Source organism: Phaethon aethereus (genome assembly GCF_964289735.1).
Source record: "Phaethon aethereus genome assembly, chromosome: 2".
Classification (NCBI taxonomy): domain Eukaryota; kingdom Metazoa; phylum Chordata; class Aves; order Phaethontiformes; family Phaethontidae; genus Phaethon; species Phaethon aethereus.
In genome coordinates this window covers 59,461,399-59,707,538 of record NC_138582.1, presented here as the reverse complement: position 1 = coordinate 59,707,538, position 246,140 = coordinate 59,461,399, and the positions used below count along the sequence as shown (strand labels likewise).

The following is a 246,140-nucleotide window of genomic DNA, read 5'->3' as shown; positions in this document are numbered from 1 at the left end:
ATACACCTGCTTAGCCAACATACTGCCTCTAACTGCAAAGAGTTTTAGACTATTTTGCTCAAAAACAGCAGTTAGATGGTTAAATTGCATCAATATTGTTTAAAAGGTTCAGAAACTTGGACCTTAGGACCTGAAAAAGTATAGCACTAGTGTTTTGAAGAGTGTCCTGCTGGGATTTAAATACCTGGTTGCAAAAAATTTCAAGTTTGAATTTGATGCGTTTATGATCCTGCATGGAAACCTCTATTGTCAAACTGAAAAGTAATCTAGCCTTTTTCAGTTGCTTTGTTTGGTCCAATTAAAATTGTAAAATCTAACTTTATTAAACTGTTGTATTTGTTTCAATTAAGTGTTCAAGTTCAAACAGAAGCGCATTTATGGCATAAGGGCGGATACAGCAAGGATCTTAATCTAGAGGGTGACAGTGTCAGGTGAGTTCTTGGAAATTGCTTCTTCACAGAATTAAACATTCTTCTCTGTGGGGTAGAATGTGATCATGGTTAAGTCAATTGAACTTTTGTTAACTGTTATGGAAGGTGCTTTCAGCCTTTGAAACTGGAAAATAATTTTATTTACATTTTAAAAGGAAATATTAAATCTTAGATTAATCATGAAATAGCACTAAACAAAGAACAAAATGGATTTCTTTCTGAAATTTTTCACTGAGAAAAATTGAATACGCTAAGGAAGCTCCATGATGCATGTGTGCACACACATGATCTTTTTTGTAGGTTTAACCAAGTATTATGTAATTTCATTTTCTGTTTTGTAGGAGCTTTCTTAGATCATTTTTATATCTCAGTTTTATATGTGTATATACAGTTTATACGCTAGTATTGTTTTCAAAATAAGCCACACAAGTGATTCTACTTTTCAGTCTAATTGATTTTAGAAGTGAGCCGCTACTTACTGTAGTTTGCCAAATAATGCTAGAAATAAACTCTTGTAACCGCTTTTTTGATACAAAGGATACATTTTTTGTTTAAGAAAATGCATATGAAATGAAACATTTTTAATGACTAAACATGCTACATAAAGTGTTGGTCTATGACCTAATTTTAAAATAAATAGGCTGCCCCGTTCTTTCAAAGGCTGCTTTTGCCCACTTGCAGAAATGGGCAGTGAGCTGTGGATCTTACAAAGATAGATGCAGTCCCTACTGCTCTTGATTCAAGCACCCTCTTTTTAGTGTTTCCTTTAGGTAGCTGCAGAAGGCCTGTTTTTATCTTTTTCCTTCAAATGTCTTTACATTCCACCTGACTCTTTGCAAACTACATAGAAAGGCTGTGTGTCTAGCTCTGGGCTTGAACTGAGTACCAAATTAGATGCTTATGTTGAAGAAGTCTGAGTTATTCTTTGAATCTAGTGCTGGACCTGCCTTAGTATTAGGTTGCACATAGATAACCTGACTTAGCTTTTTTCCTAGCATCTATTTGTATGTTATTTTACAAAGTTGTTCTCTACTAGTATCACTCATCCTGTTTGTGGTGCACAGTCACGACTTCAGTATGAATGCTGGCTCTTATTCGAGGAATTTTTTTTTTAGGAAATTAGAATTATTTTCCTAGTAAAATAGGAAAAATGTCTGTTCATGTTCATCAGTTACATTATGGGCCTGATATATGTAGGCTGAATGCTATGACATACTGTAAGAAATCAGTGTAGCAGAACTTGATGCAAGATAATATCAAAGGGAAAGATAATAATAATATCCCAAGTCTGTTTATTTTACATTGATTTTACGCACTCACACTCATTTTCTCATAGATGTCATTCACTCATATCCTCACACCCACATACTCAGAAGCAATGAGATGTGTGTGTCCAGGTGATCTAGCCAGAGTTGCTTGGGTGCAACATGGAGAGCTGCCTTGTGAGTCCTCATCATGGGTTCTTGATTGGTGGCAAGAATCTAGTTTCTGAACAAATGTTTTTATATCCTTTAAGAGTGGTCTTTTGCTATTCCCGTTGTGCTTATGGGGAGAGGAATGATACATGTGACATGCTGCAAACTCGTTGCTACCCTCCTGCTGCTAGTGTATAAGTCTTCCTTCAATGAATTATTTGTACTGAGGTTTAATCAGAGTGGGGCCATGTGGGCTTGGACAAAAACAATAGGGTCCTCAGTCTGGCTGAGTAAAAGGGATTCTTTGCTGTCGATACAGACCGTTCTTTGAACTCTCCCTAAGCTATTCTAGTGCTTTCTCTTTCTGTGTTGCCAGTCACCCTTCATTCACACCCATCTTAAATATATCTGTTACAAGTCTCAACAGTCCAAGTGATCTCTATGGGATGTCTGTAATACTTTTATCATAAAGGTTGCATGTTTTTTTTGCTTTCATATTTTATTGCAATTTATGCAATTCTTCTGTTTTAGACTACTTCAAATGTATAATGATCTACAGAAACGTTACGTTAAAGAAATCAAAACAAAGCAGGAGCAAAGTGAAGCAATTAAAAATCTCACTGTAAGTAGAATTTGTAGGAGAAGGTGTCAAATAGCCAAATATAAGCTTTTAGGGAGACCGAAAAGTAATTCTTAGATTTGTAGAATGAGACTATGTTTTTCTTTTTATACTCATTTTTGTTTCCCATGCCATTGAGATAATGGAAAGTAGTCTGTAGTTCCCTTTGAAAGCGAACTCTGTCACTGGTATATCTGTAACTGAAAGCTGTCTTCCCTTTCCTTGCTTTTTTCTTTACTCACCTACCTATCCCTCCTTCCAACTGTATATGCGTCTTCTGACCTCTTTTGCACTAGCCCTGATATTTTTCTGTATGTGTCATGAGCTGATTTATTTTAGAAATCCAGCAGTAAGCTAACCAAATTAAGGCAAATAGTCTTCTATCAGGTAGGAAGATCTGTTGGCTTGCTGTGCAAAGAGACTAGCATTGGAACGGGAGCAAAGGTAGGGTTGTGTGGCCAGGAGTGGTTCAAGAAACTTCGAGTAGCTATGGTCTCTTTAGACATTGATCAAGCATTACAGCTGAACCAGTCTAATTAATTTTCTCCTGGTGTTTGGAACATGTGCTTCATTTGTTTGTAAATTAATATTCAATGATTTGGATTATATGTACTTTTTCTTAGAAGTTGGCAATTGCTGACATAAAAGTATGCTTTCTTTTATGGAAAGGTTTAGTATCTGTGCATGTACATTTATACTGTCTTGCGAGCATGTGCTCAGTAACATTTTTTTTTTTTAAAAACACTTTGTATGCAAAACTTCACTTGCTGCGTTTTTTTTTTTCTCCTTTCAGACACTTTAGATGAACGTAGTTTTAAGTCAGCAATTGAAAGCTCTAGGTTTGCATTCAGGATATGTTTCCAGTTGTACTCAGTTGAACTGTGTTTTTTCTATGCATTTTAAAAAAAAATTAGTTTCTTGACAGGTTAAAATTCATGAGCTAGAGCATAACCTTCACGAACAGAGGCAAAGAATTGAGCAATTGGAATGTAAAAAGGTTTCTTGGAAAACTAGTGCTGTTTCTGGAAAAAGTCATCAAACCCCAGAGGGAGAAGCAACATCTCGCAGGGACATGTCTAAAAAGAAGGAGTTCTGTTGCAGTGAATATTTAGGTAATGGTATGGGAAATTCTGATGTTCCTTACAGTATGCCCATCACAGAGGATGCATTTAATTTCTGATCCAAAGGCACACTCCAGGTTATTTCTTCTACTTTGACCAGCAGTATCTAAAATGTTTTTCATTTTTGAAAATCTGTTGTGTAAAAATGGCATCTTGTAATCAATCTCCTGTCTATGGATCCAGCCCTGGATTTGTGTGTGATAAAAATAAGTGTTTGCTGCTTTTTTCTTTTTCTGAAATTGGTATGTTGGTGTAGTCATGGGTGGGAGTGTGTGGCTGTATTTAGTAGTATTTATTATTTATTCCAGCAAGCTGTATCTGTGCAGATCTCTTAGTGATAATGTTTGCTGCTCCATTCTTTGGTTTTCAGACACTGATACACAAAAGAACCTGTCTTTAGCCTTAAAATGTGGGACGAATGCAGGCAATACTGGTTTGAGCATGTCGTTCCTTATAAGTAAATCCACAAGTTAAGGTGTAATCCTGTTCCACTTCAAAGCATGAAAAATGAGATTGCAGAGATCATATAATGTGGGCATAATTTTCAGGAAATGTGCTGTCAGCAAGGGCTAATGTGAACTTCTTGTAAGTCAGAAAAAGGCAATCAAGGCATGTGATGCATATTTTGTGGATTTTAAAGTACAATAATTCCACATTCTAAGAGTCTGGCAGATTCAGATTATCCAGTTGGCAGATCCTGTTATCTTGCATAGTACCTGTGAGTGTGCTGTGCTGATTCTTAAGAGTAAATCACTTTATGAAAAAGGTACTTTAAAAAGCTGAACCATAATTTTCTAATATCACAAAATGTAGGCAGGTCTTTAGCTGTAATATGATTCATATCAGGGGGAGGTTGACTGTAATGGTTGAAGTCTATATTTTTTTATTTGAATATAGAGCTATTGTTGAAGGAGATTAAAAAGCTGAAGAAAGAAAATGAGAAGTTGTCTGCAGAAAGGAGAGCACTAAAAAATGAATTAGCCATATTAGACAAGGTAATTTATTTTAGGACAAGTTTAAGAATAGGTGATTTTTGGAGAAACTAACTTCTCTGCCTGAACTGAAACTTTAGGCTGAACATATGCCATTATCAATTTATAGCATTCTGAGAAAGAAGTAGAAGTTAATGACTCCTTGGAACATTTATACCCTACAACACTGCTTGGCTAAGGAAGAGGAATAATGCATGCAATTTTTATGTTTTTGGTTTTAAACAGCTGGATTTTCCTGTGAATTTTTTCAATGTTTGGGCAATTTAATTTCTTTCATGAAAGGTTATTTGTCTTATGTTGTTATGACCTTAAAATTGTAACTGCTGGTAATGGTCTTAATTCCTTCCAACAGACATTTGCAGAGATAATAAATATTTTTTTGAATGATCGCTTCTATTGCTTCAAGATGTCATTGAGAGGAAAGCTGTTTTCTGTTGGAACTTAAACATATCAAAGATATGCCGCTGACAGAACCCTAAGCTTAGGGAAGGCTTTGAAGTTTTCTTGATATATTGATAGGTGTAGAAAGTGAAAGTGTGAAAATCTGGTAATTCTTGAAATTATGTGAGAAGATGAAGAGATCTTATCCAGCTATAGAGGACTCAGTTTAATGTACTGACCTAAGATTTTATTTTCAGCAACAAACTTGTTTAAATTGGTTTTTTGCTTCTTCAAGTCTTGTGTTGGATTTTTTTTTTTTGAGAATCTGTTTTCTTACCTTGCAATTCCATCTCACAAGCTAATAATATTATGCTAGCTTTGATTACAGGGGTAAGTGTAAAATGTGGTGATAGCTCATTAGATGTGAAGCTTGTAGAACGTTGAGCCAGGTTGAGTTCTAGATGGGAGTTAGGGACAACTTGTGGCCAGAAGTTTCATCTTTCAGAAGAGAAATATATAAATCTGAGGTTATGGCTTTTTATCACTGACCCTTTTTTAGATAGTTTTAAGTCACTGTACATTATTTAAGATGTATGTAGCTGTCAATTTGAAAAAGAAAAGAGTCAGAAGAATAGGCAGGAGAAGATGTCAAATATAGATGGATATAAGTAGACACAGTGTTACTCTGGCAGATAGGACTTTCCAAGGTTTGTGAAATTAAGTGTTGGGCGATTACATTCTACTTGCTGCCTTTGTTTCCCAACAGCTTTTTACTTCATTTACAAAGGATCAGAATTGCTCAATAGACTTGAGTTGCAGGAGCTGAACAAAACATTTAATCCATGGGCCACCGATATTTTTAATAAATTAAGTTTCTTTCTGTGAAACTGAATTTATCTCCTAGTTTAACTGGGTATAGCTAGAACTACTTGTTAAGTTATACATTCTGGCATAGTATAATTAGTAAAGGATCAATCTGAGAAAGTGAAACCACACAGACTGGCATTAACTAAGTTAATAGTTAATTAACATTAACATATAAACTAACAGGACTTGGTTTTTATGGCTTTCTTGTTGGACTGTCTCTATGTTCTGTGTAGACTTACATATTGCTCTTTTTCATTCCCTCCTTTGTTGTTAATTGCTTTTATCTGATCTAGTTGAACCTGTTGGATAGTGTTACCTGTATTAGGCTCTGTCAAGTTTGATGCATTGTAAATTGTATCATTTTGAATATGAAAATCAAACTTTTTAATAGTGTAATCATAAACCATAGATCCTATCCTGAAGTAGGACATTTATTAACAAAATGTAGTTGTACTTAAAGTTCTAAATGGATACTAGCAATTTACAAAGCAGTTGAGGTCTAAAAATATTTTATCTCTTTCTAGGTCTAAATATGGTGTCCATTTTTCCATCTTAAACTCTTCAGTATTGTCGTCTTCAAATGCTAACATCATCCTTCTTAGTTTACTCTCCTCATCTTTCTCCTTGCTTATTGTCCCTTTTTTATAAACTTGGAACTTCTTGGATCTTCAAAGTTAATGGTTGACTTCAGCACAATATAGCTATATTTTTGCACAGATGAGTTTGACATTATTCCCTTGTCATTTTGGACTGTCATTTTGTAGCTTTCTGATAAATAAACATTTTTTCCTTCACTTGATTCTTCTTTCCTATTATTGGTCTGTATTTCAGGCTCTAACATAACTTGAATTCTGCTTGCATTGTGTGTTCAGGGCAAAGTTTTAAATTATTATGTAAGGTTATAGTTGATTGCTGTATCTCGCTGTAGCTGTGTTTGCATAACTCGGCCATATATTAATAAAGATATAGAAAGTGTCTTTTAACTTGGGAACAACTGAAATGCCTTTGAAAGAAACTTTAAGATTAATATTTTTGGGTTTTTCTAGGATTTTTTTGAAGAGATAGAAGATCTAAAGCATGCTGTACAGGAATCTGTGAAACTGAATAATCAATATGAAAAGTGCTTGAAACAAATAAGTATAATGTATGGACTTCCTTTTACAGCACATTTGTAACTACTGATTAATTTGATGGCAAGTAGATTTTTTCCATGTACCTTTTTTTTTTATACTTACCGCAACATTTAAACCTAGCATGGCTAATGTAGTATTCCATTTTGATAATATTATGGATTCAATAGTATGATCTCAATATGACAAGCTGCTCTGAATTGTTTTTGTATTTTCTGCCTTTGATTTTTGTTTATATGGTTTTTAAATAAACTGCGGTCTGCATAACTTCAGCTAAGTTTCAAAAACTCTCTTTCACACCTTGTAAAATGCATTCATTGCAGGAGTGGTTGTGGATGTTTATGGGAAAATGATAAAATCTTTGTATTTTAATAAGAATTTCCCAATTTATCCTTTTCCATAAACTGTATAAAATCAAAGTAGATCTGTAGATTTGGCAGTCTTCAAGAATTTCAGCTCTAGGGATGTGCCAAAGCAGACAGAAATGTATCCTATCATTAAATTATTACAAGGAGATTTCTTAAAAGAAAATTACTAAATCCCTGCTTGGAGGTTTTTTTTTTTTTAGTCACGATAATAAGTTTAAACTTGTGGATGAAGAAAGTATTTAGGGTTTAGAATTGGAAAGATGGGTCAGAGAGCTGTCTTGCAGTATCAAAACAAGAATTCATCAGAAGCTCTTAATTGATTGAAGAGTGAGATATTTGAAGAGCTCTGGTATTTGGGTGCTGAAAGGAAACCGGAGTGCAGAGAGTCACAGTTCACAACGTAGAAATGTCACGTTGCTTCAGAGAGAGATATCTTGGAATGATAAGAGACATCTCCCAGTTGCAAGTGCACCTTGTAGAGGGGAAACCTTGTGAGATTTGAACCTGAACTTGTTTGTAACTACATTTCACAAAAGTTTAACATGGTTACATTATAGAACTATTATTTGTCTGAAAGTTGTAAATCTGTACCATTATGACATTGCAATGGGAGAATTGAGTGAAAACTTTATCACAAGGTTAGAAATACTAAGCTTGCTTATAACCTAATACAGCTGCTTTAGCTTAATAAAAATACTTGCATGCTTGTTAGGGATGGGACTAGGAGTAAGATTAGGCCTCTTGTATCCCACTTTGTTTGTTAGGACAGTTTTTATGTAATTGTAAATTAATAAATAAATTGGCCTCAAAGCATACGAGGTGTTCAGAGTTACATACTCGCTAAGAGAGAGGGTAAAGCTCCAGAACTACTTGCTTCCTGGTCTGGCTATAGACCATTGTATCAGGTTTCCTTTGTTTAATTCTTGGCTCACTTGTAAATTAAAACTGGATGATGTTCTGAACATAGATGGAAAAGGGAAAAAGAAGAGCAGTGATGCAAGTCTGTGTTGCCAGTAAACTTGATGGATGAAAATGGGAAGAATGGCATGTATGATGAAGTATTTTAAATGCAAAAATGTGTCTAATATTTGTTAGTAAGCAGAATAAACATCAATGCTAGAGAAGGCAAGCATCAAACCTTTTTTGAGCGCTAGTCACTTGAGCATTTTTTTTCCCCACAGTTTTGTGGTATTAAAGTTATACTTTTATCATGTGTAAACCTTGGTTGACATTATTAAATGAATCGGTAATTGTCGTCATCCACAGGCTGATTTTTAAATGTTGTGCAGAATGGTTCTTAAAACATGTAGATGAGGAAGTGTTCAAGGTTACTTCTTCCCTGCCTAAAGAATATATATGTTGGCTGAATACAAAATTGTTATGACTAGCAGAATTTTGCTATTTGCCAGCTACTGAAAACCAGTTTTCCTTTATAGCATATGTTTCTTGCCCAAACAGTTGAAAATATTTAATGTGGCAAAAATACTGATCTCACCTTTATGATGAGCTCTTAAATCTTTTAAAATCAATCTTGCATCAGGCCACTCCCATCTATTTAGAACAAGAAACAGTGACAAATCTTTCAGTCATTTCTTGTAACTGAGTTCCTCAAGCTCTAGTAAGAAACCAGATTCTAGTCTAATCTTAATAATCAGCCGTGCACGGAGGAGTAGCAGCAGTGTATTGTACAGCGACATGTTGAACCACAGCACCATCTTGCAGCCTGTGTGCAGTCTGACAGCATTATTTTTGACCTTTCCATCATGTGCAAGAGGATCGCTTTCTTTTGCATGGGTCTCTGGTTCTTGGGTACCCGTATGTGACGTTCAGACTACTCCTGCATGTGCCTGGTTTCTGGTTACACTGCTTTTACTTAGACGTGCAGAGATGTGCAGCCGCAGTCCCGAGCAAACAGCTCAGCTGGGGCGTGAGCAGCTGTGGGCTGGCAGCTGGCAGAGCGAGGTAGGCAGGGATTTCTGTCAGCCAGTAGTAGGAGTTGCCTTTCAGCTCATCACTGATTTTTGTGATTTTTTTTTTTTTTGTTTCCTCTTCTGTTTTTTCTTTCACTATCAGGAAAACTGGAAACGTAGAGTGCAGATGGGAGACCTCTGGCATCTTCAACACAGCACAGAGCAGCACAACTCCCAAAACAGTAACAGCTAGCAGCAGAAGTGCTGGGAGAGGGGATGTGTGTAGAAATGGCTGGTTCTGTGGTTTTGATTGTATCGGTTACTGCCTGTGACTTGCAAATGACTGTTTTGCCTTGAAGATATTTTTCATTTCTGCTAATTGCAGCTTGGTTTTTTTTTGCATTTGATGGGATCATTTTGCTTCTGAGGCTCTTATTTTTTAAATTATTATTATTTTTTTCCATAGATCTATAACACTGGCTTTTTGCTGCAGCTCTGTAGTTGGTTGGACAGCTTCCGAAGAAATTTGATGTGTGAAAAATAGTGAAAAGCTTCTAGAGAATGCATAGATATTGATAGCTAAGTGACAGGTTTTATTTGTTTTAAGCTTTGTGTAGGTTGTGAATAAGATCATAGAATGTTTTGGGTTTATATATGTTTTTTTATGCCTTATGCAAGTTAAACAATTTACTGGCATTCTCTGTTCAAATCAGTACTATTTTTGTTGGAAGACGAGACTAGGACTGCCAAGTCTACTTCCAAATTCCAGGGTACGTGCATTTTGTGCAGGATAAGGCCATGTGAATTTGTGTGCTTACAGTGAAGAATTTACCTGTCTTTTGTCCTTGTTGCTGCATCTGTTGAACAGACATTTCTGTTTTTATCTTGCCTTGTGATATGTACAAACAAGACCTTGTTGATTTTTAGTGCTAGTTAAGGTGCAGATGAGATCAATATTAAACAAGTTAATCAGCCTGCATGTGTAGTTCCTCTGTATTGTGAAATTGTGATGTCTGACCAGTGGCTTTCTCCTGCTAAATTAAGTATAGGTAGAACCGAATTGCATGCAATTAAGTATTAGTCATGCTAGCATTAAAATAATGCATATTAGAAATATTACATGATGCAGACTATGGTTCTTTGTCTTGTATAACTACTTTGTAGTGGTGATATGGGAAGCTTGTGTTTGAAAATAAGCATCTTAATAGCCACTCTTATTACCAAATAGAGGTCTTGATTGTCAAAATAAGATAGTAATCACATGTCAGTTTTTGATTTCCATGAGAGACCAATCAAATGGGTAAGGGCATAGGATAGTAAAGCAATTTAAGTTTTGTTTTGTGTTCTGCATGTAACCAAGACCAGGATTTTAGAAGAGATCCAGTAATTTTGTGTGGTTCTGTAATCTTGTCCTAGTGTTCCCAATATTTATGGTCTAAATGTACAAAAGTACTGGAGTTCACAATTCTAATCAGATTTAATCAGTGCAAATGAACACTGACTGCTAATCACTGTCTGAGTACTGTGTTCTGTAATTGCTAACATCCTGGATATTAGTCCTATGTTAGAATTTTTCTATTGTAGAAAGCAAAACTGCAATCCCATTCTTGGGCAGGGACAAGACTTTTCTTTGTGGATTTCTCTAGAAGTTTGTTCATGAGCAGGTGAAGTAACACCTTTGTAGCTCTCCTGGAGTCCCTTTTACTGTGAACATGCTACACTGTTTACTTTTTAAAAGTGAGTCTTCAGACATGTGGTACTCTTCAGACTGAAACCCTGAGAGGTTGTGTGTGGAACCTCAGTGATTTTACTTGAAAGTAGGGCTAGTGCCCCTGTCCTCTCAGGTAGGATACTTGTTTCTTGTGGGCACTTACACTGGAAAAGTATTTCTGCCAAGGACTGTAGAAGTAATAGAACTGTGAAAGCGGGTATTTCCTCCTTACACCAGGAATAATGAGTTTCTGTTGAGTGCCTGTAAACAAGTGAAACAATCAATGAGCTCTGTTACAATTGTGGCTTATCAGTGAAGACATTTGTTTTGGATTAGCCTTTAAAGTGACATAAAATAAAATTGTAGTTTCCAAAGGGGTAGGTTCCCTGTTTGGATTACAAACTATCCAAGGTAGAAGAAATCAGTAAATACAGTAAATTTACCAACCTAGGCTCATTTTCCCACATTTCTCTGCAGCTGTAGCACAGTTTCTGTTTCCTAGGCTTAGATGTTTCTTGGTTTCCCATTGTTAGAAATGAAGCAGCATTAGCTAACTAGTCATGTATCTGTCTGTGCCTGCATTCCTGGAAAGCGCTGGTAAACTTGTTTTGAGATAGTAAATTGCTTTTGGTTCTTGGAGATTATTACAATGATCTGTACTAAAGGTGGTAATTACACTGATTTGGCATAGTCACATTATGTGACTTGTGTCAAAGTGGTTACATGTGGCATTGCAGTGGCCGGGATCATACAGATCCTAAGGGAATTCCTTTCTATTCTTCTTTTTTTTGCTACGGTTCAAGCTGAGCTCTGTCTTTATGTGTGCTTGACCCCTACTCACAGTGTTTTCACTGTATAGTTTAAAAAAAACCCAAACCATTGTGCTGCAAGATCCCGGCTGGCTTTCAACTAGTTGCCTTGGTCCTGGTAAGAGAGAGTACTCTTCGAGGCTCAGCAGCACAGCCGTCTGTGTGGGTTATACAAGTGTATCTGAAGGAAAAGACCGACTTTGCTTTTTAGGTCAATTACGTATTTCCAAATCTTTCAGGGGGACAAGAAATTAACACTGTAGGCCTTAGATGGTAGCTTTTCACAGGGGATGCTGGTTTAATGACTATTTTATTTTGTGCTTTCTCTGCAGGGATTTCGTACTGATACGAAGCCCAGCGTGGTCCTTTGACTAGCCCCTACTCCCCTCACTTGAGAGAGGAGAACTGAGTCATTGGGAAAGAGACTTCTGCTGGTACTGCAATGCTGAGTTCTAGCTCGACCACTGTGAAGAGTCTTCCTTTGAAGAAGACGATCTGTTTCCTGCTGAAACTTGTGGGCTTTGTCAGCTCAGTATTAATATTTTGTGAATTTTTAATGTATTATGTGGTAATCTTTCAATGTCGATGGCCGGAAGTGAAAGGTGGAGCTCACATGGGTAAAAAAGAGACTTCAACTGCAGTCCTAAAGGCCATAATTTTAGCTGATACTCACCTACTTGGTGAAATCAAAGGACATTGGCTGGATAAGTTAAGAAGGTAATAATTTTTTTGAATACTCTCTATCCTGGTTTTACAGTTTTTAGTAGTAGCTAATGGGACAGATGCTTAAAACCAACATTGTGGCGCTTGTAAGAAGCGTGCATGCTCCCTCTGACTTGCCTGTCTGGATCTGCGCTGGATAGTAAAACCAGTCTTGAAAGGTTAGTGAATGGGACTTAGTGAGGCAGTGCAGTCTTGCATGTTCAGGTACTATGTGGGCACAGATGCCTGAGCATTTTCGATGGGTCAGATACTCTTTTCAGTGTGTCACTGTTTTATAGAATGCTTTAAAAATGAGCCAGATAACTTGGATGTCTCAACAGTCAATACCTTTACCTGTAGAGATGAGGAAGCTGGTAGAAGTTTGTATCTGTAGTAGAAGAATTGGTGGCAAAATCACATTTAAAGACAAAGATAATCCAATCCTATGCCTATGAAGCCGTTGTTTCTGTTAGTCCAAAAAAAAAGCAGAATGCTGAAAGAAAGTACTAATTCTACCATGATACAAACATGATAAACTTTTGCTGCAGAAACAAAAGCATGGTAAAACATGTACAGTAATTAACTGTTCTAATTAATTGCTGTTTAATGGAATTGTAATGAATAAAAATAAACAAACCGGTATTCTTGCATGAGTTGGTCATGATTGTATTGTGGTGGGATTATGCACCAGCTAAGATGCACCTACTGTACTTAAACCTGATTTCGAAGTATTTAATTTGAATTTCATATTAGTGCTTTCAGCATGTAGGAACCATGTTCCCACTCCTGCCAGGCTGTGCTTGTGTATTCACAGCTGAGAAGCCAGAAGTTAGGCAGTGATGACTGGGTATGTGTTTTCCTTTCAGGGAATGGCAAATGGAGAGATCTTTCCAAACTGCCTTATGGTTACTGCAGCCAGATATTGTTTTTATTCTGGGAGATGTCTTTGACGAAGGGAAATGGAGCTCACCTCAGGTATGACATCAACAGCTCTCTTATTTCAAAACATGAGGATTTCTTGAAGGAAATGGATGGCAGAAGAAAGCAGACTAGGTATGCAAGGCTTTGTTTAATATTACTATAGTTGTCCTACTGGTAGAATTTCTAGTGTTTTAGATATGAGTCAAAATGCTGTGGTTCTCCTTCATTTTTGGTAGTATCTTGGCACTTTCCCCCCTTGTAAAATGTAAACATCTCACTGAGTGTGTGCTTTTGTTATACACTAGTGATCCGCTTCGATACCATCGAACAGCATTAACTTCTCTGTTTTTTTTCATGCAGGCATGGGCAGATGATGTCAGGAGATTTCGGAAGATGTTTAAGTATCCAGTTTCTACTGAGCTAGTGGTTATTGTTGGGAATCATGACATTGGATTTCATTATGAGTAAGTCTCATCAGTGAAAGGAGTATGCAGGTGCTGAGAATGAAATGTCGGCATGCATACAGTAATTGGTTTTGTGTCTGCTGAGTGACCTCCTGTGTGTTTATACAGAAAGTTTTTGATCATAAACAAGTTAGAAGGGATTGTAATTTAGAACAAGATCTTGCAAGGCATCCATCTGTGCACTGCTCCCTAAGAATACATTTAGAACAGTTTTCAGGTGGCTTTTATGCTTCTCTGAGCATATGTGAAGTTGTTCAGAGCTGGTCCTTCTGCATTGGCAGAGAAGTCTCGAAGCTGCTTGTCCTTGTCTTGGGCTTCTTGTCTGAGCATATTCCCTTTCCCATTATCTCAGCATGGAAGCGTGTAAGTGCCCTCGCTCTCCTGTACTTCTCTAGGCTGGCCGTGCTTATGCTGGTGGGCCTAGGACAGAGTACACTGGGGGGGTCAGAGCATCCCTGTGAGTTTGCTGAATGAATATGTGATCTCGATAATGGAGCAGCAAGCTGCAAGAATGGTCTACAAACTGTAAAGCAACTATGTCAGATGATTTACAATGCCAGTTTCTTACCTCAGTTGTATTTTTTGCTCTGTGACACAGAATGACTACATACAAGGTAAATCGATTTGAAAAGGTTTTCAACTTTACTTCAGGAAAGCTAATAACTCGAAAAGGAATAAAGTGAGTATATTAATTTTTTTTTTCAATGTTTAGAGTAGTGATTACTGAGCTAGCAAACCCGAGTGATGAAAACTGAGAACTGGAAGTGGAATATCTAGTGAAATAGTATGGGAATGCTTAACTTAGAGCCTGGTGTTTGTTTTGTAAACTTTGTATCTAGCTTGTGATGGGTAACACATCAAACACTTTGTACAAACCTGTAGTTTAATCTGGAGTGGAAGCTGTACTTTGAGCTAGGTGAATTGTAACAATTTCCTCCTAAGTGGAAAAGTACTGTGGAGTCAGTATCAAATTCTCTCCTTTGCCTTTTTACTTCCTTGCAGCTGGTAATGACCCATGTCTGCAAACGTAACAGAATAGGATTCAGTAAAGAAACACAAACAAACCCCCTCTGTGCTTACAAGTTAAGAGTTTCATTAATTTTAATAACTTCTTTAGTCTGCAGAACTTAACTCTGGTTTGAGGAATTTGGGAACATAGCAGTTGCTTGTCCACTGTTTTTTCCACAGGGTGGGGTAATAATGCACAAGCTGGTTTTGGCTTAGAGTAGACCTTGTTACCGAGCTTGTTCTCATGGCTGTGCATCTGTGGCTGCAGTTGTCTGCTGTGTGCCCTTTTGCTACTTTCAGATACGGTGCAGGAACTCGATGAGGGAAAGCAATAGGGGGTTTGTGGAAAGGCTTTTGTCTTTAAACTTCAGAAATGTAAAGGGAAGGCCCATTGCCACTCTGTACTTGGCATGTCTGCCATCAGGTTGTAATCATTCCTGCAAATGTAAAATTCAAAACCTACAGGTTTACATGGATTCTTTTAATTAAGCAAACATTAAAAATACTCTGAACAGGTCTAGAAATGCTTTGCCTTTTTTAGGACTTTTTATCAACTTCATGAATCGCTCAGTATAATGCTATTGTTTATCACGCAGATGTGGGGTCCTCTAGATAGGTATTTCAGATGTTTTAAAAAATAGTTATTAAGGAATATCTCCATGTCCCCTTTGACAAAACAGCACAGCAGAATTCTTGCAGGCAGCTGCAGATTGTATGTCTAGTATCGTATTAATGAGCCATTATTAATGAAATGTTCCTGGATAAACTATTTTGTAACAAATGTATGGTATAAAAGCAGCTCAATGTGATAAGAGGATTACTTTTTTTTGGTTTTGATCAGTATCTCTTAAGTGGAGACATTCAGCTCATTTATGTCTGTAAAACGTACTGAATTGAACTGGGAATATATCTCTTGAGTCCTGAATGAGTGACTAAACAGGTATGAATCTTGTGGCAGAAGTTCAGCGTTGATTTGAAATCTACAGGGAAAATCTTTTTCTATTACACATAAAATCCTGTTTTCTGTGTGAGAGACTGCAAAGTACGAAACTAAGTTTGTTCAGGGTAGCCAGCCAAACGTAGCGCTGTTTTGATTTTCAGTTGTTCTGAAGAAATCGAATGGCTAAAATTATGGCTCTGAGGTCTAAAATGTGTGTGGGGAGAGAAGCAAGTTCTCATTTCCCTCAGAATTCAGCTTATTGGGCTTCTAACATTCCACTAGAATACCACTTAAGTATCCATTGTAACAGGAAAAAAAAATCTTGAAGTGTAAACATGAAGCACAGGATACAAGATATTGTGCAACCTAATTAACAACTGATTGTAAAGCAGCCTACCAGGTAGAGAAGCAGCTATGGTATGGATACTCAAAAGAGGATTTATAGCACGTGATTTTGGAAGCTATTTAGGTTCTGCTGTTTTGTTGAGCTGTGTCCAACTTTGGAACACTTGCATTTTATAAAATAGAGTTTATCCCACACAAATGCTTTCCTGCCGTCCCTGGTTCCCTTCTCTTTGCCTGCTCCCTGGTATTTTCCAGCTTTGTCATAGTGAACAGCGTAGCCATGGAGGGTGATGGCTGTGCTGTCTGCCATGCCTCGGAGGCAAAGCTTGTGGCGCTTTCTCACCAACTGAATTGCTCCCTGCAGGTAAGAGTTTATTAAAGATCTGATTATAGCCAGCAACTGGGCTGCTGCAGTGGGAATACTGATTCTGCAGCAGTAGTCAGGATACAACCAAGACTCTCCTGGCAAAAAAATCTGCTTCCAATCCATATTGCAACTTGTTGGCAAATCTTTCTTCTCATTTGCCCCTTATCGTTTTTACTTATTAACTGTGTTGCTCTGTGTTAATGGTGCAAACTTCCTTGTCAGTGCTGCCAACAAACAGAGGGTGTCATTTCCTCTGTTCCAGGGAATGGTGGGAGAAGTTCCTCCCTTTGACTGAAGATACATAATAATGCCTGCATTTATATTTATGCATATTGTTCTGGTTATATCCTTCAAGCTAGCCTATTCTTTTAGTTTTCTGATTCTACCGGAGCCCTGTCTTGAGAGCCTAGTAATGTTTTAATTGATTTTTTTTTTTTTTTTCCATCAAGTCCAATTGCTTCGTGTATTTCATTCCTCTTCCCTTTTTCACAGGCTGACTGGATGCACAGTAGGCAGCATGATTGACTGGGTTGGCAGTCAATCAGGAAACCAGCTCCCAGTGGAACAATTGCTAGACTCTAACTGCTCGCTCGCTCGGGCTGCCCGAAATCTTTTTGCCTTGTTTGTGCAGTGAGATTCTGCTGTTGCTTTCTGCATTCAAAAAGAGTGCAACCGTATTTACACATATACAGAAAGGGGAATGAAAGCATTTCCCCTTCCATCCACAGTACAGGCTCTTAAAATTTATTCAGCGGACAGTATTTAAATGCTGTAGTCTGAGCTGATACTGCTTTTTGCAAACAGAAAACAATAAAAACCCCCTGACCTGCCCCCCGCCCCCTGCCCAAACCTAGCTGCTGCTTAATACCCTTCCCCACCCCTCTGGTACACATAGGCGAAGACAGTATGTATGGCTTGATTTTATTCACAGAAACCAAATCGTTCCAACAAAAGGTGCAGTGATGTGGAAAAGCTTCCAGCTTCAGAACCCATCCTTTTACAGGTGTGTTAGAGGCGGGGTGAGGCAACATGTTGACATGTTTTTAGTGTATTTATTTCTGTTCCGGAAAGGCCAGATCATTAACAACTGATCCTTGCTTTGAATGTCTCCCAGCATTACCCTCTCTATCGGAAAAGTGATGCTGAATGCAGTGGAGAAGATTCTGCTCCTCCAGAGGAGAAGAACATCCCATTTAAAGAAAAATATGATGTACTGTCTCAAGAAGCATCACAAAAGGTTTGATATATTAGGAACTCGAGTATCAGTGGGCTGGTGGGTGGGAGGGGCACACGAGTATAGATATATATAGATTAAAAAATTTTGGAAAGGATGTTAGCAGAGATGAACAGATCACAGCTGCTCCGGCTTTAAATGAGGCCTTTGAGAGGCTGCTTGTTAGAGCTGCTCCCCTGAGGATCATCACGATCATGGCCTTGATTCTGCTGGGCTTCCCAGGTACAGGCCAAAAGTCCCAGTGCTCTTAAGTCTGCTGCAGGGCCATTACCTCCCTTGTAGCATTTTGTACTTTATGTACGGTGTAGGTTATGGACAAACCTAGTAGAAAGCCACTGTTTTCCAGCACTTTGAAAGCGCTGCTTTTGCTGAATTACTAACTACAAGAAAATATTGCCAGCAAATCTAATGGGCTGTATTTGTTTCCTTCTGCCTAAATGTCTTCATTCAAAATTGAGAGTACAGGATTCTGCCTTAGACAAGAAAACAGCATTACTTTACTAAAACCAAGGTTTTTCTATTTGTGATGCCCACAGCATGCTATTGCCTTTGTTTTTCTTCTCTGTATAGCCAAAAAATATTCCAGTTTTTGGGATGAGGGACAAATGGGTATGGTTAATATTACAGCATCAACACGTCTTACTGGAAAACGGAAGTTTACACAAAACACTTTGTGAAAATATTAGAATTCCCATAATTGCATTCTGTCAGAATAAAATAAAAAAAAAGGGTCTTAAGCTCATTTTCTTTTTAGTTATGACTTAATTTTTGTGCGTTACCCTTTTGTATTCTAGCTGATATGGTGGTTTCATCCCCGTTTAATTCTCAGTGGGCATACGCATAGTGGATGTGAAGTGCTGCACACAGGGAAAATTCCAGAAATCAGCGTCCCGTCATTCAGTTGGAGGAATAGAAACAATCCTAGTTTCATCATGGTAAGTTTTAATTTTTTTATTTTTGTCAGATAACTTTCATAAATAAATCAACATGGCAGTCAGCTATATTTTAAAACTGATTCTACCTGTAAAAACAAAAAAAAAAAAAAAAAAATTGCCTACCCACCCAACCCACTCAGTACACTGCATCCACTTTATAAAGTACATCTGTGGGAGCCATGTGTTCTGTGTGGTACAAAGCAATGCTGTTAAAGATCCAATTGGTATCTGGGTACAAGCATCTAACATTTTCTTATAAAGAGGGTGCATTGTAAACTATTGACTTGTAAAAATAATCAGTATTGTGCACTGAACAGTAGAAAGACTAGTTTGGCTTGGTTGATTTACCAGCTGCGAAAACAAGACTGTATCCACCTCAAACTCTTTTGCACGGTGATCCTGGTTTTCAAACTTGTGCACTAACCGCTTCACACAGGGAAAACGTTTGTCACGTGCCAATAGTCTGCCTCCTCGTTTCCAATTCACATTGTACACAGCGTGTTGGCTATGCTCTCGCAGGCAGTTCCAGTGCTCAGTATATCCTTAGAGGTAAATCAATTAGTTCCCCAGTTCAAAAATAAAACAGAACTCCTAGAAACTTGGAGTAAGAAGCAAAACCTACAGTCTGTTTACGGAGTAGTCTGTGACTGGGGGGGACAAATCTTTCACATATTTTTACTGCTGTCGAGTTTAGGCTGCTTAATACACAGATAACCCCAAACTTTTGAATTTGTTTTTATGCAACTGTTACTACTTCTTGTTGAAAGTAGTTCTGTTTATTCCATATTCCTGAGAGTAGCTGCCTTCAAACTACACATGCTCTCTGCACATGCCAGACAGTGCATCTTCACTGCAAAACAAGAGGTTGGCTAATGAAAGTTGCATCATCTCTGTTACTGTTTTTTTTACTTGGCCTTGGTCTGTTGTAAACTTTAATTTGAACTGCAAAGTCAAGCCAAAAGCCCACAAAGTTCGTTCTTTGTTGTTCAGAATTTGGATTAGCCAACGTGTTTTTTGCAGCATATACTGGGTAGGAGGAGGGCTTGGGGGCAGGAAGGGGCACATTCACAAAACCTAACTTTAGCCTGGGAAGAATCCTTCCCAGTGGACTTAGAGCAGCTGAAGTTAGGCTTCTCTTGAAGGCAGATCAGATGAGGAGCCCAGCTCACTATTTAGGCTAGATGGAATACAGGGAAGATTGGCCTCCGGGCTAATGTTGGCCTGGCGAATATTCCAGTTAGTGCCCAGCACCACAAGGTACAGGCTCTTCAGCCCCCTGGAGAAGGCACAGGTACTAGGAAACTGGCCCCACCCCTTGCCACCCAACACCTAATTTAGAAATCGGGAGATCTGACGGCAGTGGTGTTTACTCCTGATGCAGAACCCACTGTAACAGCAAAGTGACAGTCTTCGTTTCTTTTCCAGGGCAGCGTAACGCCAACTGACTTCTCCCTCCAAAAATGCTTCCTTCCATATGAGAGCAGAGTCTTTACTATATACTGTGCAGCAGGTGCTCTGCTTGTAATCCTGATACTAGCTCATTTTCAGCTTCTCACTCCACCATTTTATTTTGCTCAGCATTTAATCAGTAAGCATAAAGCAGTATGAAGAGCCAGACATCTGCATTCAGTCACTGAAATACCAAAGCTGAGAACAGTCAAACATCAGACTATATTCATGCCAGCAAATGACCTAATTTGATTGCTAGTCTGAAGGCAGGTTGCATTTACACATACCATAGAAGTCCTATACAGCTGATATGACTACTACAGGATAAATAATTAACTGAAGTGAACGTTTCATGCTGTACAAAAATACTGTATTCTACAATCAAATGAGTCCTTTTCCTGCTATAATTTTTGTATCAAATACGTATATTAAAAGTGTAACTGTACATTATGTAAATCCTATAGCCTCATCACTTATCTGCACTAGTGTCTTACCCTGGTGGAGGCTCAGTCCTGCAAACTGGAAAGGTTTCTCTGTTTTATTGCTGCGTGGCCCTTCTAATGTCATACTTCTGTTTGTTAGGGTCAGGCAGAAACTAGATACATCAGCACTGAGAGATGCGGATTTCTGTAACCTCTTTAGGGTGTCATATGTAAGGGACTGTGGTTTGAGACAAGAAATCTTCCAGTTCCTGACACATTATCAGTTGTCAGCCGACTACAGTCTGCACTTATCATCTACCAGACAACAACGGGAAGAAGCTCGTGGATCCAGTTTGCTGATACACGCTTGAAACCCGTTTAAAAAAAATAAATTAAGGTGACACCTCAAGCTGCTATTTTTAAAAAGATGTGCTATGACAAGCTTAAAAAAAGAGGGCCCTATTGCATCCCAGAGATCTGTGTGGTGAGGGGCCCTCCAGTTGCCGATCTTCTGCAAGAAGGAAGGTCAAATACAGCTGCAGTAACATTATCCTATGCCTTGGCCCTCAGTCTATGGACAGGCAGGGATAGGAATGCGTGCTATTTTAGATTCCCGCAGGGCCGCCAAGTTCTGTTAACTTACTGTGGAGTCACACTTTGAACTGCACTAGCTCTGCCATGGGCAGGCAGAGGCCGCCAGCCACGCTGGGCCACGGGCCCCTGCCTGGATGGCAGCGCGGAGAATGTAAAATCTGCGCTCAGTGTCTTCAAGTGCTGGGTGTGAGGGAAGAGGCGACAAACCTACGGCTTCTCCCCACCCGCCCCAGAAAAGCCAGAGGGACTGTTTCATACCAGGTCCAGTTTTCCTGCTGACACTTCTGCAGAAGCTGGGAGCTCTAACCTCAACTCTGGGGCTGGGGCCTGTTTTTAAGGAAAAGACTGACTATCTATCTTAGTCGTTCTACTACTTTCTTTGGCATGGGACATGAGAGAATTTTTGTATTTGGGAATTTTGTTTATTGCTAGCTTATTCCAGCCAGCCTTTCGCTTTCTGGGAAATACCTGATGCCTAAATTGAATACAGATACCAAAGCATACGCATTTCTGAGAAGGGGAAATGGTCGCATGGCAGTATCTAAAATGGGACTGTTTATGATCAAATAGAAGCAAGTTCTGAGTTTGGCTGTGGTCTGAATTAAAAAAGATGACTGATGGGGGTTTATAACTAATAACGATGCTTATAGTAAAAAGTTTGTCAAACCTGATGATTTATATGCCAGTGTGGGGAATGTGTTAGCTCTTAATCTCTCCCTAAATTTAAAGTGAAGTGGGGGAATGGTCCAAAGTGTGGTAAAACACTCTATAAAGTAATGTAGTCTAACACTTCTCTAGGTTTCTGTTATTGCAACTGTAATTTTAGACATTTGTACAGGTTATCTTGGACACAGGAAAAGTATATAGTCACAGACATAAAACACCTATGTATAAAATATAAAGCAGTGTTATAGTTACTAAAAAGGACATGCCTTATTGCTACAGCAATTCTTGCTTTTTATATATTGTACTGTACCACAACTTGTTTTGAGAATGTCATTTGCATAAATTATTCAAGTTTGAGAAATATTCACACATTTTGATTCTACAATATTTAAAATAAAACAATTTTCTAATGTGTCTCTTTATTAAAAGAGAAATAAAAATGTCATCTTGTAATTCTCTTAGGCCAGACACAAGGGTTTATACACCTTTTTTTTTTTTCTTCTTTCTTGCTATTTACTTGCACAATGAAAGCTGCTGTTGGTACAAAGATTGAAGAGCTCTATAGAATGGTGCTTTACACATTCACAATCGGTCTGTGCAATTGTGAAGTTCTATGAATGACCAAAGAATTACCAAACATGTTTTCTAAAGATAAAGGAAACAAAAAAAAAAAATCCTTGGTTCCCATTAAAACAACACCAGGTTGCAATTTGGACACTTGAATGAATTCCAATGTTTTAAAGCTGAAACTTCAAAAGAGAAAGGCATGTTTGCTGCAACATCCGGTGACTGTAATACCTTGCTTGGAAAGGTAAGTGGTTAATTTGCATAATTTATAATTTTTATACTAAAGAGCATTTTTATATAAACCAGAAAAAAACCCCTAAACTCTACAGATAAAGTTCTTACCTCCAGGCACTGCTGCAGGTAAGGTTGACATCAAGCTGTACAGCGCAATCAAAAACATACTTACATCTTAGCTCATTTTACAGGTACAGCCATAATCAAGGCACAAAGATCTTCTACAAGTATTTTTCTTCAATAAAGTTGTACAAAATAATATTACATTTTACAGTCTGTACAATATAATAAACCAGCAGTAAAACAAAAAAATATATATAGGGAGAGGACTGTTGTCCAAGAATGATCAGAACTAAAAGGATCATTTGTGGACAGCACAAATAACATAAGTGAGGGTGGTGGTAAATTTTCTGCCTAGATGCAACAGGCTGAAAAGTAGCTGTAATTCAAATGCCTGAGGTGTACAGAGACACTTAGCTCCAAAACCCCAGAAAAATTGCTTTGTCTTCACTATTCCTCTCGTTATCTACTCTACTTCCTGTGCCAGTAACGGCTTAAAAGAGGAGGTCACTTTATCAGTTGACCTGCAACTCTGAAATGCTAAAAACTGTGACAGAGTAATAAATATTGTGGTGCTGCTACATTGTGTGTCTACTTCCTCAACAGTATTTAATAACCTGATACAAAGTGCATTAATCTTTTTTTTCACCCATCAAGTACTCCTCAATGTCATGTTAAAAAGGAAACCCACACAGAGGGATTAGGTATGACTTTAGTGTCATCCGGCTGACATACCAGTTTGAACTGTCGTTAACCTGCTGGAAAAAATTTAGCAGGTCATGTTCAGTTAAAAAAACAAAGCCTAAGGGAACAGAGGTAGCCGAAGGGCTTAGTGGAATGACAAAGAAGTGGCATGTCGAAATAAAGCACAAAAAGAGTCCCAAAAAGCATGAAGGTAATACAACCCAAACTTGCTTCAAATCAGCTTTAAGGTTAAATAATTAAAGTAAACAAAGTGAAGAGACTGACATTTCTATAGTATATTCTTCCACCCTGTGTGGGGTAGCATCAAGAGAAAGAGTAAGGAGCAAAGAATTTAAAACCACAGGTTCCACGGTGATTCCCCTCACAAGAGTTCATACTGGCGGAGGTGCATCCTTTGAATGATGTCTCGACAGTCGTTGAACACTCTGCGGATGTTTTCCGTGTCCACCGCACATGTGAAGTGCGGGTAGCAGTAATGCCTGCCATCTCCGCTCGCAGTACTTATCCTCTGTGGAAACAGCGAGAAGAAAAAGGGTCAGGCGCTGTGCCACGAGCAGTGTCACCTCTCGGGGACCTGTGGACTTACCAAGTACCAAGAAACCTGGGAAATTGGGCACAGAGAGGATTAAAAACAATAAAAAGAAGGAATGTCTGCGGTCTGGTCCAACGTGAATCACAAATTTGAAACAAAGATAAAGTTATGGGCGATGTTACAGGGTCAGTATATTACTACTCTGAGCGAGCCACCGGCGCTACCACCGCTTCCGCAAGCTAGCATCGTGCCGCTGACAGTGCCGCAGTCTGCCACGCAGCTGTCCCAGGGTTGTTTTGTTCCCCGCCCCCCCCGCCCCGCTTCTTTTTTTGGTGCCATCGTGTGGCAAATTTTTGAACTCTTCTTTTAAATTGGCAATGCAAAACTGAAAACCTCCCTGTTGTGAAGGCAGTAGTGGCAGAGAACAGCACCCTGCTGCTTCTGCCTCTTGAAGCTGAAGGCCCCTGAAGTTACCTTTCCTTAGAGCACCCATTAAGGCGGCTGAAGACTTGGTATCACTGAGACCAGAACAGGGTGGAATTATCACTGCAGTGGATGGGTTCCCACGGAAGAATAAAACATGCAGAAATCCAGTAAACATCAGATCTCGCCAAATTAAATTCTCACAAGGCTACTGCACAACTGTTTAGGTTGCTAACTTAAGCTCCAGCATCACTTCACCCATGGTTATCTTGTTAAAATTCCCCAGGATCTTAAAAAAATACTTAAAAAATTCCTAATTTTGTTCTGCATTACTAGAGGACTGAAAATACAAATCCATTCTATATCATTATCTTGAAGAACATATATACAACCTCATGAAAGCAGAAGGTCAGTTCTTGGGTAATAATTTTTATACATCTTTTCTGAATTTTATTACCAATTATGCTGGCTAAACAACAAAAGACAGTCTTTTCTCTTTCTCTGGCTACACTATATATTTTTAATATAGTGATTTACATGTAGGATTGACCTTTTAAATACCTGCAGGTACAAATATGCAAAACTAGTAGCTATTTAGAAGCCATGATTTACATAATTAGATCAACAAGAAATTGCAGATTTTTGCAGGTAACTTAATTCAACAGTAATTAAACAGGGGGTGTTCCAGATGTATACTAAAAATTATTTCCATCTTACTAAGCTACATTCAATAGCTAGTTCAAGGCTTACCCTTATGAAAAGTATTAATTTAATAACGTATTCAACGGAGTTGTTCAGACCATTTTTTAAGCATGAAGGACATGAAACAATAATGATATGAGAAAGAAAACACTTTTACAAATCACTGCAATGGAGGCAAATTGCTGAAACTCAATTAAAACGTAGATAGTATTTGTCTACCTGCAAAAGCCCCCAGAAGGGTTTGGGGAGATTGTTGTCTTGCAAAGTCTGGGGGAACTCAGACCCCTAGGTTTCCTTAGGAACGCAAAGGCTGAAAGGATAGTGGTGTTCATGGACATTCAAGAAGATACTAATTTTAAAACTGTAAAAACATGCAATAGTGTTTCTATTTTGATACAATAGCTGCTTAACTTTTCTTTTTCCCTGCAGATCTGTTCTATATGACAGTGGTATAATGCTGCCACTCACATGCAGCAAGGAGAGACCAGTCACTAAACAATTTTTTTTTTAATTAGACTTTTAAAAAAAAAAAATTGTCCCCCAAAAGCTGGCCCAGTCTGCCTTCCAACTACTGCTGCACTCCTTCATTCTTCACGCGCAAGCCACAGAGTTCAGCCCTGGCCTGTTGCGGGGGTCTGGGGCTCTTTTGCTCTGCACTGCTGGAGACCTACCGCTATACGTGCAGCCTCCAGCTGCTATTGCCACGCTTGCCCCCATCCCTTCCAGCGCGCTTCCTTCGAGTGGCATGGCTCAGTACGCTGTTAACAAGCACATTAACATCTCTGTATGGTCTGCACGCAGCGGTTACGTACCGTAAGGATGCGAGAGGGGGTCAGACTCCGACTCTGATGTGCTCTTTTTAGATCTAAACGTTATATGCTGTTAGCGAGGGACAACACACAAGTGCTGCCAGTGCCACCCAGATGTGGGCTGTGGGGAGCACACCACCCTACCGACTCCACGTTCAATCTTTTTCTTGTGCTTCGGTAAAATAAGTGTTCTTTCACCAAGTGTTCGCTTGCGTTTACTGTGCACTGATACTAATGTCTATGGTAGCTGCCCACAATGTTCTGATGACACCTGGTTACATATAAAGCATGTCAAAGGATGTATTTTCAAAATCTTAGGTTGGTTTTTTGGTCCCCTGACAGGTCTGTAGTTCTCTCATTTTAAGATAAATGCAATATCTTCACCCCTACTTAAAACTCATTTTCAATAGTAGTGTGTTACTTAGCACCAGTTCAGAGGGGAAAAAAAAATTCCCCTAGGACAGCAACAGAAGAACATTCACTTTCCTATAACACAAGCAGGAGTATTTAATGCCAGCATCCCTATACTGCGGGGGTCAGGAATACGGTTTTCAGTGAGGAGCCAAATGCACGATGTGAGGGAGCCTGGTCCGTGCGTTTGAACAGCAGCTCCTTCATCTCCCAGATTCAGATTTTTTAAAAACCAGCACGAACCAGAGGGGCTGTGCCATTTTTTAACGGGGATTACCTATACACTGGGGATGTATTAAGCCATCGGCAGCTGGAGAGCCCGGTGTCCAAAACACCAAAACGGGGCTGAGGAGTAGCCTAACCAAGGAGTGCACGAGCATGCTGCCTCTGTGAAGAGCTTAGGAGGAGAAAGGACATGCTTGAGCTGAAGGAAGGAGAATTTCCTACACCGCTCCCCCAATAAACACCAACAGTGCTGAGCAGCCAGGCTGGCCGCCGCGGCCCCCAGAGACCACAGGCCCCTGCACCAGTTCTGGAATGAGGAGCTGATGCATTTTGCCTTCCTCATGCTCATACATTACTGTGTGGTGACAGTTGTTGGCAATGTCTTTCTATTTGACTTTCTTCTAAAATTCTTTGAATTACGTGCTTTAAATTTGCCAGTACCTGTGTGTACAGGTGGAGTTTTAAGGGGGGGGGGCAGCGCCATGGTGGTGATTTTCACATGTATCCATGCTTTATGCAGACCCACTACTGTGATAAAAATTGCAATAAAGCTTATAAATGAATAAAAACAGATTTCTCTGAATTGTGTCTGAAAATTTAACAGAGCAGGACAAGGAAATGGTCATAAACGAAGCGACTTGGAAAGAAACGTATAAAGTAGAGCCGAGAAGGCCCTAGGTAGAAAATACTCACCTCTTCTTCCTTGCACCGGGCTAGGGACATCAGACCCCTCCCCAGTCTGCATGCTGAGCTTATTTCCCCTGTTTCCTTTGTCTCCCCCTCCCCAAAACCTCGGCCTTTCGTGCCAGACACTGTGAAACTGGAAGTCACAGTTTCTACTCGGCCTTCGCCCACCTCGGCCCCCCCCGCTGGGCCCGTGCACGGCCTCCATGGCTCGGGGCACACGCAGGCCGTTCACGCTGTTTATGAGAGCAGAATACCTCACTTGCACGGCTTTCATTTCAAACAGCCCAAGATTTTAAAGCTACTGTTCAAACGACTGCAGCCCTCTGTTTCTTTATGCTGAGAAACCAAGCACAAACCCAGGAGAGAGAGACATGAACGTTGCTTAGGGAGGAGATGCTCTCTGCCAGGCCTGCGGCGGTTGCAGCGAAACTGGGGAAAGCTGTTTCGGTCCCATTTCGGCCCCACGCCCGATCCCCGGGGACTGCCTGGCGGCTGGAGGGTGCTGGCCCTGGCCCAAACGCTTCTCCTGCCCCCAGCACCCATGGCTGCAGAGGGCCTCCGCAGCCCTGTGGTGGTTTTGTGGTATATGTGGTTGCAATGCCTACACCTCCTCCTCTCCGCACCTGCTTTGTAGGTGGCCTCTTTCCGTATCGCCCGTGAGTCATGGCAGATAAGGACCTTGCTCTTAATCTGTTTTTTTTAATAACTGAAATAGATAAAGGTGGTGAGTCTCAGAATCACAGGATCGCAGAATCATTAAGGTTGGAAAAGACCTTTAAGATCATCAAGTCCAATCATCAACCCAACACCACCATGCCCACTGAACCATGTCCCAAAGTGCCATGTCTACGCATTTGTTGAACACCTCCAGTGATGGTGACTCCACCACCTGCCTGGGTCTCACCTGGTCTCACCCTAGTTTCCCCATAATTTGGTTCTCTTGGACTCCTTCCAAACTGGATACCATCACCTGCTTCACAGCATTTCAGCATTACCACAGAGAGATTTAGCTTGAAGTGGGATTTTTTTCGGTAACTCTGATGTTAACACAGCACAATCTGACTGTTTTCCTCAGAATTCAGAAGTTTAAGGCGTTGAATGGACACCCCCGAAGTATGAACACAGTTAGTTGCTTCTTTCTTTCTTCTTGTATCAACAGCTATAAACCCTAACAATACTTGTAAATGCATAATGACTTTAAAATTCTGAATTCTAATGATTAAATTTGTTCTGTCAAACACCCCCAATACAGTTTCTACCAGTAGGGCAGGATGGATGAGCTTTGGTTCTGGTCTCTGTTACTGCTTTGCACTGTGGGAACAACCCAACATGAGTGAAGCTGTAGGTGATACTGGATTAAGCCCCCTGTTCTGACAGCAGCGCTGGGCTGTGATCGTGTGCCTGATAACTGCTTGTATCTGCGAAATATAGACAACGCCTCTTCAGCTCCACCTTTGGAGGAAACCTTAATTGCAAGAATAACTGTGGCCAGACAAGGAAATTTTCTTACGATTCCTCAGTAGGGCCATGACACCAGTCCTAGGGTGCAGCAAACCTAACTGGCACAACAGAAATTTTATTTAAGGATAAAATCTGCTTTTTTGTTCATTCCTTCTTGCCATCTGACCACTGCTAAAGCCCTTGGACAAATGCAGGATTAAAAAAAAAAAAAAAAAAGCCTATTTGCTTAAACATGGACTGGACTGATACACAAAATAAACATTCAAAGCAACAACCAGTAGCATCTTACAGGTAAAGACAACCACAAAACCCTCCCTAACCGGCAATGGAAATAGTGCTTGGCATGGCCCCCCTGAGCAGAGAGCGAGGGCTGCCGGCACCCACACTGAATCTGGAATCAAGCCGGCAGGCACACGACTGTTTTCAGCACTAGCACTTACTTGCTGTGTGACACTTTGCAGGGCAAGTGACTTTTTACATAAAACGGGCATAAAAATGTGCAAGCACTGAGGAATGTTCTGCAAGATGGGCAGCTGGAAAGAATTAGGGAATTGCCAGACGTTCTCCTCTCCTCCTAGCTTTCTGCAAAACCCCATCAGTTTTCCCTAAATAAACTATGCCATCTGCCAGTATTTCCTTTGATAGAATCACACATAAGATCAAAATTACTCACTAAAAACTCATCCCGGATGAAGAACTTTGCTCTTGTGACTTTGGGGTCTTCTCCTGCGTCTGGTGTTGCTGTTCAAGTAAAAATAAATGACATTAGAAACATGAAAAGCAAATGATCATCTACTTTTCATAATAAAAGATTTAGTAAGGAGGGAGTAGTCTTTCAATACAGAAATTAAAATATTAAATATCCACAGGCGATTCCCGATAAGAAATTCTAAAATGGAAGGGTACTGTAAAACCTCACTATGCATTCCACATATTTTAGGAACTTGAAAATTGCAGAAATCGTTGCAACAATGTCATTGGTAATATTATAAAGAGGCTTACTCACATCCACAAGTTTGTTCGTATAGATACAAAACAAGTGGGAGTTAGGGTTTAACTTTTATCAGAAAACGTAAGTAGAAAAAGCAGCTGAGCTGTTCAGTTTCTGCAGCAGAATAGCATCTCTTGAAAAAAGCTTCCGCAGGCAGGAATTTGGGTTTAAAAATGGCTAGTCCAAGATTACACTTGAAAAAAACGATAGCATCAAAAGATCTTTTTTTATATATATATTTTATTTCCAGGCCCCAAGTCAACAGAATACTTAGATATGCTGCCCATCAAGGGGCCTTAGATTAAATTCTTGTTGAATGGGAGACCCACTGGTCAGTACTAACTGTTTGTTGGCAGATGAAGTCATCTCTATCTAGGCCATGTAACAACTATACTTAACAACTATACTCTAAGTGTAAAAGACAATACAGTGAAGAGATAACCTATTCACTTCCTTTCAGTGTCATTTCTCCTCATCTAAGATACCATATCAGATGCTTATAAACAGAATATGGTAAAGGGCAGAATTTAACAGAATTTGGAAACATATTTTTTTACTCTCATCTATAGCGCCGGGGTAAACATAGAGCAGCAGCACTAACAGCAGCATCTTAAGAGTTCAGTGCTGCTGTCCTTAAATAAAGTCAGATGAAATGACAGAAGAAATGAACAAACGACAGGTTAAAAATAGAGAGCTGCTTCGTGTGGGAATATTCTGCATCACTCTGGATATCTATTGTGAAATCCTGCTGAGAAACACTGAAGGCTACTTTATTCTGACAACTGGCTTACTATTAAAAAACAGTTGAAAATTTACCCAAACTCTGTATATATGCGGTGTATGTTTGGGAGAGGGAAATTTGGGTAATGGTGATAGAAGATGTCTTCCGAAAGCCCTTAGCATTATAAAACTGGTGCCAGGTTAACCCAGATTTTAGGACAGTTTATTTATCCTCTCCGCCTGAAACTCAACATCACTCTCCTGAAATTCCAGACCTAAATGAAAGCTGAAAATAGCTTATTACCTATAACCTAGGCTGTCGTTAGACAGTTAGTGGAGAACGAGAGCCTTTTCTGACAGTTGGCTGCGCATGCTACGCCGCAGCATCACTCGGCTAAGGCAGAGGCTAGTAGTCAGAAAGTGCAGATTTTACCAGTTTTGCTAGACACAGACCTGAGATATTTGCACCTCTGCCTGGTACAAAACTGGCATAATGCCAGAGTTTACTTATGCAATATGTTATTGCAGCACAAGAATCATTGTACTTCTTGAAATGGTAAGAAGCCAAACCCATGCTAATCGCCCCGTTGTCACAGCTCTCTTTGTATTTATGGATGTGGTTTTCCTCCACTGAAGTCCCCTCGCTGCTCTGCTGGGCTTCCCATCAGTGTTTGCAAAGGCTGAAGCTTACAGTGTCGGAGGATGCAGAACGGCTGCAAAAGAAGTCTAACAAATCCCTAACAAGGTTCAGCACCATGGGAGGCCAGGCAGAAGCATCTGGCAGGGGAAAGACAAGCCCGGCAGCTTTGCTTTCCTGGGACTATGGGATGGGTTGCTCCAAAAGAGGGGAAGGCAGGTGCTTTGCAGCTATCCCCCCGTAGCCCCCCAACACTCCCCCAGCAGCCAGAGCCCCTGCAGACCCTGCCTGCACTGGGGCACCTCCGGGCTACGCGCTGCCGGCACGCTCCTTACCTGACCCACAGTTTGCGTTAAGGAATGGTGTGTGCTTGTGAATTTGTATGTGTGCGTGAGAGACAGACAGACAGACAGAGGAACTACGGGCTGGGCTATGCCAGCAAGTCTAGTCCCTGCGTGGTAAAAAACCTTACCATCCTCAGGTACAGTATAATGCGCGTATTCAGGAAAGTAATCTTCGATTTTTGATTTCCCTGCCAAGACTTTTTCAGCCAGCATGTCCTGTTTATTCAAGAACAAAATGATAGAAATGGTCCGTAACCACCTGTCAAAACCAAATCAAATGTTTGTGTTATCTCTGACACGTTAATCAAGGAAAACATATCACTTCAATAGAAATTTTACTGGCTACCCCTGTGTGGACAGAGAGTGAAGTAGTGTGGAACATGCTTCAACAGAAAAAAAAGATGACCTAAACTACTGTTTTCATTGGGTTGCACCTGTGCTGGTGGGTGTATTTATAGGATCTGTAAATACATTTACAGAAACTGCAGTAGACATTGCTGAAGGGAACAGTCTTCAAATATTGTTTTCTAAATTATCGTTTTGATATCAAGTTGGGAAAGTGATGCCACTTCCTAAAAGCACCACAATCCAAACCCAGACATTACTGTCTACTTCGTTTGGTTTTGCTGATGCAGAAGAAAAAGGCTGGAAAGCTGCCTTCCCTCAGGCTGCTCTGTTTTAACTACCGTTCATCCCCACAGACATCCCATCTTTTAGGGTGGCCTGTATGACACCTGACAAATCCAAAGAAAATAATCTCTTTTCTTCCCCAATTAATACCTAGCCGTCACTGTGACGATGTGCCTTTGGGACTTGCGCTTAACATTCTTCCTCACTCTACCTTCAATCACTTCTCAGTGCAGAGCAACTTCATAGGTATGTGCCAAAAACTTTGTGACCTTATTTTGTGTATTGTTTTTACCCATTATCTACCAGGAACCTACTCAGATTGCTATTTGGTTACATATCTAGAATTTACATGCACCGTGGCAGACTGGCAAGTTAAATGGTAGTTAGAGTTAGATTAGATCTGAAACATCATCCCACAAGGCAGAGAAACTGTGTGCTCTCAGAGAGGAGTCTTATGAGCGCGGCGGTGCACGCGGGTGTCGAGTGCAGCGCCAGCCGGTGAATCGAATGCAGCGCCAACAGCTAGCTGCTCCTGCTGTGTTTGAGGAGGAGACGAAATGTAATTTGGAGGATGCTCTCAGTCTCGGCCAACCGGCACAGTGACACCAGGACGGGGTCTCCCCTGCTTCCCTTGTGGCAGCCGGCACGGGGAGCTTGCCCTTTCCAAGCTGTCCCCGCACTCTGCTTCATTTTGGCAGCAGCGGCGAAACGCCGTGTGCACCATCCCTACGCCACGGCCCCCGCCGGAGAAGGGTACGCAGCGCGAGGCCCCCGTCACCCAGCCCTACCTGGACACTTTCTGAATAAGCAATCTGAGCGTATAGTAAGGGGAGTCCTGTTTTGTAACGAGTTGAACTGTAGCTAAATTGGGGAAGGTGGGTGGGAAATGAGGTACTTACCTATTATTCCAGATACTTTTGAAAAGGTCCAGGGATTCCCGTAGTCTGTTTGTGTTATTGTCTTCCCTTATTACCATGTTGTAGCTGCTGCAAGCCACAACGAAGATGATAGCTGTGACATCTGGGCAGAGCACACAAGAGAAAGAAAGGAGAGAGAAAAGAACATCTCCATTACCCCAGCACATACTCCTCAGGGTAACACTGCCATCACTGCCCAAACTGCCAAAAACGCCCGAAGAAAATATCTGTAACAGTGGTCCCCTGTATTAGTGACACACTATGTGTGACTATGAACACTAAGCTGCTCAAATCTCAGAGAATAAGTTCAAAATAAAAACATGGAATATTCTTACTTACCGTTAAAGCATTGGATCCATTTTCTTCTCTCATCTCTCTGGCCACCTACATCAAACATGCTGTTAAAAAGCCATAGGATGTTACATCACTTATGTGCACTAGGAAAGTCACACGAAGCACGCAGCGCAAGGGTTCAGTTTAAAAATCTGACAGCCCCAAGGACATCAGCAGTAAAATATTGCCTGAAGGCGAGAGAGATCTGCCGATGCCGTGCTGCCCATGAAGTGCTCTGCTGATGCCATGCTGTATGTCAGAGAGCTGCAGAGCTCCACCTGCCCCACTCTACCAGAAGAAGGCTACTGAAACCATAAAATGAGAAATATACTCTTTTCCAGGGCAAGTGTTGGCCTTTCCAGCTCACAGAAGCACACATGGCTTGTAAGGTTGGACCTACTGTACTACAAACAAGAACAGGTTTCGGCGTATTTTGTAGTGTGGTGGGGAGAGTGTGTCTCTGTGAGGAGGGCGGCATGGGGGTAGCTCTGCCCCGTCAGCGCTGCCACCTTTCTAGGCAAGAACCAGTGAGGGGAGGCAGCCCGATGGTGGGTGTTTTACAGAGGCATAGTGTAAAACTTCAACTATCATAGAGCTTGCAGCCCTCCAGAAGAAGGGAGACTCTCCTTGTCCCACGGTACAAAGTCGGACTCGTTGCAGGATTCCCATTGACTTCTGCAAGATTTTATCCCCAAAAGTATTTTATGATTTTACAGTACTATACCAATGAAGCAGTTAGTAAAAACAGCCACAGACAACCCCACAATAGAGCATCACTAACACATATAACTAATATAATCTCTTTTTGCAAAGTATGAGGCAATTTTACTAAGACCTATGGAAAGAGAACTAAAAAAACGAACCCAACCAACCAACCAACAACTCCCACCCTAAACCTACTATACCAAGCATACATGAGCACAGACATCTGAAGTACATTGTTAAAAATTAGTATGATATTCATAAATTATTACTAATAGACTTACTGGAAATTTACTTTATCTACTTGAAATCTTGTTTCAAAAATCCCTGATGTCAACACTCTGCATCTTAATAGGTCCTGGAAATGAGAACACAAAAGCTGATTAACGAGGTTTTTTTCTAACCTCATTTTGTGTTTTTTTTTAAAACAAATGCTTTTAAGCATGGAATACTATTTTCCATGAAAAGTCTTAAATGTTCCGTTTAATTAAAGTTCAATCAGACTTGTTGGTAAATCTGCATTTGTTGGTAAACCTGCATTTGTCCATATTGACACAGTGGATATACACAGTCATCACCTCTGCATTTGGTTTGTGCACACCCGGAAAGGAGGAGACCCTATATACATTCTCCTAACTGCCCACTAAATCCTGTTATGGATGGTCATACCATTTTGTATGTGAAGTGGATAATGAATTCCAAAGTTACATAGAACTAAGAAAAATGTTATTCATGTTGTAAAGTCCAGTATTCAAATGTTAGAAAACTCCAGATTTACAGTTGCCCAGGCAACCTTAATTCTGTCCCTTTTTGTATCGAATGAGACAGGAATCCTATCGAAATAATAGCTTGTGACTAAGTAATTAAAGCTCTATTACAGAGCACAGGGGAGCAGAATTTAGGTTGTAAGTAAATCTGGCATTTCTTATTTTTTGAACTAGAAATATTTTACAACTTAAATAACACCCTTTTAATAATTAAAAAAATACTAATTCCCTAGATTCTCAAAGAAGTAGGCAAAAGCAATTTATGATGCATACCTTGGGCAACTGGCTCACCGTGTGCCGTTGTCATCACCAGCAGCATTTTTAACCTTGACTATCCAGCACTGCTGCTTGGGCAATGGGTGCAGAACAAAATCAGAGGCCGGAGAAAGCTACCGGCTGCCTGATGGGGATGAACCCCTGCCCTGAGCAGCCACCTCTCAGCATGGGAGAGCACTCCCTTCCTGGGGCAAGGGAAGGGCCGCTTGGTCTAGCTTAGCTCTCCGTGCCATGCAGTGGCTGTGAAACCCGGGAGGGAAGGAGGCAGTCAGTGGTGCAGAGTCCAAGTACAGCTTGCCTTTTTCTCCTACCCTACCTTCTACTGCTTCAAGTACTCTGGTAGCTGGCAAACCTCGGCTGCTTTGACAGCTGCAGGAACTCAGCTGAAGGCCACTTATTTAGTGGCCTTATTTTAGTTATTATATATGTTACTGTCATTTTCTGTTGCTTGCTGACATTTATGTGTTATTGGACTCAGTCATTATTTTGGGATGGTGCAAAAAAAGCTAAAGAAAGCAAGGGAAAAAAGGAAAGTAGTGTTTTTTACCAGTTAATTCAGCAGAACAACTGATTCAACATAACAGGATGAAAACCCAAAAGCACATGAGAATCCCTCCTTTAGAGCAGAAGTCTTCCACCTGCCAAATACCAAAGGCTTCTTCTGATCTTTGAAGACACAGGGCATTTTTACCCAAAGGAAGTATCAGGAAAATGTCTAGGTGATGAATGACTGCTCCAGGTAGAGAAAGGCCTCCCAGGAACAAACAGGCCAACACTAATGTAAATAACGAAAGCAAAAATGAGGCTTTGCTTCATTGACTTCTCTCTCCAGCTGAGTGTTATCGATGCTAAAATCAGACCATGAGGTCTAGACAGAGTAAATCCCAGTGCTACTGCTTTGGTCTGAAAACGTCTCGAGGTCTTCAATAATTGATCCTATATTGGGTTGACTACACAAGTTTCACCTTATAATACAATGTATACTACTTTTTACTGCCTTCTATTTCAGGATATGGTCAGAGTAACTGGACAGGCTTGTGGTTATAGACCTCAACTAGGTCTGAAGGAACAGGCTCTGCTCCACATACTTCTTTGCGTGATCTCTGGCAAGTCACTCCGTTTCTCTGAATTGCAGTCCCTGACTGCACAATGAGATTTGGCAATTGTATTTTTTTAAGGACATCCTCCCATTAAACACCTTGCATGGTTAGACTGAATTACCCAGTGCAGGGATTCTCTTCTGCCACCTGTATCTGCAGTTTATGACATGGCCTGCCATCTTGGCTGAGGCTACTAGATGACAGTGGGATACCAGCACTGAAAAATAACAACCTCAGAGTAAGTTTGCCGAAGAGAAATCCTGCCCAAGGAAGCGACACAGCCTGAGCTCAGGGAAGGCAGGCGAAGCTGTGCACCATGGTGAAGCTCTTTCTTACGTCAAGGCTGCGCCACTTCAGCCTTAACTTTCCTGAATGTGTTTGCATTAAGAGCACTCTATCAAGATGTGTCATGACATCCAGGAAAAAAGCGTACTGTCCTGCAAATAAGGTTTAAATAGAAGCTATCCTGCCCATAGGAGATGGGCACAGGCTGGAGAGAAGGTGTCTGCACGTCTGCAGAGAAGTCCACAAGGTCTGCTGCTGCCGCTGCTGCTCTCCCCTGAATTTGGACACTAGATTCACTGCAGGCTTCTCCCCCTAAAGGACCCGTCCGATGGATATGGGAAGCCTCCCTCCAGGTTTCCATCACCTCCACCATTGGAATAAAACACCGCTTCTCTGTAGCGAAGGCTGGTGATGGAAACCATAGGCTTTTACGTTTATGTTTTCTGTTCCCTTCGCTTTGTTTGTGGGACACAGAATGGAATGCAAGAAGAAATAATAGATGTGTTACAGGAATCACAGACTTACATATAACAACAATAAATGACAAGCTTGCACCATCAAAAAGCCTATTTTTCTTTAATATCCGTTACTTAAACTGCTAGACTGTATTTTGATACTATGTGGTATGCCCTATTTCAGCTGCTGTTGGGACTAAAATAAATTACATAAAGAATTCATACAAATGGGTGCCTTGGTTCAGTCCCTACCCCATTAGTTATACTAACCTGATCTGTGGGTGTGTAGTCATCCATGCTGACGCTGTCAATTCTTTCTAAAAAGCTAGAAGAAAAATAAACATGCACTTAGGTATGTAAAATACTGTCTAGGATAACACTTTTCACTACCTTTTCTGGTTTAGACTCCCGCTGCAAAGTAAAACACAAGTCCAGTGGTAAAGGTATGAGCCCAATGATCTACTTACATTGATAGAGGTTATATTTTCCAAGCCAAACAACTTTTTCCCCAGACTTTGTTTCAATACAGTGCTTCTACACTTACCGTTATGCAGTACCCATAAGCGGCCCAAATGCAGTTAAATGTTATAATTTTGTGCGGTCCACTAAATAATACTACGACTAACCATGTGTCATAACATCATATGGTTGTTTAGACATAAAAAGATTTTGGGATTTAAAAATGGAGTGAAGGGTTGCCGTTATTTAACACAATGCTAATCTAGCATAATGTTATGCTAATTACGGTCTCAGAAATGTTCGCAGAAATGCTTATTAATAGTACAAACAGCTTTGGACTGACATGCTGCCCTTGAACACTGCAACTAAAGCCTAAGAAGTGGAAAGCAAAACTGACGTGAAGCGGAAGTTAACCAGTTTCACTCTTTATGCTGCCAAAACTCAGTGAGATGCGTAAGGTGAAAACAAAAACTTACAACTGCAGGGAAGGGCAAGAGAAATAGGAGCCAGAAAAGAAGGGGGGAACCACATTCTCCAATTATTTAAAAAATCTTTTCATGCTTTAATTCTTTCCTAGAACATGTTAGAATGGCAGTTATTAAGGACATACAAATGTGATTTTATATGTATAGCTAAAATAGGCAGGGTGTCCTCTCTCACTTTCACCCATTTCTTAGATTTTGTGTCAGCCCAGCTGGCTCATTTTCCCTGGACTGCCCATATGACTTAGCAGCTTTCTTGAATTTCTGCATTGTTATTTGGTATTTGGCAGTGAATATCCCAGCGGCTGACTCATCCTGCTACAATATTAGTCAAGATTTCTTTATCAACTGGCAAGTTTTTCCCAATTTTACTTGGGTGTGCATGTGGAATCTACTTAATTGCAGTGGGAAAGACAGAAAACCAGTGAACTCTTGACTTACAATGTGACGCACTGTTAACACAGGGGTCACACACACTGACCAGTTGAAAAAATACCCACCTAAAAGCCTATTTGTAATTCTCATAGCACTTTCCCACGGATACAAACTGAAAGGAAAAGAAAATACACTGTGTATATATTTACTTACACTGTTTCTCCTTTTTGAACCTCTATTGCTATAACAGGGAAACAAAATGCAGTATCTACAGCTAGAATAGCCAGCTTTTCTTTCTGGATGATCAAGGTGTGATGGCTAAGCGTACTGCTTAAAAAAATCATTGTTTAGTGCAACATGATGGGTGCCTGATAACAAAACTACACTGAACAAACTCTAAATATAAATAATCTTTCTACAAAACCTCCTCCACTGCCAAAAGCCACCATAAACTTATCAAGATATAAAAATACATCTTTATAGTCAGCTACACTCACCATGAGAAAGCAACTGTAGTCACTGAACCTTCTGGTCAGATGATTTTCATCACCTTGAGAGTATTGATTAAGCACAGTTTAACTTCAGCCACCCCTGAAGCTAATGCAGACACCGGAGCAGAGCGAGCAATGTATTTTTAACTGGCACACCTATCATTAACACAACTCTCGTCTCACGCTTGCAGCATGTGAGATGAAAAGAGAAGGCAAAAAACCCCAAACTAAAAATGCCTCCAAGGTGAATCTCTTCCTAAACACAGAGTAACTTTCCTTAACACGGCTGTGCAGGAAGCACTCCTGTATTTTCAAGTTTCAAAGTTTTCTTTCCAATTTCTTAACATCTTGATCCGAAGGGCCTGGAAACAGCCACTTTCCACCAGGGTGAAAGGGTAGGAGAGGGGTAAATGCAGGTCTCTGAGCGCAGCGAGGTGGCAATGCCAGCCGGTTAAACAAGCCCTGCAGAAAATGGGGCAGGAGCCTGAGGGAGAGGTGGCAAACTGCTGTGGGATCGATAAATGCGACAGAAGTCAGGGAGAAAATGCTCCTCAGCTATGGCTGACACAGAAAAGGGCTCTGGTTAAGAGCGTGGACAGAAGCGAGTATTTGTGCAAATACGACTCCATCACAAACCTCACAAGACAGCGTAAATCGGTGTTTTTCTTGCAGAAGTGTTCTTTCTGAGTTGATGTAAAAAACAGACACTGTGGGGACAGACTTTTTAGCAGGGCCTGTTGCAACAGGACAAAGTGTAATGGTTTTAAAATAAAAGAGGTAGATTCAGACTAGATCTAAGGAAGAAATTTTTCACAATGAGGGTGGTGAAACACTGGCGCAGGTTGCCCAGTAGATACCCCATCCCTAGAAACATTGAAGGTCAGGTTGGATGGGGCTCTGAGCAACCTGCTCTAGTTGAAGATGTCCCTGCTCACTGCAGGGGGGTTGGCTAGATGACCTTTAAAGGGCCCTTCCAACCCAAACTGTTCTATTATTCTATGATGATGCATATTATCTCCCCAAGGAGATATATATACCAAGGTGTATATACCAAGGTCACGTTGACAGAATTCATCCAAAATGATTAAACATGATATTTAGTACCAGTTCACGTCTCTCTCATGTATACAACAAGCACTTCAGGAAGGGTTATTGGTTGTTAGCGTTTGCATCTCCCAAACAGGCAAATTAAGGTAAGGAACAAAGGAGTGAGTAACGCAGTTACACTACAGATAATCCATGGCAGGGTTGGGAATGATTAGATGTCCTACGTATCAGCCCAAGTCATCTTCCATATAGAAATCATCAGCCTCCTCCCGGTAAAAGGATCTGTTTCAAATACCCTAAACTGCAACACCGCAGTTAAGAGCCAGTGAGCTCTGACAAGTATCACGTGCTTAAAAAATATTACTTGACATAGCAGCCACAACATTTTATGCTTGTAAAGTTGCTGGCCACATGCGATCTACATTAAAATAAATGCAACGATTTACAAGGTTTTACCTGCCACCCCACTGTATCAAGCTGCAACGGTATCACCAGCATCCAGTAAATCAACACGCAACTACTATTAGGATTAGGTTAAATTTCATAGCTTCACAGAAAATTAACTTTTTCAGTGTGTGATGGACAGGCTTCCTAAGATTTCTTTTGCAGCTACATTAAATGTGCACTGAGTTTTCTAGACATTTAAACACAAAAAACTATACTCTCTACTTTTTCGGAAGAAAATCAGTTCTTGAATATCCTTCATATAAGCTCCTTACTTGGCTAATTAGCACAGTAGCTCTGACAGGCAAATGTACATAGTAAGTACATGTAATGGATTCCAGATGAGATAAGGAGTCAGTACTGTCTCATTACTAAATATGCTAACTTCGTTCTCATTACTGTATTAGAATGGGAAAACTGGAATCACTTTTCGAAATTCCTTTCTAAAGAATGTTAATTTCTACTAATCCTAAATGCCTCTAATAATGATGTTCTGGCACAATACACATTCTTTTATACATATACATATATATACACACCAGCAAATTTTAATTTTACATGACTAAAATTTCAGTTAAAATGCTTGAAGTATGAAGATACCTCCCAACTGTGGCAATGCTCATGCCTCCACTCAAAGAATCAGTGTGAGGAAAACACAAGAGCAGAAAAACGACCAAAAATGGATACCAGCATCACTTATTCTCTCTTTTTAGATCCTGTTTTTTTCAGCTCAGAGATAAAATTATTTTCACAGAATTATGCCTTTTTACAGTACTGACAGGTCTTCTATTTATGCAGCTTCTATAGAAACCCACACTCAGGATTTATGTTAATTCTGCAGTTGACTGCTTTGCATGCATGTGCAATGAACTTTAAACTCATGCATTCAACTCAACTGTGAATAAGACTATAGCATATGATATAATATTCGTATTTCTACTTCACAATTGTGGTTTTATTTATAAAGGATTCAGTCTGATAATTAGTATGACATTTAGGTTCCTCGTAATTTTACGGTAGGGTGTTTTACATTTCCTTCCATGGAATGGCACAAACTGCTTTTATTTTGTTTTAAATAAATTAGGCAAGATATTGGAAGGAAGGTATTCACTGCTCTGCTTGGAAATGCAGTGGTTTGGTTTGCCAACAAATTAAAGCAAAGCAAAATGGACTGATAAAGTTAAAAAAACCAGTCACGAGCTACTGACATTATTATATCTATTATTAAGCTGATCTGTAGTTTTATAAATATCTTCAGTGAGTTTCCTAGGAAACTCAGCTGACACTTAGTTTGACAAGCAATCTCTAAATTTTATATTATGCAAGCCGTGAACACAAAAGTACAGGTTTTAGATGTGCCTGCCAGTGCATGTGGGAACTATCAATAAGCATTATTCTCTTTAAAAAACATGGCAATTTGAGCAGCAGTAGCAGCTATATAAGAATTTCTGAAAAAAAGGATTCATAAATGCACGAATAAAGAGGAGGTAATCGTACATGAAAATCCTTTTCTCACTGGGAGATATTCTGAATCCACAAACAAAATCACAAGAAAAATCATGTCTTGAGAATAATACTATAGAAAACCCATGCTATATTTGTAAGTGTGTTCTGACATCCAAAAAATTGGAAAGATGAAGTGCTAAACTGTAGATCAATACAAGGAACAACACATTTTAATAAACCTTCATCTACTTCAACCATTTTTTATGCTCTCACCCCAACATTTCAAGGGCCTTGTATCAGAAAGTTGCTGTGGAAAACAAGAAATCAAACCCATGTCAAAATCTTGTCTCTTTAAAAGAAAATGTGGCAAATCTTTAAGGCTGTAGCTTTAAGTCCTCAGAGTGAAGAATCTCAAATTTATCCTCAAGTAAGTTGTTGGGGTCAGGAAACATTTCAATTCCTGATGGACCATTAAGAGCTTTGCAAACTCCTCAGCCAGGCTCAAAAACCAGCAGAAGCACCATCATCTACAATATGAAACCACCCAGGACCAGGACTTTGAATTCCACACTCTTTGGACTGCAGTAAGTCACAGGTGAGGCAGACATTTTGCAATGAGAACATCTAACCCAAGCCTCTAGGGAGCTGAAACGGAAAAAACACTTTTTTTTCCTGTTGCAGTTATCAGGAACAAGAGCAAGATTTGAATTTTTTTTCCCCTTCTTTCTTTTTTTCCATAAAATATCTTTTTCTTTTTTATCAGCTAAGAGATTACAATCCTGTTAATTCTTCCTGCAATATCTGAAACAGGAAACTATGGATTTTTGGTTTCGAGAATACCTTGGGCTCCACTGTTGGGCTTCAAGCAACTTCACATTATTCTGATGTATTTCCTGGTAACTGAGAAAGACATCATGAAAACAGCCCCCAGTAATATTCTATCCCCTAAAGGATTAATATTCCCTGAGTCATTTGCTTGAAAATGTTAGCAGAAATCCCTCAGAAGATATTGGTAAAATTCAACAGCTAAGGATTTTCCTGTCAAATTTAAATAGTCACTATATTTTAAATACAGCTTCCATGTGGTAGGGGAGTTTTTCCCCTTCCCCTCCGTAGTCGCTTCCCATGAGGAGTAGGCACAGCAGCGAAGGCACGACGAGGCAGAGGGAAGAGAGGGTTAGAAAAAAAGGGTTAGAAACCTACATACCTTTCAAACCTTTCAAAAGGGTTAGAAACTTACATACTGATATTGCTTGTCACGCATTTTTGGCATCTGCTAGGTTCCCCAGGACTTCCCTTTTGCTCCCGGCGGTTGAAGAGCATCTATTTCAATAGCAACATGAACTGACACACAGGGAAGAGGGGAGACGACAGCAGGGAGGGGGAAGCTGCTGCGCTCCCTGCGGGGCCGGGGAGGCCGGCGCGGTGTGCAAGGGGACTGTGGGGGCCAGCCGGGGCCCAGCCAGGCTCCCGCTCCGCACCCCATGCCTGCCCTTTCCCCTTCCAGGCACCTTCACCAGAACGTGTTCGGAGCCTGAAGCTCAGCTGGATCTCGCAGCGAGATTTTGCTAAATACAGGTGAAACCCAAATTTAATGAAGATCTCTGGAATTTACCTTGCTCATCTTTTTTTCAGTTGACAAAACCGTATTTTCCCAAGGCCTGCCAACCTCCCAGAGGACCTCACACCGTCTCGCCTGGGGTTGGCAAAGGGCTGCTTGGAGATTACCAAAAAATGGTGGGATTTATCCACAGAAACACACCTTCACCCATCTGCAGCTCATGGCTCGCCAGCAAGGAAACTATTGCGTCAGGAGATGAAAAGGAGGCTAAGAGGAAGAGCAAAGTACAGTCATGTCTGAAACCCGCCAGCTTGTTAGCAGGCCAGTAAAGTTTGAGGATTTGTGGTTTAAAGCATTTGGCCAGCCCTCAGCTCGGGGTGAGGGGGGTTGTGGCCAGGAGGCAGCTGGAAGCAGGTCACCCTGGGGACCTCAGATGACCGATACGCAGCCAGGACGCGGCATCCTGGGCTGTACAACTTTTGGCGAAGCCGTATGTTTCCCCATGGCAGCACTGGCCACTCTGAGCTTGCTTCAGAGGAAGACGGGCAACAGAACTGGGAAGGATCTCGGGCCACCGATGGTGATCTCTCCTAGACACAAAAGCGATAGCACTTTGCTGTCCCAGTGTCCGTACTGCCCGCTGGTGGCATGAGCAGCTTGACAGGGAAGCATATAACCCATCTCGTTTTGTTGCCCCGGCCATGGCTGCTGCCAGCCATGGCCCCAGCTGCCATGAAGTCACCAAGAACGAAGCCATCACAAGAGGCTTTATTGGTACCAGCAAACCATGCTCCCTGGTGATCCCATGAAGCAGGAAAACTCTAATTTAAACCCCATTTACAGACGATGACTTTGGCCAAGACATAAAAAGCAAAGATGGATGACGATGGTCACAACCTAGGGCTTGTCACCATTCAACTTTCCCGTAAGGAGCCAGAGAGCTGGCAGCAATCAGAAGTGTGCTTGGCGAGGAAAAAGAAAGACAGCTAAAGGCTGTAGAAGAATTTTTCTAGTCTATGAGCTCGGTTAAGAGACTTTCCTAACAGACATCCATATTAACCTCACTTTGTCCACTGCTAAGTTGTCTTCTCTCAGTATCTGCAAAACATCTCTAAGATTCACAGGCTTTGGCACGTGTCCAGATACTAACCTAAACAAATGCACAAAAAGTTCAACTGCATTAAACATTTCAGATATATGAGTAGTAACCCCTTTCTGCTTAATAATAGCGATCTCATTTTGTTTTTTAAATCAAAAATACATGAACTAAACTAAAAAATAAATATGACTTCCGTAACTGTTTGCCCCAACTGGTTCCCTAAATTTGTTAAGAAGCAGTGTGAATGTTGGGAAATGCATTTCTTCCTTCTAAATTTAGCAAACTAACCACTTTTTGGCTTAGCAGATGTTTTTGCTTTCCAAGCGAGAGGTCTATAGGGATCATCATTAACTCTCTTCTTAACATAAACAGTGACCAAGACTTAAATCTGGAAAACTGTCATTCACACAGAAAGGTTAACAGGCTCCAGCAGAAACAAGACTCATCTGCAACTTCTGCTACATGGGATCTCAGAGAAGAGGGAAGAAGATGGGCAAAAGGAGAAAGAAGAGGAAAGGGTATTTATTTATTTTAAAAGGGACAATATTTTTCTATTGCATGTGACCAGATGTTTTATTCCTCGGGGTGTAAGCTGCAAAACATGGACTAAAAATGAAGCACTGCTAAAATCTGAGGCTTAGACCGGCACATGCAGACCCTCCTTCTGATCACATTCACACCAGCTTGAACCCACTGACTTCAGTGAACTTTCTTTTTCCTTGTGAGAGGACAGACCTAGGCCGATAATCATTATATGCATGTTGATACACCCATGGAGCATTTATATAAATACAAATTTGAGTTCTGCAATGTAAAGGCCACACAGAGCACATTCTGCAATTATAAGTGCAATTTTGAACAGAGGACCAAAAGATAATAACCTGAAACCAGAAAGCTCGTATTGCATTATCTGGAGAGAGCTGGGTCCTGATTGCTTTGTGAGCTGATGTATGACAGACTCGAATCTCTTTATCCACTGTCTGAATGAAACCACTGTTTAACATCTTCCAGCAACTATACAGAGGGGCACTGGAAGGGAAGCAGAGAATATCTGAAACACCAAATGAGTTACATAGGCAGAATGCAACCTTCCTGTCAGAACCTGGAGAACACGCCTTTAGACAGAACGATAGATCAAAACCTTCATTTTATGTCCCACTAACTAAAGAGCATAGAAGATCTCACCTCCACCTCTTCAGGTGAATTCTTCAAAAAGAACTTAGGCTTTTATGTTCAGGAAAGACAAACCATGGGCAAAAGCCTTGATAATATCTGGAGCTGCCAAATGCATCAGGTTTACAATCACCAGCTGTATAACACAAGGTTGCCAGCGGATGTCAGAAGTTAACAAAATATATTTTCACTGGACGTTGCAAATACAGTTTTCTCTGTAACCTGCAAGTTTATCTTGGTGTGACACAGAAAAATTATTCCAGTGCAACTTACACATTCTTCTTGGTGGTTTTATTTTCAAAAATTGTTGCACTGTGGGTATCCTCTCAGTGTTCACAAAATCCACAAAGTGCTGTGAGCCCTGAAGAATGCCAAACCCAGGTTAGAAACAACACTGGTTGTTGGAAATTAAAGATCACTTACTCTAGTGGAAGTGGTTTGGAATAATAAGTCTGCTACAGTGATTGCCAGAAAGGAAAAACCAGTTTGACTGGAGTTTTCTATAGGAGGTTGATAAAAGAGAAGGCAGAAAATCCCCAAAGAGGAGAAGCAAAGGTAACAAAACACAGACTTAAAAGGAAGTCACGAGAAATTTGTGTTTACCTGTGGCACCAGTCCAAGCACAGTGTAAGAGAACTTGCTGCCAAGAGGTATCACATCTAAAAGTCAAACCAGATGATTTTAAAAAGAGAATGCTAGTAGCCCCCAGAAGCCCCAGATGAAGAAAAGTGAACTCTTTAGGGTGGCAAACGCTCCTGGCCAGGAAAAGCACACATGCGTGTTTATTACTGTTGTCAGATCTATGCGTTTTTTGTGACATGTAAATGAAAGGAACAGTGTGTTAAATTCTGAGCAAAATGAGAATGTATCTGTTTGCTTTCACCTACCACGTGTTTGCCAGGTGTTGACATGACCCAGAGAACTGACATGGCTGGAGTCCTGGTGAGTGCTGGGGTTAAACAGGAGGCCTGCCACTAATTCCAAGGCTTAGCATTTGGACCACAGGACCAGCTCTCATCAGCATGTCTTAGAGGCTCCAAGACATAGACAGGATCTGGAGTTCCTATAGATAGCTACCATTTGAGGAATATGAGGGCTCCTAACACATGTCCTACTAGAGAAGAAGCTTTCTAGGGTTGCATGTAAAACACGAAGTACACTATCAGTGCAAACTAAGAAAACTGAAGAATTTGCTCTGTGGAAAAGTCAGCAAGGTGACCAGCTTCCTACAACAGTGGGAACAGAGAAAGTGTTAATGCAGACCTTGCAGAGCACCTGGTAAAAATTTCTTTTTCCTTATTGCAGTTTATGAGGTGTGGTGGCAGATCATTTCTCTTCTATACTCCTTAATCACAGAATCATAGAATCTTTGGGTTGGAAGGGACCTTTTAAGGTCACCTAGTCCAACCCCCCTGCAGTGAGCAGGGACATCTTCAACTAGAGCAGGTTGCTCAGAGCCCTGTCCAACCTGGCCTTGCATGTTGCCAGGGATGGGCCACCTACCACCTCTCTGGGCAATCTGTGCCAGGGTTTCACCACCCTCGTTATCAAAAATTTCTTCCTTAGACCTAGTCTAAATCTGCTCTCTTTTAGTTTAAAACCGTTACCCCTTGTCCTATTGCAATAGGCCCTGCTAAAAAGTCTGTCTCCATCTTTCTTAGAAGCCCCCTTTAAGTACTGGAAGGCTGCAAGAAGGTCTCCCCAGAGCCTTTTCTTCTCCAGGCTGAACAACCCCAACTCTCTCAGTCTGTCCTCACAGGAGAGGTGTTCCATCCCTCTGGTCATTTTTGTGGCCCTCCTCTGGACCCTCTCCAATAGGTCTATGTCTTTCGTGTGCTATTTATCCTTTCCCCAGCTCTAATGTTGCACTCTCATACCTTTACCTCATATGAAGGACATGCTGGACACAAACTCTACAAGCAGCCCTTTGATGGGCAGGGCTGCTGTGCGGTTCACCAGCATATTCTCAGTTACCGGAATAGGATGCTACCTTGTCAGTGTTCAAGGCAAGAAAACTTATGCAACAGGGCAAAAACTAATGGCTCAGGAGTTAAAGGACAGAAGAATGATGAAGACTGACATCCTTCAAGCAGTTCCAGAGCATTTTACCTCCCAAACACCCAACAGAACCACTTCACCCATTGTTCAGAGGTAGACCTGTTGCCTTCCCTTTAGAAAAGCAAAGAGACATGGCAACCTTTCACCTTTGGTGGGGAGACAAAGCTTGGTCTTCCCAAACTTGTTTATGCCATGCACCAGAATTTATTAGGGCTTCCCTACTTGTAATCTAGCGCAGACAGGTTATTTTTCTTAATCCCATGCACAACACACTTTGGAGCTGTATAAGAAAAACAGTATCAGTTAAGTATCTGTATATGATCAGCTGCCTTAGAAATTACCATGGGAAAATAAGAACAACATCAAGCAGAGGTCTAGTAATGCGGATACAAACGCTAGACACAACCATTAGACTCATAAGAAAATTCATGTATCTTTACAACTGATGCTGCTGAAATGTTTTCATTAATTCACCATTATCCTTCCCATTTTAGAACAGGATATATTTAACCACTGAATGTATTCAAGTAATTGGTCATAACACCTACAGCTTGGCTGAGTGATTACCTCGGGTAGCTGGAAGAAGGCATATTGCTGAAGCGATGAGATGAATTGTTACTACAAAAATGGAAGGAAGAAGGATGAGTGACCACATCCAATCTACTAAAAATTGGCCTAATTCCATTTAATAGTTACAAGCTATTTAAACAAAACAAGGCTTATAAAACTTAGTGTTCAAAACTAGCCCTACAACCCTGCTACTGTACATTTGACTGTCATGTTAACACTAACGTTTATTATTAATATGGCATTTTGTGAAAAGCATTCCTAACCCTGCACTCTCTGTAGTTTTCTTTCCATTCCTGTCAACTTTCCTCGATTTTTTTCTGTGCACAGTGCATTTGTACTATTAAAACAACAATATAATGAGTTGGGTCTGAGGAATGAGGAAAATAATTATGCATCAACCTGATTATGTGCTGCTTCAAGTTTTTTTAAAGATTACATTATGCTCCTGTTTTTAATCTCCCTATCCCATACCCAACAGGCGGTTGTGATTTCGGGGTCTGGTTTATGAAAAGCTGGAGCAAAGGGGTCTTGATTAGTGGATAACAGAGAATTCGGCACCGCAGGCAATCCTCGCTGCTCCCTGCGTGGGCTCCGTGCTGAGACGCTTGCTGCCAGTGCCAGCACTCCACCTAGGGCCCGAGGCAGGAGAGCTTGGGAAGGAGGGTGCTGAGCAGCACTGGGCACTCTGCACCGGTGCTGCAGTACAGCATCAGCTCCTGAGGCAGCCTGAGTAGCTGCGTGGAGCCACCTGGAAGCCTGGCAGCTGCAGCTCCTGGCAGGATCATGGCCACCACCACCACCCTTAGGGTACCATGGTGCTGCTGTGAGAACACCTTTGGCCTTTACAGCTGAAAAGTCACCCTGCCGCTTCACAGGAGCTGTTGCTTTGTACCACGTACACATCTGCAAGGAAGAGCAGAAGCTTGATAAAAGCTTACTTTACCAAAAAAATCCACTGAGGCCAATTTTAAATCCTGGACAACTTCTAAAGCTCCTAAAAACAGGCACCGAGAAGGAAGCTGAACTTCCCCATTGTCTTCTCCACCCATACAGTTAGTGGAAGAAACGTGGAAGATTTATGCAACAGCAGCTGGAGAAGGCTGAAAAGGAATATACAAATAAAGCATGAATGTCTGAAACCCAAAGTCACTTGCCAGTTCAGATCTCAAAATGTTGTCTTTTCTCTCTTTTTTTTCTTTTAAAGAGAAGATTAAAAATACCATTCCCAACTTGCATGTAACCTGTGGAAATGAAAACCAGGAATCACTTGTTCTCTAAATACGGATCCATCACTCACACGTTTACATAATGACATATAGCTGGCAATATATTGGCAGGTCATCCTGCGGTCAGGCTGTGAGGGCAGGTACAAGTTTTGTATTTTCAGGGAGAAACGTAGATGCATTTTTATCCTTTTGCTTTTTATTTACCATTTCAAACCTGAGGGCTCCTAGAACAACAAATTCCTTACCAGATTATTTTTTTCCGCATCAAACTCTGTGTGTGTGTGTGTGACATTGTGGCTCAGATGCTGGGAAATGCTCTGAGAAGGAGTATGCCTGGTAGCTGTCCTGAGGGCCAGAACCACTTTTGTGATGGCCTCTAAGGATCTCACCATTTTTCCCAGGGAATTCCATATTAAACCAAATTCTTATATTAAAGTTCTTCATACTATTGCTTGGGAGAGTGAGAGCCCTCAGGAGGTAGAGCCAGGAGGATCTAAAGTAGAGTGTAAAGAAGAATGAAGTTTCACTTTAGCCTCTGGCACCTTGGCTCTACAATGCGATGAAACTCTCAATCACAGAGAGTTGGACATTTTTCAAACAATAAATCTGGGAGCTTCACTAAGCGATACCAGACCTAAACTGCTAAGTTACAGACAAAACCCCAGCCCTGTGCAAAGGAGTATGCTATAGAATTGCTGTCTCTGTCCAATACCTCAAAAATTAATTTTTAAATTAATGGCATAGTATTTTAAAAAATGCTCTTCCCTCCCCTACAAAAAAACCTAAAAAACCTTTCTCCAAAATGTCTTTCAATAATAAGGTGCATTGTAGTTCAGTGCAAATAGAGTGAAGATTAATTAGGGACTAGATATTTTATTAAAGTCATCACAGAAACAGAATCAAACCACAAAGTTTTTTTGTTGTTTGGTTTTCTACCTCCAACTAAATGGGATTTCTGATCCCAAATACCAGAGCACAGGTATGGCAGCCAAATCCGTGGGCATTTATTTTAATCAAATAAACACCCAGATAATTGTTAATCTTATAATCCCTTCAAGTTGTTAGTAACCTTCTTAATTAGATTACAAATAATCCAGTCCTAACACCAGCACTGTAAATACTGATCTCTTGCCCTTAACAAATGTCTGTCTTGCAACAGGGTATCATGCATTAGACTTCAAAGCACCCGAAGTACACACTTCCTTCAGGAAAATAATCACTTTGCTTTGTGGAGGAGGGCATTGACAAAAAAATTAAGTAAACCAAAAAAGTACACGTTTACAACATAACTAAAAGCAAAATCCATGCCTTAATTTGGCAGGTGTTGATACTTGAACGTTTTACAAGATGGTCTTTGAGAAGGTCTCAGTGCTACCCACATTCAAAAAGCAAAAATTAATACACTTAAAGTAAGCATTTCTGACTGTAGTTTTTAAATTTTAGTATTTTATTACATAGCACAAAGCCTTAAAAACCCTATAATAAATGGAAAACAAACCAAGAAGTGTAAGTAATAAACAACCTCACATCTTTAATTTACCATTTAGACGTTGGATCTGGTTACGTGTTGCTCTGACCTAAATTCAGCTCAAGCACCGCAATGCACTTCTGAGCAGATTCGGTGTCAATCACAAAGCCAAATCAGAGAAGTGAGGAAACGGGGATGTTTCCAGCTGTTTTTTATGCCTTTTGCTTGTGTTTCTTCCCATCTCAGCACTGAAACACTTTGCGGGTGTCCTGGGCCATGTCTGCCCTTCCAGACACGATGTGGACATTACACAGACTGACAGCCCATGCCAGCAGGAAAGAAACGATGACCAGAATTCATCTGAAGCATACTAAAAGTGCATTGAAAAACTGCTGACCTATTCTTCAAAACTGATACAATTTTTAAGATAAGTCATTTTCTCATAGAAGCTACAGGTAAGGGGGAATTTTAGTAACTGCAGAACAAATGTAGACAAAATAAGTACAAGCAAACGGCAAGATATTCTGACTACAGGGCAGCTTTGTACTTTCCTGCACTGTTTTTTTCTCTCGTCAGAATGATGAACTGTTTCAGATATACAGAGGGACTAAGAAATTCAGTGTATGAAAAGCTTTGCTTCTACCAAGACTCACCCACAAGCATAGTTTTAAGGATATAAGTAATCCTATTGAATGCAACAACACTTTGGAATTCAATGGGGCTGCTCATATGCTTAAAAGATCAGCAATGTGTGCAAAAGTTTGGACATCTGAAGCCTGAATGAAGGTCTTTCCCTTAAAGTAAATGAGATCCTGCTCCTTCCTTGTTGCAGCCCAACTCCAAACATCGTAGTCAGAACTACGGCCCAACAAGATGTGATATTGCACAGCATGTCGCAGGTACAGAGGTGTTTTTTATGCTGGGGAATGATCACACCTGTGTCATTCTCCACAAGTGTAATTATCTTGCTATTAAGAGTAACCTGTAAAGAGATTTTTCTAAAATCTATCAGCTTTAGATACAGATCATTAGCCCTTTCTCATACCTTCCAAGCAGCATGCTTAACAGAGGATATAATAAATGTAATAAACACTTTACCTAACAAGTGGTTTTGCCAGCACCTGACCTACAGAACCATCAACGTACAGTGCGACACCAGCACTGACAAGCTCCTCTGCAACCTTCACCAAGCCACCAGGAACATTCCAAGCTCCAGCTTTACCGCCTAGTGTGTCATGTTGTGTTTGAAATACTTCTCCTCAATACAACGTGGATGGTCCTCTGAGGACACTGGAACAAAGACACAACCTAGCTCACTTTCTAGGAACTGCCTGCTACCTGTCTGGTAACTGCCATGGGCAATATCATCTGCCACACCAACCCAGGGCCTGGTCTGTAAGCTGAGGGGGCCCCAGGCCACACACTGCTTTATAAAGAAAGACCTGCACGCTGATTTGTTGAAACAACTAGGAAAACTAGTGCTATGCCTGGGTCATAATTTGCCATCATTAATGCCAACTTGTCCTTTGAGAAGAACCACCACACAAAAGCTATAAGGCATCTTCGATTATGCATGCAGAATTGGTTTTCCCATGTAATTGATCTTCTTCAGCAGTTCACCTTAAAATGTTTTCCATTCTGGCAAGGAATACAACATCATGCAACACCCATGTCCTGCTTAATTACAGCAGGAGAATGACGAAAGGACCAGAAAAGTAAATTAGGCTATAGGAGCTCACTCCTGTACATCCCTACCCCACCTGTATTCTTTTAAAAAGTGTTTTTAAGATAGAATTTGTTTGTATTGAGAATTTGAATGACTATGGTCTTTATCTTTGAATGAGACAGAAGAGAGAGGTACCTAGAAGTAGAACACAGGAGAACAGCATTGGTGACCCAGCTAGACTTTTCTGTATTTACTGCTTCAAACACAGCTATACTGATTATGACCAGAAGCCTGGTAATAAGCTGTATACAATTAAAATTTAGCATAGAAACCATACAGACACCAAATATCACTGGGAATGCCCATGCATAACACTGAAAATACAATTCAATACAACGAGGGATTAGAAGTAAAGTTTTACAAAGGAGCCAGTGCATCATGGCATCACAATTTCTACTAAAATGACCAATGTTATAAAACACAACATGACCTACAATTATTAAGGTAAGGAATAGAATGCAAGATATAAGGAGAAACCAATGGATTAATATTAATAAACAAAAATATTGTAAAACTACACCCAACTGAGAAACTTAATGATGATATGACTTGAAATACAGATGGAACATTTTGAAGGAAACAAAATGCATTTCACATAAACACACAACCAACCTTTTTTAGGCAGTGCCCAAATTAATTACTCTACTCTTTCTCTATAATTGTTAATAAAAACAGTTCACCTAGATTAGTACCAAACCATCTTTAAGATGGCAAGATGTATTTTATTCTAACTTTCCCCAGAATATACATTCAAGTGATCAGGACTGCCCCAGCCAGCCACACAGCATGTTTAGAGTTATATATACACACACATCTGTATCAGCATTGAAGAGCTTCGTTCTGTTATTTACATCGTCTACCGAGCATCTGAAGGAACATCTCTGAACCCAGCAGCACAAGAAAAATTGTGGAAGGAGCAATTTAGATAGAAATATATCAAAATTGAAGCCATGAAAGACGGAAAGGTTTGCTTATTTATAGTACAAAGAAATCCCATCTGGTTAGGCTGTGGGTTTTTTCTTGTAGAAATTAAACAGGAAATTAATCTCTCCCCCTCTCCCCCTTATAAAGCAAGGCATTTTCATTCATGATGCCAAAAGCTTGATATTTGTAGATTTGTCTGCCATGAGTCGTTAATCAGCCTCATATCGTTTATAGGTAGAAGGATATCTCCTGACAGATACAGAAAACAGATTTAGAACCAAAGCTGAAAATTATATAAAGACAGATATATAGATACACATTTTAGCACCCTAGAGTACATTTCCAAAAATAAACTAGTCAAATGGATATCTTCCTTAAAAAGCTGATTGCATAAGCATAATTACACTAAACACAAGTACCTGCACTATCTCTCTGCATGTTATAAATAGTTCAAAGTTACATTACACAGCCTTGTTCTAAAACGCTATTGTTCTAAGTTCATGCCTTCTTTCACAATCCTTTCAAAAGAGGCCCCCAGCCCTCACCACCAAATGCTATTTTCCTGATGTTGCTATATAACTTAGAATCCAAATACACTACTTCCCCCTTGCAACCCACACCGATTATCCAAAGAAAAGAGTATTCCAGCAGTTTAGAAAGTTGCTTGATCATATCACTCTTTCTTTATTAATTGCCAGGATTCCTCTGCTTGCTTACAGAGTTTTAATTTTGTACCCCAACAACTTTTTGTCACCTTGGAAAATCCGACCGAGAGGTGCGTATTTCAGGATGCAATTTATTAGAAGTGCTGGGGCAAAATCCTCTTCAGAAACCTTAAGCTCAGACCGCTGAGCAGGATACTCAGTTGGATCCAAGGATCCGAGAAAACCTCCAGCCGAGTAGTAGCGCAGGGAAGCACCACCTGCAAGACGCACACTGAGGTGAGGATGCTGGTTTTTTTCCCCTTCCTGACTTGCTTTTTGACATAAAATCCCATTTACTGAATTTGTGCAAAAAGGACTGAATTTCATCTTAGCAACTAGTAGCAAGTGAGCATTTTTATGCACTTCTGAGAGGAAGGAGATGAATTGGCAATGCCAAACACCAACATGTAGCACTGCTTATCAGTGCCAAGGCACCACTCAGACAATCCAAATGCCCGTGTAGATAACACAAAATGTGTGTATTTTTCATTAAGTTGTTATACCCATCAGAGATAGGCAGCTGCCTGACACAAATTCTAATTTTAATTCATCTGTCGTTTAAGGGTTAAAACCAGAGGGCAAACCTAACCCTAAGGAGGAAGCCCTTATGTCAGCAAGAGCAGTTTTGCTGTATGACACAAGCACAACAACGTTGTGGGAGGGGACCCTTTGCATGACATTTTGCTGACAGCAAGGGCTTTGCTGGGGAATAGAGGGTACAGATGAGTTGTACTTTGTACCGAAGTCGGTGACAATCCAGATAATATCACCTCCTCAGCTCCACTTCTGCATGTTGTACACACAGTATGCAATTCTGAAGTGCAGCCGAGGAGGTGATATTTTACATGGTATATAGTGATGAACATAACAATTAAAAGCAAAAAGCTGTTATTACTTAAAGCTACTGAAATAATTACATATTTCTGAGAAAATGCAAAGGAGAAACAAAGAAAGAAATGACAAGCCACAACAGCAGAAAAACACCTGTAAGCTTTACTCAATATACACTACACAAAATAAGGATCTTTCTGCTTCCTGCTGGGAATTTGTGACAAAGTCCATTTGATATTTAATCCCATAGGGGAAGACTTCTTTTTGCCCTGCATCTACCTTCTGAAACAGGTGTCTACCCGTGTTTCAGATACTGGAGGAATTAAGTAAACATGCAGCTATGAGCTGATTCTACTCCCAGTGAAATCAATGCAGCAACCTCACCTTCTTCCCTAGAATGTAATCAAGCACACTTTGCAATGTACCTTTAAAGCTTAGCAAGGTGTGTGGAGGCTGCTAAATACATCACATCTGCAGAATAAGTAAAAGGGGTTTTCCCAATGCCCTAAGAAAAAGAAGGTATTATTAAAATCCAGTATAATTATTTCAAATTATGAGAGTTGAGAATAATGCTGCAAGATTTATCAGGCAGCTAGAGACGGAGACAGAGAAAGAGATAAGTATCAAAGAAAGGATGGTTCAGATAAGGAAGAGGAAATGCTGAACTAGAACTTACGAAACTCACATTACATAAAAAAAAAAAAGACATCCACAGGATAGGTACATAACTATGGATAAGAGAAAATTATAACTGAGATGTTATCTTCATGGTGATCCACAGGCAAACTGAGAATTACCACCGACATCTACTGAAATTTAAATTAGCCAGCTCAGTTACGGATTGCAGTGTATCTGCCACATCAAGGCTTCAGCGCCTGAGCCCAGTATTTTAGAAACCTGGCTGTATTTAAGCTGCTGCTTTCTGCACAGGCGCCCAGACTGGTTAGGTTAATGGCAGGCTGGGTGTGTCCTGACAGGCTGCAATCGCACCTGTAGTCTGTGTCAAAAGATTCAAAGAGCCTGAAAAGGAGCTGGCAAAAAAGAGAAATGCAGAAAAAACTTCTGAAATACGTACGTCAGAGAACAGTTAAGACTCATGCACAGCAGCTTCTTTACAAGAGATTGTGGAACAAGAAAGCTACAGCTTTTACAGGATGATTACAAATGGCTACGTACTTGAAAAGGTTTTGCAACTATATATAATAACGCAAGCTTGGATCTACTTGTATTTAATTTACTACATAATTAAACCAGTCCTATAAGCCAAAGTTAATTTAAGCAGTTATATGTTAACCCAGCATAATTTTCAAGAAATCTTCTTCCTTTTCAATTATATTGCCATATGTTAATACGATAGCTTTTTATAGATTTTTTTATTTACATACATGTCATAACTGACCTGCTGAAAGATTAGATGTCATAATATCCCAGTAGAGAAGCATCTGTTCCAAGGTTCCCTGCAGGTAGCAGATTCACAGCAACTCTTATTCTTGTTAACTCGCCTTTTTTTTTTTTTTTTTTTTAACCACTATGATCTCCACGCAATTATTTCCTAAGCGTGCCATCTCTGCTCTATGCTTCATTCACCTGTTTTATAGATGCCTTAGCGGTGAGCTGAGCTGTAGAAGCTATCATTTGTGAGCTGGATGTGAGGTATAGCTTGGCTTCACAATGCCTCGCAGGCACACCGTTTTATTTCTTTTGCGTACCGCTGATAACGCGGAGGTGCGTGTTTGAAAGGCCGGCGTGGCACCCAGCGCGCAGGAGTCTTCCCACCCTCGCTGCCTGCCTCGGTTTCCTCCCAGGGCTGGGACAGGAAACGCGGTGGCTGTAACACACGCAGCTCCCCGGCCCTTGGCGAGCCGCGCCGGCGCTGCAAAGCCAACTTCGTTTGGCCACAAGCAGGTAGGTGACCACTAACTTCTGTTTAAGTGTGGCAGATTTGCTGAGAATAAACAGGAAGTTACTTGTTACAGAAAACAGACCATCGTTTGCTAGCATCGGCGAAAACATAATTAGCTCTTGCTCTCCAAATTCTGTTATTCTGAGGCCTAAAAACACCATAAAACTTCTAGCTGAAGACAAACTCCTTTCCTGTGATTTGTAGTTACTTCAAATCAAAATGTCTGCAGCTTATTCATTTTCTGAAGTTACAATAGATGCTGGTAGGAGCCATTCTAGCAAAACCATACATAGAGAATGTGTTGCAGTTTGGATTTTAACGGCATTTTTTCCCCACTGTATTTGAGAGGGGACAGATGATGGGTATCGGAATAAGAAGGCGGTATACCTGTGCAAGGGAATGGTGTGACAAGGAGCAAGAAGCTGACATTCAGATGTTTGTTCAGAGATATTCATGGCCATATCTTCTTGTCATATCTCATGGTAAGGCAGCACAAGGACACTTGCACCCTCAAGTCGAGCAGCCATTGCAGATTCTGAGTTCAGCTGGAAATTCCTTTGATTTGGCTACAGGCATTTGAAAGCATTAATTTATCATCAACAGAAGAGATCTGGGGTTTTTTTTGCTATGTAAAGTGAAAATTTCTGTAAATCGTATCAAATATTTTTGCTAGCTTTTCATAAGATAATGTTGAATACTTAGAAAGGGATTCTATCATAAAAAAATCAAAACACTTTCACAAAAAAAAGCAAATGTCTGAATAGTTACAAACACTCGGCTCAGAGTCCACATCTTTAGCGTTACTAAATGAATTAAGATGTGCATGTAACAATCTTTAACAATTTACTACTTCTACTCTTTTTTCTTAGCTTTTCCTACTCCCAACATTGTATTCTATTTTTTTTTGTCCTGGCTGCAACTTACCTAAAATATATTGGCTGCACAAAAGTGTACAGCCCACGAGTCGGACCAGGTTAATGGCTCCTCTTTGACACTGAAGTCTATTAAACCTATGATTTCAGGAAGAATGAGAGTCCTTCCCCACACCTACACAAGACCTGTGCCATGTCTGACATGCCCAAGAGCTCACCCATATCATCATTCTTCCCAAACCCAGGTGCTGGCTTGAGAAACTTTTCCCCCAGCCCAGGGGAAAATCCCAGCCAGGAGCGGCGGGGAGGTAACGAGGGGTCTCGCTGCACTCAGGAGTCCCTTTGCGCCAGTGCTGACACAGCCAGCGTTGATGTTTGCATTTGTCTTTACTTGCCTATTGTGTATTAATCTCATCTAACCCTTTTTTGCATAGGCTGCTATTGTAGGGAAATCATATTATTCAGCTTTCTCAGGCTGACATCCTTCTTCCCCAAGTCACTTTTTCACAGTTCTTTGCGTTTACTGTGAGAGCAGCAAACATTCTCCCATTCCCCAGGCTCCTGAAAGAGAAATCCCAGCAAATTCAAACCCAATAGTTCTCTGAAATACAGGCACCTGCAGGAGCAACAGAGGATGCATCACCTGAACAGATGGTTTTCAGGAAGAAGGGAAGCAGCTTTTTTTTTTTTTTTTTTTTTTTAAACTATCAATTGAAATTAAAATTTTCAACGCCTTTTTTAACCTCCATAAAGGTTGTGTCTCAACTGCTTGAGTAACAATAAACCAATGCTACTGACTGGCTATAAGCTTTCGTGCCACGGACTTTGCAAGTGATTTTAAGTAATAGACGGTCTTGAAATTACTGAGTTAAAATACACTTGTGCCTTCAAAAGCATGCGGACACATGGAAGCCAAAGCAAACATGAATAAAAGTTAATTTTTGAAAGGTTCAGTGAGTATTTACTCAGGTTAATGTATAATTTCTGAGGACTGATACATTTCATGCAAAAAATCCACAGAATAATAAAAATACTAATTATGAATGGAAAATCTCAGAGTTTAACATGTCAATCTAATTCAAAGTATTCGCTCATATTGCTTTTCTCCTTGCTGAAAAGCAACATCTCACAGACTGTAAAACAGTGTTTTCACAGCAAGGACATCCCCTACGCAGTGGCTCTGCAGAGAGATGCATCTGTTTTTCCTATGTTTATGTATCTTGAGACAACAATCACACCTGATAAGAGGTATAGGCAAAAAAAAAAAAAAAAAAAAAGATTTCTAAATAAAATGTCTAACAGTAAGGACTGCATCAAGCAAGACAATGGGACACCAGGAAACGCGGAGTTCTTTTTATGCTCCCATGCTTGCAAAATAGGAAAATCTCCTAAGAAACGCGGCGGCTAAGTCAGTGCATTTGCTTCTCACGTGAGGCTTTGATTCGGGTTTTTTAGGTACCTGAGGTTTATTTTGTGACAGCGCCCTTGTTTTGTTTACAGCACATTGCTGGGATACTCCCTTTGATTCAGCCTGACACACGTGACGCTCCGCCAGCTTCTGTTCTGCAGTGCTGCTGCTGCTGCTGCGGCACTAAAAATAGCTCCCGCTTGCTTTGGCTCCACGTCTAATTTATGGAAACTCACAGAAAAGAAGGCCCCTGTTAGTGGGTGAGCGACGTACGATTTTGCAGCTTGTGCTCTTAATCTCACTTGGCCTTTTGAAATGCATCACTGAAAATTTAAAATTTAAGCTTGCGGTTAATGGCGGTTAGTGGGAAAGAAGATAATGCTTAATATTATTGTTTAATTCATTTTTAAGGTGGTTTAATAGTAACTTAACTGAAAAGGTAGAACATCTGGATCATGCTATGTAAAAATGCCTAGCATTTAGAATAGAAATTTATAAAGGGCTGCCCACACATGTTTAGGGAAAGTGCCGTAAGGATTTTCTTAATTAGTTTACAAATTACAGTAATATTACAAACCTCCTGTTTGCTGTAAGACCTTTCAGATGTTCTATACAAACTTCTTTGTCGTGCCATAACAGTCATAAGTATGTCCTTCAAGAAATGCCGATTTTACAAACTTTGCCACAAAACCCTCCTCTGTGTGAAACAAGTACTTTGCATGCGTACCTCAACACAAATCTGACATATATCTTTCTCTGAAAAAATAAAAGTTTATACTAAAATTCAAACACCAAAGTAAGTTCAAGCGAGTGGTTATTTTTTCTTTCTACTAAAGCAGGGCTTTCAATTTTCTGAAGTGCGATTTTTCAGATATTTATTTGTAGCAGCATGTGCAGGAGTGTCACCGGTTGAGCTGGAGCTAGTTTCAAGTGAAAACTGAATTAGAAACAGGGGTGGCGTAAGTCTGGTATTTGTATTAATTCACTATTTGTTCACTGGCTTAAATCTGCAAAGACGGGAACACTGAAGTAATGAATAAAAATTCCAAAACTGCAAAGGAAGGCCTGTTTTTCTTTAAAAGGTTTTAGGGCAAGTAATGAAGACGATAAGGAAATTGGGATTCGGATTTTATTTCAGATACAAACTTTTAAGTTAAGGAAACTTCAGATGGCAATCAGCAGCTTAAGCAGAGCGAGATTTCAAGGCTTTAATTTTGTAAAAACCAGCAAATAAACTGGCTGGCTTTGTCCAGAAAGGCTCCCTACATAAATTTAGCAGTCTGTTTGCAAGCTATCAATTTAAGGATTGGTATCTAAACTGTTATCCAAGTAGGGACATTACTTAGCAACTACCACGGCTAAAAAGGAATTTTCAAAAGTCTCAAGAGAGGTTATGATTTATTGACTAAAAACCCCCAACAAAATCCCAAAACCAGTTTAGGCTGGCTACAGTTAGCTGCTTATGAGTTATATGACTAAGTAATGGTCACAGTGAGTCTGCATCAACCTATTTACAAAAAAAATGCCGTGTTGTCTTCAACAGACAATTATTAACTTCAATATGTCTTTCAGGCAAACCCTTCTTTTACATCCCACCATGGGGAAAAAAAAAGGACAAACAAAACCCTGTCGCATGCATACGCCTTCAGAAAAAGGGTATAGTCTAAGAGAAGAATGAAAAACAGCAGCTCTGCAGCAGAGTTATTGTATGCAACTGTGTTTGATGGAGAGGGAGAGGAAGAGAGCGAGGAAACGGTATGATTTAATGCTCGCAGGAGTGTCATTTTCCTTTCTACCCTAATTGTTCAATTCTTTTATTTTCAAGGAGTTCAAACCAGAGCTTTACAAGCCTCTTTTTGTATCTGGGGCATATAAACATGAAATTCTGTTTATATTCTTTATTATAAACATGTATTGAAAATCCCCGGTCTATCTCCAAGCTCCAATCAATTTGACAGCATTCAAATCAATGTTTACAGTTCGGCACTTGTTGCCTTCGCAGCCTCAGCTCTGTGCCGCCATGCTGCTGATAGAAGCGCGAAGCATGAAGTCCCGCAGCCTTGCACTGTAATTGCTAGAAAGAAAGAGAGAGATGAGGTGTAGATCAAAGGTCTTAAGCTTAGGAGAGGAGAGAGAGCAGGGGCAGCCATCCCTTTGAACACCTCACAACCTGCTCTGTTCATCTCTCCTATCGGCGCTAGGATAACAGCATGTGAATACAAAGCTCGTCCCTGCCTTAATATCATTTGGAACGTTACATAAGCGCTTGATAAACAAAGCAGGCAGCTAGAAATGAGATAACCTAGCCATGTGTATATTCAGCTGACTACTTACTTAGAATCCCAGCCTGTATGCTGTGGCTGTGATAAAGGGAAAGAAAATGTCTGTAAATACCAAACTCTAAAGGCATTCTTGGTTCTTTGAGGATGCCCCAGTTTTTAACACTGTGTGCAGGATAAACATATCAACATGTTAAATGTGATCAGATTACATTTTTTATTTCCTTTTTCCTCTCCTGCTCCTGAAGAGTAAAATGGTTGGCAATACAGGAAGCGTTTCAAAACCATTTTCCTACCTACCCACAGCTACACAGGCAAAGTCACATCTTTTACCTGCACCTTTAAAAATGTACCACAAATTAAATGATACTTCTCAGCTTTACAAAGTTAATACCAGAAAATAACTAGGATAGAAGTTGCCAGACGTGTTATCCGAGTGTCCCACTGCACAAAATACATGTGCAATGTTACGAAAGATCCCAAGAAAAACCTCAGACACAACCCCTAATGTATACCTTTCCTGGCCGGGTGAGAAACATTTAAAGAAATGTTAATTGGCTCTGTTGTCTTATTGCTGAATGAAAATAAAAGCATGAGGCTGTGAAAATAAAGTCCATGAAAATAAAAACATGAAAGCAAACTGACACAGCTTCTGATAAGCAGTTATTGAATATAGTATGTTTCTGATCAATTAAAAACCTACTTTTAAAGAAGTTTACAAATACCTTAAAAGAAAAGCACGCTGCTCCAGAACAGTGGATAGAAAAGCCGGGGAAAGGAAAGAAGGAATGCATGGGGAGTGCTGATAAAAAACCCCCAAACAAAATGAAACATATCAAAAACCCCAAAAGAGAGTTTAAACATAAGCTACACTTCTAGAAACATTATCATAACTGTACTAAAAATATACATTAAAATGCCCACTACTGCTATCTGAAGCTCCCTTCTGTTGGGCCCTCTTCCTTTACAGCAAACAAAGTCATAGTAATAGCTAGCTTTCCTCCAACTTCCCCTGTGAACATGATCCGCTGGTGGATGTAAGCGGTCAACCACTGCCACCAATTCTACAAACTCCCACATTTCTCTAATCCTATTCATTTTTTTGCCTTATTATATTTCTAAGTGGTTTAACAGCACATGCCAGTATTTTTCATAACTCCTTTAGAGGGGTGGCTGTTACTTCTCATCCATCATCATCTCAGGTCAGAGAGGAGGCATCGTCCAAAAGTCACACATTTCTTACCAAGTCCAGAAGAAAAAGACAATCCTGATCTTTTATATTCAATATGGTTGGACTTTTACTTTCTCAAATATTACAACTTTTTTAGAACCACAAGCAATTTTTGGTTGCCCTACACTAAAAAAAGGGAAGCACGTTCTCCCAGCTGCCACGTGAAGCAGTGTTTCTCATGAAGACAAGTTTTCGGGAATTTTTTTTAAAAATTAGGGGGGGGGGGGGAAAAAAAATCTAGATTTTTATACACATGTCCCTAACTGATGGAAGGAAATTGCTTGCCATGAGATTTATCAAGTAGCTACAAAGCATGCCCTGTGGCCATCTGGTTGTCGGCTGCAGAGTTGGGGTTGATGAAGCAAAGGGATACAGAGACATATTCAACCACTTCCCTCCTTTGGGGCCAGAGAAAGGCTTTATCCACTGCAGTTCTACACCTTGGTTTCTCTCAGGCTCAAATATGGGGAGAAACAGAGACCAAATCTATCTGTGTGTGCAATTTTAAAGGATTGCCATAGGTCACTGCACAAGGATGGGTGAAGAAGGAATTTCTGAAGTGATTTAAAGTTTCCTCAACTGAGAGAATGTTATTTTTTACTTTAACTTTGGGATTGAGTGACAGGGTCCAGTTCTGCCAGAGGACCAGGGACCACTCCTCAGAACTAAAGGTCTGGTGGCAGCTAACGACCGTCACCTTGAAACGTGGTCAAGAGACTGACTGCAACAGCAGATGCGCCAGGCAGGCCTGAGAACTTTCATTTCTGTCCGGGGTGCAGGGACATCTGAAGTCCCATCCCAAGTTCATAAGCTGTAAGCAGTAAAATAAAAGCAAGTCGATGCAGCACGCACAGTGTAGTGTACCACACTGTGAAATGAAAAATAAAACACGGTGTATTTGTGAATTACACTGAACTTGGCTGGTGCAACTCTGTACAACGTGCAATCAGTATTTCCTATAAAGAGCTACTGTGTAATTCAAATGCATTACCATTTGTGCTATACCTTTCAGCCCTCAGAACTTATCCTAGTAGAGTTACCTTTGAATTTCCAGAAATACGTTCATGTAGGAAGACTAGCTGCCACACATGCACAGATGAGCCAGTACATGCGCAGTGCCTCCTCATATCAGCTGGAAAATCCACAGTAAAAATAGAAAGGATGGTTGAAAATCTGGTGACAACTCTGGGAACTGCTCAAACATGAACCTTAAATACAGACATGATTTATGCTGGGAATACTCACTGTGTGACACAGAAAACAGTATAAGCCTCACCACTGGAAAACAAGTTCATGTTAAGACTTGTTATAATTATTTATTGCTTTCCTTCCCAGTTCTATCATATCACAGATAAAATATGTAGATATTTTTCTAGCAGTTTTCAACTACCAACCAAAGCAACTGAGAGAAAATACTTAAAGACGATGAAGTATTATACGGCAGCGAACCTCTATGCTTGTCTGCATTCTTAGACCATAATGGATTCCCCTACAAAACTCAAAGCTACTCAAAAGAGATTTTTAAAAGGTCAGCTCAAGCAGCAGACCTAATAAAAAAAAAGTAGACTGAACCAGCTTAAAGAAAGGATATTTCTGAACTACAAAACAAAGAAAATAATCTGTGCTTTAACGATAGGCTTTTCAATTCTTATGAAAAGTCCCTTTTCTTTCTGAAAGTCCTCTCTTCTCCTCTAACTGCAAGGAGATTTTGCTGCACTGTCTGCAGTAGACAGCAAACAGCCGGACGCAGAGAGAGTGGCTGCACTGGCTACGTGAAGAGAGATTGCAAGGGGGCTGTTCCACTGCTAAGAACTCACCAAGTCCCCACCACAGCTTGTGAGTGCGGAAGATTACTGAGGATGTTCCTCCATGGCCTTGTCTGCACTAGAACAAGACTTTCTGGAAAACCTCTTAGGGAGAGCCCTTGTTTCAGTGCAGCTGTATTGATTAAGGGTGTAACTCCCGTTCCAATAAAACCTTTAGAGAAAAAGCCAAGTCCTTCTGTAAGTCACAGTCCATCCAGGTCTATTGTTTAGCATGTCTAAAATGGCCAGGTGGCAAATGAAATTGTAATGTAAGTTAATCAGCAGGAAACCAAATAGCGTATACAATCTTCACAGTCAGTCCTACAGAAGGACACTGCATTCAAACACTGCCTATTTGCACTGTATTTATTAAAAGAAGGGATGCCTTCCTCTATCTATTCTAAATGCAATAACCACCGATTATATAGTGTTACCCATTTTAGGGACAGATTATCGCATCTAACCACTCAGAGTCCTGAATGGTCACTTTCTCCCACTGAAAATCCATGGCAAACAGTCCCTGCATGAACTCTTCTAAGATACAGTGGTTATACTGGTCTGCTGCCTTCACTGATGCTTCTGAAATGCAGCCTGAACTAGCTACCGGATGACCTTCTGAAGACAATATTCTTCAGCAAGTTAAACACACCTGGGTGCTTTCTTATCACCTAGCGTGGCTCCTCTTAAGCCTCCTCCACAGAAGATGCTCTTTCTAGTAAGAGGAGCAAAGACTCCTAACTTTGGCTGCCTGTATTATGTCTGTTTTACATAGTCTAAAGCAAACAACCCTCAAAGTCATTACTGGAAAATATCTACGTAAGTATCTACATTGTCCCCGACAGTCCTATAAGCATTAACATTGGTCATAGATTGGCCACATTTAAAAGCTCTTTGGTGTACATATTTCACAATGAACAACTCGGATTTTGTCTACACTTGGCACAGACTAAAACCACATTGACTACTGAACACAGTTTTACTGTTAGTATAGATAGGGAAAGTGGTACTTAATGACGTTTGAATTGGTCACAGTTTACACAGCGGTCCTTACGCACATTAAAGACAAAACTGTTGGCCAGCCGTTTTCCAACGTGGTGTATTTTCCCAGTGTGGACGAAGAGTTGAACTGGTTAGCTCAATGTTCCTCAATCATTTTCTAATTTTTCCCCTCCTGTTTAGGGGATCTTTCAACAACCTGTGCATCACAGATTAGGTAAACTAGTTATGCTGCTTATCATGTGTCCTTTATTCTAATGTAAATATTTTCCTAAAAACTTGAAAACATCTGCAATATTAAACAAAACAAAAACCTACTTAAATTATAAAGTGGAACTAAAAGATTTTGGCTGCATTCATTTCGCTTTCACTAAATATGTTTATTAGGATTCATATCCCAGTTCTCACAAACTTATAATGTGGTCTCATCTAAAGCTGTAGTAAAATGGAGCAGAGTTCATTTGATATGCTGTACAAAGAGAATTGAGAAGGACCAGACCTGTATCTGTACCGCACCAAACACTTTCCAGGAAGTAATGAAGCTGTACTGATACTTTCTAGACAGAATAATGACGTCTTTGGCAAAGAGCAGCACTAACCATTATTTCACAGCAATCAGAAAGACAAGCCAATACCTATGACTGTATTGTACTGAAGAAGTACTGTGACTCCTCCACAATAACCTTCAATATCAAACACAGTAACAGCTTTTACATGGTCTTAAGGAAGGCACTACCCTTTCCCCCCCTTCGCCCCCCCAAAGGTAAACTGAAAGACATGGATAAAATACCCCCAGGCCAAACCAGGTAATGCATTCTCAAGTAAAGTTACATCTCAAAGCTCTTTTTCCTGATCTAGTTTGCCCTTTTGCTTCCCCTGAGTAAATAAGAAAGACAAAAGTCATAAGAAACTGAAATAATGCATAACAGATACCAAAAATCAGTGTGATACATGATTACAGCCTGCTGCAAGCAGCTCACAAATTGAGGAGAATTCAAACAATAGCACATGTTCTCTGATTTGGACATTGAGAATTCCCTTGACTCCTATTCATATGAGCAAGCTATTGAGAAACACTGACATTTGGGCAATAAAAAAACCACACACACTAAGAGAACACTGATTTCCCAATACAACTGCCATTGTAGTTTTCCTAGCTGTAAACTATATTCTCCCCCTCCATCTCCACTGCTGATTTGTCACAGCTTCTTTAACCAGTGCTGGCAACAGGCCATTCACATCATTGTGCATTGTATTGCACAGTTTCGGACTGATCCTTAGAAAGGCATCTAACTGTATCTCAAACTACCAACAAGGAAAATACAAAGCAACATGCTATGATTTCTGAGAGTAAGCTGGGGGGGGGGGGGGGGAGAGAAGGCAAGGAGGAATGCTTTCAATTTAGTCCTATTCTTCAAATAAAACAGAGTATTACAAATAGAATAGCCAAGAAATCCCCAAACTTGTATAATTTCACTAAATGGGCTTACCAACAAGCCTGCTGTAAAATTGACAATCGAATAAGATTAGTGAAAAAAGAGCTTCCATACTGTTTTATCTTACCGTAATCATACAACTTACACCACCAGAACAAAAATCAGCCTTGAGCTTTGTGAACAGAATACAATGCAACACAAGCACAGTCATTCTAAGAAACCAAAGCCAATTTATCTCTAATTCAATCTTGCACAAGAACAGAGAGTCACGCAGTGACCTGGAAGAATTTTTGCTTTCAAAATGGAGAAACATTGCTGCTTGTGATATTCTAGGAATACACAGAATACTGGACCATCATACTTTGTTTCAAAGTCTGCAGAATGTCTCCGGCATTATCTGACTACAGTATGAAGCTGCAGATTTGGCTCTATACCACAAGTTAGCATACTCCTCTGAAAACCATCACCCCCAAATAATCCGTGAAGTATTTATGAGTTGGAGACTAAACAGAGGGAATGGTACAGGGGAAGTGATATAGGGGACTGGAAGACAAGATGAGGGACTAAGGGCAGAGCCCCATTTAGTACAGCAGCAAGGCAGCGGGGAGGAAGGAAAGCAGCTGATTTTTGGACCCCCCCTTACTTTCTCAAGTTGGTAGCAGATCTGGAAGTCATGACTCTTAGTAGAAATATTCTGTATTAGCTGCACATGTGTAACACGAGCACTGTTGCTCACACCAACTGCATATATGGAAAACCACAGCATTTTCAATGCAGAAAATTGCAACTGGTAAGTCACTTCTAGCTCAGAGCACCGAAGATGGTATGCAGGTGAGTGAGTCACAGATCTGAATGGATACCTGAAACTGTATTACATTTAACCCAGGGGAGAGATGCTCTGAGAAAGGTCTTGAGTTTAAACACGTGAGCAGCTCCAGGGAAGGCATGCAAAACTCAACCCAGGGCCCCATCATGGAACAAAAAAAGGCAATGAAGCAGCCGCGAACGAAGGGAAGCACCTCTCCTGCACGGCCAGTCCCCCCCGGCGTGCCGTGCTCAGTCTGCTGCCGCATTCCCTGCCACTCAAAATCTTCCACTGTTGATGTGAGGCATTTTTGTTGCTTTTACTGCTATTAAGTGTGTTTGAAACGCTTCCTGTATTGCCAACCATTTTACTCTTCAGGAGGAATTCTGTATATTTTCTTTCCTTCACGCTCGTTATGGGCCTCCATCACATAACAAACAGAAGATTAATTTCAATGCCCTCTTCTACTTTCACTTTGAGAAACAATTAGGATTTGATTATTTCACCTCTTAGGCAAGAAATAAATAAATAAGGAGTCCTCACATTTCTCAGAAATGAACTCAAGTGCTTCATCCAACTGGGCACTTTAGGATCTAAGAATTTCAGCTGAGGCCATGTAATTGGAGAAGAAATGCTCCTTTCAGTTGAGAAGGTAGTTTCTTACAGACAAAGAGTATTTCTTACAAATAAATATTTAAAAGGATTATGGTTCTGGGAAGTTTGTTTCCTGAAACCAGGTTCTACTTGTTACTTTATTTCTGCAAGGTTGTCATCATCTGAGAAGGAGATATGTTACCTACCTACTTTAAACCATATAAAAGCAGAGACGCATGTAAAACTTAGTATTTGACTTGTCAGTAGTTTGAATATTTATGCACACTGTGCAACATTTGGGAATTTCCAGCATACTTCAGAGGGAGATTCTGATGGATTCTTTTCACTTGAGAATCACGACGCAAGAATGGATTTGGTAAAAAATGAAAACATATGTTCTGAAAGAAATGCCCATTTCTCCCCTTTTTCTCCTCTTGGTATGCTTTGTCTCATTACATCAAATGAGCGCATACCTTTATAGGTGAGGTGGTACCATATGTAAAGACCTTGGGGTCTTCTCTGCCACTATGTTAGAAACTGTCTTGTGGAAACAATTTGCTGTGTAGGTTGTGAGTGCCAAATGCACTGAATCCTCACAGGGATATGGTAAGGATTTGCAAATGCCCACAAAACTCACAGGGTTTTCCATCTGCCGTTATTTCCCTATTGGATTTATGGCTGACTCCTAGCAGAGAGCAGAACCGTTTCAACATGCATGGAGTACCGATTGTACTGCTGAAGCTGGTCTAAAATGAAAAGGTCTTTTCCCTCTTTCCTCCCTTTTTTCCCCCTAAACTCAATTTTGTAGTTCCTCTGGAAACAGTGCCCTTCCTGTCACGGATGCCCAGATTTAGCACTTATCAAGCAAACTGCTAGATAGGACATTCTCTTCCTTCATCAGAAGGTATGAAGAAGGAGCCACATGCCCAGACAGAATGGAATTGCCACTATAAGAATCATGCAGAAAGTAGACTCCTATCAAGATGTTTTTTTACAGACAAATGAAAAGAACTCCCAACAGTGTTACGAACAATAGAAAAATAGAATTGCATTACACAATACAAATATTAAGGTAATTTCAAAGTTAGGTCAGCTGGGTCTGATAATGGACTGTTCCCTAATAGCATGCAGTGAAAAAAATCACATGTAAAAACTTCTTCAATGTGTAAATGCAAAGCCTTTAGTTCATTGAAAAATGCTACAGTGCTCTCTAGTTTTTACAGCCAAATGATAATTTCTGAATGAACAGCTCTGCATTCTGCCTATACAGATTACATAAAAAAGTATGAAATTATTTTTAAAAAGTCAAAGGAGGCTTGGGAATAGTAGATAGAATAAGCCAACTTTACATATCCAAGTAGACAGGTGAACCTCAATGTGACTGACAAAGCTGACACGTTACCTATCTATCTCAAGAGCCTCGAGGCTCATATTATAGCAAATGGTCAATCTGTCAAGAATGAAACAATGAACAAACAAAACAGAGTAAAGCAAAGAAACGGATCTGCAGATATTACTAGAGTGGAGAGAAGAAAGGGAAATAGTCAGCCAACAAACTTAGATCAAGACCACAAGTCAATCATAGGTCTGTGCACTGGAACAGAGGAAAAAGGACAATGCAAATAAAATCCAAACACGCTGGATTCTCCTCAGAGGACTTCCAGACAGTGTTGCAGTAACTGTTGCACACATGCAAGGTGAAAAGCTCCAGAAAATAAGCAGCTTTTATGTTGAAATCTCTCCAAAACAATGTGATAGCAAGATGTGCCACTGTCTCCATTTTAAGAGAGAAAAGTGATAAATCATCAGTGATAAATCCTTAACTTGTCAAGGGTTGGAGAAAGCCAATGAGTCCTCTGAAGTAATCGTGATCTCTTTCAGAGATTTTCAGGGACTTCTATGGAGGTACAGGGTAAAAACCAAGTGTTGTGCCTACAGAGCACTGTTCTTGTCCATCTTTTTTTGCGGTGGGCTTATCCACAGTTTTCAGGCAAAGACGAGAGTAACACACCTGTTAAAAGAGAAACCCCCGCCCCAGTGCTCTAAGGTCCACAGAAACAGACACCTACAATCAATCCTGTTAGAGGCAGAATGAAACTGGGACTTTTCACTTGGAAAGCCTTTTCTATTTTTCCTCCAGAAAAAAGTGTAGTTGTGCTCCTAGCCCGCTAGCGCAGAAGACACCCATCTTCCGGAAAAATGAGGCTAGATGTGATGAAGAAACCTGCCTTGCTTGTGGAGAAAGACACTTGTTTTAAGCTCATCACACAGGCTGAAAGGTTCAGAAGGTTAAATATTTTGGAACTGTCCTTCTATTACTCCCTTCCTAAAGAAATTCACAGAATGCCTATAGAAGATTATTTTTTGCTGGATTTTTTTTCTCTGTGTTGCTAAAGGCATTTATTTCTATATTTCAGTTTTTGTAGTCTTCTATAAATTTCTGATAACTTCACAGTATCAAACCTTATCTGGTGTTTATTGTAACTGCCTTTTAGCCAAACTAGCTAACTGCTTGGAATGTAGCCATGTATTTACTCATGTTTCTGAACATTCACCTGCACTGTGCTCTTCATATCGTGTGGAAATAGAAGTTTTCCCTAGCAAAGTTCCTCTTTGGTTGTTTTCAGGATCTTATGTGGTGGTAGTTCTTTTTCCCCCATATCCATTCTGCTCATTTCCATCAGGACATAGGTTAAACCCTCCCTGACGTTGTACAATCTCATACATTTAACATTTGCTTTCATTAAACAGACATAACACGCTACTAGCAAGGTTATGTATCAGTCCACTGCTTTAAGACTTGGCATTCCTGCCTAAAAATATGTAGTGCTTTATTATTTTTGCTTTATCTCTAGATCTATATTTATCATCTTTGCCCACCTACAATCTTTACTTTCTTCTCATTTTCATCCTTTAAATACATCTAACTTGTTCACAACTTATGTAACAGCATTCCTAAAAGCATTTTAAATCATCATATAATCATTCTTTCAACATATTGTATATTATGAGGAGTTCCCTACCAGAGGTACAGAATCATGTATTTATAAACAAGCTAACCAATTTCTATGAATAAGCTTTTATAAAGGTCTTACCCTTGCCGTTTTTACATAACATAATTTTTTGATTATTACTTTTGAAGTACTATCAGGTCAAAAACCTAAACTTTTGCCTGTGTTGGTTGGCACTGACAGGAAGCGATGCTCACTCTGCATCCCTCCTGCACCACAACCTCCTCTGAAGAACCTCTCGTCTTGACGTGAGATCCTACAGACATCAGCTGCCTACAAACTACAGAGGAAAGAGGTGAGCAACCAGTGCACAACATAAATTAAAGAAAAAAACAAAAAAACCAAAACCAAACCAGAAAGACTTCCATGTAATTCTTAATAGAAAATGAAACTGGGGGAAAACGCATGACTACATTTGACGTCTTTTTTTTTTTTTAAACAATAGTAACAATGCTGATGTAATGAACTACAGTTTATTCTGATTACTTCATACCTGGGCCTGCCAGTTCTGTAGAATGTAGCAAAATGTTTGTTCACTGGTGTCTGTCTGTTTAGAGAAAAGCTTTTCAAAGCAGAAGCCAGTATGTTCGTGGAGAAAATCTAGTTTATGGCAAACTTGTTGAAAAAAAAGGTTTCTAAGATCCTGACAATGTAAGGTAACAGGCCAACAACCCAATGAATATAAAAATCACACCAGATAAAGAAGTTCCTTTAACATCAGAGCTTACTTCTACATTCCTTGAACAGAATAAACCCTAGTGGCAATAGTGCTCTTTAACACTCTACTGCTCTTTAACAAACTGTTGTTTCATAATTGCTATAGTAGTGTTGGCAACTACAGGTCTGACATAGTTGTGCCAGTAAGTAAGTGGAGGCCAAGAAATTGCACCCATGCTGATCATTGAACTTCTTCACAGTGTGTTTGGAAAGAAACTTAATAAAACAATAATTATCCAAAATCTGTACCATGGGACTTTCAGGATGCTAACATCCAGATCTGCCCAACCCCAAACACATTCTTCTAAACCAGAACAAAGGTAGGGAAGCCTTGTTTTACAAAGACATAAAATGGCAAGGAGGCAAAGGCAGGGAGTCAAGAAATGTATCGCCAGGCTTTGGTTAGAAAAATGTACTTAAATGTTATTTTGATATTCAGTCCAATTAACTCCTGTGATAAAGTACCTGAAAAACAAAAAACCACCCCCAACCTCCCCTGTAACGTTCATGAAAGAAAACTAAACCTGAACACTATTCTCAGAAAAGGCATACAACTGATTTCAAGATTCACCTTTTCCTACATTAGCAATTAAGTATAACAATTGCTTAAGATCATCTCTGGTTTTTGATTACAAATAGAGGAATTGTCAGGGGAGTAGTCAAATGAGGAAAAACTAATTTTTGAACCAATTCTAGAACAAATGAACTTTCATAAATTCTATTCTGGAAGACAATTATTTGGTGTATCCATTAAACAGGAAGTCTACTGATACATTTTATACATATTTTCTTTTCCACTGCTTAATTTAGGCTCAAATTAAACTTTGTGTAAAAACCCACCATTATAACAAACATCTCTAATTAAATCAGAAAGAATACTTTTACAATAGACACAACTGAAACAGTTTCTCTAAGTCAAATAAACTTTCAAAAAATTCTGGCAGCGTCATTGTTGTCTTGTATTAAAATGAACAAAATTAGCTTTAACTTAATTAAGAGAAGTAAAGGGACACCCTTAGACTGCTTAGTCTCCCAGTCTGATTTACCCTAAAATTGGGATTACAACCAAACAGACAAATACCACAACTCTATTTTGGTTCAGTCTGAGGTGTAAAATTTCTTTTTCAAGCATAGGGGCTTAGCCTTTACATTTTTCCAACACAGTATAAACCATATTTTATTTTCTTATTTCTTAACTCCTGCATTCCACCATCTTTCTTTTTTCAAATCTGTTGGTGCAGCATTAGTTTAGAAAAACACCGCCACCCAAACCCTGGCTTCTTGTAGATCCTAACATAAAAAAGGCTGTGTGCATATATTAGCGCAGAGGAGCCCATGTAGGCAGAGTCTGACCAGTGAGTAGGTCCTCAAGGAAGAAATATGACTCTTGGCCTTTCTTTATCCTGTGGTGTGAAACTGCCTACTTTAAAATAAGAAAAGCTGACCATCTCTAAGTGAAAAAATGCATGTGGCATTTAAGGAAAGTTGGACCCCACGTGTAAATAATTTGACAGTATCCCATATAGCCTGCCATTAAATTTTCAGTGCTCTTATTTCTTTTTTTTAAGCATCCAACTAACAGTTATTATACAGTTGTTATTTGTTACGTAAACAAGTGTTTCACAGTAGGTTAGGTTTAAGGCAACAGAATATGGAACACACTTTTCTCTACAGCACAGTAAAAAAAAAAAATCCCACAGAAAAAATTTAAAATACATTTGTGTTGCATAATGATAAGCTTATTTATTCTAATATTCTAACGTATTCTTTAACCAACTAATCTCTTCCACCAAGAACACATACACACTCCATAATGAACTGTAAATGAGCAGACTGAATTAAATTCTGTATCAGTCGACATAAGCTGGAGAAGTGGAGTAAATAAATGACTCTTAACGTTCCCTGCAATATAACGAAGCTGGCTTTGGTCATAGTTTACTCTTTCTCCCACGCATACACTGGAAGAGTCCTAAACCAAGAACAGCATATAAATAACACCAGAACTGACAGAATGACCTACAACTTCCTTCTGAAATCTACTCATAAATCCTGCATGCAGATTCTAGATAACCAACATCTGCAGGTTTTTTTCATTTGAAGACGTTTTGAGATGCTGACACTGAGAAATGATTCACAATCAGGACTTCTGGAATTAAGCTGTACCAGCATGATTACTGTAAGTGACGCTTAGTTCTTCTCTTTCTTTGACTTGATAGGAGGGAATACGCAGGTTTTAAGACTCTCTATTTGCAGTTTTCTGTACTCTAGACAGACATCAACTTGCAAGGTAACTTTCAAAGTCTGCTTGTTAACTTTGTTATTTTCCATTCATGTAATTTAAAAAGACCTCGTGTTATTTGTAAAACACAAAATTCAAACAAAATGAAGTCCAGTCCTACAGAGAAGCCTTCCCTTCCCCCTGCTCAATATCCCAGATTCTGGCCATTTCCACCAGTCACACTGACCCACTGTACCAGTTCACTGATTCAGCCCTGTATCAGCACCTATTCACTTCCAAGAGATCCTCATTGCTGTCATACAAAATAAACACAATGAATGCAACAGAAGGCTCTTTCTTTTTTAAAGGACATCAATGCTTTAAGATCTATATATACACCCTTAAGCGTATATACTGAGGTTGATGCCGTGCATCTGGATTCTTTAGCAGGCTTTTGCTCAGGCTCTAAAAGCACTTGAAGCGTGTACTGCAAATGCATATAAGCCTCTGAAAGTCTGCAGTTCACCTCTGCAGAAGGGATATGTAAAAACGTATCTCCAAATAAAATGCTGGATACTAACACAGAAAAGTAAATGAAGATGAGCTCAGCTGACAGACCTATTCGCAATCCTCTAATTTGCTTAACAGATTGTATTTCCAAATGGGGCTGAGTTGCTGTGTTAGACTAATATGCCCTGTATCTACTATTACGCCATGTGTGCCAACAGTCAGGGAAAAAATTAAGAAATCCATTCATCAGGCATTCAGGAAAAACTGAAAAATATTGTTGACTAGGGAGGAAAGAACGCTTTCCTCAACAGAATAAAGTCAGCTTCGCTAAACTTTTCAAAGGAAACGAGAAATGTTTAATAAAACATCTTAAAAAGAGTCAAAGTGTACTTTCGTGCATTCGTTGTAACTTTGCTTGGCTTTTAGATTTTATTACTACCTTAAATTGAGGTTAAGGAAATATTCTATGGTTTTCTGCCTTACATTTTCAACCTTTTTGCTTGTTCTAAAACTGCAGAAAACAGACTGTCATGCACACAGAAGTGTGTGGGAGAAGGCATAGTTTAAATTTTATGTTTGAGCCGCCCATCTAGGGCTGCTTAAAGGCTCCTCCATGGTAAACAGTTAATAGGAAAAGGCATTTGTCATATGAATTTTTAAAAGACAGAGAGGATGCTGTGTTTGTATAAACTATTTTCTCTCTTATTTTTAAATTGAGAAATATTGTCTTCTCTAGGTATGGAAAGTGTTTGTGAACTGAAGTGGCTAAGACAGGCAGGTACATGCCTGTATGCCATACTGGCTATTTATGAATGGTATTTTCATACCATTACTTCCTCCAAACTGAAAATACAAAGGTAGTTTGGGGGTTTCTACAGCTGCTGCTTCTTCTATATTTTTGTTCTTCTAACTACCAGTACTACAACATCACGGTCATGTTTTGATTAGCAAGAATAAGAGAGAATTGGTTGTCTAATGATTTTTTTCATAATTGAGGGCAAAAGGGGAACAACAGAAAAAACACACCATAGCAACAGATGAAAAAAAAGGGAGAATTCCCAGTGCGTATTTTAAGAAACCACAAGTCTGTCTCTCAAGAGCATGGTCTACTATTTAGTAAACAGTGAAAAATTTAAGTATTACACACTGCAGAATGACTTTTGTCCTATTTGGCAATCATCTCTCTTTAGAAGACTCATCAGTAAGGCTGAAGTAATTACTCTATAACCCCTCTCTTTTTTTCTATCATTAAATAACAATTTACTGGTTGGTTAAGGTTTATAGTTTAAATCAGCTACCTAGAGACAACCTGTTCATGAATTAACCAAACAAAATTTGTTTCTAACTTATGTAATGAATTTTTAAGGTTTAAAAGTGATACTGCATGAGAGATCTTAAAAAGAGAAATGATGAAACTTTGTCATCACAGTGAATTGTTTCTATATGAACCAGAACAGAATTTTAGATGGAAGAAAATCATATTATTATAGTTTTCCCACATCACCATAAAAAAATCTAGTTACATGAGGAATGAAACATTTATAATTAATATTTTTTGTCATTTTTCTAGCTAAAAAGTATTTGTCCTGTAGTTAATAAGCAGTTACAAAGGTTAAAAAGAATCACTGGTTTTAAAAATAATATTCTCCAGCTTACAATCAGTAAGTTTACCTTAATTTATCATACATACATCCACATTTACTTCATCATCCATTATGATGAAAGAAAGTTTATTAAAGAACAAAAGCGAAGATGAAAGGGGGTTCTGACTTGTTTCACACGTTCTGGCTCTAGTCTGCCAATAAAAAGCATGTTTCAAATATGAACCCAAAGCCACTATGTTACATCTGAAAATAAATGTTACTGCCACATGTAAAGGACTTCAAAAAGGTTTAGACCACGATTCTTTGATCAGTATGCAAGACAACTTCTCTTCTCCTCCCTAATCCTTGAGCTACTCCTTCCCACTCTTCTTCTGCTCCCTTCCTTTCCAGGACAAAACATGTTTTCAGGAGATGTCTTTCATGGGCCTGCCTCCCTTTCAATGAGCCGCCTTGCTTCCTCAGGCACGCGCAAAGAAATACTAAGATGTCTTCAAAGTATGCAGTGAACAGAGAAAGCACAAACAGGACTTTGCAAACCCGAGGCTGGACATGTCATGCTCCGGGATGGGCATCTGCACAAAGCCACTTGGTTGTCTTCCCTCTCCATTTCTGTTTTCTCTATGTGGGCATAATGGTCCTAACAAGAACCAAGTCTGGCACCGGGATTGTTAGCAAGCAGTTTGACAAAGCCAGCAGATTCAGAGGAAGTAATCTTGGATTTTGCCTTGAATGATGTCACGACACGCAGACACCACACCGCTCCTCCAGGGACAAAATGAAAGCCTTACAGTTCCTTAACATTTTTCCCTAAGTGATGCAGATATTCTGATTATTGATCTTTGTTACTTGTTGGTTTAAATACAGATTGCTGGATTAATGATTTCAGGGATAACACATCTGTGTAAACTAGAAAACAGTCTCTTATTCAACAGTAACTGTGTTTGTTAGTATTTTCTGTTGCAGTTTTGTCACGCTATATACAAGCTCACCAGGTCAGATTCTGTTGGCCTCTTGTGGGTCATCTTCCTGGAGAACATAAATGATGAAGAAACTGTTCTCATTTCCTTCAGCGATAGAGAACAAGGGTGCTGTGGGACTCCAGGCATCCAACTCTGGAGGGTCTTTGTTTTTCAGGTGACTTTCAGTGACCTTTACTATCTGAATTACTCCTAGACAGCAGTTACTGTGAAGAAATCTAGGACAGGGCCGAAAGCATACAAATCCAACTGAAGGCATCCAGTTTCATGTACCTCCTTTCACAAAGACATATGATATGGGATATATCAAAAATAATTGATGGGCTGCAACAGTCAGTCGCTAATTGATACAGACAATTATCAGTAACAGTTTTATGTAAACTATTACGTAGTTTGTAGAATTTTTCAGCATAATTACAACTCAGATCTCAGGGGTCCCCAAGAGATTATTCTTCTTTACCTTCCAATGTTCTTAAATTAGACAGAGCTGAACAGTGTGTGGCGATGGAGGGCACAGCAACAAATACACAAAGCAGGGCATAATCCCTGGATTTAATCCTGTATGTAGTGGAAATTATAAGATACAGAAAAATGTTGACATGGTATAAAGCACCTCCTTCCTACTCTCTAATGATGAAGGGAAAAAAAATCAATTCTGCTATTCTGCTACCAAAGCTGTAAAAGGTGAAGCCTCATACATTGTCAGAATAAAAAAACCTGCTTGATATCGTTGAGACATCAGCAGTTATTACTGTATATGGCACTTTCAAAGGAGACATAATTAGGAATGAATAAAGACCTTGGCATGGAAAAGGTCAATGTTGAGAACAACTGGCACTGCTGCAAATGGTTTGGGTTACTGACAACTGGTCTTGGGAGACCATCGCAGGAAAGACTTAGCTGCCACTGCGTCAGTGCAGCTTGTGTGTCACCTGTCTCTGTGAGAGCTTTAGCAGAATCCAATCTGGAGCATCATACAGCCAATCTTTTAGGAAAATCCCTAGATGAAGCAGTATTAAGTAACAAAACTTGAAGCCACATGAAGTACATGAATTGCACTAATGCTCGTATTTACTTACAGTCACACATGTAGCTTGTGTACATACCAACAGACTGGACTGAAGTGCCACACTAGACGAAAGAAGCAGATAATGCCAAGGTAGGTTTTCTGACCCCAGACTGTAAGAGGGAATTTAAAGATGACTATGTCCATGCTCGTAATTAAACCTTATGTCTAGGAGAGCACAAGGAAAGTCAGAAATGTGCTTGGTTTCAAGAAGTGCTGCTGTTATCTGTTTTCTCACATCAGGAGTTGAATCTGTGGACAACACCACAAAGAACTTTTTTTTTTTTTTTTTAATTACGCCACCTAATACCAGGAGAGTTTCCAGAGAAGTTGGCTGAAACCCTTCTCCGAGATAGAATAACTGCAAAGAAAAAGAACTCGAGGTATGTCTTTTCTATGTATATTAGTTCAAATATAAAATCAGTTTTCTTTGGCCAAGCTCACATCCCTTGTATTTGCTTTCCTGAGAACTTGCATAATCAAGTTTTATTAGCCCAAATGTTTGCATAGAGACCAATTTAGGCCTTCACACTTACCTATATCAGAAGTGGCGTATTTTATCAGGAAAGAAGATTCACAGACAAACTGGGATAAAGTACTGGCTGAGGACAGGGTTCCCTTAAACCTTCCTACACTGAGGAACAGAGTGAGCCAAAGTACAACCCTTACAGCTAGGGCCATCCATGCATGCACACACTGTTATTTCGTGTGAATGCAATGGGACAAAGTACAACTCTGGCACCTTCCAATAAACCTGAAAGTTGTTATTTTTCTCCTAACAGCAGTGCCTTGAACAAACTGTGTATGACCTAGAAAGAGAACTGGATGCTCTGGTTTAGTCTTTTTTTCTCCCCTTTCACAAATGCCTAGTTCTGCTTGCCTACTCTTCTGCTCCAAAATTACCACCTTTCCCTGACACTGTCTAAGCGCTGTAAGTATTATCAAAACAATGGATGGACGACATGAGACTGGGAGTGCCTGATATCCCCCAACAATGACTGACGTCCTCCAAAGGTCTTCAACTTCACTGTGGTCCGTGAGCACACGTGTTAGATCTCCAAACAAAAGTAACTTCAGTGGCTTTTCTGGAGTTGCTAAAACAGCCAGCAGTTTGCATGTGGTATGGTTTGCAGTGAAGAAAGGGAGCTTATAACACAGAAATCATTTCACCAGCATAAGGGTGAAGTCAGCCCACTTACATAAGTAACACCAAACAGGTGGTTACAACCTATAACTGCCTTGTGGTATGCTATTAGTTAAAAGGAGATTTTATACTTCTTCATTGCCAAATAAATTAATTTACTTAAATTTATGAAGTTTATAAAGACACATAATCAACTCACAAACTCTTTTTCTGAGTCTTTTTTTAAATGAAGGCCATCATACGTGGACCTTTATTGGTTTTGTTCTGTTCTATATTCACAGAAGTTTGCTTTGCAGTTCCCTTCCACGGGTACAATAAAATTTGGGCATTTGGTAACTACTATGAAGAAACAGAAATCTTAAAAAAATGGAGTTGCATTCATCTTATAGGAAACAATTTAGCTTTTAGAAAACTGTCCCAGAATTACAAGAAATTTTTAATAAATGTATTTTGGTCTCTTATTTATATACTAGACAGTTCAGTGCCAAGACAGCACTAATTCACAATCTGAATGTCCCTTAGGGACCTAGAATTTGATGAATATAAAGTATGAGAATATGGATATAATCACAGCAGTTCAAAATAAGTTGAAGTTAACCAAAGTAAGGTGTAAGATTTATCATCATAAACAAAACCAACCTGCTGAAATCTAGATAAAGTCAAATGGGGACACAACTAAATCAAATCAACTTTTCAAATTAAGTATCATTTTTTGAAATTAAACTTGAAATTTAACTTGAAAGAAATATCAAATCACGAAGATGGGGAAAACAATAACCCGCCAGTTTTATGATATTAATCTTGAAGAAATATATGAAGATCATTAAGGAAAAAATATGGTCGATGGCCATACAATATCTCCCCTCCAGGAGTTACATAAATAACTTTGCAGTTAGTGATAAAGAACAATTCAGGTCTTTGCTTATGATACATTTAGCCCTGTCAGACCACAAGGTCTGACCTCTGGCTTGTCACAGATCTGTATTTGTTACAAATATCGCATGACATACCAACACGACACTTAGAAATAGTGCAGATACATGGAGAGTCATGTAAGAATATTGAAATGGTTCATCCTTATTTCTGTAAGGGAACAGTACCCTGGTAATTTAAAAGGGCATTAAAGATCAAGGAAAAGCAACTTTCAGGCCTAATGTAAATAGAACATTTGCCTTTGTGTCTTTCTATTACCTCTGTTTCCAGAAAAATATTTCTCCCACAGTAATAGAGAAAATTAGGTTAAGTTTTAAAAATATAGAAGCTCTGTACTGTAGCCAAATTAAACTATTCCAAAATACACTGTATTTGTAACTCACTTAACAGTCAGCAAGTTGGCTGCTGACTTTATAATTTTCTAATAATGCTTTTCAGTATTTTAAGTCAGCCACCCAACTTGTAATCCAATGATATTTTTAACACACGTTGGGAATTTTTTTTTGTTTTGCTCTGTGGTTTTTTTTTGTTTTGTTTTGTTTGTTTGTTTTGTTTGTTTGGGGTTTTTTTTTTTTTTGGTAAGCAAAGACATTAGTGGTGATCTACTGATAACGTTCTTCCCTCACTATCAAGTAAAAGATTAGGATTTAGCTGATGGCATGGGATGCTTTCTCCAAAAGTCAGTGTAATGAAAACACTGCAGATTTCAAAATCCCACAGCAAGCATGTGATTCAGCATTACACTCCTGCCCTTTCTTCCTTTACCCATTAAAGATGACCATGGACAGGTCCTGAGAGAAATGCCATCCGCTCCTGCTGAGCCGGAAAGACAGCACCCTCACAGTTAGTATTTTCTAAGTGCCCATAAGAAAACATACGTGCATATCGGAAGAGTCATTCTAACCTCAGCTCACACGCTCTGCCAGTTAAAAGGTGGACGTGACCCCACCACTCTGAAAAAGGTCCATCCAATGCTGGCACAGAAATGTTCTTCTGGGTAAAGCAACTACTGTTGTGCAATATATAAATACACACAAGCAGCAAAGACACAGCAACTTTTAAATCTCCTTTTTGTTGACTCTGTTAGTACCATTTTCATTTTCAAGGAATGATGGAGGGGCAGATAAAAGTTGTGTGTATTTTTAGTATCTTCTTTCTGTTAAGAGTACCCTTGACTATTTTAAATCAATACCTGTGAAAAAAAGGCTGTTTGATCAGACCAATGACACAGGTATTCCTGAATTTCAAGTCTCCATTCTAAGACTGAGGTTTGTACATGGGGGTAAGTCGCTTAAATGTTACGTTTTCAGGAAGATATGAAATGGAAAGCACAAACATGCTCAAGGGATATTTAAGTATTAAACATTTTTTCATAAAACATCTTGATGGTAGAAAATTATGCATGCATTATATTTACTACTAGAATAAATAACCTCAGCCACAGAAAAAGCAAGCCAGTTAGAAGAGATGGAGGGAAGATACATAGAAAAACCCCAATAATCTTCCTTTAAACTTTTAGGAAGAAACGTAGTTGGGTTTAGTTTTACGTTTCAGGACAGTGGACTTCATCCTAGATCCATTTTTTTCCCCATTTGTGTATTGTTTTTGGACATAACACACGACAACATTCTTCTCCTTGTCAAAGTCTGTAGATAGGCATAATTTTTTAAGGGAAAACATGGTACCATTAATACTGTAATGCAGTGTCTTCCTTTTTTGCCTGGTCCTTTCAGCACTGTTTTCCAAAGCAGGACTGGGAGACATATCAGCTTTTACTGATCAGTAAAGGTTTACATTAGTTTGTTTTAAATACATGCCATTATTCTATTTTCTTGGTCTGACATCTTATTTGAGTGTATTAATAGGTATCATGAACAGTCAGTCTGGATTTTTCAGCAAGCATAGCTCAGATCTGTACCATGGCAGTGGTGGTGAGTGAGGGCAGAGGGGAAACCCACTGGTCACTCTTTAGCACAACTTCCTATGTTTTTTTGTGTACAACCACTGCTTTCATTTCTTGCCACTCTGGACTGTCAGCAAATGCCCAAGGTTTGATAAATTCAGTCCACTGAGGTCAAATGAGTTCCTTCCTACACACAGGTAATTTTCCCTTTCTTCCATGTGCTGATGAATCATTACTGGATCCTTCTCCCTCCCAGAAATACTCTGGAAAGAGGGAAAACAAACTATGACCCAGAGCACCGAAATTCCACATTGTGGCAGAAGAGCGACAAGTCCTTTAGCGACACGGCCCGTTTCCTCTGCTTCAGCCTCGGCGGGGAGAGCAGAGAGGACAGAAAAACACAACACCGAGTGCTACAATAGACTTGCGGCATTGCTGCTGACCATACTGTCAATTAGACAAATCGTAACACACTAGAGTGTATTCTCTGAAAACCCGAAATCACGTAGCAACTGCAAGAGTATACATTTTCCCAACAGCAGTTCACATACAATGTATATTTTTGGTCAAAGTCTAATTCAGAGCTGGATTATTACCAAGGTCAGACAAGTTTTGTAGCCCTGGCATGTTAATGGACTATTTCATGCTTAATCTGTTTTCATTAATGTACTATGTATTTAAGATTTGCACCTTCACAATCACACAACTCTTTTCAGGACATTTCCAGTTGGATGAACCCATATAAGGATTATGACTATTATGCACACACATACTGCTTCACTTGATGTATATGAAGGAGAGAATACCAAATGTACTACTATCTTTAATGAAACACTACTTAGCATTTTTTTCCTCCAGAAAATATATTAGTAATGCAGGTATGCATCTGCTTAGGTAAGAATCCCAGAAACTTTAATGGAATGTGAAAACACAGAGCAATTTCAGTGCTGTCTGGGCCTTAGAATTTAAAACATTTTCCTTAGATTGGCTCGACATTTTTTAAACTGAATAGTTTCAATTGAAATGATTTTATGTAAATCATTTTCAAATGGAATAAAGATACTTCAAATTATTTAATTTGACTTTTTTCATACTCATCTTTATAAGATGTTAAATATTTGAGACAGAATATTTAGTTGTATAATAATGGCAAATTATGATAAAACCATCAATTACTTTTGCTATACATGCTCAGCCTATACAAAGAATTAAAATGTTAATCGCTGCATTGCAAAACTCACAGATCTTGCTAATAGAAATATATTTTCTAACTTGTTATAAATTATTACATTCTTGGCTATTAATTCCATAAAAAGAAATACTTACTACTGTGCACAGTCTATCAGTTGATATTCGTTCGACCTCTCGAAGCATGCCTTTACGCCTTCATCATCCCAGAGCTTTTTTGCATGTTCAAAGAATTCCTGAAAATTGGAAATGCAACAAATAAGGGAACATTTCTCAATCTTTTCAATCCCCAATCTGTATGTGTTGCTTCTTCACCCCAACCTTCATGCTTTATACTTTCGCAGAATAATAGATTACACCTTTAAAGAAGAAAAGCAAAAAACACTTATTAGCAAAGTTGCAGTAAAATATACTGAACATATGGCTGCTGACAGTTTCCAGTACATGGTATGTAATGAAGACTGTCTTCAAAATTCACACCAGTCCATATATAAAATTTACTGTAAGTTACGTAGAAGCATGCTCACTTAATTTTTAACTGAATTTATGCTTCTGTCATGGAAAAGGCATAAAAGTGATGCAAAAAGCTGCTCAGCTTATAAACATTAGCTTCCCAGAGAAAGAAACAGTCTGTGACTTTAAAAAGGTTGTGTAATTTTTCCTGAAAAACACAACTTTCCGCTGCTTGGTATTTTCTCATGCAACATAATAATTTGATTGCAAGACTTTCACAGGCTTTGCTCAACACTGCTTCCTCCCAGCAGCCTGGCACAACATGCTTTTCGTAGCTGCTATCCCAAGCATCCCAATCCAGAAATATCTGCTGGCAAGCTTATTTCAGAATTATTTGAAAGAGGAATCAAAGCCATCCTTGGTGACGGTGAAGCCATAGCTCTGTTGTATAAGACGCACGTAGGCAGAGCGGTAGGTCTGACCCTGCCTGCTGGCTGCTCTGCTCCTCCAGCCCTTGCCATAGAGCATCACACGCTCCAGCTTGTTTCAAAGCCAGGAGTCCATTTTATGTTGTATCATTACCGGTACGTCAAACCGGTAACTGAGTTCTTCCAGCTAAAGCTTTCTAAAATCAAACCAAGAATGGTTAGACAAATTAATACTTCCTTTATTATACAACTGAGTCTTTCCTCCCCCAAATCAAATTGTTAATGTAGTATGTCAACTTAAACACTGAAGTTGTTTGTAATCTCTTAACACCTCAGCATGGCTACTAAATCATCAGAGTCCTTTGGTCAGTCATAAATTTACAAAACCCAACAAATGGCTTTTCCACAGTTAAATCTGGCTGTGTGTAAATTAGGTGTAATACCACCATTCACTTCATAAGCCTGTCAAAATGTTGTGTAAATACCTGAATTCTGAAACTTTCTGAAATTGTTTGCCAGTCCCTCCTCACACGTTTTCAGGATTAAAAACTTCTCTCAAAAGACAAAGTTCATAGTGAAAGATCTTGGTAGCACACAGAGTTCAGTTTTATGCTTTATGGGTTTCCCAACCTTGTGCACCAGCCCTGGGCAGGGCCCCAAAAGGTGACACTCTGCTCCTCAGCAACTGTCTGTGACCTGCTGGCGACGTTTTCAGGGAGAGGCAAAACACAAGACAGGATTTTCAGAACAAACTGTTACTGAAAATTATTTAGTTAGGATTTGAACATGGCTACAGAGGTCCTGAATAAACCCAGAAATGCTTTTTTCTTTCAACGATATTGTGAACGATGTAGGGAGAGAGAAAAATCCATTCTTTAAGGAATTTTCAAAACTTCAGAGAAAAGGACATGGTACAGCAAGCGTGAAAAACCTTCACAGAAAGTCTTGGAAGAAGAGAGGAAGCAAGACTAGAGATTGGCAGATGCTTATACTGCCCTTGGAATTTATTTCTTCACTGTCTTGAGGACATGTTTATTTTGTCTTTGTTATTTTAACGACTTATGTAATGATTGTTTAAAATACTGGCAGATCCACCTTTTGAAGTTATGCTACAGCTATTATAAACTCTCTGCTCCTACAGCAGAAGGAAAGCAAAAACAAGCTCAAGAAAGGACAAGATATCAAACTAAATAAACAGAAGGAGAAAGCGGACACATAAACCAGAGAGCATGACTACAAGAAAAAGAAAGAACTGGAGAAGTGAAAATGATAAATACCAGAAAACATGGAACATTCCTCAGACTTGAAGCTTATGCTTGATTGATATTTAGGGCATCAGCTGAATGCATCTCCCTTGCTGGCATCTTCAGCAAAATGCTGAAGCATTGCCTTCTGAATGGAAAGAGCGAGCTCTGGGTAAGCATCAGGGTCCTGAGGCTAAAGGACCCAGCTCTGCCACCCCCTTCCATGGGTGCGTGTACAGCAGTGTACAACCTCAGCCCTCCCTCCCTACAGGTGTGGGGGCCGAGCATGGCGTGCCCAACCTCCCCTCCTCACCATCAGTGGATGGGAATTCCCACCTTCCCACCCACCCAGAAAGCCATCTCTGAGGGGTACCTACATCTAAAAAATGGTCCCATTCAGCTCCATGCAGTCTATGGGAAGGGGATGGGAAGAGAAGGATGCTAGTATGAAACCTTCCTCTTCTGGGGGGTGGGATGGTTTGAGAGATGGCTGCAGACTTATTAAATAAATAAGTAAATAAGCAAATAAAAAAATTGCATAGCTACAGCAGTTTCTAACTTCACTCTGTTTTAAAATCCTCTGTATGAGCTTTATTTACTCTTAAAAATCTCTTCTGGAAAAGAGGCAATCTTTTCAGCTCAGCTTCTGAGACCCTACAAATATGTTGTAAATACAGGGTTTCCATATTATATGCTTCAAATATTTCCACCTGACCATTATATCTCAAAGCAGTCTATTTAAAACAACTTCCCGACTTCTAGTCCAAAGCAAATCCTATAAAACGGAGCAAATACACTTACCTCATTAAAATGTACCGATCTACTGCAGAGGAGTACACTTGCCTGCAAATTGCCTCCCACACAGCTACCCGATCTTTCTTTCCCAGGTGACTAAAGCCTTCCAGAAAAATCCTGCTTCATTTCAAGACACCAAGCACCATGATCCAACTTTCACACTTGTTTTTAACTCCCTTCTGGTCTGCTCTAAGTTCTTCAGTATTTTTTCTCCTCAACTGCTGAAGGCTCCCATTGCACACAGTCAAGCACACAGGAGGAGCCTGCTCACACGTACCAAACACGTCTGGATCCCAACCTACTCTCCATCGCAGGACAAGATCCAGACAGCAGTCACCACGTTCGCTCAACCTCTGCAGCCAAGCCCCCTTTGCCTGACTGGCCTTCCAGGAACCGCTCCCCGATCCCCAATCCCCATGACTTGTTCCTATAGACCCCAATGCTTGTCACCTCTTCCTCCCGCCACGGCCACATCATGGCCACCTCGCTGGCAAGCAGGCACTGGCGACCTGGGGCTAAGCCGGCCCTGCAGCACCTGCTCTTGGGGATGCAGTACCCTCAGGGTGGCAGCCACATTTGGCAACGCCTGTTGCGGGGACGAGCCAAGGTAACTCAAAGGATGGATAATTCAGATTTGCTCCAGCTGGTAAAAAACAATGGGCTAAAACTTTCCAGGTAACGTCTCTGGGGGGCGGGGAACTACATACAGAACACTACCTTAGGTCAGTACAACACAGATGAGGCTTTAAGAGTAAGTTGTGACCGTAGCAGCTTACATTCCGAGATGGCCAAACTAAGATTTGCTTCAGGGTTCTGACCTCTGGAAGGTGGCTATTCAGAAGTTCTTAAAAGTCACGAGTCACGTCCTTTAAGAAACCTCAACTGGGACAGAAGAAAACAGGGCCATGGAAAATCACTAAGGCCATCTGATGCAGCTGACCTCTGTTGGATCAAAGTCACCGAAATCTACCAAAAATATTTAGTATACTTAAGAGAACAAGGAATAATGTACTATGCCTGAAAGCAGAAAAACACCTTCACCATGACATGCCCATGAAAACCAACAAAACAGTGCTATTTCATCCAATCTCTTCCTTAGAGACAGAGATATACAAATCTTTGCCCTTATTAATACACATATAAAATAAAACCATTTATATATATATTTATATAGTATTTTAATTAGAGCATTAGAAAAGTAAATGATGCTGCCTCAGGTCTCATGAGTTACAGGTCTCATGAATTACAAGTACTTTTTACTTTACACACATTAATTTACACCAGTTACCTAAGAATTCATAGCAATCATTAGGCCACACAATACTAGTATTTTGATGTGATCAAAATGAAGATGTGACAGACAACATCTCAAATATTTCCTAATATAAAATTACCTGGAAATTTTCTATTCTTCCTGAGACAGTCCAAAAAACTCAACCCTGCATTCCTGAGCTTCCTTTTCACTAACAGGTTATTTGTGGTACACATATTTATGTGTGTTACATTATTTATGCTATAGTGTTCATAAATCATCTAAAAATCATGAAGTCACATAAGCAGGTTATACTTCCTTTTTTTTTCCCCAAATAAAGTTAAGACGTATCTAAATGTATAAACACCCTGAGCTGATATCACTGACGTAAACAGTATTATATTTTTACTATGTTTTAAAAAGGTCTTGTAGAAATATTTTTACTCACCTATTCCAAGGTAACATTTTTAAGTTGAAAAAAAAAAAAGGAGGGAATATATTCCTATACAAAACATTCCAAGGAACCAATACAGATACCAAATGCAGATGCACTACAGCTAAGTCTCAAAGTACCGTTTTTCAACTTTGTCCTACCAGAAGTTACAGCATGTTCTTGAAATTTAACTTTCCTTATTTTGGAAATAAACTTATTTATTGGTAGGTTACCTTAGAAACCTCCTCCCCCTTAGAACTCCTACAAAAAATTTTCAAGTAGCTAAAAAATGGACTTGTTTCACTTTTCAGCTGCCTAAATTGGGAATAAATATTAGTGATAAGTAAACAATGAGATATCTCCACGAACAGATCTTTATATATTTTGGAAACAGAACTTTTCATCTAATTGCTTTACAAACCACAAAAGTTCATGTTAGGTTGGGAACAATTTTTATTCTATTAAGATTCCCTTCTGTCTTCCTTCCAGATGGAGCATACATTTAATAAGCTATCCTGATGTCACCTTTCGGTTCCCCAGAAACTGGGATGTGGAAGGCTCCACTGTATTTTGTTATGCATATTTCTTCTGTTAATATATTGTGAACCTGGAAACAGCTGCTTAGATTAATGTGAAATAAGATTGATGTCCCTCAAGTCAAAATTCATGCCCTTCCCCTGAACTTCAAGCCTGTAAGACAATTTCTCATTTAAAACATAGATTAAACCTGCCTGATTAGCCTGACAACCATTTAAAGAAGTGGCAAAAGTTACCTATTTTCATAGTTCTGCCACTGTGGGTGTGAAATGTAGTCAACCACTTCTATTCTGAATTTCAGTTTACTACCTCTTCTCTCACGTACTTAACCAAACAAAAAGTAAATCACGCCAATTTATTAAAAATTCCCACCTTAACAGCTCCCAAACTGCCAACAATGACTGCGATGCAAGACAATCTACAGAATTTATATGGGAAGGGCGGTACGTGCCTCCCTACCGGGCGGGGTGTACCCCGCTTGTACTTCCCACAGGGCAGGGGTGTACAGGCATTCCCGGTCTCCCATCCACTCAACTATGGAAAAGTTTTGTGGAATAGAAGAGTGACAAATGATGGGTAACACTGTAATACCATGTGGTTGACACCCAGTGGAGTCATATTAGAGGTTGCACAGGCAAACTACTTCCAGGGTTTTCTAAACGTGACATGCCTGACTCCGCAATCCAAACATTCTTTTAAGCATCCTTCTCTGTGTACCACATCTGAGGTCAAAACTGAACTGGATCCATCAGCTAGCAGCCGAAGCCGCTGAGCCTGGCAGCAGTAGCAAGCAGCAGGATGCTGTGCTGTTACGGGGGAGGACGAGCAGCAGCACGTTTTGGGAGAGATGACTAGGCGGAAGGACTCTAACCTAGCACTTTCTCCACTTCTTCGAGACCTGTGAGGGGGCCCTTTTCCACTCGCTGCCTGAGGGAAGACGAGTGGGACAGCACCCTGGGCAAAGGAGAGCTCAGCTGAGCTCCCTCCTCATGCTCCAAAATGCTTTGTGGATGCTGGGGGTGTCCCGGGGGTCTGCAACAGATACCACAGATCACATTAGCATATCAGTGTTCTGTTGGGTTGTGTAGCACAAGGCATCTAAAGTAACAGACAAATGGCAATTTAAAAAAGTTTATATTTCATCCAAGTAAAAACTGGAATTTAACAGGATAAAGCAGTAGCTACTTTTGCGGCTCGAGGACTCTCTTGCAAGCCTCTACAGTCTCTACTCACTGCAAACACAGATTCCCAGATACTCACATAAAGATTAGGGCAATTTAAATTTAAGAATTGCATTCCGGTATCCGTGAGGTTCTGTTTTTTTTTCTTGATATTCGTTTTCCCATTAATTCAAGACTTGTGCATTTGGAATCGGAGGCAAACTTTCCCAACATTGCTGTTGTGACTGAATTCTGCTTTAAATGGAACTTTCTCTACAACATAATTCTTAAGAATGAAGCAAAAAAAAAACCGAACAGAGAAAAATCTCAGTGTTTCTCAACACACATCCTGATCAACATCATCATTAGTTAGCTACAAAATTGGTCAAAGAACCAAAAGCACTTTTCCCTCTGGAGGCTACTGACATCCCAGTACACTGGGCATTTCTATAGTCTACCATCATGTTTACCCTATATAAGCACGTCTGAATCTCCAAACAGCCACCCACAGTAGTTTCTTAATCTCTGAAAGCCTTTAAATGACATATGATTATCTTTCTAGAAGATGTACACGGTAGCTCAACATAATATAATTCAACAGCTAAGGTTTCTTAGTATGTAGTGAAGAATAAATAATGTTTTTTGTTTTAAGAAGGTACAGTAATACTATAAATAACGGATAATAAAAGTGATAATGGAAACTTGCTGAGTGAATAACCTTAAGAGAATAATACCTGGGGCTTCAAGGTGAATGATGAGAGTAAAAAATGGTACTTCTATGCTATACAACTAAGTCAACAAACAACCTTTTATTGCATTTTTTTGTATAGTATTTACTTTCCATTGCCTGGGCTTTTCTCTGCAATGCAAGACTCAAGGCCTTATAGAAAAAAAAAGTCTAAAAAGCTGTCTGCTTAATCTTGTATATAGAGGCATCGCATATGTAACCTTAATTTTGAAAGTCTGACTTTAAACTTGAATCTTAACCCAGTGTTTAACTGAGGCGGTTGTAAACTGATGTTACAAGAAACCCAAAACAGACAGTGCGCAACAATTTGCCCCAGTGCCTCCAATTATTACTGATTTGCTTGTGCCAAGTGTAGAAACTAATTTTCTATTAAAAATACTCTCCGCTCCCAAACATCTACTGAGTGCAACCGTAAGCTGTACGAACAAAAAATTTTAAAAGGACTTAATGCAGAAATTATGGGGTAGAGTAGCAGGTAAGACACCCAAGAGAGAAGGAAGCCTGCTCAGTTACCTCTTACACAAACAAGTATAGTCTCTTGATAATCAGCCTCTTGTTTATCAGACAAAAGTGTCCCCCATGGCTCAGCCAGCTCCACTTCTTAATCCTTTATGAAATGTTCTCCCTACCAAGAGAGCTGTTTTGCTGTAGGTATACAAAATGCAGCTGCTCAAACTCCTTACGCCCGCAACAAGGACAGGCAAACAGAGTTACAATTTAAAAACAAAAGCAGAATACAGGACTTGAATTTTTCCAACAGCAGTGGCGTCAAAACCTTCATTAGCACCCAAGCAATAACATGCGAAAAACTGAAGCCATGCAGGAGCGGTCAACTGGCATGCAAGGACCATGCTTAACAGTAGGGTTCAGGTGTTTCTAAAGCACTAGCACTTACGGTAGATTAATTATACAGCAACCTTTAGCAAAAGGACAACATCCACCCCCTGCAAGGTATTTTCTGTTGTAATTTGTGGGAGTGCAATAATCAAACCAATTTACTTTGCTAGTTAGTGACTCATTCTGATAGGCAAAGCAGCAGTTTGGCCTCTAACCCTCCTCCGGAACCTAGCTTTGGATCTATCAAGTCCACCTACAGAATAATACATCCAGATCTACCTTCTCTTCCTGTTCACTGGACTTGTTTTGCCTTTTTTAGGCTGAAGGCAACAGCCTTGAAGCACGATCAGTCTGCACTAAACATAACCTCAGTTCATTAGCACCTAACACGGGAGGACAGTAAATACCACCTTCACAGAATGCATTTTTGTTGGTGCATCTTATGTTCCAAGAAAACAAAATTAGTTTATTAATTCCTAGGAGAATCTTACCCAACTTGGAAGTGTAAGGAAAGAAGCTGGGGAAACAAACAGCATTTATAAAGGTATAAAAGCACTATTTGCACATGGCTACTACATGACACTGCATCTAGATAAAACATATGAATTGTGGAGCTCGTTGGCAATGTTCAAAAACCAGGATTGCAACCAGCACAGTACATTCTACGTCCCTTTCTTGAACTATTTTTGTGACTTGACTTTTAAGCTCTTACTCTACACTACATTTCCAAGAAGTGTGTACAGTTAAGGTATCAGCCTGATTGCCTTAGCAGTTCTATTTATGCCTGCTAAAAACATGTTCCATCTGCCATCTTATTTTATAGATATCAACAAGTTCACTATTGTAGACCACAGAACTCCTCACAAAGCTTGAGAAATATATTAATACATTTTTCAAACTCATACGTGTCAAAACACTAAAAAAGGTCTGAAAGTTCTTTAGATCACACTAGCAAAACAAAAATAACAACAAGATTTTGTGCTTTTGCAATATTTCAGGGCCAGCACTGTAGATAAGATAGGCTTTGAAGATAAAAATGCATAAGTCAAAGAGCAGCTCCATGTTTTATCTTCACTACTTATTAAATAGGGGCTTTTTTTTCCTGAGCTAGAAGACAATGAACCTTTCAACTTTCAGTCTGCCATCATAAATCCTTAAATGCTGCTGCCTACCTGCTATTTTGAGAGGGCCATCAAGCTCTCTACTAAGGAAAGTAGGAGAAGTAATTTAAGCAAATTGCTTATTGTACATAGTGCCCAAAAAACGTGTTGTGCCGAGGATGCAAAGCTCATGCACATTCTTTTCCTTGAACATATTTTGTTTTGTCTATGTTAGAGCCTCTCCCTGAATGCACATAAAGCTCTTCATTTGAAAAAAAAACCCTCTTAAATTATTTGTGAAATTAATTACAGATGTTTTACACAATCCTGCAACATTGCTGCCCTTTGCATTTCTGCAGCACTTGTGAAAAGAAAAAGGTAACTATTGTTATAATTCCCTGGAGGGACAACAGATGATGACAAAGTGTCAGATAAATCTGCAAGTGTTGAAAAAACATACAAAACTTCATGGTACTGACCGAATGTAAGAATCAGAAATATGTCATGACTTTACAAAATTTGGTAGCAGGTGTTTTTTACGTCTGATGCAGATGCTGATTACACAGTTGTCTTTGTAGAGCACTGAGCTTTCAAACTGGAAATATTACTGAAAAACACATAATCCAGGTGTCACCTGTACTGGGAGATGTTTGCTTCCTGTTTGTTTGTTTATTAAAAGGGCAAAACATACAGATGCAGTGCAAAAGCGTACAGATTCTGTATGTCAAAATTTGAATCTTTATCTAATTACGGAAGACCAGAGCAGTAATCCATTGAGAGAAGAGGGTGGGAAATCAACCCACAGGACTGTAGTTATTGCTTCTGGTTCTGCAATCACTTAACTCCCAGGTCTCTGTGTAACAAACTGCAACGAACGTATACTTCATTTTCTTAAGAGTCAACATAAAGTCCAGTCAATGAGTATGTACACACCACTCTGTGATCCCCGATGAAGGCACGGTTATAGAAGTGAGAAGTACTGCTACAAAACTGTATTATAAGCTGGTAAACATCAGGCATTTCAGGGCAGGAAATATTATCAAGGTTTTTTTTTTGAAACACAAGCCAATAATAACAACAACATACGTGCTGTAACATTGCAGAGTTGGATCTGAATCGCCTACGGTTTTAAATCTTGAGTGGTATTGTATCTGATCACATTTTTTATTAGCTGTATAGTAAGGCAGTCATCTTTTCCATGCCACGGTGCACTTTGGCACAAATCAGTACAAAAACCATTGAGATCCTCTGGTGGATTATTACTTCACTGAGCAGTGAAAATCATGCAGTTAATTGTTGCCCGCTGTTTTGAAGATATAAGGCTAAATGTGCACTCTGTCACCTTTTGATGGTGAGAACTTGACCCCTATACAAGGTACTCCTGCGGTGCTCTCAGCCCTTCTTACAAGTTTGCCTCAGTTTTCATTACTCAGATGGTGGGATACCCCCAACAAAGTCAGACCGGTGGAGTACAAAGCGGAGGGCTGCGGCTCTCCCCTGTCCCCAGGCAGCCCTCCTGTCCCTGCCCATAGGGAAACCCTGCTGCTTCTGTAAATACAGTTTCATAGTGAAGACAACCATCGAGCAAGCTGAAAAAACAGAAGCCCGCAGCTTATAATTCTTACAGTACGAAAAGCTTCTACTACTTACAGTTTCAACTGTTTTCCTTAAAGCAGTTTTGAAGGTCATACATCAAGGAACTATTTCATGCTCTAGTATGCACTTTATTATTTCTAAGTGATTTCCTACCAGACAAGTGGTTTGCAAGGACTGAGAACTCTCATTTCCTTTTATAGATTTGATTCGGAAATAAATGCTGGCAACATCATGTGACTAACAGGCAGCATCCACAACTTAAGCAACTCTCATAATTAAATCGGAAAGTAATGGAAAAGTTAGCCCGCTGCTGCCAGATCTATTTAGCCTTCTACTCCTCCCCACAAGTTTAATCTAAATTCTCCAACTTTATCTCTCCTCTTTGACACTTTTTCCTGTCGTCATCTGTGTGCAAAAGACAAGACTAGCTTCAACGGAGTAACTTACTCATTCTGAAGTATTTATAATAGTAGGAAAAGGAAATACAAGTCTTTATTATATCTCTGTGACTAAACTAAATTGAGTTTCAGCAAACCAATTTTTGTAAATTAACAACCACAAATGTACGTGTAACTATATGAATAAGGATTCCAAAAGAAAAACTTTTTGTCTTTTCTATCTGATGGCTGTTGCCCTTAAAAGCTATTCTGGCGAAAGATACAATTCCAGGAACTAGTAATTTTGACTATCTGAAAGTAATACACTTTAAAGGAAGCCCATCATTTTGAGGGCATGTACTCACAACTTTTATAGATGCAGAACTACTCTATCTTATTCAGTCAGACTAAGGCACTTAATAAAGCTCTGAAAAGTAATACAGATTCTTAGGTAAATCTTGGCCACATTTTATACGATTTTCAATATTCTCCTAGTGCCAGCCCTCATGAATCCAGTGCTGATGAGCCTCAGAATTCAACCTTTTCAGACTAATTCATAAGGAATTTAGCTAGTGACTTCAGAAAAGATTTTCATTCCTAGTGTTTAGTATAGTACATAATTTTGAAGAACTGAGATAATAACATCCTACTATGTATAATATAGAAAGAATGTATATACAGTAACAAATGCAACTGTTGAGGCATCAGAACCTAAGTATTTTTTATTAGCCCATAAATATTCTTGCAACTCAGAAACTGCCTGGAAGTCAAGAGAGATCTGTAAGAACAGAAATCTCTATGAATTTAGATGACCAGAGACAACGAACAACTCGTGGATGGTAAATTCTGTTGGAATTTCAGAGCTGGAAGTTGTTAAAGGGGTTCAGCTTATTGGGATGGCAGACATTTCCAGGGTACCTGAAAAAACGACTTTATATAGCCTAAACTAGCTTCTTCCCTTTCTTCCCAGTCTTTTATTTACTATTTGCTGCAGGATTATTTCTGACTTCAAATGTAATCTAACATGAAAGCTGCTGATCAATATTGTAAATAGATGATTAGTGTCTTGTGATTGCCAAAGAACCGTTAATGAATCTCAATACATGATGTTGAAGCATGGACATCAGATAAAATAATTGAATTGAGTGAAATAATAAAACCAGGTAATTCCCTCAGTTTGATAGGCAAATATTGACAGAGCTCCTTAAACAGAAAGAAATGATTCACGCTCATCTCAGAAATGGTAGGAAATAAAATTCTTTGGAGTAATTAAAATCAAACTGCCACCAACTGAAATATTGCCTACGGAAGCAAAACACAGAACTGATGAGTCTGAAGTCACTGATACTGGACCCACCCCAACCTGCAGCAACTGAGGCAAGACCACCATGCAAGTCCCCAAGAAGCCTCCCTGCACCTTCTCCCCCAGCTTCCTTCAGATACTACTTGTACCATAGACCCTGTCAGGGCCATCACAGAGCCGTCAGCAACCTCCATGCTGGTTGTACATGAACAAAAATGGGCTACCGGACATCATACCAGGAAGAAGAAAAATGTGAACTAACATAATTCAGTTGGATCTGGAGAGGAAATCTCAGATAGATATGTGCACATTGTGAGCCAGGCCTTGAAACAATGTGAAAGCAATTCAAATAAGGACTTTTGTTGCCTTCTGTTACAAAAGCCAACCAACCAACTCTAAAATGAAACAGAGAAATAACTTTGTCCAGCAGCAATTGCTCTAAATTTCTAGGGAAACTCCATTCCACAGGCAGTTTTTTTCAGATCTCTTGATTCCTGTGACTGACTGGAAGAGAAGATATGGCTGAGCTATGAATGCATACAGGCTATCCCCGACTCTTTAAATATCTCTTTGGAAGGATACTAAGAGCAAGTGCATTGTAGAGTATAACTTTTAAGCAACCATAAACTTTTGAGAATGGAAGGTGGTAAAATCATCAGTAGTTACTTTTAATTAAACAAACACATACACTCCACACTTCTCTTCCTCTCTATGTGACCACTGATCCATTGGTTACTGAACCATAGCTTTTTTCATTTTCCGAGTTGAAATGCATTTCACTAGTGAAGGAAAGAGCCTTCTTCATTATTTCCATTAAAGACTTTTTTTCTGCAGTTAAACCAGAAGATGTATGCAAATACCAAAAGTTAAATTCTTTACCAGCTGTAGCAAGTCCAAATTGTAACACTGTGAAATAATTCAATATGCCTGGAGAATATCTACATATAAAGCAAACAATAATTTTTTAAGTATAAAAAGGTAAATTTGCTTTCTTTCCAGGAAAAAAAAAAAAAGGACAAGTATTAACTTGGAGAATTTGAGACTCCAAACAGTCTATCCTTCTCTCTGAATTGGAGAGAGATGGATTTGATAGCTGGACTGTTGGGTGGATGAGGAACTGCTTGGATGGTTGCATCCAGAGGATAGTGGTCAACGGCTCAATGTCCAGATGGAGACTGGTGAGGAGCGGTGTCCCTCAGGGGTCCGTATTGGGACCAGTACTCTTTAATAGCTTCATCAGTGACATGTACAGTGGGATCAAGGGCACCCTCAGCAAGTTTTCCGATGACTCCAAGCTGAGTGGTACTGTTGACACGCCTGAGGGACAGGATGCCATCCAGAGGGACCTGGACAAGCTCAAGGAACAGGCCCCTGTGAACCTCATGAGGTTCAACAAGGCCAAGTGCAGGACCCTGGGTCAGGGCAACCCCTGGTATCAATACAGGCTGGGGGATGAAGGGATCGAGAGCAGCCCTGCCGAGAAGGACTTGGGGGTACTAATGGATGAAAAGCTGGACATGAGCCAGCAATGTGCACTTGCAGCCCAGAAGGCCAACCATATCCTGGGCTGCATCCAAAGAAGTGTGGCCAGCAGGTCAAGGGAGGGGATTCTGCCCCTCTACTTCACGCTGTTTAGACACCACCTGGAGTCCTGTGTCCAGCTCTGGAGCCCTCAGCACAGGAAAGGCATGGACCTGTTGGAGAGAGTCCAGAGGAGGGCCACAAAAATGATCAGAGGGATGGAACACCTCTCCTGTGAGGACAGGCTGAGAGAGTTGGGGTTGTTCAGCCTGGAGAAAAGAAGGCTCTGGGGACACCTTCTTGCAGCCTTCCAGTACTTAAAGGGGGGCTTCTAAGAAAAATGGGGACAGACTTTTTAGCAGGGCCTGTAGCGATAGGACAAGGGGTAATGGTGGTAAACTAAAAGAGGGCAGATTTAGACTAGATCTAAAGGGAGTTTTTTTCACAATGAGGGTGGTAAAACACTGGACCAGGTTGCCCAGGGAGGTGGTAGATGCCCCATCCCTGGCAACATTCAAGGTGAGCAACCTGCTCTAGTTGAAGATGTCCCTGCGGGGAGTTGGACTAGATGACCTTAAAAAGTCCCTTCCAACTTCCCTTCCCATTCTATGATTCTATGGCACTTTTGGTTAAACATAAATATGTCCTCATATACAGTTGTAGCTTTCTTATCTACCCTTTATAGATCAAGTTTTATTTTTAGTGCAATATAATTTAATTAAACAAACATTCAATATACATTTTTAAGCTATTTATAAAGATAACCTCATGACAAATTCAGTTTTAAGATGAGGAAATTCACTTAAAAACTTTGATTTAAGGATTTGCTTTCTACAGGATCACACTTTGAGACTGTATTTCTGCTGCACCTAAAAAGGGAACTGAATAGTAAAGCCTTTTGCCTATTATCCTTTTGTTAGACTGCTAGTTTTTCAAACAGGTTTCTTTACAAGAAACTATAATAAAATGTGGATAAAGAGCAGAGTGATCTTCACATGAGAATAATGATCCACGGAATAGTTTTGCGACCTTTCTATTCAAAACACCCACATCCCCTATATAAACTATGATTTTTGTTGCTTAGACAACATTATAAAAATCAAAGTTAATTCTCTAACATGTCCTTTGACTTTTTAGAAACTGTCTTGAAATCTGATAGAGAAAAGGAAAGTATTTTAATTAATTGGATCATTAATGCACTGTATTTGTACAATTTCTTAGTTTCTTAATGTTTACCCATGCAGCCTAGCATTTAGCTCTGTCCTTCAGAGGTGGACAGTCTCCCACACAACATGGCTCTGCACTCAGCACACGTAGGCTGCAGAACAGCAGCAAATCTCAGTAAGGTTAGCTGACATTTTGCTTTTGCACCCTCAGGCACCTGGTGCAATGGGACCCTGATGTTCACTTCAACCTTCTGATGTTTTTAAGCACATAAACTATAACTCTTATGCAAGGCTCCAAGAGCCAGCAGCAACTTCAGACACCACAGATGAGGCAAGACTTTTCAAGCACTGACTTAATTTTGCGATAGGCTGGAGCCTAAATGCTAGTGCTGTGTCAAGGCTGATACAGCTACTAGAAGGAAGCCAGAGGAATTGCTCAATTCCGCCTCAATTTCTCCTCAAGGGAAGGCAGTTATTGCCACTTACTTTCAGGACAGTTTTGCACTCTGTTGAGCTCTGCGGACCAACACCTTGAAAATAGTCAATGGCCAAGTACTATCGTACACTCCTCGTGAGTGGGTTGGCAGAACTGTCCCCTCACCATAGCCTGAGCAGACTGCTGGTCTCCCCTGGACAATTATTAAAACCTCAGTGAAAATGCTGGCTTCTTAAAACAGCATTTTAATACAACAGCAGTCTTAAACTTCTGTTGATGGTGATTGCCATGGACATCTACCAACACCTTATTTCTACATTTCTAGTAGAAGCAGAAAGCTATCATAATGCCCAAGTTCATCAACAATAGCTACAAAATCCAGCATGCATAAAGACAAAATGTAGGTGTGCAAGGAAACCTTAAAATAGCATAAACATAGTTGTCTATTGTCAATAATTATCTATGATCACATCTGTTTATTATAGACTTGTAAATTAGAAGTCAATGCTGAGAGTCCCTTAAAGCACAATTACTGTCGGGTTCATTACTAGACATACTTCTAATGGTACAAGCTGGTAAACTAAAAGCCATGTATTATCAAGAGAATACTGAAAAGAGTTTTTCCCTTTAGAAGCAAGTGACAAGATAAACATATCTGCTTCTACTGAAGTAAACTGGCTAGCAGGATTCAAGAGACACTTCAGTTTTTGGTAAAGCAACAGGCAGCTAGAATATACATTTTTGTATTTGCCACATTTCAGTTATCTAAATTATGAAGACTCTTTCTAAAATAGATGCCAACGATTAGACAGCTAACTGAATTGACTCAATATAGTTAATAAAAAATGTTATGTGGCTCCTGTCAACTGGTTTCAAGTAGTCAGATGAATGAACTAAACATTTCCAAAAGGCAAATTGCATTAAGTTCCTAAAAAGACCGTAGACAACAGAACTGCAACAGAAAAATGTCATCCTTTTTATGGAGAAAAAGGTCTACAAAGGTATGATGGAATTTCATTAAATAAATGCAATCTCTGAAATAAAATAGGTATCTTTGTTAGGTAACAGCCACAAGAACAGAGTTTTTATGTATTAAAACCTGAAGATTTTTAATAGCAAAGCTGTAAACTGTTCTTTTCTTTTGCTTGGAGGCAGAGATGAGTTATGTATCACGAAGTCTTGCCAGAATAATTACACCTGATTAGAGTCTGAGAAATTCATACCTGCAAAATAGCAGCAGTGTAAGAGCAAAAACATAGTGTGAATGCAAATATTTGATCGGAGCGAGCTTCTGAGAGCTTAATTGCATCATTCAAAAAGAAAACATGATTATGTTGGTGGAAAAACTCCTTTAGTCTGAATATATAGCTATGCTACCTTGATCCATCAACACAGATACACTGGCAAGTACATATGAATTGAACTTGAGACGTAAGTGGAGACAAGCCCTCAAGAAATTTGATTGGTATCACATTATGCTCCCAGTGACTAGAACAAAATGGTTATTAAACTTCTTGCTGAAATGGTGACATCTCTCAAGCTCCCTCATCAGTCCTACATCTTGTATTTTTTATTTTATATTTATATATGTATATACAAAAAAAGTTGGTCCTTGTTAAATTTTAGTCCTCAAAATATATCTCTTTGCATACATAATCCACAGATATGGATTTTTAGATGTTATTGAACTTTATGTATTTGATTACTACTTTAAATCAAGAAATTCCAATGGCAACTTTAACTTTAAGAACAATTAAAACATGCTCTTGTATATATAAAATTACTCTCCTTTATTGCAGTATAAATCTGGTACATTCTAAAATGCAGAGTCAAACCTTTGGCTTGGAAATTTTCTGTTTCCAGATTTACAGCCATATTAGCAATTCCCAAATGTAATTTACCACTATATCACACTGTATTCCCATGTAGCAACTGTAGCGGTATCTGCTTGATGTTCTTAGCAAAATGAAAGATAAAATTTCCAGGAACTAAGTTAGAAAACCTACGTATTACCTAACATACCTCACAGAAAACAGCTGCTGTATGACCTATCATTAGATTACATGTCATAAAACACAGAAGTATTCACATTCATCTTGCAGCCCTTGTGTTAAAACATTAAGTAAACAGACAAAACAAAGCACTGAAATCTGAAAATGTTTCCCTCATCTTTCTTATTTTGCTACTCAAAAGACCTTAATCCAATAGAAATAAAACATAATTTTTGAAATTTGCACATGTATGGTTAACACACCTATTTGCGTATCAACATCCAATCTGCTCTTCCACAGCCAGAGTACTTAGTGTCAGCACTTATGTCTTAAAAGCCTTAGAAGAAAAGTATGCACTTTATTTGTGGATGCAGTGACTTTTTCCTAACAGCTTGCAAAACAAACTGGGCAAGTTTTGGGAGCCCAGCAACTGGGTCTCCCGTGCTGTCATGCCCCTTGGCATGCCCAAGCCAGAGGATGACGGAGAGGCCACTCCTGGCTTCCCCTGGAGGCATTTGCCCACCCCATGGGGCGAATACTCACGTGGAGCAGCTCCCTCAAAATGCTTGCCCCCCTTTCCAAGGACTGCTGCCCCAGGGGAGGCAGCGATCTGCACAGATACCCTCACCACCAGCCTCCATCTTGGGGTGGGAGCCCAGCTGGGGCCAGTGTGCGAAGGTGGAGGGAGATGGGGACGCTGCAGGAACAGGGTGTCCAAGCTTGGTCTGGGCACTGACACTGCCCGAGGAAAACACAACTTAATACATATGAACACACTACGCTTTACTTGATTTAGAGTTGAAACCTTTAACAGAGATAAATCAAATATAGCACTAAATAATAGGACAACTGATCCCATTCTCTTTGGCTTTACAAAACAACTGGACTTATATGAAAAAAATATTATTTAAATAACTTACTAAAAATAGGTAAGTTCTACACTGATATCCCATGGAAAATAACTGTTTTCCATAGCTTTTACTAAGTATAAACAGTAACAAAAGCTCGTGTGCACTTCCACTCTTAGGCACTGGTCAGAAAGTACTCCAATTGCAACTGAAGCATGTCATAGCTCTATATTAAATCATTACACTGACTTTTTGGATGGTTAAATTTATCTGGGATTATATATCTTGCTTAAATCCCTCAGAGAGCCAGGGCAAACATAAAACAGAGTCCCAGTGCATCTTTTCCAGCATATAACTTAATTCTTTGCTGAAAGAGATATAGCAAGCTTTGGACTTTTCTTCCACGAGTTTTATTTTCTCTCTCTTTGAGGCATTCGTTTATAAATTATTTTTAAAAATAAGTAGTCTTCGTGTTATTTGGATCACTGCAGAAATGATAAAAAGAGGGAAAACCAGTGTATTGCTATCCATTTTATTAACTATTCTATCAGTTAGCTGAAAGCTATTAAATAGTCTATCAGGGCAATCAGTTCCAGTGCTCCATCTTTTCCATTGTCTGAACAGTTTGGACCATGCACTCTATGAATTTGCCATACCACTGTTAGGATTTTTGAAAAAATGTTTTTTGTAACACCACATCTATTTCAGTATTCAACATAAATACAGATTGTAATAAGCAAACTATGTTGCCAAAAGTACAATACACTACTGGAAATATCTGTTCATGGAGGTGATTTGGATAGAACAACTGGATAACTCTCTGGACAGAAATTATACCCTGTTAGCATATTCACCATGAGTGGATTAAGTATACTGCTGGATTTTACGTTATTTTTTGCAACTCAAGAACAGTACAAATATGAACTCAGCATATTTCTGCCACGTCCCTTGTCACTGACAAACTAACCCCTGAACCCTGCTTGCAAAATGCACGTTTCTAAAACAAACCAACCAAAACCAATACAAAAACTCTCCCCAAACCCAAAACCCAACCAACCAGAACACAAAAGCTTTGACTTTTCAATATGGAGAGATTTTCACACTGACATGGTATCCCACCACAGCCATACTGTCTCCAGATGAGCACAAGAGGATCCTCAAGCAGATGCAAGGGTATTTGGAATACAGAGATATATGTCAGGGAATAGAAAAATTAGCAACATATTTGAGAAGCCAAAAGAAATAAGAGAAATTAATTCTAAACAAAAAATACTAAATATATCATATCACCAAACCACAGTTACTTCATTAAATTGGATTACTAGGCCTCAACATATGAATTTATCCCAAGATGACTAACATACAAATTTTAAAAAGCAATTATAGTCATATAAATTAAGAAAAAATAGAAAATATACAGTGAATGTGAGTTTGCCTGCAAATTTCCATACAATAACCCTAACAAACCACCTAAGCAAGTTTCAAATGTAACAATAATGAGTTTTGGAGATAATTTAGTAAAACAAGTTCTGCTTATGAAATATGTTTTTATTTTAAACTTTACATATTTGAGCCATATTCCCAAAACCACTGAAACTATGGGCAACAGGCTAATGAAAGAGAATCATAACACTTTGACTGTGGAGTACTAGGACAAAAATAAATAGCTACTGCCAAGGACAAATCAGTTTTTCTGACCGAAACTTCCTGGGGAGTGGAAGATTGCTTAACTGGGGATTTTGCCTGACAGAAGGGGTAGAAGCTGTAAAGAAAAGCTTCTCCCTGGCTACTTGAGGAAAAGAGTTGCATGTGTGACAAAGAGAAAAGAGAAACAGCAAATAAGGCAGGCACTGTGGGAGAAAGACTCCTTCCTTTCTGCAGGAAAAGCTACCAACCGGGAGAGCAGAAGGAGAAGCAAAACCTTACAAGCATTTGACTTTGGCTCAGCGAATCCTCCAGAAGAGAGAAAAAACTGAGATAGGAATGTGCTTGCTACAATCATTGGTTTTGTCCAGGTCTGTTTTTCTCCCCCCCCCCCCCCCCCCTTTTTTTTTAAACTAAGTACAGGTTTTGGGGAAAATATTCTTAGATCTACATATGTGTCCTCTTTGAGAAATTGCCTGGAGAACATGACTATATTCCAATTTATATCAGATGCAACATTCCCCCCCACTCTAGAGAAGGAGAAATTTTTGAAACACTCTTCAGGAATGTGTTTAGGTTTAAACCTAAATTAAGCAGCACTGAAGTATTTCAACCTCCAGAACATTTAATTTCTCTCACATTGCTAAAGCTGCTACGACACGGATGGTATCTAGCCTACAAGTAGTTATTTAACGGATCTTTTGTACCAGCTTGCAAGCAGGTTCATACTATTAGCTAATGTTAACCGCCGAAGCTCCACAGGCTCATCTCAGGACTAGGGATGCTGATACAATCTGTGCGATGCCCCAACGCAGACGGACCAGGGTGAGACGAGGAGCTGACCGACGTGCTCTACGTGCAGAGAGCACAAAGCAAACCCGCAGCAGGCTAACCAGTGGTGCTACCACAGGGTGCGGAGAACGAGGTGGGCTCTGCCATAGTAATGCAGTTCAGGGCAAGAAGTCCTCCAGTTCTGCGTGGGAAGGCTGCAATACATGATGATAGCGAGGATCCGGGTGTAGACGTAGGTATATTCCTGAGCAAAAGACTCTGATCTTCCAGTCAAGCTGTAGAAAATCACTGGAGGTTCGTCTCAGGTGGGGAACTCCATCTCCTTAACATGCTCTCTCTCAAGCAAGACATAGTTTTCAACGTGGTTTTACTTGATGTACGGTTAAAAAGCAGCTTCTGCTAACAAGAGGAATAGTTGGGAGGTTTTTTTTTTTAATTGGTTATCTATGGCACTATGCAGCTGGAAGGAGAGGCAGAAGGGAGAGTTTGGAGAGAAATAAGGCATTCTAAATAATCTGAATAGGAGGAAAAATAAAAGAAATATTCCTAACAGGAAATTAGGCATTCTTAAGAGGAACTTTTGCAACTTGACGGAAAAAAGGTCAGTTTTAATAATGAATTTATTCATTTGATAAGAATTTATAACCATCACAGCTGACCCTCTAGCAATTATAAAAATGCCCTGACTGATGCTGTCTTGTGACTTCTACCGTATTTTGCAGTTAAGTATTACATAAAAGAGTGATTTTTCAAATTATTTTTTCTGGCGTTCAAAAATCTTTCCTTTCTTCATTCAATTTCTGAAATCCTAAGGACCCCCCAATCAACAAAGAGCTTTAATGTGGAAAGTATTTCACCTGAGCCTCATCTGTGTGTGCAACTCACTTTAAACTGGCTGCTACAGATTTTAAGAGCCCTGTAACTAATAAGCACATAAAAAAACCTGGTATAAAACTAGGCTTATAAATAGTCTGAAATGGCTATAAGGCAATGAGAGCCCAATATCAAAGCCCAAGGCAATGCATTTTGATGTAGACTTCACAAAGTGATAGAGAATAAATAATGGAAAGAACATATTCTGGTTATGTATTTAAATGGGGAGGAACAAATGTGCAAGTTTGGCTATGATGGTTTATCTTCAGGTTTTAACAATGCAAACTGTCAAGGAGAAAACAAAAGAACAGCAAGAAACAAGTGAAAACTCAGAATATGCTGAAGTGGATGCAGTCACTGGAAACTCGTTTTCCTCTTCCTTTGCAATTTTATGAACATACAATTAACCTGGTAGAGTATGTCACAACTCTGTTTTCTTGCTGATAAGGAAAGGAGCAAATTTGCAATAGCTAAAGTGGAGACAATAAAATGAAAAAAATCAAGCATTCTATGGTTTCCAACATTCATCATGGAACTGAATCTTTGCTCTGTGAATCAGCCTCAGCACCTACCTGAAGCATCACCCTTATACTAGGGGAAAAGAGCTCATAGGTGCCATTGGGCCTGTGGAATTAGCATGGCTGATAACATGAAAGAGGGTGTTGGATCTTAGAGATTTAGCATGAAAGTTATCTGTCTCTGTTGTTCTTCTATGGACAAGGGGCAGATAAAAGTGCTATTAATGAAAGCACTCTAGTTGAGAGGGACTGAAAGGTCTACAGGCATTTCTGCCTATAACTCTTATCAGTGCTCTATGTTAAAAAAAAAAAAACCACCAAACCCAAACATTTGGTACCCATACTGTTCTGCTCTCCCTATGCTATAGGTTTGTAGAGTAAACTTTACTTCACTTTAGCTCACATATTATAATCTATTTCCATTTTATCGATTGGGCTTTAAAGTATGTCTAGACTTTGACTAAACTGACACTCCCTACTGTAATTTCCAATGTAATGGAAACAATTTAGGGTAATCCTTCTTTCCTTATTTACAATTAATCAATAAAGCAAGAAAACAAATAAAAATCTATTGACAACCTGATGCAGAGATTTCTTATTAAAGTCTAGTAATATACTTGAATGGATTCAGGTGTTTTTTCAGATGAAGGTTAAAATTTCTTTTCTTAACCAATGCATGCTGTATGTCTTCAAAACTAAGGGAAAATAAGAATGCATTGCAAAAAAAACCCCGTAGCTGATAAGCAATATGTAACTTTCGGTGAGAGTCGCTTGAAGTTTTCTTTCACTGGTTCTGGAATAGTCTTGTATTCACTTTCCAACTTGTATCATCATTAGTCAAATTAAAAAATGATCCTTGATTTTGTAACACTACAAATAACAGAGAATGGCTTTACACAATAGTCTGTGTTGTTAATCCTACAAGCCAGAACATATCTATTATGTTTTGTTCCGATTGCCAAATTTAATTTCATGTTTAAAATACTAATTAAAAAATATTCCACAATTATTTACCATCAAATAATTTTCTCCCTTTTGACCTTCCACTTCAAAAGTTAACACTACTTAATACAAAATAAATAAAAATTCAGCTGCAGCTAAACCCCACATTTTTCTCAATTTAGCAGCACCAGTACATGAGAAGAATGTAAGCAGTATCTTCATTTCTATATATATGCTTGCATAAAGACAAGGCAAACATTTTGTAAAACTTTCACAGAATACTCAACACAGGACTTATTTCTGCAATTCCTAATCATCCTAAATGAACCACACATGTAACTGGAAAAATGCATTCAGTGGAATGTACACACACTTAGACAAGTAGATTATTATGAATGCTATCGGTAAGAATGATAATTTGCAAGTTATTAAACTGCACAGATAAACAGAAGGTTCATTTTTATAACTTGATTCTAGCTTTGTCCAAAAGGATTGATGAGGACTTGGGACAAATGTCAAATAAAGACATGAATCCCCATTTCAGGAATCTACTTAGTTCAACAAAATTCCTAAGAGATATTCCATTTACAAGAATTAATATTTTTTCTATGGTCAAGGAATTTTTAAACTATTCTTTATATGGAACATAACTTCTTTATTTTTATTCAGTTTCTCATATAAGACTTACTCGAGACCTTATTTATGTGGTAGGTTTTACTTAGGCCTGTATTTTTCTTATAATTCAGAAACAGGAATGCTCTTACATTTTTTCACATTATCCTCTCCTAGCATATCCTAGATCTAACTCATATCCTCATCCTGAGAAATATATCACAGTTAGTCTACATCACTGCATAGATGTTCTTTTGCTATTTTAATTCTCCAACTTCTCTGTAAGAACCAAGTCCAGAACAGTCGCGTTTTTCCCCCCCTGCCTGTTACAAGTTGTTACGATACTTAATACAGTAATATCTGTGGCTATGGAATCACGTATGGAAGTATGCAGCGTGTAAATGATTACGCATCAGCACAAAACATCAGCATCCAGCCATGCAGCACGGGAGCCAAGACCCCACCCTTTCCAAGCCAAAGGCCTGGCATGTCGGCTGATTATGGGAGGAAACCAGCTGAGGGTGAAAGTGTTTTCTAATAAGTGAAAGGGATGAAGAGCATAATATCTGACCTTGTTATTTCCTGGTTCTTGCTCTTTGTGCTGAGGGGATAGGCATTTTAGCAACATCAGCTCAAGCGAGCTGAGATTGTCTGTTTTTAATGGATGTAGATGATTTTTCTTTATAGCGTGACCTTCATTTTCTGTTTGGACAGTAAAATGACACACCACCATGAACTGCTGCTGTGTTTGTTCACTTTTCCAGCAGGAAAGACTTTTTTAAGATACATGTGCTTCAAAAAAAGTATGTATATTTTATTTCAACATACATCAGAGTTAAGCAAGCCTACACTTACTGCCCAAAACAGAGAAGAATAATTCCTGCAAATCCAGCAAGTTGGTGGTCCGGCCAGCCCTCTGGGAAAAGAGAGGTCTCACTTCGTCCTCTGACTGAGAACCAGGCAGAACAGAAATCCAAATTTCCCAGATGAGTGCTCTGACAGTCTGCCTTGGAAGCTCTCCCTGGCTGCGCATGTAGCCAGTTTTGTTAGGAAATGCTTTTCCAAGTTTTCTTGGATTCTTAAAAACTTTTAGTTTCAATGAGTCAGCATTTCCAGATGAAAGGCTGCTGCACTGAAAAACTAATGAGCAGCTGTATTTGTAATAACCGCTGAGATTACATTTATCAGTTTTGTAGTACTGACTGAACAGCTAGCTGTGTATTTGTCGACTGCTAGAACATGCCCTCCTCCCCTCCAAAAGTATTTAGGATCTAAATCAGTAAATTATTAAGAACTTTAGAATTGTATGGATTCAAATAAACTGTCATTTCAAGAATGTGTATTCTTATGATGTTGATATATTTGTGTCATTATAGAAATGGGGAGTATTACAACCTAAATATGAAATCAGTTATTGCATCTTACGGAAACGGCTGCAAAGTATAACCTCACAGAAGGTACCCCAACTGCAGTAAACAATCAAGGTATATATAGAATGAACAAGTTCTCTTTCATGCTATGACATTTAAATAAGAATAAACCATCAGGGACTTAAATTATTAGAATGCTTCATTAAAAATATATGTACTACTTCTTGCTGTTGTTGTAAAGCAAGATCCACAAAAGAACCACTTACACATAGTTTTCTCACTTTACAGTATTTTCTGATCATTCCCAAAGGCCTGTGTAAATATTTGAGATTAAAACCTGAACATAAATTTTTGTGGACTTCAAAATGCCATTCATAACCTGGCAGAATACCCCTTGAGACTGCATTAAGGCATTCATCCTTCTGCTGCTTTGGAAGATCCGGGCGAAAGCTCCTGTTTGCCTAGGCAAGAAGGGCAACTGCCCCTGTAGCTGGCAGGCGAGAATGGACACGTCCGAACACGAGAAAGAAACCCCTCTCTACACTCGCAGCTCCCGAAACCGACCACTTGTGCCGGGACTAATTCAAGCAGAAAACAATGTGACCACTGCAAAACACCACTTCAAAATTCGTGATGACTGACACACAGATAAAAAATTACACTACAGTCCCACCTACACTGAATACATAGTAATTACCTGAAACTCCTTGGTGCTTTAAGTGAACAACATAGTAAGTCACTATTTTACTACTTTTTTATTAGTATGCTATTGCTAAGATGGACATGGATAAGCACAATTGCTGGTAACTCGTAAATGAATATTTTACATGCATTCTGATGTTACCATAGGAAACTGATTCCTTCAACAGCAGTAATCCTTTTTTAACTAAGTTAAATCAGGTTATAGTAGCTAAGTTAAGTGTAATTTGTATCTCCAAAATCTTTGTCATTATGTAATTTTTTAAAATGATTTTTTAATTATATAGTAAATCAGACTATTCAGAAACATGGAATACACCATTACAAAAATAAAACTTGTCCACAACACTTCTGTGAAAAAAAACCCCAACCCTCTAAATAAAAATATTTCTTCTTATAGTTCATTTAATAGAAAAGAACAAAATTCTAATACTGTATTATGGCACATGGAAAACATTGTCTTGCACTGTCCCATATGACTGCCCCTCAAGACAGTACCATGTTTCTTCAACGGTCGAATTTCTGAAAGCAAACGTAGGTACACAGAGCTACGTTTTCTTACGAAGGTTTCCTTACTACTAAAATAGCCTACTGCAGTAAAATCACGTTCATGTTTCAAGTGTCCTTCAACTGCAGCGGTACATACAGCTTTTACGAAGTATGCTTGGAGCACGCACTGTCTGCAAAGCACAAGTGTGACACCTAAGTCTAAGTGACACCTAAGCCTACAAGAAACACTCAGTACCCATGCAGAAGATGCCAGCTTATATGTTGTATTTAGAAAACAACAAAAAGTCATTTAGACAAGTACCGTGGAAAAGCCCAGTAGCCTCTCTCTCTCCCCACCCCCCCACCTCGATTTATTTCAGAAAGACTCAAGAGTATTTCTCAAAACTGCTTCCCATCCAATTCCTCATCTGTTCTGTCAGGTGCAGTAGACAAAAAAAGTCCATGTATGGTATTGCTCTCACCAATCGAACTGCAGTCAACAGACTGAAGACAGTAATTATTTTAATTGCTAATCCTACAATGTTTCCTTTAGATCCCTAACACAGATTCCCTTAATCAACATGAATACATCACTTGATTTTCAAATAATCATACAGAATATTTCAGCCACACTACACCGTGGATTTCTGGGGAGAAGGGATATTCTAAACAAGCAACATGATTTTCTTCAGGGAAGTTAAACTTGCAAAAGTTTATGCTCAAATCTTAATCTTCTCATTTGCAAACTGTCACGGCATAATTCTCCTGAGGCTTAGCTTCTGAAATAGTTTAACAGTTGATTACACCATACCTGTGCTTAGGTTATGCCATTAATGTTGCAACAAATAGAATGAAAAAAAAAGAGAATGTAAAGTTTCCATTTCAATGAGAAAGAATACAAAGTTTTCCTCTACTTAATTAAATTGAAACGGCATTTAAAAAAAGAAAATAGAAAAATGCAAGATTTAAATTGCTGCTGGAACATTAAATGATCAGTAAAAATTACTGTGCAAATCACCAAAGCAAACTTTTCTATGATCAAAACGGAGAACGTTGGAAACTTACTCTTATATGCCACCATGAAACAACCGAAATAATCTAAAATTCTCCGCTGTTCATTTTCAAAGCCTAAGAGAAATGATCCTGTCCAGGAGAAATGGAAACCAAAACGAAAAATTGTGTAATGCTCTATAAACTTAATCTGTACCAATTTCTAAGGAAGTCTACCTTTACTTGAAGGAAAAAATCAATGAAGTAACCCTCCCAAATCAAGCACAATGTTGTGCTTCTGAAGTTACAGATGACAAAATGGGCTAGCCAAGTTTTAGACAAATTCTGAGTACAGAGACACCATTTGCCTCACACTACAAATGCCAGTGGTGAACTCTTAGAGCTGGAAACTGGAAAGAGCAGAATCAGACCTATGTCCATGAGATGGGCCCCAGCAGATGATCACAGACCTCCTAATGAGAAATGCTATCAAAACCTCTGCTCAACACAGTGAAGTGATTGCATGCTCCTGGTAGTCATGACTTCAACTCAGTCTTGCCTAATTCCTGTTTGAATATTTGACTAGAGTATCTTTTGCCACAACTGTACCCCCTTTATCATGTACATGTCACAGACATGTGGGCCCCACAGTCAGTGAATTTTATAATAATATAAATTAAATAATAAATTAAATAATATAAATTAAAAAAACTGATGCACTTTTATACTTGCTGTGTTTTTCCGTGTGACTGTGCCTTTCAAAATAAAGCTACAATTTCCAATGTCGTAACAGCTTCTGTCATAGTTAATCTATTTAGATACTATTTGTTCCATCTCATTCACAATCCTAGCTTTAAAAAAAGAGCATACATCAGTGAAAATAAAAAATAACCATAAGAAAGCAGATGCCTATTTTCACACTGTTAGCATTAATATGGAACAATTAGAAACAGTCTTTCAAAATTATAAAAACTATTCTTAAGAATTTCTAATGAATTCTTAATTAAAATACACTAATTCAAGAAAACCTTTGTAAGAATACCCAGCAAGCCCGGTTTCTCTTTCCTGTACAAGAACAGACTGTAAGTATAGAAAATATCACTTGAAAGAGGGAAGTAAATCGTTCCTTTTTCTACGTAGGGAACAGCTATTAACTGGCTTTTAAGCAATGCTATGCAATGTTAAGTTTCAGACCTTGAGAAGAACTTCACATGCCATTTTCGTGATCAAAAGAACCATACATACATAAATTGCGAAGAAATTTGAAACAGTGCCCCAAAGACAAAGAATTTTGAAAAGCATGCAAAACTTCACCTTCCAATAGTCAAAACAAACAATGTAAGACAGATTATAATACTCTGAAGCAACCTTAGAGAAAAAAGCAACTGGTTTCTAAATGAATACCAGACATGACATGAGCCAGCAATGTGTCCTTGCTGCAAAGAAGCCTTATGGTGTCCTGGGCTGCACTGGGAGAAATACTGCCTGCAGGTCGAGGGAGGTGATCCTTCCTCTCTGCTCAGCACTGGTGAGGCCACAGCTGGAGTGCTGGGTTCAGTTCTGAGCTCTCCAGTACAAGAGAGACATGTACATACTGGAGAGAGTCCAATGAAGGGCCACAAAGATGATGAAGGGACTGCAGCATCTCGTATTTGAGGAGAGGCTGAGAGAGCTGGGACAGTTCAGCCTGAAGAAGGGAAGGTTCGGGGGGGATCTCATCAGTGCCTGTAAATACCTGAAGGGAGGGTGAAAAGGAAACAGAGCCAGGCTCTTTTCAGTGGTACCCAATGACAGGGCCAGAGGTGATGGGCACAACCTGAAACACAGGAGGTTCCCTCGGAAACACTTCTTTACCGCGAGGGTGGACCAGATGAACTCCAGAGGTGCCTTCCAACCTCAACCACTCTGTGAATCTGTGACATGCCACAGGCCCACGATTTCAAACTCTACAGTCCAAGCTTGAGCTCAGAATACAAATATACCTGCCATAAAAATCAGGAAAGTAAAGGGGGCTAGGGTGAAACAATTTAAAAAAAATTAATCAGATTGTCCAGCAATTAAATTTGGTTAATTCCCTAAGATAGTTGAAGTATGTCAGGAAACTTTTGTTTAGGTTATGTTTGTACAATTATTATTTCTTTGAACTATTTTCTTTTCCTTGCTCTCTGATGGATAAAAAGGCAATAAAAGGCATATAAAATACTTTGCCTCTATTCTGTCAGGAATTCCAAAGAACCAGATCAAGTCTCCCCAGTCCGAGTGAAAACTGAGAACTCACACCTTCCGTGTTTGCGGAGACGTCTGTATCAGACAACACAGCAACATGAATACTGTGTCTATTATTGATATGCATTATCTTACAACTACATATGAGGATGTTGCATCCCCGCATGGTTGGTTCGCAAGACACAAATTACTGATTAGATGTCTTGCTGAGTGCGCCGTTTCCACCACAGCACCATCTGCTTGCACAGCTGAGTGGGGGACACCCCTCCCTAACCACGTTCAGCATGTATCGCTATACTGGGGTTGCCCGCAACAGTCTGGATTATGCAGTGGCAGAGATGAGGTAAAAAGGTTTGACTTGGTAACAGCTTGCTCTCAAGTCTCACAAAGTCTGAAAGTGTTGCGGCAGTAGGCATGAATGAGGCAAATCTTACCGATGCAGCTGGGGGCCAACTGTGTAATTCTGGATCAAAGGAAGTGACCATCTGACTCCATAGCGGTAGTGGGACAGATGCAAAGTGCCTCTGAAGTCCAAAGACGTAACTTTTTCTTAACAGAAGTTTGTATCATAAGAAATCTTTATAAAACCTCCTTCTTGAAGAGACTCTCCATCTCCTTGAGCACAGAGCAGCAAGCCATGGGGAAAAAGAGGTTAGAGTGGAGAGCAACTGTGTCTCCTTCCAGGCTGTCCTCGACCTTCCTTTCTGAGAAGGTAATACACAGTTGTCTTAGATGGCATTTAGGAAATCTGAGTCAGGAGCTTAAAACTATGACAACATGTAAAGGAATAATTATATATCTAGTGAGAAAGGAATGTATGAGGGTGGAATACCCTGTCCGGATGCCAGCACCAGTGAATAACAGCAAATGGTTCAAACTGGAAGGGCCTTTCCTTTAAAGAACTAGTTGGTCTCCTTTGTTTGGAGGATCCCTGAGTGTTCTGCAGGTTTTGGTCTCTGCAAGAATTTGCTCTGTACTTTCTGTGGATGCTGTCTGATCCATTCTGATCCATTGGCTCCTGACTGACCTGCTCCATTCTGGAGCTTTGAGATTTAAAGCTGGAAATGTCTTCTGGTTTTTTTGTACTTAGTCATACCTCACAGAAATACAGGGAAACTTCACAGGATAATCCTGTTGTTATTTTGCTATTACGTACAAATCTACTGCCATGTAGCTGCAAATTTTTTTTACCTCATGCATCTTTACAGGATTATACCTCTTAATTTTTCATAGTGTCTGTAAGAGTTAAAAAATACATCTGTGTTTATCCCTCATAATAAATGGAAGTCTATCATAAGGATAAGCATAATAAACTACTACAGTCAATTCTTTTCTTTAAATGATCATCAACGGATTTTAACTTACACTTATTTCCTATATGGAAGGATATGATTTTTTAAAAATGCATATATTAGAGGTAGAGTTTCTTTTCCCAACAGTTCATACTGATAGTTTGATTAATGTTTCTGGACTTTAAACACTACGGTCCTGTAAACATAAAACGAAGTACAACCATGCAAAAGTAAACAAAGAGAAACATTCTAAGTTTTCTGTTAAGTGTTGGCTCTTGCACTTAAAGGCAAGAAATTCCTTTTCTTTTTCACAATTGCTAAAATAATAATGGTCTTAGGTTTTAAAAATCATTCTCCTTTATATTCAGTTGTAGGTGATCACTAGTTCCTTTAAGTTTTGTCTAAGCAGCAGAGTCTCTTGACGTGCACATACGACCTGACAGCAATGGGAAATGCTTTTGAGAACTTCATTTTAGATTCTGCTGACAGTTTTCCTATGCTTTCAAAAAGCATTTGGGAACTGACTTTCCATCTTCATGGGCACCTATCCTTCCACTGGATAGAGGCTCTAGATGGTCTCATTGTCCAACACTTTATTTTAGAATAGGAACTTCCTCTCCTAGAGCAATAAAAAATTTGTTGTATTCCCTCTTCAGCCAGTTCAGATTGCTCCGTGTAGTAGGAGGCATCCTGAACACACTGAGATGGACTCACAGAGTTTGCTTTCCAACTATTTAACTGTAGGCAGGTATCACATTTAACTTGTACATGAGTGTCCACTCCGACTGGAGCAGTTCTGCAGAGAAACCTTGATCACTGCTGCAGCCCTGTCTGGTGAACTACATGATTGTTCTTCAGATATTTTTGGTAATTTCTTATAGGTTTTTGCAAATAGCTTAATTTCTTGCAAAAACAGTAGCAGCTAGACTAAGTACTACTTAGGTTGTTTTTTCCTCCCTCTAAATAGTACAGCCTTGTTTAATTCTGCTTGATGACTTGACAATTTAAAAAAATTACTTCTTTACATCTAAATCATGATCATATTAATCATCATCTACTTCTCAGTTTGGGGTCTTTGATCCCTATTTTAATCTCTTTAAATAAACTGTTACACAGATCTTGAATTAGAAATACATTGCCTCTGAAAAACATTTTTGCATGTCAACTCAGGAGAAATGTGTGTCTTTCCAGGTGAATGTTCCTTTATTTCTATTCTAAGTCCTTCATTTCTGTTTTCTTTTCTGAGATAACAAACCTTGGAAAACAAAAAAACCCCACACCCATACTTTTCCTCAAATTCCCATAGCTCTTCTTTTATGTCCCCACAAGAAAACATTTCCGTAAGAAAATAAGTATTTGATTGTAACAGGCTATGTATGATGGGGCTGGAGGAGGTAAGATTGGGAGAAAGAGCGAATTTAAATGGGACAATAGTACCACTCCATCTAACCTCTGAGTTTTCCTTCTCTCTGAGAAATGATGCAGGGGCTTCCAAACGGGACAGTTTGTAGTTATTGGACGGTTCACAGTTATGTATCCAACTGAAGGCTGCCCCTTTGAGTGACACTAGAAAGACTGTTTTTAGTGTTATTGCTTTTGTTATTTCCAATACAAGATGTAGAAATACAGATAACTTTAGGCATTCTTCTGAACTGATAATATATTCTTAACTATCTATTAATGTTACAGTCTTCATTTTTTCTAAAAATTTTGTTTGCATTTGCTGTACAAATCATCTCCATCAACTGGAACTTCTTCCACCTATCTTAGCTTCTGGAAAGTGAAATAACTTAGGCAAAAAGTGATTTTTGTGATGCCCAACAGAAAAAAAACAAAACAACTACTCATACCACAAAAACCTTAGAGGAATCAGAAAATCCCAAACCACTTTGAGGGCATCCTGTCCAACAAGCCCACTATGAAAAAATGAGAATACCAGCTACGTTTCTTTTCCTCTATTCTACAGAGATTTTGCATCTCTCTTTTTCTTAACGACGACATCGAGTATGCCACAATGGCTTACATTTTTGATATGCTTCTGACCAACACTGCTAATAAAAATATCTTCCCGTCCGTGTCCTGTCCATAGACTTCTCTACATAATGGTTTAAATTACAAATGTTCACTTCAGTCTCTGAACAGTCACAGATATCAACTAGAGCTGCACACTCTGAAAGAACTGAAAACTAGTATACTAGTGTATTTGGTGTCATTTATCTGTTTTCCTTATTACTTTTTCTATATGTAGGAGTGAAAAAGATTGGTTTCCCTTGTTACCTGAGTTTCTCCAGAAATAAAATTGTGATTTTGATGTTGGAATGAGAACGTGGGATCGCCTTGGCTGGTGAACCCTGGAGATCCACACTGACTCCAGCTGATTTTCTTTCCGCTAACCCATAAAGCAGGGGAGGTCTTTCAAAGGGATGAGGGAAGTGGGACTTCTCCTTTTTTAGGACATCTGGTCCTTTAAGTCTGGATGACTTTCAGTAGCATGCCACTGCTGCCTTCCCACACAGAACAGAAAGTACTCCTAAGAGGGTTTTTAATTTTTTTTTTTTTTTTTTTAATGAGAGAGAAAGATGTGGAAATTAGTTTGTTTTTCAGTCTGATGAGAATACAGTTTCTCATGATGAGTTAATAGCTTTGAATGGAGTGTCCTTGTTTGTTGAAGTTTGGTCAGTGGAATCCCTCAGATTTTTGTTTCCACATGCAGTGTGTAAGGATCCTTTCAGATACATAGTCTTTCGGAGACCAATAATAAAGAAGATACTATGTGCAGAACTTTGTATTGCCTTCAGGGGAAAGAAGTAAATACCTATTTACGAACGTGACAGGTCTATGTGAAGAAGCACATTCAGGAGACCTTGCTGACAAAATCTCTTTCACAAACAACACTTTGAGCTTCGTGCCCTTTGCTCAAAAGTTCTGCGAACTCAGCATTTTCAAAGAAGGGTTCCCCTTCAAGCCAGCCTGTGTATTTTGCAGAGGTCTCAGCTGCCAAACAGAACAAGGCACAAGAAGGGGCACAACTCTTGACCCCTTAAAATTACGCATAGGATTTCAGTATACCTATGATCCTAACTTCTCTCTAGAAATAAAACCTCACACTAACTTTAACTGGTGAATCACTAAAATGAAAGATCTATGCTTAAAGCAAAGGATACTGGAAGTTGAAGGTTACAATTTAGAATCCTTAATTTTTTTAATCCATTAGACATTATAGGAAGAAACCAATGAGGGTAGGGTCTCTTCTTTTACGGTCTCAGGTTCGAAAAGTTTGGGAACCATGAAAAGGCAAATACGGTGTGTATGTGCACATGTGTGTAAAAGCATGCAAATGGGAACTGTTTTCAAAAGCCTCTGCAACTAGGGTTATGGATAGGAGCTGCAATTAAAAAAAAAAAGGAGAAAGAAAAAAAGGAAAAAAAAAGAAAGAGAAAGAAAAGAAAGCACTAGCTTAGATGTCAACTATTGGTTATCTGCACTGCTAACACAATAGGTCCAGTGTTTTCAGTGGACACTGTCAATGTTCTTAGTCTTAAATTAGAGCAAGCAGCTGTTTTAGTGTACAGCTGAGCATGACATAAGCCTGTGTAAACACTTTCCTCTGCCACATTCTTCTAAGTGGATGAGGGTTGTATTTTTCCTCCCCTCCTGTAGAATAATCCTCTTCTCCAGAAGTTCACAATAATTCTTAAATCACACTTCAATTCTGCCACTAGAAAGCAACCAAAAGAGCACAGGGACAATACTGCTTGTCAGGTGTGTGTGTGTACCATGCATCAAAATGTCTACTTCTAAGGCAAGCAACTTTCACAGCATTCCACAAACACATTATCCCTATTCCCTTGAGCCTATGTTTTCCAATGCCAACACACTTTGCAGATTCCAAAGTCAGTTTTGATAGCAGTGATAGGAAACCCCTCCTTCTGGTTCCTATGGGTTTACTACTTAAAATAATCATAAAGTACAGTGATATTGTCTGTACCTACAAAGACATATTATACTGCAACAATCAATTGATTTGGTTCCATAAAATTCCTTGCTGTCCTCACATTTTAAGTAGACTCAATTGCTAAGGATTTTTAAAAGTGAAACTTTAAAATTGCATAACCAACACTGGTAAAATCTGAAAATCCTAGCAGAGTTTACAAAAAACAGCTCTCCCTTCTCTTCTACCCTTCAGTTTTCATATACTTTTTGGGGCGTCTAGAGGTCAGGCAGAGAAACTTGAGAACATAGTGCAATAAATGAGCAACAATTTCCACAGTACCAAAATTATTAAGTTGAAACCATGACATTGATTTGCATGAAAAGGCAGCTGACCTCCATCTCATGACTTATTTTTAAACCAAATGAACTTTGAAGCTGACAGACAAAAACAAATAAATTATACTATCTTCCAATTTTCAGTTGAAGCCTGTGGAGATGGAAGAACTCACAGCAGAGTTGCTGAGCTCATTTCCTCTGCCATAGACAGACAAAACCAGTGGTCATGGACAACACTGACCAACAGAGAAGACTGAGAATTCCCAGAAAAGCTGCAGCACAAGCGACAGGTCACAGGAAAGACCCTGCCAACAAGGAAACTGTCCAAGCAGACAGTTTAATGTTATATTGCCCAATTCTGACTCTTATCTCTATATGCTACCTCTTTAAACGCACTGTCCCTTGAAGAGGGACCTGTAATTTCTGTGGCATGTAATTTCTCTATTGTTCTAGCCCTGTAAGACTATGCATCTTACTTCTTTGTGAGTTGTCTTCAGGTTGGGCAGGATGGTGGCCAACAACTACACAATGGTGTGAGGAAAGGCGCTTGCAATGGAAAATAGTTGTTTCAACTAGACTACCTGAAACACAGGAGCAACTCTGACACCAATTAATACCTTGGCTTTCTGTTATCATCTTGTATCACTGCTACCCTGGCCACTTCTTCACAGGTTTATTTCTCTCTCAGACAGCTGAGTTACAAAAGTTCTTCAGCTGCTAATCTAGATGCTTTTTGTTGATGATTCAATCTGTATACCATGAATGTTGTTTCACAAAGTGCTCTTCCTCTGTCCCCAAGTTCAAGAACATTTAGAAACCAAGAGTACAAACTCCATCTACGAGTTGTTCAAGCTCTAGAAAACTGTAAGTTTCGGTGAGAACAAAAAATATATGCAGGTTGCTTACTGCTTTAGAATTCTTGCTTCTGTTAATTGCATTATATATAGCTGTATTTTTTTTGCAAGAAAGATATTCATCAACCTCACTGGCTACAGGTCCACCAAAGACTGTAACCGTGCAAGGAGACAAGTCTCTGACATGCAATGAGAAATTTATGTCGGAAGGGGTCTCTGGATCATCCAGTCCAACCTCCTGCTCAAAGCAAGGCTCACATTGAATTTACAGTGGGATGCTCAGGGCCTTGTCCAGCTGAGTTTTGAAAATCTCCTAGGATGGGGATGCCTTTCCTGGCAACCTGCTCATGTCTGGCCACTGTAAATTTTTTTTCCTCCTGTCTAATCGGACCTTCCCTTGTCACAGGCTGTGCCTGTTGTCTCTGGTCTCATCACTGTGCAGCTCTGAGAGGGGTGTGGCTGTTTCTGTAACTCCCCTCCTCCTTTAGGTGGGGGCTCACTGTTATTAAATCCTGCCTTAACCCACCCTCTTCCATGATAAACAAGATCAGTTTCCTCAGCCTCTCCTTACATACCATGTGCTTTACACCCCTCATCTTGTTCATGGTTCCTCCACTGGACTTGCTGCAGTTTTTTGACATTTCTGGATGAGTGCAGAACTGGACACATGCCCTAGACACAGCCTCATGAGTGCTTTGTAGAGGGGAGTAATCCCTTCTCCTAATCAGCTGACAGTCTTCCTAATGCAACTCAGCATGCACAAGACACTGCTGACATGTTTAACATCTCCACCAGACCTCCAAGATCATTTTCAGTGGAGCTGCTACTTGGCCAGCTGGTCCCCTGTCCATACTGATCCTCAAGGTTGTTTTGTCCCATGTGCTGGACATAGCACTTCTCTTTGCTGAACTCTTTGAGGTTTCTAGCAGCCCAGATCTTCAGAGCATGCCAAGGTCCTTGTGAGTGGCAGTCCTGCCTCCAGCCGATCAACTGCTTCCCCCAGTCAAACGTCCATTCCAGTCAGCTGGTTCATCCACCCTGCAGCCCCTGCAGTGAATTTGGCTCCTGTAGTTAACTATCTGGTTTGGAAGAAGCTGAGTTTTCGCAAAATGTTGGCAACACAACTACAAGGAAAGCTGCTGTTGGCCAGCATTTAGATTTATGCTACTGAACTGCCCAACAGAAGAATACCAGACGCATAAGGGTTAGTTCGGACACTTCTATACGAGGCACATATTACAGTATAGGCAAAACCCCTAAGAACTGAAGAGCCATGAAAACCCTCACTAGAATAGATAGAAGCAAAAGGCCTATGAAATAAGAAGTGAAGGAGTGAATTAAGAGAGACTAGAAAACAGTTTGTTTTGTCGTCATGAACCTCCGCTCCCATCTGGTATTTATGCTACACACACACACAGACAGAAGTGCATGTATATATATATATTTCTACCCTCTGAATTTCAAGGCACACAGACAGTAACAATTAAGTCATCCACATTTTAAAAGCAGATAAAGTATTTCTTTAGACACTTTTCAGATATCTGCAGTCAGTTATCAGAACAGGATTTTTTTTTTTCTTTAAATCAGATTATTTGCCTCAAGCATACACAGAAGAATTTTACACTAAAAAAAAAGTTCCTTTTCATGCAGAGAAGAATTGCTAAAAGCAGTGGTAGAGAAGAGTTCATTCTGCCTGGTAGAACTTGTGAACCTGCAGAATTGAGGATTGCTCAATGGGGCCAGCTACAGCATTACCTGCCAAGTCAGCCACTCTCACAGACTGGGAACTAGCAAGCGTGAGACACAGCCAGTTGGCTTTGGCGGAATATTTATGGAGGATGCAGAGGCTTATTTACTGAATAATCTGGAGACCATCTGGTGGTATCCAGTGACAAGAACACTAAGCTGAAAGTGGAAAAGCCTGAGCTCTATTTCTGGCTCTGCCAACTATTCTCTGTGACCTCTGGTGGCTCGGTTTCCCCATACAAAAATTAGAAAAAAACCTCTACTGTCATCTCTACGAAATTTTGAGATACTTCAGTAAGAATCATAATTTATTACTATTTTAGGATATCAGTAATCACTGTTGGAATATAATTTTGAATGTGAGTTTTCCATCTATATTATCAAAAAGATTATGCCAATCTCAACGGTAGTGGTACATAATTTGGGGTTAAGACAAAAGTTTTCCAAAGAATTTTGAAACAAGCTGGACAGTTTTCTTAACTGCAATGTTTCTAAAATAAAGAGGTCCTTTTTTTTTTTCTTTAGAAAAAAACTGCACCTCAATTGGGAAAAGGGATGATCTGTACATCTTACAGGACCTTCCACACACCCAGCCTACAGCTCACTACTGTAACTGAGCTGACAAAAGGATAATCTAAAATACTCTTTGAGTTCTGAACCATCTCGCTGAACCGTTAAACTAATCATCTGTAGGGGATAGCGGCAACTGAGTAACCAGATCAATACCCACAAGACATGCTGATTCTCTTCACAACCAACCCGCTCTGTTCAGAAGCCCAAAGACTTTCTAACTGATTGTAGGTGCCCTTGTAGGTGGGCTTTCTTAGATATATTTCTATATTTGCTTTATTTTTTCCAAACTCCATTGACAATTTACCATGGAGATAATGCAAAATCACCCCTAAGGGGGATAAGAAAAAAAATCCCACCGAGGTACAGTAGCTCTTTGAGAAAATCTCTGGATGACTAAAAACTACCACTAATCCAGATCCTAATTCAAGTCAAAAAAACCCCTTCTGCTGCAAGCAAAACCTGCTATCCCTCTTGAAAGAGTTTTGTTGGATTCTCCCATAGGTGATAATGGAGTGGAAGGAGAGAGTTTCTGCCTACCAGGTAGATTCCCATGCAAACAGACCCCAGACATGTCCCACTTTCTTCCTGGAGAACTGGTCACCCTTGCCTAATCTCTTTAAGTCATCTGGTGTCTCACTGGGGAAGTGCTATCTAGGACAAAGAAATCTGTCGGGATGCTGGCAAGAGTCGAAAGTGAATCTTGTGACCGAGCGCATGAGGGCTGGGCTGCTCAGGAAAATAATAATGAAGTAGAGGAGCTCTATTTTTAATGGGGGAGCAGGAAAGAGGAAGAAAGGTAGCAGGAGGACCAGACCTCCCTTGGTGGGGAGGGAGAGGAAGAGAGAGAGGAAGGAAGAAATGCACTTCTCTTCACAGATACATGGGTCAATAATAAACACATTAACAATGAAGTTTAAATTTAAACACAGAGTTATTTTTTCAACAGTGCTCCTATATATGATAGTTCCAAACTACAGCCCTTCTTTGCTGCTGCTGGAAGAGATCCAAGGTATTTCAGGAAGAAGGTGGGTCTTCAGGTAAGTAGATTAACTTTTATGTAGTATGTAAGATTTTCCAGACAATGTGTATATTGGAAAAAGGCTTCTGTCGACATACACGTTTCTTAGGAAGTGGAATAAAAATAGTGAGAGGCCATAGCAACTAAACTAAGTACCAGAAAGTCAGCATTAGACTTACAAAATAAAAATAAGGAATACCATTTGGAAAGCATTTCAGTGGGAATATTACACAAATTTATAAAATGGAATCTTTTTTCTTGTACTGTAATCATACTACTGCTTGAGCCTGCATAATACTACGTATTCTACAATGTTTTGAAACCCTGCAATCTTAAGCATAGATTAATAAAGTACGGCAGGATATACTTACAAACTATTTCAGCAGCTTTACAGTTCAACCAACCCTGCTGACAGGGGAATAGGAAGGGGGAAAGTCTTTTATTATTCACTCAGTGTACTGAAAAAAAAAGGCTGCATGAGCTAGAAGGAACATCATTAAGAGGTTGTAGAGACAGGCAATTTTTTTTTAAGCCACCTGCTTGCTTATATACTTTTTCTGAAGGACTTTTAAACGTCACATTTTAAAGTCTGCTTATCCTAATGTATACATTACAGTAAGATCATATTAAGGAAGATGACAGTTTTTCAACCCATCTATTTTCAACTATGATAAACTAAGACTAGTGGAATGGATTTTTTGTTGACTGGATGGATGTGTAAATCCATCTCCATGTTTTATGAAGTAATTCTGTACCACAAAAAAATAATGCTATAAATCTTTATTACTTACTGTTGACACAGTATAAAGGCCCAGACACATGAAAAGCATACTTTTCCTTTTCCCATCTCTTAGTTCAGTTGAAATGTCAGTGTCTGCCTTGAAAAACTAAACCACTCCAAACATTCATGAGATTTTGGTTAAGTTAGTAACAGTATTGAATAAACAAAGACTCTTAGCTGTTATCTTCAGATTTTCTCACATTTTTAATCAATCTTTCCACTTTTGTAGCTACATTGAACATTTTTAGAATAAAGTTTGCCCACAGGAAACTTAAGACTATGCTATGAAACTTGAAATTATACCTGCAGCTTTTAATGAAGCGCTGTCATATTTGAAGAAAGCATACCTTCAAACTATCTAGCTATGAACTGAATAATCTCATCTCAAAATTCATTAAGTGTTCAGTAATCTGAGAAGCACTACTCTGCTCGTGTCTTATCTGCAGTAAGGAAAAGCAGAGCTCTGTTGTGATTCACTGAACCTCAGCGATATCACATTACACTTATATTTGTAAAACAGCTATTTACTTTCAAATACCAAAGAGTGATCTAATACTACAAAATGGAAAAAAAAAAAAAGTTACTAATGTTGTAGTAATTCAGGCACCAAAACAAGTTTTTAAAGACTGTTCAATATACTAAAATATCAAACCATCAGTTCCACGCAGGACAGAAGTTTTACAGCGTTCCTACCGTCAGGTACTCTCTTTCTGTAAATTCCCCTCCAGCAACAATAATTTTTCCCTACTTTAAATAGCACAGCATGAAAATGATGGCTATGCAAGCCTGTATTCCATACCACCCGCAATCACTGTGGCCCAGGACAACGGTGAATTCACACTATATGAAACAGACCTATGACACTGTATCTTTGGAAAATGGAGGTTGGGTATGTCAGAGTATATTGATTCGCTCCTGATGCCACTAAAGTCACTGGCAGTTTTGTCACCAGCCTTCCAGCTGAAAGATGTGGATGGATGAACTGCACCTCAGATCAGTAATTTTTCAAATAATAACTTGAAGCATGTCTGTTAAGCTTTGCCTAATTTAGAACAGCTATTGAAGGTTATTTTTGTTTGAACATACCGTTAGATCTCATGTTTTCTGTATATTGTAGTAACAACTTTCCACAACAGCTATCCTCTTTCCCTGTTACATTGACTATATGAATCACAAGAAAAGGGGACACTGGACATTTCTAACTAGCAGCACACACTTCAACTGAACATTTTATGTGGATGTACATCTCAGGAACTATCTTACTGTGGAGTTAATGACATGTAGTTAAAATCATAAACCTGGAAATGTAATGTAAGTTGCTACATGTTCTGTGTCCTTTCAGTTTTTAATATATGTTTAAAAGGGATACCCAATTAAAATGCAGTAATTTGTAAATTTGTAAAACTAGTTAAAAATGCTATAATTTTTCTACTTTAAAACTTATTCCTTTCTTTAGTAATTGTATTCTAAAGGTGTTTTACTATTGATGAGACCTTAGAATAGAGGCAGCCACTCTAAATCTCACTGGCACTGATGATGCTACACAGCAGCCCCAAACCACATGCTGGTCTCCAGCAAATCATACTTTTCATGTTGAAGATACTGCAGTTGTAAGACAGGACCTTTGGATGAGGTACAGGATATAAAATATCTTCTTCCACAGTATGCTCCAGAAAATTATCTCCTGGGGCTAAAAATAGTTATAAAATATTTTTATAGTTATAAACTATTCCCCCTCAAATTAGCCATGTAAAACTCAAATTTGCATATACTTCTGAAAATCACTATTGCACATTATGCACAATTAGAAGGACAGAAATCAAGGCGTGTTATGCTTGACTGAAGCAGGCTAGCAGAAAAGTCCATTCAAAAAAATGAAAGGACTAAAATGAAAGCACAACTAGTCAATACACATCTAGAACTTGTTGAAAAGAGCAAAGAGGTATATTAACAAAGATCACACAAAATCCACTTTTACACAGAACACTATTCAGAAGACACTGTACATCTAGCCAAGACAGGCTCAGGTAGCAACACACTGGGGCAACGTTACACTCGACATCCTGCATCTGGGTGCATCATCCCACTGACTGGTTTACAAGAATTCACCTACTTAAACATTTTACGACCAGTAGATCTTCCATGCTCCTTGAGAAGCAAAAATATTCTGCAGCACTCCACATTTCTTAAAACATATACTGTATCCAAGGAGAAAGGTTATCTGCAACCATAAGCATAAAATGTGACCATAAGCATAAAATGTAAATGTTACACTTAAATTTCAGTTGAAGTCTAACTTATTATGCTGTTGTCTTAGCTTGATTACCTAAGGAAAGAAGACATATGCTGTCATATCATCTGTCTGACAATCAACTATGCCTTCTACCTAACCATGCAACATATTGGCCAGTTCCAACCAAATGCCACAAAAAGGCAGAGGACTCAAAGTCTAACAAGAACATCATTGGCTGGAGGAAGGTGGTGTTCAACACCTCTTTACTGAGGGGAAGTTTTAGCATGATCTCAACAAGTTAACTGTTTTTTGCTGGATTAGCTGCTGACCGATATACTGGCCAGTTGGCACTTATTCACCAAAAGGTGCTCCAACACGCACTGCCTCTTGCCTAGCTGAAATGGGACTGAGACTACTCTGAGGAAAATCAAGCAATAGGAGACCTCAAGAAAAAACGGGCGATTTATTGTCACTGGAGAAGGAGGCTGGGCATCTACAATACATCCACAGGCAACCAAAATTTATCAGCTCCATTTCTTATGGAACAAATTACAATTTACAGGACTGAGAACAACACCTAGAGCTCCTGGTGAAGATCCAAAAGCACATTACGCCAGGCACATACCTCATTCTGCTTTAGCTAAGAAGAAAGGTAGGAGAAGGAATGGAGGAAACAAGATTAAGTTACTTGCTGGAATTGTACAAGAGATCAGTGCTGACTGCCAAAATATGCCTCTTTTTCCAATTGGGGATTATCTACTGACTCAAACTATAGCTCAAATGCTAGTACCACATACCAAGGGTGGCAATATAAAATTATGTTAGCGCATCTGTATAATATTAATAAACAGGTATATTGAGTGACTCTTTAATATTATATATTATGATATTATGTAATAGATATTATGTAAAACTTGCAGAACCCTTCCCTCAAATGTAAGAAACTTATGATGCCAATCATAATAATGATTCCATATAACAAATTTAAGATACAAGCCACAGCTTGCTTAGCAGCTTCAGCAAACTCAGAACACAGTAACTCTCTGGGCTTGCTATTTAACAGAGACTTCTGTAGTCAAAGACATAAACAACATGGCAGTCCCAGATAAAGTCAAAATTAGATTTAAATTGGATTTATAAACCAAAGTACCCACCAGAGAAATACTAGACTTACTGCTATATTGTAAAATGTTTTAAAACTGCTACCATGGCAGCAAACATTTATTAACTTGAGGGAATGTTCACATCCCATGAAAACAAATCTTTGTTTTAGGGGGTGTTAGTTTCAAGAGTCTAGAATACAACACTCATTTCCAGCTTACCCTCAAAAGTCAGTTCATACAGATAATCAGAAATAGTCAGAAGTTAAAATTTACTTGAGTCCTAATGAACATGGCCTGCTACCACCACTTGCTACCAGGCTCTGAAATTTTCAAAGACACATGGTGAGTGAAGACCAAAAGGGCCAAAATAGGACAATGACAGAAAAAAAAGCTGTCTAATCTACAGAATAGAATAGCTGATAATTTTGAAGTTCACAACTGCATTTACAGGAAAGTTAAAGCCAGAAGTTACTCAGTTCCATATTACATTTAAGGGCATCAGTTCACAGCAAACTTTTTTTTTAGTGTTTCACACGTTGTGTGTCAAAAAGAAAACAGGATTTGTAAAATTAATCTACTAGAAAAGCGTAATTTATCGATCAACTAAAAGCATGACTGGGTCTGTAAATTTGGGTGTTGTTTTTTTTCTAGTATCACTGCCTGCTGTTTGTTGGCTATTAAGCTCTTTTTTTTAAAATACATTTTAATACTTTTACATAGACACGGGCTGTGCTTCCAGCTCCTAAATGACCTGCAGTGCAACTGACTGTAGTGTGTACTGTACAAAGTCCTTTGGTATCCACAGGAACAGTTACCAACTGATGTGAACTTCCTTCCCTAAAGAGCTTGTTTTGAATAACAAACTACTCCAGGGGGAAATACATTATCTTGTCTAATCAAATGTTCAAGTGAGGCTCATTTCATTCCAGGGTTTTACTATGTGTTGTGGAAATGTGTGTGACACTGACCTTTAATTAAATCTCAACCTTAAAGGAAGACACTAAAAGCTTAGCAGCCCAGACTGCACAAATGAGTTTAATGCTACATTTAAATGGTTTAAAGAATTAATCAAAATCTCTTATTTTTTAGTGAATGTGTTCTCTAAGATATTTGCTTTCACATAATCTGTATAAAAGGGTTTTTGTAAGCATCAGATTGTTCTTCCTTTGTACAGTCAGCTTTAAAATACAGATGTTAAGCATACCACCTGACATATAGTTTGTATTATCAACATGCTTCCTTTTATCCAAGTGTATTTATTCAGTGTTTTTTGATTATCCAAAAATGTCCCACACTGAGAAATATGTACTTTAGACAGAAAACAAGTCAACAGGACAGCCTCACATACATGCAGGGCAAAAGTTAATTTTTCACATCAGAGAGCTTGTGTCAGGTAAAAATGTAACTTGGCCTCTCATGATGTCTCCCCAGGTGGCATGAAGCAGAAACAGCCATGCCACACCTGAGAGGCCTTCTGCTGAGAAGACACCTTTGGGGGAGTCTCCTGCCCAGGTTCCACCAGGGAAGAAAAGGACAAGTCAAGGACAGGGGGAAAGAAGAGGCAAGCAAGGGAGATATTGGGGCACCTTCTTCGGCATCCCCCTTCCTTTGCCTTGACCATCCCACAGCAGATGTCCCTAGACAGGAGAAGAGAGGATCTAGCACACCCATGCAGAGTTGGGAAAGCAGAGACGGAAAGTCTTGCTGACACTGCAAAAAGCACTAATAAAGAAGGAAATATTCTGATTAATTGATTATTCAAGTATGCAGTGCTGATTATGTGTATCCATGAAATAAAAGTTCCTACATAATTCCTGTGGTTAAATAGGTATCAATACTGAAATTTTTGCTACTTCTTTCAGACAATAAATGACTCTATAGATACAATAAGCCCTATAATAAACAACATCTCAGAAACTGGTTCAATACTCAGGTGTTACTGCACTTTTGCTGTACTGGTCAAATACTATTTTTATAGTCAACACTTTACACATGCACACAAGGCATAAAAGTCTTGGTAAATCAGAATAAATCCGTTAAACCCCAAACAAATACTCTTGTTTTTTGCAATTGATGCAAAACAGTTGTGTTACATCCCTTGAACATTCTCTGCTTGTAAATTAAAGAGTCACAAATTTAAGGCAGATAAGCTCTCCAACGCACCAAAACTATATCTTTAAAAATGTCTAAATTTAAAAAACATTTAAAGTTGTTCCTAATGATTCAGTTCTAAGCTTTATTCTGCTTGTTCTTGACATATTTTTATCACCCAGTCACGTAAATGGGAAAACAAACTAGTTACTTCTCTTCTTCTCTTACTTACTGTTTTCAGTTCTAGTTGGCTGCAGAGGTTAATTCTAAGTTGGCTGGCTTTAAATCACCTTTTCTATCTACCACTTTGCACACCGTCTCAGGAAGTTATTCTGATCTTAAAAAATAAAAATCACAACAAAACCTGCTTAAATCAAACCTTTACTTTTGTGTTAAATGTGAATTCTTCTTTTTTAGGTACTTATTTTGAAGAATAAAGTAACAATATTGGCTCCTATTGATACATCGTTGAACCAATTTTGAACACGTTTTTATATATTTGTATTTTAGATAACTTGTGTTTAGACACAGATGGAGGGTAATTTTATTCTAGTCTAAAGATGCTTGAATTCTTTTTTTCTAGCAAATGAGGTGACAAACATGTCCATGCCAGTATTTTACTGCGTAATAAAAAAAAAGTGAACTTCCTTTCCCCGTGTCTCTTTACATGCTCAGGAAACATCACTGGGACATTTTCCTTGTGATAACAAAGCATTCAGATTGTAGAGAAGTGAACATGGAAAATAAGGTAAAGAATGGCAGTAATACAATCTAAAACAAATTATAAATACGGCTAGATGCAGAGAAGTGTTTAGCTTGCCTCCACACGGTACTTGTTATACAAGTATTCAGCTAAGATGGTCTCTGTATTTTTGTGAAGATGGATATATTCTCTTCCCGTTTTTTCAGGTTATGTAAATCTAGGTTAAAACACAAGAAGGAGGTTTTATTTCTTCCTCTCCTTTTTTCCTCCATGAGAAAAGATGAAATAATTTAATACTTGAGCTAATACAGGCACAGATACTTGACGTAGTATTTTAACATTTTTAGCAGGAGTTGAAAAGTTCAACTGAAAAGCCTCACTGGACTTTTTCAAGAAAAAACATTAGAGCATATAATATTTGCTCTCGATTCATCTCCTAACAACAGAACTTAGCTTAGCTAAATTCTGAATTGATCCTCAGGCTTTTTAAATGTATACATTACACACAAGTGTGCCTCTGCGATAGCACCTCATAGTTTCTGAAACTTCAGGAGTTTCACTGCTGAATATGTGTAAAATGGGCTTACTGTTTTTGAAACTCCCATTGAAAGCAACTTCCCCTCTAGCCAGCCATAGTCTCTCTCGTATTACCAGATCACAGCCGATACAAGGACAAGTTGGTAGAAATGGGTTGATGATTCTCTTTTAGTAGAAGCCTCTCCTAGCTTAGAGAAAGAAAACAATCATGCATTCTGGCAAAAAAGGTGATGTGCTCTCTCACACTTGTTATGCTGCAACTGGAAAAATTAAATAATGGCTAACGGGGGAATCTTACTGGCACATAAGGCAAAACCTTCACCTGGACAACAGCTATGATTCATTACTTCTTTTTAGTTAATCTTTTTAAAAATTAATCAGCATAGTGCTGATTGGGGTATGTCGGAAAGCAATCTCTTCTGGAAATGACTTCTTAAACCTTAAATTAAGAAGGGCTGCTACAGGGTTACACCAGAGGTCTTCCTAGCCCACTATCCTTTTTCCAACAGTGCATGCCCAACAAGAGAAGGGCAAGGACAGGACAAGTGTGTGTATCTATCTATACATATATATACACACACAAGTTAACAGGACAAGTGCATATATAACACCACTTCTCCCCAGTCTTCAAAGACTTCTCAAGCACTTGAGCCAAACAGGGTTTCTACACGCTCAGGAGCCATCATCTAACTTCTGTTTTGTGAACTCATCCCATCCTCCCCGAAGGCCATGCAAACATTATAAAATAGCTTCAATTCTACACACTGTTGCTGACATGGCATGCACTGGAACAATGCTCCTTTCTTACTTACATCCACAGGAACACTATTACGCTGGCTCATCCAATACCATGCGAACATGTAAACAGAATTTAAACATACATACCCATAGGCACCCCCCCACCCCCTGCCATGTCTTTTGTGGCCGAATGAACCACATGTGGGATTTTTGCATGCCTATCGTGTTTTCTGTAAAGATAATATAGTAATAGAGCGGAAGTGGCTTGTAGTTATGCAATAAAGCCAAGAGAGAAGAGTTCCAGAGTTCTTGTTACACGAGACTCAAACAGCTATGAAGTCTTTTGCATACTGGAGTTCATGTGAGTCGATTGCTTTTGAAACACATCAAACCAATCTTTAAAGCTCCAGTCCACCAAGTTAAGTTTAGAAATAACTGCAGTGAACATAGCTGTGTTTACTCACCCAAAAGGGCAAGGGTGCACAAGACAGACCTGTTCTTATACCGCATATTCCCTGCAAGAAATGTCAAGACTTCACAGAAGCAGCAAAACCAACATACACTGCACGGAGTCTCTTCTAACACACAGATTTCCCAGTGGCTTTTCGTCTGACCGTAATCTGTGACCGTAGATAGAGAGGTGGAGGAAGTAAGCCTGCTTGTTTAGATAGCCATCACCTTCCCATTACGTCCTACCGCTTGTTCCCATCTCCGCTTTCTTCTACCCCATTTTGTGTCACCCGCCCTCGGTTAAAATCACGGAAATGATCTGCACTAAAAATAACCTCTCCCTCCACCTCATTTGGTCAGGCCAAACAAACAGCTTCACCAGGACACAGCTGAGGGCATAGGGCAGGCATAAAAATGGGAAAGCGGAGTGGATAGTGACGGGGGAGGGTTGGAGGAAGAGGAGGATGATGGCTTAGCCTGGCAGTGCCGCTGGAACAAATGCACATGAAACTACACAGTAAGCACTCCTTAGCATGCATTCTCAGAACAGCAATGTGATTCAAAGACTGATGACTTGCTTAAAATATAAAACACGGGGAGAAAAATAATTGATGTAGGGTGAAGAAAAAGGTATCATATACATATAAGCATCTCAAAAAAGTAAATTAATTAGAATGTCAGTTGGCCAGTTTTGAAACCCACTCATCAGGTCCCAACAAGAACCCACCCTTAACAACACTGAAAAAACCTGCCCAGAAATAGACTGCACTGACCCAACTCAGCCAGTCCATAAGTACAGCAAACAAAGAGAGCTTAGAGCAAATGAGCTCTTTTGCTAGAAGCAAATGCCTGGAATTCCCCCAGCAGTCAAGCTGTCAGAGTCAGGATTTTCTCCTGATAACATCCTCAAATTCCAAAGAGTAGCCCTTCATAAACTGATTAACGAACATACGTTCTTACAAAAAAATAACCACCTAATTATACAATTTACAAGGAATTTTTGTTGTTTGTATTTTGGAAAGGGAAGAAGGAAATTAAAAGAAAACTTTGATTTACTGCATACTTCTATCTCTGTACTTCCCACAGGATTCAAACCCCTACAATTTAGGTATGTTCACATCTATCATGTAAGCATGGAACAGGAATGTTACTAGCATGACACTTGCCTGTACTTCTAAGATAATAAGCGCACCACTCCTAAAGATTACAGAACCAAAAAAAAGAAGGCTATACCTTTCAATGTGATCATCCTTTAAGTCAGCATTGGAAGATGCATTTCAGCATTTTTTCCCCTTAAATCCACTCCATCAGGAAAGTAGGGACCACCCCTAGTGGGAAAACAAAATGGGAATTGCTTCTCCTTTCTCCAGAATTTGCTGTCATGAGCAAAAGAACTAATGAAACCTGATTTCCTCTGATCTGTGTCTGTAGTTCTTTAAACCTATCACTAGCAAAATCACCAGCTTCGCCATAACTCTCCTCTCAAGCCCCTCTTATGAGAGGAAATGCACAACACATCTCCAAAAAGCCTGCAGACTGCCAAGTGATGGCACTTGCCACAGGACTCACACATGTACTTCCTTGCTGCGATAGCTGGGCGCTGTCAACAACACTTCACCTGCCACCCTTCACCTGGAGAACTGTCCCTCTAATGCCACAAACTTGACAGAAACTTGTTTTATTCACCAAATCCTCTTCTCCTTTCCACATGCTTGAGGGCCTACAGCTAACAGCCTATGAACTGGATTTTTCACCCCACTGCTTGCCATCAGATGTCCTAGCTCTTGAATAGATGAGAACCTTGTATAGAAATAGCAAAAGACTTATACTGAAATGCATATATGTACGTCAGTGCACATATGTATGAAAACAAAACCTCCTGCTTGCTGTTTTTAATTGAAAGTACCTGAAGGCATGCTCTTTGCTCCTTTGAACCTTTGGAGATAATATTCCTGACAGCATTACTTCCCCAGCCATTTTTTTCTGCTTCTAGGAAAGAAAATGTTAGGCCCTGTCTGATTAGGAGATGTGGGTAATTCTCCACCAGAAGAACATAATAATCTGCATCTTGCCAGGATTTGGATTTAAAGCAATCAGTATGTGTAAGCACAAGGTAGTTTTGTGCATTCTTTATTATGTCCTGCTACATTGTCTGAATAGCACCCTGGAAGAAAGCGCGTATTTAAGAGAAATTATCATGTCCATTTACACAACAAGGCCATGGCAAGTCACGTAGGTAACTAATGAAGTCTCTAGATTAATTCAAGACATGATTACAGAAGCTTCAGTTTGGAAAAGAAGTCCCAGGGGCTTTCAACCAACATGCCCATAGGACCTTTGTGAACAGAAAGAAGAGTGGCAAATGTGAAAGACCAACTGATGGGGCCTCGTACTTCCAAAGTCTTCCAGATTTTCAGAATTTTTTAACTTGAGTATGAGGTGATTCATGTCACTGAAAATACAGCCTTAAGTGGCTGAAACTGGGCAGTCATATCTCAGTGTATTAGTGAGATTGTGATCCTTAAACTCACTGTTGTAGAATATCCTGAACATGTGGACTACTATAAAATTCAAGAGAGAGGAATTTTCTCCTCTCCTCAAGTTCATTTCCTCCTTCTGAAAAGACAGGCAAAAGAATATGTAATTAACAGCTTCTTAAACATGAAAAATTGCATTCGGTTCTCTTTCCCCTTCAACTTGGGGTATTCTCTTTTCAAGAGCAAACACAGTTTTCTTTGTCTCCTCTTACTTTTGATGCTCTCCTCTGGACTCCATTTGTGTACTTATTTTTTAAGTTCAGTTCCCAAAACTAGACACAATACCCCAGCTGAGGACTCACCAGTGCCAAGCAGCCTGGCATAATCACTTCATGTCTTTTTGTACCACAGCCTTGTTAATGCACCCCAGAATGAGTTAAGTCATTGTTTGTGGTCCATTACTACAACAAAGAATTTTTCCTGCACTACAAGCAGTTTTTTTGCATCCTGTATCCTCTTCCATTCCCTTCCCTAGCGACTTTCTGTTTATTCCTGAGAGGCTGCCAGAAGGGGATGACTGGTTGGCCTGTTGAAGACAACCACGTTTGACAGACTTAAATGCACAGATTTAATATTATCAAGATCCTATAGCAACTTGTTCTTAATTCTTTGTACTGTTAAAAAAGCTGAAAAGCGAAACAGAATTGAACTATCCTCTTTGAAGTGTACTAGTCATAATTGATAGAGAAAATATGAGGGACAGAAAAATGAAGAAAAGCCAATACAGAAAATATTTTAACAGTGAAAAGACGCCTGCTCTAGTAGCCACTCCTTATTATTTTTGCTCCTTTAATTATAATCTACAACTCTTTTTCCCACAAACCACAAGTGCTGAATCATGTAAGACCTAAAATGACATAAAAATAACAAAATTCTGCTACTTGCAGCATTTCCCCAAGGGAGATCAAAAAGTTCAAAACATTTTCTCTCAGTGACACACATCATTAGGAACTGCAAGGAAAAAAAAAGGGGCATTTTGGTATATTTAAACATTTTATTTCTCTAATGAGAAGAGTTCCAAACAATGGTGGTCTTTTCTGCTAAATGAGGAAAACTGTAACGAATGATCAAGGAATGATGAGCAGATTTGAAAGCACAAATGTCCTTCGTGGTACTGTAAACATTGCCTCTCCAAAATCAGGCTGAAGACCAATTTCTTTTCCATTTTAAGAACAAAAATAAAGTGTATTCTCCTTCTGCACAGAAGGAAATATTAGTCATAGTACATAATTTAAAAAATACTTTTTCATAAGGGATATATGGCAGCATAGCAAATGAAAAAACATGTCATTACACATGAAAGAATAAAAAATTGAATGCAGTGGATTTTTTGAGCAAACTAGTCAAAATGTATGACAGAGCTGAAAATACTAGAGAAGAATAAGGATAATTGTCATTAATAGTACCCTTTGGGCTCTGCTAATGTTGCTACAGAGACCTTCACACATATTCCTCTTACCTGCAACTGTTCTCAAGTTCTCTTGGAATTATAAAATAATCTACTATAATTCTATAAAGATATCAACTCAATGTCCGGAAAAAAGCAAACAATGTTAGGAATTAGAAAAAGACTAGAGAATGAAAAAGAAAATACAACACTACTGTACAAATCCGTGATGTACCTACTCCTTCATACGGAACAAGCCCTGTGAGAGGCGAGTTAAATAGACTCTTTAAGCAGAAAGATAAATATTTGGAGAGATATGATATGCAAGGAGCAGGGTAATGTGGAAAAGATGAAATATTTCTAATAGACAAATCATGGAAGGACAGTGGGTAGCAGGCTGGGGGGTGGGGGAGAAAAATCAATCAGGTGGTACTTCCTCATAAAACACACACTTAAACTGCAGCACTCACTGCCATAACTGAAAGATCACAAAGTTGGGAGAAAAAAAAACCCACAAACAAGAAATTCCTGGAAGAAAAATCCACCAAAGTTATTAAATACAGAAACACAACTCCCAGTCAAAAAATACCTCAGCCACAAATCTGTGGAGACTATGACAATCAATATTACCTTGTGCTTGCCCCATTCTTAAACTTGTTTTACAGTTTCGCTATCAGCCATGGTCAGAGATGAGATTTGGTGCTACATGAACCTGTAATCTGAGCTGGTACAGTTTTCTTACGGTAATCGATTTAAGGTAAATTATCTAAGACTCTGCATGTGAAACCTTGCCTTCTGCACAGAAAGTTATGCTGGTGCAGCCTACTGTTCAGCAAGCCTTTTAAAGATATTATTATTTAAAAAAAACACAATATGAAAATGAATCACAGTGATTATTGAAAAGACCTACTGTTCACAGCTTAATAGCATCCAGAGAACTGTCACTTGTCTAAAAAAGATTTTGCTTGTTTCAAGTTTTGTGCCAATCTCTAACCTACACAACTTTTCCCACCCCCAAGAAAATCCATAAAAGTGCTCAACGACCTCACAAATATAAATGTAACAGGGAGAAATGATTTGCCTGTTTCGTTTTTTAATTGAAAGTATTTGTGATTTTGATATTAATATCACTGTGTATCTGGAAACTCAGCTTCATGAACGCTGTGCTAGCACTACATTAGCAGTGCATTTAGGTCCATGTACATCCATGCGTTTAAGCCTTTGCCAGGTTAGGCCCTAAGGAATATAGTTGTTTAGGATGACTTCTGTATTTATGGAACATTATACTTCTTGCCAGGCTTTCATTCATCAGTGAGAAGAATCAAAACCTGCTCTGTAGAACTGAAGGCCAAGGAGCAAATTTAATAATCCTTTATTTCTTCAAAATACAGTGAAAATCCTCTGCGCTTTGGATGGTTGGCTCTCAGAGGAAGAGCCATCTTCCTCTACTGATACGATTTTTAATCCATGCAATTATTTTTTAATTATGATTTCTGACTTATGTATTCCCTGACTAATTACTCTTTTTGGTTCATAATATACTCACACTGCTGTTAGTTAGTTAGCATGTTTAGTTTGCTGTTGTTAAAATCTAGAGAGAAATTTAGCAGATAACAACAATGATTAGAAATGGTGATTCTAGGGGTGAAAAAATAAAAGCTCTACTGTTCAACTAAAAGTATGTTTTTCTAAATAAGCAAGCCTGCTCTTCCCAAAGGAACAAGCAACACTGACATCCGGAGAAGGAGAAGCTAAAGTTAAAGTTAGAGAACACCTGCCTGCCAGAAAGAATATTCTCAATCAAACATTTAAGGCTATAGATCCTGCCATGAAGCCTCACTCTTCTGCGCTACCTGCTGGGAATCTGATAATTAGTGACATGGTTTCAACAGCAAGTGGAGATACCTGACCTCTTCCTCTATCCAGTGACAAAATAGAAGTGACTGTGTATTTCTTGCATTGTTTTTTTTTCATTTACATTTCTCCTCTGCCTTTTCTTTTTGCCTGGGGTTGTGAACTCCTCAAGACACACGGCCTGCGCCAAAGGCACTCTGGAGCTGACTGACAACCCGGTCCTGCTGCTATTCATGGTTTGCAGGCAAGGGGTAGGTAGCTGCCTGTAACACAGGGAAAAGTGAGGATACACTTTCCCCTACTTTACTTAACCATTCCTTGCCTTTTCTTGTTTTCCTACCTGACAGTTCTTAAATTTGATATTATTTAGCTCCTATGAAAGAAAGTATGTGGGTGTATGTTAAGAAAAGAATGATCTGCACAGCTGTCACTTAACATCCTATGGAAGTGAGGGTGGACGTGATCAAAAAGCGTTCACCATATTAACAGAGATAAGACGGCTTGCATATCTTTACCCTATTTTATCTTGCTAAACAATTTTGCAGTTCAAAACAGTGGGATAATTAGTTGCATTAAAATATGTTTAAGTCCTACTGACAGCAATAAGAAAACTCAAATGGAATGAATTGGCAGAAGTGTCAGAAAACGTTTACTTTTAAAAGACTTAAAAAGCAAAGTTCATCTCTAACATTGACATAACAGACAAAAATTCCAATATTCTTCTTGTCTAAGGATAAATATCCTTTCAAAACATCCAGCATAGGTTTTTAAAACAAATACTAGTAGATTAATTAGAAGAGTGCATTTTAAACTAACCAGAATTAATCTACTGATTTAAAGCAAGAAACCATAATCTGCATGCTTCAAGTGATAGCTGGTGTGCTTACAGCCAGAGGCAGCTCTGTTCCAAAAAATTAGTGCAAGAGTTTCCCAAGTAAAAGGCAATATAAACTTAAACCCATGTTGTACAAATTACATTCTCCTCCCGCCTCCTTTTAAAGAGAAGGTCCTAGAACTTGACTGTTAGACTTGAACTGAATCTCTTTAACTATAGAAAGGCAAATTAAATTAAATAGGTGGCAGAAAAAAAACATAAACATTTCACGGAAACTTTTAGCAATTGACTGCAAATATGCATTGTTCTTGACTTTCATCTGCTTTAGAGCCCTATTTACATTTATCGTAAAGAGCTTCTTAGATATGCAGGGAAAAAAAATCGTTCATCATACTTTTTGGTTTTCAACTTATTTACTTCATTGTATGCAAGGTATACATACAGTCACACCGTTCAGCTTGTTCTCTATTCCTCAGCTTAGGTTGCTACCTTCTGCAAACAAGATATCCTGTCTGTTGATGCAGATTATATTGATGTTAAAAAAGATAATCCACTGTTGACAATAAGTACAAGCAATGGGTGAAGCTATGGAGGTGATGACAAAAAATAAGCAAAGGTCTAAGCTGGCAATGCTCAATACCGTTTTCAGAAACTGAAGTTAAAATCTCATCACGTGCTGAAGAAAGGGGACGCAGCTCTTGGCTGTTGTGCAGATGAGCACTCACTTCTTTGAAACTCTAAGTAATGACACTATTGTTATTATTTGAGTAGGTGATATCCTCTGTTCCATAGGTCTCCACTGGCTTCCGTCAATATGCATGCATATGACGATTTATCCCGGATCTGTACATTTTTATTATGGTCATTGAAGTAAAAAAAAAGATTCTCCCTAACTAGTAAACACATTACTTCTACAGAGCACTCAGAAATGGCAAAAGCAGTACCTCAATCTGCTATCTTTGGCTTAAGAGATTAAAATAATTAATTGATAATGAGGACAATTGTGTAACATACTGTGCTATGTTTACCTTTTCTCTGGGTGTGATGGAAAATCTGTTTTAATGTCGTTATTCATTTTAATGTCCTTTTAATTGTCAATATTCATTAATATTTAATGAATAATGACAATTCATTAAATATTTCACTACCCTTCCTGTGAAAACTGCCACTTGTAAGAGTCTGAAATGTCATCATCCTTGGACTAATTGGACAGCGTGTCTTCATTAAGAGTGTGGTTACCCTTCGCATGTATTTACATTTACTTTCATTATAATTCAGTTTGATTTACACACGAGGGAACAAACAAGCAAAGTTCTTGCAAAGGCTTTTAAGTGCATGTTAAGTCGTAATAAGCTACATACTAATTAATAATTAAATCTTTTAGAGATTTCAATGCAACTCAACCTAAGTGCTAAAAATTGCAAGAATTTCTTTCCTGATTCTTCCTTGAAGGAAGACTGGGAATCAGGATCAGTTTGTTATTCTGGCCTCCGTCAGGCACCAACCTAGCAACCAATGCTATTCCTTCAGCTGTTCTTCTGAATCTTCCTTCCTGGGATGGAGAAGGACTGCTGCCACCTGCACATCACAGGACCGCTTTCGGAAGATACCTTAGTAGCAGCCACAAGTTGCGAAGGAATAGAAAACAGCAGCCCTCCAAAAGCAACCACAGCTTAAAAATACATCAGTCTGCTTCACAGACCTGTGGCCAGTACGAAGATAATGATAGTACAGGCTTTAACCTATTGCTTCTGCCTTTCTTTCATTTAAATTTAGGGTATCCACTGAAAAATACCTGATGAAAAAATATTCTAAAGCTCATAGATGATTCTGCAATACATTTTTGGTTCTGTGAGGAAAATCAGTCACTCCTACTTAAAATGATTAATTCAAGTTATTAGTCTTCCCATTGCCATCAAATCAAATATCCAAACTTAGATGTAAAAATATTTTCATCCTTGTAAAGTGCGACAGAAGTATACGAAGTTTTCAGCTAAAATTGTAGCAAAAAAAGACAGAATATGACACTTATTATTATTAATTTACAGTATTTGACTGAATGCTGGCTTGACTTTCAAAAAACCTCCAACTAATTTGTATTCATAAGTACAAAACTTGAAGTAATATCAGTAAATGTCAACAATTTTGGAGACTACGGAAGTGATTTACATTTTAGTTAGCAGTAATAATAAATGATACTATCTTTCCAATTTCACAGTGAAAGTCTCCATGTTGTGTGATGATAATATATTAAGGCAGGCTGGATAAACTGTGAATACCACCCCACTATCTAGGAAAACAGATTCACAATGTAAGATAGTAAACATTTAATTTGGTGTTACTATGATGATGTAATATTGAATGTAATATTGCACTTGATTCATAAGCAGCATTGTTCATAAGACTTTCTGAAACAATTGTCTTTTCAGACTGAAATTCATTATTTTACATTGTAAGCTATGCAAAACATATATTTGAAAAAGGGCAAATACATGTCGGAAAGGTGAAGTTTATCTGTATATTTCAAAGTTGAATTTGTTCTTAAAAATATTGAGATAGGAAGACCTAGAAACAAACACAGAATTTAATACTTGTTTCTTCTAATTTTTTTTTCTAAATACATCTTGTATTTGTTAACTGTAGATCATTTGTGATTATGCACGGGACTTCCTATGGCTCCCGATCTCAGTATTTCTACTGTTAATTGTTGGGGGCCTAAGCAGGTCCCCAAGTTCCTTTCCTGGGACACAAATTTAATTATTTACTTATCATTGGTATAAACTGTTAACAGCTGTAGTTCAGTGAGTTTGGAAAAGGGAAGGAAGAAATATGTTGTTACACTTTTATTAAACGGAGTAGTGTTTTCCTAAAGCAAAAATCTTAACTTTATTTTTATGCCTGAACATAAGGCATGCCTTCATTCTAAAGCAAGCACCCCCTAAACACAAACCGTGTAGTTTAAGCAAGAAATCCTGAGCCTCACAGAAGACCTGTACTTTACACAAACCACTCAAATTTTAAGCCCCGTTTGTGTTTTCAGTAAAATCAGAGTGTAGAATTTTATACCTTTGCAGTTCCAGTATATATATTATCAATTTGAGAAGTTTGGGTGTTTGTTGGTTTGGTTTGTTGTGGGGGTTTTTTTTTTTTTCCCTTTACTTTCTTTTCTTTTTTCCCCCCAAATTGCCCTACACTTGTTTCTAGTATGATCCCAGTTCTAGTTTTACATTTTTCAAATCACACAGCAAACATAATGACTGATTATTTCTGAAAGCGCTACTTGATTGACTGATCCATCAACAGCAAACAATGCTTACAGAGAGTAAGAGTAAGAACAAAATAACACGTAACACTGAAGTGTATTCTTGATCTCACATATGAAATGTTTATAATTTTCTACTTTAATGTTGACTAATCAGAACATTAGGGACTCAGCTTGCTGCTTTAATGAAAACCAGACATGCTGACGCTACATCTGTATGCAAATAGGTATTTCATACAGAAGGAAAGGTATTGCTGGGCATCAGCAGAATCTGCTCTTAACATGAAAAAGAGCTCAACTTCAGTATCTGCTGTTAATTAATAGTTGGCATACAGCATAAAAACAAGTGCTATCACAACAAAGAAATTTTACCTGTTACCTAATTGCTACTTCTCCCCAATATCCACTACTTTTCAATACCAGTCCTCTTGACAATTTTAACCTTTGTGTGAAGACTAAAGAGTTGCCAACAACTACATTAGCGTTCACAGCATTTTCAGCTGTCCTTCTCTGACAGCCTTCTTCATTAGTTTTTCAAATGTTATTAATTCAGGGTAGTAATAATGTTGTTGGACCTATACAATTTAATCATTATCTGGCCTTCCAGATCCTTTCCACATTTTTGAAATAAGAACAAATGAAGAGCTACCAGTGTACAACTCAGATCACAAAAAGGCAAATTACTTAATTTTTAGAAAATCTAATGATTTTTAAATGTTAATTTTGATTTGACACTGTAGTAACATCAAATGCCACCATCACAGGTAATTATAAAAGTTTGTGGCTGTTCATTCTACCGAAAAAGGTAAATGAAGCCCTCAACTAAAAATCTGGATAGAAAGAAAAAAATCAAGTGAAGCCAGTGGAGTGGCAATATTCATCACATTCTCTCTTTTCTTTTACGACATTTTGTGTAAAACACAGTATATTTTCACACTCCTGAGAAACACTGAAATACTGCAAGTTATTTGAAAATCAAAAAATCTAAGATGATGCTATTTTCTAACTCCTTTGGGGCTACATCAAGTACATATGACAGAAAAACTTAAACACGTGGTCAAACAGGATACTGAAGTCACAGCATTAACTGCAGAACCCAAGCAAGTTTAACCATGTATGAAACATTTATCATGGTTTAAATCTTTTATCTAAGTATTTATTCAGGATAAAAATTTTCTACAGCCCAGCCATACACTTCCCTTGAGCAGGATTTCCCGTTACTTCAAACATTGAGACACACACTGTGAAAACCAGCCATCACCACACATCAACATGAGTTCGAATTTGGATACCAAGTCCAATAAAAATTTCAAATGCCTAATGAAAATCTACGTAACTTCAAATTCTAACCAAAAATATTTTTCTTTCTTTCTTGTGTCTTTATATTGCGAATACCAAGTCCTGATTTTTAAGAAGAAAGTGTGGAGGAAAATTAGTCATCAAACTGAACTCAAACTGCAATATCTGAAAACGTGGAGCAAACCACAGACCAGATTAATCTAAAGCAGTTTCCCTGTCATTGTTGATATTAACTTTTCACTTTTAAGAGAAAAATTGAAGAGCTTGCCTGATTGATAAAAGAGCTTTAAAAATTATTTTTAAAACTTACATTCTAAAATCAGCACAAGGGACTACATTTGCACAATTCATTCTTTTATGAAGGTTCAACAAAACACTTTGCCTCTCTAAAACATTGTTAGCAAAGGAAAACGAATCTTTTGAAAACTCTCCTCGCTCCCCAAAACCTGGGTGCAGTGTTTACATGTTCTCTATTAAGCAAATGATTCACTGGTAAGTTGTTCATATAGCCAAATGCTCAATTATGTATCTTGGTGGTAGCTAATTGATTACCTGCTGTACACCAAAACATAACTGATCAGATGAGCTTGATCCAAGACATATGTTATGAAAAGCAACTTAATTTGACTACGTTTTAAAGTAATGGTAAAGGAATTATGCACCAAACAGCTTTGTAGTGCCCACAAAATCCAAATACTTTATTAAAGACAACTGAACTTGAGTAAACACATGCTTACATAATACACCATGTTTTTCCACAGCTACCAGCATAATATGCCCTTAATATGTTCACTCTGATTCACAAAGGACAAAATAAATCCCCATCAATAAAGGATTAAAAATGGCGCAGGTCAATTCCTGTTAACTTTAGCAAATATCAATCAACACTTTGCCAAAAATAATAAAAAATCCTTTCCGATATAGCGTGCGTGCTTCCATTTCAGTTTTAAAGCCCTTCTGCTGATTCCACCCTGGAATATGGAACCAAGATAATGCCTAAACTAGTCATCAGATGAAACTTTATCTTGATTCCTTTCACGACTTCAAGGAAGAAACTATAGTGGACACTTGCCTTATTCACATTTGTTAGCTTTGTAAAAACTCTTGCCTTAAATCTTATGATTTCTAGAATCAGACTGCATCAGTCACCCAGGAAATTTTCTGTAAAAATTGTACAGTCTTTTAAGAAAAGTAATGAAAGGCAACATAAAAATTACAAAGGAAATCAAGAAGCTTTTGATTTTGTTTTCTGTCAACTAGATAAATCATCAAGGTAGCATAACTAAACCAAACTAAAGAATAATTTTAAAAAAATTAAGTAAAACTACTGGGTGGGCATTCCACAGAAGGAATGTTGAAAGGATGTAAAGAGAAAACCATTTCTTTTAAAATTTGTATCACTGCTAAGTAAGATGTTCTGCTTATATTTTGTAGAGAACTATGTAATTAAAAAAGCAGCCAAACAAAAAAGCCAAATACATATCTGAGTCTAAATGTGAATCCCATCCTTACTCAAGTTCTTGGGATTTCAGTCATAAATTGCATTTAGAATATGATTTCACCCACAGGAAATCAGTATTTTCAAATCCACCCATTTTAAAGGACAATTTTAACAATTTAATGCATATTAGTTAATTTGTATGCAATTTAAGAATGCATATCCAAGCATACCCAATATGTCACAAATATATTTAAATTAGTGCCTCATGAGCGTTGGCCATATTGTGCCATCAGGGAATTTTTTGCATTTCATCAGGGATTGCTCTTTAAAGACTCACGATACAGTGCAGTCATCTTCCCACATTTTGCATGCAATGCATTTGAAATACATCTTCAACCAAAATACATCAATTTTTATAACAAAGATTACATGGCTAACATCATCCAAAAAATAACACATCTGTAATTCACACTGCAACACCAAGAGCGATGTCTTTAACAGCTCATTACCATCCATATCGTAAAAAAATGCTAAAATTGCCCCTTCCCTCATTCAAAGGAAGAGGGGTAATCTTTGTCACATTTTAGAATGTGGGAAAATTTACCCCAGGGACAACACCTAAGCACTGCCTAAGTCAGCATTTTTTCCTTGGCAACTGTTTTTAAATACAGATGATAGAACTGCAAGTCCTGAATGTCTACTACTAAATACTGCATCGGTTTCTCTGGCTCAGGCGGCCTTATTCCATACATCAGCTACTAATTAGAGAATCAGTAATGCTTAGTAAAGGATGCGTAACTGATTAGTATGCAAGTATTTATTTTTATATTTGTCCTTATCCAAAAATACTAAATGGATCAAAAGTTATTTCAGCTGGAAACTTAATTTTACTTTATCATTGACTTAAACTGGAGTAGAATCAAGCCCTGAAGCACAGTAGCACATTTTTTTTTTTCAATCTCTTTTGCTCACACATCATCCTGGAGAGAAACAACATACTAAAAAAAACCCCAAACCTAAACAAAACAAAACAAAAAAACCCTACTATCTAGCCAGATGATACATTTAAAAAATATTAAACCTATCAATTGAGCAGAGAAGAAAACAGGAGGGACTAGATGAAAGTGACACGTAAAATATATTTACTTCTAAACCTGCACTAGATTTTTCTTCTTTTTTTAAGCTTGTAACAACTTTTTTTTATTATTTAGGAGTATTATTTGACACTATTTCAAATAATGTGATGGTATTAGCAGAAATCCTACTTAATTAAAAACCAGAGTTGTTATTTTTTTATTTTAAACCAAAATGGACTTTGAATCATGATTTCAAATGAATTATTACTTGTTTCAGTGTCCACTGGGCCCTATTCTTTTTCCCCTCCAAGAACAGTAAGTTCTTCCCCTTTGTAAAATATCAAACAGTGACTCAAATTTGACCAGATATAGCCAGCTTCTGTGAAGAAGGAGAAATTCTGTAAACAAACAAACAAATATATAGCTCCATGCCTACAAAAAGTCCACTTTAGTTCTCTTTTACCCCAGAAGCTCAGAAAAACAGATGTACTATAGAGAATTGCAAAGGATATAATGCCACCATTTATTTTACCCAACCAAACTGAAGCAAAGAAAAAGATAAAATAAGCAACAAATGCCTCAGAACTGTAATACGTGCAGAAGACAAATATTTCATGTCAAACTCGCATTCAATTTCTAAAAAGAGTTTCTCATTTTCACTAACTTACACCTACCAATTGAGCAATTATGCAATATGTGGGTGTACCTTGCAGTCGTTTTCTTAACATCTGCATTTTGTGTTAAATTCTAACTGTACAAGACGTCTGATATTTTTTCTCTGTCTTGAACCTTGAAAGTGGTAGGTTTACCAGAGGCAAAACCACACACCAGATAATATGAGTCATGTAATAAAGAAGCAACTCTTCCCCTTCTCCCCCTTCCAGCCTGAAGCTATAGAAACCTAAAGACACTCTATTGTAAATGGCTTTTTTGGTAATATTGATAGCATGAATAACTCACAATCATTCAGCCAATGAATGAAGATTTTTTTAGTCCTTACTGTATCCAGAACAAATTGCTCTCAATGTCATTTTAAGGCAAATTAAAAATTGTGCTGCTGCAAAAATAAAATTCCTTGTAATATTCAGAAGGTCTATGCACTTGCTTTCATGTCATGCATAAAACATAAAACATTCTATGCACGTTCCTATAAATAACAACATAAAAACACAAAAAATAATAAAATTTAAGATGCCTGTGGGAGTTAATCTGAAATGTATCTCTCATTTGTCTACAGAAGAGTAGCCTGTAAACAGAAATCCTTAATTTTCTAATGGTTCCGTATCAAAAGATAGCAACATTTGCATACAAGTAAACCACTGCTCATGAGGAAGCAAAACCACCTTACTTGACCACTGTTTACGCAAGCTTCCACTCTGAAGTGCAGTAAGTATGGAAAACACCACTGGGGCCACTCTACCCTTTTATTTCCTCTTATATCCTTTTCTGTAGGTAGACTGTAACTCCTCAGACTGATGTCCTGCATGTACTTCCATGTAGTAAACCAGCTTTCAGCAAAGTCTTATTTGAAATGCCAGTATGTTACAATTATATCAGAAATTTTGAAGCTATGAACTAAATGCAGAAACAGCATTTACAAACAGCAGCAAACAAATCAGTAACAACAAAACCTTGCACCACGAAAACAGATGCAACAACCCCAGTTTTGTAAGAAAGTTAACCCAGTGGTAATGTTGGCATAAGCTCTTCCCACGACCATCTTCCGCAAAACAGAAAAACAACAACGTTTCAGTAAATCAAAGTGAAGCAACGCATTCCCCCTTGAAACAGTATAAATGACTGGTTTCCATTCTTACCTGTGTATAGTCAAAGTCAGAAAGAGGAGCTATACTCTTGATGTAGTCCATTCGAAACTGGTTTTCTGGGTTGGCCAATGGAACTGGGGGTATTAAAGTGCTCATAGCTGAAACTATAGTCTAAAATTGGATAAAACAAAAACAAACACATTAATCTGGATAAATCTAGGATACAGGATCAATAGAAGATAATCCAATCTGATCAGCAAAATGGGATTTCTCTCAGCACAATCTTGGAGAGCACAATCCTTATCATTTCCAGTACACCCAAGCATTTAAGAACAGTATAAAGTGTGTTCTTACCACAATCGCATCTTTAACATTTTTCCGAATATCCAGTATTTTCTGTTTCTTTTCTCTGCATTAAAACAGAAATATTAACACTTTGATTTTTATTTCCAAAGCAGTTCAATCAGTTGCATTTCATTTTTTTTTACTGATCGCTTGTTTATCTGCTCTTCAACCATTACAACATACTAGCTGAAAAGAACAGCAAGACAAATATGTTTTTCCCCTTATCCCTTTTCTCGCATAGTATGAAGAGCAATGCACACTCATCCCCGGTATTTTTTTTAAATCAGACAATCATAGCCACATCTGCAAAGCCTCCCCTGATGGAACTGGAAGTCATTCTTTCATTTCTACAGCATGCTGTAAACATGCTCTAAATTAACGATATAGTTGAAGGCCAACAGATTAATGCTATGGATTAATAATAATTTCTGGCAAAGAGTTCTTCAGAGAGAAAATGATGTAGCCTCAGAAAACAGGATGATTTCTAGCAAACGTGCAAAATTAGTTTCAGTTTTACACTAGCCCCAATACCGGAAAAACAGCAGCCACTGTCACCCTGACTATGACTTGACATGTATTTTTATATTACAGACAGATGCAATATTTAGTTATTTGCTTCTATGTAAAAAGTAGTCGCCATGTTGTTTCTACACAGGGGCCTGTCAAGCGCTGCAGTAGCAACAGTGTAAAATACAGTAAAAGGGCCAGAAGGAGAAAATGCAAATATACAATAGCAGTAATTTCCTTATTCTCGCTCCCCTTCCTCCCCTCCCTCCCCCAAATCGCAGCGTCAACCCACCAAAACACAGGAGCTGAGAGGAGAAATTTCCTAGCCTACTGTGCGTTAACCTGTTTCCAACACGTAACGAAAAATAACTCAACAAAATGTCAATAATTCTTACTCTGAATTAAATCCATTGACATGTAGGATTCGCATTTGTTTCACAATAGTGCTTTTTCCTGACTCACCAGCCCCTAAAAGAGAAAGGAGAGGGAAAACATTGTGATACACGGTTCAGGCTGGGGTTTTGGGGTGGCTTTTTTTTTTTTCTCCCCCACCCCGGACGCGGCAGCATCTCCCACCTCCGGCCGCCTTTCTGTATGCATGCATCCGTGTGGCTCGGTCCGGGGGGGATGTCTCGCACACCGCTCGATGTAACGCGGACCTACATTTTCCCATCCCTATCGCCCAGCCAACATCTCCCCTCGCCGCTGCGCCCGGGCGGGCTGGGGCTGCCGCCCCCTCCTCGCCCGCCTCTCCCCGTCCGTCCGTCCGTTCCCCCCCACACCTCTGCCCCCTTCCTTCCTTCCTTACCCAGCAGGAGCAAGCGGTGGGTCGCTTTATAAGCCAGCCTCTCTTTCTGCAACTGCTTCTCTATTTTTTTGTTGGCTTCTCGCTGCGCTTTCTCATCGATACGCTGATCCTCCGTTTTGCTGTTGCCCAAACACCCCATAGCCGCTGCTCAGGAGGGATGTCAAATCGTTGCCTTTACAGATTTAGTATTTACAACGGGGAGGAGGAAGGGGATGGGGGCGGGGGGGGGGGGAAGGCCGAAGACAAGTCTTTTATATCCGTGTGTCCCTGCGACGGTTTCTCTTCTCTTCTTCCCCCCCCCCCGGGGCTCGCTCACTTAAAATGGTCTCTGGCCGCGTTCTGATCACGGCGGAGTTGGCTGGTTTGCTCCCCAGAAGAGATGGGGCGAGCAGGCGGCAGAGGCAGCCCGGCAGGGAGGGGGTGGGGGGGGGAGAAATCTGTGCAAAAACGCCTAACATGCAACGAGAGGGAGAAAACGGCTCCTCCTGGAAACCAGCCGGGCGCCGCGCTCCTCTCTCTCCCTCCCCACCGCGCACACAATCCCTATATTTCTCCGTAAAGGTCTATTTTTGTCTCCCTAACTCAGCACTGCCTCTTTCTGCCAGACCAGGAAACAGCCCAGCGACCAGCCCCAGGCGCAGGCAAGCCGAAGGAGGAAGGTACAAGCCGGACCGATCTACCTGGATCCCTGCCGGGCCGCGGCCAGGCGGCCCCCCGCCCCCGCCCCGCCCCGGCGCACGCCGGCCGCGGTCCTCGCGCCCCGGCCGCGCTGCTGCCGCGAAAACCCGGATCTGGCATCGCCTCCCCCGGACCCGCGGCCTCCGGGCCGGGCCGCGGCCCCCGGCCCACCCCCCGTGTGTGTGTGTGTGTCCCCGCCCCGGCCTAGGATGGACGGGGGGTTTCCCGATCTTTCCTCTCGTTCCTCGGCGGTACGGGAAGAGCCTGGCTGCTACCGGCGCGAGGTTTGGCACCCCTCGGGCTGAAGCCCCAGGCTGCCACAGGTGATGGCTGCCATCCTGGGTGACCTGAGGGAGGAGAGCCGGCAGCCTGCCGATGCCACCCGGGGTGGGAAGGCAGCCAGAGCCTACCCAGAGGCCTCACTGCCCACAGCCCGATGGGCACGTACATAGGCACACCTATATAAAATGCAGGCGTAGGCACAGGCGCCATGTGTTGCCTTACCAATAAACAAAGCGTCCCTCTCCACAAGTTGTCACAGCAGCATGTAGGCCGGTTTTTCCTTTCAGTATTCCAAACCGTATCAGCTGAACGAGCTCGTAGCAGTGCTCAGTCCAGAACACAGACACACGTGCTAATACCACCACAAATCTCGACAAGAAACCGTCTGTTGGTTCCTTCACTGACACCCATTTTAGGTCCCGAAATGAAACATCAAGCTAGACCACATTATAGGCGTTCCTTCTTGCTACAACTCTCTCGCCTTGCAAACCGGCATCTCGGCGCAAAAGCAGCAGGTACACAGCACCTGGCTCTTCCTAAACTTCCACCGCGTAGAAACCACCCGCGCTACTCAAACGTGATCCCCGATTCATTGAGGGACAAGAGCACTAAAATGACACCTTCAAAGTCCCAAAACCTTTTCAGCCTTTATCTCCAAATATCATTATTCCCCCAGACTTTCAAAGATGAATTAGTGAAAAAGTAGTATTTTGATAGCTACGTATGCGTGTGAAATCCTGGTCCTGACTAAAATCAAAGCGAGATTGACATCAACTTCAATCAAGCAAAATACCAGTTTTATCTAAAAAGTCTTGAGATGCATGTGGTAAAAAGAAACTAGATTTTACAAAGAGAAGGATTTAGGTTTTTTTTCAATTGCTCTGTCACTCAGGTGGGAAGTGCTGGATCAAGGAAGAGGAACTGGTACTGTCTACTTGGAGCGCACACCATAGGAAGCAGGATCCAGAAGAGAAACAGGTATTGCGCCGCTGGTGGTTGGGTACCTGGAGTTTTCAGCAGACACTAATGAGTTCTTGGATCTGCCAGGCCAGAATGTGCATTTTTAAGCGTTACTGAACTGCATTATTTAGGACATACTGCTTTTTTCCTATTGACATTTTCCTGTCTGGAGGGGCAAAAACCTCCTCAGAAACAGCTGGGTTTGGAAGCACCATACAGGGTGACTGCTGTTTTTGGAGGCTGTCAGGCATGGGATACACGATGAATTGCTTTCATGAAGAGCGGTTACATTTGCTCTCTGCTGCAGCCCTATGAGGGCTCAAAACTGAACAGGCTTAGTTAGAAGTCACTAAATCGGTCTGGATTTTCATAGTGTCAGAAGCCGTAATTTATGATGCACAAGATGTGCATAGTCATATTTATTTCCTATGTAAATACCTCAGTTTGGGACCTAGGTCCCAAATCTGGCTAGTGTCAGTCGGTCCTAGGAGCTAAATCTGCCTTGTTTCTTCCCCTCCTCTCCCTAGCAGTCTTCTTCCTGTGTGTACTAATGTTGGGATTTTTGGTGCAGATTTGTTCCCGGCTTTGAAAAGGCTCAGTGCCAATAAATAGGATTTGACAGGATCCTGGTATATCCTGCTTTTACCTTTCTCCAAAAGAGGGAAAGTGTTTCTCATTTCCTCTCCCCGGCTCGAAAAACCCCATGGCCCTTTTGGGTCTCTTCCTCCTGAGAAAAGATCACACAGTTCAAGAATGACACGCGCAAGCAACCTGTGCCCAGAAAGGACTTTTGGCTGTAATTATATTCACAATCCTCCCTTTGCTTTTCCCAAATACACCACTTATCCTGACACATTCGAAACTACAAAATCCTAGAAGCAATAATAAACACAAGAGAAGCTTTCACTGCCTTTGGACACAGCAATTATTTTTTTTTTTTCCCCCAGAGAGAAATCAAAGCTATCACATGAGTATGTGTCTCCTCTGCACAGGGATAAACTCAAACTGTGAACACAATCCAAATACCTGCTTCTATAAAAGGTTTCAGCAATGCTGCTTTACCAAACCAGCTTCTAGTATAAATCGTACCTGTGAATAAAAACAAAATCCTGGGCAAGGGAAAGGAGATTGTTCCTGCTCTTCCCCTCTCTTCCCAGGCAACCAACATGGCATCCTCCTCAAATTCCTGGTCTTCCTGAAAACGAGGTATTGCTTCTGCCCCATCAGATCAGGCAACATATGTATACATACATGTATTTATATATGTATATAAATACACCCTGAGTGGGTATGTGCGTGCAAAAATAAGATTCATCTTCTCCTGCTTTGTGCTCAAACTCAGCGTTGGCCCATTGTGAAACCAGGTGAAACAGCATAAGCCTTCCTGGAGGGAAACTGGAGACACCTTTATTTCCTGGTTTCCTTTGCGAGTTCTCAGCTTGGGTTGCATTGTCTGTGAGCCTCAGGCTGAATGCTGGGGAGCCCAAGTTGCTTGCGTGAGGCCATGTTTGCATTTTGGAATGGAAGAGAATTGACAATCCAGCTTGACAAGTTCAGGGAAACAAGCCATACTGGGTGGTCACCCCTGCCGCAAAGTTTCTCCTGCCCATTCTGCTTGGGCTAAAGAGGGACCAAAACCCAGTGAGAATTAATGGCAAGCTGCTACAGACGCAGCTCAAGAGACCTGGTTGCTTCTTGCCCCTCTAATCCAGAGCAGGACTGATGTAGAACTTTCTCTCACAAACATTAGGCAGAGGCGGAGAAAGTTTCTCTACAGAAATGCTGCAGACCCTTTGCAGACCATCTTCCCTTTACACAGCCTCTGCTGTGGCTTTGGTTCTGTTTCTCAAAAAAAGAGCAAATGGAGAGATGGATGTAAACAAAAGCTTACGGGGGAGCTAAGCAACTGGAAAAGAGATTCTTCCTGCTTACCACTCTTCCTGCCTCAGCTTTCACAGGGGTCTCTGAACTCTCTGCTGTCACTGTCATCAAGTATGGGCACTGCACTAGGTGGGTAACACTGTGGTGACCTGAGCTGCTTCTCCTCACTGACCTCTCTTTTTCATGTAGCCCATTGCTGCACATCAGGATATGCAACTCACTAGTATCCGTGTTTTTTACTCCACTTCATCATCAAACCATGGTCTGAAAAGAGAAAAATACAAAAGTATTTGTATAGGTATTCAAGAAAAAATAAATCTTTCTCTCTGGTAATAAGTTCTTGGTAAGTTTGTCTCCCTGCAGATGTCAAATATTAACACAAAAGTACACACTCCTTGGAATGCTACATTTGGATTTTCATAAGATACATAAACCAAGAACCAAAAAAATTGCAACTCTGACTGTGTTAAAAATACTGGCTAAGAGTCTAGAAATGACACAGCACATCCTTTGCAGAGAAGTGAAGGTCATGCTGAAAAATCTAACCTTTATCCTTTTGTGTTTAAACCTGTGACCTCAAAAAAGTAATTAGAAGAATTTCAAGAGGAGATCTTTGGTTTTAAGAAGCAGGATGGGAGAGATGCCAGAGAAAGTGAGGTATGCATTTCCACGGTGACTGCAGACCTGAGCCTGAATCGACTTCAAATCTGTGGATTAAGGACAAACTCACTGATGCAGGAAAGGGTCAGGCAACGCTGAGGGGCACGGTAATGCTCTGAGTAGTTCCCCGGCTCCCTGACCCAGTTTGCTGTCCCCATTCCCATGCCATACTCCTTTACTTCACAGCTGTCACCATGTAATTCATCTGACAAAGCAACTTACCCCTCATCTGCTCCCGTCCCACAAACCACAAACCCCCATCTCTGTGAGGCACCAGCAAGCAACGAAAGGGAGAAAGCAGGTGAAGTGATATGGTGGAAGACTATGGAGTAAAGGTAACAGGGTCTGAAAAGAAAGAAAGGATTTCCAGAGAAAAAATGCAGGCAGCAGCCCACAGAAATGAGGATGATAGCCTTTTGCCCCAAGAACATATTTGCAAAGGATTAGCTCCAAGAAGGAGCCAGATGCTCCTGGGAAGCCTGCACAGAAAAGCATCAGGTGAAAAGCAGATTTCCAGTATGATCGTGTTAAAAAAATAGGACAATCCTCTTTCATTCAAGCTAGTTATTCCTTGTCCAAGCTAGTTATTCCTCACCTGTGTCCCACAAGGAAGCAGAGGGAAAATGGGAATTTCTCCTCTGGCCATCCCCACCAGCTCAGGGTTTCCATTTAGATCCTTATTGGTAAGATAATTCATGTGTTTATTACTTGTCTTTTCAGACTAGAAATTCCTTTCTATGAAGAGAGACTTGCCTGGCAGCACTGCAGACATGCTCATCTGTTGGTACCAGACGCAGAAGTTGCTGATTGAAACTAACGTAAATCCAGCAAGGGCCTAATAATGTTTAAAAGACTAACTAACCTCATGTGATTTAAATATTCTTACATATTACAATCAAATAACACTGTTAAATTAAGTGACATGGATGCTTTTACAATAAGCAAAAGGACAATCTCTTGTTTGATGAATTTGCAAGCCTCTGTTATGGGATATGTTATACTGTATAGCAAAACAGGAGACACTTCTCTGACAGTATCCTGATTTATGAGGAGTTTCACTTAGGTGGGCACTCCAAGGACAACCCTCCTCCCCAGTTTGAATAAACAAAGTAATACATTCACATTTTAAGGCAATAGAAGATTAGTTCTAATCAGTTGTTTAGGAGAGCCCTTGAGATCAAACAGATTTAAATAAGGCCAGTCAAAACATGCTAATACTACCCTAATTTAGAAGTGAATTTATTCATCAATAAATAAGTCACCTAGAATTATAGCTGGAGTTGCTACTTTAAAAAATAGGGGACAAAATCTATACAGGAGACATGTCCCAGATTCTCTGCAACATGCTGACCAACATCTTGCACAGCTGTAACAGTGAAGCCAAATCATTTATCTTCAGTTTATAAAGGATTTGGTATGTCATACAGAATTTTGCATTTAATAGTAAATGCTCAGGTCGACTAGCACGATCTCCCTATTTGGACAGGAATGAAAAACTGGGGAAAAAAAATCTTGTGAGACACCGAACATATGTGAGATGCGCCTTAACCTCACTAACACCGAGGCACATGCCTCAGCAAAACACTCGCAGTCACAGCATGCCTGCCTCCACCCCTATTCATTAGACAATATTCTGCTGAGCTAGATTGTCTCTGCATTCCCCACAAACACATCTGATTTGTGATTTACTTGTGCTTGTATCACCCCCCTGATATAAACATAGATACACTTTAGATAGAGATACATTTTTCCACTGTGATTTAACCCCTCTGCCTGAGAAATTTAAGTTTTAGCTATCCCAGCAAATGGCTGATGTAAAAAAAAAAAGAAATCTCTACAAAGTTACTGGCATGCAAACTCAAAATTATGCTCTGATTCTTCTAAGCGCCTGTAGTAATGGTCAATGGCGTCCCTCAACAGAAAATTTTTACAAATAAACAAGATCCACGCATACAACTACCTTAACATGAATCAAGGAATTCTGTAAGTGCAGTTAGTGAATGCATATTAATGCAATCCCAATTCCCAGAAGCACTGGTAAGTTCACAGCAAGTAAGACCATTTCCTTAACCCTGTTTAAGGATCCCAACATGTTACTACACACAAGAGTAATCAGTAAAAATTGGCTTCAGGAAAGAATATCTCCAAGATGTGTATAGCCTCACATACTCTTGCACCCTGATTTAAATCCATAATATTTTTTGCAGAAATACAGCTTTTGCTTTACTGCATGAGTCTGGACTAGCAAAGCCAGATAAAACATCAAAACTTACTGAATAACCAATCACACGGTGTTTTTCTCCTCATACATCTATCTTAACCTATACATCTGCTTGTAACAAATACTTGTTCAGTCACGTTCAAGTTGGTCTTTTGTGGTATCGATGTTAAGTTTCCTATAGGTTTTTTTGCGGTGTATGTATGCTAAGCTGATGATCTTTCGGATTAAATAGCTATCGTGTTTCCTCAAATAAATTGAAGAGACATGACTTGTTGACCCAAGTGGTCCCTTCCAAAACCAGGTTTATGTTGCAATTAACTTCTATGCTTTCATGACATGAATTTATTTATTTCTCTGTACAGATAAAATAGTAGATATGAAGACTAAGCAGGTAGATTACTTATACAGATGACTATCCCATCTGCATACCTATGTGGGAGAGGGGAAAAATAATTGTAAACATAGTGTGACCATTTCCTGGGACATAAGTCTACTTACTCTAATATCTTTTTCTTCTATTCTCTTATTCACTCCATTCCTGGCTAGTCTCAAAATTACAATGGTCTTTTGATGGAACCTTTATAGAACGAGTTAATGAAATTCAAACCCATATGATTTTACTGATCCTATTTTAACTAGAAAGCAAAAGATTTTTTTCCAGCATTCACTGGGCTGTTTGTGTAACATGGGTTAGATTCTTTGGAGCAAATATTTGTTTAATTATCCTAAGGATCAAGAGTATGGATGAAATCGCACATGATCATTTAACTTGGGATGAAAGGTGATTCACACAGAATCACATTGGTGTGTGCATGAAGGAGAAGTGGGAAGGGTTGAAAAATCCAGAGAACTTGCAGACATTTTGGAATAAAAGTCACTTAAAAATAGTAAATAAGTTACTGAGGAATCTGTATCTTCTCACATACTTTGGGGAAGAAAAAGTTTGTTTTTAAAATAAAAATGCATAAGGTGAGAAAACTTCCTAAAATATGGCAATGTTTTCTCTAGTTTTAAAGTTTCAGCTAGATCAACAATGGCATCATGTCTCTGTACCAATCTGCATAACTACAGGTACATATGTGGGTTTTGGTTTTTTTTGTTTTTTAGAAGAACCATTCCAGCTTAGTGCCTTGCAACCTCCCTGAAATTTTAAATCTTAGCTAATGTCCAAATCATGTAGTGCAATGCTATGCAGAACTACCACAGCAATGTCTGAGGTTAGCAATAGTACAATTGCAGAAGTAGTCTAGTCCAGCAATCTCAGCTAATGCAGCTATTCAGACACTGCACTATACATTTTAAAATACTGAGAGGGTTTTTAAAAAGCTTATAGCTGCTTGGAGTACTTAAAAACTTCACCACTCACCTGGCCAATCAATTTGCCTACCAATCCTAAAACATTTAAAGGCCTTTAAACGTACCCATATGCAAACTCTTCCTGCTCAGCATCAGCTATAGCAATCTGCCACCCACATCACTAAACACAATGACAAGGTTGTGCTTCCATGTCTTTGCAGCCTGTTCTTCATAATATGCAAATCTTCAGGAACTGCATTTCTGATCCTGATGCAACGGCACAAAAGCTATTGTCGTAAGAAATGGCTTTAACCTGTCAGCAACACTGTCACCACAATTACCACCACTAATAAAGATATGATCATAATCTGCCACTGAAGGATCATTAGATACATTATGACTATTGTATTCTTTTACAGTGGTTCTTTTACACAGATGCTAATTGAGAACACTTGATTTAAATAAAAATAACCACTATACATTTTCATTGACAAATCTGTTCTTAGCCTTTAGACAGCTTAGGATGCTGCCTGCTCATGTGGGAAAAAGCAGCTATTAATAGGTTAGCCCTACAAAACTTTTACCAGAAATACAAACCAGAAGAAAGCTTGGAAGCATAGACACAAGGATGCTCTGTCTGAACATGTAAATGACCTACAGTAAGCTAGGTTTAAACTTCTCTGTACCATTCAAATGCTTGTGGTCCATACAACAATTTATAGTGTGTTTGGAAATGGACAGCTGTACATTCAGAAAGATTCAAGAATTACGTCTGTAAAAGGCACATAATACATGACAGAAGTTTATTCTATGTCATTCATTTAAAAATAATTTTATTGAGGCTGCACAAGCAGATGATGAAAAAGATAGCAAATGCCCAAATTTGAGTTGCTTGTGCATCTCAAATGCAGTTCCTCTGCATGTGTGTATTGTCATAGAGTCCTACTTTGAAAGGGTAATTTCTGGATGTATCTCATATCAGAATGACCATGAGCTGTCAGAGTGACACACCATGAAAACAAAACAAAGTGAAACAAAAGGGAAACACCCACCCCCAATGGAGGCCCAACACATATCGAATAAGCTATTCCTCAGAGAGAGAAAGGTATTAACATTATATTGATAGGAATTCATGGAAAACATGATCAACATTGGTCACCTCCACTCAAGAGAAATGATCACAAGCTGGCAGAGGTACAGAGAAGAGTGATGATGATGGTAAGAAAGGACAGCCTGTATCAGAGAAGGAGACTAGGAGGAGCGGGACTGATCAGACCAGGGATCCCTGTGGTTGCTGGTCATGACCAAGGCGAAGCATGTAGCACGCTGTGGCTTGCCTTGTCACCCTGGGCCATAAGGGCTGCAGCTTTCTACCACAGCAAAGCACACTGCAAGGGCCGTTGGGGGCAATGTTTTATCCAGAACCATGGGTCGGGGCCACTGGTTTTGCCTGACAGAAATCAAAGGCATACCATTGCTTTCCAGAGAAGTACTAGAGAGTGTTCCTTTGACTAGAGAAAAGTATTTAATATAACACAATCCCAACTGTTTCATCTAATTTAATAATCCTGTCTTGAGATGCAGTGAGCCACGGGTAAATGAGATAAGAAAAAATAAGATTTTCGAGCCGCCAGAAGAGCCCGACTCCGTAAGAGCAGGACTGCAGAAAACAACAGCAATACTCAGAACTGGTCCGGCTCAGAGAGCAACACAACCGCCCGAGGGGAGAGGGGGGACCCAAGGACGGAGAGCTCCCTTTCCTCGCGCTTCCACCTCATCATGGCGAGCTGCTGTTTCTCCTGTGGAAGTCCTGTTCGACGGAGGGAAAGGAGGCAGAAGATGGCAGGCGTCCACACACCTTTTGGAGCCTGTTCCTTCTATTGTGTCAGCAAACAATAGCCTCCCCGCTAATCTGTGAATGTCCTCAGGGTCCCTTCATGCCTTTACCATACCGCTTCCCCAGCCCAAGTTACCTTCTCTGTTATTTACGGCTCTCTAAACGGCCAGCTTATTTTTCTGTACGCCCTGCAAGGAGGTAAGTAGAAAGGAGAAAAAGATCTCACTCAGTCAAGTGCCTAAATTTTCAAGTTTAACTTGGTTACTTTCCACATGTTGCCTCTAAAATGTTATGTGATTTATAGCATGAGCTGATGGCTGTCTTCTGTAAACTGTACAGAGAACATAGCCAAAGATTAACACAAAAAACTGATGCTGTGACAAAATACTTCCAATAGTGCCAAATTCTGTGTTTCCCTTCCTGTGGACTGTTAGTAATTTCAGTCGCCTATAGAAATCTGAATTGGTGTTAGTATACAGCTTACATAAAAAAATGTTGGAATTACACGTACAGCACGTTGTTGCCATAAGTTTCTTGAATGCATAGTAAACCTTCTTTTCTGTGCCTCTTTTGGACAGGTTGCTCTTCAAAAATTCAAAATATTGACAGACATAAAAATACAGATACTCATATATCTATTAAGTAAGGGACTTCATTTTTGGGTTTTGACTTATGAGATTTTAAGAACTACATCTTAGAATTGTTGTAAGATTTAGAATAATCTTAGAAGATGACTGCTCTAGTTGTTATCAAAATCATAATGACAACTTAAAAAGTAATTCTTTACACTGACCATACTTGTAAGTATTTCCATTACTTACAAGCTAAGTGAATCCATGCTATATTATCTATATATAATATGACATTAATGCAAATTTTTTTTACAGCTTGCTGTGTTCCAAATGTGTATTATGGTAGGGTTTTTTTATTTAATTTTAGTTTTCATTTGGCACGTGAAAGCCCTGACACCAGATTTAATATTATGCTTATGCTTGGAATCTGCTCACTTAAACATTTTAGGGATTAATACCAAGTATAAGAAGAGAAACCTCTGATATGGGCCACACAGAAAATCTGTAACTGTGCATAGCACAGACACAATGTTATGTCCACTAAGGGTTAAAATCATATGCATTATGCAAAACTCTATCACCAATAACAATTTTAACCAACTGCAGTGAAAAGGACTGAATCTTATAATGCAATTCATCTGGCTAAATACTGTTTTCTACAGCCGAGCTTTTTACCACATGTCAAGCTAATATAATAAATCAAATGTAGGGTGCATTGTATCTCATTCTAACACAGATGCTTAAAATCTAAGAATTACAAAAATTATTATGTTATTATCTAATAAATTCCTCCTTTGAAATGCCTATTTCTCTTCACAGACTATAAATGGATTCAAGGTGAGCTCATCTAGAGATCTAATAATCAGTGATCAGAAATCACTGTGAAATAGAAATAAAGGTTACTAGCAGGAAATACAGCTGAGCAACTGCACTGCATGGCAGCAAGCCAAAATTAGTGTGTTCTCAACGATGTGTTAATAACTTGGAAAATAAAGGCCCAGAGCTGGTGACCAGCAAGTTTCACTATGAGAAGAGCTTTTGCACGCAGTTTGGCACTTCCGCTCATGATCAATCATTTTTAGTCGTGTTAATGGATCCACTTTTTTCCTACGAAAAGAAGTTAATGTTAGCACTTTTTAATGCTTTTCTTCACTTAAAAAGGAACAGTTCTTTCAATACAGTGCTGTTCAACTTGGTCAATAAACCATCCAGTGACCTCAGTGTGGCGGACCAATATGCCGTTTCTATCTTAAACATTTTGCTCAGGCAAGGAGAAATTCCAGATGGGCAAGCAACTCACATCCCCAAATCTCATGAAACAACCCCAGCTTCAGTGATGCTTCACAAAGGTGTAGGGAGCCACTGGAAGACAAACACTTAAACTGTAAACTACCTGGTATCTCTTCACAACAGGGATCACAACAATACATTCTTTTTTTCAAAAGCTGGCACCTTGACCTTTTAGAATCTGACATAATTCCTCCCTCCCAGATTCTACCACAACTACAAGTTAGTAGAATTTGAATAAAATGTGTTATGTGCACTGATGCCAACATATATGAAAATTAGCATTTACCTATTGACACACTCAGGTAAGCCTGAATTTCCCTTAAAATAAAAACGAAAAGCAAGCAGCAGATAACAACTTCCCCCTTCTCCATGTAGAATTGCGTAAGTAAAAATCTAAGGTAGCAGGTATGTTGTCTGTTTGTTACTGGCAACACACATACACACAATGATTTTCTCTCTTTTGGTATGAATGTACCTCTTATCACTCTGTTTCCTATATTTTTAAGATTATTCTTTCTTTCTGTCAACCCCTTCACTTCCCCTCTCTCCCAACAGAAAACCCCACCAATAACAGACCTTTCTTCTGTCTGTGCCCCTTTCCCATGAGTGAGTGAATGTTCTTCCACCACATTGGTGGCATATATTGTATGCAAGTTCAGAAATAATTACCTTGTGAGTTTTAAATTAAGGAATTAAAAGATCATATGAAAACCAAGCCTTTAGAAGTGACTTAATCAGAAAGCTAAACTGAACACAGTTCTTCAGACTGACCTGGAAGGAAAACTTGCAGATTAACACTGTTGTTACTGCCCTGGGCACTGGTAGTGCAGCAGGACGATTCATCCAGCCAACGTGGCAGCACTGCTTTTTAGGAGGGCAACTCAGGGATGCACTGTAGATCAAAAAAATGTTGGATGACAACAGCAGCCTGCTACTGGTTACCATCTAGACTAAGCCTAGCAATGTTCCAGATACTTCTTTTAAAGTAAGAGCGATAACCGATCTGTCAGCTTTATCACAGATTCACCACCACTCTAATGCTGACGGAGTATTTGCCTTCTCTGGTTGAGCTTTTATGAAGTCTGATGAATGTGTCAGAAACTGCCTCAGGATCCAAGGCCTATAAAGTTTGCTTGTTTATAATTAAGACTTTTTTTTCTCTGAATGATTGAATCTGTCATCAAAATGCAAGACAGAGAATATTAAAAATCAGTATGTATTTTTAGAAGGTGAACAAGATAATGCATATGCCCAAGCCAAACAATTTTAGACAAACATCAGCTTGAAACTTAAAAAAGATCATTGTAGAGTTGCATAAAACTAGAAATTAGCAAAGTACAATGACATTATCAAAGTACCCGAAAGGCACTCACTCGAGTATCTGAAATGCTGGAAAACAAACAATTAAAATATCTGTAGCTGATCATTGTATTTGCTCAGTAACAGCTGAGTATTTTCAGTCAGCTTTCACTTTAAAATAAGGATGAGGCCATTAAAAATATGGTAATTAGTTGCTCAGAACAAATAATGAAACAACGGTCAATGGATAGGACATTTTTATGCCTAGGACATTTTTATGCCTGTGGGTACTTCACATCTACAGCAGGGCATTTGCAGATGAAGCTTTTTGCAGGATTCCTTCTCCAAATACATTCAAGAGTTTCACAGAAATTTGTAAGAACCAAAACCTAAATTCTAGTCACTTTTTAGCAACTTCTTATAGATGCCATTGTGTTTGAAATCCAGAAGTTGTATGCTAAAATGGATCAACAAAATGTAGTGACAAACACCATGGTGCCTTCAGTTTTCACAGTGATCCAGTACCAGGGAAGCCAAATTTGTTATGCGTATGAGAATCCTATGGAACCCCACAATTGTTTTGGATGCTCCACTGGCAATACTTGTCAATTCATTCATATGTCTCTTCTGATCTCTGGCACCAATTCAAACCAGAGACTTGACCTATGTATTTCTCTCCTATATGACTTCCACATAAATTCACATTTCTCTTGATGGAAACAAAATTTTAATTCTCTCTGAATAATCACTCAATACAATAATTTCTTTTTCCAGCCCAGATTTCTTAACTGACCGTGCATACATACGTTCCACTTTCAATTTTTAGGCATGTGTATTTTGCTTTCTTCATGACCAAATACATTGTCTTATGCCAAGAGCCAAGCTACTGTTATGCAGCTCTACCCCCATTTTGTTTTGCATTTTTGTTACTTTTATTTTCCCATCTACTTTTTGAGGTCATCTTCACTGTTGATCCCAACTGCTTTAACTTGTTGTATTAAAAGAGTCATCTGCCCACTGACCCACTGACAGAGCAGACATACACATCCTCAAAAATCCTACAAGCAGAAAGAGAGATACACCTTTTAAAGAGTAGTCAGACCTATGATAACACACAAGGAAGCACTATCAAACGTGAAATTAGAAGATGTTAAGTTCACAGATTCTGTTAATAGTTTTGAGTTATTGGAATGCACCTGTAATTACCACGGGTTTTGTCATGCAGTTTCAGTGTGGAAGATGGACCTCACTCTTGGATATTCCCTTTTTGGGGGAAAGAGGGTGGTACAAGAGAAGGATCTGTGGTTTCTACATAAATATGCCAAAAAACCTAGATTCAAGCTACTCAAAGTCAGCAGAAGTTTAGCAAGACTGATTACACTGTAAAACGACAGCCCAGTGATTAGATGACCCGCACGGAGAAGCTCTTCCCTCACTGGGCTGCTCACCGAAGAGCAGCGGCACTCCGGTTCTGATCCGCCAGCCCAAATAGGAATTAGTTCAGTGGGAGTACCGACATGTTCTGAGAGGCACGGCAGAGCTGGGCGCACAGCACACTTTTGCTTTGAGCCTGAAAAACCTGCAGCAAACAGGCTTCAGTACAATAGCCCACAAAACCTATCGGGACACCGGTGGGCGTTCATATAACTTTCCACAGCAGCCCAGACAAAATGCTGATCACGCTATGGCTTGTTTCATCTCAGTTCAACAGCTAGGCAAGGTCAGGCAGCTGGAGCAAACTGAATACACCCTGGTCTACAATTACTCCGTAATACCACTGACATTTTTATCTAACTAGCTATATTCAGATAGGAAGTAAGCGCATTTAGCAATACCACCTCCCTTTTCTTTCTGCACCTTGATCTCCTTTACCTGCTTTCCAAGTCTAATTGCCAGGACTAACCTATCATTTTATGAAAAGTTACATTATCTAATTCTTATAGACTACTTCTTTGATAAATTTATCTCTCTTTCTTCCACACTTTTTACTTTCTTACTTGGGAACTCTTCAATACCTGCCATCCACTGCGACAATCAATGCCAGCAGCACCAGTTTTGCAGGAAACCATACAGATGATTTCACACAGTTGTATGAAAACTCATAACCATCATAAAAGAACAATATTAACTTTAAAACCCCCTCCCTCCCAATTTTCATGCTCATGAGATAAAAGCTGTCAGCAGCAGTCTGGTTGCCTTTTTGACATGGATGATACATGTTTCAGAAGACTGCATTGAATATGTAATTACCTAAAGATAGGAGCTAGCCCTTTGAAACCCTCCTTCCTGATTTATGGGGCATAAAAAACTCTCTCAGTCAAAAGGGGCAGTAAGACTTCTGTTCCCTGAAAAAATTATGTTCACAGATCAGTATATAAAATCCTAAAGAGCAACTCCATTTCTCAGTGTACCTTTTAGGAGGCAGATGAGGTTCTGAATGATCTTGATTAAAAGAAAAGCAGATACACTGTACCCACAAATACACTTTTCAAGAAAAACTTGATTAAAGCTGCTGTAGAAAGAACTTGGGACATTCTGAACAGAAACAAAAGTATACAGTGCAAGCTTGATGTTATTAGACAGAGCACATTGTCAGCTATCTCCTCAACAACTACTATTCCTGAAAAATCAGATGTGAAAACATGAAAAGCAAAGCGTGCTGATTTTTTTTTCACAAACAGAAATACATATACATTTAAAAAACCTTCCATATCATTCAGTACTTTGTCTATATCTTAGAAGTAGATGTAATTATCATAAGCAATAATAAATAGTGCATTTCTGCTAGAGTACAGAATGAGTAACCTTTAACCTAAGGCTGAAGGCCAGGTGACTAACCTTAGAGATATATTTACATTGTTACTTTAAAAATGCACTTTATGCCATGTATTTAATTAAAAATTTTTAGATTCCAAGTGTGTAACTTGGGAATAAATTAAACATAATAAATGTGACTTAGAGATGGAGATGGAGATGACCTCAGAGTTAGAGTATAGGAGGGACTTGGCTGTGGAAGAAACAACTTCTGGAGACGTTCCAGGACAACAAACTCCCTTTTTTTCAATTAGATGATCTAACAGACCCCGTGATGATCCAGCAGAATAAACAAATTGTCTGAGGACATGCCAAATAGTAAAAAATAAACAGTAAAACATGATTTTTGGCTCTTAGCACTAGGAATTTACTCTCATTAAAAGGGGGTTCTTCTGCAAATAAAATCCAGTACTGTAATACGCAGTACTGGATTCCACTCTTATGATAATAAGATCCTCTTGTCCTAAAAAACTGAAAAAGTTTGCTGGAGAAGATTAAGAAGTTTAATATAGGGACTACCCTTCATCAACACAGTGAAATGGTAAGTACGCTTCCAAGTCAGTCACATTTCGGTGTTTAGGAAGAAGACAGTTTGAAACTGAAATCGAAACAAAACCAAACCCTAGACAGGATTGTCTAAGGACTCATCACTGTGTAAAAATAGCACATGTGTTTGATCTTCAGTCCTGACAACACATTGCACAAACCTGAAAAAAAACAGTGTACATATATACGCACACAAACAAACACTTTTTGGGCACATAAACATACACATGCAGACTTTAAAACAACAAAAACATCCATCCCAGACATAAACTAAAAGGTGAAAGGAACCCACAATATATGTAACTCATGAAAGAAACAACATCAGTTTCACAGTGAGAAAGCAGTACTGCAGGGGACTTAGCTGGCTGCTTGTCTCCCAGTGTGCCCCAGTGCACAACTCATGTGTTCGGAGTTTCCCCCACTCTCTTTCTCAGCTGAAAAGCTAATGAAGTCTCAACAAACAGACTTAAGTTCAAACATCATTAATTCTGCTATTAAGGTATATCACTGAGAGGTTCTCCCAGTTATATAGTTATCAAGTGCTTGGCAACAAGGACATTTATAATTCATTTCTCTAAAGGAAAGAAAGACCAGAATTTTATTGCAGATCACTAGTTGTGTCATTCTTTACAGTTTCAAGCCCCAGAACAGCTGCAAGAAGACAAAACCCCCCAAATAAGTGTGCAATAAGCTGATGCCAAAATGGCATCAACAGTTAACGCTACAGGTCCGTAAAAGAGAATGTATTGCTGAATCTTTCAAAGCACTACTTCTGATAAAAATTAACAGGGGCCTTCGGACTAGGGTAACACCAGGCACCTCTTAAAGCTGTCTTAAAAATAAAGGCTTCAATGAAGCCATACTCATTAATACAAGTATGGTTGCTGAATCATAGACAAAGCACAGCGAAGCCTCCTCTAAAATTCAGGTTCAAGACATCAGAAGGCACCAGCCTTGAAGCCCTCCCCACTCTTCCCCTAACTGGGAGCAAGAAGTTGAGCAGGGAGGACCTGTTCCAGTTGTCCCTTCCGTGCAGTCCTCTCCCTTTTTCCTCCATGGCGACTCCACTGCCACATACATGCATTATGGGTCCAAAAACACTCCCCCACCATATGTTTGGCACGCTTCGGTTATAGGGCAGCAAGCTGTTACATATGTTAACTTCACAGGCCCCAAAGCATGTCCAGTATGAGATACAGGAGTCTGCATTTTGGCCGCAGAAGATGCGTGCCTGGTCGTTTGATGGGCAGGATTATAATGCACGAGACTCTTCCACAGGCACTTCAGGACACGTCGCCTGCTCCAGCAGGCATCACCATACACAGCAGCGCAGTTTCTGCAGAACACATGGAAGGGGCTTCAAGCTGTAGATCACATTAAAAAAACCTGGGATCTCAAGTTGCATCCAATGTTTTAATTTTCTTGTTTAATTTTCCCCTGTTTAAAAGCAACTTCTTCTGTTATAATAGTAAAGCTGAACACCATGCAAAGAGCTGGAGAGCAGCAAATCATTGCTCTAAGGTGCCAATAAGCAATTAGTGCTGTCCATTGTGGGTTCTTGAATGCAAAAAAAGAGTGGTTTCCACAACAGTTGCTCCCTAAGCTCTCTGCCCAAATGAAAGGGAAAATAATAAACAATCAGTTAGTTTGGGGATTAGTCACCATGTTCAGTGCAAGGTGGATGCCCAATGTCCTACAAGGTTGAAGAATGCAACGCTGTCCAGTGTAAGGATTGTACCTGATCATCTTGGAGCTATATTTACACATTCAAACTATTTTCAACCAAGAAGGCTTTCACAGTGCAGGGAGGAGATCACACTGTGAGGAAGAACTCGATGCTCTACTTCAGAAACTACAAGACTTTGGAGCACTCAATGCTGAACATTTAGTTAGTTCTAGTTAAGTGTGGTCATCTAGATAAAACAGTGATGGCAGATGAAGTTCTGGTGTGAATAAGCTGAGGTATTTAACCTTAAGACAACGACTTCTATGAAGACAGACCTCACCCACTAAATCTCAGTATGTCTGAACTTGTGGAAAACGGTAGTTCGCTACCTAAGTGTACATTCATTATAGCACCACAGAATTGGTAAGTGTCCCCGTTATCCTTACTGTGTTACCATTGCAGCCATGTACCTACATCTTAAGGAGGGCACTTCCCACCACCCCCTGCTGCTGTTTCTCCATTTCCAGTTTCTTCTGCTTTCCACAGAAGTCCTCTCACCCCAACATCAACCTATCCACCTCTTACAGTTCTGTTGCCTGCCCAGTATATCTGTCATCAAAACATTCCTACCAACATGCTGCACATCTTAGGGTTCATCCTTTACCTCCAGTATCACCCGGGTCTCCAATGATGCCAGTGATTTGGCAAATTGCGGGATGAGAAGTAGGTACAGACTTCACTTTGAGGAGATAAATACAGTTCATTTATTTGTTTTGAATTTAGTCAGTTCCTCTTTCTTTCTGCAAAGTAGTTCTTCTATGATTAAAGAAGCCTAAATGCTCCAAATGAACAAACATGGTGATTTTCTCAAGCAATGTTCACCTAGAAAATGCGTTGGGATCCACTGCTCCAGGTGACTTCCTCCCAAACCACAGGGCATTAAAAAGCATGAGATTGCAGAAGGGGAAAGAACTGACGGGCCAGAGCTGACTTAAGGCAGCATATGAAGAAGCTCATGCAGACCTGGGGAAGAGAAGTTAATATAAACACAGACTCATTAATATGCAGATATGAAGTGCGTCTCTCTTTCCTCTCTCTTTTTAACAAATTTATTTTGAATCTGTATTTGCAGTACTTAGTAAATTATGCAATTCTCACTAAGATCTGAATTAGAAAAGAGGAATGGTAAATTAGGTCATAAGGAGACAACCAACATCACAATAAATCAAGTTTTCATAGTTTTTTAAAAGTGAAATCATTCATCAGCAACCAGATTTTTTCATAAGCTCTGAAGAATACCTGACAACCATTGAGGCTGGAGGTGGCAGAATTTTTCCTAGATACCTCCTGATTTCATTAATACTTAATTTCAACATTCCTTTGAACCCCTCTCCCAAAATAGTCTCTACAAATGCCATTTCTAGAATCTCTAGTACTAACATCAAAGGAAGGCTCCAAAATTTCTCTCTAAACCTACGGATGCATACATACTGAATTTTAAACTACTGACATTTTAAGAGGCATCTCTAATGTACTTACTGATTCTTATTTCAGCTCGCATGTTACTCAAAAGCACAGGTATGAAGGCAACTGTTAGTAAAACTATTTAAGTATTTCAAGAAACATTTTAATGCCAAAAAAGCTTTGGTAGATAAGAGAGGTAGATAACAGAGATAACAGTGAGGTGGAAGGAGGTTTAATGTAACACAACAAGGGGAACAGAGACTGAAGCACCTGGCCAGACCTCAGAACTGCCTTAATTGGTGAAGCAGCGCAACAAGTGAGATGCTGAATGGGGAGCAGCAGCAGTGTGAGAGAGTAGCTGAATTGCTATTTGCTACGCATATCGAAGTTAAAATTGTTAAAATGACGATCAGCATAGACAAGTGTAAGATCTGCTCAAAGCAAACCCATGAACAACTGCAAAAAACAAATGAAGTTCTTGTAAGGAGAGCTTAAAATGTGATTACAGGTCTTTGAACTGCTTTTGGAAATTAAAAAAAAAAAAATTGGTCCTTTTTTAAGAAAAAAAATGCAAGCATACCACCACATGTCTGAAAAGCAAAAAAGAAATCCCTATTTTCTGTAACTGTGCCAAAATTACAAGCTCTCTGAAGACATAAATGCAGAAATCTTCCAGCTCATTTTCAGTCCCTTTCCAAGTTCCTCAGCCTCTTCTTGATTTGAGTAGCCAAAATATCTCCTTTGCCTACCAACAGATATATAAGGACATAAAACTTTCTCCTAAATCCACTGTTAAAACAGAGAAATGGACAAAACATTAATATAACGAGAATACTCTGCCACTCTCCCCATGACTGTTTCAGTTCTTTAGTTGATGCCCCTGATAAAATTTGAGGAAGGCCTTTTAAATGAGAAGAAATTGCCTGCTGATTGTCTTTGCTCCACCACTCTCCAAACACATTCAAATAATTCTAGAAGATGAGCGACACACTATTCCCCTTTGCAGAAACTGTGCTGCCAAGATGAGTCCTTACTTCTTCCTGAGGAGCAGACTAGCTCATCCAAGCAAGCCATTCTGCGGTCTGTCTCTGTTTATGATGGATTTTTAGGAACTCTTAAGTGCTTGACCAGAAAGAACAGAATCATCACTAACTCTATTACGCAAAGAGAAACTTGGGAGATTGTTCTTGGTTAGAACTAAGAATGTTTTTACACACTTAGCAGCTGCCAACTCGCCAGAATGAAAAATTGCCTCCTCAATACCTCCACAAAGTCAAATTTTCTGCTGTGATCTGTAAACAAGTAGTGCCTTTCTATGTAAAAGGGTACTTTTCCAGTAGATCAGAAAACAAAACAAAATATATGGGCTTTTCTGGATTGCCCCAAAGTTTGGTACATTTATTGGGGGCTGGGGTGGGTGAAGGGAGAGGAAACTGGTAACATTAACGTTCCTAACTTGAGCATCTGTAATTAAATGCACGTGTAATTCTGAGATACAGCTAACTTTTTCTCTCCCCCTCCCAAATTTAACTCTTCTAAATGTTGCTGTTCTTTTCCTGCAATATGAAGGTGACAGATCAAACCATGGCTCAGACTGCAAAAATGTTTTCTGTCTCAACACCTTCCCCGGCATTTAGAGTATGGCACTCATTGTACAGTCAAAAAAGCAAAAAGAAAACAAAATTTAGAGCCCAAATGTTAGCCCAGGCACATGCTTCGTACTCACGTGACAAAGCATCTGCAAAAACTATATATCCAAATGAATTTCTAGCTTATCAGTTTTCACTTGAGCAGAGCGGGTAGAAGAGACAGGCTAAGCACTGAATTTGAACTGTGCTCAATCAGTATCAGTTTGTGTAACATGACTAGCATCACTGACTTTTTGTCTTTGTTCTTAAGAAATACTAGCAGAGTATAATAAAATTCTGAGGAATCAAACTACTTTTGAAAAGAAAATAAACTGCATACATGAATGCATGCTTTCAGGGCTGAGAAAATTAAATAATGAAGAAAAGACTTAAGAAAAGGGGACTGAAGCTATAGTGAAAAATTATGGGAATAAAGGGGTGATGCTCAGCAGCAGTAAAATTTAGCGCAGGTGGAGGGAAGAAAGGAGAAGAGAGAAGATCCTGATCCAGATGCAGAGAATCCAGATGACAAAGAAAATTAGGTATTTGACAGAAGAGGGAAATTAGTGGGAGGAATGCTTGTCAGCTCCACGTTCCCCTCCCTTGAATGCAGGATCGGAGTAACCCTTTCCTTTAAGTTTCCTTTTAAGTTTCTTTAAGACAATGTCCCTGCTCCCCAAATGTGAGTGTCGAACTCTTCGCTACTGGTAAACCGAGGAAAGGGAGCAGGGCTGGTGGCTGTGGTGGTGAGAGGGAGTATAAGGGATTTGGCTATGCTTTAGAAACGCTCTGACCCTTTATTAGTTTTAACCTCTTCCCTGACCAACGTGTGTTTCATGATGTAGGGCAAACCTAAAGAAAATCCTGGCGCTAGAGTCCTGGTACTCGGGGACTACAAATCTAAATGCTGTCAAATATGTGCTGTGCTCTTCCCTGTAGAATGACAAACCTGCCAAATTTCACAGTTTCTTCACTCTTATGCCACTAACAATCCACTTTTCACTAACGTCTCATTAAACCTACAAACCACAATCACGTCCCCTTCGCTGCTAACAGCGATTTATGAAATCACATCTTTTTCATAACATATGCATGATACTCTGCATCACATTACAGTTCCAGCTCTGCCAGCTTACTCCAGTTGTTCCCTGCACCATTCAGTAGAGCTGGAAGGTGGCTGCAGTATTCCCACGAAGATGTCCAGACTGCTGCTAGCACTTATTAGGGACAGAACAAAGATGGCATGTGTATGTGTCTCACATGTTTCCCACTGAATTTTATAAAACTCACCACTCTGGAAGACCATGAACTATCATCACAAATCCTCCGAATGCACCACATCTGGACTGCAAATTCTGGGCTATAGTGCATCTTCTCATTACAGCTGCCAGATCTGAAAGAGGTGCCGAGTCTTGAGATTTGTCTACAATTATGTGAAAGGTATCTAAAACATTCTAACCAGTAATTTTCCAACTGACCCCAAAGATGCAAGATCTGACTTGGATTGTGAGCATCACATGTAGTAAATGCTTGTTATGAACTAAATTAAGGATTGTGTCAATTCCCATTGCATATGCATGTATTCTTTCTGCCAAATTTGTTTGTCACAGATTTAGAATTTTGCTATTTGAGAAAAGGATGTGGTTGTTTTCTTACACATCAGCAGCCCCTGAATTGCTAATGCAGTAATCTGAATAGAATTCCTGTCCCCACTATTTGCATGAATTACATAAATACAATGTATTGCTCAAATTACAGAAATTGTACATATATAAATACAATGTATTATATAAATAATTGAATTATCCAGCTAGGAGCATTAGTGAATCAGCAAAGATGATGCTTTAAGTCACTAGTGATTCAACGCTTCAACGCTTCAGCAGACTGTGTTAGAACGGCCCTGTTGAAAACCTTGGCATTTTGGAGTGGGGGCGGGAGGAGAAGAGAAATAAGAATGAGGGAAGGAGAAGCTGGTTATGCTGAAGAATGAAAAAAAATAGAATAAATAATGCAAAGATCCTGCCTATAGAAAATTTCATGCAGATTTTGTGAGGGAGAGGATGTTTATCCAGCAAAAAATATTCATCTAGCAATTATATTCTCTTTAATTTTCATCTCTCTGAGTGAGCACTGATGCTTCTATTTCTCCTATCAAAAACAAGCCAAACTAACCCTGTCATGTTTCAGCAGTGAGCAATATCAATATATTTCCCTCCAAAAAACCCTCTCATGACTCTTACTTTTTGTGATCCCATATTATACTCATTAATATTGCCTTGAAACAGTAGTTTAATATTCATGATAAAATCAGAACATCTCTTAGGAAAGCATATGGAATAAGTTAGACAGTATATTCTTAAGACTAGGAAATATTAATGCTTTGCTCAATATTGGAAAACAAGGAAAATGTGAAGAAAATAATGGCAAGATGGTGCCTTAAGTCAAGATCAGAATCACTTACACCACTTAATTGGATGAATCAAAGCTTGGAGATGAGCTTAAATTTCTGACAGTTTAGCTCAATCCAAGCCAGAAAAGCCTCAAGCAACTCCACTGTTCTGAATTGTTTTAGCTTTTCTAAACAAATCAGAACAGCAAGTGCTATTGGAGGCATAAACAGATTTCCTATTTAAAACGCTCAACTTTAAGGCTATTGACCACATTCCCTCCCTTCCTGTCCCAATTTAAACTTGGCTTTCACAGCTCCTGCTGAAATCTGAGGTGAGCCAACTTTGAACCAAATTTAGTTTTGTCTGCTTTTAATTTGATTGGACTGGCTTTCAAAACAAACCAAGCACACCCTCACAACACGGGGACTTCAAGTTGCTGAACTTGTTTTGCATAATCTCCCCCTTTTTATCCTAACATTACCCCTTATTCAGGTCTGGGAATATATGAAAGAGTTTTTCTTTAGAGGTTAGAAACTGCTTAAGAAAATGAAGGACAAGAACTGAAAATTAAATCAATATGCTCGCCAACACTTTAAGTAATACTCAATACGTATAGAGGACGTGCAGAAAACATGGCCCAAAGCTACAGTTGTAAAAAAAACCCCAACTCATTGATAGTGGAAAAAACCTCAAATGAGGCAGCTTTTAAAAGCATCAGTATGAAAAAGGTCTCTCTTACCACAGGCCCTCTTCTCACAACCTGGCAATTTTGGGAGTGCATGCATTGCCTTACCTACAACCCTGCTCCTGGATGCCCCACTGATTTATCCTCTACCTCCTCCTGGCAAAGTTTATTTAATCTTGTTAAACATAGCCCAGTATGATTATTTCGCAGAACTCAGGCACCTGGAATACTTCCATTTCTGTGACAAGTTTGAACTGATTCTTCCTGAAAGAAATCAGCCTTACCCAGTACACACTGTTGTTGTTACAACAGATGCCCTACCACGGTACGGACTAATCGTCTGAACATCAGCTTCCTGCCCTCCTTGGCATGAAGTTGTATAAGTTTAAAACATAAAGGAATGAGCTACTACATGATACTTTTTATGGGTGAAAAAAATTCTTAAATCATTGAAGACTGAATTCTTACTCCTATCTCTCATAACTCTCAGGAAGCTTTTTCTGCCTCTAACGATCCTGCTTTCTTATATCCCAGGAAGAGTTTGGAAGAGCAAGGAGAGTAAGTATTCCTGTCTAGAAAAGTTAGAAAATGGACTCTCCAGTCAATCTGTCCCTTAGCTTGCTTAGATTTTATATAGATAAATATATAGATATAGATTTTATGCTTATTATTATTATTATTATAATTATGCTTATAATTATATAGATACATATCTTATGCTTAGAAAAATATGATCTATACCTCAGGCAAAAGAAAAGCTTTTACTGACCTCAACGTGCCCAAGATTTTACTCTTACTACTCATCTATTTAGAAAACAAAGAGAAAATGATACTTTTTGAAAACTAAATTTTAAATTATCAGACTCTCAACCGAGTATCTAGGGTAATCTAAGAAAAGAAGCAGCTTGCATCTCAAGCTATTGCTTAAAGTGATAGGCTAATTATATAGTTTTAAAGTGTCGTGACCCACATGCAGGTAATACAATAGTTATATGTATACCTGGGCTAGCAGTAAAGATACTACAAATAATTTTTAAATTGTAGTATTCATAATATACTTCATTGTTTTGGCAGCAGTATGTTAAAATCAGGCAAACAGCAAACCAGTTAACGATTAACCCCTGCAACTTCTACTATTGCCAATGACTCTGGCGTGAAATACCACCAGCACTCGTGCAGAAGCAGCAAGTCAGTCCAGCTAGTACTTTTAATGTTCCTACTTCCTCCAAGTGAGTTCCTTCATAAAGTCCAGTCTTTTTAAGATTTTAGCTACTAGTCTTCTCCGAAGTTGCTTCTTGCCTTACTGTCAGGCACTAGTTTCCCCAGGTAAAAGTATGGTCCCAAGGTTGTTCTGTGCTACCTACCCTCTGTGGAACTATTCTTCTTCCTTCTCCAGGTTCAGCGTACTTTTGTTATTGCTTTCCCATACACTTCAAGAGGAACAGTTTCCAGCCCCAAAATAGCTCTTCCACCACTGGGAAAAGAGAAAGTAGACCCATTTTCCTGTACACTTCTTGAAATGGTCTTCTTGCCAAGCATTGTTTCTCATCTGTTGTGGAACATGACACCCTATTTAAATGTCAACAGGAGTTCAACTCGGGCAACCAGCATATTTTTGAAGTGGCTCTACTCCGACCTTCTCCCCTACTACCGGCAGGTTACTAAGAGACCACGTTTACAGTCTCTGGATTAATAATAATCTTAATGTGCATGTTATTTTAACCTTTATGTACACCAAAATTAGAGGAACTGTTAAATTAAGAATTTCTCATCTGTGCACAGCTATTGGTACTATGCCACATACATGTAGCACTGCATTTCTAAAGGCACAATCACTGAATAACTCAGTGGTCTATAAGCTAAAATTGAGTCCCATGGGCATCTGTGCAGTAGCTAGTGTAGACTCACTTAAAAAGTGACAGGATATAACACAAAAGTCTGAATCTGCAGTGACAAGATTCCAAATGTGCATTATGAATGTTAAAGAAAAACATACATTAAAAACAATACACAAAAAAGTATTGTTTAGGTAGTCACTAAGGAACTTACTAATTTCACAACACTGAAAGTGAGAAAAACCCTCACTTTATAGAAACAGAATAATATTTATATATTACTGATTTATTCAGTCTAACATTTATTTGAATGTTTGCTCAAGTGATCACCATTGATTATTTTAATAAGGTGTACATTTTCATTTTTTAAAAAATAGTTACACTCTAGCAATGTTGTGATTTAGCCAAAACCAGGACAAGCAAACATAATTATTAAAAATGAATCGGAAAGGATCTTTTATAAATCCTTAAATCCTCAAGATCTTTGGTTAGTTTCCAAGAGAAAGGCATAACTTATAAACACTCAAAAAACCCAAATAATCTGTGTAATTAGTATAGGATTCTACTATAGCTTCAGAAAAATATACCTATTTAAGATCCCAAAATACCTTGCCTTTACCTGTTCTGGTTTTCTGCTTTTGTATCATAACTGCCAAAAATCAACATTTGAAAGGAAAACCAAAAATAGTTTTTCTTTTTGTTTGTTTGTTTATTTTTCTCTGCCTATGGAAGCACTGCTCTCAGTGAATACACTGATATTCTTGAAGTAAAAGATCAGCTGCATGGCAGTTGATAGTTACAGCAAAATAGTTGTTAAGAAGACCAAGGAAGATTCGCCATATCGAGAGTTAGCTTCCACTGCCACCTCAGTCTACCGAAAGTATTTCAGAGGCGTCTTTGAAGAAGAGGATTTTTCTGTTGCCCAAGCACACAGTCAAGAAGAGTCAGGCTCTAGGAAAGAGTTTTTCAGGAGATCTCGAGGTATACAGTACTGGGTCACAGAGAAGACACTGACACAGCATCAGCTGCAAGCAAGCCTAACTCTTAGAAGTCAAATGATTTCCTAGATGGAAATCTCAGGATTCTGGTAACAGTGCAAGTTGTCAGGTAGTTATTTTTCAGATAGTGTTGATAATGCCTACCTTTGTTTCAAAGCTAACTTTTGGGAGAGAGATCTTTGTTATGAAACCATACAGCTAAAACTCACTGGGGTATTCCTCCTATGTGCTTCAAAGCTTGTTTCAAAATAGATGCTAGAAGACATAGAAGGATCTTCCAAAGAAGGTACATATAACCTCTAAATCAAGAATAATTACAATAATAATTAAAAAATCTTAGTTGAAAGTATACAATATCTTAGGAGAAATACAAAAGTTTAATGGGAGGGCAATGTACTGAAACAGTCCAATTTACTTGACCATCAAAGGTGCTAGAAGAGGAAGAGACTAGTCTAAACCAGCCAGTACAAAGTGGAATGAGACACTAATACTTCCCACAAGGTACTTTCAGGTCTTAACAAAAGCTAAGCTTTTGAAAATCTCTACAGTTCATGGCTGACAAAACCAGAACAACATAACTGATAAACAACTGCGCACCTAGAAAGTTTGATATAGCACAGCAACTTGCAATTTGTGCGTACTCTTCTATTTTTCTCAGGAAACGTTTAATTTGTTGCCCCAAGAGAAAACAGTCTTTGGTCATCATAAATTACTATTAAATTACAAGAACTATACTCAGACAATAACTACAGACTCTGCTAAACAAAGCAGTGACAAATAAGAATTATAAAAACAAAAAAGGTGCCAGAACAATCTTATTTTGGTCCTTTGTGTAGACAGGAAGACCTAAGACTGTAATTGAAGATTGGTGGATCAACTTTTCCGTAGGTCATCTAACTTCTTTCAGTGAGCAAGCCAGCTGCTTTCAGCATGATTCAGGGCAAAGTTAAAGGCTGTTTTCTCTGAGTCCTGCTTCGTCTTCACAGAAGCTATGTGGAAATACATCCATACAATACAAGGACAGCAGCAAGGAAAAGGTGACAAAGCAAGTTCCTGGTCAAATAATATGAGCAAACAGGTGGACAAGAGGAGGACTGTGGATAGACAAAACACCTTCTCTTATTACAAATATTTGAACACTGTTTTGGAGAACTGGAGTCTATTCTCATCTCTAGAACCCATTGTAAGTTTGCCTTCTGATGGATGTCTGATTTGAGAAACAGCGATGTTTAGATAAGAAGAGGCAGGCTGAATACCTGTTTTGTTGTTTTTGAATTTAGAAATGGAGTCTAAACATTTGCTTTACTACTAAGATACTGTAAGTTTGCTAACGGAATTAGCAGTCATTAATTCTTGTACTCTACAACTACGTCCTAGCTCTGTTAGACTACATACTAGAAACCTTCTCCCTGGATATTAGTGCTAATTAAACCCTAAAACATTTCATTCATGAAAAAATGTAAATGCACAGAAAACCTCAAATAAGGTTATCCACCTTACACACAGTGTGACTAACTTCTTTTGATCTCCACATTTTTTGGGTCATATATCACCAGAACCACAGTGATCTGAAACTGTTTTACAAATTTCTGAATAAAGCACAGCTGAACTTGACTCATGTCTCGTAAGAACACTTAAATTACCAGGATTTGAAATGTTGTATGTCAGTGCACTGTCAAGAACTATGAACTTTGTATTAAACTGTTACACATCCATTTCACTCATATTCAAGGTCCAAATTATTTCTCCCTCCCTCTCTCTCTCAGAGCCATTAGTTAAATTCTTTAAAAAAAACACCATTCACTGGCTTCCATTTGTAGACCTAATATTGCAAAATGCCTTAACATAAATAAATGTACGTAGTCAGCAGAAACCGGTGCCTGATCTACAGGAACAGCAAGCGCTCACAGCTACAAGCAAAGCCAAGGGAAGCGGAGGAGGGAGGGCGGGAGAGCTGGCGGACGGGGCAGGGAAGGAAGCTGTGCTCTGAAGATATGGTAGAAATTTTTAATTGTTTAAAATTTGGCAAACGACAAACATCTGGCAGCCTCCGCAGCAGCAGGTTCTAAGTCCTGCCTATGTTTCGGTCCCTTATGCAAGGCAGCAGGAAGACAGTCATAGATTTGATATAGCCTGAAATCACATTTCATGTTAGTAGTAATAGCTAATAATAACTCCTCCACTTCCCAGGCAAGGAGAAACCAAGCCTAAACATAAAAGAACATCATTTTTGCTAGCTTATGTGCCAACATGGAAACTCCAGGCTCAAAGAGTCTCATGAAACTCGGGACAGTAGACATATGGGTAAACTCCGTCTCACATCTGCATGTTTAATAAATATTTATTTTTATGGATAGACATTTGAAGAGTATCTTTTTCTCCTTTGAATCTCATCTCCAAGGAATTTAGGTCTGCTTAAGCTTTGCTTTCCACATTTTTCTACAAATTTAGAAACCATATATATAGTTAATAAATATAACAAGCCATGTAAAGGATAAGGCATGCCAAACTACCTTCTCTTTTCAATATTTTTAGATTTGGCTTAATGTATTAACATGGTTAAACCATGGTTAGGTAAGGGCAGCTCTCACTGCAATAAAAAGGGCAAGGTTTAACTTAGGCTGTAGGTAGTGTGGAGGTTCGTATCTTCTATAAAAAGAAGTTACCCAATTTAGCATTTTTAAATTTAAATATGGAGTTTGAACTTTATTTTAGGGCTGTTTTCAGACTTGAATGAATGAAGTAAAAATGTATTTCTCTTTTAAGGAATGATATTAAAATGTCTCTGATATTAAAGCCTTCACACGAAACTTTTCTCATGGATTTTTCACTCTGAGGACAGAGTATTTTTCGAAAGATTTCAATCAAGGTGTGTTTCTCCATCCTAAGATTCTCTTCAGAAAATTCACTCACTGTCTTCTCCTCATTTGAAGCTAATGGACTGGAAAATTTAAAGAGGAATGAATGCTATTTGGGGGATGGGCAGTGGTGGAAGGAAAGGCAAAAAATACTACTCACCACTCGTCAAAGAAAGAGACAGACTGCAGAATGCACCAAGAACAATTTTACCATATAAAAATGTTATACTACTATTTGTTTAATTTAGTTTTATTCTATTGGCAGAAAACATTTAAGAGCTCTTATCCTTTTTGCTTTCTTTAAAGATGAAGAAAGAAAGTTTGCTTCTTGTCACGGTTAGAGCAGATGTGGCAATCTCTGAACACAGGCCTCAACCAACCAACCTGATGAAGGCCTCCCCACTCACCAAAAATAATCTAATTTCAGGTAAACATCTGGCACCTGGCTTTTATGGTATATTTCAAATGTCAGTTTTCAATGTTTTTTTTAAAAAAGCCAGTTTCCTTGAAGGTATGTGGATCACTTCACGCTGAACTACACAGTGAGCAAGACGGTGACACAGTGATGTGTGATTTGCCAAATATTTGTTGTAAAAGACAGGGAAACAAAAACCACAAGAATAAAAAAAGGTAACGTAGCACATACAGCAAACACACTGTTCTTTCCCCACCTTCTACAAAGAAAAAGAAATAAACACAGTTCTCCACAATTTAAACAAATTAGCAGGTGAAATAACATTAGCTTAATGTAGTCCTTTTCCATCTAGTGCCAAATACTCAAATTTACCATGATGTGATTTTAAGTCCTCATCTACCTGGTGCCCGAGAGGGCTCTTCGGAGGTGCCCTGCGCTGCACTACCCGCCCTGGGCCAGCAGGATGGGTGCCGAGCCGGTGCCGCGGCTCCCGGGCTCGGCCTGGCACAGGAGCCGCGAGATAAGGATCGCTGTTTGGCCAACCAACGCTCCCTGCTCTGAGAAGCTGGCTGATGTCGGCGGGTGCCCGCAGCCACCTGGCCAGGCCGAACCAGCCCACCTGGGATCCACATTTCTGCCTTGGCAGGCGGGAGGAAGCCGCCATGGTGTACAGGCCATGCTATAGGGCACTGGGGCTGCGCCGAGCGCTATAGTGCATGGGGCTGCGCTGCAAGCGAGTGCAGGAGTTGTGCTGGGGGCCCTGTTTGCACATCAGTAGGGAGGAGGACAGCAGAAGGAGAGCAGAGCGGGCGTGTGCCATGCAGGTGTGCAATAGATGGGAGCAGGAAAGGGAAAGAGGGGCGCAGGATTGTGTTTTGCTTTGGAAAGGGCAGGACCTGCATTTGGAAGGGAAAGAGCACAAGGTTAGATTGGCATGTGCAATGGAGCATGGGGTTGGGTTCAAATTTGGAGAACCATGGCATCATTAAGATTGGAAAAGACCTCTAAGATCATCAAGTCCAACCGTCAACGCAACACCACCATGCCCACTAAACCATGTCCTGAAATGTCACGTCTACACGTTTTTTTGAACACCTCCAGGGATGGTGACTCCACCACCTCTCTGGGCAGCCTGTTCCAAAGTTTGACCATTCTTTCAGTGAAGAAATTTCTCCTAATATCCAATCTAAACCTCCCCTGGCGCAACTGGAGGCCATTTCCTCTTGTCCTATCAGTAGTTACTTGGGAGAAGAGACTAACTCCCACCTCACCACAACCCCCTTTCAGGTAGTTGTGGAGAGCGATGAGGTCTCCCCTCAGCCTCCTCCAGACTAAACAACCCGAGTTCCCTCAGCTGCTCCTCATAAGACTTGTGCTCCAGCCCCCTCACCAGCTTCGTTGCCCTTCTTTGGACACACTCCAGCAACTCAATCTCTTCTTGTAGCGAGGGGCCCAAAACTGAACACAGGACTCGAGGTGCGGCCTCACAAGTGCCGAGTACAGGGAAGTCAGAGGTGGGAAAGCATGGGGCATAGGATGCTGAAATGGGCACTCTGGATCAGGGAGATGAATGGGATCCTGAGGAGGACCAGCCTCTACTTTGGAAGACAGAAGTTGCATGCCTATGCTGGGCTACCATCCTAGTCTGGGATTTCCTGGACAAAAATAAATGCAATGAGGCCTTTCCTCCTCTGCTGGTCTTACTGCAGCTGTACTGCACAGCTGATTTACATCCATGCACAGAAATGCCTGGGATTTTTTAGTTTATGGCAGCCTGACTAGAGGTACTGTACAATAGCTTGAACAAGCTTCCAAAAGTTTGGAAATCCTTAGGGGAATCTTAGACGCTCCTTTATTCCTGAAAATGTTGTCGAAGCCAGGCATGAATGCATAGCTAAGCAAACTTGATCTGGAAATTCCTCACCTATCCTTTAGCCCAAAGGCATAATTTCTACATGAGGAAGAGTTAGAGAAAGACGACAATACCAGGCATGTTAACATAATTACACAGCGAAGCCCTCAGTCGCAGAGAAAGCAATTGCTGCCTGACCGTCCAGCCCCAGAACACATGCAGAGGACAGATGAAATGTCTGCCACAGTGAACAGGGCTTCACGTTATCCCTGAAGTGATTTATATCCCCTCAGAGGATCAGCAGCTGCCAAAATCTATTCTTAGCTATTTGAAAAAGTTACAGCATGTTTGAAGATGGGATACTTTTCTCGTTCATAAACATCATTTTTATTTTAGAGGAGAGTTACATAAAGTGCATTATTGTAAGCCATATTTAGTAAACCTCTAAGGAAGAGATGCAAATCCATTCCATACTATACCAAAGCATTTTTAATAAAATAAGTTGAGAAAACATAGAGATGCAGTTTAAACTTCAAATCCTAACACTGCTTTTTTGTGGGCCAGTCCAGGCAGAATTCAACCTTCCCCATAAAATGAATAAACCTCTCCCACCACACACCAAAAAAAAAAAGGGAGGGGGGGAACTTTTAAAGGATTCTACTACAGCAGCCACATGCTTCAAGATTTGGTTTCGTCTTTCTTTGAGATGCAGTGTAAGACCAGGTACAGCCATCACTTTTTTGTTATGCATGCTCCTTTAACGCAAGTTACGACACAGTTCCAATCCTTATTTGAAACTTCTAAGTGTTAACACAAACAACTGAGATTCATAAAGATACACTGAGTCAAATAAAGAAAAAAAATGTGCATGCCAATGATAGCAATGCAAAAAATCATCTTGGATAGCTTAAGCCTCAGATCCAAGCAAAACTTCCTCGGAAAAGGAAACACGATGCCTCATGCAGGTAAAAGTAGCACAGTAAGCACTTTACAAAATATAAACACAAAGTTATTAGTTCGCAGAATTTAATGTAAGGCATTGCCGCACATTTCATAAAACTGAATCCATCTGTTCAAAAGATCTACGATGGGAAAACACAGATGAGAAAAACACCCCCAACATCAGAATGTTTCATGCACGGGCATTACTGAGAAGAATTTCTTTAAGAGCATTTTCTTTCTGGAGCCAACAGTATTGAGGGTGATGTTGCTTGTGTTGTAACACAGACAGCAAACACCTGCTTAAAACAGGTTAGGGAACATGCTGTAAGAAAAATGACCACACATCTACTGATTACAGTAACAGGAAATTAAATTATGTACACAGTTTGGCCGAGGAAAGGTCCCAGCTTCAGACCAGTTGGCAGGATTGTTCTGGTACTCAGTGTATGTGGTGATTCTCCCCGTGTTCCTTCTCTTGGCAGGAAAGAGTGAAGTTTCTCCAGGGGCAATGCAGAGGGAGAAGCAGGGACACAGGAAAATTAAACTTATATTGCTGAAACATTTACTGCTTTGAGGCATCTACCTCAGCTGCTTCCTAGAAGCTGTTGTTTTATAGTGGGGATAGTTATATCACATTTAAAAAGCCTAAAATTGGGCACTGTGAATCCTTTTAATTTATGATTTTATCACTAATTATGTAAAACTAGTTCTGTTAATTTAATACATTTACAGTAGTTTTTCCTGAGACGGACATCTATGCAATGTTTTATTAATTTATTTTTCTTGTCTTGCAGAAGTACTGGTTCAACTGTCTCCAACAGGTGGTCATCAGTAGAAATTTCACTGTATTTAATATTCAAGTTCTTCCTTTTCTAAACAGTTTACTATCATTTTTTGAATATCAAATACCTGCACAACTTGACATGAGCACACTTTGAAGATTAAGTCTGTTCTGAATACTAAAAGAACTCCGCAAGTCTGTTAGATTGTGATGCTGTAGCAAAATAGTTACAGAGACTGCCCTGCTTCTTAATAATGCATCTTAAAAGAGTTTAAACTCATTTAATCTCTCAAATGCAAAGTATCTTAGAAACTAGAACTAAGATTTCTTACTCTTAACATAGTTTGATTTCTCTATTCCCAGTTTTGATTAGTAATTTCTTAGATTTAAAATATTTGTTATTATGATAATCCTGTATTTAAAAATGAAAACTGTGAAATACTTAAAACTGACTCCCAATTTTTAATTTCCCTCTTAGAATAAATTTGTTCCATGGAAAAGTAACTTTTTTAGACAGAGAAGTGGACAAACAGCTGTTTTCTAATAATCCAAACATTGTAGTTGCATGTTTTGCCATACATGCCTTGATAGTTCTGATTTCTTTAACTCTATGGATTTTAATTTTAAAGGGTTGTAAGAACAGACAAGTTACGTGATGAATAAAAAGTCTATACTTACTAGACTTGCCGAGGAACTCATTTGCTAGAGTTCTGGCACACTTATTTCACTTCAGAGCTGGGTTCAAGGAAAATATATTTTTCACCAAGTTATTCATTGTGGTTTGGAAAAATAACGAGAAAGAGCTTTTAGAGTTATCCATTTTAAGGAGTTTAGCATGTTACTGTACTAATTTAGTATGTCCTCGTATAAATCTTTTCAGGCTCCCTTTTTACCATATGTTGAATACATTAAAAACCTATTATAAATACTCAATATTTCCTCATTGTGGTATTTTTGACATAATTATAGCTTCTTTTAAAAATAGACAAAAACATGTTTACTGTTTTTCCCCAAATTAAAAGAAAACAAAAAAATCTCCTCTAAAGCCACATGATCTTCCAAATGATTTACAGCAAGCAAGGACAGAGCTTTTCAAAGTCTGCTAGGCCCTTCAAGACAGGCATTAACACTGTAAACAGAGTCTGAACAGAAATAAATTTCAAAGGTATAACTAAGAACAGCCTATTCTGGATTTGACTTCTTAATTGATTTCAGTCTAAAACTGGAGTGCTACAGTATCTTGTGTAAATTAATACATTATATCTCACTAGAAAGTACAGTTCATATTACATTCAGCAATACAAATACTAATGTTATTGTTTGTAACTTAGAATCAGTATTAATTTTGAAAGTGGGTGACATTGCAGGAAAGAGGAAAAACACAAAAATTGAAATAAGGTTATGCTTCTGGGCAATGTATTAGCGTTATGCAAGGACAGCACTGATCTATTGGCAGTAAGAATGCCCTTTATTGTTTCACAGCATTTAAGATTAGAGCACTACCTACATGTGGACGTACAGGTTTAATAACTGGTTTTTTTGGAAGTTCAATACGTGCTGGCATGAACCAGTGGTATATCAAAAATGTTCCGAATAAGTAAATTTGCAAGACATGGACACATAGTAGGTGAAGAAAGAAGTGCCCTCTAGGAAGGAAAAAAAGGCACAACCCCAAAATAAAACAAAAATCCAGATAAAACTACCTGCAGGGACAATTCAAAATGGAAGGTTAGACAGAATCTCACACTGTCTTAAGGAGCAGAGGACTGCAAGACATGAATGAAGTTACCAGCTCATGCAATCACAGAGAATCATTCAATAGGCAACTAGTTCGGTAGAGTCCAGAGTACACTAGTAGTGCTCACTCTGCTCCACAGGCCGTAAACGTGGCGTGCTGATCTATGTCCGCATGTCAGAAAAGAGCAAAAGTCGTAACTCTAAATTGTTCCAGGAAGAACAGCAAGGTCGAGGGCATCGCCAGCGGCTGAGGTTCCTGCAACAGCAGGAAATGTATTAGTGAACTTGCAAGCAGCACACGCCAGCTGGGTACCTAGAGTAAGGTAGTAAACCACAAACAACAGCATATTAGACATTTGTATTTTGTCTCTAACCAAATCTTCTGCATAATCATGAATACTTCCTTAAAAGACAAAATTACGTGCCTGAACTCCAATTATGCAGTAAGTGTAATTAAAAAAGGAAAGAGAAGTTCCCTCTGATCCCCTTCACAGTCAGGAATACTGAGACTGAATTAACAGCAGATAAATATAAAAAATACAAAGTAAACAAATGAACAGTCTTGCTGCCTTCCAAAACTCATTGTATATGTCAACACAGATAAGGATCCATACCACAGATATGGGTTTTCTTCTCCTAGAAATGTCCTAATCCATCATAAAGTGTTTTGTGCAAGCTTGATAATGTGAAGTAATTCAAGCTCACAGCAAACTGGAAGGCCATTCCAATTAACACTGTTCAGGTGGATGAGAAACTTTCCGTTTCTATCCTGCATTTACTTATGACCAGCCCACTTGGAATTTCTCTAACATGTAAGTAAAAAATTAAGAGCCACAATGTCAAGAGGTCAAACCACTGTTTACGTAGCATTTGGGTGATCTAGGTAATATTGAAGTGCTTGTGTTATTCATTGATCACTACCCCACCTGTTACTACAATGTTTTAAACCTGACTGTTGAATATAGATTTTCAACAGAAAGGAGAAAATTCAAGCATTAGGTAGAGGCCAGATCCCTTTAATACGCTTTACAGGAATTACTAACAAGAACTGATAGAATTTTCTCAAATCAATACTGGAGTACAGTGTCCAAAAACTATAAGACGTATAAAAAACCTTACCTGTGAAGAAAGACTGAAAGAATTGCGACTAACATAGAAGAGATTAACCTGAAAGAAATGTGAGATAATTAAGATGCAGGAGACTATTGCAGCTGATACTGATCAGCTCAGTCAGAGAGAACAGGAAATATTCAACTTAATTTGTAGCAAGAGAGAGTTCAGCTTGATACCAGGAAAAGGCTTAATTACAAGAATCAAATAAGCACTGCAGCAGGTTAATTCAAGAGATCACAAAATATTTAACACTGCAGAATTTTCAAGAATAAATTGGATACATGTCTGTCAGGTAGAGCTTAAATAAATATACCTCTTTACAAGGGAAACAGCTGTCTGACAGGTCTTCTCTAACCCCGTATTTCTATCATTTTAAGGTACACCTTAGTTTACCCTAGGTCCAACCATGGCAAATCAAATGTCTTTGTACAGCATACTCTGAATTTCTTAATAGTATATGGAGTATGTCAAGAAAATGGAACTTTTCAACAGTTAATCAAGAGAGTCCATCACCATAAGCCTAATCTGCATTGCTCCAACAACAAACATGATCTTTCTTTTGCTTTGACGAATGTAAGCTCAGGTTCAAGTTTATTATTATTATGATTACTTTAAATAATGACAAACACCTGAAATTTTCCAAGGACAAGTTTCTCTGCAGGCAGGAAGTTGTGTACTTGGTTATTCCTTGCCTTTCTGGCTTAAAACAACTCAGACTGTAATTCCTAGATGTGCAGGCTGTCAGCATCATTGAGAAGTTACAGGTGACATCTCAACCCAAATACAGTTTCTCTTTTTTAATCCAGACTTCCTAACAGTACTGCATAAAACACATCCATCACCAAACTATAAAAAACAATTTGAAAATTTCAGTGGACTGCCTAATAGTAGACATTTAAAAGTAACTCCTAAACTTTTTACAGTCCTTAGTCTATCAACAAAACCTTACCAATGCTGAGGCTTTAAAACAAAATAAAATTGACAAAGGTATTAAACATCCCATATTGCTAAATAAGCAATATAACTGTGTAAATCAGTGACTACCATCAATGACTAGCTACCTAAGTTTTATAGAAAAGTACTTATTGTTCCATTCACATGTTTTGGTATGATTACAAAACTTAACTGTACTTGTGCCTCCATTAAAAATAAACACTATGTACATCTCATGACTCTTAAATACAAGGTATACCAGCATGATAAACTAAAGAAGTTCAAAATCAAAGACGACAGTAAACAGCAGTTTAAATAATTATCTTTTATTTGACTACAAAAATGTGAGTTCATAGGAGGAAGTATATGTTTACGAATGTATATGTTGCTCTCTACAACTACCTGAAAGGGGGTTGTGGCGATGAGGGTGTTGGTCTCTTCTCCCAAGTAACTAGTGATAGGACAAGAGGAAATGGCCTCAAGTTGCGCCAGGGGAGGTTTAGATTGGATATTAGGAAAAATTTCTTCACTGAGAGGGTGGTCAGGCATTGGAACAGGCTGCCCAGGGAGGTGGTAGAGTCGCCATCCCTGGAAGTGTTCAAAAAACGTGTGGATGTGGCGCTTCAGGACATGGTTTAGGGGACATGGTGGTTCTGGATTAATGGTTGGACTTGATGATCTTGAAGGTCCTTTCCAACCTAGTGATTCTGTGATTCTGTGATTCTGTGAAACTGAAGACTTCCACATAAGAAAGTGGGTGGCAACATTTCCACAAGACTCTTCCTTTTATAGTCAACTGTAAGATGGCAATGTGCACTCCAGAGAAGAGAGGCGATATTCCTTACTTAGGCTGCAGCTTTCTCTACCAGTGGATTAATTGATGCCAAATCTATAGTAAATCCAAACTCCATTTTTTCAACTTAAGAATGCAAACTTGGATTAATTTATTTGCAGCCTTGAATTCTGAGGGACAGATAGACATTAGTTTCACATTTAGAGACAACGGTGCAGTAGCTGTATTGTGAGAGTTTCTTGTACCTTATACTTTCTCACACAGAAGAAAATCTGCTTTGTCAGCAGAGATTGTTTGTTCTCTGGAATCATACTGGTTCTGAGTAAAATCCAGCCTTTGGAGGAGAAAACACCTGGGCACCTCAAACAAAACAGTCTCTAGGTGGACCAGCAGCAGTGCTTCCAAGCTTGCCTATTAATAACATTGTCTGACAACTTCATTACAAGACCCTGTTTTCAGCTGCTTGTGACTTTGCCAAATGTTAGCTGCTGTGCAGAAGTTTTCTGTGCTGGGAGTCATGTCAGATTGAACTTTTTGGAAAATTTAGCCAAAACAGGCCATTTCTGTGAACGAAGATATATTATTTTGCCTGGTTTAAATACATTCTGATGACATCTTCTTAAAAACAAAAGAAAGCCCACAAACAGCACAGAACCAAGTCCAAGGATCCACATGCTTTGAGTAAAGATTTGGAAATCTGCAGAGCAATGTTAACTTTAAGATTATGGGACTCATCTGCTACCCAGGTGAAAATCTGCCAAAATTAGCCAATTTTCCAAGCCTTTTCTTTTTAAAGTGGAGTCAAGGAGAAGAATGTTGTACCTGCTTGGTACATGCTTGCTCTCCCTAGCAGGAATGGTTCAATCCTTAAATGCTTCAGAAATTCTTTATTCCCAAAACTGCAGTTGCCCTTGATGTGGGACCATGAAAGTCCAGAACAGAGATATGCTCAGTGTCTCCTGTGCAAGCTTCAAGCATCGTGGAGTTAAAAGTGGCACTGCCAAAATGCATAACAGGAGCAGGTTCTGCTAGAAGAGAAGTTACTGGGACTTGGGACTAGCTGAAGAGGGTAGAGGTAGAACCAGTACCTATGGGGGACAGACTGACTAGATGTGATGTCTGCCACCTAGAAGGAGACTGAGACTAAGGAAAGAGGGAGAGGAAATGAATCTGACAAACTATGGACCGGAGACTGTGATCTTGATAAGAATTGAACATCATCTCAGAGAGGTGAGAATGAACTTGTGGAAGAAGCTAGAGGAGTGGAAACTGAATGCATTTCAGTCACACTGACACAACTGTGGTTGAGATCAGGATGGGAGAGAAATAAGACTGAAACATGGTTAAACTGTGAAAGGAGCAGAGGAAGATGTGACAATGGAGGAATCATGTGGAAGTCCCTATGCTTGTTGCCATCTATCTTCTACCATCTACCATAGCAGATGCCCAGATTGCTGCAACTTGGCACTCCTCTACAGCTAACACAAAGTATCTTCTCCGCACCCCCAAGTGCTGATCTACAGGGAGGATAACATGCCACCTCTCACACCAATTTAGGTGTTCAAGTGCGCACAGGGTGCACATCAGATCCAGAATCCTTCTAATGGATCATGTCAAGCTGTTGTAAGATAACCTATCATGTCTCATTAGCTTATTTTAAAAACAAACATAGGAACATCATCAACCAGAAAACATCCAGGAAGCCACACACAGGAACTAGTAACATACAGAAGCTAAGCGATCTTCTAAACTAAGGATACCTGTGCGACTTCAATTCCCTCCGTACCATCATCCCTCGTGAATCTGTATTATGATGCAACTTCCAATTAAATGACAATGCACTGTTTTTCCCAGCAGGATACCTTCCTCATGCTAAGCACAAAATTGAGTTCCTCTGGGAATGAACAAGTGTTATACTATAAGGGATATTTGTTTCTAGGACTCTTGACTCTCTTGCAAAGCTGTAGTGAACAAGTTCATGAACTGCAGAAGTTGTTAAAGCAATTGAACATTTCTTAAAAACAGAACATAAAAAACATTCTCTCTTCTAATTTCACAGGACTTCACTGTGAATTTAGGCAAGTAGTTTAAATGAAGCATTCATCTCACTGGTTTTTGTTTTGTTTTCCAGATGCCAGACTTGGCACCCACGCCATTAATATACTCATATCATGTGCTCAATACATAAAGTGTAATATAAAATTCAAAGCGCTTACAAGCAAGTATGGAAACAAGTCTTAACTGCCCTAACTAGATAAATACAGCCCACTCCCCCCCCAAAAAAGGCAAACAAACCCCAGAAAAACAACACACAGTTGATAATTAGAGAATAGAATTTTTTTAAAAGTTGTGAGACTCAGTTTCCAGGTGCCTATGCTACTAAAATCTCATCTCAACTAGGTGTTATCCACATCAGTTTATCGGTAGTTGTGAAATCCACACACACGATGTTGGTGGGTGCTGTAACAAGCCTCAGAACTACAACCGAGCTTTCAAAACATCGTTTAAATGGTTCGTAGCATGGTATCCCAGCCTTCCAGCCAGGAAGGTCACATAACATCTTTCCGCACCATGTAACTAGGATTACTGCATATCATCACCTTTCACCTGTGAAATCTATGTAAGCAATGGTGCGTAAGGTCAGAGAAGAGCTCATCCCCAGTCAGCCCTGGCTCATGCCAATGATCCCTCACAAAAGACAATGTCTGAGGAACAGAGTGCCAGAACTGGTAGTGATTTAGAGAGCTTGTAAGGAGCTTCCTACTCAAGGGGTAGCCACGAGTGGATTCACTAGCAGGCCTGCAGGCCACAGGCTGCTTATCCCAATAAACAAAACAGGTGCCCTTGCAAAGATCAACCAGGAAAACATAAAGAACGGTTTTTCGTATTTTAAGTGACCGCTCGTTCTATGCGCACAACATTAACAGTTATGAAAGATCTAACACTTTGCTTCTGCTTTAGAAAAAGTGAGCAAGTGTCATTAACTTCAATTTACGAATGAGAAAATGAGTTAGGAAGAGCTTATCACTACTGCCCTGAGGATTCACAGCAGCATTCTGGCATTCTTCTGGTAGGGATGCACTGCCTCTCAGGGAGGTGTTTCTCATGCTTATATTCCTTTGACTTTTCAGATGAGAACAATTTTACTTACTTCTGTTCATGAAAGTTAAGTTCTCCGTGCAAAAATGATTAAAGAAAGACTTCAAGGATGTTAAGTTTTTAACTGACATGTGAGTTATGACAGCCAATATAAACTTCTTATAAAGCAATCTTTGGGAATTGTAAAAACACATTTCCAAAATTTGACAAAAATGGCTTTCAGACCAGTGATATTTGCTAAAATACATGTAAATCTACTGCATTAATAGTATGAAAAAAGAATCCAAACCCAAGAGTTCTTTGATATCCTAGACAAAAAACCCCTGAGATTCCCAGTCCACAGAATAATCCAACAGCCTGCCTTGCAAACCCTTACTGCAACCGAATTGATAGCATGGGACTACCAATCGGATTAGATCCCAGGATCTGACAATTTCATTTCTCCTTCTCTCTTAACTGATTTTCCTACAGAGATTTCCACAGCTCTGTAAAGCAAGTGCATGTGATGCTTCATGAATTCTAAAACATTTAATGATTACACAAGCATTCAGAATGACAATTTAAGTAACCTTAACTTAAAGCAGACCTTGAGCTACAGCACACCAAAAATATATTTGGCTTTTACAACAGCTTGATTTATCATTTGAAAAACAATATTTTAAAAATAGGTGCATTGCTAGCTCAGGAGTTCACTTTCAATGATATTAAAGTATATTGCTCTAGCACTCATTTCCATTTGCCGCCTTCCATCCTCATGTGAATTCACATTTTGCTAAAGCAGCACTGAACCTTGAGACCTAAAAATGAGTTCTTTAAAGTGGGGACTAATTTGCAGCTGCCTGAACATATCTGCTCTGCTTTTCCTACACTTCACAGAAATTTCCTGTGTCTCGAACAATAAAGGCAAACATGGCACAGTATACGAAAACAGCCCTAGTGTTCAAAAATTATTAGCAGAAAGACATCTAGGAACATAAAACATGAACCTGATTTTTCCATATTGTTTGGTAAAAGAGAAGATACATTAGAAAAATAGTAAATGAAAAACCTACTTTTTGTAGGAAATCTGTTAAAAATTGGTGGTGTGTTTGGATGGTTTGCTCTAACTGCAGAACACGGGTCAATGCAACCACTGGCTAAACCCTGCACTGAGCCTGCAAGGTGCTCTAAAGAGAAGGAAGGTATAACAGGTGGCTTAAATATTTTATTTATTAGGTAACTTTCTAATATACTTGGCCATCAGCTCTCAGTGTACCGCTCTGAAGGTTCCTCGTACCCTGTAAAACAACAACCAATCCTCTCCGAGAACTTTTTTTTGTTAGAAACTGACTACATTAAAAAAAAGGCAGATTAAAAATTAAAAGATCTAGTATGTTTTAATCTGGGGTTATTTTCTTTAAACACATTTTAAGAGAAAAGAATGCTTGAGTTCATTCCAAGTCACATTAATAAAAACATTAAAGTAGAACAGATTTCCTGCACCCAGGATAAGTAATGGAGGATCACAAGTTCAGGAGTTCATGACTTAAATCCTCTTTTGGATGCAAAGACCAACATTTCATCATGTTTCCTTCTTAACTCCTTACTATTCCCTTATGGAATTCATAGTCTAAGCAAGAAAGAACTTTGGCTCTGATAAAAATAAATCTGTGTCATTAAAAAATACACATTAACCCCAGCCATTACCTTGGAGGGCTATTGGCAATTCCTCCCTTGCAAAATATAACCATAAAGTTTGAAATTATTCATTCTTTAGATAAATTATTATTTTTTTAAGTGACACTCTGTAAGACTAAGAAGATGGACTTGTCACAGTAGAAATGTATACCAACGATAATTTTCTTTCCTATTGAAAAGTCATACTAGCCATGACCAATAGCATACATTTAAAAAGTGACAAAAATAGAGCACTTGACAGATTACATATTTACACAGGGCCCTGCAAACACACACTATTTCCCCAAAAAGCAAAACCCTGCTTTTATAAAATAAATTTTAATTCTATTTCCATAAGAGATTTTCAGTCACTTTTTCAAAAGATGGTAAAAGATTAGTACGTGAGAAGCATCTCTCATAAACACAATATTTAACATCATGCTGCTAACTGGACATGGCTCCTAGACTTATTTTCAAAACTTGAATTCAGTAACAGTGCCAACAATATCTTTCTCATGTAATTCACGGAATGATACCACCCCAATTTCACATATTCTGCAAATGCACAGCCATTCATTAAAATTCCATAATTTGTGGCAGAACTGAAATATTCTCAAGTGGCCAGAAAGTCTTTGTTTCAGTAAAACATTAAAGCTTAATTACAGACCAGTATTCCCAAACCATGGTATATGTTGTGTAGCACAACGTAAGCTAGTTTTCTAGCTGGTACATGGCTTAGCACAGGCAATAGATGGTCGCCAGCCAGTGTCTGCCTTAGAGGCAATTTCAATGCCCAGCCCTCTTCACAGTAAGGCACCTCACAAAAAACATGTATGAAATCCTGACACAGATGACTTAGTGACGGCTTTTTGTGGACTTTTGTTGTGATTGTTGCTTTTTTTTTCCTCCCCTGGTCACTTATATACAGCCAAGAATTATTAATTACCAAAGCATGGAAATAACTTTGCTGCTCACAGCCCATCTTGAACTCTCTCAGGGAACTTGGGGTAGAAGGTAGAGCAGTTAAGAAAGCCATCTAAGGCACTAGTTTCATGGGGGGGGGTTCAGCAGTCCTCCTTCGCTGCAGTTTGATGTGCTGCCCCAGGTGTCCCATGACCTTTTATAAATCCTCTTAATACCTACCCATACATCCTATTTCCACCAAGGCTGTTGCAATCCTTAAGCCTTCAGTTTTGCATCACTGATGCTGGGTGCTCCAGAACACAAAATTATTTCAGGGCCTTCTTGCAATATTTAAGCTGTTCTTCTAATAGACCTACTTTTTCAGCTGCAAGACTGCCTTTAAACTCACTAAGATTCATCACGCTAGTTCTCTTGCAGCAGTGAATGCCAGAAGATCCTAGAGAGACAAATGAAACCTGGCTCTGGAAAACCCTTTTTATATACCTGAGTTGGGCTGTATTAGTGGAGAATGGGAGGTAAGATGTATGGGAGTATATTTAAAAGACAGGGAGTACAAAAAAACCCAACCCACAACACCCTGCAGCTGTGATAAGACACCTCTAAGATTTCAGGAAAGTGCATTTAACTGTGATTGAGTCTGGAAGGGATCTACAGTCTGAATTCCCACAGTGCTGGTTAAAACTCTACCTCTGTTACTAAAAACATATCCTGCTCAGCTGCATATGACAGGAGGAAGAAGTTGGGTAACACCATTCACTGGCATGGATTTTAATGACGAAAAGCATTATAAACCACATATTTTTGCCTGTTCACAAACAGGCTGCAGCACATACTATTTTCCCAAAGGTCCTAAGTAGGCAGGATTTCATCTGACTAGTTGATTAAAGAGATTATTTCACTTAGTCACGTCATTAGAATGAGTGTCATATTTCTAGCGAGCACAAGAAAAGGCCCAGGCTGTTGCAGAAAAAGAGGTCACTTTACCAACACCAGTGAAAATGTTTTCTATCAACTACAGTGAATTCAAGGGTTGCCAACCACAATTTTTAGGCAGAAGATACTTTTCTGGATATGGTTCACCTCCTTCTCATTATGCGAAGAAACAGGAACAAAGCACATACTTAGCAAAACCCTGGGAAAAAAGCAAGACTGGCTTTTTTCTGGTTTTAATATTACCTATGTTGCTCTCGGTTCACTGTCTACTATCATTTTGTTTACTGTGAGTGCTGGGTCCTTCAGGACCAAAAAAAGAACCACCAATCAACCCGCTGAAGAAACACGGCCATCTCCTACAAGCCCAGGTGCTCCTTGGACATCTTCCTCTTCCTCACCTCCCCCAGCCCCAGCCATCCCTGCTAAATCTGGTCTTAGGGATTTTGTTCCTGCTACAGCCCTGCAACAAGAAATTAGTAAGGGGGAAATATTTCACCGCTGCTACCCTGATGCAGCTGAATACAGCTATAACAAATAATTGTAAAGGGGATTTTATGTTTTAAATTGTATAATATCTACCTTATGAAGGCGTTTTTACTGAAGATTGACAAGTGTGGGAAGTGTGAATTGTGCAAGTGTTCACAAATTATAAGGATCCAAAAAAAGTTGAAATGCATGTGTTATAATATTGGGGAGAGGGGAAGAGAGTGGAGGTGTCAAAAAAAAAGAAAAAAAGGGAGGCATTTTGTGAAAAATTTACCTAGAAAAATTAAAATGGTACCACTTCTCCATCGAGTTTCATATTTTGCCAAACCCCACCTCCAGTGCTTTTCATGTAATTATTTGAATGTACATTCTACAGACACCAACTCTTTAAAAATACCTTTTTATAACAAGCACTAATAGCAACTTCATGATTACATAACAAAAATACAGCACTCTCATAAACAGATACAGTTTATCTAACAAATTTATCTGAGGGTTATAGCCACATAATCACATTAAAAATTAATTCACCTACACCGTGCTTTCTTTAGAAAGTGCAAAATCCTAGGAAATGCTAAACAAACAGCTATTATTAAAATATATGACTCAACACTAATGAGAAATACAACCAGACTGACTGCTGTAATACTGTCATAACTGAAGAACACAACATTTTTAGTTACAGTTCATATAATCCCCTAAAAGGTAAAGCTTCTGTAAATTTAGATGGATTACTGAAATCATCCTGTGTAGCTGATTCTACTGATCTAGCTTACAGCCTCTTATGCTCTAATGCTGTAGTCTGTTCACGAGACCACCAAAATGGCTTACTAAATACAAATATTCAAACACAGATGACGAGTGCCAAGGAAGCCGCAGAGTTCAGTAAACCCTTGCTTTACCTCCAGCAAAGTTGCAATGTGGATTTGTGAAAGGCACTGTTCCGAAAAAAATTAGAAAGCACAGTCTGGCATTGAGAAGCTCCTCTGCAGAAAAACTGAAATAAAATAAGAAAGAAAACAGGATAATGTGTGTTGACTGTAAAAAACCCCCAACAGACTAACACGGAAAAAGAGGTCTGTAAAGGGAAGCTGTTGGGATCTCTCCAATCCAGAAAAGAAAGAAGCAGACTTGTAGGTATGTTCATGTTTTTAAAAAGACATTCTGCCAGATTTTATTTTTCTTTTTAACAGACAATGCCATGCCTTAGGAAAACTCTTCAGTCAGGGGTTAGTAATCCTCTTTCTTCTACAAGGAACATAGTCTCAAAAATCTGGATGCAAGACAGACATATTAAAAGAGCGCAGTTTATAGATCCAGCATTTAAACTCAGGGAGAAATGACCGATCCCTCCTAGAACCAAATGGATGACTGGAGCTCATGAGGGAATGATTAACAAAAAGGAAGGGGAAAGGACATGAGCTCAGTGACTGTGACACAGATAACCTAAAACAGATTTCTTAATATTACTCTGTATTTTTTTTTGTCCTTCATAAATGCTGCAGATAGATGGCCTTTTAAGGATTTGGTTACATTTTTAAGCAGAAATCAATTTACGATATCCAATACACATACATGTATACATCTTTTATGCATATGCAAACAGAATTTATCAGTATCATAGACAAAAAAACAACTCTAATTCTGAATCGAGACCACTCCCAGCTAACAAAAATATTTTCATGTCTTGCACTAAGGTCCTGACTTATGCTTCAAAGAATCTTAAAGACACAAAAGACCATGTGCTTATAAAAAATTTCAAAAGAGACCCAAAGCCTTTTTTTACTTACTCATAAACTCATCCTCTCCAAAGGAATAGCCTAAGTAAGTGATACAGATCTTTAGGTACACTATAAGTGCTGTCAAATGGCTATATATAAGAGTTTTCTACTTAGTGAAGGACATAGAGCAGAAGGAAGTTCAACAGATTCCCTCCCTGTGCAACAAGGTATAGGAAAGTATAACATGTTCACATACGTGTTCACATTTTTGGTCACAGCTAGACTCCATAAAGTAAAAAGTGTCCATATTCACTTTATTGTATAGTAACAAAGCAGGGAATCACTGGATTTGCCCTTAACTCTTTGGTAACATACTCTGTAAGTGACGGAAGACATAATATCATATGCCAATTAATATGGATTTGCTTACTAAGTCTGGAAAGCAGATCTTGCCAGTCTCAGTTGCCAACATTTTGTACAGAAATCTTTTTGACTCCACCCATAAGCAATATTAGCCTTTGAATGTTGCCAATACCACTGAAACATTGTGGTTTGAAAACCACAAAGTTTTAAATGCAAAATATGTAACAGATGAAGCAACCAGCCTGTTTCCTAAGCAATTACTCTTTGTGTAGCATACACCTACTGGACTTGGGAATTCTTTCTTACATGATCCGTGTTACAAATACTGTGAATTAGTGTCATCCAACAATTAGTGGTTACATATGTTGCACAGTCTTAAAAAAGAAGTATCAAAGGGAAAAAAGGCACATTTTGATGTAAGCTAGTCAATAGAAGTGTGTCATTTCATGTAAAAGACTGAAGTGCTGCGGCCCATCAATTCTCTTCAGAAACCATACAGTTTCCAAAGACTATATAGACACCAAATGCAAGTACCTATAAGCGACTGCAGCAGTTACATCTTATTTTCTGCACCTTTCAATTTTGCATGCATTAAAACCCCCTCTATTTGGTAAATGCGTAGGGTGCTGGCCTAGTTTTAACGAATCCACAATACTCACAAGTGTACACCATCCCCTTCCCCCCAACTACAAAGCAGTAGCCTCTTCCTCACACCAAGTAACACACTACAGTGAAATGTACCAAGGTGATTAATGGAGAAGTCAAATTTCCTAAAATTCAGTAACTACTTACTTTTCTGAATTCCTACATCTTGTCTATTGTCCCTCTGAATTTTCAGTCTAGGACACAGCACGTCAGGCAGTTCTTGGGTAGGGCATCTTCTATTACCAGATCTGTTCTTGAAAGCAAGTTTAGGTTGGCCTGCAGCGAGGACAACCCTACCTTCTCAAAACTCAGCAAAAAAAAGCACAAAATATCAAACAATTCCTATTTTCCTGATTATACAGAAAAAAACCCAGCCACACTCTTGCATTCTTTAAAAGGTGGTTCAGCTTTCGCTATAAACTGTGTTGCAGAAGGAATGTGATGCTCTGACCATAAAATACACAAAACCTTATGTACACAATAGTTTGCCCACTTCCAACTATACTGATTGGTCTAATGTAAGTTCTCTTCCCACAAGCTTGCTTTACACTGTGTAATTAACAGGATGAACAAAGGAAAAGAATATTCATCTCAGTCACCAAGAAGAAAAGAGGACTTTATTTGTACTCTGTTCCATAACCACACAGCATCAAATAGTGCTTTTTCAGCAGTGAGCATCAGTAGACGGTACTATATTTATATTTACATGAAAGGGCAATCCCATCATTAACACTTACAATACAAGTAGTGATTTGGGGAATGGAAGTTCATAAATCTACCACATTTAACAACATAAAACAAGGCTTATTGAGGTTCAAAATTTCCTTGGATGAGACAGTCGCAAGAAGGCAAAGTAAGTATTATGAAAAAGGAAAGGAGATCTGCCAATTTTTGAATAACACTGTAGTTTTAAGATCTATCACTGTGATTTTCTGGAGAATTGCTGGTTTAGACCTTAAACTTGCATGACTGCAATGAAAAGGTGCACAAATCGGCCTGATCTCTTCAGGATGCATCAGCCTGAGCTCATACACAAGTTATCTCATGTTATTAGAAAGAGCATTCTTTGTTTAGTTGAGTTGGGCTTCATGCACGCCCCTTGTAAGACCAATATGAATATGGAGGTCATATAGCCCTTTTTCCTAGTAGTATTTTAATACTCTTTACAGAATGAGAAGTGAAAAAACCTCCTCTCGATTTTCAGCCAGTAACAGTTTATCTTGATTCTGTAACTAGTTCTGCAGAGTTTTCTATCTTGACCTTTCAAACTTATTTGAAAAAAAAAAGACTTCAAACAACTAAAATAAAGACTCAAAGGCAAATGAGCAGATCTCTACAGGCACAATGGCTTATCCCTTCAACTTTTACTACTTTTAAGATGCATTTTATCCTCAGCAGCTCAGGAAGGTAGGGCCATTAAGTTGGCCTTTTAGCCCATTTCTGAGATATAGGAAGTAGCATCATATAAATCTCACTCATTTTCCACCTCTTGAGTTTTCTAATGGGAATACAGTACAGGGGCAGATTGTATCTTCATCCCTACCTGAAAGAGGGACGCCTGAACTTGTTTTAAACAGATTAAACTCAGATACTAGAAGCAGTCATGCTACAACTGTGCATAGACTATATTTACCTTTTTTCCATATGAACTGTTGTTTGCTTTCCTATCTTATTTCCTTCTTCTTGGTATTTTACAAACTTCAATAGTATTGGCTTAAGTTTTAATAGTTCGATATTCCCTCAGAGCATTGAGAGAGCTGGTGGAGGAGCTTGCCAAGCCACTCTCCATCATTTATCAGCAGTCCTGGTTAACAGGGGAGGTCCCAGACGACTGGAGGCTTGCCAATGTGACGCCCATCTACAGGAAGGGCTGGAAGGAGGATCTCGGGAACTACAGGCCTGTCAGCCTGACCTCCGTACCGGGGAAGATTATGGAGAGGTTCATCTTGAGGGTGCTCACAGGGCATATGAAGGACAGCCAAGGGATCAGGCCCAGCCAGCACGGGTTCATGAAAGGCAGGTCCTGCTTGACCAACCTGATCTCCTTCTATGACCAGGTGACACACCTGATAGATGAGGGAAAGGCTGTGGATGTTGTCTACCTGGACTTTAGTAAAGCCTTTGACACCATCTCCCACAGCATTCTCCTAGAGAAACTGGTGGCTTGCAGCTTAGACAGGTGTACTCTATGCAGGCTAAAAAAACTGGCTGGACAGCTGAGCTGAGAGAGTGAATGGCGTTAAATCCAGCTGGTGGCCGGTCACAAGCGGTGTTCCCCAGGGCTCAGTGTTGGGGCCCATCTTGTTTAATATCTTTATCGATGATCTGGATGAGGGGATCGAGTGCTCCCTCAGTAAATTTGAAGACAACACCAAGTTGGGTGGGAGTATTGATCTGCTGGAGGGCAGGAAGGCTCTGCAGAGAGATCTGGACAGGCTGGATTGATGGGTGGAGGTCAGCTGTATGAGGTTTAATAAGGCCAAATGCCGGGTCTTGCACTTGGGTCACAACAACCCCATGCAACGCTACAGGCTTGGAGAAGAATGGCTAGAGAACTGCCCGGTGGAAAAAGACCTGGGGGTGCTGCTCAACAGCTGGCTGAACATGAGCCAGCAGTGTGCCCACGTGGGCAAGAAGGCCAACAGCATCCTGGCCTGTATCAGAAATAAGTGTGGCCAGCAGGAGTAGGGAAGTGATCGTGCCCCTGTACTCGGCACTGGTGAGGCCACACCTCGAATATTGTGTTCAGTTTTGGGCCTCTCACTACAAGAAGGACATTGAGTTATGCGAGCATGTCCAAAGAAGGGCAATGAAGCTGGTGAAGGTTCTAGAGAACAAGTCCTGTGAGGAGCAGCTGAGGGAACGGGGGTTGTTTAGTCTGGAGAAGAGGAGGCTGAGGGGAGACCTTATTGCTCTCTACAACTACCTGAAAGGGGGTTGTGGTGAGGCGTGTGTTGGTCTCTTCTCCCAAGTAACTAGCAATAGTATGAGAGAAGACAACCTCAACTTGCGCCATGGGACGTTTAGACTGGATATTAGGAGAAATTTCTTTACTGAAAGAATGGTCAAACTTTGAAACAGGCTGCCCAGGGAGGTGGTGGAGTCATCATCACTGGAAGTGTTCAAAAAACGTGTGGATGTGGTGCTTCGGGACATGGTTTAGTGGGCATGGTGGTGTTGCGTTGGCGGTTGGACTTGATGATCTTAAAGGTCTTTTCCAACCTTAATTTTTCGGTGATACGTGATGAGATCTTCACAGGATGCCAATGAAACACAGAAGACAGACAGAACAAACAACTGACAACTTCAGGCAGAGGAAAAAGGTCCCAAGGAAGTGATGTGAGATTCTGAGGTCAGGGAGATGACATGGAAATGAAGCTCAGGGTAGTGAATAACAGCACCCTGAAATAACTGTTCATTCAGGTAAAAAGGCCTAAGCTAAGAAATTCAACTGCCTGTGATCAGCTACTTTGGAAAACGCTGTTTCAGACACATGAAAGTAGTTTTATCTCCCTTCTTTAATTAGCACAGTGTTAAGTCTGCAGCCAACTTTTTAATGTATCAGTGATTTCCCTTTTCAGCTATTGAGTTATCAGTACTGTATTACTAACATTGGATATTTCTTCCTTTGCCTTGCATTGTTAGGTTTCACTGGACTCCAGGCGTGACACTATAAACTTGACAACAGTCATGCTGCTATTGATCATGCAGGTTGATACCGCCTCTCTGCTTGCAGCTGGCATCCATCAGACAGACCCTGACTTTGTATGCAAACTGTTGTCTTTTGGAAAGACTACGGTGGTGCTCTGGCTAGAACAACAGAATCCAGGTACTTGTGCTGTGGTTAACAAAAACCCCCATGATTCAACAACTAAAATAGCTTTTGCACATCATTGGAAAGAATAACCTGAAACTCTAACCGTGCCATGCAAGTGTTCTCAGCAGCTGAGGATCTTCACTAATACTACCTTTACCTGCTGGTGTTGGGGGTGGGGAGGAGAAGAGGAAATCTTTTTCCCAACTAAAATGGCTCTCAGCAGTTCATACAAACTGAAGTCTCTGATGAGGATGTTTTGCAGCTCAAGTTGACCTTTTGTTTTTGAGCTGCCCCACTGGAAACAAATAAAAATGAGCATGTTCTTTTTAACTGTAATTAAAATACAGAATACAGGTTGTCTGCACTAGGTTAGCTTATTTTGTTTTAGTATTTGCTGCCACCACGAGGATTAAAGATATAATGCAATGAAAATATTCATCAAGAAGAACCCACAGTAAAGAGTAACACTCAACTGCAAACCTTTCTCTGGTCAGTCCCACTTCCGAGTTTGTTAGCCCATTTGAGATTATGGCTCCTAGTCCCCTCTGAGAGCCTTGAAAGGATGAAAGTAGCGAGAATTCAGTGACACATCAAGCAGGAAAACTCTCCAAAAGAGCCAAGTTGAGAGTCTACACAGGTCTCATTCCTCCTGCCATATTTATATACTATTTATGCATCCAAGTTTTATTGAAAAAGAAGGCCCTTTTCTAATCATCTTAGTGGTCCACATAAGTCACACAACCATGCAAATTTTGGGTCCAGTATCACTTGCAGCAATAGCACAACTTTATTAACACCATACCATTAAAATGCCATCTGGCTGTTTTGAGAAACAAATCTATTTACAAATTCACAAACAAAAAAAAGTCTCCAGTAGTCAATTAGTCAGTTTTCTCAAAATATAACAGGACACTCACATTTTACTTTTTTAAAACAGAAGAACAATGCTCTGGTAATTTTATGGATTATCAGGAGGGACAGACTTTTCTTGAATTATTCAGCTATAGTTTTTCCTGCCCTAGAAAAGAATAGCCTTTAAACATTTTATGGTAGAAAACTAAGCCTGCGTAAGAACATTATTCATAGTGTTGGTACGTTGATATACACAAAACCGTAGTAGTCAAGGATGTATCATCCCCCAAGAAGTCAAAAACTTGCAATGACAATATTCATTCAATCATAAAAATCCCAAGGCAGATTGCTCCCTTCCCAACATCTTTAGGGAAACATCACACCCCCTTCTGTATTCGTATTTGAATCTTCCTAATCCAAGTATCAGGTACAATATGCTACCTCTTTTGCATTAGAAAATGGAGGAGTTTCTCAGCTTTTTCGTTTAAAATTTGACATCAGTTGTTTATTTTGAGTTCTGTCTCAAAACAAAGCTAAAATTGCATTTAAAGAAATCCCTTTTGGGAGTTATGAAGTTAGAAACAGCCCCATCTCACTGAATACTTGTAAGTTTATTATTTAGTCATTACTAGTAAGTTTCAAATGACTGATGTCTGCAGTTAATATGCACACCAGTACTGCAAATGAGCACATCATGTTGCTCAAAAACAGAGAGCAGGAGACTATGGGAACACTTGTATTTGAGCCTTCATCAAGCTCAGCAAATGGGTATGTACAGAAGAGTAAACCCAGTAACACTGCAAAGCAAATGTGCAGATGGGGAGAAACAATGACTAATAGAGACCCCAAGTGAGGAAGGTTTAGAGGCAGAAGATGTCCAGCTACTCTACACATACTAAGTAATCTTTCTGCTAATTAGCTGCTCTTTCTACTTGTAAGTGGTAAAAGAGATTTCAGGGATGGTAAGAAGTTGGACAGGGGAAATAATTGTAAAATGAACAATTCTACTGCTTCTTAAAAGGTACTTAACTCAGATCAGCCCATCAGAAGATGAGACACAAAGCTCTGCTCAGTTCTTCCACTAAAGATTCAAGGCCCTGGAGCAGGACAAACTGATGAGTTGTCTGGAAACTGATCAAAAAGGTTAATCAGTTCCTGGCAAAGGAGACTTGCGTTTGCATCGGCCCTCTTGTGGCTGTAACACATCATAGTTGAGAAGTCCACTGTCACTTTGATATAGAGATCCCCTATGGCAGGCCACAATGTTTTGTGTGGCCTTTGAACGTAAGGAAGGAAGCTTCCATTCTTCCCAAGATTATAACCTCTGCATAACAAAATTGCTTAGGTGAGCTCCACACCTAGAAAAGGGTGTACCTACTGAACACTGACAGGATCGTTTCATAGCTTGATGAACAATTAATGTGAGATAATCTACTGAATGCACATACCAGTCACATAACAAACCACCAAACCTCTGTCCTTTCTTCTTTTCTGCCAGGGCAACGACAGGCATAGAGCATTACGAATACAAAATCATATGTCTTGAAAAGGATAGATGTGATTTTAGCATCACATCTACCACATCTTGGCCAAGAGATTTATTGCAAAAAGTTTAACAAATGGGAATCTTTCCATCAAGGATAGATAATTCCTTCAGTGAATTCCATGGCTTGTGATGGTGTAAGGTTCAGATCAAGATATATCAGAAGTGAAGATCAGGCTCTTGCCAGCAGAAGGGTCTGTGCCCTTGATCAACTAATTTTCTAGGTCAGTAAAGGTGGTCTCAACCTGCATGTCTGATGCATGCAGCAACTCAAAAGTTGGAGCAAGGCTCAAGGGATGAAGGTGAACAGTTCACAGAAGAGAAATCAGACACACCTTGAATTAACACCAATCTTGTCTAAGAAGACAAAGTTGGTCAGACTTACTGCTTTCCAAAAAAATAGGGTAAGGCAGTTATAGACCTGAATAACTTTGGATACTATCACCATTTGAATTTGAATAATTTCTGCCAGAAGGTGGAAAGGATTTACTAAAGTCAAGGATAGTCACCATTCTTCCTTCCTTCCCATATGGCTTCAGGAACAGCAGCTGTAGAAAATACAAAGGGGATATGAACTGGTTTTAAAGCTCTCATTGACTTCAATATCTATCTTTAACCAGAGCAGATTCTCCATAAGAGGAGTTGCTAAAAGATGGACAAGCTGGGAAACTGTGAGAGCGGAAGGAAATAATTGAATTGCATGGCTGTTATCTACTACCCAACCATCTAATATAATTTCACAATTAATAAAGAAGTGTATGCATTTCATCATAAACATGGTGTAAGCCAGAGCGGGGGCTGGATGGTGGGAAACAGAAGAAAAATAAATCACAAGTGGTAATAAACTTTGACAAATATCTTCCAAGCTGCTGTTTCCATGTCTACTGTTGACCAGTTACCACTGGTGAACTACAAAGCCCGAGTACAACTTGTAACTGTAGAATACATCTGTACTGAGGCTATTGACATTGGTTTTCACAATTACTGTTTTGATGGCAACAGATTTATCTGTGACTTAAGTTCTTGACGCAAGAAAATAATCTTCGTTGTATAATGTCACAGAATAGCTCAATAAACGTTTAAAGGAGTTAATAATCAATGTGTGAGGATCGCACAGTGAGATACCATCAAATGTAAGGTCCTAGACTTATGCTTTCACATCTCTGGATCTATGAATATTGCATCTGCCTTTCTGATGGAAAACCACAATGTTCTATCTGCTGCATCTACTGTAAAATGGTGAGATGCATGAGTGCCAATCCAATGCATCTCACTCTAACAAGGTGCTCTTTGAGTCCACTTGGCTTTTCAAAAGGAACTACTCCTACCATTAGCGGGGAGAATGTCTTGCAGAAGTTTTAACTTACATCTCTCAGAAGGTGACTGAAAATACATGAGCCCGAAAAATAAACAACCAGAAACAAAAGCTGACTTTGGGATATTCTCATTCATTCATAGGGAAGATGTGGAAACGGATAAAGAACATCCACTATGCCACATGAAGGTTGCAACTCTTTATTAAGGAACCATCTGACAATTTACTTCAGCAGGAACTAAAAAGAATGGTTACCATTATGAAAATGCCAGACCAGTGTCTGCATTGCACAAAAGTTTCACCAGAAGTTGATCTTTCATGAGCTGATCTTGAAATTAACCACCAGGCCCTCCCCATATTAAAACAAACAAACAAAATCCAAGCTGCCTTTAAAATAAAATTAACAAAAAATAAAGTTTTCTTTTCAAGTGTAATTCCCAGTTCACAAAACTGCAGAGATAGCATGAACAGTTTTAATTATGTTGTGGGACAAGCTGTGGCAGCTTAGCCACAGAATCTTGCTTCATTCAGTGCAAAGCAAAAGGTGAGTAAAGAACAAATCAAGGTGATGCTGCAAACAGCACTGATACCTGTAAAGTGGTGAAACTGGTTGAAACTGGTGTAAAGAAAGACGCTTGGCACAGCAAACAGGCTGTTACAATTGTCTTTACGGAAGAAGAATCACAGCCTTTTCTTTGCCACAGAGTGGTTTGCTTCACTGCACATTTGACTGCATAGCAAGTCACACACAAGTGCCTTCATATGCAGTGGCACCGTTCTTTACACCTGAATGAGCAGGTAACTGATAATGCAGGATAAAAGATTTGATTGCTACCACAGAAATAATCTGGGATCTTAGCTATACTGATGCAGGTCTTCTACTCTAGTTGCAGTGAAGTCATAGCTTCTTTTGATTACACATCTGCCCAGATCGTCATTCAAAGTCTGCCTATCATAGAATACCAGGTTGAAAGGGACCTCAAGGATCATCTGGTCCAACCTTTCTTGGCAACAGTCTACACAAGATGGCCCAGCACCCTCTCCAGCCGAATCTTAAAAGTGTCCAATGTTGGGAAATCCACCACTTCCCTGGGGACATTATTACAACAGCTGATTGTTCTCATTGTGAAAAATTTTCCTCTTGTGTCCAATTGGAATCTCTCCAGGAGTAACTTGTACCCGTTGCCCCTTGTCTTCTCCATACAACTCCCTGTAAAAAGGGAGTCTCCACCATCTTTGTAGCCACGCTTGAAATACTGAAACATGGCGATAAGGTCTCCCTTGAGCCTTCTTTTCTCAAGGCTGAACAAACCCATTTCTCTCAGCCTTTCCTCATATGGCAGGCTTCCCCCTCCTTTGATGATCTTTGTGGCCCTTCTCTGGACACTCTCCAGCTGTCCGCATCTCTTTTGTATTGCGGGGACCAAAACTGAACACAGTATTCCTGCTGTGGTCTGACAAGAGCTGAGCAGAGTAGGACAATGACTTATTTCTGCTCATGATGCTCTTGTTGAGGCAACCCAGCATCCTGTTGGCTTTCTTTGCCGCAGCAAATTCTTTGCTCTGCCTACTTCCCTTACCTTTAAAGGAGATGAACTGTTTTTGTGCTTCTAGAAGAACATTCTTGACAACCTCCCAGCACTCACTAGCTCCTTTATCCTCCATGGAAGCTTCCCAAGTTTTCTTGGTTTGTGAGTGGCAAGTCCAGCAGTGCCTCATTCCTGGTTGGCACATCTAACATTTGCATAAGGAAGCAGTCCTCTGTGCATTCCAGGAACTTGATGGATGACATGTGAGCTGCTATATTGTTGTTCCAACAAGTGTCTGGGTCTGCCTGAATTTATTCCATATTTGTGAACAAGTCATTGAACTTTCTTCATAATTCCTCTGGCCTTTTTAGAGCAACCAGCAATACCCAGAAGTTACAACAGTCGGAAGCCAGCTCTGCAACTCAGTTATTTCTGAATTACTGACACAGTTTATCCAACACTGACCTCAGCTTAGATAAGATCCCACAAGATTTATAAGTTCAAGCATAGTACCAGAGATACAAGACAAGCCCTAAGCAACAAAATAGATGTGGGATCTAAAAATATTAAGATAAAAGTGCATTATGTTCTGAATGGGATTTGGATCCCAGTTTGTTTCAATTAAGGAACGCAGGATTTCCAGTCGCCATTGTTCTCGAGCCCACTGATGAGGTGTTTAGTAACTTATATGGTTCAAAAAGATTTGTGAAGTGTAATTTTTATAATCATGCACATTTTCTAAGGAAAAAATGGCAGACCTAATAATTATACAGAAGCTATATACTAAAAATTGTACCACTACATAAACAGTTTTATCACCAGAGGTGGTAAACCAAAGCAGTAAGTATTATGAAGTAGCTTGAACATACAAGAAAATCCTGGTAACATCCAAATTATTAACTAGTAGTCTGCTTCAGCTTGGGGTAAATCAGGTTACTGACTGCAAGAACAAGCTGTTTCTTCACTTTCTAAAGGCATTCTTGTCACGCATTAGCAGCAAGAGGCAGGGACAAAGTTTTGCCTCACAGGAATATGACTGTCCATCTGTCTAGCCTCAGAGCCCTTTGCTTGGTGTAGTAACAGACTCCCATTATTCTTTGCTTATCCTCTTGCTCCCAAAGCTGATCAAATGGAGACTTTTCAGTTATCGAATTCTGCAGTAGCAATGCAGTCTGATAACCTTTACAATGTGGGGCAGTTTTCCCAACATGGCATGCTGCTGCCAAAACACCCTCCACTATATTGTGCCTCATGCTTATCTGAAGTGAGGCAAAAGACTATCAACAGTTGCTACGAGTCATCATTCTTCACTGGCCTAGAAATAGGAGATCACAGACAAGAAAGCCAGGAACAGGATACATTTAAGATGTGAAGACTTTCTCACGTTGTCATGACAGGGAACTTGCCTGGCCAGGATCCGAGGGACACAGATCATTAGGCTGGCATTGGGACATAGAAAATGGTACCAGAAGGTTCACTGTCTTCCCAGGTGAGTTTTCATATCCTGGATGCATTGCCACTAGAGGAGTTCTGTGTACAGCTGCAGCATTATTAAGTTTCCCCGCTCTCAAGGGTATTTAATTTGAAAAGCAGTAAACATTAACATAGTAATGTACATAAAGGTACTAGCTTTTTGTACTGGCTCTCTAAAATAATTTGGGGAGCAGGCTGTAGACATCTAAAGTAATAATTAAAATTTATATGACATGCAAATTTTATCTTGTTCCACCTCTACCTAGATTTTCCATCTGTACAACAGGAAACATATCTAGTCTCAGAATAAGAGCTCCCTTAAAAAAAAATCATATCTTAAACGAATGAATTATCACGATCACTTAAATAGGTACCCAATGACTGAACCAGGTACAAAGTGACAAAGATAACACTAAAACAAAAATAAATAATATTCCTCTTGAAGGAATTGATAGATTCACAGTATGCAACACAACACTATTGTAAGCCTTCCTCAATGCTGACCATTTGACTCCAGTTGAAGTTGGTGGAAGACAAAACCGTTCAGTACTTTTGAAGTGCTTCTGATGACATGTACCATATTCAAGCTGAAAAATGAGACATTCAAAGATGACATTCATTAAAATAATTTTCTGCCATGCCTCTGGGTCTCAGCTCCCTCTTCCAACTTGAGCAGTAAATTCCAGACTGATGACACTGCAGAGTTAAGTTCACATCTGGGATTCTTCACAGAAGATTTACTGTGCTTTGAATGTAAGTATGCGTTTCACATACTTGCACATTACACTGACTTACAACTTCAGATCTTTACATACTACAGCAGAATCAGTAACGCAACTGCTCCTATGCTTAAAGTTATTTTTTCTCCTCCACAGTTTATGCTTGCAATCTATTTTGGCAGTTCTTTTTAAAGAAAATGCATGTTTCCTACACAGGAAGGATCCCTGTGTGGAGAGTTAATTAAAATGCTAGAAGACCTGGCTCCAGCTAGAGCATCTATCAGAACACCCACAGTGGAAGGGCTACCCTTTGAAATGTTAATACATTGTCAACCATGGATGGGAATCAAGAAAGCTTTTCAAGCCATCCAGTGCTCTGAAAAAAATGCATACACCTGAGAAGAAAAAAAAAAAGACTGTCTATGATGAAAAACTCAGTCAAGTATTTTATAAATTGAGATAATTGTTAGTGTGCATTTAGGATGAGTTGAAGAATGAGAATTCATATGAGAATATGTTCACAGTGACTTAATTCTTCACTCAAATACCTATTAATAAAGAAGAGGATTATGAAGGTAAGAACTCTACCTGTATATTAGTAAAAGGCTAGAATAAGAGTTGATTTCCAACACGTAACATATACAACAGTTCTGACAACAAGCAGTTTTTGTGATAGACACTAATTATCTTTGCTAACTGCTACTAAAAAAAGCCTCCAAAAAGCTGACCTAAAATAAAACTGTTAATTTACTAAGTGCTTTTATTTAAGAGCCTTACATTTTGAGTTGGACTCTTTAATAGTAAAGGTGATTTCAAAACCTGAATAACCAGTAATTTCCTATCCATAAACAAAGAAGGCAAAAAGTAACAGGAGTCAGCTGATTTGAAAGACAGCATTCACAAAAGGTCCAAGCAGCTGCCTGCAAGATCTAACATAGCACAGGAGACACTTTTGGACCACAGCCAGTAACAAATAAAAGAAGGAAACAAAAAGCACCACCATGAGATTATCTGTTTCTCCTGCTCTGGTCTGTAGTGTCAGTAAATATTCAATTGGCTTAATATTTCATCTTGACAAAGGATTTTCAGTTTGTTGAAAGTATCAATTTGAATAAGGAGCTTGTCTCTTTTTAAGAAAAGGAGAGGGAAATGGACAGTTTGAACCACCCTAAAAACAGACTATACTCTAGAGATGGAACAGACCAAGTAAAACACCGCTGTTTCCAAAGTATCTCCTCAAGTTAGTAAAATTATTTTTTTGCTAGACATCATAATAGCACCATGCTCTTCTAGACCATGCTAGACCAAGATGTGGATAACCAGCCTGATTGTTTAATGAAAACATTCACCCAGAAATGTCAGGTTATGTTTTTTACCTTAAAAGAGTAACAGCAAATAATGCTGTGTGTGTCAACACAAGTAATTCTTTAAACAGAGATCCTTGTACTGTTTCTTCACAAGATGATCTAAACAGTTCTTTTCTTAATATTTACAGGAGAATTGCTTATAGGAAGGATCCGAGCATGTCCTGCAAATCACCACAGATAACAGCATAAAGAATATCAGTCACATTTACCGTTACTCTATGAAATAACCTCAGGCCCTCAGAAAAGAAAGTTTTTCAGGTATGAGATCCCGTTATTTAGATTACACACTGTTTGAGAAAAATCACATTTCATCAAGCACAGGGCTGGTATCTATCACCTAAGGTCAATCAATCAGTAATAAGTTATTTGCTTAATTAAAAATAAGTATTTGAGGGTATATTAAAGGCTTATGTCAATATAAGACATTTGATATTATAAATAAGCAGTACATGCATGCCTGATGTTATTCTGCAAATGATCAATATAACACATTTTAAGTGGGTCAGGAATCAGCTAATAGATGGATTTCAAGAACTAATCGTGAATCATCAACTAGTTGCAGTATCGCTAGTAAGATCCTCAAGGAATCAGTAAACTTTAGTAGCTCATTAAAGATACCACTGTGCCTAATGCTAGCTTATCAAAAGACTGAAGTGTGGACGAGCAATCATGTCAGAGAAAAGCAACCCTTTGATAAGCATGTTACAGTAAAATAATACTCTTCAGTAAGCCACTGCAAGGTCATCTCTCTAGAAGCAGAGTACAAAGACTTTTATAGGCCAGTTTCAGAAAGACTTGGATATATAGCAATTCTGTATTGTCTGATGAACCACATAAAAAATAAAAATAATGCTTCCTCCAGAAAATAAATATGAACAAAAACTCCATTAGAAGTGGGCATTGCCCACTTCTGAGATGTTGGAAACACAGTTCAGGCAAGAGCAATAGGTGGAGAGCACATTTAGCTTTTAAGGAATACTTTCCAGCCTGCTTTCTTTCAAGGAATAGAATAACTATGTGAGTTACCACTACAAGCAAGCTGAAGACAGCATATGTGGCATGAATTTCAGCCAAGCAGAAGCTGAAGTTGGTGGGTGGGACACAGTATGTGTCCTATTCAGGCCTGAAATAGGGTCCCAAACAATACCACTGCTTGAACATTTCATATGAAGATTACCTTAGTAATATTCATGTTAAAATTCAAGCAACTTACTAATTCAGAGCATGGAGACTACTGGGAAGTAAAATGAATTCTTGATTACATAGATAGTTGAATGGAAAAATCTTACTGGTCACTTCTGGACTTTCAGTCTACTTATTCATAAATTCCTTAAATCTGCTCCACTGTCTGATTGCTTACCTCATGCTGCAGAAGCTGCTACCAATACTGAAGTCTTTAATCAGTCTAATTTTACAGAGAACTGTGTTAAGGGACAAAGGACTGAACTCAAAACATGCTGTATATTTATTTATTTGCTACTCAGTAGTATCTTCAAATTGTTTTGTCTGACATAGGATTAAGAGAGATTAATTTAGCACTTCTTTGCACATCATGTAAACAGCCAGTTCAAGTAAATTTCTAATTATTCTTTTACCAGGGGTATAAGGATACAGAATACATAGGGGGGAAAAAAAACCACAAATCAAACAGCAGAAATTCTTACTTTTAAATAAGCTTATTTGACCTGTAAAGAAATACAAAGTGAGGCATTATGGGGAGGCTTTGGATTCACTTTAAATAGGAAGTTAAAGGAAGGGAGAAAAAAACCAAACACTTTCGCTCCCATACTCTTTCATCCATCTTTATCTTAGAGAAATACTGTAATTAAGAAAAGGTTACATTTCAGTGGCAGTCAACATAGTAGGACGTACTGATGTTATGCTGTTTAGGCTTGAGAAAGTTATGTATTTGGTTTGCCCTGCACCCAATCTACATGTGCCAGAACACCAGGTACTGGAGAATCTTGGCAGGCTGTGCCACTGCTCACACAAGCAACACACGAAAAACCTGAGAAACTCTGGTATCAAGGTGAACGGTTTCCCCCAAGAGCAGAACCAGGTATTAACAGGTACCTGTTCTTAAGCATTGTATAGGAAGGCAGACCGAGTGTGAAACATCTGCTCATTCTCATTCAGAGCATCCGAGTCCCCGATTCCTCTTCCTGAAACTCCTGGACCAGGAGTGTTAACAGTGGTACTGGGCACAGCATGAAGCTGCATGAGAGACAGTCCCGTCTCACCCCTACCCACCCCTCAAACCCTTCTGTGACGGTCATCTGAAAGGCTGTTTGACCTTCTAACTGCATTGCTTTAACTTTTCCTGACGTGTTGGAAGGTATTATTCAGTCTCTGGCAGACAGACCACATATCTGTGAATCCTTTTTAACTAGACAAGGATTATTGCCAAATGGTGTTTGGAGTGGATTATTCTTCAGGTAATCCTTTCCACATTAAATTATGAGCAACTTCAAGTATCAAGAAACTATTATCTCCTTTTCAGCTTTTCCATGAAACAGTTTTCTTCACGCCTTTGGTAGTTCAAAGACATATTTGACACATACCTGGAGCCAGAATCCACTGACAGAAGAGAGTTCTGCATATTGCAAGCCAGACACCACTGCAGGCATTTTTGTTCTTTTTTTCCCCTCTCTGCTGCACCAGCATCCTCATCTCTATCTATAGACTTAAGAGATGGAAGGCCCTAGGAGTGAATATGTTACCTCCTTGAATATTACTGTAGTTTTCCCATTAAGAAACAACAACAACACAAACAACCCCACACCAATTGTACTTCTTCAATAATAATCGAGTTGGAAATACACTATTGAACAAACGTGCTCATGAATCCAGATGTCACATTGAGTAGAATAAGAAAACCTTAGGAAGTGGCAATGGAATTTGGAACAACAGCCTTATACACCCTGAGTGCACCTCAAAACTCATGGAAGCATCAGAGGGATTGCTATGGCTCCTGATCTGAAAACAAGACATCAGGAAGCACTAAATCAAGCGCAACTCTACTGCTTCTGTATCAGTCTTCCATTAAGAGAAATTAAATGCTTTAGAGCACTGAAGAATCACAGAAAGCGTAAGGCTATTCAAAACATTCTTAAAAGTGAGAAGAAAATTGTAAAAGGAACAATGCATGACAGCTATTTAAATGCAGTTTGCTATCCAGTCTCTCCCCGAGTGCCAAAAGCTTGTGTTCACCTCCCAGTGCTATTTAACCTATAGGGACAATCCAGATCAATGTGAACTTGAGTTCAGTTCTGTTAAACCAAAGCCACCAGAATTTATACAAAAGAAGGGTGGTTTGTTGGTTGTTTTTTGTGCCCTACCCCGTGCCCCCCCCCCCGGCGAAGTGTGAGAAAATCCTCTAAAGAATTTGAGATTTTTGTTTTTCTTTCAAAATGTTAAATCACAGGAAGAAAGGAAGATAACTATTCAGTCTGAACCAGAATTATTGTCATGTAGTTCCCATCTGTTTCCCTCCACTGAAATATTTTCAAGGGATAAAAGCAAAACAGTTTAAAACAGCTACTATTCTACATTAAGCCATGCTCACAAGTCAGTAGACTCAATGAATAAAAGGATCTGAAAGTCATCTTAAGTTATAGCCAATCCTTAATGCAGTTTTCCTGCTTGTTTATACATGACTAGGTTGCACAGCATCACACATAACAGTAGTACACTTGAGTATACTACAAGGTTCTTAAGTTTTTCTGCTTCAGCTATGCTTATCTTGTATACATCAAGGATTTTTTTTCTTTGTTCAGCTTTTAATATTAGGTGGTTAAATGATTGGGAAAAACAGATACGTTACAAGACATGAACACCTTCTACAGCATCTTGCCATTGAGAAAGGAAAAAAGACTTTTTTTTTTTATTAGGAAAAAAAAACCACCAAACCCTCTTTAACCATACCTTTGCAGATTATGATCTGGTTGTTTCTATATATGTCCTTTATACAAATTACTATATTCTTCTGCTTCTTAAGTTTATAGTTTGTGTAAGAACATAATAAAGAAGTTTGTCTTTGCAAAGGCTGGTTTGTGTTAGAAGCCCTTAGTATCTTGTTCATATCTCTCCTAGAGAGAGATATGAACTAGACAAGTACCGCAAGCTCAGATCAGGCAGGAGATAACACCATAAGTCTGCTTTGTAATTCAAATGTCCAGCGAGTCAAATGATGAAAAAAACGATCTTGTTACAGAACCCATTAGACTTGCCCTGTTCTTATGAAGCTTTAAGTCTATGAGATATGCCAGGATATAATCCAACCACATACTCTTGAAGGCTGGTTTAACTCACCTAGACTCCTCATGACCTTCTACCGTATTTTACAAGAACTTCAGTGGTTGTGTGTGTGCACACACAGACACATATATGTACCTCGATCTGAAAAAGTATCATCTGGAATAGAAATCTGTTCTTCAAACATGAAATGAATTCAAGCATGTGAAATACAAATGAGTGCTCTCACTCAAGAAAAAAAAGCAACTTGCTTCTGCTGTAGCTTAGTCCTCCACGTGTCAAGCATTCCAGGAAATAAAGATGACGATTAAGAAGGCACCACCTAACGCCATGCAGTGTATTCTGCATTTGTTTCAAGATCCGGAATGACTAATTCTCCATAATTAAGAGAATTGTAGCAGAACAGAGTTAGTAATGTCTCCAGCAACATTCATGACAGTTTTCAATAAAAAAATTAAGTTGCTTAATATAAGTTACACTTGCACAGAAGAATAAGCATCCATGATCATCCGCACATTTGATAGTTTAACATAGCCTTCATTCTCCATGATGGAAAAATAAAACTCTTTCTATCCATTTTAATCCACATATGACAAATTAAATACAGCGTATATTACATGTATCAAAAATATGTACTTTCAAATAATTAATAAAGAGGGATTGGGAGTGGGGAAATGATACCTGCAGAGACTAAGGACTGAATTTATTGTCAGGTTGTTATTACAGGTATTTTTCAGCCTGCTACTTATCTCCATTGTGTGCACCAATCCAAATCACAGAAGGAATGTTCTCCGACTCCGCAGCTTCTGAAGACCAACTAGCCAATGTGCTTGAACTGATTGTTGAGAAGAGCTTCCTTTTTGCCCTTTACAGGAAAGAAGTCTTCTTAAAAAAAAACTGTATTGCCTAGCATAGAGAAAATGAAAGACTTCTCAACTATTTTTATTTTTCATACTTTGTCAGGGTAGACCTTTCTACTTCTAAACAGCTTTACAAGCTCCACAATGTATATTGCTCCCACATGATACAAATTCTTGGCTAAAATAAAGATAACACTATAGAATTCAAAAATACAACCTGGATTTGACTTACTACAGTGATGGTATTTTGGGAAAAAAATAATTTATTATTCTCAAAATCTAACATTACTTTAAAGTGGAATTTATAATTCTTCAAACTTAAGTTTAAAAACAAACAAATGTAAAATACCAGATTATGAAGAAGCAATTCAAGTTTGACTTCAAAGAGATATTATCAGTTAAGCTCTTCCACTACAGGTAACTGATGTTATGCCTTATGTTACAGACATTAATTGGCAGATATTTGCTCGTATTTTTTGATCCTTTGCACGTGAACACAGAAAAAGAAAAAAATAAGTATTTTCTTAAATACTTTTTAACTATTCTAGTCCCAAACATCATGTCCTTTCTTCTTCATACAGTTTATCCAGTGAGGCTTTATGTCCTTAAACCTTTAGTTAATATTCACGTGCAGACAAACCACAAGAGACAGGAGTTTCACATATAGCTATACTGTGCTACAGGGATAATATGGAATACTGCTAGTCAGTGTACTTAATATGCTCATCCACTTTTGGAAAAGGCATAAATATGATGTGCACCAGCCAGGTACAAGGCTGCATTTCTTCCAGACTCTGTAGTCCAGGGTATTTAAGAAGCAAACAAACAAACAAACCACCCAACCTTACTGATGCATATTATCAGTCAGAAATGAAAATAGAAAAAAATATTAAAAAACCCAAAATGGTTGTGTCAGGCAGTTGTGAGTAATGGCACAGTAAGACAAAGCTTCTGCCCATAAAGGGAAAGATGTGTTGATGACTGCAACCCCTCTCAGTGTTGAACAACCACATAAGGCTGTAAATCTTAGCCATAAGTGGATGATTTTAACTATCTAGGAACATCTGTTTTTATTAAGAATGTAGTAAGTAATAACTACTGACATACATTTTCCACCTCTAAAAATAGATCTGCATCTTCCATGAAAGACAGCTTTAGATTTTTTTTGGACGGTGGCACTAGTCAACGGGCTGAACAACATCTGCTCCGTGCTTCGTTTTACTGACCTGTTCAATCCATCAAGCATCTACACTGAGAGTCTCTTACTGGACATTTCAAAAGATCCAAACCACACAGAATTTAAGAAAACACCAAAAGATATGGTCAAGACTTCCCCAATGCAAAATGGTAACTCAGAAGTTTTTATCCCTTCTACTGGAGGGTTAAGTGATAGCTGTTATCTTACCTGCACCATTTTGTTTCTCTACTATTATTCAGAAGTCTGTGGAGAAGAACCATTTCCACATCATTCAGTGAAAGAAACACGTTTCTAGAACAGGCTATCACATAAGTTAAACTTGGTAAGCAGAGGAAGGGCCAGGTTTCCCGCACAGCTCAGCCAGGCTTTTGGATTAAAAAGAAAAGAAGAATTTTTTAAAAATTGATTCAACTTTCTAAGCTCAAATGGTACCTGACTTGAAAAGTAAGTTGAAGGAAGCCATGAGTGTAGGAAAAAAACACAGTAAATACTTTCCCCAATTTGTATAGTTTCACTGCGTCAAAGATGCGAATACAGAAAAAACAACCCCACAATATAACTATTATTTATACAGTTAGCTTGGAGATTGAAAAAAATCGTTTAAGATTCAGCTAAGGAATGTCAAAGGGCTGGCAAGGAAAGAAATATGGGGTGTGGTGTGGGGCAGTGGACAGGCATGAACATGGGAACAAAGTTTCAAACTGTATTTCTTCTAAACTGTGGGAAAAAAAGGTATGGGGAAAGGGAAAACAAATCCAGGATTTTACGTACTCTTTAAAAACTTCTGCATTCGGGAAGTTACAATGGCAATAGGAGCTTAAAGTGACACAGATGATATGAGCATACCTTGCTTGATTAAGACATTGTGTTACAATAAGCATTTGTGGAATACACATTGATACACAAAACTTGCCTAATAACTGAAAGTTCATATTGCTTAAGTAACAGCTGCAGAACCCATCCTTGCACAGCAGTTAGAGCCTCCCGGCACTGCTACACGTAACATGGAATAGAACAAAAAAAAAAAGTGTATTTTTTTCTTAAATATGAAGTTATTAAAAAATAAGCAAAATTAATCAAAGAATGGAAATCAGTTAAAACAGCTAAACATGGGCTAAATGCAATTAGTTGGTAATCTAGAGAATAAAGAAAAGCTAAGTGTTGTAAATCAGGAATCACTTTCAGTACACTTAAAAAAACCCTCCAAAGTTAAGAACAATTGCAACACATCTGGATGACTTCTGCCTACTGGTGTCCCCATCTGCAAGGAGTGCATAAGCACTTCAAGATGATGTCATAAGATACAACAAAAGCAGAAGAGCATTTGGAAAGACACATGAATGATGCAAAGGATTAGGAATTATAAGACCCATTTACTTTATTATGTTGGTGAGTATTTGCAGCCCATTATTTTGAAGTCCTGAAAATATCTGTTCCTACCAATTATATATCAATTATCTACATGCTAGAACCACCTGGCTGTAGAGATCCTAAATCTATTGGCACAAACCAAAACGTTTTTTGTAGAGACAAGATAGGCATATACAGGATGCAACAAGAGGGCACAACACCCTCAAACAGAAGCAGTAGTGCCCAGCTCCGTATGGACCAGGGAGGGCATCACCTCTAGTGGTAACAGAAAAACACCCAAAGCACACAGCCTTATGCAGGCACAGGGAGAGTATCAGCACATTAAGCTAAACTAAATTCAGGTATTTATCAATAAGCATGAGTTGGCACTACGTAAAAGTTAAACTTAATAAATCTTATTTAAAAAAATTAATACTTAAAATTGGTTTGGGGATGATAAACAAGGGTTTGCTGATGCAACATACACAAATAACAGACTGCAATTTTAGTCTAAAAACTACTGTCAGAGCAGAAGTCCTTTATGCAACACAGCTGAATTCTGACAACAGTTAGTAGGTGTGTAGTTAAGAAAATAAAACTGTAGTAAAGCACGACTTTTGTTATACACCTCTGAGCTTTCAGGGATCTACTGCTCAGGAACTCCCCAGGCTTGACAAGGCATCTTTGTGTTCGTTTTCCATGAATTCAGGGGAGCTGTGTTTCTTTGTATGTTTTATACACAAACATCAAACATGTCTAAATCTCACTACCTAGTCAATACTTAAATGTCATGTAAGCAGCTACAGTACCTTGTAAATTAAGAAAATTACTATCTCCATTTTCCCCTCCCTCAATCCCTATATCATTACTTTCAGTTTCTGTTGAACAGAAAAGCTTTTACTCCCAGCACTTTCGGTTTCAGTTTAGCAGGGAAGTGCAAAAGAATGAGTTCTGCTGAGAAAGTCATCCAAAATTAGGAGAGCAACCAGGAGTCAGGGGAAACAGAAAAACAGGAGCCAGAGGAGTCTGGAAGACAGCCACTATCTAGGGGGGAAAAAAAAAATTCTCTCTATAGCTTACTTCAACATTACATGAACCTTAATTATTCCACAATGGTTAGCACTTTGTTTAAAGCCAACCCCCCTTCACCCCATTTACTCCCAAAATAGTTTAAAATATGAGACTGGAAATGAGAATTTAAATTGCTTCTATAAAGTGATTTGTAGTGTTTGTACAGTTTCTAGGAAATCAGTAGCTAAAACAGTCTTGTAGTGTTTGAGTGTTTGCAGTTCTCTGGGCAAAAAGACTAAACAGAACACAAGACAGGAACCAGAGCTACAAGACTCTGAGCAAGCCCTGTAAATCTGTGCAATAAATATGTATGCTTAAAAAGTAAAAAAAGCCTCATCTCAGGATTAGCAAAAGCATCCTAAGAATTCTGCACAAATTAACATTTTCACTTACAAAAATAAAAGGAAACAAAAAAATGCAAATACAGCGCAAAAAAATCAATTCAAGGTTTCCATCCCTTTCTCCTCTTTTTAAAGTGGACATTAAACAAAAAACACCCAATTGCGGTGGAAAGCAAGTTTCATTTTATGTGGGCTCATCTTCTTGAAGAAGTGGAAAAACAAAACAAACAAACCCAAACCATGTTTTCTGTTATTCCAGTGCACCAGTAAAGCCCCTGCAAAGCCCCTGCACCACAGTTATAGATACATCTACTTATGTGGGAGGCACACACAGACAGCTGATCTCAAGGACTTACCTTTTCACAGCTATTGGTTATGACATGACAAATTAAGTGTTTCCAGATGTTGGGGGGGGGGGGGGGGGGGAAGCATCAAAACATCATGTGCAGCACCAGACATTAGCTGGGGGGAAGCTGTGACAGGCAAGAACATGTTCTTAGAGAGTTATTTACCAACATACACTAAAAAAATCCTTTGAGACTTCGTAACATTTTGGTAACTTATAAGCACAGCTCATCACAAAGCTGACTGTTTTCATTTGACATAATAAAAGCAGAATTTGTGTGCTTTTTAGGGAAAGGTTGTTTTCAAATATTTATAGAGGCTTCTCTTCCAATACTCTACTTATTTAGAGACTCTAGAGATCATTAGCGTTCTTAAACTAGTGCATTTATTTGCATACCCTTTTGATATCTGGTAGTAGCTCCTTAAAATATACGTTGCATTTTCCTCTAAAATGCCAATAATATCCTCTAAACTTGCCCCAGTTCATGTACAAGACATACAAGGACAACCCAAAATGAAACTATTATTTGCATACTTGTATTTATAAAATAAAACAAACTAATGCTGTTGCTCAACTTTGCTTATTCTGTGACAGTGCTCTGCTGTCACTGCATTCACCATTTCCCCTCTGCTATGCTTTTCCTCCATGTTGATCTACAAAAACCATTCCTCCTCTCTCTAGCAAAGGTACGCTTTTTAGGTTCACTCTGCCAGGAAAACCTTAGGGACAGGGATCAATTTATTTACCACCAGAAATACTATAATATACCAAGCTGATAATATTCTTTATTCTAAAAGACCTTTGTATACATCCTAGAGTCTCCTCCTCTGTGCAAGCCTGAAAATGATTACCTTGTGCAATGCAATTTTCCTTTATTCATTCTCTGACAAATAAACACTTCACTATTCTCAATATTTTCCTCTATCTAGAACAGCATTTCCACTTTGCTAACAGCAACGCAAAGCACCTGCAGCTCTCCCTACATCCAAATCAAACATTTATGTCAGGCCCTGATCGCGCAGAACTGAAACACTAATCCAGCGTTTCCCCTCTGTGATATGAAGATGAGGAGAGTATTTTCTGATTATGACACAGATTTAATACAAAATTCAATGCAGAGAGTCTTAGGAGCGTTGAGTTTCTTTCAGGGTGCCAAGAGTCAGAATTGGTTTATTTTTCAAATTGCATTGTTTCTGAACAGGTGTTTACTGCTCTGGTTTACTATGACAACCACCCATGTTTTAGCCTACATGCAGTATCTATTTGTTAGGATCCTTTTGTTCAAGCAATTACATTGCTCTCTAGAGGAAGGCCACCAACCAGTACCTTTGCCTTCTTGGAGCCATACAGAGATTACAGGAAGAAAAAGTTTTTTAAAAAAGCACTTTTTTTAATGGAGTATTTGAAATTTTAGAGTTAAATACCGTAACAGTTCAAGTATCAGAGGAAACATTTTACAAAGAATATTATTAAATTCCATGCAGTAGGAATTACATCTTCTTCCTCTTCCCTTTTACTGGATGTATTGGTATCCTACAGGCTGGTATTTTATGGGAAATAATAAAATCCACAACGTGTTTTTTAGAATTAGCGCACTACAGTTCTGGCATACATTGCTTATACCTTTTGTGCACTGCTGTATTTCATATTTTCTCCTCCCATAGCCCACCAACAGGAATGAGGAATCCGATAATGTGGAAACACAGTGTTATAAAGAAAGACGTAAGACTACCCAAAATCTAGAATACACATAGACAACCACCAAAACGCCGTACCACGCAACTTTACAAAGGCACGCAAAGCAAGTTAAGGCGAAAGCAAATCAGTATTTCCACACTAACAGTAAACAGAGATTTATGACCACAGCTAAGAGGCCAAATAAGCCCTCTGTTCAGACCATAAAAAAAAAAAAAAAAGCCCTGCAGTATGACTGTTCTGTTTCCTGCAGGAAATGAGATGCTTGTATTAGATACCCCTGTGGTTTTCATACTGTAAATGTATCAGCTGGTACAAATCCTCTGGAGAGGACTATTAACTAATGCTTAGAAAGAGCAGCGGCAACAGCAGACCGCACGTAGCACCTCAGAGAAGAGGGGACAAAAGCTGAGAAGTCATCCCTCAAAAAAATTTGAGAGCCAAGAACTGAAGAACACACCTTGTAGTGGAGGCGATGCCTGTGAGGAATACACGTACCTACACCCGTTTATTTCCCCTTACACAGCTCACTGCTTCTTTAAGGAGCTCATCAGCACTCCTCTCGTTTAGGAGCCACAAGCCCATACTACCGCCCCTCATTAGAACACCGCTGCTTACACACGGCAGAGAAGGATCATCCACCGGCTACATATCTTATGCATAGCCATTTTTTCCTTCTCTCTACTGCCTGGTTTTTGATTTTTTTAATCTTTTTTTTTTTAATGTTTCCGAGTTGCTCGGGCGCTAAGACAACTTCTGGCCGAGGCAGCCCCCCCGGCGGCGATGGCGGCAGCCCCCCGCCCGGGGCAGGGCTCTTCTCCCCGCGGAAGACCCCGCTGCTCCCCCATCCCCACCGCTCCCGCCTGGGTGGAGCCGCTCGCCCTGGCAGGACAAGCGCCGATCGGATTCTCTATTGCAAAACCGCTGCCGGGGCCAAAAGGGAGGAGAAGAGGAGGAGGAAGAGGAAGGGAAAAGAAGGTGGAAACCTGCCTGGGGGAGAGCCTGGGGACGGCCGGGGGTAGCAGGGAGACAAAGGAGGGATGGAGGGCGCCCCAGGAAAGCGGGGGAAGCCGGGGAGGAGCCGCTGCCGGGGAGCCCCGCGGAGCACCTGCCCGCCCGGCACACGCCCCGCACACACACACACATCCGCGCACACACACGTACCCAGTAGCAGCAGGCGGTGCGTCTGCTTGTACTCCCGCTTCTGCTCCTTCAGCGCCCGGTCGATGCTCTTGCTGACTTTCCTCGCCTCCTTCTCCGCCTCCCGCTCCTCCAGGCGCAGCTTCTCCCAGGGTCTCTGCAGCGCCGGCGGCTGGTGCAGCGCCTGCTGCCGCGCCGCCTTTCCCCCGCCACCGGGGCCGCCGGCCTTGGGTAGCGGCGGCCGCTCAGGGGCCGCCCCGTTACCGCCGCCGTTCTGCAGCAGCAGCGGCGGCCCGTCCGCCTCCCCGCCGGGCTTACCGCCGGGCCGGAGCGGGGCGCCGAGGAGCTGCGGCTGCGGGGCGGCGTGGGGCTCCGCCGGCGCTTCGGGCTCCGAGGCGGCGCCGGCGCTGGAGATGGAGCCGCCGCCGCCGGCGTCGCCGAACAGCCGCGGGCGCAGGCTGTAGCAGAGCCCCATGGCTCGGTGCCCCCGCCGGGGACGGGCTCTGGCGCGGCGGGGTTGGCCTCAGCGCTTCCCGCCGGCCCTAAGCGCCGGGGAGGCGGCGGCGGGCAGGGAGGGGGCGCCGCGGAACCCCTCACGGCCCCGCTGGGCCATCTTGCATTTTCCTCCCCGGGGCGGCGGCAACGGCTCCTCCGCGCCGATCACCTGACACCGAGCTGCCACCGCCGAGTCCACCTTACCGTAAATACCCCAGCGCCAGCCCACCGCGCAGCGCCGGGCGCCGGCGGGGGAAGGGCGGGGGCACGCCGCTCGCGCCGCCACACAGGCGCACAGACGTTCGCAGCCGTTCCCCCCTCCCCGCTTCGCTTCAACCGGCTCCGCCGTACCCTCACGCCACACCGCCCGACGGCCGCCTGCTCCCTCGCCGCCTACACCACCCGCCCTCCTTGTTTCCTCCCTTCTGGCAGGGCCACCGGGCCGCCTGTGTGAGCCCCGGGAGCTGCGCTCTGACCCCCGGGGTCACGGCGGTGGCTGCCTGCTGAGGGGCGGCCCAGGCCTAAGCCCTTGAGGGACAGCCTCTCCTCCCTGGACCCTCGGGAGAAGCCAAGGCCGCGGCCTCTCACAGAGAGGGAGCCCTCAGGCTGACAGCAGGCCGGGGAGAGGCCGAGGCGGCCCCTGCCAACCTGGGATCCTCACAGCTACAACTTGGTTTTCAGCCCGTGTACACACATGTGGCTCCTCGCCCACATGCTGACTGAGGGTGCTGTGGGAGGAAGGCTTTGGGTGCGACGGTAGGAGAAAATAATAGGCGATGTTCGTGTTTGCTCACTCAGTCAGCGTTGGCAATAGTAGCACTCTACTGGCGTGCTGCTGTGGGCCATGGAGGGAAGCCTGGCTCTTGAAGTCAGCCTGTTCACAGGCAGCAGCAGCCCTCCTCACGAGACGTCCTGGACAAATACAGGTTACTCCGAATGTGTCTCAGATGGGGTCTCCTTCTGCTTCGTCCGTCTCCACGTTCTTCCTAATCTCAGCAGTTTTACGACTATAATATTTCATAAAATTGTAAGTCTTTTGGGGGGGGCACGTGGCTACTGGATGAAACAGTGTGTCTCTAAATCTTAAAACAAAGGTCATGTGTTCACTGTTACGATTGACATATACCTTAGCATAACGTAGAGTTTCTTACTTCAGTAACATCAACTGCGTTCGTGAACCTCTCTATTCAAGCATCATGTCTTTGGATTCTGTAATGACCCTGTTGTATTAGGTCATTGTCGATGCTGCTATTTATATACTGCTGTATGAAGAAATGGTACAATTCCTACACTTCTTTACAATGAACGAGTTAGAGCAAATTGACCACAGTTTTTTTGTTCCTGGATAGGGGGAACAGAATTGTTTTTGTGACAGATCTATTCATGTCAAACAATTTAGTGAATGTCTTCTAAAATATGTATTTACCAAGCAGTGAGTTGTGCATTAACATTCACTGGGAAAAAAAAAACACCAACACCCTACATTAGCATAAAATAAATAGATGCCTTTTAACTGAAAGCATCAACTGTCTGTGATTGCACCACACAAAGGAAATTTTGCCAGTGAAAATATTAGCAGGATCCAGCACACTGTAGACGTTCTTCTCTTATACCCTTCAAAATGCTTACCAGCTATTTGGACAGATGCCTTAGCTCCAAGAAGAGCATCCAATAGCTGTTGCTTCTATTGTATGTTTTAATATATGATTATATAGCATCCTGGTTGCAATCCTCTTGCAAAACATGTAAGCAGTTACATCACAGCAGAGGATGTTTCACCACTATTGCAGCTCTGTGGTGTCTTGACTGAAAGTTTTCATGCACCATAAGGACATACCATCTCTTAGCTTGTGAGTGAAAGATTTCAGCTTTCAGCTGGAAACAGAGCAGGAATTTGGGTAAGTAGAATCTAAATGTTCAATCTGGACTGAATAGCTGGGATCCTGGGATTAGTGGGTGTACGCTTTTCAGTGTAATTGGATCACATAAGGAGAATCTGCTACTCATCCAACAATACGATAAAACCATGAAAAAAATGCCAAAGTAATGGTGAAAGTTAGGCAGTTAATATTTGTGGTCCAAATGTCAATGTGCATACTTAGTTTTGTGAAGCTGATTCTTAGAGCTCAGTGCATACAACAACATTTGCAGAATCATGAGCTGCTTCTGAAACAGTAAAAGAAATGACATAATCAGATTAGGTGAAATTTCTCTTGGGCATGTACAGTGTATTCTCAGTGGGTAACAGGGAAGGTGAGTGATATATTCAGGGTTACGGAGGAGACCTGGCAGAATATGTACTGTAAAATGACATGCTTTATAAATAATTTTGAAATAGCAGCCAATGTAATAACAACTATGGATAGGTAGCATCCTTGAAAAACAGGCTACTTAGCCAAACAGTGATATAGATACTCTACCTTATAAAATGTCAAGCAAAGTATGTTTGGTCCACTGAAAGATCCTTCAGTGACCTACAAGAGCAAATTGGGTCTTGAGGGAGAATTATTCTTACTTTTTTTCTTATGGCTTCTAATAAAGAACAATAAGCAGCCTATCTTCTTTCTTTCCACACAGGAATAGTGAATAATCACGACTTCCAGATTACCGTGGACTGGAATTTTCAAGAATTTAGAGTGAGAAAGTCAGTATGATGTAGTTTTCTCATCTGAATACTCTTTGGAGAATCTTCCATGAAATAATGTTCAACATTTTCTAAGGTTAGTCATCCAAATCAGAGTTTAATGACTGGCTTAGTTTTTCAGTAGTACTAATTACCTATCATTCTCATTATGTTAACTGAAATTAGAATAATAGAATCATAGAACAGCCCAGGACTGTTCTGTGTGGAAGGGACCCTGAAAAGGATCCCTCAAAAGATCATCCGGTCCAACCTTTCATGGGAAAGGTAGCCTAGATGAGATTATCTAGCACCTTATACAATCACATCTTGAAAACCTCCAGCGATGGGGATTCTACCACATCCCTGGGGAAGTTGTTCTAGTGAATGATTGCTCTCCTTGTAAAAAATGTCTGTCTTATATCAAGATGAAACCTGTCCTGCTGCAACTTGTACTCGTGGCCCCTTGTCTTCCCCATATGGCTCCTTGTGGGTCTCCTCCGTCCCCTTTGTAGCCACCCTTTAAGTACAGGAATACTGTGATGAGGTCCCTCTTGAGCCTTTTCTTCTCAAGGGAGAAGAGAAGATCCCTCCTGAGCCTTCTCCAGGGAGAAGAGACCTAACTCCTTCGATCTTCTTGTGGGGCAGGTTCTCCAGCCCATTGATCATCTTTGTGGCCCTCCTTTGGACCTTCTCCCATCTGTCCACATCTTCTTTGAATTGTGGGGATGGTTAATGAATATATATATATACACGTAGGTAGATCTGAACTTGAAGTAAAACACTTTAAACTGTTTTTTGTTTCTTGCTTTCAATGTAGTTCCACCTAAGAAATAAGTAACTAGAGGTGGTTTCCAGTCATTTGCAGCGGCAAGGGATGTCCACAAGATGGCTCTACTTACTTCAAGGAGTAATACAATTGTAGTAAATAAATCTATGAATATTATTCCTATGAAGAAGCATCTTTACCGTTTCTTAAAAAGGAGTGAAATGTATGCATTTCTTGAACATTGATATAAAAATAATTTGTATTCTTTTTCTGGTTTTATAATAAATTTGATTAACAATAGTTTCCTAAACTATGTACCTTTTTGAGATTTAAACAGTGTTCCAGGTTTTAACCAAGAGATGAGTGTTTGTGATCAAACTCAAACAAATGTAGTAACTGCAGTTGCCTTGTGAAATGTAACTGTGTGGGAATTAAACAGACTGCAGTTAAATGGATCTCTAAGAAGTTTGATAAGGTAAGAATCTTAAAGGCAAGCAGAAGCTTTCCTGGGGCTGGACGTTTGTTTGTCATCTTCTTGTTGCTCTGATTAGTCCCTGTATCAGTGAATGAGTTTATCCATATCCTGATTACAGTTTTGCCATATTTTTTTTTTTTATATCTTGGTCAGAATAGTGCTATGAATTCAGAAACTATAAATTCAGAGCCTGCACTGGGATATTATTTCTAAATTATTATGATAATTTTTCTCAAGATTTTTCAGGACCTCAGTGATGATTAGTGAAAAATGTTGCAAGGTTTTTGGGTTTATTAAAGAGGAAAGCAATGCAATAGAAGCAAAAAAAAAAAAGGCAGAGAAACGTGCTGCGAGAAACACTAGGTATTTGCAAAACTCTTGTTGAGGCTAATTTTCCTCATGGATAAAGGGTCTAGGAGGAACCCAGCTTCCATCAGATGATAAACATCTCATCTTCTTTGATAGACACTTGTCAAAAACCTACTTGCTTCTTGTGGGATGAATACTGTTATTTTTGTTCTAAAGGTTTATAATAAGCGCTAAACTGTACACATGGTATGCCTGTACTGCCCTACTGTATCATTGCTGGTATATGGGAAAAGGAAAATACTATTCTTTCATATATGCTTTGCTCCCTAAAGGCTGGAGTCTATGTTGCTGATAGGAAGCCTACCGGTAAGCACAGCTACACCAACAAATCTCTATGTGAAATGTAGAGAGATAGGTGAGTCTCCTGTCCTGCAAATCTCACAAAGTCCAAAGACAGGAGGCCAGAAGAAAACTGTATCTTTTCCCTTGGTCTTCTCTTTGAGAGATACTCTAAACCAGCAGCATAGCTTTCTTCCTTGTGACCTGAAAAGCTATGTAAGGGTATGTATATGGTGATTTTTGTATGGTGTGTCAATGCATTGTCTGCCTTTCCTCTCCAAGCTCTTTAAAGGACACGCCAGGATTTAGAATGTCTCCATCCTATAGTCTCTCCTTCCCAACATCATCTCCAGAGCTATGATTTCCAGCAGGATGAATTAGCTTCACAATTTACCTTGATATTACTATTTTAAATACTGTAATTTGAGGAGCCAATATTAACTGCTAAATCGATGCAGTCACCTAATACTCACTAGACCTGTGGAAATCTCAGCTACAAGAATCCCATAAATTATATTAAGCTCATTCTTTAAAGCTTCTGTTATGTTTTACTGACAGAGCAGTAAATAAAAAATAGCTAGGCAAATTATTCTGGACTGCAGTGAACCCTTCTACTTTCTATAACACACACAGACACAGTCATAGAATCATGGAATAGTTTGGGTTGGAAGGGACACCTAAAGGTCATCTAGTCCAACCCCGCTGCAGTGCTTCAACTAGAACAGGTTGCTCAGAGCCCCGACCAACCTGACCTTGAATGATACCAGGGATGAGGCATCTACCAACTCTCTGGGCAACCTGGTCCAGTGCCTCACCACCCTCATTGTCAAAAATTTCTTCCTTAGATCTAGTCTAAATCTACCCTCTTTTAGTTTAAAGCCATTAACCCTTGTCCTATCGCAGCAGGCCCTGTGAAAAAGTCTGTCCCCATCTTTCTTAGAAGCCCCCTTTAAGTACTGGAAGGCTGCAATAAGGCCTCCCTGAAGCCTTCTCTTCTCCAGGCTGAACAACCCCAACTCTCTCAGCCTGTCCTCACAGGAGAGGTGTTCCATCCCTCTGATCACTTTTGTGACCCTCCTCTGGACCCTCTCCAACAGGTCCCTGTCTTTCCTGGGCTGAGGGCTCCAGAGCTGGACACAGGACCCCAGTCTCACCAGAGTGGAGTAGAGGGGCAGAACCACTTCCCTTGACCTGCTGGCCATGCTTCTTTGGATGCAGCCCAGGATACGGTTGGCCTTCTGGGCTGTGAGCACACATTGCCGGCTCATGTCCAGCTTCTCATCCACCAGTACCCCCAAGTCCTTCTCGGCAGGGCTGCTCTCAACCCCTTCATCCCCCAGCCTGTATTGATACCAGGGGTTGCCTTGACCCAGGTGCAGGATCCTGCACTTGGCCTTGTTGAACCTCATGAGGCTCACATGGGCCCATTCCTCAAGCTTATCCAGATCCCTTTGGATGGCATCCTGTCCCTCAGGTGTGTCAACTGCACCACTCAGCTTGGTGTCATCTGCGAACTTGCTGAGGGTGCACTCAATCCCACTATGTCATTGATGAAGCTATTAAACTGTACTGGTCCCAATATGGACCCCTGAGGGACACCGCTCATCACCAATCTCCATCTGGACGTTGAGCCATTGACCACTACCCTCTGGGTGTGACCATCCAACCAATTCGTCATCCACCCCAACAGTCCAGCTATCAAATCCATATCTCCCCAATTTAGAGAGAAGGATGTTGTGGGGGACCGTGTCAAAGGCCTTACAGAAGTCCAGATAGACAACATCTGTAGCTCTTCCCTTGTCCACTGATGTAGTCACTCAATCAGAGAAGGCCAATTGGTTGGTCAGCAGCACTTGCCCTTGGTGAAGCCATGCTGGCTGTCTTGAATCCCCTCTCTGTCCTCCATGTGCCTTAGCAGAGCTTCTAGGAGGATCTGATGGGTTGGTAGTTCCCAGGGACCTCCTTTGTACCCTTTTTTAAAATGGGTGTGATGTTTCCTTTTTTCCAGTCACAATAAATATAATACCTGTGTTTTCATAGAACAACTTCAACCTTCACCACAAATTTTATATGCCACTTTCATTGCTCGCTTGAAGATTGTTAAAGTGGGAACAAAATAAGGCTTGTAGTGGGGATTCAGCTACAAATGTAATAGTTTTAGAGTAGCAGTTATCCAAAACTAATTTTACCAAATCATCTCTCACTCATCGCTATGGTATTTTTTTGTGCCTTGTCATAGCTGAGCATGATAGCAGTAAAACAATTTACCACTTCTTTTTGGAGACCCTCTTTCATATAAATTCCGTAAACAATTTAGCAAGATTTTAGTTTGTTACTGATGATAAAAGAATAAAGGATTTAGCTGTACTAAAAGTGGGGCCATTAGTGCCACCTGTATTAAAGTTGCCTTGTATGTCCCATTATTAGACTCTATTTTTCTCTGCTTAGAACTGTACAAAATGGGATTTTGGCTAAATTTCACCTGCTGAAGTCTGTTTCAACCTGAATGTTTTTGCTTGTTTTACCTTCCAAAATCCCTCGCCATTTTCAGGAAGAGTTTAATAAGAAACGTACTGTTGCATTGTAAAAACATTTTGTTGGCTTTTACAAGGAATAATTGTTTGTCAGTCTTGCATCAGTTGTGATAGATCTTTTTGCTTTAAGAGAAGTGATTACCAGTATATAGAAGACATTTTAAGTACTGTCAGAGTAGACAAGCTTAAGGGAATTTACTGCAACTAGCAAAATAAGATAAAGTAGGTCAGCTTCCCTGAAAACTAGGTTCTGAGCAAATGAAGTAAGAAAACAGTTAGAAAGAGATTTAAAATGCAAATGGTGGGATAAGGTAATTTTCTGTGGTACTGTATAAAACAGGGAAGGGTAGAAGCAAAGCAAAGCAAATTGGAATTTTTGTATGCTTAGCAGTGTTATCAGATAACATAATGAACTATTGTCAGAGGCATAACTGTTGATTTCTTTGTGGCCTTTAGCTTGTTGCTATCTCTAAAGGAATTAGAATAACAAACTTACGAGGCTCCCGGCGATCTCTTTAAAATATCTTTGTAAAGATTTCTTTAAAAAGTCTGCTGAGCCAGGTTTGAATCAGGAGTTTGTAATATTTTTTGTGTTAGGAATATGGTTTTTGGTCTGAGAAAATCTGATTGAATCTGAATGTAATACTTTAAAAACTGTAACTTGCACAATCTGAAACACAGAGCAGAAAGCCATCACAGCTTTCTTCTATGACGAGGAATGGTCCTCCTTGTTACAGACCTGATCCAGGTGGAGAGAAAGGACGTGGCTTCAGGAACACTCTATTAAAAGGCTCTGATCCTAATTTCTGTGTGAATAATGTATGTGTTTATTGCATACCACATTTATTTTAAGTCAGGGACGCGTGCTTTATCTGTGCAACCTCAATTCATTCCCATATAAATATTCATCATGACGCAGTCTTCAACTTCACACAAACAACTTCTCCAGACTAAGCTGTTTGTTTTGTGAACTTTCTGCTCTTGATGTGAACAGCCATCAGAGCTGTAAAAGAAGTCTCAGCTAGCTATAGGGAGTTCTGGAACCTTCTGAATAATTGGAAAAAATCTTTTATCTTAGAAGATTTTTTAGATTAGTGCTTTAATGCAAAAACTGAAGTAAGAGAACAGAAAAATGAGATGAGCTGATGCATAAGTGGAGATCATCATACAAATTTAATTTTAATACTAAACAAATTAGTCTTTCCATTTCAACTTAGAATCAACCTAAGCGATATACTGAATAATAGAATCATAAAAAAGTCTTGTATGGAAGGGAACTCTGGGTATCATAGTTCAAATACGCATTTTGGAGGCTAAGAAAAAGAGGGGACAACAATATAAGCAGGAATGGACAACAATATAAGCAGGAATAGACAATAAAATAATATTTTCTCCAATGTATTTTTTTCAGTGAACACTAACAGAATTGTTAAAATCAGAACATTTAATCCAAAAAATAAATCAGACAAATCATGATTGACAGTTCCTTCCAAGGCTGACCACTTAAGGGACTGAAATAGCTTACACTAGGGAAACCAATGAAAATAGGAAATAATTAATCAATGCTTATCGTAGAAATCAAGGATAAAGAGCAGGAAGGAATACTAAATGAAAAGCAGCATTTATAAAAATACGTTGAAATGATGTTTGTCTTAGGACAAGAATATTGAAGTAGTTTTTACAGAAGATCAGATAAATGTTCATGGATTTTTATGTCTAGCAAAGTTGTTTATTATTTCTTTTTACTGAGAAATCCACTCAACAGTGGAAACCCCAGAGCAATTTTTATAACTGTTATAATAATTTCTTAGGCCTGTGTTTTCTAGATTCCCAGTACTAATTTAATTTAATTGGCCTGTGCATTAACACAGAAGAAGCTTTCCCATTCCTTTTTTCCCTTGTCTTACTCAGTTTCATTTCTTGATTCATTATCAAGGAAATAAATTAGGAACCTGAATTCTCAGCAGCCTTCCCACACTTCTCAGTACTGGCACAGTGGAGAAACTTGAATATCTCAAGAAGCACGGCCTCTTCTGCATTTCTCATTGCTGGGGAGAGACCGTCCCTTTCAAGCAGCTTTATGCCAAACACAAAATCTAGACTGATACAAGATTTCCTCTCCTCACAGAATGTAAACCGAGAGGATCATCTGCTTTCCTCATCTGCTTTTTACTCCTTTTCAGTTTTCATTTGTTTCTTTGAATAGAAATACCAGGCAGCTTTCAAGAATACAAATATGTTTAAAGTCAAGGCTGCAACTAGTCATATTGTCTTGTTAATCCTCTGCGCATGCCTGGTTGTTCCTCAGGACAGCATATATTCCCCTGCATTTCTTATTTTCAGATGACATGAGCATTAGATTTTGACAGTTTCTCATGAGGGTGAAGTTTTCAGCCTTACAGAAGATCTTCCACAAATGAAATCCTGTAAGTGGCAGTTGTTAGTAGCTGCTTTACAGCAAGCTAGAACAAAGCCTTTAGTCTTTAAAGTTCTTATTTTAAAGAGGTTCTACCCAGGTGATACAACGGACATCTGGAAAGGTTTGGTAGTTTTTTATTAAGTATTTTTATTAAATCTTCATGCTTATTGTTAAATACTTCTGTAACACAAAAGTGCTGTAGAGTCCCTGAATACCACAGTTTCTCTTTAATAGATGCCTGCTTATGGCTAAAGTTCATCAACACAAACTTATGTAGCTATTAGATAATATTTATTTTTTATGTGCTAGTAGCAGAGACACTATGAAGATGTTGAAAATATGCACAGAACATTCTCAAGAATATGCAAAGGGACTTTGTATTTAGAAAAGAGAAAGAAAATGGCTAAAAACCCAATTACACATAAGCAACTTCAGACGAGCATTTAAATCCCAACAGATAATAAATACGATCAATATATTATTAAAAAAAAACATACACTACCTTTCAAGATGGCTTTAATACCGCAGTTTTACTCTGCTTTAACTGGCAGTATCACTAATTTCTATCTGATTTCACTTAAGGTATGCTAAAAAGCTGTGCAGTGACAAACAGAGCTTCCTGACTGTATAGCAACAGACTTCTGCTTTCTGTATATTAGTTTCCCTCCAGTGGCTGTTATTAGCAACTTCAGGTCCAACTTGAGACAATTGAGCATTAGTTAGGTTAGGTCTTACAGTAGTACATTGCTACAAATTATACCTTTATTCATGCCTAAATGGTCTTAATGAAGTCTTTAATGTTATTTAAATGCAAATGTAGAATTTAGTGATTCTTCTTTTAAATGGACATGTTTTGCTTCTTAATGTAGAATGCATAGGTTTCAGTGCTGTTCTCTTGCCCTAAATTTTGCAGGTCATCAGGCTAGCAAGACCCTGAAACCAGGGTATACAGAGAGGAAAAGGTGGGTGAAAAGCATGGTACTTGCCTTGTATGGGCAGGACTCACCATTTTATTTCTTGCATTTCTCTGAGGAATTAAGGAGTATTCCTCTAAGAAGGTGACACGGCCGACAGCCCCGTTAAGTGCCTCTACACCAATGCACACAGCATGGGCAACAAACAGGAGGAGTTGGAAGCCACCATGCTGCTTGAAAGCTATGACCTGGTTGCCATTACTGTAATTTGGTGGAATGAATCCCATGACTGGAGTGCCGCTATCAATGGCTACAGGCTGTTCAGAAGGGAGAGGCGAGGAAGGAGAGGTGGAGGGGTTGCCCTCTACATCAAGAAATGGATAGAATGTGAAGAGCTGTCTCTGAAGAATAGCCATGAGCAGGTTGAAACCTTATGGGTAACATCGTGGCAACAAAGGGAACCTTGTGGTTGGTATCTACTACAGGCTGCCCGATTAAAGGGAGTCTCTTGATGAAGCCTTCTTACTCCAGCTACAGAAGGCATTGCGCTCGCAGGCTCTCGTCCTGCTGGGGGACTTCAACCACCCAGACATCTGCAGGAAAAGTAGCACAGTGAGCTGTAGGCAATCCAGGAGACTCGTGGAGTGCATGGAGGATAACTTCTTAAGCCAAGTAATAGACAGCCCTACCAGAGGGGATGTGATACTGGGCTTGATGGTCATCAACACAAGTGAGCTAATTGGTGACATCAAGATTGGAGGAAGCCTGGACTGCAGTGATCATGCACTGGGTGAGTTCACAATCCTGAGGGATATGGGGCAAGCGAAGAGTAAATTCAGGACTGTGAATTTTAGGAAAGCAAAATTCCAGCTTTTCAGGGAGTTAGTCAGTATGACCCCCTGGGAAACTGCCCTAAGGGGCAAGGGAGCAGAACAGAGCTGGCAGGTCTTTAAGGTTGCTTTCCACAGAGTGCAAGAGCTCTTGATCCCCAGGTTTAAGAAATCGGGAACAGAAGGCAAGAGGCCAGCATGGCTGAGTTGAGACCTGCTGGTCAAACTAAAGAGCAAGAAGGAAATGCACAGGCAGTGGAAGCAGGGACAGGTGTCCTGGGATGAATACAGGGATGCTGCCTGGTTGTGTAGGGATGGAGTCAGGAAGGCCAAGGCGTGGCGGGAGCTGAACTTGGCAAGGGATGCAAGGAATAATAAGGACTTCTACAGGTATATCAGCCAGAAAAGGAAGGTCAAAGAAAGCATACACCCCTTGATGAGCAAGACTGGAATGGACTGCAAGACGGGGACTGGAGGAACAAAGTCCCTCCCACTTTAAGAGAAGAACAGGTTTGAGACCACCTGAGGAACCTGAACATACATAAGTCTATGGGACCTGATGAGATGCATCCCAGAGTAGTGAGGGAACTGTCTGATGTAGATGCCAAGCCACTCTCCATGGTATTTGTAAAGTCCTGGCAGGGACCTCCAGGTGCAGTCCCTGGAGACTGGAAAAGGAAATATCGCACCCATTTTTAAAAAGGGTACAAAGGAGGTCCCTGGGAACTACTAACCCATCAGCCTCACCTCTGTGCCTGGGAAGATCACCAAACAGATCCTCCTAGAAGCTCTGCTAAGGCACATGGAGGACAGGGAGGAGATTCAAGACAGCCAGCATGGCTTCACCAAGGGCAAGTGCTGCTGACCAACCAATTGGCCTTCTCTGATTGAGTGACTACATCAGTGGACAAGGGAAGAGCTACAGATGTTGTCTATCTGGACTTCTGTAAGGCCTTTGACACGGTCCCCCACAACATCCTTCTCTCTAAATTGGGGAGATATGGATTTGATAGCTGGACTGTTGGGGTGGATGACGAATTGGTTGGATGGTCACACCCAGAGGGTAGTGGTCAATGGCTCAACGTCCAGATGGAGATTGGTGATGAGCGGTGTCCCTCAGGGGTCCATATTGGGACCAGTACAGTTTAATAGCTTCATCAATGACATAGTGGGATTGAGTGCACCCTCAGCAAGTTCGCAGATGACACCAAGCTGAGTGGTGCAGTTGACACACCTGAGGGACAGGATGCCATCCAAAGGGATCTGGATAAGCTTGAGGAATGGGCCCATGTGAGCCTCATGAAGTTCAACAAGGCCAAGTGCAGGATCCTGCACCTGGGTCAAGGCAACCCCTGGTATCAATACAGGCTGGGGGATGAAGGGGTTGAGAGCAGCCCTGCCGAGAAGGACTTGGGGGTACTGGTGGATGAGAAGCTGGACATGAGCCGGCAATGTGTGCTCACAGCCCAGAAGGCCAACCGTATCCTGGGCTGCATCCAAAGAAGCATGGCCAGCAGGTCAAGGGAAGTGGTTCTGCCCCTCTACTCCACTCTGGTGAGACTGGGGTCCTGTGTCCAGCTCTGGAGCCCTCAGCCCAGGAAAGACAGGGACCTGTTGGAGAGGGTCCAGAGGAGGGTCACAAAAGTGATCAGAGGGATGGAACACCTCTCCTGTGAGGACAGGCTGAGAGAGTTGGGGTTGTTCAGCCTGGAGAAGAGAAGGCTTCAGGGAGGCCTTATTGCAGCCTTCCAGTACTTAAAGGGGGCTTCTAAGAAAGATGGGGACAGACTTTTTCACAGGGCCTGCTGCGATAGGACAAGGGTTAATGGCTTTAAACTAAAAGAGGGTAGATTTAGACTAGATCTAAGGAAGAAATTTTTGACAATGAGGGTGGTGAGGCACTGGACCAGGTTGCCCAGAGAGTTGGTAGATGCCCCATCCCTGGAACCATTCAAGGTCAGGTTGGATGGGGCTCTGAGCAACCTGATCTAGTTGAAGATGTCCCTTCTCATTGCAGGATGGTTGGACTAGATGACCTTTAGGGGCCCCTTCGAACCCAAACTATTCTGTGTTTGTGGGTCTCGCAGCCATACTGTGCTATTACAGACCTTTTCTTTCGTAGTGGTGAGTGGCAAAGCCAACACTGGAAGCTGTCTTAGATATTTTTAATTGCAAAAGCTACAGCCAGAAAGGAAAAAAAGGAAAAAAAAAAGAGGTTATAGAAACTCTTTGAGGTTTATTAGGCTATGATTAGTTTCCCCTGAAAATGCTTAATAACTACCTGTGATGTTACTGAAAGAATTGCATGTATTGCTTTAAGTGGAATGTATTCCGTCTGTGAGACTTATTTATTTTCTTTATTATTAATTAATATTGGTTGAAAAAAATTTATTACTACTATCTTCTTTTTTTTTCCTTTAGGAAGAGTGGTAGCAAGGTAAAATCAGGCTGTTAAAAACACACTGGAGAGCAAAGCGTCCACCATGTGCTGCCTGGAGTCTGTAGGCAGAGGTGGGTCCTAGGGCTGTTCTACCACTGCTGCCTCTAGGGACTCTATGAAGCTGCTGAACTGCTTGAGTAGATACCATACTTTGGCCAGGCTTGTTCGACATTTCCTCGTGGCTGTATTTCGGCATGAGATTGAGATCTGAAGTTCAAACAAGTTTATAACTATTCATAGTGCCTGTAGTGCCACCACGCAGGGGCCAGAGCAGGTCCTGGAACAGTCTCTCATATTTGTGATAGACTTCTTTTTGTAGCTGGAGATACTGTGCACTTGGTGATCCCTGTAGTCAACAATTTTGATTAAAATTGTCGGTCTCTTTTGGAACGGGAAACTGCAGACATCAAGAGGTTTAGGAGTGTTGGTATGGGAAAAGTGCTCTAATTTGCTTTAATGCCTTCTGGGGAAAACAGCTGGCCATAACCACCAGAGGAGGTAGCCAGAGCTCTTTTGCCTTCTTTCCCCATCATTCTGTGAGTCTGGTGATGCTTGTGGGAAGAGAGCAGCTGATGCTATTTTTATAAAAGATAGGAGTTTCCAGGTCTTTAAGAGAGACTCAATAGCCTGGGAAAACTCTGCTTTTTCCTGCTCTTTTATGAAACACAGGCCTACTCTTCTTCAACTTCTTATTCAATATAGTTCCTCTAGGCTTCATTGAATTACCCCTTTACTTTGTCCTGCAAAGAACTGTGCCTTTAAAGAAGCTGAGATATATGCAAGTTATCAGTACAGAGAAACTAATTGTCAAAAAGTGCTGCTCAAACGGATTTTGGATACTGAATGAAGGAGGAGACTATCAGAGTCTTTGGCTCCAGATGACTACTACAAAACACAGAGCCAAAGGAAGAGGAAAGAAAACAGTATATGGAAAGCAAAAGCATCCTGGAAGGTTGTGTGGGTACAATGCTTTGGGAGGCTGGAATAGATGTGAATGTTTTGAAAGCCATTAAGCTAGTGTTGGCCATGTAGGTCTCAAGAGAAAAGTTACATCACTCACTGTAAACTTGCAATGCTGTCAGACATACGTTGGATATGTTTCCATAGTGAGAATTGGGAGAGAGCTCAAAATCAGCTCAATTTAAAAAAAAAAAAAAACAAACCTGTGTTTTTTAAGCCGTGTGTACTGGGCTATTGTAAAGCTCATTGGGTGTAATTTGAATCCTGATTGTCAAAGCCAGAATCTTCCTTCACACTGTTCCATGTGTGGGCTTTTTTGGGGGAAAAAAAATAATCCCTACAATTGCATCATCCTAACTGTCAGTAACAACTTTCTGTACTGTTAGCAGTGGTTTCTTCCACTAAGTAATACCCACTTAGAGAAAAGCCTTTGTAACATGAAGGAGATAGGACTATACATGTGCATTTTTTTACAGTGGAGTGGTGACTAAATCCAGCGCAATGCCAGCCAGTGCAAGCTGTGAATGGCAAGGAAAGTAATTTCCTTAGGAGGGTGCTATGTTCATAGTTGAAATCCCTAGACAGACCTTATTCTTAGTTGGAGATTATCCTCTGTCGGAGGCAATGAATCCCTTTTCTTTAAAACTACTATGCTACCCTTGTCTTTCTGTCTTATTTCTTTCGATGCACAAAAATTTACATTAGAGTGAAAGTGCCATCTGTGAGATATTTTCAAAAACATCTACAGAATGTCCCGTGGCACTTCAGGACATGGTTTAGGGGACATGGTGGCGCTGGATTAATGGTTGGACTTGATGATCTTGAAGGTCCTTTCCAACCTAGTGATTCTGTGATTCTGTGATTCATGTTCACACCTTTCTGTCACTTTGATAGCATATCTTATGTAGTGTGCTGCACAACATAAATACGTAGCCTTTTCCAGAAATATGCACATATACACCATGTAAATATAATGCTGTATTGCACTTTTTAATTGTGCTAGTTAGAATTTAGCCTATTTAGATGAATTAATAGGTTGCTTAATTTCTTAGCACTTCTTCTTTATAAGCACATTCATGAGGTAACTCTTGTGATAAGGAGAAATTCTGCAGAGGATGTTTCTGAGACACCGTTGTGGTGTAAGTAAAGGGCTAGGGTTTCTTTGGTTCTATCACAATATATCTAAAAAAAAGGGAAAGAGGTCAGTTCATCCAGAATCCATTGTCATTCTGAAGTGACTGCTTATTGTCAGAAGTCCAATATATGTTAATCCTATACATATATCTGTGTAAAGTGGCACTGTTGTACTGTATCCTTTCATGCAGTTTTATATGAAATACAACAAATAGTTTATGAAGGAGTGTCACAGCAAAGTGTGAATATTTCTCAAGTTCATGACTAAAGACCCCATGCCACTTGAGAACTTAATGATTTGTACTGGGTTTTGCAAAGCATGGAAATAATTATTAACTGCCTGTTTGGCAAGTCTTACTCTTAAACATGGCCAAGTGAACTTCAGCATCTCCAGAGTAGGAGCTGAATCGATGGGATGGGTTAAATGTGGTAATAAGGAGGGAGCTGAACCTGAATAACTGATGAAGGGTTGATCTGGACCATAAAGTAAAGAAGGGGCATTTGGTGCTGGATTTCCTTTCATGAAGGCTAGCTAATGATGCTGAAGGTGCATCACAAGCAGGGTCCAATGACCAGACAGAATTAGCTGAACTTTCAGGAGAAGAGAAAGCTGACAGCGCTAAGTGGATGTGCAGTTGTTACTGGTCATTTCTGTCAAGCTCTCATTTTGTAAACCTTTGTGAACTGCACCATTTACTTTGTATTCAAAGGCTTCCACGAGGAAAGGGGTGCCTCTGCTTAAGCCCTGTGGGTCAGTTGGCATTGGTGACATAAAGGCACACTGGACAATACTTCTGGGGGAACCTTGAGTAGACAGCAGAATGGGGAGCACACCTAACCACACCAAGTACAGAGAAACCTTGTGAGAGTTGAGAGAACCTTGTTCCCGCCCCCGCATCATCCACATCTCCTTAGAATATGTAATTTGTGTGGATGAAGCACTGATGAATGAAACTCTACCATCAACAGCTGAGGACTGTTCAGGTAGATCATCAACAGGTAGAGGACACAAAAGAGTTTCTTCTTCAGTTCTCTTTGCAGCTGTGTTTTTTTGGGGGGAGACAAGGCTGCCACAGGGAGCTATAACGTATCTCCCTGTTCCTGTGTCAGCAAGGTGGCTTCTTGGCCTCTCATCACTGCTCAGGACCAATCTTTTCTCTGGGCATTCACTGTGCAGCTGACCCACGGGTCTGAGTGTACCAGGTCACAGACAACAGCCTCTAGGGTGCCAACAGCTGCTGGAGTGATTAGAAACCTCTCCTTTGGAGTGGAAGCATGACACCAGTGGGATTGGGTTTGGCCATTCTTGTAGTCGAATAAGACACAGTAAACACGCTCTATGTTCTCTGGGCTGTCTTTGATCAGCTGCAGGGAAAAATACGGCTTGTAATTTATGCAAGGCATCTGGGGACAATTTTGACTAACAGTGGAAAACTGGTTAAGAACAAATGTAATTTTTTATATAGCATATTTGTGGTAAAAATGTCTATATGGCACCTATGGACACTATGAAGATTTTGGCCCCAGTTCTCAATTATTGCTCTCATACGTTTAGTGCATAGCAAAATGAAAAGGTGAATAGTGCTCTCTTTTGCCTTTTTTGTGGTACGTGACAAACTATTTAGACATTGTCAGGATACAGTGCCATAACATTTACAATGGCATTAAAGAATGAGCAGTTTTGAAATACGTAACTTAAAAAAACTTGAAATGTAAAGAGCTACTTTAATCAAGAAGTAATATTAATGTTGATTTAATTAAACTTATTAATCATATAATTATAAAGTATAATATATATGATGCAATATAATTATTAATGATAGCTACTATTAGTACTGACATTTAATATATTAAAATTTATTAATGGAAATAATACCAGCTTAAATATTATAAAAAATCAAATATTTAATCCAGCTTGATGCCACATTTTATTTCTTGTTGTTGTTATGGTGGGCAAGAAACATCCATTAATCCAGGATTTGATTTCCTCAGATTCAAAGAGATATACAAGGATAAGGCATGCTAACATATGCTGCAGAAGGGAGCAGAGTGCAAGAGTTGCAGGTTTTCAAACCTTGTACATGCTGATGGGTTGCTGAAAGCTGGTACCAGAAAAAGTGTGTATTTTTTTTTTAGAAGGGAAACTGAAAAAAAAAAAAGACCCCCCATTACACTTTGGCATTTTGCCTGTCTCGGCATTGATGTAGTGGCAAGCACCCTGCTGTCTTTCTGGAGCAGCAGCAGGGCTCCAAAGTAGGGGGGCGATCCTAAACGGAAAAGAGCTGCTGGAATTCTGCTGGGACTTGTTTTAGTCTTGCTCCCTCTGCTCCCTATCCCACCCAGAATGGGAGTTTTGTGTCAGAGAGGAAAAAAATGTTTTGGGAGGTGCTGTTTGGACACCCGAAATGGCTTGCTGTGAGGCCAGGGCTCTGTTCTCTGCTCCAGCACTCATACAGGTGATGCAGTACTGTTCTGGACATTTCTCTATCCTAGCTTCCTTGCAGCATCGATGAGCTCACCTTTTTTGAATTGTCAACTTACTGGAGCAGGTCTGTCCACCTCAGCTCTTGAGGTTATATGGTGCACCACTTAGTGTTGTCAGAGGACAAAACTTAGGGTGTCCTGTCATAACATAATATGCTGTACAATAGCATCTTATCTTAACAACGACTCTGTTACTGCAATGAAAGAACAGGGTTAAGTGTGCATGTCATTGCCTCCGTTGCTGCTTAATTGACTGAAAGAATCAATTTCCATTTGTCACATGGCATTTATTCTTTACAACTCATTGATTATATCATGCCCAGCATTTTGATCTGTTTCTGTTTTAAAATGACGTGTTTTGCTTGGTGCTTTGTAGCTTCAGCAATATGGTTATTTACAAGAAACGTAACTGATACTCTGACCTACGCCTAGGTCTAAGAATAGAACATACAAAATCTTGTGCTTTCTTAACTCAGTGCTCTGCGCTGGGTTCAGATAGTGTATGTTCATCTTCGGTATACTGCCGTTCTGTCACTCTCCAATACGGTATGTTAAAAACAGGCAATTACGCAGAAGCAAGCTATGTGGGTGAGACCCAGCAAGGAAATGTTCAGCCTAGCTGACTCCAGAATCTACTCTACAGAATCTACATGTGCAAAATTTAGAATCCACATTTAAAATTAGTTGATTAGCTGATTTTTTTTTGCTTATGGATTAGCCAGTTTAGGTTGAGTTTCATTTCATGCTCTCCTAAGTCCAACATAATTTTTGTGATGATAGTCTTCTGCATGTGCTAGTTACAAGGCTGTGAGAGTTTCTCAGTAATGCCCACATGATTTAAAAGTAGTCTTTGACTTCCAGTTCCACCATCTGCCTTTCGAGACTTCAACAACGTGATGGAGGATGTAAGCAGCAAAAGAGTGGGAAACTGGGTGGGAGGAATATTGGAGGAGTGGACTGGGAGCTGTTATTACTAAAGAACAAGTGGGGAGAAGTAATTATTTAGATGTATTGTGCCTAGTGATATGACTCAGGCAACAGGATTGAACCATACTCCCAAATAAAAGTCATCGTGTACTTATTTGCTGGATCAAATATATCCATCCAAATTATTGATATTAATATGCTGTGAATGTTACATGTCTTTGAGGGTGCCCAAATACAGACAAGGAAAAGGAAATAAGATCAGTACCTTTGCAGTGAAAGCACATTCAACCTTTTCCCTTTGTGGATTTAGGAAAAATATTTGCTATTGGACTCTAGGTGAATTACTAGATTTTTTAATTATGAATGTGACTACAAGTAAATTTTACATTGTATTTTGAATGCATATGAGAATGCCACAGTTTTTAGAGGTGCTATGAACATTCAGATTTCTCTGTATTATGAATAAAAATGGTATCTAATTCTGTATCTGGGTTTGGGCTGATACTCATTTTGAGTACATACATTTGCATCCTAGTTTTCCTACTTATACAGATGAAAAATATATCAGTAACTACAACAACTGAAATTATCGGAGATACAGAAGGTTTGAAACAATTGAGATCAAAACTGGAGAAACCTACCATTGCTAGCTGAATTAAAATACACACAAGTAGGATGATCAAGTTTTGTTAAAATCAACGCAACGACATTCAGTTCATGATTACATCAACTTCTTCTTAGAAGAAAGCCAATGACTTTCTTTGGTTCATTGAATTTTCTTTCTTGTAACTTGCCTCAGCAGTCTAGTTGATCTAGAGGAACCTTAGGTTTTTTCTTTTTTATTTCCAGTGTTAGAAGAGATAGTTTCGTAGAAAGTTTGTGGGCAGATTTTCTGGCATCTGTAGGAAGAAAGTGGAAAAAATGTGGTCAGGAAGATTGAAATTTAATAACTATTATTATTATTATTATTATTACTCCCAAAACATATTTTTTATAATTAAAAAATTTGTATAGACAATTTTTTTGTGGAATGACACTGGATATTGGGGACTTCAAGCCCAGCGTGATTTTTTATGTGGTATACCAAAAGAGGCAAGAAATCAAGATTTCTTTTGTAAATGGTAGCATAGCTTTAGCTATCATTTTCTGATATTAAAATATTACTTCCAAAATAGCCAGCCCTTTCTGTTACTACTGTGAAATCTCAAAAAGCTTCATGAGTATTTTTCTTTTCACCTTCAAATAACACCTTTGTGGATTCCCTTTGTTGTTTCTCCAATATCTTTACATAGGTCATTTACTAGTGGGCCTTAGAGATATAAAGAAAAATGTAGGGAGAGAAACCATTTTCTGTGCAATTGGTCTCTGAAGACAGAAAATATCTTTGATCTGGAAAGGGAAGAAATGTTTATGAGAATGAAATTTTGTTTTAAAATTTCTGAGTGGGAAATTCAAAGAATGGGAACCAAGTACTAAAAAATAACTACTCCAAGTATTTGTCAGCAACACAGTAAGGTAAAAAGGCGGTTGTTCACCTTACCGTGTTGAGGAGCCAAAAACCCCAGAAACTTCTGGACAGTTACATGTCTTGGCCCCTTTATAGCAGAAGGGGGCAATGTTGGCCTTAGAAAGAGAATTTTTCTCTTGCCTGTCAGTCTAACTAAATGGCATACCTAATGCTAGAAGCAACACTGAATGCATAGAGAGCAAAGAATTGCTATTTCATACGGCTTCTTTCACAGGAGGGGTGACTTTTCATCAATTTACCTAAGTAAAGTTGTAAGACTATCAGATGGTATATAATGAATTTTTGATCCTGATTCCAGCCCAGGGGAAGTTCTTATTTTCTGTACAAATATCATAGCTTTTATAAACTTCACAATCATATTAGAAATATAAAGTGGTCTAGGAAGAGGTTTTTGAGCTTTATAGCAGCTCTTGGGTCACACTTTTTATGCATTATAATTTATAGTTTCCATGTCAATCCAGGATTCAATGCGACATAAACCTTTCCTCCCTGCATTGCTAGCATTCCTGCTAAGAAATAAAAAATTCTTAATTTTTTTTCCACACTGTTGTGCATGTATAGCAGACATTTGGACCAACTCCCTATAACCATTTAATGTAGAATGCCTATATTTGACTATATTAAAAAACTGCCACACCAGTTCTCAAGAAACATGTTGTTTCATGGCTTGGATGGACTCACATCAACATAATGCTACCAAGCTGATAGAAAATTGTTGAGAAAATAAAAATAAATAAAACATAATAATATGTAAATTAAAAAAAAAAAGAATAAAACTAAATAGCAGAGAAAAAAATAGTGTTTGTTATACTTGTTTTGCAGTACAAAAATTAAAAAAAAGAGACAGGGCTAACCAAAATCTACTGAAATTAATAGACAGAAATGTTTTTTCCTTTTTCTGTTACTTAATGTGTGTTAAATTAAGGATGCTGTGCTGAAGAGGTGCACATCATTAAAACAAAGCTTGATCAGTGAGTAGAAATAAGTTTTATGATGTAATTATAATTTAAAGAATGTAACTATACCCTTGTATTTCAGCTATCAGAATTTTTAGTCTGACAATATTCTGAATAATGTGTAAAAAATTCACTGCTGTGAAAATTATGACCACCATAGATGAGCAGTTAATGGTATTATTTCCTGCAATAAAAGTGTGATACCCTCCACGTGTAATGAAAAAATCTGTTCAGTTATCTAATTTCTGGACGAGTTTGATATATTCATATATCCTTTCGGAAACAGAGAGAGATGAACAGTCGCTGTTGTATCATTTGGAACATTGAATACTGTTTTAAAATAAAATCCTTTGTTTTCTTTAAAGTTTCATTGATTGAAGAAGTCTCATTTATTAAATTATTTGAAATCCTCGATAGTCCCTCAGCCAGCGTTACAGCTGCCTGCTCTGTGCCAGTGACTCACACAGGGCAGAGAAAAGGAAGAGGAGGAAGAAGTACTCATGCCTTCCTTTAGCTCTTGGCGCTAGTCCGACATAAAAGCTCCTGTAAAATGATTCTCTTGAAAGAGGCGATTCCAAAATTCAGTGAGGCAGTGCATGAGCATGAGTAATCCAAAGGGAAGTAATTTCAAGAGAAACCCCCAGTGATGTGTAGAGAGGGTGAAGAAGGTTGCCACTTCGCCTATGGAAAGGAAGCCTGGGAAGAGGGAGCGCGGAGGGGTCAGCATTGGAAAGGACTGGTAGGGAAGCAAGATAAAAGAACTAAGTAAGTGGAAACACGAGAAATGGAAAACTGAGCTTATTTGATTGATTTTTTTATTGTTAAGCTGCAATGTTGACAGTGGGATCTGGATGTTCTCTCAACGTGGTATCCTGTTGAGATCCCCATGCAGTATAATATTATGAGGGCAGGGAATGAAACATCTGTGATTTTTGTCATTTACTGTGAGCAGAAAACCTGAACGCTAGCCCAATATGTTTTGAAGCTTCTGGTTTATGATATTACTATAAAAAGAACGCAGAATATACCAAGGTGAAGACAAATCACCATGAGGCGTGGTGGTCCTCTTTCCTAGAAAAATATAATCTCCTTTTTTCAGTCCTGTGGTTGCTGCCTGCTCCTTTCACTCGAAAAAGGAGGGGCTGCCACCACAGCTCTTCGGAAGTGCTGGCAGGGTGATCCGTGCGGTGGGCAGCTCTCTTCCTTCCCTGTGAGCCCACCACAGCTCTGCACTGAGCAGCGTGCTGCCCTGGGAGGTGCTGGGCGTTGGAGAATGTATCAAAACCAAGGTCTCACAAATTCTGATAAACAATTCCATGGCTCTTTTCATGGCACTGGGTGTTAACTCTGTTAACTGGCCAAATACGTATTTGCATAGTTATACTCTGCCTTCTGCAGAACACGTTCCAGGTAGCTTGAATTGGAAAATATTTTTTCTGTTTTGTTTTATTAAATTATGGTTTCTAAAACAGCCTTGTAAAAACTGATTGTAAAAAATATCTAGCTCAGTTCTGTTCACATTTCAGTGATGGGTAAATGACCAGTCTCAGCTCTCTTTTATACAATTATTGAAAGCATTTTGATGAAATTGTGTTTAATTCTAGTTTTCCTTACACTCCTCAAATGTGTCCTATCAGAAAATCCTAAATTATAGTTTATAAGTCGTATGGAATTCATCCAAATTAAAACTAGAAAATGCAATTAACATTAAACATGCATTCGAATAGATAGTATTCAAGAAAACTGGAAATAAGTCAATATATATGTTATTAAATTACTGTACCACAACACATAAGGGAATCCAGTGGCAATTTTGTTTGAGCCGAGGCTTCAGGACTTGACATCTTTTTATTATTTTCAACAGCATTGTCAAGGTGTCTTGCACTTTTCATACAAAAAATATGTCTTTGTCTCTTGGAGCTAAAGTAATTTTATTTTAACATGACTGCTATTATGTCTCAGGATATGCCTGAAATAAGTTATAGTAATTTCTGGAAACGAAATACCACCTACACCATAAGCCTCTCAGGGCTTTCTAGTTTTGAAACAATTTACAAATTGCGTCCACATGTTCTTTGAATGGAGATAACATTTAAAAAAGATGTGTGTAATAGAGTAAGGTTAAGCCTGCAGTGTCTTTTGATAGTGTATTTAAGGCTGAGGACAAGGCTTATAACAAGCTAATCTGCAGGCTACCTGTACTGCGTATCTCTTGGGATATCTAGCAAGCCGGCTGGTTAGCTTAGGGGAAAAGCCTCCAGCACATCTGCGCTTCGCTTGAGCTGGATTACTTGCAGCCTGGATGGGCTCTGGCTTTCTGTGTCTGGTGAGCTTTTTCTTGCGTGGCTTTGTGCTGGTGTCTGACCGTGCTAGACGGCTGATGTCAGGTAGACGAACGATCCAGCTCCGTTTCTTGAAGAGCCGTAGTGTTGTCTTCAGGAAGGGAAAAGAGACACCGTATGAGCAGGTTGAACCAGGCTGGCTACAGGGCAAATCAGAACTTGGAAAGGGTTTTGGGAATGCTGCTTTTCAGGTGCCTCC

At 39.5% G+C, this 246,140-nt stretch overlaps 2 protein-coding genes across 3 annotated transcripts; one reads left to right on the top strand and one right to left on the bottom strand.

The window, feature by feature from the left end:
• Positions 1-12,196: 12,196 nt before the first annotated feature.
• On the top strand, positions 12,197-20,278 carry MPPE1 (metallophosphoesterase 1; the record flags this gene model as incomplete). The annotated part of the gene is made up of 9 exons (XM_082014630.1): positions 12,197-12,471; positions 13,323-13,431; positions 13,738-13,841; positions 14,440-14,520; positions 16,390-16,498; positions 17,433-17,504; positions 17,616-17,738; positions 18,530-18,670; positions 20,096-20,278. 9 exons carry the CDS (start codon positions 12,197-12,199, stop codon positions 20,276-20,278), a joined length of 1,197 nt encoding a protein of 398 aa, XP_081870756.1.
• A 3,450-nt stretch (positions 20,279-23,728) lies between these two features.
• GNAL (G protein subunit alpha L) lies at positions 23,729-222,207 on the bottom strand (the record flags this gene model as incomplete). 2 transcript variants are annotated; one of them, XM_081996551.1, is made up of 12 exons in its annotated part: positions 221,491-222,207; positions 147,931-148,003; positions 147,038-147,092; positions 146,735-146,854; positions 83,597-83,694; positions 37,045-37,099; positions 34,176-34,249; positions 33,196-33,254; positions 32,839-32,959; positions 31,438-31,568; positions 29,291-29,358; positions 23,729-23,875 (listed from the first exon to the last, which is right to left on the bottom strand). In XM_081996551.1, exons 1-12 carry the CDS (start codon positions 221,939-221,941, stop codon positions 23,729-23,731), a joined length of 1,452 nt encoding a protein of 483 aa, XP_081852677.1. In that variant the 5' UTR covers positions 221,942-222,207. The 2 variants fall into 2 exon arrangements, with proteins under 2 accessions (XP_081852677.1, XP_081852678.1); XM_081996552.1 differs by lacking the exon at positions 221,491-222,207 and adding an exon at positions 148,344-148,503.
• Between the last annotated feature and the right edge of the window lie 23,933 nt (positions 222,208-246,140).